The sequence below is a fragment of the Pleurodeles waltl genome, chromosome 9, assembly GCF_031143425.1.
Source record: "Pleurodeles waltl isolate 20211129_DDA chromosome 9, aPleWal1.hap1.20221129, whole genome shotgun sequence".
Lineage (NCBI taxonomy): Eukaryota > Metazoa > Chordata > Amphibia > Caudata > Salamandridae > Pleurodeles > Pleurodeles waltl.
The window spans coordinates 77,417,277-77,671,004 of NC_090448.1; the positions used below are offsets into that span (position 1 = coordinate 77,417,277).

Genomic DNA, 253,728 nt, shown 5'->3' on the forward strand with positions numbered 1-253,728 from the left:
GCCATGAGCATCACACAACAGTGCTGTGATGAGCAAGCAGTGGCAGACCACTGATCAGGCTTTAAACACATTTCAGGCACATGTTAAATTGGGCTCATTGTTAAAGGAACCAAATTCTAATGCTTGCCAGGCCTTTACAGATGTACCTCTAAATTATGTTAGCTGCAATTACTATCTAGTGTATATGTTCTTCCTGTATCCATGTATTCACTTTGGGTAGTGGGTGGACCTCATCCTCATGCAACATGACTGACTCAGTTCCACAGTAAAGTCCTCCCTCTTGCTGATAACTTAGCAAATAAATCTCTGGATCTTGCCCTCCCTCAGTTACTTAACTGTATATAGTGAAATGGCAAAAACATTCGGATTATGCAAATTCTTATAAGAGACATAGGTGGTCATTCCGAGCCTGGCGGTTTCAAACCGCCAGGGCCGGGGACCACGGAAGCACCGCCAACAGGCTGGCGGTGCTTCCAGGGCCATTCTGACCGCGGCGGTGGTTTTCCCCTGGCCCAGGGAATCCTCCATGGCGGCGCTGCTTGCAGCGCCGCCATGGGGATTCCGACCCCCTTCCCTCCAGCCTGTTTCTGGCGGTTTTCACCGCCAGAACCAGGCTGGCGGGAACTGGTGTCGTGGGGCCCCTGGGGGCCCCTGCACTGCCCATGCCACTAGCATGGGCAGTGCAGGGGCCCCCTAACAGGGCCCCACAAAGATTTTCACTGTCTGCTTAGCAGACAGTGAAAATCGCGACGGGTGCCACTGCACCCGTCGCACCCCTGCAACTCCACCGGCTCCATTCGGAGCCGGCTTCATGGTTGCAGGGGCTTTCCCGCCGGGCCGGCGGGCGCTCTTTTGGAGGGCGCCCGCCGGCCCAGCGGGAAAGTTGGAATGGCCGCCGCGGTCTTTTGACCGCGTTGCGGTCATTCGGCGGTGACCGCATGGCGGGCGGCAACCGCCGCCCGCCGCTGTCAGAGTGACCGCCATAATTTCATGTGTGGTAAAACCAAATGTTGGTATTCTCCTGTATGTCTGCTACAAGGACGCAAACTGTCTTTTCTTAAATCATTGAAAGTGTGCTTTCTTCTGTACAGAAGTTTGAATCCAAACAGAATCACCTGTACAACTATTGTACTACTTTATGCAACCAGGATATTTTTATCAAGTGTTTTAATACAAAAATGTAATGTAACTGGAAAAGTTTGACCTGCAGGTAGTAGTCAATGTTTTCTGAGTTTTCCCAGCTACACCAGATACAGTAAGCCCCATCTCCTCACATGACTTCATGGTCCAGGATGTCCCTACCATTGGTTGTGAAAGCAGAACTCTCATGTGATCCCTGTAGGTGCTGGGAAGTGGGCAGTGGTGGGTGAGGTGCAAGGTTTGAGGGCCATGCAGGATGCTGAGGGGGACACACAGGATGCATGCCGGGGGTGGTGTGCAGGTGCACAATGAAACTTTGTGTAAGGATGTGGGTGGGTCTAACCAGGATAGGTGGAACAGCCACAGAGGTTTGTTTCGGCAAGTAGATTGGTGTCAACAGCACCAATCTTCTGTTTGGCAAAATAGGCCTCTAGTGCTGCAGGAGGTTGATGATGCTGTCCCTCATTTTTATTTAACTACAAGAAGCTATACATTTTGCTTAGCTACCTGTAGTTCAAAAATATTTGCAGAGTTGTAAGTCTTCAGAATAGGCAACTACATGAACGTGTAAATTGCCATCAACGTCGATCATCACTGCTGAAAATAAATTATGAGTGAGGCCATGTCATCTTGTTGAACACTATTTGCAAACTCCTTGGGAACTATGGGTCCGATGTACAAAGCAATTTTGCAGTTGCAAAAGGTGAATTTTGCCGTTTGTGACCGCAAAATGACCTTGTATAATGTACCATCCACATTTTACAAGTCAGTATCCTGTTAACAACTTGCAAAATAGGGATTGGGCATTCCTTCCTAATTGTGACTCGCAGGCCATGTATGATTATTTTGTGACTGTGAATCTGGTCACCAAACAGTTGCAGTTAACACCAATTCCAAATTGGTGTTAACCAATTCACAAATGGGAATGGGACCCCTTCCGCTTTGTGAATGGTAGCAAACATATTTTTCGGAGCAGGCAGTGGTACCACAGACCACTGCCTACTATGAAGAAATTAAAAGAAAACTTGTATTTTTTAAATGCATCCTGTTTTCCTTTAAGGACAACGGGCTGCATTTAAAATCAAACTGTTTTATTGAAAAAGCAGTCACAGAAATGGTGCTCTGCTGACCCCAGCAAGCCACCATCCTTGTGAGTGTGGCCATTGGCAGATGGGTTGCAAATTGCATTCTGCCTCTTGAATATTGATGAGGCAGGTCCTTTATGACCCATTTGGGAATCGCTAACAGTGTCTCAGACACTGTTGTACATTACCGAATGTGACTCGCAAAAAGATGCAGATTGCGAGTCGCAAGCTGTAATAGTCATACATCCGGGCCCTTTGTGTGCGTAGTTTGTCTGGTTAATCTCTTGGCTGTTTTTAACTCCAAAGACTATGTAACTAATCTTTAGCCACAGTCTGAGTATATTTTCTCCCAAATTTAGAATCGTTAATCGATTGAAATCGCCTTAGATGGCAAAGTGGGGTTCTTCTTTGATTTGGGGAATGCAATTATGCCCCAGGATAATGCACACATGACTCAAGATTGCAAGTTGAAACCAGTTATGTAGCCAATGTGTACACTGAAAAGCTATTAATTGGCTACTTAAATGGTCTCCTTAATTCCTTTTTATGTGAAACATGCAATTGCACTGAGGAACCATGAAAAGATTTCCGAGACCATGTTCTCCTAAACAATCATGTAGACTTCGGAATGTAAATTGCACAGCATTAAGTGCAAGCCATCTCTACAACATATTATGATGACTTCTAAATGAGGTGCTTTGAAGCTTTCTTTTATAGGTATGATTGCCAATGCAGTGTAGTATAAACTATAAGGCGCTGCATTTTATGTAGAAGAGGGCATGTTTCACTCATTAAAGGTTTGAGCATACACCATAGCTCTGTCGGAGATGTTTCACTCCATTTATGCTGGTAATCAGAAAACAGAAATCCCTGGTCTCATTTGCTTTTGAAGGGATCGAGTTTTCAGAAGCCCATGGTAATGGAATTTTAGAAATGGCCTCACATTGGCACATGTTGAATTGTTTTTGACTCGAGGTGGGTGGCTCTCTCAGTCTCTTTGGCACTTGAATCAGGTTTACATATTCATCTAGGGCACCAAAGGACTCAATTGTATTACTTTGTTAGTCTGAAATGTGGTGTTGACGTGATGATAATCCTGGCATACTGACATCATGTTGCGCTGAATTTGTCAGGGGAATCAGAGCCACACAAGTTGGCCACATGAAATCAGTATGACTGTAACGAAAAAGATTGAGGAGTGCAGGTATTGGCACCTCATAAAAATATGAGTGCTCATATCATGCAGAATCTCAAGAACATAATTGAAGTAAATACTTCAACTTAACTAGAACCTGTCACTGGAAGTATGAAAAGGTGGGGCTAACTCATCTTTCAGAAATATGGACCTACCCAGATCTTTTATTCATGCAGGCAAGATTATTCTTTTTTTATTGAACACAATATACCTATTTCCTGACATTGGAGTTACTTTTCTCTATGACTAATACACGATGCCCATAGTTGCAATCAAATATCAGGTGATTCAATGGTACAGGAATAAAGCAAGAGCGGGTGTCCAATTGCTGAAGTCAAAAGATTTTAAAATTAGATTTAGATTTTCAAAAGTGCCTTACTGAGACTTCTATTTGGGTGCCTGAGAATCACTTCAAATTAAATTGTGACTAAACAGAAATTATCCTTTTGGGGGGTCCCTGCTTTTTTGGTCAGCACTAATTTGGCCATCTTCTTTAGGGACTCTCCTTTTACAGTCCTCCAAGCCCAAAATATAGTAATCAGTTTTTGACAATCAGTTTTCTTTTCTCCTACGGATTTCAAACCTGTCTCTTCATTTTGTTATTTTGTGCTTTGGGTTCTTAAATGGATTGCTCCTGTACTTCCTGTGGTGTTTTGTAAATAACCACAGAGGCCCTGATCTCTTCACATTTAGATTACAGGAACGTGGTTTGTCTGGACCTGAAGAAATCCCTTATTTATTGGATGCAAGAAATTCAGAATCTTGCAGTATACCCAATGCTGGGATTGCCTCGATGAAAACATATTTCTTAGCATCTAGAAGCCCTTCAGTGGCCACTTATGCAGCTTGCCAGGTTAGGTGGACACTCATTTTACTTTCTGACTGCTAAGGCGTAGGACACCCTCTCCCCATCCATGTGAATGATCTCTAGCCAGGAACATTTTCAAGCAGTCCTTAAAGCATAGCCTTGGATGAGTCCTTCATAAATGTGCAATTGTAGGATAAGCTCCTTTTCGGCTATGATGCATCCAGCACTTCTAAACCTAGTGTAATACTTAGAGGTGTGGAATGACACACAAGTTTGACGTGTTGCCATGTGCATTAATATATACATTTACTTGTGACTTTCACATGACACACTATTATGGAATAATGTTCTTTTGTCCTGTATGAAATTACCAAACAGTCTCAACTGTATTTCACAAGAAATTGAAGTAGTCTGTTTCCCCTTTAAATTTCTTCATGGGTCCCCATATCTGCTCAGGAGAGAAGATGAAAAGGAACCCATCAGTATGCCTGAACTGCACCCTGTCACCCCTCCCACATCTCCAGTAAAACACCTAGAACCTATATTATCCTCCTTCTGCCTCTGGCAAGACCCCACTTGTCAGAAGAGTGATGTCAGACCGCTTATATATCTGATACCTGTACTGGCTCCTCCACTTTAATTTCTCACCTCTGCCATTATTGGTGGAGAAGAAAGAATGGGTGTCTCTATTAACTGAAACCTGCCGCTGATTTGTTGTACTCTAGGAAGGATAGGGTGTGGCCATGTCCCCTCTCAATAGCGGTCCTTCCTCCCTCTGGCATTGCAAACTGCTCAGGTGTTGTGGTTCCGCCCACTTCTTCTTTTTAAAACCTTAAAGCATTAAGGAGGCTCAAAGAGACAGTTTGAAACGCAACTCCCCCATCTCTTGATACCCCTTGCCGGCCCTGCCGTGGATGCTGGAAGCGTTGGGCTCAGGCAAGGCCTGCTTAGAGGTTGAGATCCAACAACACAATATGGTGGTGAAATAATCCGAGAACAAGCATGGGCCTGGGATGATTTGAACTCTGAAGAGAATTCTTATTGTGTTCAGTACGGGACCCAGAGAAGGGAGTAATATGTTCTCTTGGGACATGCTGTGTAGACAGGCAATAGGGCTGAGAGGGAAATGGCATGTATATGTAATGTCACTTAGACATACAAATAGGAGAATTAATGCAGATAACTAACAATGATGGTCACCTTGTCTGCACATTTTTTATGTGCTTGTGTGGTTGTCGTGCTATATCGGGTAACCATGTGACTACGTATGGGTTTACTGCCAGAGGAGGAAGCTTGTCATAGAGTGCAGATGGCTATAGTCATAACGGTTGGTAGCCTCCTCAGACTATATAGTACATTTTAGATTCTTATTTTTTTAATTTAAATAATGCTATTCCTCTGGCTTCCCTCAACCTCATGATATTAGCCTTTGAGAAGCTTTTGCCATCTTGAAACATTCGAACCCTGAAAATGTGTACAGTTTCTGTCCTACTTGTGTGTGATTGAGTGTCTGTCCAGCCATCCATGCGAGCTGGAACCCAGAGTAAACATGGCAATGCAAGTAGTAACAAGCACTGTATGTTGCTTTGTGAAGCTCTGAAATTACATATTACTTGAGCTGCAGGCAATTGAATTGTGATTACTTCCTGTCTGTACTTTGACTTTCAGAGAAGTGTGTGGTGGAACAGTTATGGTTTACTCTTGTTGGCTGCTAGTTGTTTAGGAATTCATATACAGCTAAAATGGCAATTGCATTGCAGAAATATATTGCACGGCAAGGGTCCCTTCATTAATAAAATGAATGAGTTTGTTTTTTCTCTGCCACTTTGACACTTGCTTAGCTGTGTTGCCCGCTCTGCTTGCTGCTTCTGTTCTGCAGTGAGAATGACTGGACTTGTTCTATACATCCTTGCACCCAAGAGTCTTCAAGGGCTTACTTGCTTGCCTCCTGTTCTTCTGCAGTCTCAGGGATATCAAAGACAGCTTGCAACTCTTCGGGGCTGCTGGACTTTGCTACCTGTGAATCCTACCCTTGCCTGTGGTCCTCTCCTCCAGTCCTGGGCCTCAGAAGTGGGTTCTGCAGTTGCAAAATGCAATGCATCGCCCAGAGTGCAGCAAAAATATCAGCTTTTCGCCTCAAGGAAATGACGCATCGTATCTACAGTTACATATCTCAAGAAGCGATGCATCACCCCTATTGTGGCAGAAGATTCAACGCATCGCATTCCTATTACCACCGCAGCAGCAGCTACTTGACAACAGCGGCTTCACCACTGCGTGACTCAACAACAATGCTCTGTGCGGCCCACCAACAGCGCATTACATCCACTTCCACGGAGCCTGGCGATGACACATCACCCCAGTGTGGTAGAAATATTGACGCATCGACTCCCCATCGTTGACACATTGCTCCAACAAAGGTACTGTTCAGCAGACTCTGCGTGGGACCTGTAGCTGGCCTCCCCTCCATTGTGGTTGGCTTGGAATTTGGATTAGCACCGATCACTGGCGACCTCAAGTGGAGTAGTGCTTGCATGGCACCAAGTTATGGCTGATAAGATTTCACTGCTCCATTTTTTCTGTCTTTTTTAAGGCCTACTCAGAGCAGGCGTTAAAATGATGCACCCATTTTAACCACTGGACCTCCCTGGTTTTTGTGCTGCACTAGCGTCAACATTTTTTACACTAGTGCAGCAAAGGGCTACAATAGCATAAAAAATGTTGACGATATTATCCTAACGACCGATATGGTGCGATATATTGAAATACGGATCAACCATGGTGTCGTTAGGTGGAGCAGGGATGATGCAAGAAGAGTGGCACGTCGGGACCGATGCGCCACTTTCTTGTACATATGCCCCAGAATCTTCAAAAATTCAAATCTCGAATTCTACTGATTGGATTTTTGTCGTTTTGGCCCTGTTTTAATCAGATAAGTATTCTCTATTTTTCTAATTTGGTGTTGAGTCTTTTTGTGGTGTCTTTCACTGTGTTACTGTAATTTAGTTGTTGCACAAATACTTTATACATTACCTCCTAAGTTAATCCTGACTGCTCTTTGCCAAGCTACCTGGGGGTGAACACAGGTTAATTTAGGGAGTATAACTGACTTACCCTGACTAGGATTGTGGTCCCTACTTGGACAGAGTGCATATCTATGCCAACTAGAGACACAGATTCTAACAGGAAGACACTTATGCATCACTGGATGTGAGTGAAGGATATAATAACAAACTACTTGTCTTGATTGTCTCTTTGCAGGCGTGGAAAATCTATATTTCATGTCAGGTAAGTGCTAACTATATAGCACTTTGAAAACAAGTCAGTCACCAAGGAAGGAGCATGCTCAAATGAGCATTACATAGTAGACTCCGAGGTTGGAGCCATTGAGCCAGCTGACCATTTTCAGAAGATTTGTCTGACCACAGCCTAAAAATGAGGTTTTTGAGACCATGGCAGCCCAATCAAATTGAGTGTCACATTTGAGTGTGTCAATATTGGCAACTGCTGTTTCCCAGAGGAGCTAAGGGAGGATGGCAGGGGATGAGAAAGTCTGTGAGGCTTTGCAATAGAGATAAGGAGCTGAGAAGTTGATGATGAATAATAGTAAACTGTTTTATCATACTGCTTGAGTCAACCATTGTCACATAATTTGAGACAGTTTGGGGTGTAGAGGTACAAGATGGAATGTATTTGCAATTCGACATATGGAAAGTGGTATCCCTTGTTCAATCAACAGTTCTCTAAACGGCTTAAGATCTGGCAACCACCTAAAATGTTGTGGACGCCATATGACCTCTAGAAGAATGATGCCGAAAATGACCAGTTTCTAAGTCCATCAGTTGCATAACCCACTTGGCTCGATGGGCCAGAGTTGGAGATGAAACAGGACCATGAGTTTTTCTAAATGCAATTAAGAGTTGAGATTAAGACAGTCTGAGTGGATTTGTGCAAGATTTATATTCTTGAAGACGACAAACTGGACTGATATTTGGATGATGAGGAATGAACACATCTTCCATACTTGAAGAGAGGGTTTTTAATTCTTTTGGGGAGTGAGAAGATCCATAAATGGATAAACTGCATGCAAAGTGTGTTGAAAATCCTGACATCTGAAAGAGTCTGAAAATATACCAAGAATTATATGTTTCAGAGACCAAGCTTCAAGAGAAAGCAGCTTATTATTATTCTGAGAGTTAAAAAGTTGTAATATTGAACTTACATGGCATAAAGATGCATACTTAGTAAGAGGTGTCGGATTGAGACTCCTTAAAAGCATGTAGACTAAAAGGGTGTTCGACTGTAGTTTACCGTTAATCTGAGACCACAGTTTCCAAGCTGATTTTCCTTTTTAGTTTTTCTGTACCTAGGCCGGAAGGAATGTTGGTAAGTTGGCCAGAGACCCTATAAAGGCCAGGGTCACACAAGTTTGATTGAAACTGTTCACTCTAGCAGTTCCGGAATTCTGGATTTCCAAATCTGATGAGGCGTGGAACGGCTGCGACTGATTGCGTAGGAAATAACTAAGACTGGGAAGTCGGATTGTGATACTACTGACATTTACAGATTTTCAGCATGCTAGATCTAGGCCAAACGAAATGGGGTGACTAGTTCCAAGGGACCACATGTGTCTCCGGGGTTGAGATAGACATCTCAATATCTTTATAAAAGGGACAAATGGATAGTTCAGATATGGAGCTCAGAATCCGAGAAAGACTTTGGTGGCAAGTGCCTCCAGGTCCAGTTTGCCATGTTAAGGTTTGTGGAGTTTTGTATTCAGCTGGGTTGCAAAACGTTCTATCAGAAATAGACTCCGAAGGACTTCATCACCTCAGGTACCGGGATGTATTGTTCCAGTCATCACTATCATATAATAGATAAATTTTGCTGTTACACATTTGTGATGTTCAAGACAAAATACCCACAATTGTGTGGCTAATCCTATAATAATCATTCACTGTGCCCTTTCTCAATGACTGATATATTTAATGGCTGTGAAATTGATTCAGTGTTGTTACTTGCTCTCTGCCTCTAGAGACAGACTCATTTTTAACCCAGACAAAAACAGAATGGCCAATGAAAAAGTATGCATTCTGTCTAAATATGTTCTCATCATCATCTGTCTCAGTTTCAGCAGCACCGTAATGAACTCTAGATTCAAGGAAAATACGTCATTTTTCAATTGTATTCATGCTGTATGAGAAGACGAGATCTTTGAACAATTCTCCCGATTTTTTGTGAAGAATTGTATCACAAGGGTGCTGGGAAACAGCTCTACTCTAATTATGTGAATTCTTGACTCCTTCTGTGACCAGTCAAGAATAACTGCAATGGACCTGAGAACCAGGCTGACTTAAAAGCCCTGTGTGTGTAGAGAATGGATTTCTATTGTTCCCTTTCATTATATTACTAAAACCGTCTTCTGTGCTAGTTGTTTGTCTTCCTGACAAAAAGAATCTTGAACTAGAGCAATATACAGTATACTTCTATGTGAAAACCTTGAATAATCTAAAGAAACCAAGGATTTATTGTGATGGACAGCCCTTTACAAAAGTAGAGGTCAGTGTGATATTCATATATGTCAATATTTCAGAACAATAAAGTGGAAGATTCTGAAAAAAAAATCGGGAGAATGTATTTCCTCTATTAGCTTCTATAGAAGCAGAGGTAATTTCAGACAGGAGACAGCTAAACTAAAGTAATTTTTGGCTTAAAAAATCATGATTTTCCCCCTGAATCAGATAGGAGAAATGCCTGAAGGTCCTGTATTTTTAATGAAAAAATGCAGGGCTGGCTTTAGGTGGAATTATGTTGGTGGCAGCTCAAATAACATCTAGAGCTTGGACAGTAAGAAGCATACCATGAGGATGAAAAAGCGAAAGAATGAATGATGGGTAATGCATAATTAGTAAAATGAGCCTCAATAAAACTTCAAATTACTATACCCAGAAATCTGTAAGAACAAGTAGCTGATTGAATTAACATATACTGGGCTAAGCACAGCAAACTGAACGTGATGGTATCATGTAAATATATATATAAAATAATGTAGCATGGACTGGAACATGACAATGTTTTCAAATATAACTTTAGAGTTTAGAGACCGCCGCCTGCCAAAGTCAGAATGAGGGCCCTACTGTATGTATATATGTGTATTTTTTTAAAGTGGAAATAAATTATTTTAATTTGACAAGATTTACCGTAGAGTTCTATTTTAAGTCCATGCCTCTTTTTGTCTATTGAAGCATGCTACAGTATCAGTGTTTGGCCATGTTTGAAGCTGGCAATTCTACTCCTTTTTGGCTGTAGTAAATTTACACTTAAAATAGACTTCACACAGTCTTTCAAGGGATGAAGACATGTAAGCCTACACTTTTAAGTAACTTTACTCCCGGAAATAGTGACTACCCCAAAGTAGTGTAAAAACTCAAAAGTGTAAAAGTAAAATTACATTTGTATATTTATTCCGATAAGTTTATCTTTGTGAACAGGCACAGTTTCGTCTAAATCCTTCTCATATATATTCACCACCAGAGCCACAATAGCTGCACTCCTTGTGGCCTTCCACATGCTTCACACACCTCTTTTCCTCTTTTCTACCGATTCTTCTCAAGTCTACAATTCCACAAACCAGCCAGTTTGCCCAAATCATCTGCCAAGTGGCCAGTGCTTTGACTCTTACATCTGTGTTCTGTCCTGCCTGACCTCACTCCTTAATACCCCTCCACTCAGGCATTTGCACACTCAAACCTGTAATTTTCCAAATATTTGGTTTAAAAATCTATTGCTATGTACCTCTGCAAAAAATCGTGAACTGTATGCGGTATGGGGGCAACTCTTTGGAATTTGAGTTAATGTGCATCACTAAACTTGACTATTACATTTTGTGACTATTGAGGTTTTGTGCTGAATTTGCAACGTTCTTCAACTTGATTTTTTCAAAAGAATTTGAAAGGTTTTTTTTTGTTTTCACCTATTTGTTTTCAGAATAATCATTGCTTAGTAGACACATTTAATCTCCTTTCATTCATTTTGTTAGTAAAGTTTATGAGTTTTGTTATGTCATACCTTTCAGGTGTGGCTTTGCTCTGTGTGTGTTTTGTAAAGCCTTGTGCTTAGCACATGTAGGACCTTTTAGTTAATTCCAATTTAGGCATACATTTCTGGTTGGGCAAGGACTGGCATTCATCTCAGGGGTTAGCTTCTCACAGCAGATGTTTTCCAACTCAAAATTCATCAGGTAAAAACTTGCTGCTAATAGTGTAAAAACATTTTGTGAAATCTGAGTCTGCACATCTGGTAACAAGTGAGAAACATGCAGCTAAAGCCATATCTGCCATTCCGTGGTCCAAAACACAATTCCTCTCATTAAAATGGTTTATAGACACAGTACCATTATTCCTTGAAGCAGTGTTTGCAATTGTGCATGAATGGATAATGCTTAAGTGCAATTGTTTGGACTGACTTCTGTACAGTTGAGATCCTACGCTGGGTATGGACCTGGGCACGATGATGGACTTGTGAGCAACACATGCTTCCTAGTTTGTATGATCCTAATCCTAGAGAATGCGTGTACACTGGTACATTAGAACATTGATTAGGTGCTGGTGTTCCCATATGGTCCAGTCTAATAAGCCCATCTGTACATAGATTCGTTGGTCTGTTAAAGATTTGAAGGCCCTCTTTAGGAGACCAAGTGTCTGATTTAGAGTTTGTCATCCAAGGTAGTCTGTCTCAAATGAGACAGAGGACCCTGCCGGCCACATCCTTGGTCTGCCCTACTCATTTAGAGTCAGAAGGACTTTATGTATTCTATTGATGGAGCCCTCTTTGGCTGAGTCGATGGAATATTTCGTCCAACGGCCTGATGGAGTAGGGACCCTTGGAGGAAGGTTATTACACCGCACGCCCTATTTATGGTGGATAATGGCTTTTTTACACATCCCTCACTGCCAGGAAAAACCTGGGAAAGAGGGACAAGACAATAACAACAAGCATTTGCAATGCAATAGGTCTCGCATTTGCTTGAGGTAAAGCTATTGGAACTGTAAATTCATAAGTGGACTTTTCTTGACACATAAATTGGTCAACCCTGCCTCATAATTTCGTTTTTTCCTGCCATATAATTCAAGTGGCCCTGCATATAACTAAAGCACTTCCATTTACCTTCTTCCTCTAGCTGCAGCAAAAAACGAAAATGTTGCCATTTAGCATCCTAAGTTAAATCTGCCATGCTAATTGCAATAGAATACTACTTTCACCACCCCACCATCATTGGATAGAAAATTAACACTTTAAAGCTATAGTAGTGTCGTACTATCCGTCTGAACCACATTCCCTTTGATGGACTTAAGAAAAGCCTATAAAGTCCAGCAGATTGACATGGTTCCTCTGCCTATCAGATGGCAGTCAATAAACATGTCTGAATCCAGTTTCATAGTTTTTGCCAACTCGAATAGTTAGTTAAAGGCCATCTCGTACACTTTCCAAAATACCCAGTATGTTCTAAGGATTTTGTAACACTAGTACAGTTTGGAGACTAACACAGTTGCAGTACTGTATCGCATGGTTAAATAAAATTTAAATTAAAAATGTCAAAGCCAATGCCTTGAGTAGGAAGGAAGTATTAGCTTTGTATTTGCTTGTTAACTCTTGAGTTAAACTTGGCCACCCAGGTCTTTCTCGAAAAGCCCTAGGATGTTCAATTGGTGTGGCAATTTAAAAAATAGTGCAGTTAATGTAAAGTTGTAACCATTTAAGTGAAGGAAATGTTCTCACACTAATTATAAGAAGACAGTGTATATAGATTTAGAGCACGTCTAAATGTTCGGCATATGGTGTTCACATTTATACAGCTGGTCTTGTATTTTAAAAGGGTGCCCTTCAAAGTCACCTATTTGACATCTAAGATTATTACACATTCTGTCAAGTAACATTAACTGCAGTTTTCTCTGTATTATGAATTGTTTAACTGTTGTCACCAAATTTTTTTCTGCTTGTCAGGCAATAAGCTTTCTTTTTGCCTGCCTCCATGCATGCTCATATAAACACAGCTTAAAGAAGAGATGTGTGGTATTGAATGCCTTTTTTTAGCGAGGTCCATGTTGCCATCTACGTCAAGGATGTCTTTTTTGTATATGCTGTGATAATGTAAGATAAACTAAAGTAGCTTCCTCTCCCTCTGTCACAGACACCTCCACAAAACAGAAGTGCACAAAGAAACCATATAAACATCCATCCAAACACAAATTGTTAAAAATGGGGTCCTTGGTTGGCAGTCAGGTTACCCTTTGTCCAAGCAAGGACCCTCATTTTAGTCAGGGTAAAGGAGAATCACTCTCAGTTAACCCCGCTCACTCCATTGGTAGCTTGGCACAAGCAGGCAGGCTTAACTTCAGAAGCAATGTGTAAAGTATTTGTACCAACACACACAGTAACTCAGTGAAAACACTACAAAGTGACAAAACACAGGTTTAGAAAAATCGATAATATTTATCTAAACAAAAGAAGACCAAAACAACAAAAATACAACATACACAGGTCAAGTTATGAATTTAGAAAGCCAAAGAGTTTAAAATCCTTTAGAAAACCGTGAGAACGTTGTTAGCGTACAAAAGTACCTGGGTAGAGTCAAAATAAAGCCGCACGGGCGTGTGTGTGTCAGAAAAGGCCAGTGATGCGTTGATTTCTCACTTACAAGTGAGAGCTTGCGTTGTTCCTCCTCTGGTCGGGTCGGCATGCGTCGTTTCTTCTCAGGCTTTGCGTTGATTTTCCGCGCCTAGCGATGTTGCGTCAAAGTCCGGTCGCACAGTGTCAAGAAACCGCGCTGCGTGGGGGCTTTTATCGCTAACAGCAGCCACTGGTGGTGTTGCACGTCGTTTCACCAGCCGCGTTGCGTCAATCTTCCCGCCACGATGCTGGTGAAGTGTCAGAGGCCGAAGGCATGTTGTTTTTCAGCCGTGAGGCAGGTGGTGCTTCAAAAGTTTCCCCACGCAGCAGTCTTTGTGTGGATTTCTGTCCTTTTCCACCAGCTGCACCTTTCAAGGGCCCAGAGACAGGTTAGGGTACCACTTGGCAGGCAGGACTCTCAGCAGAAAGCCCAAATGTTGGCAGAGAGAAGTCTTTGATGTTCCTGAGACTTCAACAACAGGAGGCAAGCTCAGTTCAAGCCCTTGGAGATTCTTCGCCAGTGGGAAGTCATCCAAAAGTCAGGCTTTGTCTCTTTCAGGCAGAAGCAGCTACTGCAGGCCAACCCAGCAAAGCACAATCACAGGCAAAGTGGATGCACTCCTCCTCCAGCTTCTCCAGCTCTTCTCCTTGGCAGAGGTTCTTATTGGTTCCAGAAGTAATCTGGTTTTCAGGGGTTTTGGGTGTTCTTCTTATACCCCTTTCTGCCTGTGAAGTAGGCCTACTTCAAAAAAAAGTATCTGTTGTTTTCAAGATCCTGCCTTGCCCAGGCCAGTCCCAAGACACACACCATAGGATTGGAGACTGCATTGTGTGAGGGCAGGCACAGCCCTTTCAGGTGTAAGTGACCACTCCTCCCCTCAGCCAAATGGCCCATCAGGATAGGCAGGCTACACCCTAGCTCCCTTTATGTCACTTTCTAAAGGAGAGGTGCAAACAGCCCAACTGTCAAACTGACCCAGAGTGGGAATCCACAAACAAGCAGAGTCACAGAATGGTTTAAGCAAGAAAATGCCTACTTTCTAAAAGTGGCATTTTCAAACACACAATCTAAAAACCAACTTCACTAAATTTAAATTGTGAGTTCAGAGACCCCAAACTCCACATGTCTATCTGCTCCCAAAGGGAATTTGCTCTTTAATCATAACCTATGGGAGAGATAGGCCTTGCGACAGTGAAAAACAAATTTGGCAGTATTTCACTGTCAGGACATGTAAAACACATAAGTACATGTCCCACCTTTAACATACACTGCACCCTGCCCATGGGGTTACCTAGGTCACATGTATAAAAAGGGAAGGTTTAGGCCTGGCAAGTGGGTACACTTGCCAAGTCGAATTGGCAGTTTAAAGCTTTACTCACAGACACTGCAGTGGCAGGTCTGAGCCATATTTTTAGGGCTACTAATGTGGGTGACATAACCAGTGCTGCAGGTCCACTAGTAGCATTTACAGGACATGGGGGCCTCTAGTGCACTTTACTAGGGACCTACTAGTAAATCAGATTTGCCAATCATGGATAAGCAAATGTGCACATACAAGTTATACAGGGAACACTTACACTTCAGCACTGGTCAGCAGTGGTAAAGTGTCCAGGGCAAACGAAACAGTAAAAACAGAGTCCAACACAGAGAAACAACCTTGGAAGTAGAGGCAAAATGTTAGGGGAGACCATGCCAATGATGCCAAGTCTAAAACAGATCATATAAGACACACACACACAAACATGCGAACCCACGCACACACAGACTCTTTAAATCTTATTTATGGCATGAGTTCTGGGAAGTGATTTCGTTTTGGAAGACAATTATCAGTGATTCCAAAACCAGTTTGTGTTTTGTCTCAATGTGCTGCTATTGTACCCTCGATGGGAACAGCATATGGAAGATAATAAACATAAAACCTGACAAGAGGTCATGCAATTTCTCCTGAAGCCAGGCTTTGTGGCCTGTGCTGATGTCCCTAACGTCGGAGTGTTTGGAGATTTTAATGTATATATATGGAAAGCTGAGGCATTCTGCCCCATTCTGTGTCGCCATTGTGTTTGTAATTAATTAACCCATTTAGCTCTGCCAACCACACCAAAATGTGGCAAGGTCCGAATGGTTGGAGGCGCATCCAGAGACAGTACGCAGGGAACAGCCACCTACTCTACCACAAAATACTGCTGGGGCATCACACGTGGGTCTCGAAATAATGTCTGGCAAATACAGCATTTGCATGGAAGAGCGCCAGTGCATACTTTAGATTATGCCAACTAGCTCTGCACTGTGTACACTGTAGCATCTCACTGAACAGGCTTCACAGGCCACTGAAAGATTTCCTCAAGGTCACTCTTCTGCTACTGTAAGTCTGAGATGCGGCCACCATTCTGCAGCTGAAAACTGCTTTAGAATACGGACGGTGCACGGTGTTTGTCTTTTTGTAACTATCATCAGTCCCCACACATTAGGTTTTATGGATGCTTGTTTTTATTGCATGCCTTTGAAATTTGTTTAACAGCGCCATCAAGGCAAAGGTATTTGTAGCTGAAATTCAAGCATCCCTTTGAAATTTTGTATTCCTTTGCAAAACACTCAGGGGGTTATTACAACTTTGGAGGAGGTGTTAATCCGTCCTAAAAGTGACAGTAAAGTGACGGATATACCACCAGCCGTATTACGAGTCCATTATGTCCTATGGAACTCGTAATACGGCTGGTGGTATATCTGTCACATTTGGGACGGATTAACACCTCCTCCAAAGTTGTAATAACCGCCTCAGTTTTTAACAAGGTTTGTAGTAGATGCTGAAATTCCAACGTTTCCAACCTCCGCCTAATGTTCCCTTCTTTTTTACAGCTGATCTTGGCTGTTATATGTTGTGTACGGGCCAGTCCTGTACTCGTATTTGGAAAACATGTATGTACTGTTACATCTCTCAGCTGCTAAGTAGAATGCCTCGAGAGAACGTGCAATTAAATGAAATGTAAGCTGAGATGTTCTTTTCAGATAAAGCAGAGTCCCACAGGACAAATTAAAAGTATTCTTTTGAATGAATGCATTGTGTTAGAAATGGGGTTTCTGTTTGGCTAGGGTATGCATCTAAGCCTGGCAGAACCCACCCACTCTAGTCAGGGTAATGGGAGTTACAAGTCCAAGATAACCTCTGCTCACGCCCTTGGTAGCTGGCCCTTGGTAGCTTGGCACGAGCAGTCAGGCCCATCCCAGGGGCAATGTGAAAAGCGTTTGCACAACACACGTGACGCACTATCCCCACCACAAAGGAAACACAATACCAAGTTATATAAAATGAACTGTATTATACACAACATAATTACTAGACCAAACACAACATGTCAGTAGTATCCTGCTACCCCAGCAGTTTTCAGAATGTTACACCATAGTTACTCTGCAGAAACCAGCAGTAGTCACACATAACACACAGGTTACTTATTATTCTGCAACTTTAGCAGTAGTCAGGAATCACATTACTAAAGAAATGCACTTGTCATGGAAATATCATAAATGCCCATACCAGGAACGTTATAAAACATATGGCAAGTAATAAAAACATATCAGCATAGAATGCCCATAAAGGGAACATCAGCAAATATATGTCACATCATACACGAAAAACAGGTTAACATACTAGTCAATAATGTCCATACCAGGAACATTCAGAAAACATATGTCCATAAGAAGTACCTGTTTTCATGATGAAAAGGCACCTCTAGTGCCATGAAGAATACAAGGAGGCCCCGGTGCTCCTCTGCGCGAAACGGGTGCCTTAGGCTGATGTTAGGCCAGATGCGGGCAGCACGCAACCCCTCCTGCTTTTAGATTGGGCCCCTCCTGGGACCCACGATCTCTGCCCCCGTACCAGGACTTGCCCTTCAGAGGGGGGCCAAACCAAGTAACAACTATGGGGTCCAAAATCGGACACCTTATGCTGCAGGGGGGCCTCCGGCGAGGCTTCCACCCTGCCTGCGGTCTCCAGGGACAATCCAGGCTCCGGTGGGGTAGGGGAGCCTCTGATGAGGCTTCCCTTCCCCGCCCAACTACAGCACAACAACAGGGGCCCAGTGGGGCGGGAAGCCTCCGTTGAGGCTTTCTTCCTCCCGCCTGTCTCGGCAACAACAGCAAAGGAGCTTCAGTGGGGCAGGAAGCCTCGGATGAGGCTTCCTTCCCTACCAGACTTCTCCAGAGGATGGAAAGGCCCGTCTGGGCCGCAGCAGTGAGCAGGCACCAAAGTGGGTGCCTGCTTGTATCCCAGGGGCGCCCCACGGAGCGTGTTTCGCCCCGATGGCACGGTAGGAGAGCACTCGCTACTTTCCTCACTTTGGTGGTGCCCTGGGGGTCCCAGGGACAGCGTGGCTCCAGCGCGCTTGAAATTGATGATACCTGGGTCTCGGCAGTGATATCTGGCAGCGGCAAAATCACTTTTCAAAATGCGAAGTGATTTAAAACAAAAGCAGACTCCAGGCGCTTTTTCAACCAAGCCAGGGTGCCCAGATCCAGCACCTTAAAGAAGAAGGGGCGCTTTCACAGCTCCTTGACCATTGCGCTCTCCAGGCGCTACATCATGAGAAAGGAAGAGCTCCTTATGTGCTTCCGGCAGTTGCAGGGGTCATGGGTCACAGCACCTTGCCCCTGGGAGACAAAGTACAATGGAGCACAGGGCGGCAGGGCCCAGCAGCAGGCCAGCGCAAGGTGGATGCAGGCAAATGGCAGTTCCTCCAAGTTACCAGGCAGGTCACAGATCGGCACAGCAGCACTAGCAGCAGTCCAAGGCGGTTCCTGGTGAGTCCCTCGAGCAGCATTCTGTGTGTCCAGTTACCAGTCTGTTTCAGTTCTAAAATGTCTCCAGTGTCTCCAAATTGTGGGGAAAAATCTATTGTACTTATACTTAGTGTTGGACCTGGCTTTTTGACAGGGTCATCCCCAAACTTTTTGCCTCCTTCCTCCTATTTTTTTCTGACCTGTTGTTGTTGGCTTTTGACCTCTGGGCACTTTACCACTGCTAACCAGTGCTATAGTGCATATGCTCTCTGTGTAAATTGTACTATTGATTTATCCATGATTGGCTATTTAATTTACGTATAAGTCCCTAGTAGAGTGCACTATATGTGCCTAGGGCCTGTAGATTAAATGCTACAAGTGGGCCTGCAGCACTGGTTGTGCCACCCACTTCAGTAGCCCTTTAACCTTGTCACAGGCCTGCCATTGCAAGGCCTGTGTGTGCAGTTTCACTGCCACTTCGACTTGGAATTTAAAAGTACTTGCCAACCCTAGAACTCCCCTTTTTCTACATATAAGTCACCCCTAATGTGTGCCCGAGGTAACCCTTAGAGCAGGGTGCTGTGTGGGTAAAAGGGCAGGACATGTACCTGTGTAGTTATATGTCCTGGTAGTGTAAAACTCTTAAATTCGTTTTTACACTTCTGTGAGGCCTGCTCCCTTCATAGGCTAACATTGGGGCTGCCCTCATACACTGTTGAAGTGGCAGCTGCTGATCTGAAAGGAGCAGGAAGGTCATATTTAGTATGGCCAGAATGGTAATATAAAATCCTGCTGACTGGTGAAGTCGGATTTAATATTACTATTCTACAAATGCCACTTTTAGAAAGTGAGCATTTCTTTGCACTTAAATCTTTCTGTGCCCTTCAATCCATGTCTGGCTAGGTTTAGTTGACAGCTCCTTGTGCATTCACTCAGAAACACCCCAAACACAGGGTACTCAGCCTCACTTGCATACATCTGCATTTTGAATGGGTCTTCCTGGGTTGGGAGGGTGGAGGGCCTTCCCTCACACAAATGACTGCCACACCCCCTACTGGGACTCTGGCAGACAGGATTGAACTGAAAGGGGGCTTGGTGCATTTCTTAGACACTCTTTGAAGTCACTTCCACTTCAATGGCACAACTTAGTATAAAATAGGGCCTCTGCCCTACCTCATCAGACACTTGCTGGAGAAGAAACCTGAACCAGAAACTACATCCTGCCAAGAAGAACAGCCAGGCTGCTCAAAGGACTCACCTGTCTGCTTTTCTACAAAGGACTGCTGCCTTGCTGTTGGCCTGCTGCCTTGCTGAATTCTTGTCTGGCTGTAAAAGTGCTCTCCAAGGGCTTGGATAGAGCTTGCCTCCTGTTCCCTGAAGTCTCAGGACCAAAAAGACTTCTCTTTTTCACTTGGACGCTTCGTGCGCCGAAATTTTCGACGCACAGCTTGTTCCGGGCCAAGAAAAACGCTGCACACCGACGCTGATCGACGCGATGCCTTCGGGACGACCGGAACTTCGACGCACGGCCTCGCAAGGACAACGCCGCCCGACTTCCAGAGCGGAAATCGACGCGACGCCTGCCGTGACATCGAAACTTCGACGCGCAGCTAGAAAACAAGCAGTAGAATCCACGCACAGACCCGGAACATCTGGTAATCCCCACGACCCATAGAAAGAGACTGTCCGCGCGCCGGAAAATGACGCACGACTCCCCGCGTGAAAAATAACGACGCAAGTCCTTGTGTGCTGGGGAGAAATCGACGCACACACTATTTTTCAACGTATCTCTTTTTCTGTGGCCCCTTTGCGGAGATTTTCCACTCCAAACCAGGTACTTTGTGCTTGAAAGAGACTTTGGGGGTCATTACGACCCTGGCGGCCGGCGGTAAGCTGGGGGTAACACCGCCAACAGGCTGGCGGTGTTCCGCCAGCTATTATGACCGTGGCGCAATAGCCACGGCCATACCGCCGGCCCCTCCAACACCACCATGGAAAGGCTGGCGGTAAGGGGACTTGGGGTGCCCCTGGGGGCCCCTGCACTGCCCATGCACTTGGCATGGGCAGTGCAGGGGCCCCCAGACATAGCCCCGTCGCACATTTCACTGCCCGAATTTCGGGCAGTGAAATGCGCGACGGGTGCTACTGCACCCGCTGCACATCAGCATTGCCGCCGGCTCTATTACGAGCCGGCAGCAATGTTGATGTGACTTTTCTGCTGGGCCAGCGGACAGTAACACTGTTACCGTCCACTGGCCCAGCGGAAAAGTCATAAAAGGGAGCCAGTAATACCGCCGGCAATGGCGGTATTCTGGCTCCCGCAGCCTCTGCGGTCTTTTTGAAAGACCGCTGAGGTTGTAATGAGGCCCTTTGTTTGCTTTTTAAAGACTTAAGACACTTTGTTTACCGCCACGGACAGGCTGGCGGTCGGGGACTCATAATCCCCAGGGCAGCGGTGCTTGCACAGCTACCCTGGGGATTATGACCGCCAGACGGAAGCCTGACGGTATGTTGGAGGGGCCGGCGGTATGGCCGTGGCTATTGCGCCACGGTCACAATAGCTGGCGAACACCGCCAGCCTGTTGGCGGTGTTACCGCCAGCCGCCAGGGTCATAATGACCCCCTTTATATCACTTTTCAGTGATATCTTTACAAATTCAAATTGCATCTTTGATCTTTTTGACCTGCAAATACCCAGATAAATATTATATATTTTTCTAAACACTGTGTGGTGTATTTTTGTGGTGTTATATTATGGTATTGTATGATTTATTGCACAAATGCTTTCCACATTGCCTTCTACGTTAAGCCTGACTGCTCGTGCCAAGCTACCAGAGGGTGGGCACAGGCTGATTTTGGATTGTGTGTGACTTACCCTGACTAGAGTGAGGGTTCTTGCTTGGACAGAGGGCAACCTGACTGCCAACCAAAAACCCAATTTCTAACACTCAGTTTTTGTAGTGGGTTAACAAAGAATGGCAGAGGAGGTTCCACCCAGTTCCAACTGGGTCTGGGAGTGCCTCCTCTCTCCTCCAGCATAGGATCTAAACATCATTTGGTGGTAAACAACCCTTTTGTGTGAGGCCAGGGCACAGCTTTTACAGATGCATGTGTTTCCCGCCTCTACCTTCTTTCAGCCCAGGAAGACCATTCAAAATGCAGATGCACCTGTTACACCTCCACCCTCCCAGTGTACAGGCTGTCTGAAAAAAATGCACAAAGCCCAACTGTCACTCTGCGCAGACGTAGATTGGAGTCAAGCTGCAAAACACCAGAGTCATAAGCACAGAGAAATGCTCACTTTCCAGAAGTGGCATTTCTGTAATAGTAATAAAAAATCCACACCAGTAAGGCGCGCTTGAAATTGATGACGCCTGGGTCGCGGTGGTAATATCAGGCAGTGGCAAAAGCATTTTTCAAAGCGCGAAGTGATTTGAAACAAAAGCGCTCTCCAGGCACTTTTTCAACAGTGCCAAGGTGCCCAGATCCAGCACCTTAAAGAAGAAAGGGTGCTTTCACAGCGCCTTAACCAGAGCGCTCTCCAGGTGCTACATCAGGAGAAAGGAAGAGCTCCTTATGCGTTTCCAGCTGTTGCATGGGTCAGTGGCCACAGCACCCTGCCCCTGGGGGACAAAGTACAATGGAGCACAGGGCAGCTGGGCCCAGTAGCAGGCCAGCTCAAGGATGGATGCAGGCAAGTGGCAGTTCCTCCAAGTGATCAGGCAGGTCACAGGTCAGCACAGCAGCAGTCCAAGGCAGTTCCAGGTGAGTCCTTTCAGCAGCATTCCAAAATGTCTCCAGTGTCTCCAAATTGTGGGGAAAAATCCACTGAACTTATACTCAGTTTTTGCAGTGGGTTAACAAAGAAGGGGAGAGGAGGTTCCAATCAGTCACAACTATTTCTGGGAGTGCCCCCTCTCTTCTCCAGTACAGGCTCCAAACATCAGTTGAGGGTAAATGACCCTTTTGTGTGAGGCCAGGTCAGATGCATGTGTGCCCGCCGCTACCTCCTCTCACCCCAGGAGGACCATTCGAAATGCAGATGCACCTCTGTGACACCTCCACCCTTCCTGTGTACAGGCTGTCTGAAAAGTATGCACAAATCCCAACTGTCACTCTGCCCAGATGTGGATTGGAGTCAAGCTGCAAAACACCAGAGTCATAAGCACAGAGAAATGCTTACTTTCCAGAAGTGGCATTTCTGTAATAGTAATAAAAAAATCCACATACACCAGTAAGCAGCATTTCTCACTACCATTGCAACCATACCAAACATGCCTACACTACCCCTCATAAATCAGACAATACCCCCTAGACATAAGGCAGGACATTTCCAATGCAATCCTATGTGGAGGCAGCACTCACAGCAGTGATACACCAAATAGGCTGTTTGTCACTAACAGGACAGGCCATAATACTAGGGACATGTCCTGCCTTCTACATGCATAGCACCCTACCCATAGGGCTATCGAGGGCCTACCTTAAGGGTGACTTGCATGTAGCAAAAGTGGAGTTCTGGGCCTGACAAGTAAATTTAAATGCCAGGTCCCTGTGGCATAAAACTGAGCACGCAGGCCCTGCGCTAGCAGGCCTGAGACAGGTTTGAAAGGCTACTTCAGTGGGTGGCGCAAGCAGCTCTGTGGGCCCATTGGTAGCATTTAATTTACAGGCCCTGGGTATAGGGATACCACTGTACAAGGGACTTACAGGTAAATAAAATATGCCAATTAGGTATAAGCCAATCATACCAAGTTTAGTAGGGAGAGCACCTGAACTTTAGCACTGTTCAGCAGTGATAAAGTGCTCAGACTCCTAGAGCCAACAGCAAGAGGTCAGAACAAATAGGAGGAAGGAGGCAAAAAGTTAGGGGATGAACCTGCCAAAAGGGCTAGGTCCAACACATTGTAAGCAACATAGAATATGTGTATTTAATTGGGAAACTGTTTTTTCTGTCTCTGTGCTTAATAAAGTACTGCAATCACCTTAAAAAGTAAAAAGAAAGGGGGTGTGAATGTGTTTTGATTGTGGCCCAGACAACATTGCTTTGCTTACTAGCATACAAGAGGCAGTTTCAGCAATCTAAAATTGACTTTTAAACAAGGAGAGCATGTCTCTGCTTTGCTCATATTTACAGCTGTGTATCTTACGAGCTGATCTTATCTCCAGTTGACTACACAAGTGAAATAAATTATGTCTGGCGTTTTCTTGGAGTGTGGGAATTCTTAAAGCGGTAACATTCAGCAACAAGCAATCCTCCGCCTTGCTCTCAGCACCGTAACCACTGGCAGCCACACTCAGTAAAGAATATCCAATCGAAGGAAGGGCAGGAGCCAGGCATCCGACAGAGGGTGCAGAGAGCCCACAAAGACCAAATGTGACCAAGATAACAGCCTGATTTATAGCCTTGTTTACAGCTAAGCTAAACTGAGAGCAATAATGCTCTGCAAATTAAAAGGGAATCTTCCCTGGATATGAGACTGAAACTAAGTAAAAAACGTCCCCTACAAACCAGATAAACAAGACAAAGCATAATTATACAGTAGTTGGTCCCTGCTCTCACACAGAAAAAGGAGTGACAAAGAGGCATGACTGACCACTAGCAAGCAAGGATTTTTAAATGACACTGAAACTAACAAATGAAATAGCTGGAATCCCATAGAAGAAGTATACTTAAAAGTATATGAGGTTGTATGCTTACGCTCAACCTACAAATGATCCACACGCCCAAGGAGAAAACGTCCAGTTTGTGGTTTCATTAGATTTTGTTTTTTCAGAAGAAAACTCCCACTTTAGGGGTTAGTTTCCGACAAACAAAATAATGTTAAAAGTTTGGAGGGCAGCCTTTGACTCCTACAGTGGCCACCCACCAAACTTTTACCACATGGCAAGGAATTGCCATAACTCAGGCCCCAATTTAATTGGGAAAAAAACCCAAAAGATTTTGTAAGCTGTCACATTGGCTAAAATGGTATATAGCTTGTCTTTGGAACATGGGTGCAATTTACTGTATGGCAGATGTAGGAGGCTGGCTCAGTTTATGGTGTACACCTATGGTGTGGCACGCTATCCAGGCAACCCTTAGTTATAGTGTTTTGGTTCCTAGACAACCAAAGCTCTCTAAGGGTAGCTGTGGAGAGTGGCTCAGGCTTATCAAGGAGGAGTGTAAAGTCCTTACAAAACCACAGTAGTCCGTCAGTGATGTTCACATAAGAAAGAACCACACCAAGTGTTACAAAAAGTATTCTTTATCATAACACTAGTACCATCTTAACATTGGTATATCTCCACTGGGAGATATCTAAACACACAATATACACTTAGAAAAAAACAGTAAAAGCATAGGAATAGATAGATTACTATTCTTTTTGGGGCAAACCATATGCTAGAAAGTGGTATAAGAATGTAGGTGTCCAACCAAGTTAAGAGTGTTAGAATCCCAAGGGCTAGGGAGTAAGGAATTACCAGAGGTAAGTATCAGAAATCCCACAGGCGCCCAGGGGCAGACTAGTTATCGAGCCTGGTGTTCCATAGGCCTGGCCTGGTGTTCCAGGACTGTCGCAGTTGGAACTTTCAGGATTCAGGACCGTTCCCAGAGGGCTCTGAGGAAACCAGTATGTACAAGGACGGTTGGATGGTGCCCCCACCTGTGGATATCTAGAGAAGTGGAGTACCTATACCAGGGAACTAGGTACATAGGAGAGAAGTGACATCGGAAACCTTTGTTGGACTCAATGGGAGCCTCATTTGTCCAGCTGCTGTTGTGACCTGTGGACCAAGTCAGTGGAACCAGAGAGTGGATTCCAGACAAGAAGAACCTGAAAGGTAAGGGGACAGTGCCCAGAACGCTTTGAGATGTCCAGGCAGTGCCGGTAGGTAATGCCCACCCTCCTAGAGGTGAAGATCCTGCAGTTCGGTGAAGTCAGAAGTCCAGCTGCGGAGTCCAGGGGATGCAGGAAGATCCTTGGAGTCACCAACAAGCTGTCCCATGTCATTTTCCGTATTGCAGGAGGGTCAGTGGTCAGCAGGACCACCAACAAGCATTGACATATGTAAGAAGAAGTTGCAAGAAAGTTTGCAGCTTTTTGGGGACCAGCAAGTTCCAAGAGACACAACCCTTGGAGGGGAGTCAGAGCTGGCCCTCAGCTTGCAGGAGAGACAGCAGAATCGTTGGAGCCCCCACAAGTGACCCACTGGCAGCAGGCACAGGGAGTCATAGGGAGATCTCAGCAACACAACAAAACAGGAGTCACACACCACCGAAGTTGCAGAGTCGAAGCTAAACTTGGAGTTGCAGAGTGCTAGAGGCTGGGACTTCTTGGAGCTTGAAGATCTCCTGGAGGAAGAGTCAACACGCCTTGGTAAGAGCAACAGTCATGGTGCACAGGGGTTCCAGTCCAGTGGCTGCAGCAAGAGCCCACCATCTCCCAAGTTGGTAAGCAAACAAGTTGGACCCGGAGAGGACCACAAAACCACCTGTGTTGCAGAGCCTTTCAATGCCCGTGGGACAGCATGGTCCACTAACCGGTCATTGTCATCTTAAGGTGCCTGCAATGCCTTCTTGCTTCTTGATGCAGAGTCCCTGTGACCCTGGAGGATGCACAGCCACGGATGTTGCAGAAATCTTGCAAGAGCTGGAGAAACAATGCTGCAGTGGGAGCCCTCTCAACTGGATACAGCCTTGTTTCAGTTCCTAAGGCAGACCAGCAGCGCAGCAGTTTCAGAGGCCAGGTTTAGAAGCTGTTGTGCAGAGTTCCTTGTACAGTCTTGCTCGACAAATCTAGGGACCCACCCTTGGGGGGAGCCATTAAGTAACCCAAAAAGGGGTTTGGACACTATCTGCAGTGACCTACCAATCAAAGAGGGTCAGGGTCATCATCCGCCTGTCCTACCCAGTCAGATGCTCCCAGGTACCTCTGCAGATTTTATTTCCAAGATGGCAGAATCAAGTGGCCACCTGGCAGAGATCTGTGCACCTCCCTAGTGGGGGAGCTGCACAGGGGGGTGGTCACTCCTCTGTTCTTTGAGTGGTTTTGTGCCAGAGTACTAAAGTGGGAATCAGGGATATACAAGGAGGGCACCAACTGTACCCTTCAAAGCAGTCTGGTGGTGCTGAGAGACCAAACCACCCCGCCCAGAGACACCTAGTTCTAAAGATGAGGATGTCACACCTCCCTCCTACAGGAAACCCTTTGTTCTGCCTTCCTCTGCTTGCGTTAGGCTCAGCAGCAGGAAGGCAGAACAATGTCTAGGGGTCTGCAGCAGCAGGGGCTGGCAGACAGACCTGCAAGGCTGTACAGGCAGATCTGGGGGATCGTCTAAGGAAACCCGAGAGTACATGGTATCATGCAACTAACACTGGAATCAGTGTAGTTGCATGATTACAGCATGTTTGATTCCAAACATGCCTAGTTTTGATGAAGCAATTATGTAGGTGGATTACCTGCCTTATATCTAAAGTGAATGATGCATGCCCTTTTTCACACAGGCTACAATATCAGGACTGCAGACACAGTTTGCGTGGGCTCCCACGGGTGGCATAATACATGCTGCAGCCCATGGGAGACCCATGGTGCACCAATGCCCGGGGTACCCAACTACTATATACTAGGGACTTACATGGGTGCACCGGTATGCCATTTGTGGGGTGTAAAAGTTACCATGTGACCAAATTTAGAGGCGAGAGCACAGACACTGGGGTCCTGGTTAGTGGTGTGCTACAGTCTAAACACAGTGACACCAGGCAAAAAGTGTGGGTAACTATGCTAGAAAGATGCCATTTTCCTACAGTGGGGCTGGGTTGGAATGCAGCTTCTCGACAGTGTTACGATTTTCAAAAGTAGCAAAGCGTTTTTAATTATTCTGCCACCATCTTGAAGCTGACAGGAAGTAGACATGCTCCCGATATTAAACAAAAAGGTTTCCAGAAGGTACATATTGGCAAGGAGCAGAAAAATATGAAGAAACTACAGTTTAAGCAACTGTTTTTGTCCACGAATGTTCTGCTTGTATTTTCACTGGTAGAGAGTTTTAAAGTTAAATGTAAATGGTGCGTCGCTTTCAATGCATTGATGGTTAAAATATAAGGAAAAACGCTGGAGCACCACAGCACCTTTTCATTTTCCTTCTGCTCGCTCCATTAAACCACATTTTCGAGAGGTTTAAATTAGAGTGTTAGTCGTCATATCACTCATTGTGTAGTGTTCTCAGTGAAATTTTGGATTCAGTTCAATGGGGTGTAAAATATAGGAAATAAGGTAGGTAAATGTTTGCTTTCATCAGATTTTGAAAGTGTCATTTGTACACTTTTTCAGTTCTGCGCTCACTCTTACCACTAGCGAATACATTTTATTTTTGCATAAGTTCTTGACCCTGTGGTTCTCACTTAGACACATGGCCCTTGTTAGAAATGGGGTTTTTGGTTGGCAGTTAGGTTGCCCTCTGTCCAAGCAAGAACCCTCACTCTAGTCAGGGTAAGTCACACACAATCCAAAATCAGCCTGTGCTCACCCTCCGGTAGCTTGGCACGAGCAGTCAGGCTTAACTTAGAAGGCAATGTGTAAAGCATTTGTGCAATAAATCATACAACACCATAGCATAACACCACAAAAATACACCACACAGTATTTAGAAAAATATATAATATTTATCTGGGTAATTGTAGGTCAAAACGATCAAAGTTGCAATACGAACTTGTAAAGATATCACTGAAAAGTGATATTAAGTGTCTTTGAGTCTTTAAAAAGCAATAAAGTGTCTTTCAAGCACAGAGTACCTGGTTTCTGGTGGGAAATCTCCTCAGAGGGCCACAGGAGAAGAGATGCGTGGAAAAAGGGGTGTGTGCGTCGATTTCCTCTCAGCACACACAGACTTGCGTCGTTCTTTTCCACGCGGGGAAGTCGGGCGTCGTTTTCCGGCGCGCAGACAGTCTCTTTTTGTGGATCGCGGGGATTACCAGATGTCCCGGGTCTGTGCGTGGATTCTCCTGCTTATTTTCCGGCTGCGCGTCGTTCTGCGGGGCTGCGCGTCGAAGTTTCGATCTCACGGTAGGCGTCGCGTCGATTTCTCCTTGGAAGTCGGGCGGCGTTGTCCTTGCGAGGCCGTGCTTCGAAATTTTGGTCTCACGGCAGGCGACGCGTCGATTTCTCCTTGGAAGTCGGGCGGCGTTGTCCTTGCGAGGCCGTGCGTCAAAGTTTCGCACTCACGGTAGGTGTCGCGTCGATTTCTCCTAGGAAGTCGGGCGGCTTTGTCCTTGCGAGGTTGTGCGTCGAAGTCTCGATCGTCCCGAGGGCGTCGCGTTGATCAGCGTCGGTGTGCGGCGTTTTTCTCGCCGCGAAACAAGCTGTGCGTCGAAATTTTCGGCGCACGGAGCGTCCACGTGAAAGGAAGAAGTCTTTTTGGTCCTGAGACTTCAAGGAACAGGAGGCAAGCTCTATCCAAGCCCTTGGAGAGCACTTTCACAGCCAGACAAGAGTTCAGCAAGGCAGCAGGGCAACAGCAAGACAGCAGTCCTTTGGAGAAAGCAGACAGGTGAGTCCTTTGAGCAGCCAGGCAGTTCTTCTTGGCAGGATGTAGTTTCTGGTTCAGGTTTCTTTTCCAGCAAGTGTCTGATGAGGTAGGGCAGAGGCCCTGTTTTATACTAAGTTGTGCCTTTGAAGTGGGGGTGACTTCAAAGAGTCTCTAAGAAATGCACCAAGTTCCCTTTCAGCTCAATCCTGTCTGCCAGAGTCCCAGTAGGGGGTGTGGCAGTCCTTTGTGTGAGGGCAGGCCCTCCACCCTCCCAGCCCAGGAAGACCCATTCAAAATGCAGATGTATGCAAGTGAGGCTGAGTACCCTGTGTTTGGGGTGTGTCTGAGTGAATGCACAAGGAGCTGTCAACTAAACCTAGCCAGACGTGGATTGAAGGGCACAACAAGATTTTAGTGCAAAGAAATGCCCACTTTCTAAAAGTGGCATTTCTAGAATAGTAATATTAAATCCGACTTCACCAGTCAGCAGGATTTTGTATTACCATTCTGGCCATACTAAATATGACCTTCCTGCTCCTTTCAGATCAGCAGCTGCCACTTCAACAGTGTATGAGGGCAGCCCCAATGTTAGCCTATGAAGGGAGCAGGCCTCACAGTAGTGTAAAAACGAATTTAGGAGTTTTACACTACCAGGACATATAACTACACAGGTACATGTCCTGCCTTGTATCTACACAGCACCCTGCTCTAGGGGTTACCTAGGGCACACATTAGGGATGACTTATATGTAGAAAAAGGGGAGTTCTAGGCTTGGCAAGTACTTTTAAATGCCAAGTCGAAGTGGCAGTGAAACTGCACACACAGGCCTTGCAATGGCAGGCCTGAGACAAGGTTAAGGGGCTACTGAGGTGGGTGGCACAACCAGTGCTGCAGGCCCACTAGTAGCATTTAATCTACATGCCCTAGGCACATGTAGTGCACTCTACTAGGGACTTACAGGTAAATTAAATAGTCAATCATGGATAAACCAATCAATAGTACAATTTACACAGAGAGCATATGCACTTTAGCACTGGTTAGCAGTGGTAAAAGTGCTCAGAGGTCAAAAGCCAACAACAACAGGTCAGAAAAATTAGGAGGAAGGAGGCAAAAAGTTTGGGGATGTCCCTGTCAAAAAGCCAGGTCCAACATGACCCCCCACCAGCCTAAAGCCAGGGGAGAACAATCACTATCCTGATGTACTTCCCTGTTTGAGGCGACAGAACAAGGACCCAGGCCCAGAACAGCAGGGGCATGCTCCAGTTCTTCGCCTTCCTGACTCCCATTGGATCCCTCTGTCCATACTCTCAGGGCCCACTAAGCCCATCCATGGGGAACCTTTCTCCTTTCCTGCGGATCCCATCTGTGCAGCACCTAACGTTACTTTGCTCACAGATGTATCCCAGGAGCAGGATAGTACCACCATGACCAACATAGTGGTGTTGCCCACTCTACCCCTGGGGTGTGACACTTGTCCCCTCCCCAGGGATAACTCTGTCCACCCGGACAGCAAGCCACAGTGATTACTGACAGCTGCCAGGGATGAGAGCCAGGCCCCAGGCCTCTCAAAGCTCTCCAACCACTGTGGCTGTGGAGAGTGGGGGGCGGTAGCCCCAGGTGCTGGGCACCCTTTAACCACTCTCCCTTCCACCAGGTCAGGGATGACAGCCTGAACCTGGTCCTCCCCTCTGGGGCTTTGTACCCTCCCTCCTGGAGCGGTACCCCCAGAGTCCAACATGGTCAGGGTGCTTACAGAAGTCACCCTGTACCATTCCTCCACCAGTGCAGGGCTGTTAACCTGCCACTGGCCCTCCAACCTGGGGCCTGTACCTTCAGGTTGGACTAGGGCCCGGGGTGAGGCTTCCCTCCCCCTGCCCTCCCTTCTGGGGTCCAGCACCCTCCAACTAGGAGTGGCCTCCTCAGAAGACAACATGGTAGGGGCACTGTTATCAGTAGCCCCTCCCTCCAGGTCCGGGGGGACACCCTAAACCTGGTCTTCCAGCCCAGGGTCTGTACCCTCAGACTGGATCACCGCCTGGCAAACCAGGACTTCCTGGGAGGCACACCTACCCCCCACCAGGTCAGAGTTTAACCTCTGCACCTGACCATTCAACTCAGAGTCACCACCCTGAAGTTGAACAATTGCCTGGCACACCAGGACTTCCTGGAGGGCACACTGACCCTCCACCAGGTCAGAGTTTAACCTCTGCACCTGACCATTCAACTCAGAGTCACCACCCTGAAGTTGAACAATTGCCTGGCGCACCAGGACTTTCTGGGAGGCACACCCACCTCCCACCAGGTCAGAGTTTAACCTCTGAGCCTGGTTCCCCAACCCAGGGTCACCACCCTGAGGTTGGGCAATTGCCTGGCACGCCAGGACTTTCTGGGGGGCACACCTACCCCCCACCAGGTCAGAGTTTAACCTCTGAACCTGGTCATCCAACCCAGAGCCAACACCCTGAGGTGGACAATTGCCTGGCACAGCAGGGCTTCTTGGGAGGCACACCTACCTCCCACCAGGTCAGAGTTTAACCTCTGAACCTGGGTATCCAACCCAGAGTCACCGCCCTGAGGTTGAACAATTGCCTGGCACGCCAGGACTTTCTGGGGGGCACCCCTACCCCCCACCAGGTCAGAGTTTAACCTCTGAACCCGGTTATCCAACCCAGAGTCAGCACTCTGAGGTTGAACAATTGCCTGGCACGCCAGGACTTTCTGGAGGGCACACTGACCCTCCACCAGGTCAGAGTTTAACCTCTGAACTGGGCCATTCAACTCAGAGTTACCACCCTGAAGTTGAACAATCGCCTGGCACGCCAGGACTTCCTGGAGGGCACACTGACCCTCCACCAGGTCAGAGTTTAACCTCTGAACCTGGTTCTCCAACCTAGGGTCACCATCCTGAGGTTGGACAACTGCCTGGTACACCAGGGCTTTCTGGGGGGCACACCTACCCCCCACCAGGTCAGAGGTTAACCTCTGAACCTGGCCATCCAACCCAGAGTCGACACTCTGAGGTTGAACAATTGCCTGGCACGCCAGGACTTTCTGGGGGGCACACCTACCCCCCACCAGGTCAGAGTTTAACCGCTGAACCCAGTTATCCAACCCAGAGTCAGCACTCTGAGGTTGGACCACTGCCTGGTACACCAGGACTTTCTGGGGGGCACGCCTACCCCCCAACAGGTCAGAGCTTATCCCCTGAACCTGGTTAGCCAACCCAGAGTCACCACCCTGAGGTTGAACCATTGCCTGGCAGGCCAGGACTTCCAGGGAGGCACACCTACCTCCCACCAGGTCAGAGTTTAACCTCTGAGCCTGGTTCCCCAACCCAGGGTCACCACCCTGAGGTTGGGCAATTGCCTGGCACGCCAGGACTTTCTGGGGGGCACACCTACCCCCCACCAGGTCAGAGTTTAACCTCTGAACCTGGTCATCCAATCCAGAGTCAACACCCTGAGGTTGGACAATTGCCTGGCACAGCAGGACTTCTTGGGAGGCACATCTACCTCCCACCAGGTCAGAGTTTAACCTCTGAACCTGGGTATCCAACCCAGAGTCACCACCCTGAGGTTGAATCTTTGCCTGGCATGCCAGGACTTCCTGGGGGGCACTCTCCCCCCCCACAAGGGACACACCGTCCCCAAGGGCCACACAAGAGTCTGGTTGGCGCAGGTCTCCCGACCTCTGCCCATCCGGCAGAGTCTGGGTTTCCCCCAAACCAGAAACGGTTTCACCTGGGTCATTCCTGGGGGGCTCTGCTCTCAGAGCTGTCCCCTGACTCTCAAGGTCCTCCACTGGGGTCTGCAACCCCCTCTCAACCCTATGTCTGGACTTCTGCACCCCCTCACTAGGAGGGGTACTGCCAGACACCAGAACTGTTGGGATGCTGGCTACAGTCACCCCCCCAAGTTCTTCTGACACTGCGGGGCTTCCCTCAAAAGGTGGCCCTACGGTACAGGCTAGGCTTCCCTCCTGGTGTTCCCTCATGGAACCCTCTAGGACCTGGGACCTACCTGGGACACTACAATCCTCTCCCACCACACTCGGTTGGGAACCACCTAGACCACTCCCTTCAGGAGCACCCCCAAATGCCTCTTCAGACTCTCTGGTACTCACCCAGAAGTCTGCCTCCATTGTAAGTTCCCTGGGGTCAGAGAACTCACACTCCACCTGGTGTTGGCGTAGCTCTGGAAAATAAGGACCAGACATATGCTCTCCAGCAATTACATCACTCTGCCCTTCACATGTATTAACCACAGTACCCTTCACCCAACCACCCAGTAACTCAACCTTGGAAAAGCACTCTACTTCACCCTCCTGAGACTGGTGAGACAGTATCTGTCTGTCCCTGACACTCAACCCAAACTCTTCTGGGATGTCTCTACACTCTATATCCAGGACGTCCACCAGGGGGGAACCCTTTTCTCTGTCACTCTCTGCTAGAGTCAGTAAAGTGTCCCTCCCCCCAGTAGGAATATGACTCCCTGTGCCAGTTCCCCAATCCTTCTCAGGGACCCTGTGCATAACGGGGACTACCTCATACCCTTGAACTGCCTGGGGTGTGTCAACTCCCTTCTTCAAGTTGGGCACCACATCTCTGGGCTTGTGCCCTTCTTCAGCAGTACTAGATGTAAGATTTTTGCTGCCACCATCTGAACTGGACTCAGCCCTTCCGGCCTCCAGTTTCAGCTCTTTACAGCTCAGCTCTTGAGCTGCAATCTTTTCTTCTTCCAGGGTTAAAAGTCTTTTTGCCTCAACCTCTGCAAGATACTCCTCTAATTGTTGCTCCTGTCGCCTTTGACTTCGGAGCCATTCATCTATTTCTGGGTCACTGTCCAACTCTGAGTAGCCTTCCTCCTCATCTGAGTAGTCTTCCTCCTCATCTGAGGGGTACTTAGTCATTTGGTTTTTTGCTGCCTCTCTCTCTGCCCATCTTTCCTCCCCCCAGACTATGTAGTGATGGAGCATCTCCGCTTTAGTAGATCTCCTTGCTACAGGAAGGCCCCATTGTCTGCAAAGCTTCCTTAGGTCAGCCTTAGTGAGGTGGTCAGTACGAACAAAGAATGAGTAGGTACACAATCCCATTTTGATAAGATCTTATCAGCAAAAACCAAAATCCAAAGTCCAAAATATCAATAGTATATCCAGGAGGACATCAGAGAACCAAGAGCCAAAAAAGATGAAAAATCAAGTTGACCTTCAACTGTGGGTAGGTAGTGAAATACTTAGCTACTGTATGTCACTGCACAAACACAAGTCCTATCCTCACCGCTGATCACCAAAGTTAGAAATGGGGTTTTTGGTTGGCAGTTAGGTTGCCCTCTGTCCAAGCAAGAACCCTCACTCTAGTCAGGGTAAGTCACACACAATCCAAAATCAGCCTGTGCTCACCCTCCGGTAGCTTGGCACGAGCAGTCAGGCTTAACTTAGAAGGCAATGTGTAAAGCATTTGTGCAATAAATCATACAACACCATAGCATAACACCACAAAAATACACCACACAGTATTTAGAAAAATATATAATATTTATCTGGGTAATTGTAGGTCAAAACGATCAAAGTTGCAATACGAACTTGTAAAGATATCACTGAAAAGTGATATTAAGTGTCTTTGAGTCTTTAAAAAGCAATAAAGTGTCTTTCAAGCACAGAGTACCTGGTTTCTGGTGGGAAATCTCCTCAGAGGGCCACAGGAGAAGAGATGCGTGGAAAAAGGGGTGTGTGCGTCGATTTCCTCTCAGCACACACAGACTTGCGTCGTTCTTTTCCACGCGGGGAAGTCGGGCGTCGTTTTCCGGCGCGCAGACAGTCTCTTTTTGTGGATCGCGGGGATTACCAGATGTCCCGGGTCTGTGCGTGGATTCTCCTGCTTATTTTCCGGCTGCGCGTCGTTCTGCGGGGCTGCGCGTCGAAGTTTCGATCTCACGGTAGGCGTCGCGTCGATTTCTCCTTGGAAGTCGGGCGGCGTTGTCCTTGCGAGGCCGTGCGTCGAAATTTTGGTCTCACGGCAGGCGTCGCGTCGATTTCTCCTTGGAAGTCGGGCGGCGTTGTCCTTGCGAGGCCGTGCGTCAAAGTTTCGCACTCACGGTAGGTGTCGCGTCGATTTCTCCTTGGAAGTCGGGCGGCTTTGTCCTTGCGAGGTTGTGCGTCGAAGTCTCGATCGTCTCGAGGGCGTCGCGTTGATCAGCGTCGGTGTGCGGCGTTTTTCTCGCCGCGAAACAAGCTGTGCGTCGAAATTTTCGGCGCACGGAGCGTCCACGTGAAAGGAAGAAGTCTTTTTGGTCCTGAGACTTCAAGGAACAGGAGGCAAGCTCTATCCAAGCCCTTGGAGAGCACTTTCACAGCCAGACAAGAGTTCAGCAAGGCAGCAGGGCAACAGCAAGACAGCAGTCCTTTGGAGAAAGCAGACAGGTGAGTCCTTTGAGCAGCCAGGCAGTTCTTCTTGGCAGGATGTAGTTTCTGGTTCAGGTTTCTTTTCCAGCAAGTGTCTGATGAGGTAGGGCAGAGGCCCTGTTTTATACTAAGTTGTGCCTTTGAAGTGGGGGTGACTTCAAAGAGTCTCTAAGAAATGCACCAAGTTCCCTTTCAGCTCAATCCTGTCTGCCAGAGTCCCAGTAGGGGGTGTGGCAGTCCTTTGTGTGAGGGCAGGCCCTCCACCCTCCCAGCCCAGGAAGACCCATTCAAAATGCAGATGTATGCAAGTGAAGCTGAGTACCCTGTGTTTGGGGTGTGTCTGAGTGAATGCACAAGGAGCTGTCAACTAAACCTAGCCAGACGTGGATTGAAGGGCACAACAAGATTTTAGTGCAAAGAAATGCCCACTTTCTAAAAGTGGCATTTCTAGAATAGTAATATTAAATCCGACTTCACCAGTCAGCAGGATTTTGTATTACCATTCTGGCCATACTAAATATGACCTTCCTGCTCCTTTCAGATCAGCAGCTGCCACTTCAACAGTGTATGAGGGCAGCCCCAATGTTAGCCTATGAAGGGAGCAGGCCTCACAGTAGTGTAAAAACGAATTTAGGAGTTTTACACTACCAGGACATATAACTACACAGGTACATGTCCTGCCTTGTATCTACACAGCACCCTGCTCTAGGGGTTACCTAGGGCACACATTAGGGATGACTTATATGTAGAAAAAGGGGAGTTCTAGGCTTGGCAAGTACTTTTAAATGCCAAGTCGAAGTGGCAGTGAAACTGCACACACAGGCCTTGCAATGGCAGGCCTGAGACAAGGTTAAGGGGCTACTGAGGTGGGTGGCACAACCAGTGCTGCAGGCCCACTAGTAGCATTTAATCTACATGCCCTAGGCACATGTAGTGCACTCTACTAGGGACTTACAGGTAAATTAAATAGTCAATCATGGATAAACCAATCAATAGTACAATTTACACAGAGAGCATATGCACTTTAGCACTGGTTAGCAGTGGTAAAAGTGCTCAGAGGTCAAAAGCCAACAACAACAGGTCAGAAAAATTAGGAGGAAGGAGGCAAAAAGTTTGGGGATGTCCCTGTCAAAAAGCCAGGTCCAACAGCCCTTATGACGACGCATGAATTGATTGCCATTTCATGTATTTTCCACTCCCTGGTGTCAAGCATAATATTTTCAGAAAGTACCTATAAGCCAATCAAAGGATGATTGTAAGTAGTTGAAAATGAAGTGTTTTCTTTAACTAAGAGGTTTGGAGGAAGTGAAAAGTTATCGATTGGAGGTTTATCATTCGATGGAGAATGCTCCAGTAAACTACATCTTATACAAGTTTTGGTGGAAGTAATTCTTTTTGCAAGAGGGTTCTTGTGCAACCTCCTATTTGGAATGACATCCCCAAAGAGTTTTCCACATTGACTAATTACCAGGTACTGTGAACATCAGACCCACTCAATTTTCCTTAGGTCAGTTTTCTGTAGGTCTAACTAACAGTACTTTACAGGGAAAATAAATGCTCATTTAATTACAAAGATATATAGAATTTGGTGTCACGGGCACCAAATCCCACGTTTTACCATGTCATGCCCATTTTTTTTTATTTCTTGGAATATGAAGTGTTTATTGACTTTGGTAAATACCTGAACTGCCTATGCCTCAGTAAATACCTCCACTTGCCCATTGCTTGTAATCAGAGGCCTAATTACCCCTCTCTATATTTGTAAATAGTTATTAAAATAAAGAAATACAACAATTTTTTTTTCCAGAAAATAATTTTATATTATAAAACAGCATTGAAATTTAAAAATGCATGGCAAAACCACTCTCAGGTGTTAATCATACGTCTTGATTTACAAAATTATAATGATTGTCCTGGCTGGTTATGAGGTGCTGGCTGGAGGTTCGGTCCATGGGATGTCCAAAAGAGACTTCTCCCTGTTCACATCACAATGCAGCAGCACTTTGCGGGATAATTGTCGGTATATACTCTATTCTCCTCTCCGTATACAAAATAGGTGTGTGGCTTCTCGCCCCAGGTATAGCTCACCTTGGTGAGTGCAATCAGCTCAATGGTTTGTCTCTATGAAAGAAAGCAAAATAGAAGATACCTTGAGGTCAAATTAAATCCTACCAGAACACTACAATCATGTACCCAGGTCACAAAAGCATGTGAGTGTATTTCTAGCAGTGTAGGCATAGATTTACAATACATCTACATTTGAGATGGATCTAGTCTTACTTGTGACAATGTTTTAGGCCGACAGACAAATTGTCTGGATTGCCTAATCTGCATATTTACATTATTTGTGTTTTTCCTCTCCAGGAAAAGTGTTTTTGGAGAACCCACTACACTCTCATAAGTATGAGCTATGGGGGAAGGTAGACTTAGAGGTTTCCCTTTCCCACATTGGAAACACACCTAGTTCTGCTGTTCACATGAGAATTTTCCGTGTGCTTTCAAGGTGAGAGAAGCCATACAACGGGTTTGTGAATCTGAACAACGTTAGTCATCAGACTTAGTCATACCTTGAAGAAGTGGGCCTCACTCAACTCCATATCCATGAAGCACTGCAGCATGGTCTATACAGTTATGCAAATCTGGAGGCACTCCCTGAGCTGGAGTGTAAACCAGGGGGCAGTAGGTAGTCCACTATATGCCTCTTTATCTCCCTCCTGTAAATGAGGTCCTAAAACTTGATAAAGGGCTTCACTACCTAATGTTGAGACCTGAATACTTTTGATATTATTGTGTGCAGCATTTCTCGCCAGGTTATTCACAAATGAAATATGATAAGAACCATGTTTTATCTGCATGTATGTGGTATTTGTATTTTGCAAACCCAGCTAAAAGGGCAGCGGTGCACTGTACAGGATCACAGTCAACCATACATTCAATCAGTGATAGGAGAGGTGGCTCAATTCTGGGATCAGAAGTGTGCTTCATTGTGGTGTGCTGTTCTTTAGCGTCATGCGTCTTTAGGTCTTTCCCGCACTTGAGCAGTGTTGTGGTGGTCCTGTTGGATTTGGGGATGTGTCCATGATACTGGTGCATAGATGGAAAAGGCCTACTGAATTATGTTTTTCTTTTTTAACACTTCTTAGGTACTTATTAAGATTCGTGTTAAGCGTTAATGCAATTGGCAAATACGAGTGTACCCGGATCCTCGAATTATCAGGTCTGATATTTCTGGACCCAATAATTCTTGGCCTAGAGACATTGGGCCTTTCAGAAAGGCCGCAGGGGGTGAGGCTGCTGCAGGTAGCGTTGTGCAGTCCTGCCTGCAGCCCCAGGGGAGCAGAAAATGATCCCCAGACAGGCGTAAACTGCCTTTCACCTTTGCCCTCTTATTCTACATCCAGAACCACCTGGTAAATCAAGGTTATTCTCCATTACTACTCTACATAAATACGCTGAGCCAGGTGGCCATTTCTACTGCAACTAGGATGTATGTTCCTAAACCAAGGTAATTTGGCGCCAGTAATGCCCAAATGTCCTCACACGTCTACAAGCCCAGAATCACACTCGTGATACTGTAATCCCGCTTGCATCACTCCTTGCCAGGTGACAGATACCTCCCTAAGCATTAATGGGGGAGATATGTTCTGGAGCTGCTGTTTCTTTTCGAACCCGAGAACCCCGGTTCGAATACCTCGGCGATTGACTGAACATCACGTGATTCTGGGCAAAATATTGAAGCTCCCTGTGCCTCGAAATATAGTTTGTGTAAAGTGTATTGGTGTAATCCCCACCAGTGCTTTAAATGGGAAAATAGAAGTGCAGGTACTCTGTAGCAGAGTACCCGCTTGTTTCTGAGAAGTGCCGGTACTCCCCAATTAAAACTATTACGTTTTAATTGAGAAGTGCAGGTACTCTTCCTCTCAAAATAAAAAAGTGCCGGTACTCAGTACTGGACAGTACCGGCCCATTTAAAGCACTGATCCCCACTTGATATATAGAATCTACGTCTCCCGGGCCTTCAATTAATCAATTAAATTACAGCGCTCAGCTGCTTGGAAGTTCTGTTTGTGCTACAGAAGAACAAATACATACGCACGTCCACTCCCATGGGGACATGTGAATGCCCTGTCCTCTGTACCCACGTGACCCAGAGATACCTGCTGCACACGTGACTTTTTACAAAATTTTAGTATTCTTACCTGTCTTATTATTCGTGGGTTGTCTGCAAATTTAGCGTTGTGCTGTTGGACGTAGCTCACTGAAACATTATTCACCGCAGGGTCAGGAAATGACATTATTGGCACAACCTTCGGGGTGGAGAAAAAAATAGAGAATTTACTGCCCTGGAAATGTACTGTTTATGTGGACACAAGTTCAGCTAAATGCAGTCTCGTGCCGCACTGATTTGACCAATTTAGAATCGGTTATATTTATTTATCAGTGTTATATAGCGCATGGCACGCAGCGTTGTGAAAACGCTTTACTGTGAACAGCAATGACCCAAATATCTTACAACCTCAAGGGTGAATATGAAACAGATAACAAAGCCAAAGATGCAACGCATAGGCGTCATTTAGGGGTCGGCAGGGGTCGCATCTGCGACCCCTGCCTCGCCCCTCACTACCCCTGCCACTGCCTTTGCGACCCCTGGCTTCACAGGTGGCAAGGTCAGCGCCTGAGCTCAGGTGCAGCTCATTATAATGGACGTCGGTTGGGGTTCCACTTTACTCGTTTTCTGTGTATTTTTTAATTACACAAATAGTTACTGCAATAAAAATGGGTTAAACATCAAGGGCCATATTTATACTTTTTGACGCAAAACTGCGCCGGCGCAGTTTCGCGTCAAAAATATTACCGCCAGCTAACGCCATTTTGGTGCGCCGTGTAGTCGTCAAATTTATACTTTGACGCACGCCGGCGCAAACCACAGGTGGGAGCAATTTTTTTTTACGCACACCGCAGCGTCAAGTCGTAAAGCAAAACGACGTCAATGCAGCGGAAATTACTGGGGTCGATTTACGACCTCGCAAACCGGATATGTGCCGTTTGTTTACGCAATAGCGTAAAAAAAACCTGCGAACACTGCCATTTCACCAGAGGAGACCCAAAATGGATCCCAGATGCCACTACAGACCCCAGGAAGATGACAACAGACCAGGAACCAGCCAGGAGGACCCACACAAGAACCAGGACACTTATAAGAAGAAAATAAAGTGGTGACGGAACACCAGCACCAACTGTTTGTCACCTCAAAGTTGCCAATCAGTAGGAGAGAGGCTATATGGCAACAAATTGTTGACAAGATTAGCAGTGTGGCAGAAGTACACAGAACAGTCATCGAGTGCAAGAAACGCTGGCATGACTGCAAGCGCAGGACCAAGGAAAAGATGGCCAGGAACAGGAAGGCAGCACTGCAGACTGGAGGTGGGAGTCCAGCACACCAGGAGGCCCTGGACCACATGGAGGAGATGGTCGCAGCCGTCATCCCTGAGGAGATCGTCACAGGGATTCAAGGACAGGACAGCGCAGACTACAAGGAGACAACGCACATGGGGAATTAAAATGCACTAATATTAACTGCCAGCAGGGGGAGGGAATACCTACTACACAATGCATGTAAGTCATCATATACATGGAGTGGCATGGGTAAAGGGGGATGGCATGGGGGCATGGCCTGCACAGACAGAAGCTGGGGCACACCATTACACTACACCAACAACAGTCCCATGGGGGCATGCTGCCATGCCAACGATGGAGCAAAGGGAAAGCCATGCCAGGAGGGAAGGGCACAACGTCAAACTGACATCCTGGCACACGTCAGCCACCATACCCCCTACATTAACTAGGGCCCTATTAACAACATCTAGCCATACGACAACTGGAATGTAACTGCGACAACAGTTGCCACTACCACTTCCGCTCTGTGTGCAGCTCAAGAAGCCAACGGCAGTAACCTACCCATGGATCATACACACCTAAATTAGAGAGTTGAGGATGACAACTCCAATAATCCCCTGAACAAAGACAAAGGCCCCAGTACTGTCAAATGTCAATGCCCATAGTTGTTGCAAACATCAGCCAATGTCAACAACAATAGGAGCTACACAGCACTAAGGACATACCCATGCTGCATATTTCAGGGTCCATCCTGTGCCTGGGTCACAATGTAACATCCCAAATGTCATACTGCTCAGACAACAGCATTGAGGGGGGGACACATGTAACTAGTCACTGAAATGCACCTGCACAGTCAGAGGAGGAAATAGAACACTGCTACGATTATCAGGGCAATCCAATGTACCACACATTCCCAACATCAGCTGTACACATTACCAATGCCAACATCCATATCGTGCCATAACATTGCTATGCATAGAATATGCTACATGTCAACTACATTTAAGTGGATGTGAAAGATCAGAGATTGGGGCAGGTCCAGATTGTTAAGTGTGCTGCCAGTGCCATCAGAACACCCACAGCCAGTGAAAGGTCTCACCATGAGAATGGATGTAGACGGGGGTTGAGTAGGAAAAGAAGGTGGCAATTCTCTATTTGGCCAAAACCAACACCTAGAAGAGATGATGCCGACAAGTCTAATAACTTAATAACATACATGTGACATGTAGGTGGGCCATAGGCCTGGGAGAATGCCTATCTGAAGGACTGGAGCAATGAACACAAAACAAGATCACAATGTGAATTAATCACAAGGCAGGCATGTCACATCACTCATGCCACAACACAGACACACTAATTGTACCCTGTTTCATTGCAGAGGAAGGTGGATCTCCTGCGGATATGCCTGTCCCAGATTACCCTGATGACATGGATTATGAGCTGATAAACATTCCCTGGGAGACTATCCAAAAGGTCCTTGAAACCCTCCAGACCCCACCTTCAGTCACAAGGAGGAGCACAGAACAAGCAGCCATCGCTGAGGATCCGCCCACCACCCCAAATGTAAGACCTGCCAGCTCCAATACAGCTGAGGACTCAGACGACACAGGAACTAGCTTTGAGAGAACTGTAGTTGGGGTACAGCGGGAGCTGGCCAAGGAGGTGCGGGTGGGGATGCAAACTATGGCAGCCAGCCTAGAGGGGGTGCGTTTGTGCATGATGTCATCTGCAGATCAGGCAGCAGCTATGCAAACCCTAACATCTATCTTGCAGGAACAGCAAAAATGCCAGAAGAAAATCAGCACAGCTGTAATACAGTTGACCCAACACCTACAACAGCAATCCTGTCAACGTGTGCACGAATGCAACATTGAACCCCTCAGGGCTGACTTGGCTGCCTACCATCGTGATATGGCTGCTATTCTCAAGAACCAGCAGATCCTCCTTGCTGCAGTACTGCCCTTAAGACCTTCACAGAGAGCAGTGACCGGGATGTCTGACTCCACGTCTTCTAACACTGAGGTGTGTGTTGCCCCTTCACAACCACCACCACCAAGAACAGAGGAGGTAACACACACATCAGAAGAAGACATGGAACAGATCACATTCACAAGGAAAAGTACCCAGAAGCACTAGTCCCTGCCACATGGCCAACTATTGCCAAGGTCCTGCGCTTTGTAACATGCCAGTCTTGCAACAACTCTACCTAATGACTGTTCTGCTTACCACTGTATATCTTGTCAGCCTGCCCAGTGATTGTCTCTCTCCTACTCATTGGCAAATCCTGTCCCCCTGCACTGTCTGAAACATCACCCCAGCATGTCAAAAGCATTTCCGTAACTCCTTGTGTAGGATCACAATGTATGATGTCACTCTAATTGACTCACAATCATGGACAATGTACAGATAGCACTACAGCACTTTTCAATAAATAGCACTTACACAATAAATCTGTCTCTGGGTAATGTGACATATCAACTGTGCAGTAGATAACTGAAATGTGCCTACTGTCAAATTACGTAGCTTGTCAATACAACTGTCCTGCTATTATGTAGTCAGAGAAATCTGCACAGTGCCCATGATTGCATCATACTCTGCCCATCCTGAGGGACATATCTGATGAAGTGAGAAACCATACACCATCATGTTGTGTTGGACAGAATAATGCTTCCTCAAGGGATATCTAAGTCATCAAATAGTGGCCGCAAAATGTTGTCACCATGCAATACTAACACATATAACAGTGCACACTAATTTAAGCAAACACTACAAAAACTGCATGAATGAAGGTGTCTGAGTTTACATACAAATAGGTAATCATGCTGAACTGTGTCACAAATGACATATGTGAGTCATGAAGTCAAGAATACTAGAGTGCCTACGAGAACTCATCTTATAAGGGTGTCCTTGATCATCACACTGCAGTCAGACTGTTCCCCCAATACCAAGTCTGGAAGCACTGTTTGTGACATAGAAAACACACTTATCAACAGAAACACATTGTCATCCATATTAACTGTGATTGGTGGTTGCAACGAAGGGTGGAAACTTTGCAAGGTAGCTCTGGGGTAGCTGCCAATCTTACAGCTCAGTTGGGATTTATTTGTAGCATAGGACACAAATGTAATAGTACAAAATTCATGTACACTGATTCCAAGCCCAGGATCAAGTACCATTTAACACATACTGTTGAGGGTTAACCAAATATTTATTAAATGCTAATCACAGAAGAGAAAACTGAGGGAAAAATCTTACCTACCCTAATCTACCCTGACTACTCATTACCCAAAACTGTCCCTAACTAACCTAAGCTACACTTACTTATCACATGTAACGAAACATTCTAAACATCCACCCCCACACCCCCCTTATGAGACAGGACACATGGAGGACAACACATACTAACCTAAACACATACTATACTATCATAAACAAATATATATTTTTTTGTATTTTTTTTATTTTATTTTTTTATTAAACACACAAGAACCCCAACATAGCCCCCCAACCACCCACCCACCCACACATGTAATAAGAAAAAATAGAAACAATCAGGACCCCCCACCCACTAACACTAACTAAACTAACAGCCTACACTAACCTAACACTAAGCCCCCTAAGCCCACTAAGAACAAGGAAAGAGGAGGGAGGGGAGGGAATCATGTCCATATCAAAAACAGTCTAGAGGTTGGCCCTGCGGAGGATCCTCTTGATCGACTTCACACGCCGGTTAATGTGGCGCACATCCCGGCTCAGGTGGCTTAACTTGCGCAGCACACGATCCATCTTCCGTTCCATGGAAGGCTGCAGGGTCAACAGAGGGAGCTGGGGCAGTCTGGGTACCGGTGGAGGAGGTCTGTGTGTGTGTGTGGAGCCAAGGCCAGTGGGTTGTCCTGCACCTGTAGCAATGCTGGGGTCTGGAAGTCTGGCAGATGTAGGCACAACAGTCCCAGCTGTGGGTGGGGCCACCTGGCTTGAAGTGGTGGTTGTGCTGGTGGTGGCTGTGGTGGGCAAAGTAGGGCCACCCTGTGGGAAGGCTCTCCATGCCCCAGAGGCCCGTTCATGGCGATATCGACGGGCCATCCTCCTGAACCCCGACTCCACCAGCAGGATGTGCTGGTATCTCATGGCCCGCCGCTGGAATTCACTGACCTGGTCTGGAGTCATGTTTGCAGCTGTGAAGACAAATGCAAATATTCTACATTAGTAACTGCATTGTGTGAAATGGCACAAGAAGTTAATCAGACAATACATCTACTGTACTTGTAACAGCTCATATCACAATACAGATCATTGAATGTCCCTGAGGAAGTACATGGCAGGCCAGCCTACAAAGGCCACATCACACATAGCACATCCATAACCTACAAGATGGGTAACAACTGGCTTTGACTTGCCACCTGAGTTCTGCCAGTTATCAGCTAACAATCATGCTGCATATCCTCCGCCAAGACCTGGGCTACAAATGTCAGTGTACGGAATGCAAAACTAAAGCCACATGGTCTGCAAGTTGTAACTGGACTTGCCTGTATAGTACCAAGTGCCAAACCTGAGTGTGTATACTAGGTTCCAACCAAACAGTCACTTATTCACATGTATGTGTAACATACTGGTAGCATCAGTACTAGGTACCCCATTCACAAACCCATGCCTGTGTTTGAGGGTGGGGGTTGGATAAACAACTATCAATTTCCAACAACATGTACACAGAGGAGTGTATAGAAAACTCCACACGTTTGGCTCTACACACACACCACAGGTAAGGTCTATCAACAATTAGGAGTCAGCAAACCCTAGACCAATCATAGGGCCACACATGTCAGGAAATGCAGAACTTGGTACACAACATATACTTCCAGTAAGGCCTGACTTACATCAGACAGAGAGTTGCCAGAACACCCATGATCATGATTAGCATGCACACCTAGGCCATTGCACTCATGTTCCAAACTTGTAGTACAACATGTGGAAGTACATGCTGCTATGAGGTTCTACCTACAGTTTAATAAGTACCTTGGTAAACAGGGAAGCAGAAGTCTATTGGAAAGCAATTTGCTGTACCAATCTTGGAGAATGTGGGTCTGACAGTCTGACTAAATCTGAGCTGACTTCCAGTGCGACTCTTGTTGATACAAGTGTCATCCACATGACCCTTCCCAGTACTCACTGTGGTGCCTACATGAATGGCCTACAATCCCTAGATAATACCATAGGATACACATTGGCCAACTTAAAACATTTGAGAAACTGAAATCCCACTCATGGAACAAGACAAATGATTGGCCAACACATCACACCTTGATATGCGTTCAACACACAGATGTCCATAACCAGCAAACACAACACGTAACAGACATATCAACACTTACTGGAGTGGTCGGGGTCCTCAAATGTAGCCACCTCTCCCACAGTGTAGGGTGCCGGTCCACCTGTAAGGCATGGAAGAAAGAAATGTGCTCAAAATCTGTGCACAGACCAACAATTTCATTAACATATACAATGGGTAGGCTGAATAAGGAAATGGCAGCCATTCAGACATGATGATACTGCATCTGATATATCACAGCCAACTTGTACATAGCATGGGTCTCCTGTGACAGTTGCACACATATCTGCACACATGCATTGGCCCTAACTATCATGTGGTGGCAAACATGCCCAGTCATTGGTGACCTGAAAAAAATATGGAGTGTAATCGTCTCATCATGTGCATCCAAGAGAGACATCCAAAGCCTGGTTACTTGAGGACTGCATTACCAGTCAAACATGCTATGTGGCCATGACACATTTATGGCACATAGGTACAATGTACAGAGGGATAAGGACTTTTGAAAGCCCTCATGTTGTTACAGTTTATTAATTTGATGTGGCCCAGCTATGGTGATTTGCACCAACCATGGAGATGTGAACCCATGTGCATACCTTTGGACTGCCATCCCTAATTGGAATGTGGCCCAAGTAACTCCAACAAACATTCTAAGATGTTAGCTGAGGGCACCTTACACCTTTTCACGATGTTTCCAAATCCAGATCTGACATGTATCCAAAAAGATAAAGGACCACAATAATCCCAAACATTCATAGCACTTCCGTGAACGCTTTCCTTCCACACTCACCAGACTCACGTGAGACATATGTCTGAGCCACTTTGCTATAATCAATTGACGTGAAGCCAGCACTCATTTTCTGCATCACGTAGTGATTCTAAAGTCAGTCTAGCTATTGCGTCAACAAAGTTAGCCAATATGTTGGTACATCTTTACTTCTCTGGCAAAAGTGCCCTATATAGACATGATTGCCTCCTATTTTGTTTGGTTGTCTGACACAAAGGCTGCATCAATTTACTTCATGGAAAAGTATCCTGTAAGTTTGCTGAGCACGTGCTACCTGACAGCTATCAATTGTGATTCTTCCGATAGTGCATCAATTATCCCTGTATGTTTGCCCAGCATTACACACAGTCAGCAAGTTAGCTGGCAGACATAGTACAAATCATCGGATGTCACTACAGAGTATTTAATCGTGCACATTTACATGATTAGTACTCACCAACAGAGCCACCAATCACAATTCCCAGGTGGTCCAAGAGAACCTGCTCCCTGGTGATGAGGTCAGCCCACTGGTGCTTCAGCTGGTGGTCACTCCTCTGGCTGGCATACACACGCTGCAGGTGATGCAGCACCTTTCCCCACCGGATTCTGCACGCCTCTGTGTAATACCCCTGTATCACCCTGCCCCCTGCCTCGATCATCAGTGGCAAGAAATGGCACACAAGCCATATGAAGCCCCTCAACTCCTCTTCACCCATCCTGCCAAGACGTGGCCTACCAGACATTGTAGAAATGTTAAAGGGAATAGGGGTTAAAGAAATAGAAAGGGGAGAAGGGGGAAATTAGGGGTACAAATACAGAAGAAAAGTTAACTTAACCAGTAAAAGAGCCCAACTATCCCCAAACTACCACTACCCACAACAGACTCCCACAAACAACAACAAAACTAGATAAATGGACAAATGTACACAAAACACAGTGGGACAGTATACACCAACAATATTTATTTCACAAATTGACAATAGAGACAGCACACAGGACAAAAAAGCACAAATCTTAGGACACCACTCTCTACACAGCCAAACAGTGTAGAAGAATCATAGACTGCAAAGTGAAAGTACACCTACTGTACATGATCTGTAAACAGGATATCCTATTACATCACTTCCTGTATAAAATTTCCGCTGTTTTTCCCGTTACGCGTCATTTTGTGTCCACCAATACTGTATTTGCGTCATTTTTTTGACGCACAGGAGTGAAAAATAGCCCTCATCCAAATAATAGTACATGGGCTGTACAAATATCTGGATGCGGCCTAATGTTCACTCCTGTGCGTCAAAAAAATGACGTAAATACAGTATTGGTGGACCAAAAATGACGCATAACGCTAGGAACGTCAAAATTTCAGTGCATGAACTGGTTTTGGGCATTTTTTCTGTTTTTATGTTATGTTACATTTGGGACACATCAGAGATAGATTGATGGCACCCACTATGGTGTTGATGGTGTATGTTTGCATGTGTGACATCATACTGCAGCGGACCATGATCCGCTACTTCCTTCACAGTATTTTTACGGTTGGCTGACGCACTAGATGGCCATATGTGTGGCCTACATATATGTGTTGCACAAATTGGGCATGTTTGGCATAAGGAGAGGATAGCAATGTGACGCACATATGTACAATACCTAAATGCCTTTGGCTCAATGTGTGTGCTTTGGCAACTAATGTATTTGTTGACCAAGTGTATGTGTATCACATGATGCATATTTGTACATATGCTTGTATGAATGTGACGTCCATGTGTCCAATCCTTAGATGCAAGTCATTGTGGAAATGAGAGAGGGCATGTGTTAGTCATACATGTAGCAACATCCGTAATGTGGACTTCCAAGATTTAGGGTAACGTAGACACCACATGTGACAAAGCATGCACCAGATAGATGGCAGACGCTTGTTCATGTCAATGGTCCATATTTTCAACATCCTATGTCCTAGAGTTTTGGTAACAGCTTCCGAGGCACTAGTTGGTGAATCCCACAGTGAGTCATACACATGCATTGAGGAAGTGGGTACCATGTTGTTTGCCCAGACAGACAAAGGTGAATCACAAATGTATGATGACACCACAGTTGAGGTCATAGAAGTGAGCCACAACTCTCAAGTGGCTGTGGTGGACCAGCAGACGAGGAAGCACGTGTCCACATATTTCCAGTGATCAATTGCACATAGGTGTCTTGTTCATGTGTGTGGTCCAATGATGATCCTGTATATTTTGTGGGGTGTAATTTGTCACAGTTTGGTCCAGGACCCATCATGGGTCAGTGGCAGCTATTCCTGTATCTACTGAGTACCCTTTGTTGATCAATGTGAGTAAAGTGGATGTGGACATGAGAACCTACATGGGGATGGTCCCACCCTGTCACTAAAGATGTGTAATGAGACAGTCAACAGGGCAACCTTGGTGTGCTGAGTGAGATAATGTCTCGTGTGTCATGTTCCGGCAGATGTCATTACAACATTTGTACACAGGTTAGCCTCTGCAATTCCCACTGCATCTGTGAACATCATAGCCTCTGTGCTGATTATTCTCGCAGCTATTCACCACACACGGCCCATCAATATGTTGTGAGCACTGTGATTCTGTGTGTGAACTGTCAGGGTCCTGACATGTGTGGATTTTTCATGGACATTATCAGAGGTTGCTGGTTCTGCTGAAGGCCCCGTACCCAATCCCTACATACGGCCCTGGGACACGGTCACACTTTGTCATTCATGCATAAATGAGACCCAGACAAGGTATGGGCCATGAATTTTGCTTTTCACAGAGGATTTAACTCATATGGTACAATTAAAAGGCAGATGATGCTATACAATGTATTTGGGTATGCATTGAAGAAGCCCATGCCCAAATACCCCCTGATGAATGAGAGGTTTGCTAATGCAAGTGTGGTACATATGTAGACACAGTGATACTTTAGTGTGACACCAGTCAGGCTGACAGAATGCAGGGTGAACCAGGATCCAGCAATTTGACAAGTTACATAATCAGTGGTCTGACTAAGACTGTTTGGAGGACGAACTAGAGAGTTGACATGTCAAACTGTGTATGTCCTGTGTTTTTGAAGGTGACAAATGAACCCAGGGGCTGTGTTACACAGCTTAATTAGTATCAATGCTTAACGGTGTATCTGACAAAATGGCAACTCCTATGCTGTTCCAAGCATCAGTAGGGGGAGTGCTTGTTGAAATGGGTGGTGTGCATGGAGGTGATCACAGGTGTGGGCTGCATCTGTTTCTCCCAAGTCCTGTAGGTGAAATTTGCATTCTAATGGCCAACAGACTTTTTCACACGGGAAGCAATCTACAGGTGCTAACAGGGCTTAGAAACTAGAAGCCAGCGTATTAATTGACCTGATGTCCATCAAGTCAGATGTTCTATGACAATGGCATACCATAGGAAAGGGTGTAGCACACTGGATTGCTATTGGCAGGCTGTGTGTGTAGAGGAGGGAATATCAGGGTACACATCTTAGTATTCCAGGGACCTCTCCAGACAGGTGGGTTGTGACCAGGTGCATGGGTGTGTCAGGAGTTAGGAAATGGGCTGACGTACATGGATTGTCATGTGTGCAATGCTGCTCATATGTGTGGCACTTGTGCTGTCTATGTACAGCTTCTATGGAACTCTGGTCACAGATAGTCCTTGCACATTTTGGATGCAGTTGGAATAACTGCTGTCAAGGGTCTGGTCAGACATTCCTGTTACCGATGGAAAAGCACATCGACTGTCTCATGTATGAGGCTTGTTTTCCCCTTATTGAGTGATGGTGTCTTAGTTGTGTGCCATATGCTGCGTTGGACCTTGATTTCAACATGTATGTGTGAAATAGGTGTGGTCCTCTGCTATTGGCCTTCAAAGGAGAAATGTACATGATATATGTCATTTACAGTGTGTGTGTATGTGACCATTGTATGTTACGCATCACATTAGCTCTGGGATTTTCAGTGTCCTAATCAGTATATCAGCAATGCTCCATGAGGCAACACTCTTATTCTGATAGTTAGAGATGGAGGTGTGCAAAAATGATTAGCCAGACCATGATATGGTGATTATTATAGGTGTTTATTTAAATTAGTTCATTAAAGTTGTGATGGTGATTATATTTAAAAGAAATTGTTCACGATATGTTGCCGACTGCGTATACCAGCGGCTGTGTTCTGTAGTTCCCCCTCATGTTGCAGGCCAACATCCTCCTCTTCCTCCTCTTCAGGAATGTGTGGCTCTGGTTCCAGGAGGGGAATGTTCCTTTTGATGCAAATGTTGTGCAATATTGCACATGTTAGGATGATCTTACAGACCATCTCTGGGGAATATAGGAGGCTACCACCAGTGATGTTGAGGCACCGAACCTTGACTTGAGGATGCCGAAGGTCCTCTCGACTATGGTGCGTGTCCTCTTATGTGCGTCGTTGTAGGCACGCTCTGCTGCTACAGTTCTCGGGTTGTTAATAGGTGTCATTATCCATGGCTGGATGCCATACCCCTGATCAGCTGCAAGAGAAAATGAATGGGATCATGTTGATGTAGCTAGCCCCACTGAAATCACCTTTCATGGCAGTAGTTGTCTTGTGTTGTCTGTGACTCTTTTGTGTTATAATGTCACATCCTAGGCTTGTAGGATGTACCATCTGCATCGTGTTGTTTCCTGGGCTGAACGAGTGTTTGGCTGCTGACCGTTTGTCAGCAGTATGTTTTGGGATTTGCAGTACAGTGTGCCCTCCCAAGCATTGTGACTTGTAATACAGGTGTCCGTGTGTCTTCACTGGGGGTGAGATGATAGTTCCATACACAGAATCATTTTGACAGTGTTCTTAACACGTTCATATCAATGTACCCTGGACATCCCATACCTTTAGACTTATGCAATGGATTGATGTAAACGTCATTGGGACAGTTACAATTTGCAAGGTGACGTTTAGGCAACCCACTCCACACGTTGTGATCATTGACGTCTTAACATTAGGCTGTACAGTAACTTCAGATGTGTGACAAGTTCAGTGGTGACCTAAGAAACATGGCTAGTGGTGTGACAACCTCAGTGTGTTCCTGTCCACATGTTGCTGTTGTGGTGTATGTGTTGTGTGTCCTAGAGGGTTGCTGTGCAGTGTGTATATAAGTAGGTTTTTGTACTTACCAACAAGTAGCCCATTGCCATACTATCCATCCTGGAAGTGTTCATGGATGGTGCAGTGATGGAAGATGAAGGAGTCATGGACACTCCCAGGATATTTAGCCACGATGTTGGTGATCAGTCCTTGGTGATCCACTATGGCCTGCACATTGATGGAATGTGTGTGCTTCCTGTTGCGGTCGAGGTATTCAGTTGCAGCAGGTGGCACAAAGCGTACATGTGTGCAGTCGATTGCACCAAGGAGGTGTGGGAAGCCACTAATGAGGTAGAACCCCTGTTTTGTTTCCTGCTGCTTCTGCAGTGTGTTAGGGAAGCAGATGTGGCGGGGTGTAAGTCCGATGATGGCATCCAGTACTTTGGGCAAAAAGGCAAAGAATGACAGCTGTGATATTCCGGCAACCAGGGCACCAGTTATTTGAAAAGAGCCATTCACCAGCATGTGAAGTACGGCAAGCAGCTTGGTTTCTGTTTGGATGGTGCGGGGTGTCAGCAAAGTGGGTGCCAACTGCGGTTCAATGTTTTGCAGCAGCTGCTGAATGGCCTGCTAGTTCAACCTGTACCTCTGGATGATGTTGTTTTCCCTGAGGCCATGAAGGGTTGTCCTGGTGCGGAATATCCTCTCCTGCCTTCTGCGCTGCCTTTAGGGGCCCAGCTGGTGTTGTTGTAGCTGCTGTTGTAGCTGCTGTGCTCTGCGTCGGCGTGCACGCTGGATAAGAATCACCTCATGTCTCCCTTTTGCTGCTCTGCTGCTCTGCTGTTCTGCTGTTGCTTCTGTGTGTTCTGATTAAATACAGGTGTGTTTGCCCCATTTTAACGCCTGCCCTGACCTAGGCGTTAAATTTTGATGCAAATCGGGCTGGGTGTCATTTTCTGGCTCCGCCTCCCTTCCTTGCGTCATTTTTGCCCGAAAGCATAATACGACGCACGGCCGTTTAAGTCATTTTTTGGACGGGAACGCCTACCTTGCATATCATTAACGCAAGGCGGGTTGCCGCATCCAAAAAATGATGCACACGGCAGAATTTTGTTGTCCGCGGGCTTGGGCGTCAAAGTTTAAATACGTTTGCGCTGAATGTGCATCAAAATGTTTGACGCACATTCGGCGTAGACTGAGTATAAATATGCCCCCAGTGCTTGAGACATCAACCTCTTCTTTAGAACTTTGTGAATGTCAAAGTTTCCCTTAGATCCTTGTCCGTCCAAAATGACTAATCGTGTCATTAAATCATTACACTTGATGAAAAAACAGAAGCCCCATTAACGCTGGACCTATGATCAAGCCACTTCTAAAGGTCGCAACACTGATCTACTGATGTGCTAGTCAGAATTCTTAGTGCGACTTTAAAGTGCTCTCTAATTACAAGCCAAAGTCCAGCCTGGCTCTCCTTGTCAGGATCAGGGGAAGCAATGTCCTAAATTTTCACTTGAAACAAACACTCTACTGAATGAATGCTAAGGTGGGATCTGGCAGGTAAACACCTCAGAGTCTGTCCTGGTGGATATTCAGGAACAAGTAATTCTAGTAATCTGCCAACTTAATTCTATTAATTTAAAATGTGGCTGCTTTTGACAGTGAACTCCATTGGATGCTTTGATAATAAGATCAGATCAATTTTGTCTTAAGTTCTTTAACATCCACAAGTAAAATTTGTCAATGTAAAGACAACTGCTCAACCGTATGGAGTGTAGAATGTGTACTTTTTCTGAAATTACACATTGGGCATGGGAATATCACATGAAATATTTGCACTGTTCTTCCACAAAACCAGATTGCTCTTCCCTCGTAGTTGTGGCTTTAAGAGAAATCCCTGGGGTGTATGTTGGCCCTGCCATGTATTCATTATCAGAGGTTTAGTGCAGAGCCATTCGGTGTTGCAATTGCCTCAACCTTTTGCTGAAAAATATACTTTGCTTTGCGAACGTTGATTGCCTCTAGTCATGCTTTGCATTGTGCAGGGTTACTTTGGCCCTCATTAGGAGTCAGGAGGTCGTAGGGCTGCCGGACTTCTGGTGGCGGTCTGACAGTCGCCAAAGCAGTGGTCCCACCGCTTTGGCTGCGGTCAGACCACCACATGATGACTGTTGCAGTTTGGCCACGGTCGGACCGCCAGCACCACCAGTTTCCCTCTACTGGAGCATGCAGTGCTGCTCTTGGGATTACGACTCCCCTCTCCGCCAGCTTTCACAAGCAGTTGCACCACCATGTAAAAGCTGTCAGAGATGGGGTGCAGGGGGCCCCATGGGGGCCCCTGCACTGCCCATGCAAAATGGACAGCCCCTTCGCCCTTTTCACTGTTTGCTTAGCAGACAGTGAAAAGTGTGACTGGTGCTGTTGCACCCTATGCACCACAACATTTCCGCCGGCTCGATTATGAGCTGGTGTCAATGTTGTGGGCTGTTTCCCGCTGATCCAGCAGGGGGGAATTCTGTTTCCGCCCACTGACCCAGCAGGAAACTCGTAATAGGGGCAGAGGGAAGGTCACCGCACTGGCGGTGACCTGACCGTGGGAGTTTAGCCGGTGGCCTTTTTCTCCTGCCAAACTCATAGTGAGGGCCTTTGTGTCCTAGAATAGTACATGGTACCACACTGTGCTTCCTTTTATCTCTGACATGTGCTACTCACATAATAGATGGAGGTGGAAGGTAGCAAGGCCTGATTCAGGATTTTGTTGAGCCATAAGCAGTGCTTAATTGACTCAAATAATTTATCTCATATAAGCTGTAAGATAGGGGTCATGGTGGGCTGGGGCAGTATCCCTGCATAGTTAACGTAACTTCACACATAGAAAACCTGTAATGCTAATGGGCTAATAGAGCTTGGGCAACCCATATGAAAAACAAACGGTGAAACCTTCATCCTCCAGCTACAGCTTGAAAGGAATATGTCATGCTGTATATCAGTTGACCAGAGAAAACCTTCGATCAGAGTAGTAATATGTTCTTTCTGTTCCCAGTGCCATGTTTGTAGTTCTGGTAAAAAAACAACCAAACAACTGCAGTTGGCGCAATCGAGGGAGCAATGGTTAATAGCTCACTTGAGAGTTAGATCCATTGTCTTTATGCTCATTGGTTGCTAGAGCAAAATTGAATAGATTTTAGGTGCTATTCATTGTCCATCAATCATTTGCAGTTGGACCATCCATTATAACATACTGAAAGTGCAGCAAAGATGTTTGATCAGCAGAACAGCACAGTCAGCCCAGCTAAGTAGCTGACTGTCCACCTACCCACATTCATTGTAGGTTGGACATTTACAGCCAACAGGGTGTTCTGTGGACTGGCCACCCTTGCGCCAGGCAGCTCACAGATGACTACTTGAGAGTCGGAAAGGATATATAAACAAGCTGGTTTTAGATCAAAATATAGCATTCAATGCCTCCTGTAGTCTGTTCTAGTAAGATACAAATCGCAAGTTCACCCAGCTCAGACTTACGACTGGTGTCTGTTACTTTGTTGAATAGGCGTTGAGTGGTGTTAGGGGCATTATATTTTTCAAAATGGCGATATCATTAGTTTCAAATTCTGTACATGATATATGTTTATTTTTATGAAAATATGATATAGAAAGAACGACAAAATATGTGTGCATGCCTAGTTGTGTTTGTTCGCTTGTGCATGTTTGTGCCTGTTTGCTCAATTTAATCATTGCTATCTCCTAATAAAAATAGTATTCTTACTTTTGTAAATGAATTCTAATGAAAACTGCAAGTTCAGGAAAATGTAGATTGATTACTCTAGGCAAACAAATATTTTTAAAAATGAATTCCCTGTTTTTGGAGAAAAGAAATTGGAGTAATTCCAGTGCTGTTGATACATCTGTATCAGAATGCAGCACAACATTAGTTAAAGATGGTCATTACTTTTTTCAAAAGAATCATTAGAAATGTCTGTTATCAATGTACACCTTAATAGATTCTATACATCCCTAGTAAAGTGCACTAGAGGTGCCCAGGGCCAATAAAAGAAATGCTACTAGTGGGCCTGTAGCACTGATCGCACCACACACATAAGTTGTCCCTCAACCATGTCTCAGGCCTGCCATTGCAAGGCCTGTGTGTGCAGTGTCACTGCCACTTCGACTTGGCATTTAAAACTACTTGCAAAGCCTTAAACTCCACTTTTATTACATATAAGTCACCCCGAGGGTAGGCTCTGGGTAGCCCATAGGGCAGGGTGCTATGTAAGTAAAAGGCAGGACATGTCCTTGTAAGTTCTAGCTGTCCCAGTAGTGAAAAACTCCTAATGTTCTTCTAGTGGTCTGACAGCTAATACCCAATAGATCTCTTGGCCGAAAGGACTGGGTTGAAAGGGGAACTGGTGCACTTCAAAACCACTCTTTGAGTCTCCTTCACTTCAAAGGCATATGTGGGTACATATACTGGGTCTGTGACCCCCTCAAATATGGCACTTCTGGACCTACAACTGGACTCTGTCAGAAGGACTGCTGTGCTGCCCAGATTTCTCATCTGGACTACTTTTCTGGGAGGACTGCTCTTCTTTTTAATTGCCTGCTGCTCTCTGACTCTACTGGAAGGACTCTGCCTTCCCCCATAAGTAATCTCCAAGGGCTTGGACTAAGCTTGCCTCCTGTTAAGAAGTCTCAGGGCCATCATAGTCTTCAACAAAGAGAGAAAATCCACTGCTTTGGAAAATCAATGCAATGCCTGCAAAATCTGATGCAACGCCTGCAGAATCGACACAGCGCCTTTCTTGCGGCTGAAAAATCACTGCTTCGCCTACTGGATCAACACAGCATCTGTTTCTTCCTCCCAGTGCATTTTAGATTTCCCATGCGTCCTCCATGGGTGTCAAAATATCCATGCACTGCAGTAAGGAGCTAAGCTTGTGCCCCAGGAAATCGATGTATCACCTAGCCCGTGAGGAAAGAATTGATGCATCACCTCCACCACGCCGGAACGATCGACGCTTCGCTTTGTTTTCAAATGCATCACCTTCTCAGTGGCCCTGTGTGTCGTTATTTTTGAAGCATCCCAGTTACTGCGTGTTAAAAAGACACAACCACTGATTTTCATGGATTAAGACCAAATGTTGAAAAAGCGATTTCTTAACTTCTGCATATTGGATCTTTGTCTTTTTGGTCTTATTGTATTCAGATAAATATGATCTATTTTCATAAACTGGTGTGGAGTATTTTTGTGGTGTTGTTACGGTCTAACTGTAGGAGTTATTGCACAAATACTTTACACATTGCCTTCTCAGATAAGACTGCCTGCTTTGTGCCAAGCTACGGGAGGGTGAGCACAGGATAATTTAGGCTTGTGTTGTGATTTACCCTGACTGGGATTGTGGTTCCTTCTTGGGCAGGGTGCATACCTCTGACAACTAAAGACCCAATTTCTAACAGAAGACAATACAATAAAGAGTGGCCTTATTAGATTTTAAGCTACATTTTTCAGAATATCACTTTTAAACATGCCAAAGATTTTGAATTTCATGGCAAGTAAATCAAACGTGGGAATCCATCCTACCCACGATCCGCTTACTACCAAACAAAGCTTGCATACAAATAGTAATTAAAAAAAAACATTTGAGGTATAAGGATTCCATGTCAGTCCTTGCAATGCCACAATGGAAAAAATGGCATTTAAAACTTGGTTTTAGTGGCCAACAGTAGATGCCCAGTACATATAGTCACCAGTAAAAGACCCGCTTGCTCTTTTTTATTGTGAAGTAGATTATATGCACATGGCTGCTAGGTGGTTCCATATCACATGTGACACATTAGTCAATCTGTATATTTTAGACAAAGCATTTCGCATGTTGGGGTTTTTGAGCGCATAATTCCAATGATTAAAGTAGGGGTGATCAACATAGGGATGTTTTCCATGTTAAATAAGTGTGAATCTTGTGAATATGTATACGCAGATTTACAATGATTTTGCAGCAGCTTTGCGTTGCTTTTTTACGCAGACCGCACTCAAAAATCTAGGTTGGTATTTACAAACCATCTTAAATGGTGATTTGCATTTGTTCATAGCTAAAAGTAATGCAGGGCAGCATAGTGCACTGCCTTGTGTTACTTTGTGTCAAGGAGGCATTCCCTGAGTGGTGCCTGGGCATTTCCTTCCATATACCCTTGTATCCATACCGACAAAGAATTGTAGACATGAATTTGCGCCCAAATACTGCGCCTCCCTGAGACTAGCATAACGAGGAGAAATATTATTATTTTTCCTTGTGCTTTTATCTTTGCATGTGTGCTACATTCTGCAGAAGATATACAAAGAGAAAATTGCCCTTAAGCATAGTTTCTGTGTCATGCTGATCACAACGCAGAAACCCTTGCACTATGGCGTATGGCTGTTGAAAGTGCGACAGAGTAGAGAGAGAGAGGAACTGCTTTACTATTTTGTTTACATGGCACAGTTCTGCTTTGTCCAGGTCATGTAACGCAGTGCAGCAACTTTGCTGCCCTGCATTGCACCAACTTTCAGTGAATCTGGGCTTAGGGTTTTATATGAAACGCATTTTGCCAGTCCTCAGTGTGAAAATTGTACACGAGGGTACACGTTGCCTTTAAGTGTCATACATAATACCTAGACTTATTATTTGAAAGTAAATGGCTTATACCCTAGTCTTGACAACGCTGTAAATAAAGCACCATTGAAATCTTCCACTCAGGTCAGCCTTGATGTAGTAAGTTGGAATGAGGCAGGGTGTGGCTAGGAACATGGGTGATGGTGGTTGGATAACCCTATATGCCGGTGTCCAAAGCTCTCCTCTGAAACATGCGGCTGCTGCATTTAAAGGTGCAAGCACACAATACCAAGGCAGTGTAATCCTAAAGCGATCTCGGTCTTCTTTAATCCATTTACAGCCACTCCCGAACCCTACAGCTCACTATTGCTGCTTTCTGCTTTCTCCCATTGTGACACTTTTCTGTCTTTATTTGCTCCATCTTTGTAATATGGCCTTTTGCTTACAGCGATTGACTGATGCAAAAAAATAAGTGCCAGCCCTCAAAAATAAGTGTTGGTGCCCCCCACGGAAACCACCGGCTCAAATTAAGCACTGCTTATTGGTGGGTTAATTATTCTTGCTCTATTTCACATAGAAATCACATGGCAGCTTTGAAGTGGAAGCCTAGAGATAGAGGGCCTGATTATGATCTTAGCGGATGGAACATTCTGTCTGCCATATTACGATCTCCATAGGAAATAATGGAATCATAACACGGAGGACTGTGTATTCGTCACGTTTGTGACGGAGTAACCCCATCTGCCAAGATCGTAATCAGGCCCATAGTTTGTTAGATCGACATTGTCTACATTTCTGCAACTGCTGCCCAGGATTCATCAGTCTTTTCTGTCTCCTTCCTGCCTGAAACTGTAACATCGTCTTCCTCTGTCTTAAACTTCGGCCTGCTAGTCAACAACAGCATGATATTGAATTGTTTTCACTGTAGTTGCCACAGCCACCAGGCTCCCCCTGCCCAACATATAAAAGCATGCCTATTACCCTCTTTCAGTTCACCTAAACACTTAGGGGCATATTTATACTCTGTTTGCACTAAAATAGCGTCACTTTGTTTTTACGCTATTTTAGCGCAAACATAACTCCATATTTCTAGTTTTACACTAGACCCCTCTAGCGTCAAAATATAGGAGATAAAGTCATTATTTGCCTGCAAAAACTACCTTGTGTCAATGAGCTGCAAGGTAGGCGTTCCAGGACAAAAATTACTCTAAGGTCCATGCGCCTTATTTATCCTCCCGTGCACAAATGTTGCACGGAAGGGAGGTGGGCCTAAATAATGGTGTTAGGGGACCTATGGGCCTATTCTCATGGTGGAACACCATGGAATAAGTCCACAGGTGCCCTCCCCAGGCCCCAAGGACACCCACACCCACACCAGAGGGACAGCAGAGGATGGGGGACCCCATCCCAGGTAAGTAGAGGTAATGATTTTTGTTAAAGTGCCCTGAAATGGGCCCCCATGCCTGGCACTGGGTGCAATGACCATGCCCAGGGGACCCTTGTCCCCTGTTCTGGCCATTGGGGTGGTGGGCATGACTCCTGTCTTTTATAAGACAGGAGTCATGTGGTATGGTGGGTTTAGCGTCAAGAAATGACGCTAGGCTAGTTAGAGTCATCTTTTTTTACTCTAACCAGCCTAACATCATTTTTTGGTGCAAAATCCCCTTCTCCCATACTGCCAGCCCCACCCAGCTAACGTCATTCTCCATGACGTTAGCCCACCCTTTGCGGCAGATTGCGCCATTCCATAAATAAGTTGCCCTGATGGCGTCTTGGAATGGCGGTAGCCGGCGGTATACTTTTTGACGCTAAACTGCGTTACCGCAGTTTAGCGTAAAAAAATATAAATCAGGGCCCAAGAGACACCTGAGTCATGAGAAAGATTGGCCATTGCAATTAGCTCTCAGTGGATCCTACAGACTTCATAACATCCCCACTCAACCATATCCTTGCCTCAAACCATTCCATCAATTATGATATAACCATCGCCTGCTACGCACGTTGCCTCTGTTAGAAGGCCTTCTCCAACAAATACATAAAGGTATCACCTATCACAATATTGAAAGAGTTACCATAGGTTGCTCATCAATGAAAATCTTCTTTCCTGTGACTTTCTCATAGCGATCCATGGGCAATCCAGAATTCTGGTCGGTCACAAAAGGAGAATCAATATTTGTCCTATTGGATTAGAAAACAAATGCTTATGCTGTGCCCACTGGCAGGCTAAGAATAATATTCAGTAACACGATTAAGACAGAAAGAAACCCTAAGAAATGAGTATCATTATATTATACCATTCATACACTCAAATCATTGTCAGCTCACATGGTACAAGTAGAAACCACCCAGAAGTAACAACAACTGCATGACACCAGTGAGGAGTTCCAGGTCAGCTAAAGTGGAAACACTACTTTCAGGATAATAACTTCTGTGATATTTGTACGTACAATTAGAGATATATCATTGGAGTTCCCAAAAATTCAGGTCTCCCAAGCCTAAACCCATTGTAGAGACACTGAGACACCATGTTCTTTTAAACCTGCTTAGCACCAAATGGTACGAAGAAATGGCACCTGCCTCCGACACAGTACAGTTGACACTAACATATCACCTGTAGGATAGAGTCAATATGAAGATTAAACAGGCAAATAACAGAAAGAGTCTGCTGCATTCCACAGCATCTCAGTTGGCTCAGAAGGTGCGACATGGAAAACAAAACACTGCCACTGACTTTCACGGCCATTGATCAACTAGGAAGTTTCAATAGCTCCTCGCCTTGGTTCGCAGATTGTAAGCCTAGCGATGGCTTTACTTAAAATGGAGTGTGCTCTTATGGGAGATTGGGTCATGTGACTAGTCACCTCACTCATTTTTATGAGTTTTATCTTTAGGTTATCATTGCTACCATATAGTCTGAGAAAGTATGCCCTTATTAGTCTAGTTCATAACTACTTCCATTGTTTAGAGTGGAGTTGCGTTGGTGGGAACCTGCTTTTGCAATAATTTTCCATGTACTCACTGCCCTCTTTCCATCAAACATACAGATATTGGATATCTCAGTTTAGGCTGTGATGACATGGCTGGGACTGATTCTTACTGCCCACCTATGTGGCTATGCAAAATATGAGGGATGCCTGTATCATAGCTTGTAATGTTGTTTTGATGAGCATAACACTGTCGTCAGGTTCCCTGGTGGCACTCTTGCTGATTATTGTATGGAGTGGGATTTGGCAAAGATTATAAGGCAGAAAATGTCTTGATAATGCATGTTGACTTGCTTTCACTCCATTGTTTTCTAGGACCCAAAATCTTAGGGCATTGTTGCCTGGCAGTATAGGGTTGTGTTAGCAGAACTTTGCTATGCCGTCAAGTTCATGGGTTCAAGTATTTCTGTATTATTTTTGGTCTTTACTTGTACTTTTCCTAGAGTCCATGTATCTTTCTCAACAACTTCTACGTATGATGACTCAGATCACCTCCAGCATAACAGATCACATATATTTCCTGGAATGGCAAGCTGTGAGGGTATAATATGTTTGAGAGGGACCAAACTGAGGCACCGTTATATTTTTGAATCTGGACGTCAGCCATCTTTTTACAACAGCCATTTGTCCCAGAACACATTTCTGAAAGTAAAGGGTCTAATTTAAGCATGAATCTTTTCTTGTTTTCATAACTGCTAGAGCAGGTGTTCTCATAAAATTATTAATGAATATTCATGTATTCTGAGTAATGGGTTTGCGTAGAAAATGTAATGATCTAGAGAAAAATAATGCACACATTTGAAAATGTGCCCACGTGAGTGGCCGCCAATGTTCACGAAGTATACTTTTTAATGGCTTATTAATACGAAATAAGGAGCTTATGTTTGATTAATGTAGTAGTACATCATATTGAGGGGTTTGCATTATGTATTAGCTTTATTAATCGTAGACCTTAACTTAGCGGAGGTCTTGGCCTAGTTGCACGGCCTCATGTCAAGCTGTATTTCTAAACCGGTTAATAAAATGTTTGATTAGAGGATTACATTGTAATTTTCCACTGTGCTGACTAAATTTGTTCGTATCTAAAAGTCTTTCTCATAAGAACCACTTGCTAGAAGATGCTGTTCTTGCTAAATTTAACAATATAAGTGTAATGTGTGTAAGACTGACTTTCTCAGGAGGAAAACAATGGAGATACTGACTGGAGTATAAGCTGCAACAATATTGTTACCTGACGAGCCGGACGATGAGGACAATTCAAGAGAAGCCAATCAGCGACATGTGAACTGTGTACTAGTAGAAATTATAGATTTGAAGTTTTAGTTTTATTGGACAAAGTGTGAACATGCAATCCCTTGACCAATAGGGATTTGGGAAGTAGTTTTAGGAAATTTAACTTAGCCGGACTGCACTGATGGAAGACAATGCATTTGCCCATTTCTTCTTGCAGAAAGGCCATTACTTTACTGAGCGTCTAGAGACGTACTTTACTTTAATGTTTAAAGACTTTGCATTTCCTGAACTTTGATGCTGAATCCTGATGCCTGGCTGAACAAACTGATGTCCTGATGACGAAGACTATCTTAGCTTGCCGATCCATTTGTTGAGAGGTATATTATTACTGATGTGTTTCTTCAATCTATTTGCTTTTTCTTTCTAGGTACCAACCACAATATTTTGATGGAGCCATAGTTAGATGTTTTCTAAATTTGTGTTGAATACATTGTTTTGCATGAAGCCCAACATGCTAATGCTAATCTGTTGTTAGATAAGGATCCTCACTATTGAAAGTCTGCTGTAGGGGGTAATAATCAATGTCATTCTTTTGCTGAATATAAATGTATGTAATATCGTTTGCCCAACTATTCTTGTTAATAATTTGTACCGTAACCTTAAAATGTGTAATTGTTCAAGCTTTGATTAGATTACGTTTCTTTCACCGCTTTGGGCAGCCAGTGATGTTTCTGTATGTTTATCATTTGATTTTGAGATTATTAATATAGGGAAATAAATGTTCTAACTTTTACTAAAAGGTGTGGTTATTTATGACTGAAAGGTCATGGCGTGGAATAATTACTGACTCCAACTGATTACTAATGATATTATCATTGATTATTGATGTTATTGATGGGTTATTGATTATTGATCTGCATGTACTGGATCTATGGTGGGAACATCTTAAATGCGAGTCAAAAGGTTCATCGACCTATTTGCGTCCCCTTGTAAGTTTACTTATTAAGGTCTGTCGCATTAACACAACTGTATCCATTCCCTAGAGATCTGAGGATATGTTTGTCATTTGCACAGACCTTTTAGTTTAACATTATGATAAACAAGATTCCCTGCCAGCCTGGGAGACTCAGGATGTTGAATTTATACATAAATGCACCTTAATCCAAGTGCCCTTTGCGGTAACAGTTCCATTCTATATAATTGTTGCCTTTCAGAAGGATAGATTGATGCTGAACAGCACAGGAGTAGGAACAAACACCAGAGTAAAATAGTATATAGGCTGTTAATATTACATAGGCTTTTCAGCCTAATCAAACATCCAGATGTTCTGGTCTGCCACCTAATCTTATTAAGTAACCATAAGGCCAGACTTGAGAAATGTAGAGACAGACCCCTCTTATTTTGAGGTTTCATCATTGTGAAACAAACTCACCATGCCCACCCACTCACATATCTGGGATTACATTCCACACCCCAAGATATGCTGGTTCATAGGTGCACAAAGGCCCTACCTTCATTATAAAGTGCTGCATGATCAGATGCCCAAGACTAACTCATCCATCATAGTGCTTTAATATTTATGAGTTCCGATACCAAGGCTCAGCAAAGACCATTTGTAAAGAAAAGCTCTCCTCCTTAGAAATGTACCTACCATATCACTTCCATTTCAATGTAAGAGTGCAATTTCTTTCTTCCGAGACACGTATCACATGTCACCTTACCACCAGAGCAGACATAACACCTGAAAAAGATTATAACGTTTCATAGATGAACTTGGGTAGCCACTGGCACATGTACAACAGGACATAAAATTGATAAACATTTAATCTCTCAGTGTCTACCTGAACCCTTTTTTGTGTGGTGTGGGGTTGATATTCTATGGTATAATACTTCCATGTAGTATCCCAAAGTTCAAGATTGTGTCTGATTGTGAGACGTAAAGGTGCCAGTCAGAACATAGCAGTGCACAATAACCTCTCTGCGTAAACATGCACTTTATAGATACACCTCTTATATTGCATTAAAGTGACACCCTTTGAGTAGTTGTTCAATCTGATGTGGAGAAATCTTTGGTTGTTTGCCAGAGGAGCTGTGTCAGTACGTGGTTGAATTGTAGGTCACTCACCTAAAGCAGGACATATTAATGCAGGTAATGAATGAGGTAGGGCAAAAGAGGCAAGGTACCTTCAGGTAAAGGTCACCGACAAAAGATCTGGGCACCAGTAGACCTAGGATTCCAAGAATAGCCAGAATAATACCTAGATAAATGATTGTAAAGAGACGCCAAAGAAAATTGACTCTTTTTCAAGCATCACAAAAATGCAAATGGTGGATGTAGCAAGGGTATATAATAGGCAAGCCCCAAGGATGGCTGTAATGACTGTGGGACATCTGATAAAGCATAACTGCTCATACAATCATCAGAACCTGCAGAAGTCAGGCCTGCTTTTTCAGTTGGCTGAGAGGTGCTCAAGTTGTCCATCAGTGATGAGAGAGATTTAGCGATATGTTTGTTAAGGTGGAGCTACAGATTGTGGGTGAGGAAAGATGAGACCTGTTGGTCTAAGTGGTGATCTTATTATGAATAGCCTGATGGAGAATGGCCATGAAGCTAGAGACCAGTGAGGGTTAAGCTTACTAGAGTTTAGAGCATTACAGATGCTGACATTGTGGAAGATGAGATACATCAGAGGATGCAGCCATCCCTTTTGGGTGATTTTTGAAGGAACTTAATTATATACTACCCCTCTATACAGGCAGCCATCTCAAATATCAGCAGTGGCTTCTTTTCTATTCTAGTCTCTGCTCCACAGGAAGATCTAGAAACTGGAAAGAAGACACTACATTTATCTGAGATGGCTACCTATATACAGGTTGTTTAAATCTTTATTTGGCTACACAGCCATAAAAGCACAGAGAAGCAACACAATATATAAAATACATAAAATCAGTAAGATACTATTACAATAAAATAAGTTTAAAAACTATAGAATTCATTTGATCACAATACATTGTGGAAATCCCAAAAAATCGTCTGAGTGTAAAGACAGTAGCCCACTACACCAATAGCGACCCACAGCCAATACCTGGTGCAAATTCAGTCTAAAGGCCAGTACAATCTTACATATCTAAAAGAGGCAAACAGGAAGGGCAACCCCTTTAACATGCAATCTTTTTTCCTAAGCCTTCACATATGAAGATGAAAACGTGAAACAGCAAACACAATAGGCTGTCTAACATCGCTTCTCAGGATCCTTATTACTGTCCTTTAGCCCCTTATTCCCAGGTTTCGGCATAACGGAAGAATCCACTTCCTTCTGCATCCATGATATGTTGGACAGGAGATCACAGCATGTTCAATGGTTTCAATCATAATGGGATAAAACAGGACAGAACCCACCAGGCTCCTTGGGAGCACGGTGCCATTTTACTGTGACAGAACAGAGTGGCGAGGACCCTAGACGAAATTTCATATAAGGTGTCTTGGCTTAGGGGGGAGGGGTTCTTTCTTATCCAAAAACTCTTCTGTGCTGTATTTGTCTCAAAAAACTCAAGAAAAGAGGCTGAAAGGCGGCCTACTCTAAAGTGTCCTAAAATCTAATCATCAACATGCCATCAGTATAGACCCTATAACATTGCTTTCAGTATCCCAGTGGCTTCTGCAGGGGTGTGCCATACGTTTCCACACCCGATTTGGAGCAAACAGTGCTTTACAAACCTGAGACAAGGAATGTTGGATGCCACAGGCAGCCCCAATACATCCTCCAGGCCCCATCAGAAAGGCAAAAGTACTGGGGTCTCCCAGAGTCTAGGCCAATACAATATAGGTCTCTGTCCTGTTTTATTAACAATTAGACCTAAGGCCAAGATAGAGCCATAAATGGATCAGCGGGAACTAAGAGAGAGCTTAATTAAGAGTCTCATACAATTATTTTCTACTTTCTCCAAAGATATTACATCAATATGACCTGATAGCTCCCTGCCACATAGGGTAGCCTCGAGAGATTGGAAGTAGAACATTTAAAGAGCTGGATATAATGGATGAATTAAGGAACCTCATTGTGACCTCACCTACACTTCAGAATATGAGGTACCCAATCAAACCAATCAAACTGCTCATTGAGCATAACCCCTAGATGGTCAGTACCTGAATTCTCTCTAAAGGAACCCTATTGAGAATTGGATTGGATCTGTTCGATGTACAAAAAATCATATACTTTGTTTTTCCAGTGTTAATAATCTCTAAACCCCGCTTTTTGCAGAAGAACCCAAACTGATCCAGAAGCTTCTATAACCTCATAGGTGTTTTTGAGATCAGAAGATTGTCATCTGCAAACAGAAGAGGTTGTATATAATTAAGTTGCTTTAAAAATACAGATCACAAAATAACCCTTACCCTAACAGCAGTCTTTATCCTTATCATAATACTAACTCTTACTCAGGGCCTAGGTCTAACCCCAATCCAGCCTTAATCTTAAACCTCACCATGGTCCCTTCCCTTAACCTTACCCTAGCCTCACCCCCCATATTAACCCCAGCCATTACTGTAAACATTAACCTCAAAAACCTCTAACTTCTTTCTTTATCCTGGCCCAAACAAAATGTTAACCTTTAATTAGAACCCAAACCCCTATCCCTTACTTTAATTACATCCCTTACATTAGCCATAATTCTAATTCTAATAAGTATAACCCTAATTTATACAACATAGTTCACACATAATAGTAATATTTAGTTGTTTTAATATTGAAAATCATATGCAAAACAATACACATACAAAATGTGTAGATGTCTTAAAAGAAAAGTTTAGAATTTTGTTTTTTTTAAACCAAACATTTGTAAAAAAATGTCTTAGTAGTATGTAACATTTATGACTAAACTTTCATGTAACACATCTTTTTTTGATATCTAGATTTTTACTGAACACCTGCCGAGTAGTGGCTAGAGACAGCTGTAACAGACTAGTTACTACAACTAAGGAACTCACCAGAATTTTCAGAAGTTGAGAAAGAGAAGGAAAAGAGGAAGGGGTATTGAGATAGTGTAGCAGATTGCCAGGTATATTTCTGATAGAAAGATAAAACCCATGTAAGAGGCCAGGAAAGCAGTAGAGATGAATAATCTATAAATCTAGACACATCAGGGTAGTACAAGTCAGATCAGTAACCTGCCTCCCAGGGCATTAAATGATTTACAAGTGATAAACCTGCTGTTCAGTTGTCATCAGAGCAATCCAAAGTCAATAAGTAGTCCCGGAGTGGCTGCCAAATGTCTTGAAGTGACTGGTTGCAGGGAAGCAAACAGCTTTAAGTTGGTATCACAGCAGGACAAATGTTTTAGTCAGGCAAACACCGTAGGGGGAGTGCCAGCACCCCAATGGAGAGACACCTGCAATCAGCTAAGAGTAATGAAATGGCAGCAAAACAACTTAATCCTAATGGCAGTGGCTTATCGTATCCCAGCAGAGCCATGAGGGTATCTGGAGTAAGAGGTTGCTCAAGCATGATGGACAGAGTAGAATGAATGTCCCCCAACAGGTTGCTACTACCCTTCAAGTCCATGATAAATAGAGGAAGTCTGCCTGTTCCGTCTGGCATTTAGGGCTACAGTGGGACCGAGCTTGGCCAGTGCCTGAGTGGTAGTGTAATCCCTGTTGTTGTATGTATAAAGTAACACTTTATGATGGTGGTTATTAGAAATAAGTTTAGTTTGCATACAGCAGTAATACCAAGTTTTATCTGATGTGAAAATACCCAGGTCACATTCCCAGCAACCCTGGCTTTTTCCACCGCTGTGGGCATCAATTATTAGGAAGCATGATACAATTTCGAGATGATGTGGCAGCTGTTTGGGGAAACAATCACCAATGTAATGGGAGTGAAATATGTACGTTCAGCTGGGTAAGCAGGTAAGGCCTCGTGCAGTGTACTGTGTAAGCGATGAAATATGAATCCTTCCATGGCGTTAGGGTGTGTCCTTCAGCCGTAGTGGAGCTGGACTGAAGCAAACCGTTTGTAAACAAATCACCTATGACCTCTAAGCCATGTGCATGAAAAGAGCTTTGAACCAGTCGTTCTTAAGTGTGTGGGAACCGTGGATCGTTTATAAGGGGGATATAAAGGCAATAGAGGGCATCCCTACCCAGAGGGCACGGGAGCTTGAACAATGCCCAGCTAATGGTTACCAACTTTTGTATTATTGTGGGGTTGTGCGGATTGGCCCTGCAGCAAGATAGTGGAGAACGAGGGGTGTAGTATTCGCGCTTTCAGGTTTAAGAAAGGGTAACTGGGCATCTGGGTGATACCAATGGTAAGCACAATGAGCCTGGGCTGTGTAATAATGGAGCTGGAGGTCTGGGACACCAAAACCGGCCCGTTCAAACGAGGCCAGCAGCAGAGCCATATAAGTCGAATGAGTGGCCCATGTAAAGTGTTGACAAAACTGCTAGTGAAATCGATAGGAATATTTAAAAACCGATAAAGAAAGCGTGGCAATGCAACCATTCCTATAATAGCTTTGCGCTCAGCAATACTCAGTAGGAGTTTAATCCATCGCTCTACTTGTGTCTCGAGCTTGCCTATGGCGGGGCCATAGCTGCAACGGATTACCACTCAGAGTGATATCTAAGGATATGAATGCTTAAGTAATTGGTGGATTCCGTGCACCACTGTAGTGGGAATTCAAGATCACAGGGCATAGTGGCATCTGCGAGTGGGAATAATTCAGTTTTACCCCAGTTATTATGTAATCCGGAAAAAATACCAAACCATTGTACCTCTCGAACAAGAGGGGACACATTGATGCCGGGGGAGGGAGGGGGGGTTGTGGGTCATGCACAAACAACAAAATATCTTCTGCAAAAAATGGAAGCTAATAGCATCCTACGAGGACATCTGAGGCTTCTTTCCAGATGTTGTTCCTGTAAATGGTGGACCAATGGGTCGGTAGCAATTATGAGGAGGAGAGGAGAAAGCAAGCAGCCCCTGTCAGAGGCACTCTTTAAAAGAAAGGGCTCCGAGAGTGTACCATTGAGCCGGAGGCAGGCCAATAAGTCCTTATACAGTAGTCCAATCAGATTACAAAAGCCGGTAGGGATGCCCAATTTTGTTAAAGTGGTGTGAAGAAAAGACCACTTGAGAGAACTGAATGCCTTTTCGGCATCTAGCAGGGCCAATGTTGCTGGGGTGATAGGGGAAATCTGCTTAATCACTGCAAACAGTGTACCAGGGTTAAGGGACGCGGAGCTGTGTGGAACAAAGCCAGACAGCATGGGGGGGATTATGTGGTCCATTAATAAAGAAAGATGGGTGGCTGCTACTTTGGCCAACATTTTAGTATCATAGTTTATGAATGACAAAGGCCAGTATGAATTGCATAAATTAGGAGGTTTATTAGGTTTGAGCAGTAGTGTGATGGCAGCTTCCCGTAGCATAGGAGGAAGGGTGTCCTGTTCAAGAGATTTGGCATACATCTCTAACAGATGCGGAACCAAAAGTGTTTTGTAAGCTTAATAAAAGTCTAATGAGAACCCATCAAGCTCCGGAGTCTTAGAGCCTCTTAGGGTATCTATGGCCTGTGAGAGTTCCTCATATGTAATGGGGTTGGCTAGGAATTGTTGACCAGGTTCAAGCCACACCGTGGCTATTTCAGACAAGTAATCGGTCAGTGCATCCTCATTGGCACCTAAGCGCGACCTATAAAGAGTTTTGTAATAGTCTGTAAGATCTGCCAAGATGGTAGCACCATCTGTAGTGTCGGTGCCTTAGGTGGTTGTAAGTGGTAAGTGGCATGATGTGAAGGTCATACTAGACTAGCCAACATTCGGCCAGGGCATTCGTCCTCACCATACCTGCGTGCCATGGTGTATGTGCCCAAAAAAGCAATTTCTCGCACAGCGAGGTCATGAAATTCAGGTAAAAATTTAGACCTGTCGTAGAGATGGTGGCCCGTATTTATACTTTTTGACGCTAAACTGCGCTAACGCAGTTTAGCGTCAAAAAAGTTAGCGCCGGCTAACGCCATTCCGAAGCACCATGCGGGCGCCGTATTTATTGAATGGCGTTAGCCGGCGCTAGCAGACCGGCGCTGCCTGGTGTGCGCAAAAAAACCCCACGTACACCAGGCAGCGCCGGCGTAGGGGAAAATGGCGTTAGGGCGTCTTAAAATGGGGCAAGTCAGGTTGAGGCAAAAAAATCGCCTCAACCCGATTTGCGCCATTTTTTTACGACGCCCAGGCGCCATTAACATGACTCCTGTCTTAGTAAAGACAGGAGTCATGCCCCCTTGCCCAATGGCCATGCCCAGGGGACTTATGTCCCCTGGGCATGGTCATTGGGCATAGTGGCATGTAGGGGGGCACAAATCAGGCCCCCCTATGCCACAAAAAAAAAAACAAAATACTTACCTGAACTTACCTGAATGTCCCTGGGGTGGGTCCCTCCATCCTTGGGGGTCCTCCTGGGGTGGGCAAGGGTGGCAGGTGGGGTCCCTGGGGGCAGGGGAGGGCACCTGTGGGCTCATTCTGAGCCCACAGGTCCCTTAACGCCTGCCCTGACCCAGGTGTTAAAAAGAGGCGCAAATGCGGGTTTTTTTGACCCGCCCACTCCCGGGCGTGATTTTTGCCCGGGAGTATAAATACGAAGCTTATGCGTCGGAGTCATTTTTTAAGACGGGAACGCCTACCTTGCATCTCATTAACGCAAGGAAGGGGTTCACGGCAAAAAATGACGCTAACTCAAAAAACTTTGGCGCTAGACGCGTCTAACGCCAAAGTATAAATATGGAGTTAGTTTTGCGTCGAATTTGCGTCGAAAAAAACGATGCAAATTCGGCACAAACGGAGTATAAATACGGGCCGGTGTGTGTGTGGAAACAGTGTCTAGGACGTACAGCTTCTGTTCTACATTGGTAAGATCATTCCAAATGCTGTGAAGTACACTTGCATGTTTTGACATACAAAATCCTCTTTTATAGGCCCTAAAAGCCTCCCACAGGGTAGAGTATTTTTGCACAGAGCCAGTGTTAGTGTAAAAAAAGTCAGTGATTGCATTGCGGATTTCTGTGCAAAAGACAGCATCATGCAGCGCATTCTCAGGGAAATGCCAGGGACGGTATAGGGGCATGGAGAAGGCCTCACACTTTAATTGGATAATCATTTACTGTTTGTCCAGATGGTGCAGGCCATGGATGCTGAATCATGCGGTCCCCGGTCGTTTTTAGGGTCGAGCGCGCAAGCGCTCCGGACCATGTTGTAATCTCTATGTGGGCTTCTAACCATGCCCATGTCACCCCCGTCACTTTCATTAGTTCGTGGGCTTGTCTTTTAAAATCGATTGATTCCATTTGTGAAAGGCATGCATACGCTTTTCCGGTGTTTAGTCCTCGAGCACACCGTCTAACTACTGAAAACATACAAGGAACCATGTTTTCAGCTGGTTTTTGGACTACTTTATCTTTTCATTTCCTGTGCAGCACAATCTCGCTGGGCATAAGTTGAGCGCTTTGCTTGTCATGGCGACCATCGGCTCCCATGTGAAACTGTTTTACTTTTCATTATTGGTTTATGTGGCAAGAAATGTCTAGTTAGGAGTTTACATTGCTAATAGCTCTAACGCAAGCATACGTGAGACCCGTTGCATTGCAAATGCTTGTTTTAGCTGTCCATGTGAGCAGTTGTGCTGTTTAATGCCTGACCCTGTCACTTTCATGAGCCCATCTGTGTTTGGAAATGTAAACAAACTAGGAGTGTGTATGAGTGGCATAGCAGAGGCGTGAGGAAGAGGAAATGAACACTTTTCTAAGTCACTTCACAATATCATATTAGCGCTTTAAAATGTCACTCATATATTTATTTCATGTATTTATTTCAGGATTGCTTTCCCAGGTGAAATTTTTTGTTAACTTATTTTATCTGATTTGTGAATGTATGAAAAAACAGAGGGGGAAGAATAGGAAATAACAAATATAAAGAAATATATGCTTTATGTAGATTTCAGAACAGTACATACATTGTATTGTTGTTAATCTTACTTTGCATCTATAATTGCCCTCCACCACCAGCCAGCATAAATGCAGCCCCCTTTTCAAACCTTAAAACTTTACTTTTGGCTCCTTACGAAATATTTGTGAGCACCCCTGGTCAAGTGGGTGAACTGGGAAACAAGTGTATCGGTAACACATTTTGTACAAGGACAAAAATCCAAACAAGCACAATTTATAGCTCGAGGTTCCAAGCAAGACGACTGACAACTACAGTTTCTATCCTGTTATCTATGATGCCACCTGAAACCCTTTGCAGAAAACAGCCTGTTCCTGACACATGCCAATGTAGAATTTTATATGATCCTTTACTTGTGGATGTCTGGACATTCTTAGGTATCTGTCATTCTTAATGGAAAATGCTCCCTCTTCTTACAGTATCTGACCCTACCTTAATTTTCCGTGACACTGACTTATCAGTGCATCCTGGTCACTGAATGTGGTTGGGAATGTCAAGTCCTGAAAACCGACAGGGCAGAATATTGTTACAAAAATATTGAGGAACAAAATATTGAAAGGTAAGTGCACCTAACTCCACATCTATGTACCTTGAATAAATATCTATCTATCTATCCTTTCTATCTGTCTATCTATCTATCTATCTATCTATCTATCTATCTATCTATCTATCTATCTATCTATCTATCTATCTATCTATCTATCTATCTATCTATCTATCGATCTATCTATCTATCTATCTATCTATCTATCTATCTATCTATCTATCTATCTATCCGTACCTCCGTCCGCCCAACCACCTATCTACTTACCTACCTGCCTATCATCAAGGTACATGTATGTGGAGTTATCCATAGAAAATGTAAAGAAACTTACATTTCAATATTTTGTCCCTTGATACGGTTGTAGCAATAGTCTGTCCCAGTTATATTTTGGACTCTGTATTCCTATTCTACATGCTGGTAAATGTTCCAAGCTATTTGTTGGACCTGGCCCTTTTACAGGGTCATTCCTCAGACTTTTTGCTTTTTGCCTCCTTATTTTTCTGACCTTTGTTGGCTGACGAGCACTTTTTCACTGCTAACCAGTGCTAAAGTGCATGTGATCTCCCTTACATAATTGGTATGATTGGATTATACTTAATTGGCATATTTAATTTACCTATAAGTCCCTTGTAAAGTGGTATCCCTATACCAGGGCCTGGAAATTAAATGCTACTAGTGGGCCTGCAGTGCTGCTTGCACCACCCACTGAAGTAGCGTGTCAAACCTATCTAAGGCTTGCTAGCGCAGAGCCTGTGTGCGCAGTTTTCTGCCACAGGGACATGGCATCTAAATTTACTTGGCAGGCCCAGAACTCCCCTTTTACTACATGTAAGTGCCCCCTAAGGCACACCTTAGCTAGCCCTTTGGGCAGGGTGCCATGTATGTAGAAGGCAGGACATGTGCCATGTTGCGTGGCCTGTCCTGGTAGTGACAAACAGCCTAACTTGGTGTCTCACTGCTGGGAGTGCTGCCTCCTCATAGGATTGCATTGGAAATGCCCTGCCTTATGTGTAAGGGGTATTGTCTGATCTATGAGGGGTAGCGTAGCCATGTTTGGTATGGTTGTGATAGTGGTGAGAAATGCTGCTTACTGGTGTAAGTGTATTTTTTGTTACTATCACAGAAATGCCACTTCTAGAAAGTGCGCATTTATCTGTGCTTATGACTTCGGTGTTTTGCAGCTTGCCTCCAATCCACATCTGGGCAGACTGACAGTTGGGGCTTTGTGCATACTTCTCAGACAGCCTGAACACAGGGAGGGTGGAGGTGTCACAGAGGTGCATCTACTTATTGTAAAGCCTTCCTGGGCTGACAGAAGGGAGAGGTGGGGCACACCTGCATTGGTAAAGGCTGTGCCCTGGCCTCACACAATAGGCTCGTTTACCCCCCACTGATGTTTGGAGCCTGTGCTGGAGAAGAGAAAGGGCACTCCCAGAACCTGTTGAAACTGGTTGGAATCCCCTCTCCGGGACATTGTAAAACACACTTTAAACCGAGTATAAGTACAGGGTAATTTTCCCTACAATTTAGACATCCTTTGGACATTCTTGGGACTCCAGAAACCTTACCTGGCGCTGGATGCAGGACGCTGTTGAGAGGACTCACCAGGACCACCTTCGACTGCTGCTGCTGTGCTGACCTGTGACCTGCCTAGTCACAAGGAGAAACTGCCACTGCTGACATCCACTTGTGTGCTGGCCTGTAGCTGGGATCCCCAGCCCTGCACCCCTTCTCCACTGTCTTTGTCTCAAGAGGCAGTGTGCCATGGCCCCTGACCTCTGTAAACTTATTTCCGCACACAGAGGGCTGTTTTGATGAGGAAGCGCTGGGAGAGCGCTCCTAAGTGCCCTGCACGCTTTTAAAAGTGCTTTTTCTGTCCCAGGATCACCACCGCAGCCTGGGGTCTCCTTTGTGCCCCTCGCGCTGCTTGGAGCGCACTCTGTGTCTGGAAAACATCACCGCCGCAGCCCGGGCTGCAGATTTTGCCTTAGCGCTTTGAAAATCGCTTTGTATAGGTCCTCGAATCACCGCCGCAACCCGGGCTTTGGATTTTTGTTTAGCGCGAGGTCCGCGCTATTTCTAGTGCCCCCGGGGCACAAGGAGAAGCCAAGTGGAGCAAGCGTGCTCCTATCGGCACCCCCGGGTCACGGTCCTCTCTCGGGAGCGCCCCCGGGGCACCAGCTGCCCCAATTCCTGAGGAATCACCGCAGCAGCCCGGGAACAACTTCTGACACTCGCGAACCACATCGGGTGCGGGCAAGTGCCTCCTCGGGCCCCCGGAGGGGTCCGAGCTTCCTACAGCTTTCAAACCAGGACTCGGGGAAGGCGCGGGGAGCGCCCCCCCTTCCCCGGTCTTTGCACTAGGAGCAGGACGCTCCTTTTTCTGCAAAACCAGGCATTTTGTTTAGAACGGGGAGGTAGACCTCGACGGAGGCCCCTTCCTCTTGCCCCCATATCTGCTTGTTGGGCCTCGCCTGGACCCCACCCCAAGGACAGGGTATGAGGAGGCCAAGGCAGGCCCCCACCATGATCGTGAGCCCCCGGATGGGCCCGGACAACAAGAGGACAGGGTGCTGACCGCCCCTCTCCCCAGGAGCAGCTTGTGGCCCCTGTGAGCATACAGGAGCGCCGGGGGGCCCTCATACTCCTCTTTGCAGGCACAGGGAGTGCCTCTACACTAGGAAACCAGGTACTTTTTAGGGAAATAGTGGCTCAGTGAGCCAAGTACGGACCTAGGGACATTTTATGTTTTACATGCTTTTCCTCCCATTACATGTATGTGCTGATGTTCCTTTTATGGGCATGGTTTGCTGATATGTATTTTTATGACTTGTGAGATGTTTTCTAATGTTCCTTTTATGGGTATTTAGGAGTTATTCATGACAAGTGCATAGAACTCTTACTGTAATTCCTGACTACTGCTTATGTTGCAGAATCCTGAGTACTTACGTGTTCTAATGTGACAACTGCATATTCTTGCAGAGCATTATAAACTTGTGTAGCGTTCTGACAACTGCTAAGGTAGCAGGGTATTACTAATGTGTAATGTTGGTCTAATTATGTTTTGTGCAATACAGATTATTTTTACATAGCTCAGTGTTGTGTTTATTTTGTGGTGTACATTTTGCGTCACGTGTGTTGTGTGTGTAGTGCAAACGGTTTACACATTGCCTCTGGGATAGGCCTGACTGCTCGTGCCAAGCTACCAAGGGGGTTATCTTGGATGTGTAACTCCCTTGCCCTGACTAGAGTGGGTAGGTTCTGCCGGGCTGAGGTGCATACCCTAGCCAACCAGAAACCCCATTTCTAACAGTATTCTTCTGAGACCCCTCACCACAAAGGGGCTAGACAGTTAGTACTCAGGATTATTTTTCCTAGCTTGCCTACTTCAAACTTTACCCTGTTCCCCTCTTATCAATACCCTTGGAAATGCTCAAAAGGACCAGAGTATATCAGCACTAGTCTAAACAAAAGTGATTCCAGTTTTTTTTAATCAGCCTATTACCTCAGAAGTAATGGATGGGTCTGGTTTGGGGGTGCACGGAAATGGGTATCTTATTGTGGGCCAGGACATGCTTTGCCTAAATACGTGCAAAGCACTATACAATGTTTGTAGGCTAGGGAAGAGAGATGTGCGCCCTGTGCATGCCATGTGAGACCAAGGGCTGTCCATTTTAAATTAATACAACTTAGTCACTGCATCACAGTTGGGGAGTGGGCGAGGGTCCACACAGGAGCAGGGTGGAAGCATCTCACTTTCCAGCCAGAGGTCCAGGCAAAAAAAATTGCAAGGTGATAAGCCAGAGATTCTAACTATTTTTCATGAACTCTACTAACACTGTGTCATGGGAGGAGCTTAAAGACGGACATAGATTAGGCTTTCACATAATTCATTAGTGGTTACACACTTATGCCTTACGGAAATAGTATATGATGCTTGGAACTACTGCCTGGCAGTAGTGTAGTTCACTTTTGATCTAGTTTTTTAGAATCAAGTACGTTTTTTTTGCAACGTTTACTGTTTATGTTGTTATCTAGTCATGCCTGGTGTTGCATTTATTCTTTTTTTTTAAATTAAACAACTATTTTACCAAACGTACGAGTATTAATATTATAGAGAGATTCTTAATGTTTGGCAAAAATCAATAGTTTTTTTAATGCCGCTATATTCAGATAGTGTCATAACAGGAGTGGCAGATGGTCTACAAGTCAGGAGGAGGGCTATCACCATTCCAAATTCTTCAGTCAATTGACAGTAACAGTTTCTCAGTTTTATTCCCCAGATTTCAAGGACATGTTAAAATCTGCAGTGGTTCAGTCTCCATAGCAGGTTTCAATTTTCTGATATATATATATAATGTACATGTGGCACCTAAACTAATCTCTTCTAGTTTGCATTGATGTGATCCTCTGTCAGATTAATAGGGAGGTTTGGCAGGAATCTCATGCACTGTATTTGTTTAAAAATTGAGTTTACTTTAAAGTATCTGAGATGAAATTGTTGACTTCCACTCTTTCAATGTATTACCAGAAGTGAAAAGAACAGAAAATGGACAGAATGCTGAACAATGCAAACATTCACCCCGACCCAAATATCTGGTTCTAATCAATTGTTTTTCTGCTCTCCACGCCATCCCAGTTTGGACCCAGCCATATGCAAATCAGTCTTGACTCTGTTCTACATGGGAACAGTTCAGCCCGAACTGCCAAGCCAAGTCCTCCCTGGACCGGAAACAAGTATCCCGGGACTGGTTTCAGGGTATCACCTTTCATCAGCCAGGCTATCTTGATTTCAGTGGCACATTGAGCACTGGACCCTCATCTGTTCATACCCTTCCCGCTTAGGGCAACGAAAGCAAAAAGAACAGAAGATGGACGGAATGCTGAACAATGCTAACATTCACCCCAGTCACAAAAATCTGGGTTTAATCCATTGTTTTTTTTGCCCTCCACACCACCCTACTTTAGACCGAGCCATATGCAAATCAGTCTCAACCTTGTTCTACAAGGGAACAATCCAGCCCAAACTGCCATGCCAGGTCCTCCCTGGACCGGAAACAAACATCCTGAGACTGGTTTCGTGGTAAAGCCCTTCATCAGCCAGGCCAGCTTGATTCCAGTGAGTGAGCACAGGACCCACGTTTGGGCATACCCTTTCCACTTAGGGTGACAAAAGCAAAAAGAACAGATGATGGACGGAATGCCGAACAATGCAAACATTCACCCCCAATCATAAAGATCTGGGTTTAATCCATTGTTTTTTTGCACTCCACGCCACCCCGGTTTGGACCCAGCCATATGAAAATCAGTCTTGACCCTGGTGCAGCCCTCCAGTCCAGTTGCTGCTAAGTTCTTTGCAGCAGCAAATCCTGTTCAAAAGTCCTTCGGTGAAGGGGCATCTGGCCCACTGGAACTCTCCTCAGCTCCAGCCTCCAACTTTGTCCTATTGGAGATTTTCATCTTCCAAAAAGATTAACAGCCTGATTTAGATCTTGGCAGAATCAGTCACACCATCGCTTTTCTGTCAGATATGTCGTCCACCAACTTGGCGGTTTGCAGAACCAGAGGCGAAAGATCACCCAAGTCCCGCCAACTCCACCAGAGCTTTACATTCATGTCACCGACGCCATTGGAAATAGAGGCTGGCAGCAGGACTACAGCGACTTTTCCCACTGAAGCACTTACAATGTGACTTCCCTCCAAGGCAACTGAGGCAGAGAACCCTCCACACCTGAGATAGCGGATTGGAAAGGAAATGAAGTAAAAACCTACCTTTTTCCATTTCTCACTTCTGTTTCTGACTGGATCCGACCAGACAAGTCCTGCTGTTGCTGCTGCCACTGGACCACAAGGGAAAATGATCCAGTCGTCGTAAGACTCGAAGGTCAGCATTCGATATTACTAGTGAACTTTGTTTTGTCACTTAACATTATCTCTGAACCATTGCATTTACATACATGCCATATCAGTAATTTGGAAAGACTTGTGTAGTGCATATGTGTGTAAACCAACTGTGTCAGACATTAATGAAGACACACCTGTATCAACATAAATTGATAACATACACATTTACCAAAATGAATGCTTGCACCAACATCTAAAAAACCATCACAATTGTAAACAATGTCAATATGTGCACTTTGTCTTCAGACCTGTAAGTGAAATGTTGTACTTTCAGTTCTGAATGTGAGTCAGAATGTGTATCTCACTGTAACATCAATTCCATTCCAATGACACAATGAACTGTACTGCAACAAACAATGTGGGACAACCTGTGTGAAAGTTGGACTCAAGTCATCATTCACTATGCTCATGTACATTATTTGGGCAAAGTAACACATATGTGACAGTGGACAATGTTTGGAAGATACAATTTCCCCTTACTCTGTTGCCCTTCACTTGTCTCCTGCACATAGTCCAGGGGTGACCTCCTAATTGAGGGGCATCTACTGGGCACATATCTGGCACCTCAACAATTTTTCTTGGGAGGGTTGTGATCAAGTGTGATAGGTGTCAAGGCAAGGTAAATGGAGAATTGGAAGGGAGGAGTAAGGGTAGGAGGGTTGGAAGTGGATTGGCTGGTTGAGGCAGAGGGATCTGGAGTGGGTCATGTGGTTGTATCTGTATGTCTTCCAGTTGCATGTGGGCCTGATGTTTGTTAAGTATGTCTAATTGGCAACATTCAGGTGAGTGCGGTTGTGGTTATTGTAGAGGTGTGTGTAGGTGTGCTTTTGTGTGAGTGTTAGTGTAGATGATTGTGTTATTGTGGTGTCAGTTGTGGTTCTGTTACATGTGGGTGTAGTATTCATAGTGGGTGTGTATGTTGTGTTTTGAATGTTTAACATTGTGTGTTTCCTGCAAGAAAATGTTGTGTTATGGTGGAATAGCAAAGGATCATGGTGTGAGTGGAGTGTGCTGTGTAGTGTGATATGCAGGTGTACCCATATAGCTACAGTACATCATGTATGTGCTAATAGCATCCTTTCCATGGCCACAGTCAATGTATAATGTACATTGCCTCCCGCAAGAGACTCCCTCCATGGGAGTCTGCCATGTCATCAGCGGGGCTGCTCTTACGGGATGGATGCCACTTCGTTGAGGCAGTCTGCAGTTCAGCATCAATGCATCTAATTACGGAAGTTGAAATTGGATGACAGACGTCATGCCAAGATCTAAATCAGGCCCTAAGTCTGAACATAGAAATCTTCACTGCAACTTTGTCCAGTGGCTCCCCGATGATGGCGCCCCATTCTCGAACATTGCCTGAAGCCTTTCCCTATTAAACTTTACCTTCTCAGAACATTTTCCTGGAAATTTCTTTTAAGTCTGCAGGTAAGCGCTGAACAGGCCCAAACCACTTTTTGTATCTGACCCACTCTCCATCGCGGTCAGCCATATTTTTCAACTTTAACTTGGTCCTGCACGACTAGCTGTCCACAGTTTTCACAAAGGTGGGTCTACTGTGGTTCTACTGATTGGATTTTTTAGCTTTTAGTGTGAAATCATTTGATAAACTTTAATCGATATTCTAAATTGGTGTGGGATTTTTGTGTGTTGTGTTTTCCCTTTATTGCTGTTTGTGTGCTGCAAAAATACATTACACGTTGCCTCTAAGTTAACCCGGACTGTTTTGTGCCAAGCTATTTCAGGGTTAAGCATTGGCTAATTATGTAACATTTGTGGTTCACCCTGACAAGAATTGTGGCTGTTGCTTGACCAATGTTACCAACCCAGTCAACCAACAAACCAGTTTCTTACAATAATTGTTCACATTTTGGAAGGGGCATATTTTGGGTGCCCCTTCCAAATTGTGATTTGGAATGCAATGGATCAATTGTTTGCAACCGCAAATGTAGACTATTAACCATTGAAAAGTTACTCACTCCTTACTTAGATGGGAACTCTTTCACAAAGAGGAAGGGGACCTCTTTTCCTTTGTGAATATTAAAAACGTTTGCTGGAGAGTAGGCTGTGGCCCACGGGAACAGTCCAACTCTGAACCACATTTTTCAGGGAAAGTCCAGTATCTTTGATTAAAGGAGAAACGTTGATGCATTAAAAAAGGTTTACTTTACTTAAATGTGATCATAGCCATGTTGGGCTGCTGACTCCAGGAGGCCACTATCCCTGTGACAGCAGTGAATAACAGTAAGTGGCAATTTGTGACCTGTCACATTAATATTAATTACCTGCATTGGATTGTGACCCACTCCGAATGGTGTTTTTGTGAACCAAAACAGTAATATGTAGGTCAGTTTGCAAAACCTCATGAGGTCCGTAAAAATATTGACACTGAATTGTTAAGCGTTTTTTGAAGTTTACTACATCTAGCCCAACATGCTTAGTGAACATGTTGTGAGAAAGTCCTGCAGGGAGAAATAACCTAACTCTTTTTGATAACAGATTAGAGACAACTTTGGGAAATGTGAGAAATAAACTTTCCATTATATACTGATTAGTTGATGAACGAATGAACTTCTGAATAGTTCGACAATCTATACCTACTGTGAGTGGCCCTCCTCCAGAGATTTTTATGCCTGTGTCCCTGTGCGATCGGTATCTCCTTGGTTGGTTTTTTAGTGGGAAGATGAAATGCACCTAGAGTTTCCATGAACAGAGAGAGTGCTCTCAATGTACAGATGTGAGATGTTGGAACACTGTGCAACATGCAAGACTTGATTACATATTTTTCGTCTGCAATTAATTGTAGCTTACTTACATTCTCCTTCCACGTCCTCCACAGCCCCAACACGAGTTTCCATTGTACAGTCTCCCTGTACCTCCGCACGAGGAACAAGTAGTCTAAAATTAAAATAAAAAGAAATCAACTTAAAAGCAAGTTTATGCTGTAGTGACTTAGGGCCTCATATAGATTTTGACATGCCTTAGCTCCACCTTGGCTGACTACGGCTTGCCATATTTAGAGAACTCAGCATGCAGATATTTCTTGCCTTCAAATGTAGCACTACCATGGCAGCTCCTCTAAAGGCACTCAAAGTTCAAAATAAGGCAGAATCTTATTGGTTTGTCAACACCTGCTTCTGTGTCCACCATTCCTCAGTAGTTGCCCAGTATCTATCAAGAAGATCAAGTTTCACTGAAGCAAACAACCATAAATTGACCTACCACACTTCCTTCTGAGATCTGACAATAGACAAGGGTACAGGATGTTGGAGTAATCCAACATTTCATTGGGGAGAATAGCATCCATAGTGACGTATCATACCTGGCGATATCCAAGACACATATGTTGAGTTGCTTTGTGAATGTATAAAATTGGGAGAATATAAAGATGTGGCTGCCAAAATAAACCCAATGACTTTTCCCTCCATATGGTATGTTCCCAGTCAAGGACATTGTATAGAGACATGCCTCAAGTGCACCAAGACAAAATCTTGGGGCATATTTATGAGAGCCTTGTACATGTTTGCACCACGCAAAGTGGTACATCCATGAAGCAATGCTCTAAGTCAGATTTATGAGGCCGTGCAAAGCCACACTACGTGGCTTTGAGTGGCCTCATAAATCTTGCGTAAGGCAATGCAGAGCAAATCGCTGCGTTGCCTTACTCTGAGTAAGGGAGGCGTTCCATGGGTGTTCCCATGCAACTCCCATGGGTTTTGACGCAGTCCCAGAGTTACAATAACTTGTAAACCTGGGAATGCGTCAAAATCCTATGCCTCCCATGGGCCACTGTGGAAGTTCCAAGTACTTCATCAAGCCGATGGAGTTCCGACCGCCTTATTTAGATGTGTTGAGGCTAAGCCGCCGACCACCATGATGGAGTGTCATCGGTGGTGTAAGAGCTGCCCGCTGACAAAATTGAAGACTCCTATGCTGGCAAACAGTACTTTGTTGCCAGCAGGCTGGAGGATTACAGCGGACCATATTTAGAAGTCACAGTTGTGCAGAAGTTGTGCTGACAGTGGATTTTTGACAGAGGGACTCCGTTGCGGGAGGCAATGTACATTGTACAATGGCAGTGGCCATGGAAAGGATGCTATTAGCAAATACATGATGTAGTGTAGCTGTATGTGTACACCTACATACCTCACTACACAACAAACTCCTTTCACACCATAATCCTTTGCCATTCCACAACATTTTCTTGCAGGAAACACACAGTGTTAAAAATCCAAAATATCTTCATTTCTCCTTGTTTTTTCCTCTTTCTATGTGTGCTACATTCTGAAGCACACATAGAAAGACTAAAACTCCTCTATGGATTGTTTCTTTGTGGGAAGATACTCCGTTCTGCACTTAAATAATCCTATGGACAACACAGGCCCCCTTGCACCATTGTGCAAGGGTGACTTTGTTGGTGCTAGGCTGCTAAACTGGTGCTTGCGGAGAGATAGAAAGTACAGGAATGCACTGTAATAGATAAATACAGTACATTCCTGCCCTTTCACTTTGATGTAAGGCAGTGCACGAGGTGACTTGTTGCGCTGCTATATGCCAAGTCCCCATAATTGAGGGCCCTAGTTACTTAAAGATGGTGTAAGATGCCCCCTGGCCACTATGATTCGAGAGTGACACAACAGAAATAGGGGGTAGAAGATACTGTAAGAATTTTCACACTGTGTGCCTTACTTCACAATTGTACAATTTGGGGGGAATATACTAAAAATTACTGTTAGACTTGGCATCCTTGGCGTGTTCCCCCCTAACTTTTTTTCTCCATTTCCGAGGTTGTTGAAGTGTGCTGGACTCTGTTTTTGCTGTTTTTGTTACTCTGGGCACTTTACCACTGCAATCCAGTGCTAAAGTGCACATGCTGCTATGTAAAATGTATGTGTAATTGGCTTTCCCTGATTGGCATATTTGATTTACTACTAAGTACCTAGTACAGTGCACTAGAGGTGCCCAGGGCCTGTACATCAAATGTTACTAGTGGGCCTGCAGCACTGGTTCTGCCACCCACATTAGTAGCCCTGTAAACATGCCTCAGACCTGCCACTGCAGTATCTGTGAGTGCACTTTTAAACTACCAATTCCAAGCTTAAACCTTCCCTTTTTAATGTTGTGACCTAGGTAGCCCCAAGGGCAGGGTGCAGTGTATGTTAAAGGTGGGAAATGTACTTATGTGTTTTACATGTCCTGACAGTGAAATACTGCAAATCATAGGTTAACATGGGGGCTGGCTTTAAATATGATTAAAGTGCAGATTCCCTTAGGGAGCAGATAGAAATGTGTAGTTTAGGGTCTCTGAACTCACAATTGAAAAATACATCTTTTAGTGGAGTTGGTTTTAGTGTGTGTGTTAGAAAATGCCATTTTTAGAAAGTAGGCATTTTCTTGCTTAAACCATTCTGTGACTCTGCCTGTTTATTGATTCCCTATCTGGGTCAGTTTGACAGTTGGGGTGTTTGCACCTCTCTCTAGACCTCTAGACAGTGACACAAAGGTAGCTGGGGTGTAGCCTGCATATCCTGATGAGCCATCTGTTCTAGGAGGGAGGGGATTGAAAGGGCTGTGCCCGCCCTCACACAATGAAGTCTCCAATCCCCTGGTGTGTGTCTGGGGCCTGGCCTTGGCAAGGCAGGATCTTACAAATAAGAGAGGATTTTGTTTGAAGTAGGCCTACTTCAAAGGCAGAAAGGGGTATAAGAAGAGCCTCAAAAAACACCGTAAATTAGATCACTTCTGGAATCAAGAGGAACCTCTGCCAAGGAGAAGAGCTGAAGAGCTGAGGAGAAGTGCTGGCTCTTGCTGTGACTGTGCTTTGTTGGGCTATCCTACAGTTGCTACTTCTGCCTGTGAAAGGAGACAAAGACTGGACTTTGTGGTATATGCATGCTTGAGAAGAATCTCCATGGGCTTGGACTGAGCTTGCCCCCTGTTCTGAAGTCTCAAGGCCATCAACGACTTCCCCTACGAGCACCTGGACTCTCTGCTGAGATTCCTGCCCTGACAAGTGGTGCCCTATCAAGTCTCTGGGCCCTTGAAAGGAGAAGCTGGTGAAAATCCAAGAAAAACGACTTTGGATGACTCCAGACGGATGCCGCTGCCGTGACGGCGCCTGCAACTGACTCCGTGGTCCTCGCTGGAGAGCGACAACGCTCGCAGGCCCGACATTGCTGCAGCCCCACCAAAGTCCGCACCTCAGTGGAAGTTGCCGCACTACATTGTGACCGACTCCGCCTGAAGTGCACGGATTTAATGCTTCCCACCAACATCGCCTCACCTTCAAAGCTCCTCAGCAAGGACCTGATGCCTCTTCGTGATGCCTCCGCTCCTTTGCCCGGCAGCAGCAGAGCCTTGGATCCAGCATCGCTGTGATCACCGACTTCGTGCACTGGCTTGTTTTCACATTTTACTAAGATACTGTACCTGGGGTCTGCGTGACGCTGTACCCAGTGCCATGGGCGCCAGATTGTTGGGAACGACTAGGTCACAACGCAGTGTTATCACCTCATTGAAGCATTTTGTGTTTTTAAGCGCCATTTTTTTGTTTAATCTTTAAAAAGTCATAACTTGGCTTGTGTATGTCAGATTTTTGTAATTTTGGTCTTGTTTTGTTTAGATAAATATTGGCCTGTGTTGAGTCATTTTGAGGTGTTTTTACTGTATTACTGTGTGTGTTGGTGCAAATACTTTATACCTTGTCTCTGAAGTTAAGCCTGCCTGCTCGTGCCAAGCTACCAAGAGGGTGAGTGGGGGTTAACCAAGGGTTATTCTCCTTTACCTTGACTAGAGTGAGGGTTCTTGCTTGGACAAGGGGTAACCTGACTGCCAACCAAAGAACCCATTTCTAACAATGACTCAACGAAGTGCAGCAACCAAAGTTGTTACACTGTTGTGTCAATGGGAGTGAACAACACAGTGCCTAATTTACTAAGGTATGGCGCTGTTGCTCCCCAACCAACCCAAATCCTGTGGCTGGTGTAATTTAGGCTGTGTTGCTTTAATGGGTGTATGTGTCATGGCAAGCTTAGGTTTTGTATATTGGAAGGGTATTCTTACAGTACAAAATATCATGCTTAGATATAGTTAAAAAGTTTTCAAACTGTATATGTGTGCTCGGGCTGGCTTTGGCGCTGGTGGTGCCCCGTGTGACAGTCTTTTTTGGCACACCTCACCCCATGACCAACTCCTCGTAATCCCCTACTACCACTCAGCAATTTCACATGCATTCATTTCTTTTAAAGTGCATGTAGTGGCTGACTTAACTAACCCACTCAGTTATCCAAATAAAATATAGTTCTGTTCTTTGAAGCAGGCACATTAACTTTCTACGCTACACTACCTTATGGCGAGTCAAAGTTGCCACTGGACAAAACTCCTATCTCTCTTCCTAGCAGGAACATTAATCACAAGAGGTATCTTGACATTTTAATTGTTTCCTAAATGCTGGATGCACATGGAACTTTTCAGCAGGTGCTATTAAATCGCAAGTTTCCTAAATTATTGCTAAACACAGCGCCCCCCCTGAGGTCAGTGCCCATCAATGCAGGCCAGCACTCGGTGCGGCCGCACCCCCCTAAAGCCGGCCCTGTGTGTGCTAAACATTACAGCACACATGCAAACTTAGAAATGTTTTAAGAAAGAAAATATTTTCTCAAACGTTACGCCTGCTTCAAAGAGCTGTAACTTTCTATGCCAGTGGTTCCCAACCTGTGGGCCGGGGACCCCTGGGGGTCCGCGAAGCCTCCTCAGGGGGTCCGCGATAGCTGGGACCTAATAATATTACGTTTTTTAAGCAATCAGTAATGACTCAGTGGGGGTCCCCGTGTTCCAATAATGATTCAGTGGGGGTCCCCGGGCTCCAGTATTGATAAAATGGGGGTCCACAGAAGTCAAAAGGTTGGGAACCACTGTTCTATACAAATCCATGTCTATATTTTTTAGTAGGATTAGTGTCACAAACCATACGTATTTACATAAGGGCACCCATTGACCATCTGTGGTATGCCCCCTTGATGCAAAGTAGTACAAGGTAGCATATAGAACTACTTTGGATTACTTTAGGGTTACTTCTCAGTACTAAAAAGATTTTGAACTGGAAAGTAAATACCACAACAACACTTTGAGGTAGCTTGCATTATTTTTGTACACAAACCCGGAACAAAGTGTGAGCAAATCTAGACCTGTGTGCTGGACAGTTTGTGTTATGCTATGGATACGTTACTTTTGGCTAGTAGGTTCCATTTTTCTGGCTATGTTTTGTGCAATCTTGTGAAACACAACAACAAATAATAGCTATACTCTTCATACATGGTATGATGAATAGTGATGGGAAAGTATTTCCTAAGCTGTTGGCAACCTGATTGGACTCAATATGGGTACACGGGTCTCAGAAGAATGAGAGTGTGTACACATCTGGATGTAAAGTTCATTTATGCGGCATGAGAGAGGGGGACGAAGAGACGGTGGTCCATTGGGTAAATTGAGAATTCTTTGGCGCTTTGTTGGAGGATTAATTTTTCATAGAAACACCCAGGCTTTGTAAATCTAGGTTGTTTTAAGCATCAACCGTTCAGTGACCAGAGCATTTTCAATCCAAAAAGAAGACCCAGAAAGATGTGTCCCCTTTCACAAGCTATGCAACTGAAAAGACACAAGCTGATTGCTTGTGTTTGCTTTGAAACAGAGCAGATTAAACATATGGAATAGAAACTATTATAGTCATTACTTTTGTGTGCTGCCATATATATATGAGATACAGCGCATTCCTGGCCTTTTCCATTGCGTTGGCGCATAATGAGCTGCAATGTGCCAACACAGGCACCTTTGCACCATAGTGCAAGGGTGTCTACGTTGCAGGGATGATTGTTTTTGTGACGGAAGGGCCACCTTTCTGCACAAAAACAATCATAAGAGGTGTTTTCCTCTATGTGTGCTAGAGAATGCAGCACACATAAAAAACGGAAAAAACGAGGAGAAATAATATTTCTCCTTGTTGCAAATACCTTACATCTCCCCTGGGAAGGCGAAGGTTTTTGACGCATTCCCAGGTTTACAAAATCTTCTGAATATGGAAGTGCTTCAAAATCACTGAGTGTTGCATGGGAACACGCACCGTAACACCCATGGCATGCCTCTTTGTTGCAAAGTAAGGTAACACAGCAACCTGCACTGCATTGCCTTACTCTATAGCTACAAGGCCATGAAAAGCCATACACAGTGGCTTTGAGTGGCCTTGTAGATATGGGCCTGCACCCTGCGCTGCCGGTACCTCACAAAAAGTGGATACAAAGGACCCATCCCAGCTCTCTTTAAGTGTGGTAGTCTAGAGGGAATGCACAAAGCCCAGCTGTCACCCACCCCAGACCTGTATGCAGAGACAGGCAGAGGCACAGAATGGTTAAAGTACGAAAATGCCAACTTTCTAAAAGTGGCATTTTCAGACTTAGGATTTTAAAACCAACTTCACCATAAGTTGTGATTTTAAATTGTGAGTCCAGAGACACCAAACTCCACATTTCTATCTTGTCCCAATTGGAAATCACACTTAACAATGTTTTAAGCAAATCCAAATGTGAACTTATGGGAGAGATAGGCCTTGCAGTAGTGAAAAACAAATTTGATAGTTTTTCACTACCAGGACATGTTAAACTTAAAAATACATATCCAACCTTTTAAATACATTGCACCCTGCCCTACGGATGACTTATATGTGATACAAAGATAGGTTTGGACCTGGCAAGTGGGTACACTTGCCAGGTCAATAATTCAGTTTAAAACTGCACATACATACTCTGAAGTGATAAGCCAGAGATATACCTCCCTCCATTCCACTCAGACCCCACCGAGATCATCTGCGGCATCCCACAAGGCTCCTCGCTCAGCCCGACTCTCTTCAATGTCTACATGAGCCCCCTCGCCGACATCGTACGCAAACACAACATCATCATCACCTCCTACGCCGATGACACTCACCTGATACTTTCCCTCACCAAGGACCCCACTGGCGCCAAGACCAACCTGCAAGATGGACTGAAAGACGTCGCAGAATGGATGAAACTCAGCCGTCTGAAACTGAACTCAGAAAAAACGGAAGTCCTCATCCTCGGAAACACCCCGTCCGCCTGGGACGACTCTTGATGGCCCACGGCCCTAGGCACCGCACCAACCCCCTCAGACCACGCATGCAACCTCAGTTTCATCCTGGACCCACTTCTCACCATGACCAAACAATTCAACGCCGTATCATCTTCCTGCTTCCTCACTCTCCGCATGCTCTGAAAGATCTTCCGCTGGATCCCCGCCGACACCAGAAAAACTGTGACCCACGCCCTTGTCACAAGCCGCCTGGACTACGGAAACACCCTATACGCAGGAACCACTGCTAAACTCCAGAAACGTCTGCAGCGAATACAAAACCCCTCCGCCCGCCTCGTCCTCGACATACCCCGCAACAGCCACATCTCCGCCCACCTGAGACACCTGCACTGGCTTCCCATCAACAAAAGGATCACCTTCCGGCTCCTCACCCACGCACACAAAGCCCTCCACAACAAGGGACCCGAATACCTCAACCGTCGCCTCAGTTTCTACATGCCCACCCGTCAACTTCGCTCCGCCAACCTCGCACTCGCCGCCGTCCCTCGCCTCCGCCGCACCATGGCAGGTGGGAAATCCTTCTCCTACCTGGCAGCCAAGACATGGAACTCCCTCCCCACCAACCTCACGACCACCCAGGACCACCCTGCATTCCGGAGGCAGCTCAAAACCTGGCTCTTCGAGCAGCAGTAACTTCCTCCCCCTAGCGCCTTGAGACCCTCGCGGGTGAGTAGCACGCTTTATAAATGTTTTTGATTTGATTTGATATGTTTAAAGGGGCTACTGAGTGGGTGGCACAATCAGTGCTGCAGTCCCACTAGTCACATTTAATTAACAGACCCTGGGCACATGTAGTGAACTTTACTAGGGACTTACAAGTAAATTAAATATGCCAATTGGAGTTAAGCCAATATTACCATGATTAGAGTACAAAGCATCTGCACTTTAGCACTGGTCTGCAGTGGCAAAGAGCCCAGAATCCTAAAGCCTGTAAAAAAGAAGTCAGGAAAAACAGGCGGTCATGAGGCAAAAAATCAGGGGAAACCACGCCAAGGATGCATGGTGTAACAAGCATAGTGTGGAGGTACTAAAGGCTCCATTTGTGTACTCTCTTCTTGTTGTTACGAGTTCATGAAGGCTTGTAGCCAAATCAGGCAATACTACTGCACTTTCGGCAAATGCATTATTCTCCATTACGGACAATTCATCAAATCAATCAATCAATCAGAAGATTTATACATTGCACAGCTGACAGAGGCGACTCGGCTATCAGAAACAAGACAGGAACAAATAGGCAGAGTAATCTATGTCAAAAAGCCAAGTCTTCAGCTGAGATCTAAACACACTCTCCTTCTCCAGGCGCTGCAAGGCTAAAGGAAGTGAATTCCATATCTTGGAGGTCAAAACGAAAAAAAAGCAGTCACCCTTAGTACTCAGGCGAAACCACAGACAGTTTAGTAATAGAGCGTGTTCGGATCTTAAGTCAGGTCCAGGCTGGTAGTGGTGAAACCTGTTACAAATATATTTATGTACTGAGAGATGAAAAGTATGAAAAGAAACAACTAAGGGCCATATTTATGGTCAAGTCACGCAGCGCAGCAAGTCACGTTGTTGTGCTGTGTGTCAGGGGAAGGGCAGGAATATGCTGTATTTAAAATAATCTGTCATGTTCCTGCCTTTGTCCCTGTCTGGCACCGTTTTGACTGCATAGCTCCAACAAATCCACCCTTGCACCATGATGCAAGGGTGACTGTGTTGTAAGGAGGATTGTTTTTGTGCAGGAAGGGGCACCATCCTTCACAAAAATAACCAGAGGCATTTTCCTCTTTCCATGTGTGCTGCAGGATGCAGAATGGTAAACACAAGGAGAAATGAAGATATTTCTCCTTATTACGCCTAACCTCGGAAGACGTAGCATTTTGACGCATTCCCAGGTCTACCCCTTCTGGTAAATCCGGGAATGTGCCAAAATCCATGGATGTTGCATGAGAGCACCCACAAAACACCCAAGGAATGCCTCCCTGAGGCAGAGTAACGCAGCACAGCAACTTGCCCTTCGTTGGTTTACTCCAGATTTATGCCACCACTCAGGGCCATGCAAGGTGGCCTTCCCTGGCTTCATAAATCACATTTTGGGCTTGCGTCACGCATGCACCAGGTTTCGTGGAGCAAGAGCGTATCACCCCTGTGAAAAATTATCCCCCAAAGCTTTAAAGATAAAGCACTTTTTAATAGGAAGCCAATGCAGCTTTCTCAGAAAAGAACACGCCGATTCCAGTTTGGCGGCCTCATTTTGCAGTTTGCTGCCGGTGCAGCTTGTACGATGGCAAACCCAGATTGAGGGCATTGGCATAATCCAATCTTGAGGTGATGGAAGCATGTACAACTTCTTTTCGCGTATCTAGGGGGGCAAATAATAATGATTTCAACAGTACTTGTACAATTACTCAACAGTAACCAAAATAGTTATTGCAGAGTACAGGTAATATCCACAGGTTTGCTGAGCCCTTATCTTTGACGTTAGTAGAAGTGTATTCTCAAAATACTGATCTGATCATGCAAAGGCAGCAATCCTGCAGCCACCATCCCTCTAGGGATACAGAAGACTGGGGAGGTTCTCAGTTCAATTTGGTTTGGAACATATGCAATTAGGTGTCTGCAGATCACAAGAAATTGGATCATCTAAAATCTCACCTGCTCTAAAACCATGGTTTCAATAACACACAGCTTGTTTTTTTAATTCATGGCTGTAGACATAAATGCACTATGATCTGGTCAGAAATGTATGGTCATGTTCACTGTATTGTCAATGCGAAGCTGATAATGGGTAATTGATGCAATTTCTGTTTGCAATTTTTTCCTTTAAAGATAAATCTTATGACACTGAGAAATGTGTAGGAACATCAATATTATGTTTGCAAATAAGAAACAGAAACAGGTTGTAGTGCTTGACTAAATGCACGGGTAATGCATTGCAGTACTTACGCACTAGTTCTGGTTTATGTTTGGGCAACATGTTAAAGTGATGTTATGTGTTCTATGATAGAGCGTTCTAATGTATTTTACACATTTGGGTCAGTGTGTTTACCTCTACCCATTAGGCGAGGTCACACCCATCAGCATCTGGGTGTGGTACTCCCTTGACATGAAATCTAAGGGCTGGAGATTAACAGTTAACGTTTTCTTCAGTATCTCATGCAACAAGTTTTTGGATAACGCAAAATTCACCAGTGGAGTGCTTCTCCATTACATTCTCCAATATCCGAAGTGCCTAGAAGCCCAACTCTGTATGAAGCCTCTTCCAAAGAAGATGCTTTCTATCTCTGGGGCCGACAGTACACGGTCTTGAAGCGCAACAACTTCACCCACTGCAAAGAGATCACACCTGTGACTGACTACAAGTAGGCTTGATCATAGACATCAATGAGATGAAGGCATTTATTAACTCTGGCTTCCCCTTTGGTAATCCTGACACGTCTCTACTAACTCTGGTCTCTGGAGTTACAAAAGCAGCAACAGGAAGTGGAAAAAATGGAGTTCAAAGAGCCATGTTTACTTCTGGTGGTTTCTACTCATACTTTTTCTTTAGACTCCTAGCAGCAAATAGGACGGCCAGGGACAGAGGGCGTCAACCATGGCTATATTCAGATGCCAACTGGGTGTATGGGATTCTTATCACTAGCCTTAGCATTTTGGTGAATCAGTATTCATGGATCTGATGCTCTAAAATCCTGTGCAATGCCACCATACTCACCCTCAAAGTGCCGCCGCAGCTCCAGCAAGTCACCTTTCCAGAACCAGTGCACCTATGACATGTCTGAAATCGAATAAATGAGTAAATACTGTACAAAATAAGCACAATCATCATAATACGCAAAGTGATAACAACAATGTTGCAAGAAGGACAGTTAAAGTTGAAAATATACTGAGCTTGCAACCTTGTGCCACCACATGTACTGGGCACTGGTAGAAACACGTGAGTATTGAACAATTGGGCAACGGGCCTGACCTTTGGCCAGGTCCTACTCCCAACCCCTGCCATGAGCACCCAACCCACGCTTTCTCTTTGGAAATTTTGTCGGTACTCTGGTATTGCCTCAGTACCGACCGTTCAAACTTCACCTGCACTGTCCACAGTCCACACAACTTTCCTCAGCAAGGCTTGATCTGCGACTACTGTGGTACTTTTGCAAAACCTTACAGGTAGACCATGCTGCATCCTGTGGAAGTACTATGATACTGGGTTTCTGAAAAATGTTTTTTATACTAATATTAAAAAACTTTTTCAGAACAAGGTAATTCATTCCTGAGTCCTGTAATGGCAGGTGGAACATTATCTTCAGTATTGAAGCTACTCAATCAGATCACTTCGAACTGTGGGACTGGTCCTGTGGAATCAAAATGGTCAAAGGGAGAAAAAGTTCTCTCGGCCAAGGAGAGGGCCTTATTTTTAAAACGTTTGGTACCAGGTACTCCTGTGGGATCTTGCTGGACCACCTGTTCAGATACACCCACCATTTAACCCCTTTATGCTCATCCCAAGCAACTCTTTAAATGTGAATTTCTTGGAAATGGTTGAATGTACCTACACCAAATGACCAAAAGCATGCCTTCTGTGTAAAATTCTAACTTTCTGTCAAGTTTGACATAATTCTGGTCAGCAGTTTTCTCTGTATCAGACAGCACATTTTAATATATAGAATAAAATGGGGAATCGATGTATAAGCCCTGCTGCCAACCTCTCACTGAGCATGTCCTTTTTCTTGGCACCTGCTATACTTAGGTAAGCATTTCAACAGGAAATGCCTTTTTTGTTTTGCTAATAACTTTGGCGCCAGTTGATGAATCTTTGTAAAAATTCCAAAAAGATTCTGTTTTTTGGATAGTTTGGGCATGGAAAGTTTTGGGGTGATGTGTTGAGCAGAGGCTGAGCAAAAGTGGGGTCGCAAAATACAAAATCCCCATGTATTTTCCAGGGACGACTTTGAACTGTGCTACCGCAAAAACTGCTGAACAGAATAACACCAAATTTGGCATGAAGCTAGATGTTGGTCCAGATGGTATGCTTTGTTTGATTTGGTGTTAATCCATACAGTAGGTTTGAAGACAGTAAAGAACAAATATATTTGTATAGCTGGACGACTGTGATAGAGGTTCTCTTGCAAGAGTTCCTCAAACACAATTAGAAAGAACAGAGCAATCTAAGTGTCCCCAGGGGGGTCTAAAACAAAATAGTGCTTTACCTTTTCACTTTGGGAAAAAATGAAAAACATTGTAAGTTTGCCTTATGGCTCCGTCATGATGACAGAGCTGTCCGTTAAACTTACAATGTACTGACAGCAACCACTGTGACAATGGTTCCTGCCAATGCTAGAGATGTCGGCAGGGCGAGCAGACATTTCAGGTCTATGGAGTACTTTACTCTGTCACCCTGACGGAGTAAAACCCTGTCCACCAACAGCTAAACCAGACCCAAATGTCAAATTCACTGAACAATCACCATTTATGGTTAGGTAAATTAACCTTAACTTGTTTCCCATCATCCATTCCTTAGGACTTTAAATATGACATCACTTGCAACAAGTTAAATGAGATCATTGATGAGATCCCTGATGAGTTCTCAAATTGAAATATATTGATAACATCGCTAACAACACTGACCATGCCCATTTACAGACCAGCATGAAACTGAGAAAATCAAGAGCATGACACTCTAAGTCTCAGCCAAATGTAACACATATCATCCGGAAGGTGCTAAAGTTATTATTCATTAAAAAAAAGACTTGACTTGATCTTCGTTTGGCTCCCATGAAATCTGTACAAAATCTGATATGCCTACAGTGGGTGTAACTTTCTAACTACCTTTCACATTCAATGCAAATTCATAAACAAGTATTATTATACTTATAAGCAAATGACAATTGAATTACCAGGTGCATCCCAGGAGACAGGCTTCTCTCCTTTAATGAATGCCCTGTGCAGTGATCAATTTGTAAAATATTCAGTGCCAGGACCCTTGTCAGGAGGTCACTACAACTTTCACCACCCATTGACCCTGCCAGCACTCCCAATCACAGTACCCACATAACTACTAGTGATCACACTCCTACAGTGTGACAATTCAGACTATTCCAGACCCCCAAACCCACAAACCACCAAACCCCCAAAGATATAGGAATGCCTTGGGCAACAGGTATTAATGTGTATTGATTAAATAAATAACTTGGTTGAGCTCATCTCTTAACTAGCTAAACTGCACCATCATGTGCCACACGGTCATAAGTGCCAGTGTTAACAGTTAAGTGCCGGTGCCAAGCACTGTAAACCACTAGCTCAAATTAAGCTCCAGCCCTGTGTTAAGAATGTTCTAAACAAGAAGTGGATATTCTTTAAGGTGAAAACTTAAGAACTCTGAGTACAAATAATTTTATGAACTGCATATTCCATAATGCGCTAGGAGGAGTGGTTCTAATGTGCCAGCAGAGTCCTCCCACCCACTAAATTAATTGTCCCCACTCCAAGGCTGTCCAGATATGGAGACTGGATATAGTACTGTCTTTACTCACACTAACTAGTTTCCGTCTGCCCTTCACAAAGGGAAACATCTAACCCAGAGAGACATCACACGAGGCACATAAGGACCAACAGACTTCTACCACTATTGAGTGATTACTTACTTTTACTGATGAGGTGTAAGGCACTATGAACCTCTTTTGTCCTGCCTCAAACATGGGAGGAGTATCCACATGCATCTCCCAGAGAGTCGGAGGTGTACCATTCGAGTCTATCTTTTCATCTGAGGCAAAAAACAAAGGATGGTTATGAGTCATCTAAAATCAATCAACTCATTTAAGTAAGGGGTTAATAAATCAAACTAACATAAGTTACTGACAAAGGCACAATTTCTTTGGGTAGTAATAAATTATGCTGTACAAAAAGCAACCTTTACTAGAAATAAAAAAAACAGATTTATGCTCTAGCAATGATAAACAGAAGTTTGACACCCATAATCTAAACAGGCCAAAGGTCATTGAGACAATTAATAGATGCTTGTAATTATCCAAAACTGATGGAGAGTTCTTTGAACATGGCTAGCAGGGCCCTGCTGCTTAAAATCAGATATAGTTTTGCCTGCTTGAAGGTGTAGACATTGCAATTCACCCTGTAAAATTGTTCTGAATGTCTTAGCTCTGTGTGTGGTTGAGTGTGTATAAATATATATGTATATGTATGTATATATATATATATATATATATATATATATATATATATATATATATATTTGTATTTTTATTTTTTACCCAGGATCACCTTTCTATATAAAAAGCGGTCATTTACTTGCCTATATCTTTGGCGTCGCTTGACGAATCTTCACAAAACTTTCCAAAAAAATGTGCCAGTCCCATCAGCCAATGCCTGGGACGTTTCAGGGTGATATGTCTAGAGGGGGCTGAGAAAAAGGGGGGTCCCAAAACACATTTTCCCCATTCGTTTTTACATAGGGTTTTTGAACAGCAATAGTGCAAAAACTACTGGACAGAATTATACCACATTTGGCAGGAAGTTAGGTCCTGGTCCATGAAGCAAATCTTTTTTTATTTTGGTGTAATTCTGTTCAGTAGTTTTTGAGAAATTAAGGGGAAAAAGAATTGTATATCTAGGGACCCAAAGGATTCGTGACCCCTCCCAAACTCGTGCAGAGATCTGATTGACACTTCAACAACAAAAGCTGCAGAAGTGTTGTCAGCCATCATGGGACTCGGTTGAAGCCGAGTCCTAAAAATAATGTAAAAAACAAAGAAAAGGGGCCAAGGTACCGGAAACTCTGACCCCTTAGCTCTGGTGGTGGGGTCCCAAAGGGAGCATTTTTGAAAAAAATATATCCTCTGAGTTGCAATGGATCTGTGGATCCACCGTAAAATAAAATGAAACACGGTCTCCTATGGGCCAAATGTAAAAAAAGCAGAGGGGGGCCTCCTGGACCCTCCCGGTGCCCCGGGGACCACCACCTCTCTGGGACTTATTATTATTTGTATGCAGGGGACCATGTGCCCCTCCACTGCCCTGGGAACTGCCATTGCCCCAGGGCTGTGTTAATATGCGGGGGGTGCCCAGCCCCCTCCCGCTACCCTGGGGACCACCATCTCCCTTGGGCATTTAGGTAATAGTAAGCGGGAACGCCTGTGGCCCCCCATGCCCAGGGGACCACCACCACGGGTCAAAATGCAATTTATTTGCAGGGGCTGCGCGCCTCCAAACCCTGGGGACCACCACCCACTGGGGCTATGCTCAAGTTGGAGGGGGGGTGCACAACACACTCTTGGAGCCGCAGATGGCCCTGAGGACCGCCACCCCCCAGGGGCCGACTCATGCTATGTCTCGGGCTAACAACTCCCTGGACATAGCTGTTTGCTGTGGCTTGGCTGCAGCTCTGCAGCTGCAGCCAAGCCACATTAAACACTTAGGGTTGTAAAACTGTAAAGCAGGTCCTGTCGAAAAAAAAAAACCAAAACTTTAATCTCTGTCCCCTGCATGCATTTAGGGGAAAGAGATGAAATGCTTTAGAAAGCATGGAGCTGCTAAAGCAATGGCATCTCTTTCTCTCTCACTTTCTTTCTCTCATTCTATCTCTCTTTCAATCAATTCCTCCCACTCACAGACCCACTCAGACACTCACGCACCCACTCACAGAGCCACTCACGCACCCAATCACAGACCCACTGACACCCTCATGAACCGACTCACAGACCTGCGTACACACTGACCCACTAAAACACTGATGTACGAACTCTTATCCACAGACAATCTGACAGCCACTCTCACCCCCAGATACGCCCTCTCACACCTGTCATCACACCCAGAGAAGCTGCGGCCAACTCCCACTGCACACAGCCAAAGGACTGTGCACAGTGTGGTTGTGGGTGGTTAGGGGGTGTTGGCTGCAGGTCTGGCTGCAGGCCAGGTCTTGCAGGCAACCTCCCCTGTGCAAAGGTGAAGGACGTGCATGGTGCGAGGTTGGGTGCTTATGGGGGTTGGCCTCAGGGCCTGGCTAAAGACCTTGCGAGGCAGCGGTTGGATTAGCGTATAGAAATGAAAATTACCATATTTTAAAAATACAGAAATTCACTGAAAAAAACAAAGGTTGCAGGGACATTATAGTTAGGAAATAGCATTTAAAAAACATAGAAATTCACTAAAAAAACAAAGGTTACAGGGACATTACATTTTAAATGTACCAAACCATAGAAATTCACCAGTTATAGTTATAATTACCTCAGGTAACTATAACTCGTGCCCTAAGGTAACTATAACTTGCGCCATTGCAATGCACTTCTAATTACCCCACAAATTACGGCACTCATGACATCTTGATAACATCATTGATAATATCACTGTAATATATGCAAATGTTTGATGAAAAAACTGTTCATGGCGGGGGCGCAGGACTATAGGACTTGGTCCCCTGTCCTGAAATGTTAAATAAAAAAAAACACAAAAGGGGCATGTGATTCCTCTCCTTGAGCCACTCAGAGCCCACATCTCTAGGGCCAAGCGCACTTTGAATCAGAGGGGGGCAAATGGTCCTCCTTCCTTGAGCCTCTGTTGAGCCCTCCTCAGACCAAAAAACTACAGAAAAGGAGGGAGCCACAAGGCCCACCTCCCCATGGTGGTATCACCTTCCGGGACCCCAAACTCTGGGGCATCATACAGCACAGTGTCTTAGGGAGCTCCACTCAAGGACACTCTGGTTCCCTGTGTAGGAGACTGCAAGCATACATTACCCATGCTGTCCCAGGCAGGGAACATTACTTTGCATCTGCACTGTGGGAAGAGTAAAATAATGTTATTCCTGTCCAGGAGGCTGCCAAGGAATGAAGCTGGCTCTCGCCAGCACCCAGTATGGAGCTGGCAGGGGAGCATGCTGTGGCTCTGTGGGTCCACTGGCTCCACCTGCAGCCTCCAACATAGTGTGCTGTGGGTGCCCAGCTGGGCACCAAGGTACCCACCAGAGACGCTAGCAGATGGGGTATCCAGGGCCATAAAAGCTTATACAGGGTCTGCATGCTCCTTCCTCTTAATTTAGTTAAAAATGCCACTACAGATGGGATCCCAGGGGGCCCTAGTGGCAGGGGAGGCAGGCACTCTCACCCTTTTAAAAAAAATACAGCCACTGGGGATGGGGGCCTTGGGGCCTGCACGGGCTCAGGAAGTGGGTCTGCATGCCACTTCCCCTTTAATTAAAAAAATATGTTTTGAGTGTCCCGGGTGGGCACCAGGACCACCAATACAATTTGTATTTAAAAAAGTGAATAGATGAGCGGCAGAAGCAGCCCATTTATTATTCACTGATCCTAGGAAGGAACATCCCATAATGTCCTAGGGCATTACAACAATATGTTTATGCTTGTGGTAGCCCCTAGAAGCGGTTTTCCAGCAGTTTTCTAATCTTGAGGGGGCTGCAGGAAGTGACACAGGCCACCAGCAACATTGCAACAACAACAGCAAAAATAGTAAGTCTGCTGGGTCATTAAAACTATGACTCCAGGAAAACTCACAATACTTTATAAAAGCATTCCTAGTTGGAGCTCTACTCTCTTCAGCTGGAGTGCAACATTAGAAAGACTAAAATACACGTAGGTTTTATTTAATAAATATAGGTGCCTGAGTCTCTCTTTTAACATTTTTCATTCCACAAAATGCTATAGTAGAAACTATGTTAAAAGAAAGAGCCACAGACATTTTTACTTAGTTAAAACCTTATTAAAATAATGTTATCTCTTGTTATCCCTAGTAACTATAACTTGTTCCCTAAGGTAACTCTACCTTGTACACTTGCCTTGCACAGCTAAATATCTCAACTATTGCATCACTCATTACATATTCTATGATATCTACATGGCAACATTTCAACTAACATCACTGGTTGACAACACTCTGCATGATTGTGAGTTATAGTTACCTTGGGGTATCTGTTGCACTGCCCACGAGTGCTAGCGCATATGCCATGTACGCAAGAAGTTGTTGTGATCAGTAAAGTGCTTGGAGCCCGTCTGTCGCTCACCATTTGTTGGTTTGTGTGGCTCTCTTCTTTACAGCCTCGTAATTCGTCAAGGCATGTCTGGCATAATTTCCATTCCTCAGTGTGGAGCAGGGATCAAGCACTAATCGATTTCAACGTAAGTAGTGCCCATCCTCTGCTCTCGAAGTCATTGCGTTACTATTTTGTTCTAATTTTGAGTGCCCCGCAAACAGAAGGCTTGTGACTGGCAAAAAAGTGCCTACCAGGCGCACAATTGCAAAGTTTTATTTTTTAAAGCTAACTGTATTTTATTTAGCTAAGTCGTCTTTTCTCAGTTTTCACTCATGTTTTATTTTTGTTTTTGCTCGTGGGCGCTGTTGTCAAAACATGACAATTAACTTGTTCGAAATAATCTAAAACTGATTCAATGAGAGTCCTACCAGAATCCTAATTTCTCAGATAGATTTCTAAAACTTGCCATTGATTTTTCAACCTTTATCTTTAGAAACCCAAGTTGAAGAGTACAGAGATCTCACTGCCTTCGTTCTCAATATTACAGTCTTCTTTATAACTTAAGTGATAGGCACCGTCCAAACGGATGACCCTTTATCTTAGATTCAGGTCTCAAACCTCGCTTGCCTGAGAAATTAGGAGTTCTCCATGGCAACAAGCAATGCAGGCAGCCTTAGTCTACAAGCAGAAGGAGGTCCTTAACCGGATAACCTGCATCTTGAAATTATGGCATCCCTAGGTACTTACGTACCTATACTTGTTTAAATACACAGATGTAACGTTCAGTTTTGGACAACTTTTGGTTTTCAAGGCATTCGAGACAAGTTACCCTCTTCTCCGCGAATGGATAGTATTGTTGCAACACACTTTCAATCGGCTGTGCAGATTTTCAGGGAACCATCCAAGAATCTATATGATAATCATAAACCTAACAAGACACACTGGATGTATTCAGATGTTTGACTGATCTGTTAGTGTAAAGGACCGATCTCCGCCAGGAGGTACACAGGAGTCCAATATGTAGAGAAATGCAGGCAAACAAGAGGTTTATGAACATAAGAGACTGTTCGAGGCCCACTAGTATGCTACAATAACGTCCATCTCGTTTGCTTGGGAACTAAGCAACGCCGTGCCGAGGCCAGTCCTTAAATCGGATATCGGCAATTAATTCCATTGTTTACATTTTTCTCACTGGTGGTGGGATTTCGCAAATTGGTTTGTGGGTGTAAAATATGAAGAAAGGGGAAATGTTTTTAACAACGCCAACAGGAAATTAAACACCAAATTGTATTCTGAAGTATTAAAGCTCACAAAAAAACCTCTGAAAACCGTGTGAAATATGGCAACATAACGACTTTGCATGGAAAGACGTGTGTTTACTGACGATGTTAACAGGGGTAAAGCTGCATTGCAAAGCAGAGACTTCACTTTGAGAGCCGATTTCTAGATTGAGTCATTAGCCAAGTTTTTTCCGTGTTAAAAACGTGAATATGGATCACCTGAAGCAGCGGATGGCGACTGGCAACCGTCCAGCAAGGTGAAAGATGCGAGCTTGGGCCACTGCTTCATGAAAACACAAGTCGCGGCTCACGCTGCATGGAAGGGGCTGGGCAGCGCGGTGCGGGGGGGCGGGCAGGGGCACAAGTCACTCCGGGCAGGCACATGCTCCCAGCGCAGCGTCAGGATTGGCTGGGAGCGCTCCCAGGCCTGTGCAGGCTCTGGAGAGAGCCCTGTGCGCATGGGTATTTGACCGCCCTAGACAGTCGGCCAAACACACATGTTGTGAGGGGGAGGGTTCCTCTTCACCCCCCCCCCCGTGACCCCACCCCTTTATAAGGAAACGATTATAAACACTTTTTTTATCGTTTCCCTTTAAAGGTTTGCAGCTGCAGCTGCTGGCGGAGGAGGGAGGTGGAGGAGACCTTCCTCCGCCCAAATGGAATAGCAACCCCTGGAAAACACCACCTAATTCATGATGGTTAAGAACCCATAAACAATTCCAGGCACAACCTAGTACTAAGCAGTCTGATACAAGCAGGCAGATCAGATGAGTGGACTGGCATGGACCTGAGGCGTTCCTCCCCCAAGCTGACTGGTCCTCACATGGATGACGGAACAGAGCATTATTGACCAAGCTTTCATGCCCCATCACGCATCTGTCGTCCCATGCTCGCTGACTGGCACCCCCACCCTTTCTGGCACTGCCTTGTATTCTGCGGGCCTCCAATAAAGGTGCCATTCACATTAGAGGCGACCATCTGCAGCGTTCTGTGTTTGGCTTACTACTTCACCCAGAGACCAGCAGTTTAACTGTACTGTGCACAGGGGGTTGTGCACACAGAATATGGCGCAGTTTATCAGTCACAAACCAGCCGGCGCTGCTTTTGTTCTAATTATTTATAATGATGGATTACCTGCCGAATCCACATGACCTAAACACACTGACAGAGCAAAAGGGCAGTGGAAGAGAAGCCACCTCCCTGGTGGCCGCTAGCCATCGAATGCCTAACCACCAAAGTGTTAAAGTTGGTGTTTGTAACACACAAATATGAAAAAGAGGCATTTGCAGTGCAACGGGTCTCGCATTTGCTCGAGTTAAAGCTATTAGCGTTGTAAACTCCTAACCGGACTTTTCTAGCCACATAAACTGAAAATGAAAGGTAAAACGGTTTCACATAAGCGAGCTGATGGCTGCCATGAGCTCGAAGGAGAGACACAAAAGAAAACAGATGTTCGCTCGCAGTGAAACGTATCAGCAAATGTGCAATTATTCATGTCATGCAAAGTGCTTGTCTACTGCCCAGCGAGATCGTGCTGCATAAAAAATAAAAAGTAGTCTAGAAGCCATGCATAAAACACGGAGCGTCGCATGTTTTCAGTAGTTTACCAGCATTCTCGAGGAGGACTAAACACCGGAAAAGGCATGACGGATGTATGCCTTTCACTAATGAAATGAAGCAAGTTTTAAAAGGCAAGCCCACGAACCAACCAAACTGATGGTTGTGACATGGGGGTGGTTAAAAGCCCACAGAGAGATTACCTCAGGGGCCAGAGCGCTTGCATGCTCAAAGGACACCAGACTGTCTCCGCCCAAGATCTTTGCTCTCAGCTGAGCCAAAGAGTAAGATTTCACCTGCAAACAGAATGACAAAACGCTTTGAATGGAGGGATTCCCAGACCGCGAAAAGCGCACGTATTGAAAGTTATCGCGCAAATGGTAGAGACACCGTACAAATGTATGTGCCATACCTCTGCTGACCCGGTGACCTTCAAAGACAAATAATTATGTACTCGAGTGAGTGTATGAGAGAGACAGTGAGTGATAGAGAGAGACAACAAAGAGTCCTCAGTCGTCCCAGCATTTGTGAAAGGTACCCGCACAGTGTTGAGAGAATCACACGAACAGAGACTTGCACGAATGCTCCAGAGGGAAGTTAGTTGGAAACTAACATGATAAAAAGACTCATTGGCCTAAGGACATCTTTCGGCATAAAAAAAAACCAAGCCGATTCAAAGCGCCAATACCGCATGAGAGTTATTGGCTCCCTGCGTGAATGTCTAGAAAGGATTGTGGCTGGGATGAAAGGCAAACCGGAGGAGGGGCCATCACACACTGTAACAGGAGGAAGTGTGACGTAGTGTGATGGTCAACAGAAATGTTGACTTAGTGAAAGCGCCTGGGGAAGGAACTCAGCACACAAAGGAGGGACATTTCACAAAATGCTGCAATAAAAATAAAGCATTTAAGACAAGCACAACAATGAATGAATAGCATGAGTGGGCACGGTTAAAAGAGATTACAACAGGTTAGAGCGCTTGCCGCTCAACCCTAAAACCAAGTGAAACATAGTACACATGCATGCTGTGAAATATATATCTCACAGCCTTCCCAGGATATTGGGCATGATTAATGTTGTTTTAATGGTTGTTTTATAATGAGTCATTGCAATATTTTTTGTTAACTTGATTTGTAACTTAATTTCATGTCTGTTCCTTTATGTTCCTTGTTGTTCCTCCTGCAAACTGCATGCACTGTCTGTCTGTCTAGAAATGTTGTATGTGTAAATTCCACACAAGCTTTATTAGTCTATCAATGCATTGTGGTGTGTGTTGTATTACAACTGAATTTATGCAGCTCTTACTACTCCCGACAAGGTTGTAAAATGTTTTAGGACGAGTACCACATTATTAATGAACCCAAGGGTAGTGAATTAATCTGCTATTTATTGCTTATTGTTGGTTATTGGGATTAGCTTTGTGACTATTCCCTAAATTTATGGTAGATTTGATTAAAAGAAATTAGGTGGGGTGAATAGTGTGGGCTGTGTGAGGGGATGCAAATGGTTGGAGGATGAACTCCACAGCAGCCACATTTACATAACCTCATATAAGCTTTTCTGTGTGAGAACAGCCTGTAAAAAAGTTTAATGGTCCAAGTAGAGACAGTTCTGTTGTTTGCAGTCAATGCTGGTTAGTCTGCTTGTCTTGGAGACAATCAACAGTCTATGGTGTCAAACTGTAAAATCTGAGCTGCACCTGTGTCTGAATATGTGCTCCTATGTGTGTTGTGTATGCACTTCTGTGCGTTTTGTCTGTTGGCCACATATGTGTGCTGTCTTCTTGTGCATCCACAAATATAGTACAAAATACAGTCAATGCAACAACAAACACACTCATCTTATATGGCCCAGACTTACTGCTTGCGAATGGCTTTTTTTTGTTGTTTTGAAAGGGCTCACTAGTTCCATGAATGCTGCTACCAGCACTCACCTCAGTCAGTCACCAGCTCTGTGTATCCCTTAATATTTTACCATTCCAAAACACCCTGGAGTGATCAAATAATAAAGCATGACAAATACAATTCCAATATGGTCGATGGTGTTTATGGTTGTTTGTGCACCAACAAGCAGCCATCTTGGAATGTTTCTATAAAATTAAAACTATAATAATTCCAAAATGTCCACCCATACCTATCCAATCAAGAGGACCATCTTGGAAAGTTGTTTCATTGCTTTATATTTCTTTAGCGTTCCAAGATGGGCCGTGTACTTTATATGCGTCATCCACCTTGGAATAATACACAGTGCTAAAAGCTTTTGAATACATTCACGGATGGCTGTCTGTGTATTCATGGGCAGCTATTGATGAATGGTTTGTATTCTTTATTGTTCACTTATGGTCACCAGCGCTGGCGACACATGTATTTGCAAAGCCAAGGCCACACCTCTTGTCGTTGCCAATGTTTGTGGGTTAAAGTATTTGTTAATGAGTTCTAATCAGATGAGAGTAGATATTTTCTGCCACCCATTACAATAATTGTAAAACAAAATTATTTTCTTCCCACCATATCTTGAGAGGTCCATCCCATCCATTGACCTACAAGGGTGGAAGGTTGGACACCTCACCTCCTGTAACAGGTGGTGCTCTATCATTTGTGACGGAGTACCCTATCCACCAAGGTTGTAATCAGGCCCTAAGTGTGAACACAGTGCTTAAAAGTCACTAGCAGTCAAAAGTTTACTTTAGGTCACGAGGGACTGATGCAAAGTCAAAATCCAGGCAGTCACGATGGAGAGTAGGCCGGCTACAGAACCCATGGAGTGTCCACCTAAACAGTACCTTTGGAGGAGCACAGCATCATTGGCAAAGGCACAATATGTTGGTTTTCTAGCCGCTCTCTGGGAGATGTGCCACTGGAAGGCTCCAGGAAAGTGGATGAGGTGCGTTGATTTCTTTGCCATACTCAGAGTGATGCGTCATTGGTAGGCCTTGCATTATGTCACCATTAGACCACACAGTCTATGGATCTGCTGTCATCGGACACCTGCTGTGTCACTGGCGAAGATGGGATGTGTTGATTTTTCTGCCGCACTCAGTGATGTGTCACTGTTTGAAGATTTTAGCTGTGAAACCCACCTGTGAGGCCCAGGACTGGAGAGGGGGGCACCTCTGGCAAGGGTAGGACTCACAAATGGCACAGTCCAGCAGCAGCAGGAGAGATTCAAGCACTTATTGATGTCCCTGAGACTGTAGGAAAACAGTGGGGAAGCCCACAAGCCCTTGAAGGCACTGTGGCCAGCAAGATGTGTCCAGTCCTTGCCCTCGGCAGGGCAGAGATCAGCAGGCAGCAGGGCAGCTCAGCAATGCAGAGAAGCAGTTCCTTGGAACAGTTCAGTTCCAGCAGAATTGCAGTCCTTACAGCTCAACAGTCTTTACTCCAGCAGAATTCTTGTCAAGTCCAGTAGTAATCAAATTTCAGACCCACGTTCCAATGGTGGCATTTCTAACGTAGCAATAATAGTAGCAATAATAAATCCGACTTTACCAGTAAAGGGGATTTATTATCACCATTCCAATGATATTAAACATGACACAGCTGCTCATGTCCAATCAGGAATTACAGCTTAAATCCCCAGTGCTGGCCTCTGAGTGGAGCAGGGCTCACAGTAATGAGAAACGACTTTGGGAATTTTTCATCACTAGGACATGCAAAACTTACAATTACATATCCTACCTTTTACTTACATGGCTTACATGGCACCCTGCCCTATGGGCTGCCTAGGGACTACCTTAGGAGTGACATGTGTAAGAAAATGGGAGTTAAAGGCTTGGCAAGAGGTTTTAAAAACCAACTCGAAGTGGGATTGAAACTGCACATACATGCTCTGCAATGGCAGGCCTGATACATATTTCCAGGGCTACTTAAGTGGGTGGTACATTCATTGCTGTGGGCCCACCAGTAGCATTTAATTTACAGGCCCTGGGTATATGGTATACCACTTTACAAGTGACGCACAAGTAAATGAAATATGCCAATTGTAGATACACCAATCTAACCATGTTTTATGGGGGAAGCACATGCACTTTAGCACTGGTTAGCAGTTGTAGAGTGCTCAGAGTCCTAAGACCATCAAAACAATACAGCTAAAACAAGGAGTTTAAAGGCAAAGGTCTGGGGTAAGACTACCCTAAGGATACCAGGCCTAACAGTACTGCATAGGCAGCAGCATTGCAATCTTAATACACACAGAAAAAAGCAGAGCACAAGCAGGAGGGCAAGCAAGATATTCTCACACCAAGAACAGTTGCACCACAAGAAGTTGCAATGCAAACGTTCCTCACACAAGCAGTAGAGCAGAGCATTGCAGTTACCTGTGGGAAAGAGACACACACATACACCCCCCCCCCCCCACACACACACACACAACAACCTGCCCACCCTTCATTGGCAGTTGAGTAAAGCTTTCCTCACATACAAAAAAGTTACAGTATGGGCAGCAGCTATGAAAATCAACTTCACACAATATGTACAGTAGGTATGAGGTGGGTTTGAGAAGGAGTAGCACAGTAAGCAACTGTGGAAGCCTCCATCACACAGCTCTAAGGTCCAGTGTAACATTCCCTCACATGACAGTTGTGAGATTGGCAAAACATAAAAACAAGAAGCAGCAACTGCAGGACCTTTACAAAATACGTGTAGCACTGCAGACCACGGTACACATGCAAAGAGGAAGTAATGAGAAGAAATAAAGATATTTCTCCTCGTTACACTAGTCTTGGGTGGTGCAATGCATGTTTACAAACCTTTTTTTAATACAGGTTTGCGTCAAAATACATGAATGGATACATTGAAACACTTAGGCTCCTCCAATGTAATGCCTACCTGACATGAGGTACACAAGGAAGTGATATGCACTGTGTTGTGTTATTTCCTTTTTTTTTTTTTTTTACACAAATCCATGCACATTGGACTTTGTTTCGCTTTTTAAATACCAAATTATGTTTTTGCATCGGCTGTGCCAGAAAGTACGCAACCAAGATGCAAAACCTTAGTAAATCTGAAATGGAGTCTTCTCTTGAGCTGCCTACACCTCTTTAGGTGTGGAATCAAATGTAGGTGCATGCGGTTAACTCTGCTCCTTCAGCGGAGTTCGCAGAATTTGCCACCGTGCACTATGCTTGGAACACGGTGTTTGGCAAATACTCCGCCAACCACTGGTGGATCAGTTTACTAGCGTGCTCACCCCTATAGAAGACGAGCGGGATGAACAGCTGTGTAGAAAAAGAGTAGTCATTGATTTTCATGCATTTCGGATTGTTTAAAAGCTTAATGTCTGCATTAATTAGCAATATAAAATAAGCAATATAAAAAAATGCCTGCAATGAGAAACCGACGGCTTACTGTTGTGTGAAGTTGTTGAAAAGCACGCTGTTAAGCAGGAGCTTCTCCTCCATTAGGGCAGAGGAGCGTTGCCGCCCCTGCCAGCACCGCAAACCTTTCACCAAAAAATGATAATAAACCATGTTTGTCATTGTTTTTTGGCAAAAGGGGCGGGGCCACAGGCTGTGACGACCCTGAGGGGGAGTGCACCGCATTCCCCCTCAGTGCACGTGTATGCTCTCTCTGACCGGCCAAACACACATGCGCAGTAGGCTCTGTCCAGCCCAGCAGCACAGTTGCAAGGCTGGAGAGAGCATGCACAGGCTCCCAGTTGCCTGGGAGTGCCCTGGCTGGGCAGCGTTAGGATTGGCTGCAGGGCAGGCTAGGAGCATGTGCCTGCAGCCAGCAGAGGAGTGGATGGAGAGGTAAGTGTTTTTTTTTTTACAAATTTACTTTTTATCCTCCTCCCTGCGCACCGCCCGCCCTTCAAGCGCGCTGCGAGCTATGACTGCTGTTAAGGTGAGAAACGCCAATTGTTGCTGCAAAAAAATAACGTGTCCTTACTCCTTAAGGGGCTGTGACTCGTCGACTATCAGAATATTTCCTGGAGTTTTCTCTGTCATAATGATGTCCGTTGAGTTAGTAGTTGTTGCTCAGTTGTGGGTGACAGTGAGGAAGATCACTGGGAAGGAAACAAAAGCAGCAATGCTAGGCAGCCTCATGGGCAATCTGCTGACAGGAACTTCCATCTCAGGGGCTGGATATCATGATTGCAAACAGCCTATGTTTGACGTTGAAGATGTTTACGTGTCCACATGGCAATGAGGCAAAAATGGGCTGGGCAGCTTCAGCCTAAAATCAACAGATGTTTTAGAGCTGAAAATGTTGCATTTTTGAACCTACAGTTTTAGTTTCTTAAATCCTTAAAAGTTTCTTTGTTATGCCGTTAAAATTTTGATTTGAATGCCCAAATCCAACAACTTTATATGTTGAAAAATTAAATAGTATAACTTCAACTAATATTTCCATTTCAAATGCATCAAACCTATATGCTTTATGTAAAGTGGAGCAAAATGGGATCGGGTCAAGGCTCTGCTGCGGCTCATTGAAAGCAGACAAACACCATTCTGAGGTGGTGCAGTTTTCAGAAAAGAGCCAAAATTAATTTGTAGACATAGAAATCAGAATGTACTGTGTCAGTTCTCAGACTAAGGGCCTGAATTAGAACTTGGGGGATGGAACACTTCATCACAAACGTGACAAATATCCCATCTGGCGCATTACAATCCCACTGGACATAATAAGATCGTAATACAGCAGACGGGACGTCAGTCACATTTGTGAAAGAGTATTCCTCTCCACCAAGTTCTAAATCAGGCACTAAGGGCCAGATGTAGCAAGCAGTTTTGCCCATTCTGTGTCTATGGGAAAATGTGTTCGTACATATGGCCCTAAGTTGCCACAAGGAATGCAATTGCTATGCAAAAGGCCTCTTCCTTTCCAGCAGCGGCTCAGACTATGGGGCCAGGTCATTCATATGCAGCCCTTGGCCTCACTGGGGGTTCCTGAGCCCCGTGAGTGAGGGGCAGAAGCAGGGTGAGTGGTGGGACTGAGAGAAAGATGGGAGATCGTACTGGTGGCTGGCCATGGACTCCATATAGAGGCACATGTAAGTGTTCGCCTTAACTGGAATCAGCGCATTTACCGTCAGCGCTGCTAAGGGCAGACATGCGCGCATGTTCTTTAAAATGTTGATGTATAAATGTCTGTTTGTTTAGGTGATGTTATATTTCTTATGCATACAGTCACATATTAGCATGTGGGAGTAGCTTGTGTAAGCAACAAAATGCATATCTAAATAGAAGGGTGGCCAAGTAATACTCCGCCTGTTCGTGGAACTCTGCAGAATTTGGCTGAGTTTTCCGGTAACTCCGCTGAATTCTGAGGAGTGAAACTCTGTGGGCTCCACCCAGGCCTGATCAGAAACCCTGCAGGGAACAGTTCTGCTGCTAGCACAGAACCTGAGCTGCAGTCTCATTGTAGGCAGACTACTGTGCTCCCGCCCCTGTGAAAAGCCATTCAAAAGAGAAAGAGGTTCTGCCCACCAAGCTCTGCTGTGAGGAGTGTCCTGCTTTTTTGGATCTGGCATTACCAAGACATTTTGAACTTATTAAAATTATATATATAGTATAGTTAAAGTGGCTTTCAACCAGCTCTCTTCATCCACTGAGCTACTGAAGGGTTATTCGCATTTAGCTTCTGTCCACTACAGCATGTGGGTCAGACTACATCATCCACTGGTTAACTTGACTTTGAGTGACTGCACTTTGCTGTTTCATATGGAGTACTTCCGCACGCAAGGTGGTTCCCATCAGTGCCAGTGTTTTTGTTTTACTTTATTACTATTACGTTAGTGTTCCCTGTGTGTAGAAGCTGATATGACAGCAGGATGCTTTCAAGCAGATGCATGCACAGGGCACAGTTCTTGTCTTCTGCTAATGCTGTTGTAAATTACTTCATGTTGGCCTTTGTCTAGCTGACTAATAGTATGTTACAGCATATCAGATTGTGTCCATTCAAAACACTTCTTTATAAAGTTATCCTCTTTTTAATATGCACACAGTGAAGTGCATTTATAACTGCACCCCTGTATGTCAGAATGTTATGCATTTTAATTGAGGACTACAGTTATCATTGAAAAACAATTTAGTTTGTATGTCTTACTTGTTTGGCTTTCTAGTTTGCTTTCAGTACTCCTGTAGATCATGCTTATTTAGACATTAAACTAGTCTATTACTTATTGAAGCATTAATGTTTATTCCAATTTCGTTATCTATCTATCTATCTATCTATCTATCTATCTATCTATCTATCTATCTATCTATCTATCTATCTATCTATCTATCTATCTATCTATCTATCTATCTATCAATCTGTCTATCTATCTTTACAACACTATCTATCTGTATGCTGTCTATCTACCTATCAACCTGTCTGTCTATCTATCAATCTGTCTGTCTATTTACCTTGTCTGGTCTAATTACCAACATATCTATCTATCTATCTATCTATCTATCTATCTATCTATCTATCTATCTATCTATCTATCTATCTATCTATCTATCTATCTATCTATCTATCTATCTATCTATCTATCTATCTATCTATCTATGTATCCCTTCTATATGTATGCACACCTCTCTATTTAGCTGTCTATCTATGGAGCCATCTCTATGCAACCATCTATCAACCCTAACTTTTTCATTATCTTTTCAGTCCTTTCTATGTATCTTTTTAAACATCTATATTTATCTTTGTTTTAAATCCTCCTGTGTGAGAGCTAATGACTTTGGTATATTTTTTCCATGTTGTACAACAGTGGGGGTGGCTGTTCAGCATGAAAGTCTAAGCAAATAAGAGGGCAAACTTTAATTCCTATTGTATTGGCAAACCATCGGGTAGGGGTATTGAAGGTGGCTGTTCAGCATGTCTAAACGTTAGTGGCATGGCATAGAGGAGAGTGGCACAGAGGAGATGTGAGTGGAGCAGAGTAGTGTGACATAGAATGGCATACAGTGAGTGGCATACAGTAGAGTGGCATGGAGAAGCATGGCATAGAGTAGAGTTGCATAGAGTACTGTAGAGTGGCATAAAGTAGAGTGGAATAGATTGGGGTAGCATAGATTGTGTGCCAAAGTGTAGAGTAGAGTGGAGTAGACTGACATGAAATAGAGTGGTGTAGAGTAGAGTGGCACAGAGTAACAAAGAGCAGAGTAGCTTGGAGTGGTGTAGAGTGACATAGAGTGGAATGGAGTAGGGTAGAGTAGAGTGGCATAGAGTTGCATTGAATCGAGTGGCATAGAGTAGAGTTGCATAGACTACAATACCACAGAATAGAATGATCTAGAGCTGAGTGGTGAAGAGTGTCACTGTGTGGAGTAGCATAGAGTGAAGCTGCATAGGCTGAACTGGAGTAACATGGAGTGGTGAAGAGTAGAGTGGTGTAGATTAGACTTGTGTAGAGTGGAGTGTTATAGGGTTTTATAGAGTAGAGTTGCATAGAGAGGCTTAAATAGAGTGGCCTAGAGTGGGGGTGGACTGGAGGAGAGTGACATGGAATAGAGTGGCATGGAGTATAGTGATGTAGAGTGGAGTGGAGTGGCGTAGAATGGAGTGTTGTAGAGTAGAGTGGCATAGAGTAGAGTAGATTGGCATGTAGTAGAGTGGTGTGGAGTAGACTCTTGTAGAGTGGTGTAGAGCAGAGTGGTGTGGAGGGGCAAAGAGTAGAGAGGAGTGGCATGGACTGGCATAGAGTGACAGAGTAGAGTGGCAGAGAGTAGAGCAGCATAGAAGAGTGTGGCAGAGTAAAGTGGAGTAAACTGGTATAGAATGCAGTAGAATGGCATAGAGTGGAAAAGAGTGGCATAGAGTAGTGTGGCATAGAGTGTATTGGTGAAAGTATAGTGGAGTGGAGTAGAGAGAAGTGGCATAGATTAGCTTGGCATAGAGTAGAGTAGCATAGAGTGGCTTCGAATGAAGTGGTGTGGAGTGGCATAGACGAGAGTGGTATGGAGTAGTATATAGTACAGTGGAGTGGTGTAGAGTAGAGTGGCATGGAGTGGTGTAGAGTAGAGTGGTGTAGAGTAGAGAGGTGTACAGTTGCATAGAGTATAGTGGCATAGCGTGGCATTGAGTGGCATTGTGTGAAGTGGTATAGAGTAGAGTGGATTAGCATAGAGTAGAGTGGAAGTGGAGCATCACAGAGTATGGAGCATTAAGTAGAGTGCAGTGGTGTAGAGTGGCATGAAGTGGTTGTACAGTGGTTAAGTACAGTGGTTTAGTAGAGTGTCATGAGTATGGTGGCACAGAGCGGGACGAGTACAGTAGAATGGTATTGAGTAGAGTGGTTTGGAGTAGAGTGGTGTAGAGTGGCATGGAGTGGTGAAGAGTGGAGTGGCATATACTGGAGTGCAGTGGCATAGAGTGGAGTGGTGTAGAGTGGAGTGGTGTGGAGTAGAGTGGCATGGAGAATAGTGCATGGAGTAAAGTGATATAGAGTGAAGTGGAGTAGCACAGAATGGCTGAAAGTGGAATGGAGTGGTGTAGAGTACAGTAGCATAAAGTATCATAGAATTCAGTGGTGTTGAGTAGATTCGAGTGGCATTGACTAGAGTGATGTAGAGTGGTGTTGAGTGGCATAGAGTGACATAGACCAGAGAAACATAGATTAGACTGGCATGGAGTAGAGTGGCATATGGTGTGCTAGAAATTGGGTTGTTGGTTGACTGGAGTGTGAACCTTAGTCAAACAGCAACCACAGTCCTAGTCTGGGTAAGTGTTAGACAAACCTGTAAATTGACCTTGGCTCACTCTCTGGAGGCTTGGCACAGAGCAGTCAGGCTTAACTTAGAGGCAGTGAGTAAAGTATTTGTGCAACACTTTAAACGTAAAACAGTGAAAACACAACACACAGAGATTCCACACCAGGTTAGAAAAATAACTCTGAGTTTAACAAATCAAATAAGACCAAAATCACAAACATCCAATGGGTTGAACCTGAGTTATGAATTTTTGAAGGCTAAACTGTAAAATAGCATATAGCAGCGAGAAGCACTAAAACAAATTATCTTGTGGCGCCGGACTGGGACAAAGGCTAAAGTTCAGGCCTATCACGATGGAGCACAGGCTGGCTAAAGAGACCCAGTTAGGCCCACTGAACAAAAGTACCTTAATTTGGGTTGTGTAGCATTGTATCGATTCTGAACTAAGCAGCAGTGGTGTAACAAAGGCCCCCGCAGCCCTTGCCCTGGAAGGGGGAGGGGGCCCTCAGCACAGCACCTGGCCTGAGTGAGCCCAGGAGGGGGACCCTCCATGTTCTTTTCAGGGGAAGGCCCTCCAGTTTTGTTACACCACTGCCACGCCATAGAGGTGAAGTGTTGATTTTCTCCATACAACAGTGATGATGCAATGGTTCCGAGATGCAGCGGGGTTAGGGTGCAAGTTCCTAATGCATCGACATTGAGGATCCAGGCACCAGTATTTTGATGCAGAGATCAGTGTTAAGGATTCACTGGGCAGACAAGGCGAAGAGTCGGTTCTGAAGGGTTCAGAGGCTGAAATGCGGAGAGTCGGTGTCGACATTGAGGCTGCCGTTGATGGGGATGTGAGGACCTTGTGACAGGAAAGGCTTTGAGTGGCATTTCTGAACAGGTCGGTTGGAAGTCTTTTATGTCCCCGAGACTTCAGATCAGGAGGCCAGCCAGCTAGCCCTTGAACTCACTCTGGGTTCTTAATTGAAGACATGTAGGTCCAGTCCTTCTCACTTCCAGGCAAAAGGGCAGCAAGGTGAGCACAGCAAAGTAGGAGTCCATCAGAGTAGCAGTCCACCAGAGTGGCAGTCCCTATACCTGCACAGCAGTTCTTCTTCCTGGCAGAGTATCCACAGGTCCTGCAGTGTACTGAGTTGGTGGTATCAGAGGTCCAGTACTTAGTACCCAGTTGGGCCTTTGAAGTGGAGGAGACTTCCAAGAAATGTCCTGCCCTCACTGCCCTGGCTCTAGGCTCACTACAGGGGTTTATGCAGCCCAGTAGCTCGTAAGTGAGGCTGTGCCCAGCTCCTCCCTCCCATCCTTCAAGGATGGCCCATCAAGTCACACCTAAGCTCCCATTGTGTGTGTCTGTCTAGGAGGAATACACCACGTCCAGCTGTCACCCACCCCAGTCGTGATCAGAGACAGGCAGTAGGCACCAAGGCCCGTATTTATACTTTTTTAGCGCCGCATTTGCGCCGCTTTTTGACGCAAAAGCAACGCAAACTTACAAAATCCAATTGTATTTTGTTAGTTTGCGCCGCTTTTGCGTCAAAAAGCAGCACAAACGCGGCGCTAAAAAAGTATAAATACGGGCCCAAATGTCTAAAGTAAGAAATGCTAACTTTCTAAAAGTGGTATTTTCAGAATTCCAATTTGAAATTCAACTTCACCATAAGTTGTGGTTTTAAATTGTGATTCCAGAGACACCAAACTCAAAAAAGTCTAACTCTTCTAAATTGTGAATGACACTTATAAAATGTAATAAGATAATTCCACTGTTAGCATATGGTAGAGATAGGTCTTGCAGTATTGAAAATCGATTTGGGAATTTTTCACTACCAGGGCATGTAAAACTTGAAAGTACGTCTCCTACCTTTTACATATATTGCACCCTGTCCTATGGACTTTCCAGGGCCTACCTTAGGGGTGACTTATATGTATGTAAAGAGAAGGTTTAGGCCTGGCAAAAGGTTTAATTTGCCAGGTCCGCATGGCAGCATAACTGCACACAGAGACTCTGCAGTGGCAGGCCTGAGACATAGTTTGAGGGCTACTTAAGTGGGTGGCACAATCAGTGCTGCAGGCCCACTTGGAACATTTATTTACATGCCCTGGGCACGGGCACAGATAGTGCAAGTTTGAGGACTACTTAAGTGGGTGGCACAATCAGTGCTGCAGGCCCACTAGAAACATTTAATTTACATGCCCTGGGCACAGATAGTGCACTTTCCTAGGGATGTTAGACATGACATCCTTGGCGTGGTTTCCCGTGTCTTTTTGCCTCTGCTTCCCATGTTTTGACTGTGTGCTGGACTCTGTTTTTGCTGTTTTTGGTACTCTGGGCACTTTACCACTGCTGACTAGTGCTAAAGTGCAAGTGCTCCAGTGCGAAATATATGTGTAGATCGTCTTCAAAATCCTAATCCACGCTCACAAAGCCCTCCACGACACCAGACCGGACTACCTCAACGATCGACTTAACTTCCACATCCCGACACGCCAGCTCCGCTACGCCGACCTCGCAACAGTCCCTCGCATTCACCGTACCACAACCGGCGGCAGGTCCTTCTCCCACCTCGCCGCCAAAACCTGGAACTCCCTCCCCACCAACCTAAGCAAGACCCAGGACCTCCTGACCTTCAGGAAGCACCTCAAGACCTGGCTCTTTGAGCAGTAGCACCCGCATCCCCCCACCCCAGCTCCTTGAGACCCTACCGGGTGAGTAGCACGCTCAACAAATTTATTGATTGATTGATTGTAAATGGCTTTTCCATGTTTGTTATATTTGATTTACTAGCAAGTCCTTAGTAAGGTGCACTTGAGGTGCCCAGTGCCTGTAAATCAAATGCTACTAGTGGGCCTACAGCACTGATTGTGCTACCCACATTAGTAGCCCTGTAAACATGGTTCAGACCTGCCACTGCAGTGTCTGTGTGTGCAGTTTTAAACTGCTAATACGACTTGGCAAGTGTACCCACTTGCCACACCTAAACATTCCCTTTTTATACATGTCAGGCACCTCTAAGTTAGGCCCTAGGTAGCCCCGTGGACAGGGTGCAGTGCATGTTAAAGGTGGGACATGTACTGATGTGTGTTACATGTCCTAACAGTGAAATATTGCTAAATTCAGTTTTCACTGTTGTAAGTCCAATCTCTCTCATGGATTAACATGGGGGCTGCCTTTAAATATCCTTAAAGTGTAGTGTCCCTTTGAGAGAAGATAGAAATATGGAGTTTGGGGTCTCTGAACCCACAATTTAAAAATACATCTGTTAGTGAAGTTGGTTTTTAGATTGCTAGTTTGAAAATGCCAATTTTAAAAAGTAGGCATTTTCTTGCTTAAACCATTATGTGACTCTGCCTGTTTGTGGATTCCCTGTCTGGGTCAGACTGATAGTTGGGCTGTTTGTGAATCTCCTCTAGACAGTGACACAAAGGGAGCTGGGGTGCAGCCTGCATATCCTGTTGAGCCATCTGAACTGGAGTGGAGGGAGGAGTGGTCACTTACATCTGAATGGGCTGTGCCTCCCCTCACACAATGCGGCCTCCTGGTGTGTTTTTAGGGCCTGGCCTGGACAAGGCAGGATCTTGTGAACAACAGAGACTTTCCTTTGAAGTTTGTCTACTTCAAAGGCAGAAAGAGGTATAAGTAGTGGACCCCAAACCCCAGACTTTTAGATCACTTCTGGAATCAAGAGGAGCCACTGCTGAGGAGAAGAGCTGAGAAGTCCTGCCCCTGCCTTTGACTGTGCTTTGTTGGGCTTCCTGCTTGAGAAGTATCTCCAAGGGCTTGGAGTACAGCTTGCCTCCTGTTTTGAAGCCTCAGAGACAGTAAAGGCTTCACCATCCAGTTTTGAGTCTACATGCTGTGGACTCTAGCTTGCCAGAGGGTGCCATTCCAGTTCCTGTCACATACAATGAAGTGGTGTAGAGTAGAATGGCATAGAATGTGGTGGAGTGGAGTCGAGTGGTCTAGAGTGGAGTGGTGTAGAGTAGAGTGGTGTAGAGCATAATGGTGTAGAAGAGAGTGGAGTAGAGTGGTGTACTGTGGAGGAGAATGATGTAGAGTTGCATACAGTGGAGTGGCATAGAGTAGAGTGCAATGGAGGGAAGTGACATATAGTGAGGTGGCGTGGAGTAGAGTGGTGTGAAGTAGAGTGGCAATAGAGCAGAATGGCATAGAGTGGAATGGGGCAGAGTAGAGTGGCATGGAGTGGCATAGAGTGGAGTGCCGAAGGTTACAATGGCATAGAGTAGAGTGGAGTAGTATAGAATGGGTAGTGGGGCCTAGAGAGGCATAGAGTGCTGTTGAGTGGCATTGTGTGGCATGGGGTTGCATAGATTAGAGTGGAGTGGCATAGAGTAGCATATAGTAGAGCAGCTTAGAGTAGAGTGGCATGGAGTAGAGTGGCGTATAGTAGAGTGATGTATAATGAAGAAGAGTAGAGTTGACAGGTGTAAAGTGGAGTAGACTGATATAGAGAGGAGTAAAGTCACATACAGTGAAGTGGTGTAAAGTAGAATGACATAAGGTGGGGTGGAGTAGAGTAGAGTGGGGTGGAGTGGATTACAGTGGCCTGGGATAGAGTGATGTAGAGTGGCACAGAGTGAAATGGCATGGAGCAGAGTGGCGTAGAGTAGAATGGCTTAGAGTAGAGTGACATAGAGTGACATTAAGTAGAGTAGAGTGGAGTGGCATAGAGTGGAGTGGAATAGGGTACAGTGTCATAGAGTAGAGTGGAGTGGCATATAGTGGCATTGTTAGGAGTAAGGTAAAAGAATAGCGTGGCATAGAGTAGAGTGGCATAGAGTAGGGTGACAGAGTGAAGTGGTGTAGAGTAATGTGGCGTAGAGTAGGCTGACAGATGGGGGTGGAGTGAAGTAAAGTGCCATGGAGTAGAGTGAGTAGGGTAAAATGGTGTGGAGTGGTGTAGAGTAGAGTGGCATGAAGTGGTGTACAGTAAAGTTGAGTGCTATAGAGTGGCATAGGGTCAGTGGCATAGTGTAGAGGAGTGGCATAAAATTATGTAGAGTGGCATAGAGCAGAGTGGTATAGGGTGCCGTAGAGCGTAGAGTGCCATCAAGTGGCATTGTGTGGAGTTGGGTGACATACAGTAGAGTGGCATAGAGTAACATTAAGTAGAGTATAGTGGAGTGGCATAGAGCGGAGTAGATTAGAGTACAGTGGCATTGAGTAGAGTGGAGTGGCATAGAGTGATGTAGAGTGGCATTGTGTGGAGTAGGGTGGAAAAGAGTAGAGTAGAGTTGCAAAGAGTAGGGTGACAGAGTACGGTGCCATAGTGAAGTGGTGTAGGGTAAAGTGGCGTAGAGTAGACTGACCACTGGGGTGGAGTGAAGCAGAGTGACATGGAGTAGAATGGGTAGGATAAAGTGGTGTGGAGTGGAGTGGTGTAGAGTAGAATGTTGTGTAGTGGCATGGAGTGGCATACAGTAAAGTGGAGTGGTGTAGAGTGAAGCGGAGTGGTGTAGGGTCAATGTTATAGTGTAGAGTGGAGTGGCATAAAGTGATGTAGAGTGGCATAAGAGTGCCGTAGAGCATAGAGTGCGATCAAGTGGCATTGTGTGGAGAGGAGTGGCATAGAGTAGAGTGGAGTGGCATAGAGTAGAGCGGCATAGAGCAGAATGGCATAGAATAGATTGCGTACAGTGGAGTGGTGTAGAGTTGAGAGGCTTACCGTGGCATTGAGAGGTGCAGAGGAGAGATGAGTTCCATAGAGTGGAGTGGCATAGGGTACAGTGACATAGAGCAGAGTGGAGTGACATGGAGTGGAGTGACGTAGAGTGGAGTGGTATACAGTGGAGTGCATGGCACAGAGTAGAGTGGACTGGTGTAGAGTAGAGGGGAGTGCAATAGAGTAGAGCATATACGCAGTGTAGGCGGGACTTAAATACCATTAGCAAAGGCAGAAGGATCACTGTGCGTTTAGTAGAAGACTTCTTCTGTTGCTCTATCTAAATGAGAAAAGACTGGAGTTCGCATTTTGAAACCGCCCAACTTTATTGATGCCATTTTGCAGGACATTACATTTCTTGATCTCTACCAAGAACTTTGGAACATCTTGGTGTCAGTCACTGTGCATTCTGCTGGTGCTTAACTTAAATCACATTTTAGGAGTTTAAGTATTTAGATATCTTTTCATTTGAATAACAGAAAAAGGATTTTAATGTAAGTTTAAGCAACTTAGAAAGAGAAACAGATAAGAGATTGAAATGGGGAAAGGAGACATGTAGGAATGGATTTGCAGGCAGTTTGCAGGCAGTTTGCAGGCAGCTATAAAGCCAGACAGAAAGCAAGCAGACGTACAGACATACAGAAAAAGAGACAGATAATTTAGCTCACCATAATAAGGTTCATAGTTGGTTTTCAAGGTCCTAGACTCTATGTAGCTTTCCAGACGATACTAGCAAAAACAGAGAAAAAAAAGATATATGAATAACCTCTAGAAAGTATGTCGAAAATTAATTACATTTCTACCTTTGGAAAAAAATAATGAAACAGTATGACTAAACTAAATGCGAACCAATTGTGGCTACAAGAAAAAGAAAGAACTGAATAAAATTATTTATGGTTTCCTGTATCCGGTAATGGTTTCCGAAACATGTGTATATTTGTTTGCAATTAGTTTTGGAACCTCTTTGATTAACAAAATGCACGTCTAAATTTCATCATGTTTAATTTGCATTATTTGACCTGTTGTCTTATATCGAGTTTGTTAGCAATGGAACATCGCTTGTTTTTTGTAGAGGAACTGCTAATTCGTGGATTTTCTCTCACCACTCAACTCTAAATCGGACCTCAGGAGCCTGATTTAAAGTATGATGGATGTGCAACATCCGCTTAAAGGTTTCAAATGTCCCGTCCAGCCATTTTGAATGCATAGACACCAGCACTTCATGTCTAGCATCCACCAAACTCTAAATTCACCCCTAAGTGTCCAAATTTAAGTCAGCCTTTGTTGGAAGCATCCACCCATGCTGTATTGCATCTGTGTTTTTTTGTTGGTGACTGTGAGAAAGTAGCCTCTTTCTAGCATGGTTACCCCCATTTTTGGCCTGTTTGTGAGTGCTTGTCACTGTGTTTTTACTGTCTCACCAGGATCGTGCTAGCCAGGACCCCGGTGCTCATAGTTTAAAACCATATTTGTCAGTGTGTTTTGCCTGTCTCACTGGGATCCTGCTAGCCAGGGCCCCATTGCTCATAGTTTGTGGCCTATGTGTTGTCAGTATGTTTAACTGTGTCACTGAGGTTCTGCTAACCAGAACTCCAGTGCTTATGCTCTCTCTACTTACAAAATTTGTCACTATAATTTAGTGACTCCAGATTCCAATTCTGATTGGCACACTGGGCCCACTTTATAAGTCCCTAGAATATGGTACATAGGTACCCAGGGCATTAGGGTTCCAGGAGATCCTTGTGGGCTGCAGCATTTCTTTTGCTACCCATAAGGAGCTCATACAAACCTTTCATCAGGACTGCCACTGCAGACTGAGTGAAATAGTGCACACACTATTTCACAGCCATTTTCACTGCACTTAAGTAACTTATATGTCTAACCTTCATTTACTGAAGGCTAGGTGCAAAGTTACTGTGTGTGAGGGCACCCTTGCACTAGCAGAGGTGCCTCCACGTTGTCCAAGGCTAATTCCCCAGACTTCGTGACTGCGGGGACACCATTAGAAGCTCTCTCCTCCAGAGTGTCCCTTGCGTTAGCCATCTTGGATTCCAGGGTGTGTGGTCCCTCTGGAGACCTCTGAGTGGCCAGTGCCAGCAGGTGACATCAGAGAGCCCTCCCGATAGGGGCATACATGGGTAGGTAGCCATTCCCCCTCTCGGGGCTATTTAGGGTCTCTCCTCTGGATGTTTCCTCAGATTCGGGTTGCAGGACTCCTCCAGGACTCTTCTGCATCCTCTGCTTCAACTTCTGACCATTGAATCAACCTCAGACTGCTCCAGGAACCGCTGTAACTGCAACAAAGTATTCAGGATGACTCCTGTGACCTGCAACTTCAGCTCCGCCAGGATTTAGAACAGTTTCCAAGGTGTGCACGCTCTGAGGACTGCCTCTTTTCCCCCTGCACCAGAAGAACCGATGGAATCTCCTGTGGAGTGATGGAGTCACTTCCCTGCTTCTGCAGGCATCCTTCTGCAACAATGACCGGTACTCTGGGACTCCTCTCCTGATGACAAGCATGCTTCCTGGAACACAGGTGGTAGACCAAAGTGACCCAGACTGTCCAAAGGTCTAGCTGTCCAAATTTGGTGGAGGTAAGAGCTTGCCTCCCTGTGCTGCGACAGTACCCCTGTGCATCGCATCTTCTGCAGCTCCTCGGGCTTCTGTGCACTTTTTCCAAGAATCCTTTGTGCGCAGCATAGCCCAAGTCCCCAGTACTCCATCCTGCGACGCTCAACTCAGTGAGTTGTTCTCCGGCGGTGTGGGGCCTTCCTTTGTAGTGCTGCGATGACCGCACTTTGCATCATCTTTGTCCCCGTGTTTTGGACTCCCATAGGCGCTACCTGGTCTTTTGAGGGCTCTTTGAAGTGCTGAGAGCCCCCTCTGTCTCCTCAGTCCGAGTTGAGACCCCCAGGTCCTTCCTGGTTTCCAGGTAGCTCCTTTTTGTGACGCAAACCACATACTTGCTTGAACCAAAGCTTTTTGGCAGAATCCAGCGATGCAAACAGCCTGCATCCAACTACAAGACGTGGGGCATCTCCTGCACCAAGCAGGAAACCCCAGTCATCTTCTTTGGTGCTCTTCTGTACTGTTCTTCTAACCGGAGAATCCACTTTTGCACCTTCTTCTAGGTTGGCAAGGGCTCCTGTTCTTCCTGGACTCTTCTTCAACTTCTGGACTTGGTCTCCTCTCTCCACAGGTCTTCAGGTCTAGGAATCCATTGTTTGTTGCTTGCAGTCTTGCTTGTTTCTTGCAAAATCCTTTATCACGGCTTGTAGGGTATTCTGAGGAAACTTGTTGTACTTTACTCCTGCTTTCCAGGACTCTGGAGTGGGGTACATTACTTAACTTTGGTGTTTTCTTACACTCCCAGGGCCCCCCTACACACTACACTTACCTAGGGGGGAATACGACTGCCGCATTCCACTTTTTTAGTATACGGTTTGTGTTTCCCCTAGGCCCATTGCAATCTATTGTATTTTCTACTGTTTGCACTGTTCTCCAACTGTTTACTTACCTGATTCTGGTTACTAGTGTATATATTGTGTATACTACTTACCTTCAGTAGGAATATTGCCTCTGAGATATTTTTGGCCTTGTGTCACTAAAATAAAGTACCTTTATTTTTGGTAACACTGAGCATTGTCTTTTATTGTGTATGAGTACTGTGTAACTATAGTAGTATTGCAGGAGCTTTGCATGTCTCCTAGTTCAGCCTAAGCTGCTCTGCTACAGCTACCTCTAGACAGCCTAAGCTGCTAGAACATTGCCTACATTTCACTAAGGTGGATCACTGGACCTAGTATAAGGTGTAAGTACCGCTGGTACCCACTACAAGACAGGCCAGCTTCTCACAGAGTCTCCCTGGTTCTTCCGTGAGTGTTTCTTTGTTGCTTTTCCTTGCGTGTGTGTGTCTGTGTATGTGTGTGTCCCTGCGTGTACACCAATTATTAAGGTCTTACTTTTGGTAATGAATCTGTGAGCATTGGTGAACAAGAAAAAAGAAAAAAGTAACAAATATTTGTTTCAACAATTGTATCTGTTATAGATGTCTGAGCTGTTAACTGTTTTCTTTTATTATTTTAAACTGTTGTGCATAATCGTAATCCACTTCTACTACATGTATGCTCAATATTAGGGAAGCTGTAAAATGTAATTAAAAAATAAATGTAATAAATGCACCTAGATATTTTTTGGATAGCACCACATGTTTGCCATTCAGAACTCTGAGAAGTATGATGAGCAAAAAAAATGGTAACAGAAAAGCCTCTGTTTTATTTTTAAACGATTATTTTTCAGTTCTTATGTTTATCTAGTAAACCTTTACTTGGCGAGTATGGTTCAATGTGTCTTTTGCCATTTATTTGAATTTCCCTCTTATTTATGGTCTTGTAGAGTGTTTACTATCTTTCATACATCCAGCCCACCATCAGTGAATCCAGCAGCATGGTAAAAGCATTGGAAGGGCGGATGGTCAAGCAGCATAAATAAAATAACATCCAGGACTGGCTTTAGCACTGAGGGTGCCCAGTGCGACAGTCCTTTCTGGTGCCCCCCACTCCGCCCTTCTCCACGGATTTCCTCATTACCATTCTCCAACAGTACTCCTCATCTCTCCATAGTCTCTCTTACGTACATTAAGGGGCATATTTTGAAATAGAGGCGCAGTGCAGCACAGCAAGTCACTTTGCTGCACTGCCTCAGTGGGAAAGGGCAGGAATTCACCTTATTTGAGGCATATGGCACATTTCCCCCTGCGCTGGCACACAATGGGCTGCCTAGCTCCAAAACCAACGCAGGTACCCCTGCACCATGGTGCAAGGCTGCCTGAGTTGCATGCAGGACTGTTTTTGTGCAGGAAGGGAAACCTTCCTGCACATATACAAACAAAAGCAATTTATGAGAGGCATATTCATGTATCTGTATGTGCTGCAAAATGCAGCACACATAGAAAGAGGAAATAACAAGGATAAAGATATTTCTCCATTGTTATGCCTCTCTTGGGGAGGCGTATATTTTTTGTGCATACCCAGGTTTACAAGGTCTTGTAAATCTGGGAATGTGGCAAAAACCATAGGAGGTGCTTGGGAACACTCACGCAACATCCATGGGACACCTTCCTAGTGCAGAGTAAGGCAATACAGCAGTTTGCACTACGTAGCCTTACTCCAGCTGTAATACTGTGTCTGGAGTGGTAAAAGGCTGTGGTCATTTGACAGCTCTGCATGGATGGCACTGTGCTAATCCTATGCTTAAAAACGTTGTTAGAAAAACCGACATTTGAGGGGAGCAGATTCAGAGTGTCGCTGGTGTTGGAGGGTGCTCTATACAGGATGCCCTCCACCCAAACGTGGGAACTACACAGAGTTCTCTGCAGATGTATAACTATATGAATGAAGATTATTTCTGTAGTGGTTGATGATAGTTTTTCTGCTTTGCATTTTAAATCGTGTCATTATAGAGCCACCTGAATCAGCAAAAAGAGATCAATCTGCTAACCTTCTGCTCAATGCTCCAGTCATAGGATCCTGAAAATACTTTTTTTCAGCATATCCATCCGTTTCAGAGTAGAAACATGTTTTGTAGCATACACCACTGTTCTAACTTCAACACCTAATGTGCAATTCATGTTATTAAAGCTACACTGCCATATGACCCACACAAAGGCATTTCTTGGATTTGGGTGCTGTGTTCGGTGCTTCACTTTTTCATTATCTCTGTTGTGGAACAGAATTGTTGCACCTACCGATGATATGGAACCCAAATCACACAACTGATCTGATTTATCCCTATGTTAAGTTCACCAGCATAAACCCTGAGCTGAAATCAGAAAAGAGAACATCCACAGTGGGAAGCCAATTAAACTTACTCTAGATTCCAGTAGCTAACATCGTTCAGAGGGTTTTCTGACTGTTGTGTACCTTTGTAGTTGACAGAAGGAGAAGGAAGTTCCTCAATCTTCTCTCTCTCCAGTACCAACCCCCACCTCACACGCAGTCATGCAGATTATATGTACCCTGTAGATGCAGAATGGCTGTAGGTGTTCTACCACCATATTCTCCGCAGGCGATGTCCGGTAGCAGCACTGTCTTGCAGCATACTCCACCAGCGCTTGCTTGGCTGCCTCTTCAGCAATGACTGGAGTACTAGAATACAACAACACAGACCGAAGGCGGCTTTATTAGAGATTTTGTAGGTATTTGCGATGTTCCAGGGTATTTATCCATAATGCATCCTGGAAGAAGATTCTGATTGAAGAAATAGTGCACTCTTTTTTTAGGATGGATCAGGTAATCTCATAAAGCTTGTTGATTTATCATCGGATGTTACTTTTCTACTGTTGCTGATTAAGGGAACACTGAAGCAAATGTGAGGAAATTATGGATGTTCACCAGAGCCCAGTGGGGGGTAATTATCTAATTCTTGCCCACTATCTCTCCAACTGTGGGCAGCCACATTTGCAGGCAATGTGTTGGTGTCCTCTGGCAATCAAAGCGCATTTTCCAAAGCAGAGGCATTATAAGGAGAATGTGCACAGAACGCAAGGAAAGTCAGAGAAAAATAACTTTCCTTACCAGTTGTTAGCACCAAACTTTGAAATAAACACACACATTATTCAGTTCTGCCTTTCATGGTTGAGCACTGTGGAGCTGATTTAAAAAAAGTATCTTGGATACATCAAAGAGTACCACAGGAGTTCTCTGTTACAAACTCGTACATGGCTTTGATAGGACCTGAAACCCTCAGCTTCCTAATCATAAAAGTGCAAGAGGGCACAAACCTTTTTTGTACTACTTTCATGTGGACGTTCTCTGAATATTCTCATTTTATTCCCAGTTTAGATGTTTTGGGGACATTTCACAAAGGCACCAGGAGTACACTTGTACGTACTCATAAGTGCTTTTGTGAACCAGTATCTCGTATCCTTCATATATTTCCTCTGCTTGACCTTACGATCCAGATGTACTGATATCAATAATTATGGCTCTACTCTCAAATTCATAGTTGTTTTTCACATTAATTTTATAATGCACATTTTCGGACAGGTATTCCCCTTCTTCGAGTACATATAAGTAAATGGAAGTAATTTATATAAATTTAATTAAAATTTAAAAACAGTTAGTTTTATGGCTATGTATTAAAATTACTCTGATTAACTTTAAATAAAATGAAAGGATACAATTAAAATATTTAACTTAATGTAAACTATAGTGAATTACTTAATGTTCAATTAAATGTCAATTAAATACTGTTTATGGTTAGAGTTAATAATAAAAGTAGATTAATTTAACTTTACTCAATCCAAAATAGTGTTAGTATCGGTGGTGGTGTAACCAATACAAATTAATGTGATTCTTTTTAATGTGGGATAAAACAAAATAATTATTCAATTATATTTAAGTTAATGAGCGGTTGGGAATAATTATTATAATTATTATTATATATATTACATTAAATTTGAATGAAATAATTAAGTTGTAGGTTTGGATTCAATTTGGAATGGGTTACATTTACTTTTTATTTAATATACATAGAAAATAAAGATAACTGTTAATTCTTTAGTACATTAATAGCTCCATCGATTATACTTCCATAGTGGTCAAGGTTATGGTTGCTGATGGAAATGACTGTAATTTATTCTAATGTCAAAAATAAAGGGAAGATTAGTATTTATTACATTTAATTTCCAATAGCGAGATACACGTTTATGTTAATGGTTGACATAACTAGGGTTAGGATGAGGTTTCATTTAAATGTAGTTCATTATTACAAAATGTAATTATTTGGCTAATTTACATTTGAACACAATAATATTTAAGTTCAATTAGGGAGAAGAGAAAGGTATAATGTACTGATTAATATTATATATGTAATTTAATATATTAAAATAAACCAATTGAACATCAGTGGTTTAATTTCATTTATTGTACAATAATTGTGCATTAAGATACTTCATACTTCGATAATATAGAATAATTGAATTTCATTTAAAATTAAATTAAATTAGTTACTTTTAAACAGTGAGAGGGGACAGTTAGGGTTGGCATTATTAGTTACAATCTTTAAATTAATTAAAATGTTAATTTGTTAATTTAAAAATCCAATGTAACAGTTAGGATACATCAACAGAAGTGGACATTGCAGTAGTAACATAGTACCATCTTTCTTGAGGACTGTGCGCTATGTGCTTTGAAATGCAAGGGCTTGGGCAGAAATTAGATCAATTACATGACAGGCCTATCTGGTTACTTGGTGGGCCACCCTTTCATTTTTTTTTAAATGAACAGGTCAATTCAGCAGATTCCTTGCCTAAAATGAACAAGCATGCTGCCTACAGAAACAACACTGTAGTCCCTGTTTAAAATTACTTAAGGATCAGGCAGGGACTACGGCCACTAGTGTAGCCCATTTCCTTCCGATTTCCTTTGATTGCACATAGGGGAGTATGTTCTGCTCCTAGACACATCGCCGTCACACTTCTCTATCCCGCTGGTCCACACAGTCCCCCTTGCACCCGTTTATCACCTGCACAGAGCGGGTAGTAAATAGAAGCATTAAAAAACAGGGAATTTGCAGAGTTCCATCCAGTACAAAACCTGGGGTCCATATTTATAGGAAAGTGGCTCAGTGCAACACAGTAAGTCACCTTGCTGAGCTGCACCGCATCACTGGGAAAGGGTAGGAATGTTCCATATTTAAGAGATACAGTGCATTTCTGTCCTTTCCCCCAGCACTGGCACTCAACGGGCTGCCTAGCACCAATGCAGGCACCCTTGCACCACGGTACAAGAATGCCTCTGTTGCATGCAGGATATTATTTTGGGAGGAAGGTGCACCTTTCTGAACAAAACAATCCTTGGAGGCCAATTCCTCTATCTATGTATGCTGAAAAATACAGCAAACAGAGAAAGGAGAAGTAACAAGGAGATATAACAAATTTCTTGTTACATCTCTCCTGGGGAAGCGTATCTTTTTGGTGCATTCCCAGGTTTACCAGGTTTGGTAAATCTGAAAATGCATCAAAAACCATGGGATTTGCATGGGAACACCCATGTAACACCCATGGAACTCCTCTCTGGTGCAGAGTAAGGCAACGTAGCAATTTGTGCCACCTTGCCTTACTCCATATTTTTGAAGCGATACAAAGCCACACAAAGTGGCTTTGTGTGGCTTAAAAAATATGGCTTAATGGTTTGCGCCACACATGTACCATATTGGATGACTCAAACTGCCCATAAATATGCTCCTGGGTCAGCACAGAAATTCCCCCTTCCCTTGGGTTTAACTCATAATTGTACATTACTTTTGGGGCGTTATTCCACATTGCTGCTAATTAAAATTGCAGAGTTTGCAGCCCCCAGTACCGGGAAACTTATAACTGGGCCCTTAGTGTGTTAATCCTAGTGCGGTTGCTTAGAATTGCCTGAAGCAGGCAGTAGTGCTTGTCTGTCATGTACAGGTCTGAATAAACGTTTCTCCTCACATGGCTAACCACTAACTCTGTGAACCAGATCTATAAAGATCTTACCCTGGGTTGTGACGCAAACCTGCAAAAAATGATTTTTTTTATTAACTTGCCAGCTCAAAATGTGTTTGCCTAAAAGTAACATAAACCAGTGCAAAACACTGCTTTGCATTACTTTGCATCAAGAGGGCATTCCATGGGTGGTGCATGGGCGTTCCCGTGCAGCCACCTATGTTTTTTTACTCAAACCTTACTTACTAATAATAGTAGACCAAAACATAATGCCACTTGAAAGCGAGCAATTAAAAGGAGAAATGCCTGTATTGCTCTTCACTTTTACCACTTTGCATGGCTACTGCACCCTACAGGACACATCCAAAGTGAGAAAAGTTTTAAAATGTGTTTAAGCATAGTACTCTGTACATGAAGAGTACCCTTCCAGCATCAGACCTATGCTAGATTTACACAGACATGTTTTCACTATGACACAAGGTTGTGTGCGTTGTGCTCTGCAGCCTGATTGTACGTCAGTGACAGGGAGAGAGTAGGATAGTGCCATATATCTGTAAATGTGGCAGTTTACAGCTCTTGCCCTGTCATGCAAGGTAGCACTGCAACTTGGGGTACTGCACTGTCTTGTGTGACATTTTTGTAAATCTGGGCCTCCGTCCCTACCAAGAAGCATGCTATCTGTTGGCAGAAGCATTTCAGCGCCTCGTCAAGGGTAGTAGGCACTAAGTAAATGTTGGAAATAGCCCTTTTTGCAGGGTCATCCCTACACTTTTTGCCTCCTTCCTCCTATTTTTCTGACCAGTTTTTGTTGGCTTTAGGACTCTGGGCACCACTGCTAACCAATGCAAAAGTGTATATGCTCTCTGTGTAAACTGTATTATTGATTGGTTTATCCATGACTGGCATATTTGATTTACTAGCAAGTCCCTAGTAAAGTGCACTAGAGGTGCCCAGGGCCTGTAAATCAAATGTTACTAGTGGGCCTGCAGCACTGATTGTGCCACCCACATGAGTAGCCCTGTAAACATGTCTCAGACCTGCCACTGCAGTGTCTGTGTGTGCAGTTTTAAACTGCCAATTCGACTTGGCAAGTGTACCCACATGCCAGGCCAAAACCTTTCCTTTTTATACATGTAAGGCACCCCTAAGATAGGCCCTAGGTAGCCCCATGGGCAGGGTACAGTGTAAAATTGACGCTCCATCTGCATCACAGCAGGGAGATCGGCGCATCGTGGCTGGAGAAACCACACGCAACACCCGCTTGCGGCTGCTGATAAAGACGCAAACCCCACAGAGCGTGGTTTTCTAAGACCGTGTGACAGGATTTTTCACGCATGTCCCTGGGCATCAAAGTCAACCCGACTCTGCGTGGATCCAAGGTGCCCTGTCCGGAAATCAGCACATCGATATCTTGCGAGGGAGAATAAAACAACGCATCACTAACCCAATCGGAGAAGAAACAACACAAGGCCTCCCTTGTGAGGAACGAATCGACGTATCACTGCCTTTTCAGAAGCATAATCGCCCTTGCAGCTTTATTTTTTACACTAACCAGGTACTTACGGTACAAAATCATCATTTCCATTGTTTTTTATAGAGTAAGACTGATTATTTTGAAAAATTCATGTTTTAACTTGTGTATGTTGGATTTTTGTCATTTTGTTCTTGTTTGATTTAGATAAATATTGCTTATTTTTCTAAACTGGTGTGGAGTCCATTTTGTATTGTTTTCAGTGTATTACTGTGTGTGTTGGTACAAATACTTTACACATTGCTTCTGAGTTAAGCCTGCCTGCTCGTGCCAAGCTAACAAGCGGGTGAGTGGGGGTTAACCAGGTGTGTTTCTCCTTTGTCCTGACTAGAGTGAGGGTCAATGCTTGGACAGGGGGTAACCTGACTGCCAACCAAATACCCTATTTTTAAAAGTAAATAACCATACCACACAATTCTAATGAGAAACTTTAAATCAGGTGTCAATCGCAACATCGCTCTGTAATACTTCGATTAGTTCAGTTTCTTGAACGTAAAAGGAACCCTTTGAATTTACAGGAAATATTTAGATGACAGTATTATTGGCTAATAACATTGTTAGGCAACATGTGCTTTGTGGTTTCAGCAACAAAGTTGAGAAACGTGCACAGCAAGCTGAACTGTGCAAAAGGATCAGAAAAGGTATTTTCTAATTTCTTGGCAGTAGTCTTATTCAATAGACTCGAACAATTAAGTAATCATGCAAGTTGGGGTTAGGGAGATAAAGGGCAGATTTCACTGCAGAGGAAAATCATTGTATATTCCAAGAATCAAACACAGGCACTTTTTTCTGCATCAAGCCCACTGCTTTTTCCTTCAAAAATGAGCTAAGGAATATCAAAATATAAAGTTATCAACTCCACATTCTCATAGGTTCTCTTTTTTATTTAATATGGCATAAACTTTCCAACTTGTTACCAGAAAACTGCAATAAAAATCCCAGGAACTAGGCAGAGGACCATATTACCAAATGACCTCTGTTCTGCAAGTCATGCATCAATCTACAATACAGTGGCAAAGCCAATAGCTCTGGCTATTTTATGAATGAAGATTCTTTATTGATAGACGTGTGCGGTTTAACGGACGAGGTAGTGAGTAAATGTGGAAAGGGAGAATGATTATGGATCAAGACCTGCACCACTGGTCCTAGCTAACACTGCAGCCTCGAGCTGCACCATCTGCCAGCTTCACCTTAAAACGATGCTGCAGGCAGGTGTGTCCAATGTATATCGACGGAAATAAAAATCAGGATGTTGCACCCTTTTATTGATGAAGGACTGGTAAATGTGTTGACAAGTTAAGGACTGTGCTTGTTAGGGCTCATTAAGATTTAGTTTTCTGTAGTATGCCCAAGCAAATTAAATTACATTTCACCACACATGCTTTCTTTAGATCAGAAGAAAAAAGCTAACTCTCTGAGCGAGGTATGGCCTGTTTCATAAATCCGTATGCTTCTCAGCAGTGAAATGAAGTCTAACGAAAACCACACAAACTGTCCCTGAGGGCAGAGAGATCCATTTTAGGTCAAGAATAGCAGCGCGCAAGCGCTGCTTTTCTGACCTGTTGTTATGTATCTAGTCTTTTAACCACGCCCACCGCACGCCCATCACTATCACTGGTTCATGGGCTGCCCTTAAAAAATCCTTTATTTTCGTTGATAAATACTTTACGTTTGTTCCTCCTTGGGGAGGTTTATTTACCGCCTTGGACATCGCCCCTGTTACATGGCTAACTGCACTTGTGCCCATACGTTTGACTGCCAGCAAACTTCTTTTACCTTTTGTGTCTCCTTCGCGCTCATGCTGGCGCTTTGAATCAGCTCGCTTATGTGAAACTGTATTACTTTGCATTTTCAATTTGTGTGGCATGAAAAGTCGGGTTAGAAGATTACAATGCTAATAGCTCTAACTCGAGCAAATGCGATACCCATTGCATTGCAAATGCTTGTTATGGTTCTCTCTGGAACTTGCTTGAAAAGGAGAACTACACAAACGGCACGTCTGTGAATTTGTATGTGGCATATGATGACTGTATCCAGAAATGTCCTTTTTCCTAGGTATAAGAGGGTTTCACTCCCGGGATTTTATGGCTACACCCTTGTCATATTACAGATATACACTGGCATATCATGGTAGCATTCCAGGTTGTCAACACGTCAAAAAGTACATGCTTTACTTTCTGTATTGTCATTGGGAATTCAAAGGGTGAGTGATGTCACTTCTGCTAGTTCTGGTCCTTTAGTGAAAGCGATGCCCATTCCCAACGTAAATAAACCCATGTTCATTATAGAAAAGGTGCTGAATCTTTTCCAGTGCGTGTTTCTAATAAGGTCACAAAATGACACATTTGTGTGGTTAACATACACAACACTTGTGGAGAACTCAGGGTAACACGTTGTCATAGTTAAAGAACTGAATTTTTTTTTTTTACAACTTAAGTCTTACAAGCATATACGCCATGGGGAATGGGTATAACAGTTCAAAGATAATGTCTGATTTCTTTAGCCAAATGAGCTGCAAAATGATAGATTGGAATTAGAGATGTGTACTTCCCGTCTTGTTGAATCATCAAGGAAATATTTATTTTCAAATAGAAATCAACATACAGGTAAGATATCACCAAACGCATCTGGCCAATCCCTATGTCAGCTTTCAGCCTTTGCACGTACCAAGAACCCAAAAGTGTCCTTGCCCAGGACCATAACACTGCTAATTGAATCTGAACCTGTAATTTCAAAACAGATATTTTTCATATACATCAAACCAGGGTTAGACCTTTGAAAACCCGAATCGAAAGGAAGGAACACACTAACCTCCACTGGAGGACGGGAGGAACGCTGCTGGGTTCTGGATCGAGTCCTGAGTATGGTGGAGGAGGCATCAAGACAATTTCTGCAGAATGAAATAACAACAATGACCATTACATCAATCCCATTTCTATTACTCTCATTGCTATCATTCAACCATAAGACATCAGTGTCCATAGACAATGTTGGGGCCAATGGCTTTGTCATCCATGCTTCTCTCTATCACTGTTCTTGCTAATATCCGCAGAGTGGGTGCAGAGTTACTACCAGAAGCCAAAAAGTATCCAGAATCACCCCCTGTTAATTATCCTCTGTCACCATCTGTGCCACCAACAATGTTACAATGGCCCATGAGAGTTCACTCTGCCACAATCAATGCCCCACATGCTCCATTGGCATCATCACTACATAGACTCTGGGCCTGATTACAACTTTGGAGGAGGTGTTAATCCATCCCAAAAGTGACAGTAAAGTGACGGATATACCACCAGCCGTATTATGAGTCCATTATATCCTATAGAACTCGTAATACGGCTGGTGGTATATCTGTCACATTTGGGCGGATTAACACCTCCTCCAAAGTTGTAATCAGGCCCATAGTCTTAATTTGTGTCCAATCTTGTGTTTACCATCACATGTGCTTCTTACCACCAGATCTTTTGAAACTGTCCTGAGCATGACTTTGGATTAATGTACTTGCTGTCATGTTTCTTTGGCAACAATACAAGTAAATAATTTGTCAAAGTGTAAGAACATAAAACACTAAAACTCTAACTAAACTATTTTGCACAGCAATAATAATCTGGGCATTCAAATGTCTCTGCACAGTGCTTCTGTGTGTGTTAATTGCAAATAAAACCAGGGATTTTATCCCTGGGATTTTTGTCCTTGGTTCTGTTTGGTGCAACCGGAGCAAAAACGTGCCATGACTGGTTGTGTCCAATATTGTTCTGCTTAGTTCCTTTAACAGTGCAAACTGTTCGTGAGTTTCAAAACGTCATCAGGAGGAAAATGCATTTTCTAATAACATCTGTGCTAAAATTAATGCCCTATTGCCCGACAAAAGGACTGTCGAAGAAATGTGAAAAACTGGTGATATGACATAAACCCGTAGAAATAGGCAAAACACAGCCATGCGGAGCAAACAACAGGTGGTGAGTCTCACACACAGGAAGGCCTCATCCCCTAAAGATATGGAATGTACCACAAGGTCCGATACATACTTGGATTGAAAGGAAGGACCCATCTCTTAAAGCTATGGAATGTATCACAGGATCCAATAAATACATGGATTGAAAGGAAGGGCCCATCTCGTCAAGGTATGGAATGTATCACAAGATCCAATAAATACTTGGATTGAAAGGAAGGGCCCATCTCCTCAAGGTATGGAATGTATCACAAGATCCAATAAATACTTGGATTGAAAGGAAGGACCCATCTCCTAAAGCTATGGAATGTATCACAAGATCCAATAAATACTTGGATTGAAAGGAAGGACCCATCTCCTAAAGCTATGGAATGCATCACAAGATCCAATAAATACTTGGATTGAAAGGAAGGGCCCATCTCCTCAAGTTATGGAATGTATCACAAGATCCAATAAATACTTGGATTGAAAGGAAGGGCCCATCTCCTCAAGATATGGGATGTATCAAAAGATCCGATAAGTACTTGGATTGAAAGGAAGTACAAAGAAGAGGGGGTTGGTAGAGAAGGTGCCTTGTTAGAGCTGTGTTCTCATGTAATGGTGGACCCACAGCTATGGAGTTAGCTAGCATGCCGTGTATCACACTGGGAATGTTACCTATCAAACAGCTCAAATGGGATTCACACACACCATTTCCACTTGCATGTACCGGCTGGATTTTTGGATGGCGTGAAGTAGCATCACACTCCCTGCAACCACAATGGTGTATGCAACGTTGAAGACGGGAACACAATTGTGTAATATACACCACTGCAGCTGCAATGCCTTTCTCTTTTGCAATGTATTATGCATGATACGTTCCTCTTCAAGTACATCCCATGATAATCGTTGCATGCAACATGTTTCTTATACAGAGTTGCCTTTCATTAGTATTCTGGCCAATTGGTGCACCAACCCAGCTGCATGTATGCCACATGTAACATAAATGTTACACCATCAGTAAATGTCTTATTACCAGTTGAAAAACGAACTCTCTCTCTCAGCTCTTCTCTGCCCATGTAGGTGCAACAAGGACAGCAGCAAATGTCACACACCTAGGTCAGTGTCCAGGAGAGTGACATCATGTGGTGATGACCTAACAGTGATGTTATTGCTGGAGATCTTCACAAAATCACCTCAGGATCAAACAAGTAGGGCAGGAGTTTCAAGACCCTCAGCAACATCAGAATCCTTGCTAGACAATGAATATAGTCCTTCAGTGATGATATAAGCTAAGATGTCCAGACAGGTAGAATAACATATCTCTGACTTCGGCAACAGCATCACAGAGTGTCGGATTCAGTTATGGAAGATGACCTTGCATGCCTCCATGCTGATATGCAAGTTATATAAAATAGCACGTAAGCAATGATGGTAGCAGCAAAGCAAGAAAAGATTTGCAGACTCTTTCTGCAGTAAGTTCTCTTCTAGGCTCAACAAAAAGGGGAAGTTAGAGATTTCTTCCACACATGCGAGTGTTGTCAGGGAGGCAGTACTACGGCATAAAGAGCATAGGAAATTATGTCACAGGCAACAACACTCTCTAAAACAGTGGTTTCCGGTTAGGTGTTGGCAGTTCACCTTTCTTTTGCCATAATTGTATCTCTAAATTTTATGTTTTGGTATTTTACAGTTAATTCATGGTGAGCGTGATGTGCTTTCGGGATAAGTCTCTGCCATATTGCCAGAGAGATACATTTACACATAGGTGTGGGCTTCAGCTTGACTTTGTCAGTGGTTACATAATATACTTAATTTTTGAGGCGCGATCTCCACCAGTATTTGTTTCGAGTTGTTAGTCTGTTTTAAATATTTAATATTTGATTTTAGACTTATGACTACAAAAATGTATGTGTTCTTGTGTCTCCTCATCCTCCCGCCTTGTGGGTCTCACATGAATTGTCGCCTGTTTGCAAGCCATCATCCCGATGTTGCAATTCACTTTCTGGAAAGCCATCATTCATTTTGTGCTGCTAGACCGTGTAAGGCAACAGACCACAAGTACATCAAATATTATTTTTGGTCCGTACAACAGTCTACCACCGGACAGGTCTAAATATATGAATCTTCATTTCAAAATTCCAAAATACCTCACTATGGTACAGTGCGCCTATAATGTGGGCAGAGTATTTTTGTCAGGTTAAATATCAGTCAGTGTTCCTGTAGTAAACGTGGGGAGTACCAAAGATGCTGTTACAGTGCTGAGTGCAACTAATGTTCTCCCAGTTACCATCTCCATGCTGGGGCTGTGCTGGTATCTACAGCCTCAGGGTCAGATTCGTCAAAATATGTAGGAGCGCAATGCAGCAAGAAAACCTGCTGAGCTGCATCAAATGGAGAGGAAAGGAATGTGTCATTTTCACTTTCCTGTGGTGCATTCTGGGTCTTTCCCTGCTCTGGCCCACTCATGGCTGCCAAGCGCCAAGGCAGTCACCCTTGCGCAATGCTGCAAGGATGCCTGTGTTACATTTAAGATTATTTTTGTGCAGGAAGGAAGATCCTCCTGCACAAAAACAGTCCTCTGAGGCTTTCTTCTCAGCACAATTAGAAAGAAGAAAAAACAAGAATAAGGATATTTCTCCTTGCTATGCCTCCCCTGGGTAGGAGTAGCATTTTGAGCATTCACAGTTTTACTGGTGTAAGTAAATCTGGGAATGTGCCAAAATATATGGTTGGATGCGTGGGAAGACCCACTCCCCACCCATGTGACACCTTCACAGAGCAGAGTAACACAAGGCAGCGACTTGAGCTGCCTTAGGTTATTCCAGATTCCCTTAGTGAATCATACTTAAGATGGTTTGATAAATCTCCCACAAGGTGACGCAAGGGCACCACAAGCCCTTGACAAATCTGGTCCTCACTGTCTGGACAGCCTAGAGCAGCTCCAGTAAAGTATGAGAAGGCAGTGCTCATTTCTACTTGTGGATTTATATATCTGCTCGACCCATCAGAGTGAAAGCAAACCTCTAAGCTAGATTCCATTGAATTTGATGGAGAAGGCTGAGCCGCAGCCCTCTTTGTACATTTTTCTGGAGTTAAAGGCATGAGCTGTAGCAAACATTCACGATTTCTCTATGCCAGAGCAAGACCTAAAAATATCAGTGCGGAAATGCATTATTATGCATATTCACTGATGAAAACGTCTTTTGAAAATATTTTAATGAGTCAGTAATTTAGCCCACTAGTAGATATTGACGTGGAGGCAGTGTATGGCTCCTGAATGCACAACAACATATTTTACAAATCTTCAAATTTTGCCACAGGGACCGCATGTAAAAGTCTGTTTAACTCTAGTCAATAACAAAGGAACTGTAATCCAGATTCATAAAGGAAAATTTACACTTTTGTGAAAGCTTACAATGTTTTCCTATTCACAAAGATATTTTGTGAGTAGTATCTTCACCATTGCGGAGTCTCCGCACTCCTAGAGGAGACTCCCCACCTAAAAAGAAGAGGTCTGTGTTTTTATGTGCGGAATCTCTGCCAAGAGTGTGGAGACTCTGCAGTTGTAAAGATGCTACAAAATGCCTTTGTGAATAGAAAAGAAGAATCACGAATTTGCACAATGTTGTAGGTTTATCTCTGTGAATCGGTCCCAAAATATGGAGATTTTAACCTAATTAAATAAATGTGAGCTCAGCCTTTGCTATGGTCAAGCTGGGGCATATATAGCCTCAGCTGTTCTATAAGGAACACTCTCCATTTGCATTCCTTGACTGAGCTCTGTGTTTGCTTAGGCTACAGGGGGCATGATATCACAACCACTTTGATCTGGCTGCAGACTCCGTTTTTCTCCACACCGCCTTACGTTTTGTTCCTTTCAGTACTGTGAGCTCTCCTATTGGTGAATGATTTCACATCCTCATCAACCTTTATTCAATGGCTGGAGGTAAAATGGGATTTTGTAAACGTTTTGTTTTGAATAAAAATAATTTCATTTTTTTGTTCTTCCTGGGCTTTCCTCACTTTTGTTGTATGTTCCTGAGTGAATATTGGGGTTGTTCTAACCAATCCTTAATGACTATTTTTTATGATATTATTTCCAAACTGAAAGCCAGGCCCTGCAGCCAACCCACCCGCTGCACATGACTGAAGAGAATGTGCTGTGGTGGTTGTCTGTCAGCAGAGGGTGGCTGGCACTAGAGTCTGCCAACACTGCACACAGAAGGATGGTTGGCACATGGCCTAGAGGTAAGGCCCTGCGTCAAACCATGCTATGCACAATGCACAGTGAATGTTGGCTATTCCGATTCATTGCCCATAGCTGAAGGCCGTTCAGGGGACTTAGCTGCTCTGTGAGGTTTATTTACAGGAAGCACTTGGATGTGGTATATGATAACAAAACTCCAAAAATTATCTGAAAAACGAATGCTAAAAGTGAAATTAGAGTTAACTTTCATTTTTACATCTCAATGTATATTTAAATAAACCTCAAACAAACCACCTAAAACACAGCCAAAGTGCAGGGACGGTTATGATTTAAACTGAAAAGCCCCTGAAATTCACAGGTTATGTTTGGTAACACAATCCATAACTCGCATGAAAGCCATGAAGACCATAACGCCCAAACCAAATGCAATGCTTAGGTTTCACCATATTTAGAGGATGTGGTGTAGTGGCCAGAGCTGCCAACTTTGGCACTGGGGAACCAGGGTTGAGTCTCAGTGCCTGCTCAACATCCTGTGATTCTGGGCAAATCACTTAATCTCCCTGTGCCTACCAAAAATGAATGTGTCCTTCTGTAACATAACTGGTGCTCATGTAAAGCACTCTAATACATTTGATCAGAGTTCAAGGTGTATAAAACCACACAAACCCATAAAAAGAAACACCTAAAAGTACAATGAAAGTAAACAAAAATACATCATCAAACCAATTGATTATATTACCTTCATAGCTGTCTCTGCTAAAGCAGTAAGCTTAATGTGCTAAGTCATGTCATCTGCATGATGATTTACAGCATTTGTAATTTAATCTGTTTCAATAAGGATGAGGTCATTAACAGTGAATGAATTTGGTGTGTGAGTTAGGATATTTGTCTGGCTGTAATGCAAACCCAGTTATGATGAGTGCTCCACTACTTGTTACATGCAGTATGTAGTAGGTGTTACAGGTTTACCTAAAACATTCTTAAAACAGTTAGTGACTTACCTGGGTTGTGCAGGTTGCATTGCTCTAATGATTTTTCAGGACTTCCAACTTCAGTGGACTCGCTGTTAAATATTCACATGCATATGTTAATAAAGGTAGCTAAATAACCCAACATGATGCACTAACCACAATATACACAAATATCACCTCACAACTTGCTTTTACAAGAGGCTGAATCAAATATAAGAAAAATCTTACTCAAACCCAACAATTGACAAGCTATCAGAGGTATGTTGTTCAATAGGACTTGTATTTTGACATGTAAATTTAAAATCTGTTTTTTCTGCTTTGCAGTTCATCTTTGCATTAGGTAATTATGAATCTGTGTCAAGCATTTTTATAGCATTATTGGAACCGATTCACTCAATTACTATTTCGGTGTGAAATGATAATTGACATGCACATTTTTTCTATATGGGAGTCAATCAGTACAATTTGACTACTGTGCATGTATAAATCAGACCAAAGAACTCTGTGTAGATCCAGGGTTTGTGTAGACAACTGCTCCTGTTAATGGAGCACATCCACAACACCAGCTAGAAAATTTACCACATATTTGACCATTTTTGCAGTAAAGACTTTAAGCATAGGAGTAACTAGCGCTATTGACACATTGCTGATACATGACAAAAGCCTTTTACCATTCAAGACACAGTATTGCAGCTTTGGATTGATAACCTACCATCCAACACATCTTTGAATAAATAAATAGCTACTCCTCACATCAGTGTTTTGTTCTCATTAGAGCTCGTTAGAGAATCTATACAGCACTCTAATGTTGTGGCTGTTTGGTTTTACCCTACATTGGGTCCCCCCTTCTATGCTTCTCTGATGAACTCGATAAAAGTGAAACACATGCGAGGAGCTGCTTTTACTTGATTTAATAGTGAGATCAAATTTCGGCCAACTGTTGTGCTAAAGTAACTTTGTACAAAAATATACTTTGCATTGCCTGAGGCAAAAATGAACCGGAAGCATTTTGCCACTATGTTTCTTCAGAGCAAGAATACACATCCAGGATCAACAGTGTGGCGTTAACTACTGTTCACATAGCAGGGGATAGCTATCTGGGGCTGGACAGAAACACTAGACAAAACACAGGACAGATGTGACACTTCTTTTTAGTTGGAGATACCAGACAGAGCTTCTTCTATTCACACCAGAATTCTCCTAGATATGCTGACTCCAGTCACAGTAGGAAAAGGAAATAGTTGTGCCCTGTCAGGTGAGAAGAGAGCTAATCTAAATAAAATACATGAGTGGCTAGGTAGCTGGAGAGATGTTTACATCATAGCAGACAATTCTTCCATCTTCAAACAGATGCCACTGTATAATTCTGCAGTAAGGCAAAGAGGAAATGCTGTACAAGGGGGTGGGGATGTGAAAAAAGTTAGGATTGGGTGGCAGAGTTTCTACAGTTTTTGGCTAGTGCACAGGATAAATATGGCATCCTAAACACCACCTCCTTTCTCAGACTATATTCTTGGATCTGGGAAGAATATACCCAAACAATAATGCCCTCCGGAAAGAAAGACGTTTTCTGACTCTTATTGGAAGAAAGGGATTCAAGGAGCCAAGGACTACTGCAGGTAACCAGGTACTAAAATTATTCTTAAAGGGTCAAGATATTGGCATCCTGTTTCCTCAAGGTCCAGCTGACCACAGTGGACTGGACCCTCCAAGAACTCTGGAAGGAGAGAGGTCTAGTAACTTGAAATCTGCCCTTTAGGTCTGGCAGCTGTTGGACTGGCCAGACAGATCTTTCCCAGCAGCTGGTTATAAGTAGGAGTTAGTCATTTTTCCACCTTTGGAGGGCTAAGTGTTGAGGCTTGCCTAGGGAGGTCATACCTAGGACAGGCAGGAAAACCAGTTTTGTTCTGGTGGTTGAAGCTTTTTGTTGTCCTGAAAATGGGATCAGAGATAATGATAAAGCTATGCCGGGTCATCGAGCCCTGTTCAGCTACAGCTGCCATCCTTGCCCCGCTGGAGGATTTTGTGAAATAAAAGAGTGATGAAGTCTGACGGGAGAACCATGGACTGTGTTGAGGCAGCAAATCTATCTGTTCAGTAAAGCATCCCGGCTGCTACAAACCCCATCTTTGTCCTTCTTGGAGCTTTTGGAACCAAAACCAATGGCTTCAGCAAGAGTTTGACGATGACCTGTCTAAGTTTAAGGGACCCACACTGACCTCCACCTTGAACTTTTCCCTGCTGAAAAATTATGAATTCAGTTTCAGAGACTAAGTCCAAATGTAAAAACTTTGACGAGGATGACTCGCTTAGTATATCTGGGCTCTGCTCCATCACAGTCAGCCTGAAATCAGGCCTAGATCTGTGTTAATTGAGAATTGTTGTTGTTCAATGGCCTTTCACTTTTTCTCCATGTTTTAGCCTAAGCACAATGCTCTGGGGCTTGGGTGTTGCATTTGAAATAGCAACCAGTGGTTGAGAAGAGATTCTCAAAAACTTTGTTTTGCACTGATCAAATTGTGTTTATGAAATCATTAGAGCGACATCATTCCCAAGTTAAAAATACACATTCTGACACTGCTATCAATACTAATGAGGGCAGCAGCCATTAAGAATTTAAAAGAAATTAGAACATTTTTGTTTAAATCCTTGGGTTGTTTTCCAGAAGGTGACAATATCTTAAAAAATGCCCATGAAAAAGAAACATAAAATCTTATGCAACATTTTTACAAAGCAAGCAAAAATGAATGAGTAAGAAAATCTTAAACACCAGGTAACCTGGACTCTTATACAATGGTGAGAAGTGAATGTTTGGGGCCGCTTCCACTGAACCCAGGGGATAGAGACTAATTTATGAGTGTGTTTTTACTACTTGTAACTATTCATACGTAGTCGAAGAGCTGCACCACCAAAGTAGATATGTCCATAGGGAAAAGTTTAAAAATTCATTAAACTTTAAAAATAAGAAATAGAACAAAATATTAATGTCAATAGTTGCATATTTTTTAAATTGTAGAACAAGCAAAAACATAACAGCATTATTGAAAAATGATTTTACATATAAAATAACATTATTTTGAATATATTACAATTAAAATGAAATACCTTTTTTAAGTTTGATTAAAAAAAACACTTAAAGTAAAACACAAATTGTGCATTCAAAATTATTAAAAGTGCTGTGTAGAATGCATTAGCAATGATTTACTTGTTGTAATCATTTTTAATCTTACATGAATTGTTATATTAAAAAAAGTTCACAAAACAACTTACAATAAGTTAATAATTTTATTTTTAACGTTTTTTTGGATTAAATAAAGTGTCAATATATTTAACAATAATTTAAATAAATATTAGTTTTTTTACATTTGTTCCTGTGAGGATTTCTTTTATGGCCCTTCCACCATAATTTCTAAAAAAGGATGTTGCAATACCTATTAGTGCCTATGATTGGTGTTGGACTTACTCCAGCTCTGAGCTGGAATACATTTCTGAATGTTCTGGGTCTTTTTGGCTGACATGAAAGGTTGGTTTCTGAATAGAAAGGGGCTTACTATTTTGTGGGTGGGTACATGTCCTTCCCAAAATGCCTCCCTATTCCTGACTTGAACCCTCTTTAGTCCTCCCTCATCCACTCCCCTTTTGTAGTGAGTATTCCCCACCTTCCAGCCTCTCCCCAGCATTCCTCCCACATTTAGTACTAAAACGTACATTTACAGGTATGGTGTTCTCCGCAAGTCAAGTCATATCTCTCTGCACATAAAAGAGGGGAGAGTCAGAAGCGTGGACCACTGCACAGAGGTATGTGAATAACATTTGAAGTATGTTAGTAGCACTATCGCAGTACTACTAATTGTAATACAAAATGCAGTTTGTGAATAAGCTCCTACTTCTTAACTCAGCATTCTCTGTGCTTTTGTTATGTGAGACTGCCCCTAAACTCAGCCCTCAGTTGCAAAACAGAGTCACAGGTCAGTGTGAAAGTAGTTTGATTCACTCACCAGTGGCATGAACTTTTGTTTGTTGTTTAACTTTCCAAACATGGATGGTGAGCGACAATCACCAGGACCAACACAGGCATTTCTGTGTCAAACTGCTACTGCGTCAGCATGTCTGCTGTTTGCAACTTCCAGACCTGCTCCTCAGCTTGCCCAGCTGATACACATATCACCTCTTACTTTTCCACTCAGAAAATGTGTGGGAAGGTAAAATGAGGAGGAGATGTGGCCTGATGGCTAGAGCTCCTAATTTGACTTTGGAACAACATCCTGTGATTCTTGGCAAATCACTTAGGGCCTGATTTAGAGATCGGTGGATGGATTACTCAATCACAAATGTGATGGATTTCCTGTCTGCAGTATTCCAAGTGTCATTGGATATAATGCACTTATAATATTGCGGACGGCATATCCCTCACATTTGTGGCTGAGTAACCTGGTCCACCAAATTCAAAATCAGACTCTAAATCTCCACATGCCTAAACGCGTAATGTTGGCTTCTAGTTTAAAACTCTCTAATGGTCTCTGCAAAATAAATAAATAAATATATAAATAACATAGAGCTGCTAGATGCACTGTGACATTCTCTCGACCTGCCTAGTAATAGGAGTCAGTAAACAAGTATTAGGCTACCTCATTTAAGCAGTTATGCAGCAGTGAAACACTGAGGTTGTCGCTCTATAGCAAAGCAGCTCAGCTTCACTGTGAAGGGCCTCTTGACATGTGTTTGACTCTCTCCTGATGATGTGATGTCACCCCAGTTACTGCAGCTGCATCGAGATATGCATGGGTGGTGTGGGGCTTCAGGAGGACAGACATGAGCTGTTAAGTCCTGCATACTGATGTGACTGCCGCCTGCTAGAAAGGACCAGTCCCATTAAATAAGTGCTGGTGGGGCCCACTGGGACACATCACCTACTCTCTAGATCACTAATGTTTGGGTCCTATAGATCTAATAAGAAATATTAATTTGCATGTGCATTTTCCTGAGAGCTGCGCCGTCCTGAGTAGCAACTTTAACACTATTGGGTGAACTCAATGGACTGAATGATATTCAATCATTTCAATTTGCATTATTCTAGAATCTGTACTTAACTAGGTCACACATTGTTTGCTCTTGGGAGGAACCCATTCATTGGAATATAGTCATCTGTTTTCTTTGGTGCTTTTCCTTCTCTGGTAGCACCCACGGTGCTCATAGATAGGAACAGCTTGTTTTCACACATACCCCCTTTTTCATCTTTACTAGAATCTGCACCTTCTTGGGAGGCACCTGTGATAGTAGTGGGTGGATTCCGTATATTGACTGCAATTAGAAAGTTGCATTTTCACTTTGTTGGTTTCTGTGTCTTCTTGGATAGCACCTCTCATCAATCATTGGTGAAGCCCATATATTTATTTAGGAGTAATTAACTGTGTCATCTTGGAAGTTGTGCCTTCCTCTGTCGCACATATATTAAAACTAGGTGAACGCCAAATATTCAACATGATACAACTATCTGCATCTCCTTGGGGCATACACTATATCACTTCTCATTGGACCCGAAAAAAAGATTGAGATTTAATCAAGACACGCAGAGAGTATCCACTGGAAGCATGCCTCCCTGGACACAGCATTGAAATGATCTCATCTTCTAGCCAATATAGAAAACAGGTGGTAGTAATACTTGCCTGAAACCTAGGGCAATATTTTACCATGAGCTCTAACATAAACTGCTCATTATCCCTCTCTTCTCTATCTTTCCAAGGATCTGCCACTCACACCACCCAATTCATTTTTAATAGGGGATCCACAGTGTAGGATCCTCACTTCAAAAGTAGTCTTATCCTCTCTATTTCATGTCCATCCCAGCTCCTATTCACCCAATGCCAATCACAACCCGCCCTCTTTACCACTACCAGCACAACACTCATAGAACCTTCAAACCATGCACTTCTTTATATCCTCTGCCATCTCATCCTACCTCCAAGAAACACGAGCCCTCTTTTTTCACCATTAACACTTTAACAATCCTACCCCTACTGCAACCCACCATCATTTCTATAAACCTTCCCTGTCCTCTGTCCCTTCTCAGCCTTGCATTACCCTAGCCCTATACCCTGACCTTACCTTGTCTCACGTAAACATCCATTGCTGTCCCCAGTCCCAGAAACCCTCATCTAAGCAACAATGTATCCATCTTCAACACGTCTCTCAATCCTCCTCGCCTCTCGGCTCCTCCTGTACTTAAACATCTCCCTTCTTCCACTTTGCTGTCTTCCCCACTGCTCCTTTCTGAAGTTCCTAACTGCACAATAGCTCCCTCTCACCTGCTAATCTTTCATGTCAGTTTTGCTCACACCACCTCAAACTCTCTTTCACAGTTCCAAGCTCTCCAACAACTGTAAAGCCTTCAGGCCCCCTGCAATCACAGCTCTCAGTAGCCCTCTCACCACGCCCTAATAAACCTGTCAAATGTTTACAGCCTGTATTTAACTCCCATCCTCAATCCCTCAAGTCTAGTCTTGTTTGCATGGATTTCCATCCATTATAATCTATGAGGCATCAACGTAGAGGGTAGTAGAGTGGCATACCTGTGACAGCACACATGCCGTGGTCACCAGGAGCTGTTGAGGTATGCTGAGGAATGGAAAGATTCCTCTCCACCATTAACTGTACTGAAGAAGCAAACATTGCCTTTTTTTTAGTAAATGCTTTAAACTTTAAGGATCTAGCAAGAAATGTTGATATTTTTTCTTTTTGTGTGTCTATGGACAGATTAAACAATTTATCATTTTTAGCATAAACAACTATTGTTTTGTTCTTCAAACACAAACATAGCACTTGAGTGAGTATTTTTGCATATTGACCACTACAAAAGCCCTTTCTATAAGGACATCTGTTGCTCGTAGGGGAGGGTACAGAGACTCTTCCATGATAGGCACGTTCTCCATGAAAATGGCATATGCACTTTGTGATTATAGAGCAGTTTTCCAATCCCCTAATACGCCCACAACATCAATCGTATATCTCAGGAAACAAACTCACGGGCTAAAACCGTTGGGTGAAGATGCATCTCAGCATAGAAACCCTGAACAATAAAACATCTCGAAATGACAGATTAACATTCCAGACCTGAAAACTTTGACCACACTACCTGCTTAAATTAGACATCGCCGCAACAAAATGGCAGCGTTGAAGACACTGAGGCCCATATTTATACTTTTTTAGCTCCGCATTTGCGTCATTTTTTGAAGCAAAAGCTGTGACGCTTTTGCATCAAAAATGCGGCACTAAAAAAGTATAAATATTGGCCTGAAGACCTGGCTATTTCCATGAAGGTAAGACATCCAATAAAACACTCAAAGTGTGCATTACCACTTTCATTGTATGGACCAGTTGAAGAAGATGATTCAATTTACCTCTTCTATGGTCCCATGACAGGAACCATGGAAGAAACAAACAGGGCTCCCGGCAAAGACACAGATTTGCAATATGCTCCTCTTTCAAGACTATATTTTATGGCTACCTTTACAAATTGATTAGTTAAAATGGTTACTCTGACTAACATAAACATGACATTAACATAATGTAACATAACGCAACATCAGAACGTAACATAACGCAACATCAGAACGTAACGTAACACATAACAAAATAACATATCCTCCCATTTTATTGTATATTGAACCGTTCCATGTTCTAGTAACATAGAAACATAAAGTATAATGTAATTGATTTAAATGCATTTTTCAAGCCTAACAGTGACTCTCCTAATTTCATGTTTAGTTGATTATTCAATCTACATTTTAGTAACTGATGTTTGTTTTTATAGTCCCTACAGATACATAACGAGGTATAGGTTAGGAGCTGTTCCTCAAGCAGTACCCCCACTTCCTGCACAAAACAATCCTGCATGCAGCGCAGGCACTCTTGCACCATGGTGCAAGAGTGCCTGCTTTGGCACTAGCAGCCAATTGTGTGCCAGCGCAGGGGGAAAGGACAGGAATGCACCGTATTGTATATGTATGGTGCATTCCCGCTCTTTCCCATTGGCGAAGGGCAGAGCAGCAGAAAGTCTTGAAGCGCTGCTTTATGCCAATTCCCCGTAAATAAGGGCCTTGGTGACTTGAACAAAGACAAGCTGTCATTTCAGGCTTGCTCCACACCACCCTTCTCTTCCCACTCTATGTCTTCTTTCCTTTTCCCCATTTTATTTTTACAAATACACATACACACACAAACATTCTGATAATTCACCTATTTGAAGAAATGTTATTTTATAAAATGTTTTCCATAGAAGGACGTCCTTTTCCTAAATATGAACCACCAAATACTTGTGCCCCTTTTCAATAAATAGATTTTGAAACGTTTTAAAAGTTACACCAACTCAATGCCTCACCACTCAGTCTCCTCTGTATTCACCTTATCTGCTTCTCCCTACTAGAATGAATAACATGGGACATCTACACAGACTCCATTTATAGGATCTTCTCACCTCACTGTGTCTTCCCCTGCCATGATCAGCTTGGCCTGTGGAAGTGATGGATCACTGCACCTGTGAACCAGTCAGGATTACCCCTCTGCAGATACGCTGCTCATGCCCTGCCTGCGCTCTTGGCTTTAACACTGCTCAGCACTCTTTTGTCACAAGCTGGATGTTTGCTGTAGTAGGTTTTTATAAAGTTTAACTTCCTCATCCTCTCCATAAGGTTACAACATCAGAGATTATGTCGAAAACACAACACACAACTTGCAGCCACCACATGCAAGTTGTATCCCTTGTAACTAACTGCACTTCCCAGCATGAAGTTATTTGCAAGGGCCGCATTAATTGTGTAAACCTGGGCTCTACCCTTATCTCCAGAGTAGTATTTGCAACACTGTGTTTGGCTTCTATGTGGTTATATTGTGGAGAATATTGGCGGGAAAGCATTTTGTGGGAGTTATTCATTGTGTTGAGACTCAAGACTAGGCAGTCTGAGTCCAGCAGTGATGGTGGCAGCCTACATACAGTATCTGATGGAGACAAGAAGGTTTGTATACCCAAGAATTTGGTGCCCAGTTATGTGGCAGGAGATGACATTGATTGGTTTTCTGCTAATGAAGTTGCACTGAGGGCACACGGGGTTCCTGCAGAGCACTGGGGGGTGGGCCTGTAGAAACACATGCTAACACCTGGGAGGTACATACTTCTGATGTTAGAGGTTGGGGACCAGGCCCAGTACACTCCCTTGAAAGCCACGTTGATTGCCAAATTTGGACTGACCGTTGAGAAGTATTACCAAAGATTCAGGGACAGTAAGAAGGTCCCCAACTAGTTCTGGGTAGTTTTCATTGATTACTCCAGTAAGGCACTGAATGGCTGGGTGCGGGGATTAGGTTGGGTTGTACAATTTAAACTTGAGAGAGCACATGCTCAGTATTTGTTTTACAGAGTTGCACTAGCACATAGTTGACAGTAAGTTGACTGATCCCAAGAAGCTTGCTGAGGAGGTGGACCTCTGCAAAAAAGGCATCTCTGGGTAACACCCACAGAGGTGGTCCGGGTTCCCAACAGAAGAAAGAGGGGGAGAAAAACTTAAAAATAAGATGTTCGCTAAAGGCCCCCAAAATAATTCCTGAGGGAGTAGTCTAATCCTAAAAAGAAAGGATTCTTTGATCACAAGACAGGGAAGTTTGTACCCCAATGTGCAAAGTGCTCCAAGTATGGCCACCCTAAGACCCCTAATGTCCCAAGATGACACAGCCCCCTACTTGTGGGCAGACACCTGGATTGGCTAGTGTAGTGCTCGATGATGAGATAGTCCCATTTAGATTTGGGGAACAGAGAGAGATAACCCTAGTGTCCATGGGAAATGCAGATATGGTGCCAAAAGCCCACATGTCTGCCAATACTTCCAAGTATAGGCAGTGGGTCACCATTAATGGGCAACGGTGGAGGCTCTGCGTGACACAGGGGTCAGCATGACAGCTGTCAAGTGTCAACTAGTGTCAGCAGAGCAGGTACTACCGAACACATTCCACCAAGTCATGGTAGCTAACAATCATGAGAGCCATCTATCAGTAGCTCTGATTCTCTCTGAGTGTGGGGTGGGGGGACTCTGGTACTCTGAAAGTAGCTGTGAGCCCTGCCATGCCTGTAAATTGTCTGTTAGGCAATGCCCTAGAGCACACTACCTGAAGGGCGGTAGAGTTCAGATCTCACTTGGAGATGATGGGATTGCCTGAGTGGGTCTGGGGATCACCTAATCTACTGGGAGAATGGTCTCCTATATATTGAGCCTAAAGCTCTGGGTTCTGGGGCAGCACATGTGCTGGTGGTGCCCCAGTGTTACCGGGTCTTCCTACTGGGTTTGGCTCATAACATACCCCTGGCAGGACATTTAGGGCAAGACAAGACCTTTGTCAGGCTTGCCGCCCACTTTTATTGGCCCCGAATGAAGACATCCTCTGATACATTTTGCAGGTCCTGTCTGACCTGACAGGCCAGTGAAAAAGTTGAAAGCTCACCTTATCCCATTCTCCATCATTGGCACCCCCTTTGAAAGGGTGGGCATCAACGTCATTGGTCCATTGGGACCCAAAACAGCCCTATGCAACAGGGTCATCCTGCTCAGGGTGGACCATGCCACACGCTACCCAGAGGACAACCCTCTGAGGACAGTGACTGCACCTGTGGTGACCAGAACTTTGATGGGGATCTGTACCCTTGTGGGTTTCCCCAAAGAGACAGTGTCTGACAGAGGCACTAACTTCATGTCTGCATACATTAAGTCCATGTGGGATGTGTGTGGGGTAACTTATAAGTTATCACCCTATCACCCTCAATCCAATGGTCTAGTAGAAAGTTTCAATAAAACCTTGAAGGGCATGATTGCTGGCCTCCCTGAGGTCATGAGGTGTAAGTGGGACATCCTCTTGCCATGCCTTCTCTTCACCTGGAGGGAGGTGCCACAGAAAGGAGTAGGGTTCAGTCGCTTCAAACTCCTCTATGGCTAACCTGTTAAGGGACCTCTAAGCATTGTCAAGGAGAGGTGGGAGAAAGCTCCCAGGAAACCTGCCCAGGATGTGGTCAACTACATGCTGGCCCTCTGGAACCATATGCACAGCTTCTGGAAAAAGGCCAAGAGCAACCTCGGGGCCAGTCAAGAGGTGATGAAACGCTGGTATGATCAGAAAGTCACTCTGGTGGAGTTTCAACCTGGTGGTGCAGTATTGGTCATGGAGTCAATAGAGCCCAGAGCTCTCCAGGACCGCTGGACTTGCCCATGTGATATCTAGGAGCATTAGGGGAAGGCAACTTACTTAGTGGACCTCTAGGCTCCTAGGAACCCCCTAAGGGTGCTCCATATCAACAGACTAAAGCCTCACTTCAAGAGGTCTGAACTGAGCATGCTCCTTGTGAAAGATGAGAGTGTGAAAGAGGTGAGCAAGCCTCTCCCTGACCTCCTTGCTGCAGAGGAACACAATGATTCAGTGGAAGGTGTCAACTTCTTTGCCACCCTGAACCTAGAGCAGCAAGTTGACTGTTACCAGTTGCTGTTACAGTTTGCCTCACTATTCTTCCTCTCCCCTGAGCTCATGCATCGGTGCATCCACGATAATGACACAGGAGTGTCCCCCTGTGAAGAATAAAGTTTACAGGTTGGCAGACAGGGTGAGGGCCAGCGTCCAGGAAAAGGTCTCCAAGATTTTAGCTTTAGGGGTCATTGAGCCCTCTAACTGTTTCTGGTCCAACCCCATGGTGTTGGTACAAAAGGCTGCTCCACAGAGCACCAAACCAGATCTTCAGTTCTGCATTGACTACAGAGGCCTCAATTCCGTCACCAAGACTGTTGCATACCCAATTCCAGAGCAGATTAGTTCATTTGGCAGGTTAGGTGCTGCCAAATTCCTCAGTACTTTTGATTTCACATCAGGGTACTGGCAGATCACCTTGACTGATGGAGCAAAACAGAGGTCCGCATTCTCAACCCCTGAGGTCCATTACCAATTCCAGGCAATGCCCTTTGGTTTCAATAATCCCCCTGTTACCTTCCAAAAGTTGGGTTACAGGGTTCTGGTTGGCAAAGAGGCTTTCTGAGCTGCCTACATAAATGATATTACTGTCTACAGTGCCAGCTGGCAGGAACACCTTCATCACCTCCAAGAGGTGCTTCAAGCCCTGCAACAGGCAGGTCTGACAATCAAGGCCAGCAAGTGCCAGATTGGGCAGGGTTCCGTGGTGTATTTGGGACACCTGGTAGGTGGTGGCAAGGTGCAGACCCCCAGGCTACGATTTAAACCATCATGGTCTGGCAATCACCTACAATCCAAACAGAGGTGAGAGCCTTCCTAGGCCTCACTGGCTATTACAGAAGGTTTGTTAAGGGATGTGGCACCATTGTTGCTCCCTTAACTGAGCGAACTTCTAAGCAGTAGCCCAGGTTGGTCATCTGGATAGAGGCTTGTGAGAAAGCCTGTGATTCTCTCAAGGAAACCATTTGCACAGCACCTGTGCTCAGGGCCCCTGATTACTCCAAGGAATTCATCGTGCAGATAGATGCGTCAGGGTATGACATAGGGCCATTTCAACAATACCAAATATGACAAGTGTATTCCTCTTAGATCAGAAATTACCACTTAAAAGCATATAAGGGGATCGCTAATGCTGGCCTCTGAGAGGATCAGAAATCACAGTAGTGAAAAATGACTTTGGAAGTTTTTCACTACTAGGACATGTAAAGCTTATAAGTACATGTCCTGCCTTTTACTTACATAGCACCCTGCCCTCTGGGTTACCTAGGGCCTACCTTAGGGTTGACGTTTATGGAAGAAAAAGGAATTTTAGGTTTGGCAAGTAGTTCTAAATGCCAAGTCATAGTAGCAGTGAATCTGCACACACAGGCCTAGCAATGGCAGACCTGAGACAGAGTTAAAGGGCTACTTGTGTGGGTGGCACAATCAATGCTGCAGGTCCACTAGTACCATTTGATTTATAGGCCCCGGGCACACCCAGTGTACTTTACTAGGGACTTACAGGTAAATTAAATATGCCAATTGGTTATGAGTGAATGTTACCATGTTTAGGGGAGACAGCACAAGCACTTTAGCACTGTTCAGCAGTAGTAAAGTGCGCAGAGTCCTAAAACCAGCAAAAAGGAGATCAGGAAAATGCAGGGGGTCATGCAAACAGTTGGAGAAAGTCCACCCAACAGCTGTCAGGTCTAACAGATGTCATTAGTTACTTTGATCTTCACATGTAATTGTGTACTTGTATCTTCAAAGAAACACCAGTAAGGCACAATGTACAAAAATAAAAATATCTATTTATGTTCCGACTCACAGTTGTGTCACACTACTCTGCTCATTGTTGTAGCCCAAACTGCTTTTTGCCTCTGGTGCTAAGTATTACCTCTGCTCACATTAGAGTTCTGCAATCCAACTTGAACACATCAGTACTGTATTTCACTTCTGCTCACATTGGCTGTTAATCTCACCTCTACCTACAGAAGCTATTCAACCCTGCTTTGCTCACGTTGTCAGCTTCCCACTCTTTTTGCTTTGAATGATAACTTTCTCTTCATTCCTGGCTTTCTTCCTTTTGGCCAATAGAGAGCCATGCCCCCAGAACCCAAATCTTGTGCCTCCCGCTAGGTTCTGGGCATATAACTGCAAAGATTCTAGGCTGCATGCCTTCACTTAAGTAAAGGCCACTGCATTATAATAGCTTAAGATGTTGCAGGCTGATCTGTGTTCCACTCTGTCATGCTGTGATATGTTGCTGTATTCTGCGATGTTGTGCTGTATTAGGGCATGTTTTCTTGCATTCTGCACAATGTATTGTGTTGCTTACTGCTACACCAGGATGTGTATGCTCCTGCACCTGTGAGGGAATCTCTCTGCTGATCAGAACTAATCCATTCATTTCAGGTAATTGGCAATCTCAGCACTGGGTAAAAACTCTCATGATGTGCTTGGATCCCCTTCTGTGAATGAAGGGGATGTTTACACCTCTGGATTGGTGAACATTTGCATAATGAACAACTGGTCTGTGCTGCCTACAGCAATTACAATTTTAGTGCACTCTTTCAGCTGTCTCAAGGCTTTATGATGGGCCTGGTTACTTCCTGCAAAGTGAGGCATCTGTGAGCCCACAACAAAATTTTCTTGCATTCTATTACGTCAAAACATATTGCGTCTTGCAACATGAGAGGTAGGGTGTTGGTTGTATGATGAAATATCTTAGAAAAAAATATTGGTGACAAACATATTGCCCCAAAAATATCAAAGGCACAAATATCAACATTTTATACTTTGCCTGCAATTTCCAAAATATTGACAACAAAAGTATAGAAAACAATATAATCAAAAAATAGGTATGTATTTCAAAATGTAACTAACATTATGGCCCTCATTACAACCCTGGTGGTAAATGCCGCCGTGCGACGGCCGCCAACATACCGTGACCGCGGTGGTATTCCGCTACGGGTATCATGACCCACACTAAGAAATCCGCCACTATACAGATACCCACACAAGTCCACCAGCCCAAAGGTCAGTGATAAACTGGCGATAGCAAAACCCACACCGTTACGCCAACAGGAATACGCCCACAGTATTACGACCCATGAATCACCGCAGCAGTCTTTCAATCGCAGTAAACCATTGGCGGTACACACCGCCGCGCTCAAAATACACACACACTTACGAGACACCACCACATTGGACAATTTAAACTACACACACCTGACACATACACACACCACACCCACGCCACTATAAAACACACACCCCACATTACCCACAACCCCTTATAGCGAAAAAAAAGATAGCAAACAGAGAGAGAAAAACCAGGAGCACCCACTCAATCAGAGGCACAATACATCATCACCCATACACCATACACTCACCTCATAACACAACACCCCACACATCCTCACACAAACCACTCACACCATATCCATGGCACACCAAAGACACCCAGGTTTTCAGAGGAGAAGCTAAGGGTCATGGTGGAGGAAATCATCTGGGTAGAGCCACAGCTATTCGGATCACAGGTGCAGCAGACGTCCATTGCTAGGAAGATGGAGCTATGGCAGAGAATCTTGGACAGGGTCAACGCTGTGGGACCGCACCCCAGAACAAGGGATGACATCAGGAATAGGTGGAATGACCTACGGGGGTCACCAGGTAGCTGTACAGAGGACTGGCAGCGGACCCCTACCTCCTCCCCCACAACTAACAACATGGAAAGAGCAAGTCTTGGCAATAATGCATCCTGAGGGCCTCGCAGGAGTAGCAGGAGGACTGGACTCTGGTATGTCAAATCTTTACTACTATATCCCCCACCCTACCTGCATGCCATCACAAGCTCCTACCCCTACCCTCACCCCCATCACTCCATCTCCTCACATATACCCCGCTATCACAACCCACCCATACCAAAACCAAGCCCTGCATGTAACACCAATCCATGGACCCCCATCACAGACCTGCATGGATACTCATCACCACAGCATGCCCATTAGAGAGAATCACCTAGCCCACAAAATCTGCACACACACAAGGCAAAGCTGACAGGGCAATCACAACCATACAGGGAAACACACCCATGCACAAGATGGCACACGCAGATACAATAACACTGCATTTTCATACCCACAGGACCCCTACTCAACGTCACCAGAGAGGAGGTGCAAGCAACATCCAGTCCCCCCCCCCCCCCAGAGGAGGCCCACAGTGATGACAGCAGCTCTGCACGCCTGGATCACAATGACCAACCTGGCCCATCAGGGACCTCTGGACAGTCGGTTACCCTGCCACAGTCCCAACCCACCACAGAGCCTCCCCCCTCAGGAAACACCAGCACCGCACCCACCCAGCGGGCCCATGCCACTGTCCTCAGGACACGTCAATCAGCAGTGTGTCCACCACTACAGGGACCCCAGGCAACCCCACAAACACAGGACGATCAGGGACCTGGGGTCAGTGGCAGTGGGCACACGGTTCAGGGGACAGAGGCACAGGACAACAGGGAAACTGGGAGGACTGCTGTGTGACAGGGGGAGAACACAGCCAGAGAACCGACTCTCCAGGAGGCCCTCACCAACATCCTGGGAGCATACCACAATTCCCAGGAGACCATGGGCCAGATACTGTACAAGTTGCAGGAGACCCAGCGGCTGCAGGAGGGACAGTACCTGGGGATCAGAGAGGACCTAAAAAACATCTACACCATCCTGGTCACCATTGCAGGGGTGCTGGCTGATATGGGCAAGACCATGAGGTAGGCAGTGGCACACCAACGGGCCCCTGACACTAGCCACACCGAAGAACAGCCCTCCACCTCTGCCGGCGCTAGTGGACAGGAGGCCCAACCACAGGACCAACAGGCCACCAGCACCCCACCACCTGCAGAAGGAGAACCACCCCACAAACAGTCCCTGCGATCCAGGCAAAAGCCAGAGAATATTGCCAAGGCCCCAGCAAGGGAATAGGACTCTCCTGATTGTCACCCTTCTGTCCCACTCTGTCACCCTGTCCACCTTGAACTGCCATTACTCCCCTTCCTATGCCCCATTGGAAAATGCACCTGTGATACCAAGAGACTGGACTCTACCCTGGAATTTCCTCCACCATCACCTCAGCCCATTGCACATCCCCCTCTACCTAAGCACCCTTGGAACAAATACAAATCTGGAGTCTGTCCAATGATTCAAATATGTATTAGTTCAACATTATCAAAGCATTGCAAGTCATATGTACAGTTAAATATACTTTGGAATTACCTTTGGTGGGCAGCAGTACACATAGTAGGAGGCAGAGTGGGACACAGATATGTGAAAATAGAGATGCCAAAAGGCCATAGACATAGGGAAATCAGGCTGCCATGTACAATGTCCAAAAGAAAACTGAAAAGTTAAGTGAAGTTACAGTGTCTTACCTGTGTGTCACTGGAAGTACTGCTGAATATATTACTTCTGTTGTCAACATCTTCTTCCTCTGCCTCCTCTTCCTCACTGTCCACAGGCTCCACCGCTGCCACAAGACCATCTTCAGGCTCATCTTCCTGCAGAAAAGGCACCTGGCGTCTCAAGACCAGGTGGTGCAACAGGCAACATGCAATGATGATCTGGCACACCTTCTTGGGTGAGTAGTAAAGGGATCCACCTGTCAGATGGAGGCACCGGAACCTGGCCTTCAGAAGGCCAAAGGTCCTTTCAATAATCCTCCTTGTACGCCCATGTGCCTCATTGTAACCTTCCTCTGCCCTTGTCCTGGCATTCCTCACTGGGGTCAGTAGCCTTGAGAGGTTGGGGTAACCAGAGTCACCTGCAAATATCGCGTGACAACTGTTAAACACACACTAACCTTTAGGGACAACCCCATACCCAGACACCTACTTATACTGTGTGGGGACCTTGGGCTCACCTATTAGCCACACCTGGTGCCTCTGGAGTTAGCCCAACACATATGGGATGCTGCTATTCCTCAAGATAAAGGTGTCATGCACAGAGCCAGGATATTTGGCATTCACATGGGAGATGTACTGGTCCACAAACAAACCATCTGCACAATCATAGAGTGATAGCTTTTTCTATTCCTGAAAACCTGTTCATTTCTCCGGGGGGAGGACAAATGCCACATGTGTACCATCAATGGCACCAATGATGTTGGGGATATGTCCCAGGGCATAAAAGTCATCTTTCACTGTGGCCAAATCCTCCAAGTGGGGGAATACGATGTAGCTGCGCATGTGTTTCAGCAGGGCTGACAACACTCTGGTCAACACATTGGAGAACATTGGCTAAGACATTCCTGATGCCATGGCCACTGTTGTTTGGAAGGAACCACTTGCCAGGAAATGGAGCACTGACAGGATCTGCACTAGAGGGGGGATACCTGTGGGCTGGCGGACAGCTGACATCAGGTCTGGCTCCAATTGGGCACACAGTTCTTGGATTGTGGCCCGATTAAGTCTGTAGGGTAGGATAATGTGTCTGTCCTCCATTGTCGCAAGGTCCACCAGGGGTCTGTACACCAGAGGATGTCACCATCTCATATTCAGCCTCAGTGGTTGAAGCCTATGGAAGAAAACGGTGAGCAGAGGGTCATATTCACTCATCTATTGCACTAATGATGATTGTGTTCCTTTACAGAACCAGTATGTGAATCGACAGTCAGTTGCTGTGCCAGTGCCTGCTGTGACACAGTTAGGTCCCATGCCTTGTGCACCCCTGAAATGGCGGCTGCCTGACCTGTGAGAAGGGACAAGTGGAAATGAGGTAATTCTGCTGGCGTTGTGCTCCGTCGCGGTAGGAGGTCGAAGACTACCGCAGAACTCCGCATTGGTTATTATTGGGACCTATGGGTTCCAGGAGCCAAGGCGTTGTACGCCGGCAGTGATGGTACGCACTGCCGCGGACGTGCCCGCCATTTTCTATACTTCACTCACTTGCTACCTGACCTACACTGCAAGTGCTGCTGTGACCTGTGCCTGGAAGCGCCAATGGCTCATGTGTCTGGGGAACTGGCCCCTGCCTTCACTGCGGAGGAGTTGGAGAAACTGGTGGATGGGGTCCTACCCCAGTATACGTTACTCTACAGTCCTCCTGACAAACAGGTGAGTACACTGTGCGCATGATGCGTACGCCATGAATGTATGGAGTGCTGTGTGTGTAAGCCACATGTAGGGGGAGGCAGAGGGTTCCTGGGCAGAGTGTTGCATGTATGGTGGTCAAATGTATGTGCGCAAGGGGATGGGAGGGATATGGTGGGCCATGAGTATGACAGTCCAGATGGTATGACTAATCCTTTTTCTGCTGTCTTTTCCCTGCAGGTCATGCCCACCAGAAAAAGGGTATGTGGCGTGCCATCGCCAAGGAGGTGCGGACCCTGGGGATCTTTGTCAGGCGGAGCACCCACTGCTGCAAAAGATGGGAGGACCTGCGCTGCTGGGCAAAGAAGATGGTGGAGGCCCAGCTGGGGCTGGCCTCCCAACGAGTCAGGGGTGCCCGTCGCACCATGACCCCCCTGATGTTCCGCATCCTGGCAGTGGCTTATCCGGAGTTGGATGGGCGCTTGAAGACATCACAGCAGCCACAAGAGGGTGAGTACAGATTCTGAATCCTGACTTTGCACGCTTTAAGAGTTACGTGGGTGGGGGATGTGGGCTATGGGTGCCCCTAGGCCAGAGAGAAGATGGCAGGGTAGGTCCCTTGTTGGGCAGGCTCTGAAGCACTCCTACCCCAATAGTGTTAGTGGCCATCTACTACTGAGCAGGGTCCTGTGGGTTTTAGGTGTGCAGCTAATGGCGGTAGGCATTGTACACCATGGGCTGGTGACTATCATAGTAACTGGTAGTGCATGGCCCAGTGCATAGGGCTGCTCCCTGTGTGTTGTGTACGCCAACGGTAGTGGTGTTGCTGACATTGACCAAGTGTATCCTCTGTCTCTCCCCCCCTTTTTGTTTTGTCACCCTGTCCTTGTGTGCATTAGCATCATCTGGCGGAGGAGCAGAGGCACTGGCGACGGAGGGAGCTGCATCCCACATGGGCCTGGAGGCCGAATCCACTGAGGGTGAGGGCACCAGTGGGACGGAGGGCAAGGGGAGCACCACGATGGGGACAGGAGGGGAGAGACCACAGACAGCGACACCCCCACCGAGGGAAGCTCCCTGGCGGTGGCGAACACCTCTGTGCCCACCCCAACAACAGGTACAGCTGCCACCCACCCTCCCAGCAGCCCTTCAGTGTGTTTCCCGTGCCCGCTCAACCTGGAAGGTGGGCATCTCCTTCGCCCCAGGCACCTCAGGCCCTGCCCCCGTCAGCCCTGCTGCCCTCAGTGAGGAGGCTATTGACCTCCTGAGATCCCTCACTGTTGGGCAGTCAACCATACTGGTGCCATCCAGGGTGTTGAGAGGCATTTGCAATAACCAAATGCATACCTGGAGGGCATTCACTCCGGGGTGGCAGCCCAACAGAGAGCATTTCAGGCTCTGGCCTCAGCACTGATGGCAGCCCTTGTACCTGTCTCTAGCCTCCCTCTCCAACTTCCTCTACCCAGACCCAATCCTCTCAATCCCAGCCTATCCCAAGCAGACCTTCAGACCAGTATTCACCCAAATCAACACCCAGAAGTGGCTCAGACAAACACAAGCACCGCACTTCTTCTCACAGGCACTCACACAAGCACCATCCCCATGCAGACACACCAACATCCACTGCCTCCACTGTGCCTCCCTCCTCCTCATCATCCACCTCCCTCCCAGTAGCGTCTCCACTCACACCTGCATGCACTACATCCTCATCCACTACCTCCATCACCAGCACGCCCATCACAACACACCCCTCATGGGCAGTCACCCCTCCCCACATCCATGCACATGTCCACTGTGTCCTCTCCCAGTGTGTCTGTGACCCCTCCTCCCAAAATACACAAACGCTAGCACCCACCCAACAGAAACCCACCTCACAACAGCTTACAGCCCATGCACCTGCACCCAAACTCAGCAGACAGACACCTCCTAGAACCACTCCCTCTTCCTCCACTCCCAAACCCTTTCCCTCTTCCCACCCCAGTGTGTCTAAGAAGCTTTTCCTGGCAAACATTGACCTCTTCCCTACCCCTCCCCCCATCCTTCCCCTCGGGCTAGGGTGTCCCGAACCCAGGCCAGCACCTCAGCCACCAAGTCGACGTCCACTGTGGTACCTGCAAATCACAGAGGCTCAAAGGGGGCACCTGTCAGCCCAGCCAGTGTGCCACCAACCCCTGCAAAGGACAAAACCATTCTGCCACCTACCAAGGTGAAGAAGGAGGCAGCATGCAGCAAGGGCAAGGAGCACGAACCACCCAGCAAGGCCTCCTCAAAAACTCCCGCTGCCAGACCCAAGGTCTCACCACCATCCGCCAAGGTCAGGAAGGTGCAGAAAACACCAGGAAAGGCACTTCATCCATCGGAGGCTGCAGGTGAAGGCCGGGTGGCTACTAGCACGACTGCCAGCCCTGCCACCTGCACCACCGCCAGCAGCCCCACCGCTAGCACCGCCACCTGCACTGCCGCTAGCACCACTACTGTCAGGAGCAGCAGCCCCAGTGGGCAGCTGTCCAAGGCTGCAGGAGAAGGGCTGGAGCCTCCCTCCACCACTGCCAGCACCAGCACCTGCACCACGGCCAGCACCGCCACCTGCACCGCTGCTAGCACCGCCACAGGCACCACCGCAAGCATCGCCACCTGCACAGCTGACTGTAGGACCACTACCAGCAGCAGCAGCCCCAGTGGACAGCCGTCTGAGGCTGCAGGAGAAGGGCTGGAGCCTCCCACCACCACTGGCAGCACCCCCACCAGCACCGGCACTACCACCAGTTTGCAGCCTTAGGCGCCGCAGGATGGAGTCTAGCCCTGCCTCTGTGGACTATCATGCAACCTGTTCCCTGCAAATCTCGTGCCTCAGACACCCAGGTGAGGGACTGTGAACTGCCATACACCAAGTGTTGCATCAGTGGGCACAAGGCCCCCTCCAGAACCAGTGGAGATATGCATTCACTCACCCTATCCTTGGCAGGATGAAGCACACTGGGCACAAGGCCCCCTACAGAACCAGTGGAGAAAAGCATCCACTCACCCTATCCTTGGCAGGATGAAGCACACTGGGCACAAGGCCCTCTCCAGAACCAGTGGAGAAAGGCATCCACTCACCCTATCCTTGGCAGGATGAAGCATACTGGGCACAAAGCCCCCTCCAGGACCAGCGGAAGAAGCCATCCACTTGGAAAACTGTGGCCTTGCACTCCCCAGGACCAAGCAGTGGGCACACGACCCACTTTGGCGACTTGTGAGACTGTGACTTTGCACTCCCCAGGACCACGCAGTGGGCAAGCCACCCACTTGAGAGACTTGTGAGACTGTGGCTTTGCACTCCCCAGGACCAAGCAGTGGGCAAACTACCCACTTGAGAGACTTGTGAGACTGTGGCTTTGCACTCCCCAGGACCAAGCAGTGGGCAAACCACCCACTGGGAGACTTGTGAGACTGTGACTTTGCACTCCCCAGGACCACGCAATGGGCAAACCACCCACTTGAGAGACTTGTGAGACTGTGGCTTTGCACTCCCCAGAACCAAGCAGTGGGCAAACCACCCACTTGGGAGACTTGTGAGACTGTGACTTTGCACTCCCGAGGACCATGCAGTGGGCAAACCACCCACTAGAGAGAATGTGGCCTTGCACTCCCCAGGACCAAGCAGTGGGCATGGAGCCTCCTTGAGGAGCAGTGAAGTTATTCCATCTTCCGGCTGAGGTGCCCCCCTTCCCCCTCCCCCTGAGGTGCCTGTGTGTTTTTGACTTGATGCCTCTGCAGTGTTCTCTCCGTATTGAGGCAGGAGTCAAGTGTGGGCTTGGCCCACGATTTTTGGCCCAGTGGCCCACGGACATTTTGAATGGACAATGTACTGTCTTATGTACATATTGTATATTTTTGTATGTACTGTTTTTCTATTTATTACGTATATCTGCCAATTTCTAAAATATCACTGTTTAACTCAATTCCTTTGGTCCTTGCGTTCTTCCAGGTGGTTACGGGGTGTAAATGTAATGTTGATGCATGTGTTTGAGTCTATGATGTTGTGGATGAGGGTGGGGGTAGGGTTGTTGCATGTGTGTGCCCCTCTCTTTTTCCTCCCCCCATCCCCTGTGTACTAGGTGCAGTACTCACCGTGGCCGTCGCAGCTGTCTTTCGTATTCCTGGTAGATGAGGAGGTAGACCAGCATTGGCAGGACCTGCAGCTCGGGCTCCATGGCGTCCTGATTCTTCGTTGAGTGTCGAGAGGTGAGTGGTTTCCCTTCCAAGTCCTGTTTCCGCTGTGCTTTTGATGGCTTTGGTACCACCCCAGAAAAGCTGGCGGATTGTGATGGGGTGGGCGGTACATTGTCTTCCGCCTGTCTTTTGGAGTTTACTGCTGCGGTGTTTGTTGCTACCGCCGTGGCAGTAAACGGAGTGTTAAAGTGGCTGGCTGTGTTGGCGGTTTCTGCCGTGGGCGTGATCCCATTTTTTTACCGCCGGCCTGTTGGCGGTATTACCGCCGCTTTAACACGTACCACCAGGGTTGTAATGAGGGCCTATATTTTTTTTATAAATATGCTTCTAGTAAATAGTATTAAAAAAATATAACTTAAAAACAAAATAAATAAAAGTATACATATTGAAATAATATATGAATTAAATTAATGTATTTGAAACAATAAAATATTATGTAAACATAAATAATAAATAGTAATACAAATGTATATAATTACAATTGCCAGATATTATATTTTTTAAAGAAATACAACAACATGAATATAAAAATACATTAAGAAAACATTACTAAGAAAATCAATAAAACACACGTTTAACTTTCAAAATTAAAACAAAAAATACTTTAAAACAATTTAAAAAACCTCAGGTAAAAACTTGCACTTTGAGGGATCAAATTCACTACTCCCACTCCTGCCTGACCAAGTATAGGGAAAGAGTTGGACTTTGGAGGAGTTAGTTCACTATTCCCACTTCAACATTAGCAAGAGTAAGGAAATGGTTAAACTCAGGAGTGGTCACATCTATTCCTCCCACTCCAGTCTGTTCAACAGTAGAGAAAGTCTTAGACTTTGGAGCAGGTCAGATTTACAATCCTGTCTCCACCGTGAGCAAAAAAGTGAAAGGGATGGAGGTTGGTGGATTTATTTTAATAATTTTCTCTTTAATGTATGCAATAGTAGTGAACATGTTTGACTGAGTGGGCTGATATGCTATTCCCAATCCAAAATGAGTAACAGTGGGAAATTGTTGGACTTTAGTGGGGTCAGATTTACTATTCCCACTACAACCTTAGCAACAGTAGGGAAAGTGTTGGACTTTGGATGAGTCAGATTTGATATTCCCAGTCCAACCTGAGCAACAGTGGGAAAAGCAGTAGACTTTAGAGGGGGGTCCGATTTACTGTTCTCACTCCAACATAAATAACAGTAGGATACGTGTTGGACATTGAAGGGATAATAATTTCCACACCACCCTGAGCAACACTAAGGAAATTGTTTGACTTCAGAGGAGTCAGACTTACTATTCCCAATCCAGCATATGCCACGCTATCTCTACTCCAGCATGAGCAAAAGTGGGGAAAGTGTTGGATTCAGAGTGGTTACATTTACTATTTTAATGTCAGCAGGAACAGTGTTGGTCTCTGGAGGGGTCATATTTAGTATTCTCACTCCAACCTGAGCAACAGTGGAGAAAGTGTTGGACGTTAAGGGGGTAAGTATTACTATTCCCACTCCAACCTGAGCAATAGTAAGGAAAGTGTTTAACTGTGGAGGGGTTGAATTTACTATTCCAAATTCAATTTAAGTAGCGGTAGGGAAAATGTTCCATTTTTGAGGAGTTCAAACTACTATTCCCTCTGCAGCGTAGGCAACAGTAAGGAAAATGTTAAAGTTTAGAACCTTAAGTAAATTATTAAAAAGTAAAACTGGAAATGTACATAACATTATTATATATATAAACATAAATAATAACAAATGTAATCCTATTATTCTAAAATCCCGTCAACCACAACAGCAAATTAAATGAATAACAGGAATAAAATGGCAATGCATATTATTTTAAAGACTAACATTAGAAAATTAATTTTAAAATAGAAAAATCTAATCATCATATAATTAATCGATATTCAATGATTAAAAACAATTATGCGATGAACACAATCAATTATTTGATTACTCAAATAAAACATTACAATACTTTTAGAATTTTTCTACTGAGCAACAGAAATACTCTTTATATAATTAATGACCTAATTAACAAATTGAAACATAAAAATACAACAACACACCAGAAAAGGCATACAACTAATAACAAACCCAAAAGTATATTAACAAATAAAGCAACACATTAAAAATAATTAAACATACTTAAAATTAAACTAATTACAACTTATATTGCAGGAACTAATACAAATCATCAAAATAGTTAAAAGATTACATTATGTACAACTATCTGATACAAGCATTGGCGTAGCCGATAGGTCTTGCCTTTGCAAGAGCTATTGGCTTTGTCAATGTGTTTCAGCCATGTTGTACACCAGCGTGACTGCTGTTCAGCATGGCTAAAAGTTTGTGGCCTAGAGGAGTGTGGTGTAGAGTGGAGTGTTATAGAGTGGGGAGGCATGGAGTGTAGTGTTGTGGAGGGTCATGGGGTGGCATAAAATGTTGTGGAGTGGTGAGAGTCTTGTGGAGTAGCATAAATGGTCATGGAGTGGCATAGAGTGGAATTTCATAGATTGGAATACAGTGGAATGGTGTTGAGTGTGGTGGAGGGAGGAGAGATGAGTAGAGTGGAAGAGCATAGACTGGAGGAGCATAGAGTGGAGTAGATTGTTGTCTAGTGGAGTGGTGTAGAGTGAAATAGGGTGTCCTAAAGTGGAGTAGAGTGTCGTAGAGTGTCGTAGAGTGGAGTGGCATAGAATGGAGTGGTGCAGAGTGTTGTAGAGTAAAATGTAGTGTCATGGACTGGTACAGAGGAAGTTGCGGACAGTGGAGCAGAGTGTCATGGTTTAGAGTGTAGTAGATTGTTCTAGAGTGGAGTGGCATAGAGTGGAGAGGAGTGTCATAGAAATGAGTGGTATAGAGTGTTGTGCGGTGGCATAGAGTGTCATGGAGTGGTGTAGAGTAGAGTGGAGTGTTGTGGAATGGCGTAGAGTGTTGTGGGGTGGTGTAGAGTGGCATGGAGAGCCATAGAAGCTGTGAAGTGTTGTGGAGCGGCATGGAGGGAGTAGATCGGAGTGAAGTACAGTAGAAGGTTGTAGAGTGGCGGGACATAGAGTGAAGTTGCATGCCACACAATGGAGTGGTGTAGAGTGGAGTAGAGTGTTGTAGGGTGGAATAGAATTTTATGAAGTGGAGGGGCATAGAGCATCATAGAGTGTCGTAGTTTGGACTCTTGCTCTGAGCAAGACTGCTGGTTTAAGGATGACAGTACTTTTGTTTGTAGGTGACTACGTCTTTCCTACAACAAGTCGCAACTGTTGTCCCGACCTTACCGGCTCACTAGCAGCACCTCACCAGAAACACAATAGTAAAAGGTGATTTATGGCAGCCGTTATGCATGGACTCGAAAATAAGATATCTCAGGGAGTGTCGTGGTTAAACGGAGATTACCCTTTTCTCACAGATATAGCATGTCTCATAAAAACACAGGCAATGACACAGATGCAGTAAAGTTACAATAGTTTTTATTTAACATAACTGCAATTTGCGTTAAGTTGCATAGGCTGCAATTATTAGGATAATGAATAATGCAAGAAACAGAATTGTGAAGACAAGAGTCATTATTATAAAAACCCCCACCATCTTGCAATATGTAGGAAAAATATATGAGATGTAATATGCCCTAATACCCTAATGTGAAAAGGCCTAACCTCCTACCTAAAGGAGAGCTGGGTTTGTTAAACCTAATCTGCCAATGCCATGTCCATGAGAGGAGCCCCCAACCCTCGTTACCTTGGAATGAGATCTCTATCTCAGACTCCGCAGGGACACGAAGACTGGGTCAGCGTCAAGACGACTGCAGCATTGGTATCAGCGATGGTGGCGATGCCCTCTGGTCGGAATCCCTCTGATTATCTGTCTACAGTGTGATGTATTTATACAGATCTACAAGGACCCCTAACGTAGGTAGGTTCCTAAACAATAGATAACAGGCATGCTTGGGATGGCAATTGTTAGAAATGGAGTTTCTGGTTGGCTAGGGTATGCACCTCAGCCAGGCAGAACTTACCCACTCTAGTCAGGGCAAGGGAGTTACACGTCCAAGATAACGCCTGCTCACCCCCTTGGTAGCTTGGCACGAGCAGTCAGGCTTAACCCGGAGGCAATGTGTAAAGCATTTGCACAACACACACAACACATGTGACAATATCCCCACCACAAAGGGAACACAACACCAGATTATATGAAAATATATTGTACACAACACAATTATCAGACCAAACATCACTTATCAGTACTATCCTGCTACCTTAGCAGTTGTCAGAACGTTACACATTAGTTACTCTGCAACCTAGCATTAGTCACACATAACACACAGGTTACTCAGTATTCTGCAACATAAGCAGTAGTCAGGAAAACATGTTATTGCATCACAGCACTTGTCATAAGAATATCATAAAATGCCCATAGTAGGAACATTAGAAAACATATGGCAATTTAGAAAAACATATTAGCAAGCATGTCCATGAAAGGAACATTTGCATACACATATGTAAAAACATCAAATGCAGGTAGGTAATATACGAATCAAACAAAAGTCTGTAGAAAGAACATTGGATTGCAACTATATTGGTCCTTTAAACAGTACCTGGTTGGATGAAGGCACCTCCAGTGCCTAGAAGGCGAACAATGGGGCCCCCGGCGCTCCTATGCGCAAAACGGGGGCCTCCCTTATACTCTGGGGTCAGAGGAGGGCGACATGTACCTCCTCTCTTTTATAGACAGGCCCCTCCGGGGACCGTGATTACTGGGGGCCCGCAGGGCCTCAACCGGCCCTCACGAGAGGGGCCAAATCCATCAAAAACAACTTAGGGCAGGAGGGGGGCACCACGCACCCCCTCTGGTTTAATGACAGGCCCCTCCCGGGACCCGCGATCTCTGGGGGCCCCCCCGGGCCTCCACTGGCCCTTCCACCAAGGGGGGGGGGCCCAGGGGGGGGGCCCCACAATAATGCCCGTTTTACCTAACAGCAGAAAAGGAGCATCCTGCTCCTAACTCAGAGGCCAGGGGGGAGGGGACACTCCCCGCGCCTTCCCCTGGTCCTGCCGTGAAGCCACAAAAAGATCGGACCCCTCCTGGGGCACGAGCAGACACTCGCTTGCACCCGATGCGGTGCACAAGTGTTCTTCCAGCTTCCCGGGCCGCTGCGGTGATCTTATTTAAAGGGGCACAATGCAGCCAGGAGCCTACGAGCTCCCAAGGCTCCATAAGCACGCTGCAAACCACAGAGAAGCACCCCTCGTGAAGAAATGGATGCAGGGGTCAGGGGCCACAGCACCCTGCCCCTGGGGAGCAGAATCTTAAGACAAGGTCCTCAGGTGGAGGGCCCAGCTACAGGCCAGCACAAGGGAAAGGCAGCAAGTGGCAAGTCTTTCACAGTGACCAGGCAGGTCACAGGTCAGCACAGCAGCAGCAGTCCATAGCAGTTCCTGGTGAGTCCTTTCAGCCTTTGGTGTCCAGTTCCAAGATGATTCCAAGAGTCTTCAAATTGTGGGGAAAATTCCCCTGTACTTATAGTCAGTTCTAACAGTGTTTTACAATGGTAGGGAGAGGAGGGTCCAGCCAGTTACAACTGGTTCTGGGAGTGCCCCCTCTCTCCTTTCAGCACAGGCTCCAAACATCAGTGGGGGGTTAACGACCCTATTGTGTGAGGCCAGGGCACAGTCTTTACAAATGCAGGTGTGCCCCGCCTCTCCCTTCTCTCAGCCCAGGAAGACTATTCAGTAGGCAGATGCACCTCTGTGACACCTCCACCCTCCCTGTGTACAGGCTGTCAGAAAAGTATGCACAAAGCCCCAACTGTCACTCTGCCCAGACGTGGATTGGAGTCAAGCTGCAAAACACCTGAGTCATAAGCACAGTTAAATGTGCACTTTCTAGAAGTGGCATTTCTGTGATAGTAATAAAAAATACACCCACACCAGTAAGCAGCATTTATTATCACCATCACAACCATACCAAACACGCCTTCGCTACCCCTCATAAATCAGACAATACCCCTTACAAATAAGGCAGGGCATTTCTAATGCAATCCTATGAGAAGGCAGCACTCACAGCAGTGAGACACTAGTTAGGCTGTTTGTCACTACCAGGACAGGCCATGCCATATGGCACATGTCCTGCCTTTCTACATACATGGCACCCTGCCCATAAGGCTAGCTAGGGCGTACTTTAGGGGTGACTTACATGTAGTAAAAGGGGAGTTCTGGGCCTGGCAAGTAAGTTTAGATGCCAGGTCCCTGTGGCAGAAAACTGCGCACACAGGCCCTGCGCTAGCAGGCCTGAGACAGGTTTAAAAGTCCACTTCAGTGGGTGGCGCAAGCAGCGCTGCAGGCCCACTAGTAGTATTTAATTTACAGGCCCTGGGTATAGAGATACCACTGTACAAGGGACTTATAGGTAAATTAAATATGCCAATTAGGTATAAGCCAATCATACCAACTTTAGATGGGAGAGCACCTGCACTTTAGCACTGGTCAGCAGTGATAAAGTGCTCAGAGTCCTAGAGCCAACAGCGAGAGGTCAGAAAAACCAGGAGGAAGGAGGTAAAAGGACTTGGGATGACCCTGCGTAAGGCAAAAAGTCCAACAGCAACTAATATAAACAATCCCTCGAAAGTATAGAGAGGGAAAATCCCTAAGTGTGAACACCTACTGTTTGTTTGTCTTTGGTGCTTGATCTTGACGCCTTGGCGCGGTGACACTGATAATGTTACCCGTAACAAGTGGCCTATCTATAAACAAGGCAGCCATCTTAGAAGAAATAAATAATTAAATGGGCTAAGACAGAGCAAGCTAAGTAGGTTAAAAGTCACTAGGTGACAGGGGCATGAGTCTGAAGCCAGAGGCTAAGCTAACTCCTGTTATCCCATTAAAATGAACTAGGATTCACTACACCCTCCCCATTGCCATAACAGGTATGATGAAGGTACAGGAACCCAAATACTAAAACTTGCTTCTGAACTAAAAGCTAAAAGCAAAAAACTAGCTAAAAAAACTTTAGCGTGTGTTAAAAAATATATTAAAACAAATCTGTTAAAACACATACAGAGATGTTAATGTCGACCATGACAAGCAAAGCGTGCAAAAGCAAATGTCAATTGAAATGTATAATTTGGAATCGGGAATGGCAAGTCAATTCATCAAATTATTTGCTGTACGCATGATCTTGAATAATGTCATCGAAGTCACCAACCAAGGACCTCAAAAATGAGTCAACATCGTCCGATGTTAAGTCGAGTGCTGGGCGGACAAACTGATCCACAGAGCAGAAGTGAGCCGTATTTCCTGGTGTATCGTTATCCGTTGCAGTGTCCTCATCCATGGTAGATCTCAAAACGGAAGGCTCATAGGTGGCCTCGCGGAGCAACCTCAGTCACAAGGGGCATGACCGTGTATGAACCCTCATCAGGGATATCAGCAGTTCGTGGTCCACAGGAGATGTCGGTGCAACAGCAAGACAGACCATAGGCAGATGTTCAAAGAGACACCATATGCAGCGGAAGACTGGTTGTACGCACCAGAGAAGGGGCCGGAATGGCAATGACCAGTCATGCTCCAGTTCCACCAGCAAAGGTGCACCGAAGATCTGAACCATGCGCTCACAGCACAGTGGAGTTGGTGGGAGCGGCTTCTGTATTGTTGGAAAGAAAAAACCAATGTGAATCAGAAGAAATAGCAGTAGTAGTCCGCCAATCAAAGCCAAAATAATCGGAAAGCCACCAAACACACTTGAAAAGAGAGAATGTATGGCTGATGGGATGACTCCGAAGACAGTCTGGAAGATGGACATGAAACCAGACCCGACAGCCTTAAAGAAATGAACAATCCCAGTGGTGCTCGAAGCATTGAATATTCTGGATACCAGTTCTCCAAAGTGTTTGGGGAAATTGGTATTTAAAAGGGATTGTATCTCGGATGATGATCTAGCAATCTGGAGAGCATACATCTCCTTTGCGGATGTCAAGGCGACCTGTTTTTGAAACAATAGCGCCTTTAGCCTACTCAGCTTGTCATAGTTCACATTAATGGTATCTATGTGTGGCCACATGTCAGATACTTTAATCTCTCGTGTGGGGGGAAACAAAACATGTCCACAACACGTAACGACCTTCGTGACCGAGATTGCGAAGGCAATTCCAGGTCGCATGCCGCAACAACTTTGATCGTTCAGTACCACATAACTTCCATTGGAAAGTACATGAAATACCGGACAAATCAAAGGGATGGGAGTACCCTTTAGAAAACAGGACAAATTTGCGACCCCCGCATTGCAAAGACCGTGAAGAGACACCTGCTTGCATATCATAGAATGACGAACAGCAGTCACACAATCGCTTCCGCTAAGAAAGACTTCTTTTTCGCCGTTCAGACATCTATAGTCAAAGGGCAACTCCCACTCTTCCTTAATAAAGCTATCTACTAGTTGCTCATATCGTCCCACTGCAAGATGTTTCAGGCAGCTTGAGAAACGAAAGGTCGAAATCGGTAAATTAATAATGCCATGTAAGAGCAAGATAGTTGAAGGACTCTCTGCTACAGTGAAGGGCAACTTATCTAACTTCTCTACTTGAAGCAGGGTGAAACTAGCCTCCCTTTTAGCCATTGTCGCTTGTTCCGTGGAAAAATTAAAAGCAGTGAAGAATTCACTCCCATTAATATACTTCCATGGAATGTGGCCACTTTTCAGTGTCTGTAATGTCCAACCTAGCTGCATGATGGAACGTAGCTGCGCTTGCCCATGATATAACCGGGACAAGTCTGTCTGAGTGATATCAATAGCAGACAACACTATATTTGATAGTGAATAAATCCTTTTGGACAGTGTATTCATGCCGTTGTCGACAACAGCTAATGTTTTTTCTACGTTTTCTTTATCTAGTTGCCTTAAACGCACAGCAGCTTCAATCTGGGAGTTTCCAAATTTCATTGTACATAGCATATAAAAACCTTTTTGAGCGCTGTTTCCTAGGACCCAGCAGAAAATCCTGCAAGTCTATATTTTCAGAAAGAGTGTTCAGGTGTTTCTTAACTGCAGCTAACGTGTTCGTTTGTACCCATTGCTGGCACAGCTTACCCACACTGTATGTTGTAACTATACCTGTATGTTGACCCGAAATATAGCGAGGGTCTGGCCTGTTAATTGAAAAACCCCCTGAAGAGTTCGAAAAACGCGCTTGACACTCATTAGTGCCAGTGGGCCATATTAACCACCCGCTGGGACTGGAAAGTGAAGAATTATAGGTACCAACCTTAACCATTGCGTCTAACCTTTCCTCTGTGATGTTAAGGAAGTGTTGCCAATCTTTAAATTTTGCCGGAGTAGGGATACTGGGGGGCATATTTATACTCTGTTTGCACCAAATTAGTGTCATTTTTTTTTACTCTAATTCGGTGCAAAACTTACTCTATATTTATACTTTGGTGCTAGACCCCTTTAGCACCATATTTATGGAGTTAAAGTCATTTTTTGAAAGTGGAGAAGTACTTTGCCTTAATGAGATGCAAGGTAGGCGTTCCCATGCAAAAAATGACTCTATGGCCTTAACGCCATATTTAGGGGCATATTTATACTCTGCGGCATATTTATACTCTGTTTGCACCGAATTAGTGACATTTGTTTTTACTCTAATTTGGTGCAAAACTAACTCCATATTTATACTTTGGTGCTAGACCCATCTAGCACCAAGGCCCTGATTTAAACTTTTTTTGCACCGCATTAACGTCATTTTATGACGCAAAAGTGGCGCAAACTTACAAAATATTGGCCCTTATTTATACTTTTTGCTGCAAAACTGCACTAACTCAGTTTTGCACCAAAATGTTTAGCACCGGCTTGCACCATTTCTGTGCACCAGCCGGGCACCATATTTATGGAATGGTGCAAGCCGGTGCAAAGGGTAGGCTAGAGTTTAAAAAAATGACTTTAGTCGGGTGGGGCTGGCAGTATAGAAGAAGAGGGTTTAGCACCAAAAAATGGCTTTAGGCAGGTTAGAGTAAATAAAAATGACTCTAACCAGATTAGCGTCATTTTATGGTGCTAAACCTACCATGCCACATGACTCCTGCCTTAGAAAAGGCAGGAGTCATGCCTACCACCCCAGTGGCCAGCACAGAGGACAGGGGTCCCCTGGGCATGGCCTTTGCACCCTGTGCCATGTATGGGGACCCATTTCATGGCCCCCTATGGCACTTTCAAAAATAAAATGCACTTACCTGTACTTACCTGGGATGGGGTCCCCCATCCTCGCAGTCCCTCTAGTGTGGGTGGGGGTGCCCCTGGGGCCTAGGGAGGGCACCTCTGGGCTTATTCCATGGTGTTCCACCATGGAAATAGGGCCACAGGTCCCCTAACGCCTGCCCTGACCCTGGTCTTAAAAAATGGGGCAAAGCAAGCTTTGCCCCATTTTTTGACCCCTCCTCCCTACCTTGCACCATTTTTACATGGGAGTATAAATATGGTGTTAAGGCCATAGAGTCATTTTTTTGCACGGGAACGCCTACCTTGCATCTCATTAAGGCAAGGTAGGTTTCCACTTCCAAAAAATGACTTTAACTCCATAAATTTGGTGCTAGACGGGTCTAGAACCAAAGTATAAATATGGAGTTAGTTTTGCACTGATTTAGAGTAAAAAAAAAATTACGCTAATTCAGTGCAAACAGAGTATAAATATGCCCCTTAGCGTCAAAAAATGATGCTAATCTGGTCAGAATCATTTATTTTGACTCAAAACTGCCTAAAGTCATTTTTTTTTAAGCTAGCCTACCCTTTGCACCGGCTAGCACCATTCCATAAATACGGTGCCCAGCTGGTGCTAAAAAATGGTGCAAGCCGGTGCAAAACTTTTTGGGGCAAAACTGCCTCAGTGCAGTTTTGCACCAAAAAGTATAAATAAGGCCCTGGGCGTGTTCAGATCCTTAATTTTTGCTAACCCCAGACAGGAAATCTGCTGAATAGTATTATTTAGGAAAATCATTTGCACAGGAATCAGGCATGCTCGAAATAAAGCCTCCCCACCCTGTATTTGCCAATCTTGTGTTCCCCATACACTTTTCAAGTCAATAGTGCCTTTCCAGTATTCGTAACCCTCGATTGCGAGCCAGGAAACAAAGGGATCTGAATAAATCAGTTTTGTATCTGTTAGCAAAATTTTTCTAATTTGTGCCGGAGGTAATTTAAAATAATACGACTCCACTTTCCTTGTATCATGCCCAGAAAAGTATGTAAATTTATCACTATAATACTTTGGACTCCCCACCAGTGGTGTAGAACAGTGTTCCCACTGTGTGTAGTTCAACACTGGCCTGTATCTAGTGGCACGGTGTAGGTAGTGATGTCCCCAATTGTTATAGTAGAACATTTCCCCATAATCATATACATCATCACTTTCAAAAGCGGAATAGTCCTTCATTTCAGTTAGCATGGAATCAACTGTTTGGACATCCCAATCATCAGAGACAACATCAGGTGTAATTACATCAGTCATTGAAATTTTGAACACGTATGGTATTTGAATAATTTCAGTAGGCCCATATATATCGAATGGAACTTTGGCCCACACAATCCCATCAGTAATCGGTATTGCTGTAATATTTACAGGGGACAAATCTCTTCGGACCTTATGTGAAGAATGATGTGGTGTTGAAACTTCATCAACAGGCTCCACAGAGGAGCGATCAGGAATATAGTGACCATTTATAAGTAAAAAGAAAACAGTCACAAAACCAAGCCATAAAAATAATGCAAAAAATGTCAAACAGAACCACAAGTAGTTCCATGGGTATATCAAATAGTTATTTTTAAGCCATTGATACAGCTAACTACTTTTTGAAACATTGTCAATCACAGTAGCGGATGAATCTGAAGAAAAATCATCAATGTCAATGAAATAGCCAGAGGTAGTCTCTGCAAACACAGGAGCCGATGTACTCTGGTCCACTGCACGTGGAGGCTCTTGGTAGACAACTTCATCAGTCGTTGAAGTGTTCATGTAAAAAACAGCTAAATCTTGAAGGGGGGTGGTCACTGAAGATTTGACTAGAACCAACAAGAGTTCATTTTCCGCCCTCCCCATGGTCGAGAAAGTGTCTGGAACAGTAGTTGACATTGTTGCATAGTCTATAGTAGTGAAGTTCATCCTACTATGTAGATGGATGTCCTCTTGGATAGTGAGAGGGGATCGGGAACCACCCAGTGGACCTCCTGGTCTACTGTGAAGGATCGGCCACATGGTGTAGTTTGATGTCATCAATGGAGATTAATCTGTTTGTCTTAGAACCAGACAGTGGTGGTAAGATGACAGTCCTGGTGCCTTGTATTCCCAAGACTGGTACAGGTGCTCTGTATGATGGACCGAAATCCTTCTTTACAGCGATTTTCTCACGAACCAGATTCCCAACTTTAGGAATCCAGTCAGTTGAAGTTTTCGCCAAATCCCTTATTCCCAAGGTGGCAGCACTTGCAGATGATTTATCATCACAAAATTGTTGAAGCTCCTGTAAAACAGTGAGATGTTCTTTTATGTCAAATGGTGTGTCTGCTGCCACCATACCAGGGGCATCAAGATCTGGGACATACATAGGTATCCCAAAGAGAACCTCATATGGAGAGCGTCCCCCCAAGGACCGTCTTGGCAGATTATTCAGTGCTCTCTGGACCCCATATAGGTGGTGTAACCAACTGCGGCCTGAACCTAATACTCGAGCTGTTAAGGACTGCTTTAGATCACGATTCCTCCTCTCCACGACCAAATTTCCCTTGGGATGGAATGGTGAGGAGTAATGGAGTTCAACACCCATCGTCCCCATGGTGTCCCTGAATGCCTTAGAGGTAAATGCAGGGCCCTGGTCCAAATGGAATGCTGCAACCGCATATGTACCGATAAAGATCAGCAAATCTTTTATAACAGTCCGGGCGTCAGCCGACCGCTGCGGCCATACCCACAGGAATCTTGAACAGGAATCCACAGCCACTAAAATGTATTTGTATGCACCATCAGGCTGTAAGGGACCACAATGGTCTAGGTACACACACTGTAGTGGCTTGTCGGACACTAAGACACTAAGAGGGATGTCTGCGGTGGGCGTTTGACATTAGAGCCCTTGATCTGCTTGCAAATGTCACAGCAAAGGACATACTGCTTTGTTCGTCTGCATAGACCAGGCCACCAGTAGCGTTGCTGTAGGAGTGTTATTGTGGCCTGTATACCAGCATGTGCAGAAGCGACACCCTTATGCGCTGCTGCAATCAGATCTAATCTCTGGTCTTCATTGGGGATTACTCGATCTCCAACCCCAGGAATCGTTGTGTAAGCAACATTCTGTGCACTGATATGGTAAGTATAGTTTGTAGGGTATCCTTTCGGAAGGGTCTTGCCCGCAGCCGAAGCTTTAACGAGAATCAATATTTCATTATCCAATCTCGTCTGAGAACGAGTCACTGCAGCCACAGAAGCCTTAGCTACTGATGCTTTGGCCGCTTCATCAGCCAATGTATTACCAGTAACGTGTACTCCTACACGTTGGTGTCCTAATGTATGGACTACATGGACACACAGTAGCTTATCCTTAAGATCAGCCACCCTCCCCCACAATATCTTGTGTTTAATGGTGTTCCATTTAGAATCTATAATATGAGTCACAGACTATCAAAGTCTGGCTTCCTGTCTCAGTATGTTGGAGCGCTAGAATAAGAGCTTTGAGCTCAGCCAACTGGGCTGTGCAGTCCCCTAAGGTCTGCGTGTAGGTATTGTGAGGGTGGAAAACTCCATCTTCCATCACCCCGCTCACAGCTGCGCAAGCTGCCGAGTATTGATGTTTCGTACCTACAGCCGGTTGTGCCGAACCATCAGTGTATATGACAGTATGGTAGCTGTCAAGTGGCAAGATATTCAGAGGAGCGGGGTACTCTTGTTCATACTGAAGAAATTCTTGTGTCTGAAGCTTGGGATCGAATATATAATCGACATCAGTGGCGGTCAGAGAAATTGCCCATTGTATCCAACATGGATGTAACGCCTTAGCGTTAGGAACGCTCGCTTTGGTGACAGCCTCTAAGGCCGGCACCGAGGAGACAACAATAATACGTTTCCCCTGGGCAAGTGGCCTCTCTTTTATGAGGGCCATCTGAACTGCTGTCAGTATTTTTTCTGTAGGTGCAAAACGCTGTTCAGCATTTGAGTATAAATGTGATTTGTATGCTATGGGTACCGTGTCATCCTCATTAAAGGTGACATAAGTAAATCCATGGGCACCAGCAATTATTCTGATGACCAAGTTTGTTTTATTGTCATGTGTGTGTAAGTGTTTAGCATCTAGCATGTCCTGTTGCATGTCCCTAAGGATGTGTGTGTGTTCAATTTTCCAGCGTCTGCTAGAGAAATTGGGCTGAACTAAGTCATAAAGTGGCTTGATGCGTTCTGCATAATTTGGAATGTATGTTCTGCCAAAATTGAAGAAACCCAGTAAAGACTGTAATTTCTTAAGTGTGTTCGGAGGCTGTAGTTGAGCACACTTCTCTAGAAAGTGCGGGCCAGGCTCTTCCCCTCGTTTGATAGCTCATATCCCAGTAATAATAATCTAAGAAAGGCTATCTTGCTTTTCTTAAAATTGAATTTATAACCGACGTCTGCAAACCCCAAAATGATCTGATCGACCCTCGCAAGATGAATGTCGAGGACGTCGTCTGTGAGATATATGTCATCCACATAGGACAATGCCTCGGAATCAATATCATATAATATTGATGTTACACGGGCTGAAAACAGGCCTGGGCTATTTTTATAGCCTTGAGTTAAACGACAAAAATGTTTCTGAGAGCCAAATGAAAATGCACTTAGGTCCCGACTTTCATGAGCTAAATTCTGGCAGAAGAACCCATTAGATATGTCTAATGTTGTTTTATATTTTTTACGCACTATATTATTTATCAGTGCTGTGCTGTGTGAATTTTGTATAGCATATGTGCATGTATGAATATTTAAGTGTCTATAATCAACAACTATTCTATATGAATGGTCTGGCTTTGCAACGGAATAACGAATTATTCATTGCAGATGTTCAGGGCTCACTTACTCCGTGGTACTCAAGTTGAATGAGGATTTCCTTCACCGGAGCTTCATGTTTGACAGGATATTGTGGCTGTGGTTGGGGTGTAGACCTAACAGGAATAATATGTCAAGGAGACTCCTTGTCCCAACCTACATGATTGCGATACAGTGCAGGTGCCTGCGCTAAAGCCCATTCAGCAGCATAGGCTTCTTTCGCTGCTTCTGGAACAAGATCGGAGAAAGAAGGCAAAATGACATCTTCCCCATGCGGGAGCTTGCGGACGTGTTCAGGTGGCCAATCTCTTTCGGCCAATAGGATGTCACTAGTAAGTTCATCCCAAAATATCACACTAACAGTGCGCTCCACGTCTCCCTCTATCTGAATTTTTAAATCATAAACCCTATCGGGGGGGAAGAACGCGGCAATCCGTTGTTTCAAGCGCGATGTAATCGGTAGTTGCTGTCGCATCCAGATGATCTTTCAGACTCTGGCGACATATCGTGACTTCTGCCCACTGTCTAACAGAGTCACTGCCCACGTCTTGTTCCTCAACAGCGTTCTCAATTTTACTGGCATTTTTAACTGTCAGTGCTGCAACCTTCTTCTTTTTAAACTGTGTTGCTGAGGAGTCTTTTCTTCTTTTTTAATGGTAGACTGTTGTGAGTCTTTCTTCTCTTTCACGTATTCCGGACGTCGATCTGGATGGCCCCCTCTCTCGCTCCGTCTATCTAGTGCTTCCTGAAAGGAACGAGAGGGACGTGAATCAGTATATCTGTCTGGAATTTTCATGTTCTCCCTATTTCTGAGATTATATCTCCTTTCGGAGTTCTCCAGGTGTGGAGAATCAGCTCTCTTATTCCTTCTTTCTTTGAAATCTTTTTGTTTGTCCCAGCGCTTCTTAGAGCCCTTTTGTGCCTGCTTCGTACCCTCCTTGTGGGCGGTACCTTGTAACTCCAAATTTTTAGGTTTGGCTTCCAAACTATCCCGTCCTATACTAGTATAGGTATCGAAATTATTTTCGGTAGCTGTCTCTCTTGTTCCGGGTGTGGAGTTTCCCAGAGACGCTGGCGAATTGCCAGTGCTACCTCTTCGCCCTTAATATTACTGAGTATTATTGAGGATACGGCGTCAAAGTTACGCATTAATTTAATCCCCAAATCCAGGGCTGGTGCAGCCCCATGTTCATTTTGTATTTGTTTTAACACTTCCGGCAAGTTGGCAAGTGTTGGGGTACCATGTGTGGTAGTATATATGGCAGCGAAGACTGTACCCCTTTTGGCACAGTCATCCACCGAGGGAACCATCCCAAAAGGCAAGCACATAGTGAGCAGCCTATGTTTTTCCTGGGGTCCCGTATTGGGAAACACAGCTTCCAGCTGATTCGTTTTCTGGGCAATCCAGAACGGTATTTCTTCCCGTTCCGTGGGCACTTTATCCATAATAGTATGCACTGTTTGCGGATTAATCCCAGTAGCCAATTGATAACCACCAGCTACTGGCGGTGAAGGACGCGCTGGTGTTGTGTTCAATGTTCGCAGTACGAACTGGACTAATTGTCTATATAATGCCACTAATTCATTATATATAACTCGTAAATCTGCTATCGGCATATTCTGTATGCCTGGGTGAGGTGTGTATGTGGCAAACATAGGCCATGTAGGTCCATCATTACTTAAGGGACCTAACCTCACTCTTTGTAGTACATGTTTTAGGGCGCCTTCGAACCAGTTCTGATGCTCCTGGTAGGTGAGCGATATTTCATGATACTGGTATGCTTGGTACCATAAAGGTACGTTTGCAACTTCATATGTGTGAAATGTGTGCGTTCTTTGGTCAACCTCAGGAAAGGTGACCCAACAGTAAAATGTTTCTGTTTGGTATGCTTCATTAGCTTCTATTATCAGAGTAACATCCCCGCCCTCCTCGGTAAGGCCATGCGTTAATAAATGTTGCGTTAGTGCATGTCTAGCATTTTCAGGAATGTCTATGGCATCAGCCATATTTGTTTAGAGAAATGGAACACCAGAAATGGGAAGTATAGTCCTTTTATGAGTTCGAGCTCGAACAACCTACAGCTTAATCAGGTGTTACCTTTTCAGCTGAGGAGGATTCTCCCAAAGACCACAGACGTCTCCGTATAATGGTACTTAGGGTACCTGTTGTCTGTGAGACAGTGATAGTCAGGGTATCCGTAAATTAGTGCCTAAACACCATCGTTGGTGGCGTCATGTCGTAGTTTGGACTCTTGCTCTGAGCCAGACTGCTGGTTTAAGGATGACAGTACTTTTGTTTGTAGGTGACTACGTCTTTCCTACAACAAGTCGCAACTGTTGTCCCGACCTTACCGGCTCACTAGCAGCACCTCACCAGAAACACAATAGTAAAAGGTGATTTATGGCAGCCGTTACGCATGGACTCGAAAATAAGATATCTCAGGGAGTGTCGTGGTTAAACGGAGATTACCCTTTTCTCACAGATATAGCATGTCTCATAAAAACACAGGCAATGGCACAGATGCAGTAAAGTTACAATAGTTTTTATTTAACATAACTGCAATTTGCGATAAGTTGCATGGGCTGCAATGATTAGGATAATGAATAATGCAAGAAAGAGAATTGTGAAGACAAGAGTCATTATTATAAAACCCCCACCATCTTGCAATATGTAGGAAAAATATATAAGATGTAATATGCCCTAATACCCTAATGTGAAAAGGCCTAACCTCCTACCTAAAGGAGAGCTGGGTTTGTTAAACCTAATCTGCCAATGCCATGGCCATGAGAGGAGCCCCCAACCCTCGTTACCTTGTAATGAGGTCTCTATCTCAGACTCCGCAGGGACAGGAAGACTGGGTCAAGGTCAAGACGGCTGCAGCATCGGTATCAGCGATGGTGGCGATGCCCTCTGGTCGGAATCCCTCTGATTATCTGTCTAAAGTGTGATGTATTTATACAGGTCTACAAGGACCCCTGACGTAGGTGTGTTCCTAAACAATAGATAACAGGCATGCTTGGGACGGCAATTAATATAAAAAATCCCTCAAAAGTATAGAGAGGGAAAATCCCTAAGTGTGAACACCTACTGTTTGTTTGTCTTTGGTGCTTGATCTTGACGCCTTGGCGCGGTGACACTGATAATGTTACCCATAACAAGTGGCCTATCTGTAAACAAGGCAGCCATCTTAGAAGAAATAAATAATTAAACGGGCTAAGACAGAGCAAGCTAAGTAGGTTAAAAGTCTCTAGGTGACGGGGCACGAGTCTGCAAGCCAGAGGCTAAGCTAACTCCTGTTATCCCATTAAAATGAACTAGGATTCACTACAATAGTAGAGTGCCATAGAGTGGAATAGAGTGTCAAAGAGTAGCATGGAGCAAAATGGCATGGATTTATGTAGAGAGAGCTGCATACAGTGGACTAGAGTATTGTGGTGTAGATTGGAGTAGAGTGTCATAAAATGCAGTGGCATTAAGTGTCATGGAGGGACTCAGATGTCATAGAGTGGAGTAGAGTAGAGGGGCATGGAGAGGCGTGGCCAGCACAGAGTGCCAATAAGTGAAATGGATTAGAGAGTTGTAGATTACAGTAGAGTGGAGTGGTGTAGAGTGGGGTAAAGTGGCTCGGAGTGGTGCACAGGAAGTTGCGTAGAGTGGAGTAGAGTGTTGTAGAGTAGAATGGCGTGGAATGGAGTAAATGTTCATGGAGAGGAGTGGCAGAGAATGGAGTAAAGTGATAGTGTGGAGTAGAGTGTTATAGAGTGGCATAGACTGGAGTGTTGTTGAGAAGAGTGGAGAAGAGTGTCATAGAATGGAGTGTCATACAGTGGAGTGTTGTGGAGTCAAGTAGACTGAAGTGGCTTACAGTGGAGGAGAGTAGAGTGGAGTGGCATAGACTGGAGTGGAGTAGAGTGGAGTGGCATAGAGTGGAGTATAGTCTTGTAAAGTGTAGAGGCATAGAGTGGAGTAGAGTGGAGTGGCATAGAGTGTTGAAGAGTGGAGTGGCATAGAGTGGACCAGGGTGTCATCAAGGGGAGAGTAGTGTGACAGAGTGGAGTGGATTACCGTAGAATAAAGTGGTGTTGAGTTGAGTGGCATAGAGTGGGGGGGAGTAAAGTGTTGCACAGTGGAGAGGTGTGGAGTGGAGTCGAGTGAAGTGGCATGACATAGAACGAAATGGAATGTCATAGAGTGGAGTAGAGTGTCTTAAAGTGGAGGCGAATAGTGTGTTATAGAGTGGAGTGGAGCGGCATAGAATGGAGTGGTGTCAAGGAGAGTGGCGTAGAGTGGAGGGGAGTAAAGTGTTGTAGAGTGCTGTAGAGCAGAGTAGAGTGGAGTGGTGTAGGGTAGAATGGAATAAAGTTTCATAGAATGGAGCAGAGTGTCGTGCAAGGTCATAGAGTTGAGTGTCATAGAGTGGAGTAGAGTGGCGTAGAGTGTCATGTCATAGTGTTGTGTCGGAGAGTAGAGTGGCATAGCCTGTCGTGTCACAGAGTGGTGTGGCATAGGGTTGAGTCTCATTGAGTGGAGGGGCATGGAGTGGAGGTGTGTAGAGTGGTATTGATTTGTTCTGATCATATTAAAATATTTGTTTCCATCGTATTTAAGAATTGCAAAAAAGTGCTTTCCCAGAGAAGCTTTCAGAGTGTTTACAAAACGTCATTTGCAAACCAGAGACAGTTGTGCTGTCTGATAGGCTTCGACCATTCATTAAAAAAAAAAAAAAAAACGATATCCTTACATTCTATGTTCTCTCCCACGATATTGTTGGTAATGTTATGGTGGAATACCCAGAGGGGTGTTTACAGTCACATTTTGGAGGCAGTTGTGTTAATGGCAAATAATACACTCAGCAGCATAAACGAGATTGGGTAGATTGCGTTAATCATTGTAAAACAGCTACTTGTAAAGGACATGTAATGATCAGGCAGAAGCTACAATTCATAGCTGTCATTTTACTAATAATAGTGATATACAGCAATAAAACATTATTTAATCTGGTGAGAGGTATGTGTCGTAATGCACATATTTATCTTTTTCTTGTACATTGAGAGAAATTAAGAATTCTCAGAAACCCGTGGAGAGGTGAAGTGATGAAATATTCTGGTACCTCAGCATTTTAATCAGTTCTGAAAAAGCACATTTCTTGCACAGCAAGGACCCCTTTTAGGCATCCATAGGAAAAACGTATGACTAATTCAGATATACGATACAGAGGTTAAAATAATCCTGTCCCCGAAGACAAAACACCCATCTGAAACATTTTAGAGACAACAAGCACATGTTATTCACTGTGCCAGGAAGGATAATATGTATTTAAAAAACTGGTCAATCATGGAAATAATACCCATACTAGTCGCTGAGATAGCAGAAATAATGCACTTCTAAAGCAACATGCCAATATAGAAATAAATCAACATTATGGCACTGCAGATGCTAATAGTGGTGAGGGACAAAAGTCACAATGGCTGGATTCTGTATTTTGAACTATACAAAAACATGGTGGATGAAATATTTGCATTAATCTCAGTCACTGATGATTGCTCTGTGCCACATTCCAGTCCATTATTATTGTGTGGCACCTTAGTGACCCAACCATGTGCAAATCAGTGGTGTCCCTGCTCTTATAGGAAACGTCCAGCTCGACCTGCTTGGCCTGGTTTTCCCAAATCCAGAACAGAAGCAACCCAAGACTGGTTTTGCCCTGACAGGGGCCCATCATTTGGGTGCAGCTACGTTCCAGTGGCACAGTGACCATGGGAACCATGTCTGGGCATGCACATTGCACTTAAGGTGTTGCACTGAAGAATTCAAAAAAGTGATAGATGAAATGCTTAAATTAATCTCAGCCTCTTTTATTTACTCAGGGCCACATCCCAATCCATTGTTATTTTGCACACCATGTCACCTCAGTATGGACCCAGCTGTTAGACCTGACATGACTTAGGGTGATCACCCCTAACTTTTTGCCTGCCTCCCTCCACTTTTTGGACCCTGTTTTGCTGGCTTTTAGACTCTGCACACTTTACCACTGCTAACCAGTGCTAAAGTGCATATACTCTCTCCATTTTTAAACATGGTAACTTTGGATCATACCTGATTGGACTATTTAATTTACTTATAAGTCCCTAGTAATGTGCACTATATGTGCCTAGGGCCTGTAGATTAAATGCTACTAGTGGGCCTGCAGCACTGGTTGTGCCACCCACTTAAGTAGCCCCCTTAACCTTGTCTCAGGCTTGCCATTGCAAGGCCTGTGTGTGCAGTTTCACTGCCACTTCGACTTGGCATTTAAAAGTACTTGCCAAGCCTAGAACTCCCCTTTTTCTACACATAAGTCACCCCTAATGTGTGCCCTAGGTAACCCCTAGAGCAGGGTGCTGTGTGGGTAAAAGGCAGGACATGTACCGGTGTAGTTATAAATTCGTTTTTACACTACTGTGAGGCCTGCTCCCTTCATAGGCTAACATTGGGGCTGCCCTCATACATTGTTGAAGTGGCAGCTGCTGATCTGAAAGGAGCAGGAAGGTCATATTTAGTATGGTCAGAATGGTAATACAAAATCCTGCTGACTGGTGAAGTTGGATTTAATATTACTATTCTAGAAATGCCACTTTTAGAAAGTGAGCATTTCTTTGCACTTAAATCTTATTGTGCCTTACAATCCACATCTGGCTGGGCTTGGTTGACAGCTCCTTGTGCATTCACTCAGACACACCCCAAACACAGGGTACTCAGCCTCACTTGCATACATCTGCATTTTGAATGGGTCTTCCTGGGCTGGGAGGGTGGAGGGCTTGCTCTCACACAAAGGACTGCAACACCCCCTACTGGGACCCTGGCAGACAGGATTGAACTGAAAGGGGACCTGGTGCATTTCTTAGCCACTCTTTGAAGTCTCCCCCACTTCAAAGGCACATTTGGGTATAAAACGGGGCCTCTGCCCTACCTCATCAGACACTTGCTGGAGAAGAAACCTGAACCAGAAACTACATCCTGCCAAGAAGAACTGCCTGGCTGCTCAAAGGACTCACCTGTCTGCTTTTTACAAAGGACTGCTGCCTTGCTGTTGGCCTGCTGCCTTGCTGAACTCTTGTCTGGCTGTGAAAGTGCTTTCCAAGGGCTTGGTTAGAGCTTGCCTCCTGTTCCCTGAAGTCTCAGGACCAAAAAGACTTCTCTTTTTCACTTGGTCGCTTCGTGTGCCGAAATTTTCGACGCACAGCTTGTTCCGCAGCGAGAAAAACGTTGCACACCGATGCTGAGCGACGCGACGCCTTCGGGAAGACCGGAACTTCGACGCACGGCTTCGCAAGGACAATGCCGCCCGACTTCTAGAGGAGAAATCAATGTGATGCCTGCCGTGAGAGCGAAAGTTCGACGCCCAGCCCCGCAGAACAACGCGCAGCCAGAAAACAAGCAGGAGAATCCACGCACAGACCCGGGACATCTGGTAATCCCCGCGATCCACAGAAAGCGACTGTCCGCGCGCCGGAAAATGACGCACAACTTCCCTGCGTGGAAAATAACGACGCAAGTCCGTGTCTGCTGGGGAGAAATCGACGCACACACCATTTCTCCACGTATCTCTTCCTCTACGGCCCTCTGCGGAGATTTTCCACTCCAAACCAGGTACTTTGTGCTTGAAAGAGACTTTGTTTGCTTTTTTTTTAAAGACTTAAGACACTTTGGGGGTCATTCTGACCCTGGCGGCCGGTGACCGCCAGGGTCACCGACCACGGGAGCACCGCCAACAGGCTGGCGGTGCTCCCGAGGGCATTCTGACCGCGGCGGTTCAGCCGCGGCCAGAAAGGGTAAACCGGCGGTCTCCCGCCGGTTTACCACTGCCCTTGTGAATCCTCCATGGCTGCGGAGCGCGCTCCGCAGCCATGGGGATTCTGACACCCCCTACCGCCATCCTGTTCCATCCAGGATGGCGGTAGGGGGTGCCGCAGGGGCCCCCGTAAGAGGGCCCCGCAAAGTATTTCAGTGTCTGCTAAGCAGACACTGAAATACGCGACGGGTGCAACTGCACCCGTCGCACCCCTGCAACTACGCCGGCTCAATTCTGAGCCGGCGTCCTCGTTGCAGGGGCATTTCCTCTGGGCCGGCGGGCGCTCTTTTGGAGAGCGCCCGCCGGCCCAGAGGAAATGTCTGAATGGCCGCCGCGGTCTTTTGATCGCAGTGCGGTCATTCAGCGGCGGTACCTTGGCGGACGGCCTCCGCCGTCCGCCAAGGTCAAAATGACCCCCTTTATATCACTTTTCAGTGATATCTCTACAAATTCACATTGCAACTTTATTCGTTTTGACCTACAATTATCCTGATAAATATTATATATTTTTCTAAACACTGTGTGGTGTATTTTTGTGGTGCTATATGGTAGTATTGTATGATTTATTGCACAAATACTTTACACATTGCCTTCTAAGTTAAACCTGACTGCTCGTGCCAAGCTACCAGAGGGTGGGCACAGGCTAATTTTGGATTGTGTGTGACTTACCCTGACTAGAGTGAGGGTTCTTGCTTGGACAGAGGGTAACCTGACTGCCAACCAAAAACCCCATTTCTAACACCAGCCATATAAAAATCAATATTGACCCTACTCCAATAGGAACAGTCCAGAGTTAAGTACCAGGCCATGTCCTTCCTGGATTGCTTGTGTTCCGTTACAGGGAAGACCTGGATGGCAGTTCAGGTTGGACTGCATCAAACGGAGCACAATCAAGACTGATTTGCATATAGTTGGGTCTAATTGCATGAAGATGGCATAGTGGTCAAAGGAATGCTGGGTTGGGATGCTACCCTGAGTGATTGCAGTGGTTACACTTACTGCAAACATTTCTCTCATCACCTTTTGTGTGTTTGATGTAACATCATGAAAGTTCAGCGGTATGCCCAGACTTGGGTCACTTGCTCACTCTGACACTTGAACTGAGCCAAACCTGACTGAAGAAGCACATTCAGGGTGAATCCAGGCCTCGGCTGCTTGTGTTCAGAGAAAACATGGCTTGGCAGTTCAGGCTGAACTGCTTCTATTGGAGCAGCCTCAAGACTGATTTGCATATGGCTGGGTCTAATCTGAGGTGCCATGGTGTGTGGTGTATAAAAGACCGATGGGGCGGAATGCTACCCAGAGTAATTGCCAGTGAACCTACAGGTTTTTAGAAATACGAACTGACAGCTTCAGTGAAAAGTTTCAATACTTGTTGAACTTGTTGAAGTGCTAGCTGAAAACTGGCACTGTCACAGCAGTGCCGGAAACCAGTGTAGAAACCAGCAGAATTTACACGTAGCCTGCAGTATGCACTTGCACAACATCGAAACCCTTCTGGTATTGAGGCATAGAGGAACATTTGCACAACATCAATAATGCAGTTTACACCAGTAAAAAAGTATTGAGCATACTGTGGTTCGGGTAGAGTGGTTTACAGTCTAAATCTTCAGTCTTTTATTCAAGGGCAGCTCTCTGTTTCTCCCCTTTCCATTCTCTTCATTGATTTTCAGTGTGCCTCTTTCACGTCTGCTACTTCTCCAACTTTTTGGAAAGTGTCAAATATCTTATTGGTCCTTGGGGCATTATGTGCGTATAATAGTAATATTAATAATAACAATAATTATAATATTAATCATCATCATTATAATGATAATAATGGATGTGTGACATGCAGCTGGAACAATGGAAGGAAAGGACTCTCACTTCTAGTGAGCAGTAGGCTCTGGACTCAGTAGATTCAATTTTGTTGCAGCTTAGGGATAATGCGGTGTTTGGACAAAATATCGATTTAAAAATATTGAGTTGCAGAAATATCAAGTTTTTAAAATCGTGACACAGAAATATTGTGTGCAAAAATATCATTGACAAAAATATCGAAGTTGTACGGTAAGATGTAGCATTTTTAAGTGTCTTTATGTGATTAAATAATAATTTAATTGTCTATGTTTTATATTGTTGGTTCAATTGTTGTTAATGTTTTTAAATATAGTTTGTAATTTTAAGTTAATTATATTTTTAATTTAATTGCAAAATAGTAATTTACAGTGTAGTAGCGGGTTGCGAGGTTTGTAGAAGTACAGGGTGGGAAGTTAATTAAGTATAATTCATTTATATATTTCTTTTAGTTAATATTCATTATTTATTTGATGATTAACTGTGTAAATTGTGTAAATAATATTTTCCTAAGTTATATTTTAGGTGCAGCTTGTTGGGTTTGTAAAGATATTGGGCTGGGAGTTAAAAAGTAAATAATACATTATTAAATAATTGCTAATTAATTACGTAAATTGAGTAATTATCATGATTATCTAATTTACATTTTACGTATGAGTGGTGGGTTTGTAGGGGCACAGGATGGGAAGTCAATTAAATAATTATTTACCTATAAATTAATTACTTATAAAAAATGAAGTACTATTTTATTATGTAAATTTTGTGATTATGATAATTTTTTAATTTAGATATTTGTTTAATGTGCTACTAAAGTTTGAGAATGTAATGACATTGTTATTAAATAGCATTTTTCTTACATTAATTATTTAAAAATTGATAATTATTTGAATTGTTATAAAGTTTTTTAAAGTACATAATTAATTTTATGCTAAAAGTTGTATATTTTGTTTTCATTAATACTTGTACTAATATAGGTATGTGTTTGGAATGAAGTACTTTCTCTACTGTTGCACAGACTGGAGGGGACTAGTAAATGTTACCCCTCCTGAGTCCAACACTTTCCCTACTGTTGCAGTGACTGGAGTGGGAATAGGAAATTGTACCTCTTCCGAGTCCAATGCTTTCCCTACTTTTGCATAGACAGGAGTGGTAATAGGACATTTTATCCCTCCTGAGTCCAAGGCTTTTCCTACTGTTGCAAAGACTGGGGAAGGAGTAGTAAATAGTATCCCTCATGAGTCCTACGCTTTCCCTACTCTTGCACCGACTGGAGTGGGAATAGTGCATTTTACACCTCCAGAGTCCAACACTTTCCTTACTGTTGCACTGACTGAAGTGGGAATAGAGAATTTTACCCCTTCTGAGTCCAACGTTTTCCCTTCTTTTGCACAGACTGGAGTGGGAACAGGGAATATTACCTCTGTTGAGTCCAACGCTTTCCCTACTTTTGCCCAGACTTGGGTGGGAATAGTTTTTTTACCACTTCTGAGTCAAGCGCTTTCCCAACTGTTGCACAGACTGGAGTGGGAATAGCAAATTTTACCCTTCCTGAGTCCAACACTTACCCTACTGTTGCACTGACTGAAGTGGGAACAGTAAATTTTACCTCTCCTGAGTTCAACAATTTTCCTACCATTGCACAGACTGGAGATGGAATAGTAAATGTTACCCTTCCTGAGTCCTATGCTTTCCCTTCTTTTGCACCGACTGGGATGGCAATAGTAAATGCTAACCCTCCTGAGTCCAGTGCTGTCCCTACTGTTGCACAGACTGTAGTGGGAATAGCAAATTTTACCCCTCCTAAGTCCAACACTTTCCCTACTGTTGCACAGACTGGAGTGAGAATAGTAAGTTTTACCCCTCCTGAGTCCAACATTTTTCTTACTGGTGCACAGACTGGAGTGGGAATAATAAATTTTACCCCTCCTGAGTCTGACATTTTTCCTACTTTTGCACAGACTGGAATGGGAATAGTACATTTTACCCCTCCTGAGTCCAATGCTTTCTTTACTTTTGCACCAGCTGGAGTGGGAAAAGTACAATTTACCACTCCGGACTCCAACACAGTCCCTATTGTTGCACCAACTGGAGTAGGGATAGTAAGTTTTACCCCACCTGAGTCCATTCTTTGCCTACTGTTGCACAGATTGGAGTGGGAATAGTAAGTGTTTCCACTCCTGAGTCCTATACTTTTCCTACTGCTGCACAGACAGGAGTGGGAATAGTACATTTTACATCTCCAGAATCTAACACATTCCTTACTGTTGCACCGACTGGAGTGGGAATAAGAAATTTTGCTCCTCCTGAGTCCAACGCTTTCCCTACTGTTGCCCAGAATCGAGTGGGAATAGCACATTTTACCCCAACAGAGTTTAACACTTTTCTTAGTGTTGCACTGACTGGAGTGGGAATGCTACATTTTACCCCTTCTGAGTCCAACGCCTTCCCTACTGTTGCACATACTGACATGGGAATAGTGAATTTTACCCCCCTGAGCCCAAGGCTTTCCCTACTGTTGCACAGACTGGAGTGGGAATAGTAAATTTTACCCCTCCTGAGTCCAACACTTTCCCTACTGTTGTGCCAAATGGAGTGGGAATAATACATTTTACCCCTCCTGAATTCACCGCTTTCTCCACCGTTACACAGACTGGAGTGGGAATATTACATTTTACCCCTCTTGAATCCAACACTTTCCCTACAGTTGCACTGACTGGAGTGTGTATAGTAAACCCTACCCCTCCTGGGTCCAACAACTTCCCTAATGTTGGACATACTGGAGTGGGAATATTAAATATTACCCGTCCTGAGTCCAACGCCTTCCCTACTGTTGCACACACTGACATGGGAATAGTAAATTTTAACCCCCTGAGCCCAACGCTTTCCCTACTGTTGCACAGACTGGAGTGGGAATAGTACATTTTACCCCTCCTGAGTTCCACGCTTTCCCTACTATTGCACCAAATGGAGTGAAAATAGTACATTGTACCCCTCCTCAATTCGACTCTTTCTCCACTGTTGCACAGACCAGAGTGGGAACATTAAATTTTACCCCTCTGGATCCAACGCTTTCCCTACTGTTGCACCTACTGGAGTGTGTATAGTAATCTTTACCCCTCCTGAGTCCAACACCTTCCCTACTGTTGCATATACTGGAGTGGGAATATTACATTTTACCCGTCCTGAGTCCAATGTTTCCTCTACTGTTGCACTGACTGGTGTGGGCGTGGTAAATTTGACCCTTTCTGAGTCAAAGGCTTTCCCTACTGTTACAAAGACAGGAGTGGAAATATTCTATGTATTTTTCCTAGAAAAACATAGTTTTGTTTATATTGTTTAAAATTATATTAGTATTTTGTTTCTGTGTATTTTAATTTTTTTTTTTTAATTAGTAATGTTTGTAATATATAATATGTTTGTAAAATGCATTTAATACATTGTTTACCCTCTATGCGAAATTAAATCGTCATTTTTTTTTTTATATTCCAGTTTATTTGTTAAGGTTTTTAATTTACTTTATATATATATATATATTTATATATATATATATATAATTTAAAAAATAGTAAGTGATAAAATGATAATATAAATTAAAATTATTAGTTGAATAATTGTTTTACATTATATATGTGTAAATAAACATACACACATACATATGGATGTGTGTGTCTGTTTAAATAGGTATATACCTATATATATTTAATTTACATTAAGATGACTGTTACATGTTAATAGATTTAATGTTACAATTTTTAACTGTATGCTTGTGGTCACTCCCCGAAACATGCTGAAATTGGCTTACAGCTAATTGCCATATTTCAGTTTACTTATAAGCCCCTAGTAAATTGGTAAATCATATGCCCAGGGCTGGTAAGTTAAATACTACTAGTGGACTTGCAGTACTGATTGTGCACCCACTTAAAAAGACCTTAAAAATATGTCTGTCCCCTGGCATTGCAGCCTGCCAGCAGTTTTAAACTGCCAATTCGACCTGCAAAATAATCCCTTGCCTAAGCCTAACTCTCAGTTTTTTACACATATGTCACCCCAAAGGTAGGCCCTTATTAGAAATGGGGTCTTTGGTTGGCAGTCAGGTTACTCCCTGTCCAAGCTAGACCCTCACTCTAGTCAGACTAAAAGAGAATCACCCTCAGCTAACCCCCACTGTCCCCATTGGTAGCTTGGCACGAGCAGCAGGCTTAACTTCAGAGTGCTAGGTGTAAAGTATTTGTACCAACACACACCGTAACTTAATGAAAACACTACAACATGACACAACACAGGTTTAGAAAAATAGAAAATATTTATCTAAACAAAACAAGACCAAAACAACAAAAATCCACAATCCACAAGTCAAGTTATCAATTAAAAAAGCAAAAAGAGTCTTCATGTAATTTTAAACATAACGCTTACGCTGTTAAGCGTGGAAATGTACCTGGGTGTGTTACAAACAACCCTCCACGGGCGAGTGTGTGTCAAAAAAGGCTTGCGATGCACTGATTTAACTCACAAGCGAGAACTTGCATCGTTTCTCCTTCAGTCGAGTCAGCATGTGTCATTTCTTCTCTCTGCAGGAGAGCAATGTGTCAATTAGAACTGCACTCTCGGGTCCGGGCAGGCCTTGTGTAGTTTTTGCATGGCCAGCGATGTTTGCATCAGAAATCCTGCCACACGATGATCCGAAAACCATGCAGCGCAGGTTACGATCTGACCTGTCTCCGTCAGCAATGCGTTTCTCCAGCTTCGGGTGTTGATCTTCTGGTCGCGTTGCAGGCAAGCATTGATTTTCAGCCTCGAAGGCGCAGCGCATCAATTTTTCAGCTGCAGATCGGTGCTCCCTTTGTGTCACTGTCTAGTGTGAGGTGCAACCAGCCCAACTGTCAAACTGACCCAGACAGGCAATCCACAAACAAGGCAGAGTCACAGAAATGGTTTAAGCAAGAAAATGCTCACTTTCTAAAAGTGGCATTTTCAAATACAAAATCTTGAAACCACCATTACTAAAAGATGTATTTTTAAATTGTGAGCTCAGAGACCCCAAACTCTAAGTGTCTATCTGCTCCCAAAGGGAATCTACACTTTAATCATATTTTAAGGTATACCCATATTAATCTATGAGAGGGACAGGCCTTGCAACAGTGAAAAACAAACTTAGCAGTATTTCACTGTCAGGACATATAAAACACATTACTACTATATGTCCTACCTTAACCATACACTGCACCCTGCCCTTGGGGCTGCCTAGGGCCTACCTTAGGGGTGTCGCACATGTAAGAAAAGGGAAGGTTTAGGCCTGGCAAGTGGGTACACTTGCCAAGTCGAATTTACAGTTTAAAACTGCACACACAGACACTGCAGTGGCAGGTCTGAGCCATGTTTACAGAGCTACTAATGTGGGTGGCACAACCAGTGCTGCAGGCCCACAAGTAGCATTTGATTTACAGGCCCTGGGCACCTCTGGTGCACTGTACTAGGGACTTACCAGTAAATCAAATATGCCAACCATGGATGAACCAATTACATACACATTTTGTATAGGAGCACTTGCACTTTAGCACTGGTTAGCAGTGGTAAAGTGCCCAGAGTAACAAAAACAGCAAAAACAGAGTCTAGCGCACATCAACAAACTGGGAAACAGAGGCAAAAAGTTAAGGGAGACCACGCGAAGGATGAAAAGTCTAACAGCCCTAAACTGCCTATATGGCAGTGTGCAGTGTATTTAAAGTGTTTAACATGTGCTCTTAATTTTCACATATCCTGGGAGTGAAAAATGCCTAAATGTGTTTTTCACTGCGTTAAGGCTTACCTCTCCCATAGAATAACATTCTGCTACCTAATTACAATTTAATAAGTGCTAACTTTTAATTGGGAGCAAGTGGGAGTAATGAATTTGGTGTCTGAGGAATTGCAATTGAAAATCCTCTTTAATGGTAAAGTTGGATTTTACTTCACAATTCTAAAAATGCTGCTTTCAGAAAGTTGATATTTTGTGCCTTAACCATTGGTGTCTGCAGCCTGTTCCTGGGTTACATGACTTGTTGTGAGTGGAAGTTGGTCTTTGCATATTCCTCCTAGACAGGTATACAATAGAGAGATTAGGTGTGCTTGGATGCCTATCTCAGGTAGGATGGGAGGCAGAGGTGTGCACAGCCCCACTGTGCACTTCAATAGACTGTGCCCTGCTCTCACATAAAACTTTATACTTCCATTTTGTGCGTGTAGACAGCCAGGAGCCAGGGGAGGGAGGCAGGACATTCCATACACATCAGTGGTGGGAAGCCTCCAGAAGTTTCTTCCACTTCAAAGTGGGCATCGGAAATAAAAAAGGGACTCTTCTCTTCAGTCCACTTTCTGGACTTGTGGAAGGACTCAGAGGGAACTTCCTGCTGTGGTAGCCAGCTGTGTACTTCAAAAGACCACTTTGCTGCAACAAGATGGACTGCTCTGCTGCCTGAAACCTGCTTTGCACCACCGAATGTCTGCCCTCCTGCTTGAGTCCTGCACTTCATTTGAACCCAGAATCAGCAGAATGACACCAAGGGGTAATTGACTGGCCTCCTGAGCAGAACCATGGGGAGAGAAAAGAAATGCTCCAACTACCTTAAACACAGCACCTGGACTCTGCCAGCTGTGAGATGTAGCCCTAAGTGGTGCCATCCTAGTCCTGGACACTTGGAAGTGGGCCTCAAGGTGCTCTGACAGCCCATCTGTGGTTGGAACTGATGCAGTGTGATGCATCTCCTCTCAGCCCCACTTCGGAACTACTGCAGAGAGGTGAATCCCTGCTACTGAACCTCACATCACAGCCCACAGCATCCTTGGAATCGTTGCTGTGAGACACAGGCCTTCCATAACAAGACCCTCATCGAAGGCATCCTCTACGATGATGCAGGATTCTGCATCACAGCTCGTATCATCAATGCAGGACTTCGTATCACAAGCCCCTCGCAAATGGCATCCTTGTCAACAATGCAGGACTCTGTATCGGTGCCCAGCATCTCCTAGGAACCACTGCTGCATGATGCATTCTTGATACGGGATGTCACAATGCACCAACACCAGGATTTAAAATACTTTGTTCAATAGGCCTAACTTGGTCGCCCGTAGCAGACCCATGCTTCTTTGCAGTGGCTAAGTCTTGGTCCAGTGTGACCAGATAACCACAGTTGGCATTATGTGCTTGTAGGCAGCATTTCCACTTAAATGTTTAAAAATGCATTCTTGTGGTTCTAGTTACTGGATTATAGTCATTTTGTTCTGAAATAATTTATTCAGTAAATTGTTGTGGTGTGGAATTTTTCTTGTGTTGTGTTTCCACTCTATTTCCGTTTGAAATGCTGCCTAATAATTTACTTATTGCTTCTAAGTTAAGCCTAACTGCTTTGTGACAAGCTTCGAGAGGTATAAGCACAGGCTAATTTGGGGGTTGCTTGTGTTTCACCTTGAAAGAAGTTGTAGTTGCTGCTTAAGTGGGGTCTACCCCCTTAACAGGTAGCCTAATTTCCCACATTCATGTTCAGCAGTGAGATTGGGAGGTTACCCAGAGAAGAATCAAAGTTAGTTCCCAGATTGCCAAAGACTGCATTCTTGGGAATGTGTAGACCCCGGTGTCAGAAGAGCTGGGAGGGGCGGCCACCTAGGGCACCCTGACAGTTCAATTTTCTGAGGCGACCACTGCAGGGTGTAGGTACGGGCACCCAGATTCAGGGGCAGAGTGAGGGAGAGCTTCCCCTGTTCCTCCTCAGGGTACCGACCCTAGGCTGAGTGCCCAGTCTCAGGCTACCAACCCTGGGCTACTGGAAAGGACAGTGGAAGTATGGTGCTTAAGACGTGAGGCTATTGCACACCACTGAGAGAAACCTCCACAGTCATAGAACCTTGGACGACCTGAAGCCTGGCTTTTGGCCCCCGACAACTGTCAGTGGTTTCTGCTGGGTGCTTTCCTTATGGGCACAGTTTTCCCTGAGTTGGGGACAGAAGTCTGATCTAAGGGGTTGAAGGGGCTGTGTTAAAAATGGGGTCCTTGGTTGACAGTCAGGTTACCCCCTGTTCAAGCAAGGACCCTCACTCTAGTCAGGGTAAAAGAGAATCACCCCTCAGCTAACCCCTACTTACCCCCTTGGTAGCTTGGCAGAGCAGTAGGCTTAACTTCAGAGCGCTAGGTGTAAAGTATTTGTACCAACACACACAGTAACTTCATGAAAACACTACAAAATGACACAACACCTGTTTAGAAAAATAGGAAATATTTATCTAAACAAAACAAGACCAAAACGACAAAAATACGACATACACAAGTCAAGTTATGAATTTTTAAAGATTAAACTCAAAAATAGCGCTTAGAAACAAAAATGCTTCAATGAGATGTTAACATGGCGTCGTGACGTAGTTGTTCCCAACAAGCCGACACCAGCGGCGCCGGACACGGAGTCGTGTAGACCCCCAAGTACAGTACCATTGGTGAAGAGTGAAAACAAGCCGATGCGCGAAGTCAGGAATCGCGGCGTCTGTGCGAAACGTTGAATCCGTGCACTTTGAGCGGCGTCGGTCACGACGTGGTGCAGCGACTTCCACAGAGTTGCGGACTTCAGCGGGGCTGCCGCGGCGTCGGGCCTGCGAAGAGCGTCACGTTCCAGCGAAGGTCACGGCGTCAGGTGCAGGCGGCGTTACCGGATTCAGCAGCAGCGTCAGTCCGAAGTCGTCCGAAGTCAATTTTCTTGTATTTCCACCAGCTTTCCTTTCAAGTGCCCAGGGACTGGATAGGGCACCACTTGCCAGAGACTCCAGATACTGGCGGAGAGAAGTCTTTGCTGTCCCTGAGATTTCAAACAACAGGAGGCAAGCTCTATCTCAAGCCCTTGGAGATTTCTTCACAAGATGGAAGGCACACAAAGTCCAGTCTTTGCCCTCTTACTCTGGCAGAAGCAGCACTGCGGGAAAGCTCCACAAAGCACAGTCAAAGGCAGGGCAGCACTTCTTCCTCAGCTATCAGCTCTTCTCCAGGCAGAGGTTCCTCTTGGTTCCAGAAGTGTTTCTAAAGTCTGTAGATTTGGGTCCCCTTCTTATACCCATTTTAGTCTTTGAAGTCACCTTTCTTCAAAGGGGACTCACACCTACTTGTGAAATCCTGCCTTGCCCAGGCAAGGCATCAGAAACACAGCAGGGGGTTGGAGCCGGCATTGTCAGAGGCAGGCACAGTCCTTTCAGATGAGAGTGACCACTCCACCCCTCCCTCCTAGCAGACATGGCTAATCAGGAAATGCAGGTTACACCCCAGCCCCCTTTGTGTCACTGTCTAGTGCGAGGTGAAAAACAACCCAACTGTCAAACTGACCCAGACAGGGAATCCACAAACAAGACAGTCACAGAATGGTTTAAGCAAGAAAATGCTCACTTTCTAAAAGTGGCATTTTCAAACGCACAATCTTAAAATCAACTTTACTAAAAGATGTATTTTTTAATTTTGAGTTCAGGGACCCCAAACTCCACATGTCCATCTACTCTCTAGGGGAATCTACACTTTAATCATATTTAAAGATGGCTCCCATATTATCCTATGAGAGAGAAAGGCGTTGCAACTGTGAAAAACGAAATTGGCAGTATTTAACTGTCAGGACAAATAAACCACATTACTATATGTCCTACCTTATCCATACACTGCACCCTGCCCTTGGGGCTACCTAGGCCTACCTTAGGGGTGCCTTACATGTACGAAAAGGGAAGGTTTAGGCCTGGCAAGTGGGTACACTTGCCAAGTCGAATTTACAGTGTAAAAATACACTTACAGACACTGCAGTGGCAGGTCTGAGACATGATTACAGAGCTACTTATGTGGGTGGCACAACCAGTGCTGCAGACCCACTAGTAGCATTTGATTTACAGGCCCTGGCACTTCTCGTGCACCTTACTAGGGACTTACTAGTAAATCAAATATGCAAATCATGGATAAACCAATTACATACAATTTACACGGAGATCATATGCACTTTAGCACTGGTTAGCAGTGGTAAAGTGCTCAGAGTTGAAAAAGCCAACAGCAACAGGTCAGAAACAAATAGGAGGCAGGAGGCAAAAAGACTGGGGATGACCCTGCATAAGCAAAAGTCCAACAGGCTGCATCACTTTGTTGGGCATGGAGTTATTGGTTGCTTACTGGGATACATCTGTGTACAAGTTATGGTTAGGTGCACGACAGAAGGGGTGTGCAGATGCGGCGAAGGGTTCACCATGGGTTAGTTCAGAGTGGGTAAACAGAGGGATCCAACTGAGTTTAGAAAGGTGCAGAACTGACCACTGCCCCAGTATAAGATGGTATTTGTCCATGTTGTGTAACCTTAGCAGGGAAGCCCATCATAATATTGATCAATATACTATTTCTTTTGATAAGAGGGGGGTCATGTTGGACTTGTCCAATTTTCAGGGTTAGCCCCAGACTTTTTGCTTTCATGTTTTGAACCTGTTTTGTTGGTTTTGATGACTCACATCACCACTGCTAACCAGTACTAAGGTGCTTGTACTTTGTCATTTAAACATGGTAAAATTGACTTACCCCCAATTGGCACAATTAATTTACTTGAATGCCCCTAGTAAAATGGTACCACATGTACCTACGGACTGTAAATCTAATGCTTCTGATGGGCCTGCAGCACTGATTGTGCCACCTACCTAAGTAGGTTTGGAAACATCTCAGACCTTCAACTTGCAGGCTGTGTGTGCAGTCTTAAAACTCCTAATGCAACCTGGCAAAATAATCCTTTTGCCACTCCAAGACCTTCCTTTTTAATACATATAAGTCACTACTGGGGTAGGCCCTGTACATTCTATATGGCAGGGTGTAGTGTATTTATAAAGTTGGATATGCACTTTTAAGTTTTACATGGCCTGGTAGTGAAATACCCTTTACAAATTCTTAGCATTGAGAAAAGGCACCTTTCCAGTACAAACCATTTTTGCACTGAATTGTAAATAGCATGCATTTCCTTGCATTCCTTTACACTCGTGCAAACCCATAGTAAATCTGTTCAACCATTGAAGGGGAACTCCCATTTTGATGGTCATCACTGCAGCTCAGGTTCAAGATTAGTTCAGATTAAATGTTCTGTTTTCTAGTTCTTCCTGAAGCACGTGTAGTCTTTTTCTGGCCTCAGACTTGAATTCAGTGTATTTAAAAATGTTGATTCCTAGACTTCAAAGACAGTCTATTTGAAGTTTCTTTGGCAGATAAGGTGATGAGTTGATGATTATACTCTCATAGTGGTGAAGCAATTTCTTAAAACATCAGGATGTTTGGCTCTTGTAAGCTTGGTGTAGAGTGCGGAGAAGCATTAGTTTAACTCTTGCCTCCACTAGGACCCAGTGGTATTTTTTCATAGAAGGTTTGATGTTGTTTAGTCTTCGTAAGTTCATGCACTCTCAGGAATGGCTTTGGGACCTTTGTAGTCTGTTAATGAGTGTAGTTTCTTTAGGAGTCTTGCATAAACAGTGTTGTAACACTTAAAGGGAGAAACAAAAAAGTGATGGGAGGAATGCTTGAATTAATCTCAGACAATAGTATTTGCTCTGTCTGTATTCTAGTACATTATACTTTTCCCACTGTGCCACTCAAGAGATGCCAGCCATATGAAAATCAGCTTTGCTTTTGTTCCAGTAATATTAGTCCAACCGGGACTGCCAAATCAGGTCCTTCTCAAATGGAACACAGGCAGAACAGTTTGCTTGTAAGTCCTTTCTTTTCTTGTTCTCATTTTAGGGCAAAGTGGACCTCTTGTGGCCATCATTGAGTAATTCATGAAGCTAACAATGGGGCATAATTACATGCCCCTTGCGCCACCTGAGCTTCACTTTTAGCAACACTCTGGTGGTGCTGTGCTCTGCACCATATTTACAAGGTGGTGCTAAGCCACTTTTTTTGTCTGTTAACACTGCCTTGTAAATATCGGCCCATCTGAAGTTTCTGCAACAGAGGGGCCGGCAGTGGGTGTTGCTGTGGACGTTCCACTGCCACACCCGTTGTTTTTGATGCTGCCTCAGATTTACAAGGAATCACAAATCTGAGGCAGCGCTAAAAACTAACGCCCAACAAGGGGTGGCATTAGAATGGAGCAGCAAATAAAAATACTTTTATTTCTACTCGTTTTTGCTTTTTCTATGTGTGCTGCAAGGTGCAGCACACATAGCACAAGCAGATAAAGGCTGTTAAAGATTGTTTATGTGCAGGAAGGTATCCCTTCTTGCAAAAAAGCAATCATTCAATAATGGCTATTTTCTACTTCTAACTGTGGCAACATAGAGGTGCCAAATCGCCATTGTAGATTGTTTTGTTAGCAGAAAGGGACACCTTCCTGCACATAAACAGTCATTCCCGTCAAAGCAGACACACTTGCACTATGGTGCAAGAATGCGTGAATTGGCACAGGCAGCTAAATTCAGTGCCGGTGCTTGGGGAAACACAGGGGTACCCCATATTCCTGTAAATATGGTGCATCCCTGCGTTTCTAAAGTGAGGCGCTGCCAATTTTATCACAGCGCTGTGCTGCACCAGTTCCATGTAAATATGCCCCTGAGTGTTTGAGGCTTATCTTATGTTCATTTAATGGATGGCATCATACCCCGAGGGGAAACACTGGGCCAATCGATGTATTCAATCTGGGATTGCTGGGATGCACATTTTGTGACACTGGGTACCTGGACCCAGCTTTACCAATTCCTTGCGTCGGATTTGCGCTACTTTCGTAACACATGCCTGCCAAAAAGTGCATCCTCGCAAGGAAAGAGGAGAACAGTGCTGCACCTTAGAAGAAATGCCACTGCTCTGCTCTCTCCCTTTCATGCAGTGCAGCTTAGCAACTATAGTTACTAAGCTGTGTTGATGGCTTCTTTGTAAATCTCGCACATAATGCTTCCTACTGGAAAGATTCTAGTGTTCGGCAGGACTAGTTCATACAATGCTACTTTTCAATGGGCATCTCAATCTACTGTTTTCACTTTTAGCATGTTTTCTATTTGAAAAGGCATGTAAGACCTTCCTGCTGCGTGTTGTTTCCTTGAAATGAGGGTGAGGCTGTCATGCTGAAAATAAATGATAATGCTATTAATAGATGGAAAGCCACTCTTTCCTATTGTGTCTGTACTGATTATTATAACAGAGACACTTTATGAGTCTAAATATGCCCTATTAGCTCTATTGTCTGATTTCCAGGAATTGTTCTTGGAGAAGCCATCCAGGTGTCACACAGTGTCACAATGTAAAAGTGGCTCAGTCCCTGCTTTCTTGTAGATGTCAGAACCGATGTCATAGATTGCCAAAGGAGGAGCTTGTGCAACCCGAAGGTTCGTGAAACTTTACTTTTGTTGCAATTCTCAGAGACAGCTTTTTCCTCCTCTTACATTAGGGGAAGTCGATTGGGAAAGGCAAACTTCTCCCACTTAAACGCAAATTACAAAGGAAGTTGCATTACCACTACATCTCTCATGTACGTGACAGTTTAATCAAGGGCGAGCGTTGTGACGGAAACAAACATTTTTGCTAGCTATCTGAAATTTTAAAAGAACATTTTAGCCATTTCCTTGGCTTTAGAATATAAATATTTAATCTCGTCCCTAGAAATCCTCATTGTCTGTTTTAGGCACTTCATTGGATTGTGCCTCTTCGGTTTAACATAAAGGGCTGACCCAGTGCTTAATTTGTGCTTGTTGTTTCCGGTGCTGAGCACCAGCCCTTATTTTTGAGGGCCGGCGCTTATTTTTCTGCCTCAAGCACTTGCTGGGAGCAAAAGACACATATGAGAAAGACGGAGAAAAGAGAAAAATGAGAAAGTGTCACAGTGGGAGATAGCAGAAAGCTGCAAGAGTGAGCTAGATGGGCAGGGAGTGGCTTTAAATGGATTGACGAAGTCCGAGATGGCTTCAGTATTACGCTGCTTCAATATTCTGTGCTTGCGCATTTAAATGCAGCAGCCGTATGTTTAAGAGGAGGGCTTTGGGCACCGGCACATTTTTATTTACAAATTAAGCACTGGGCTGACCAAATCTCTCTGACAGCTTTAGGTGCCTAAGAACAGATTTATGTGCCTAATGATAGATTTTTATTACAAGATAAACTTGTGCTAGGCACTTTGATTCCTACGGGGTTTCAAATACCTTGGTGTGGGCATGTTGCATCCAGTCGCGGCCCGCATCGTTATGAAGGAGGGGGGTGGGGGCTGCGACCGTGGGGGGTGGGCAGCGCACGCAGAAGTGGGTCAAAAATGTAATAAAAAATAAATAAAATAAAAACTTACCTCATTCCTCGCCGCACTGCTCCTCTCCTCCATCTCCTCAGGCTGCAGGGAGGCACAGGCTCCCAAGCTGCCCTGTGGCCAGCAGCGTCAGGATTGGCTGGGTGCTCCCAGGCAGACTGGGAGCCTATGCAGAAATAGCCTACAGCGGATGAGTGTTTGGCAGGCCCGAGACGGCCGACCAAACACACATGTGCTCTGAGGGAAGTGCACAGTGCACTTCCCTTGTGCTTGTCACCCTCATGGCCCGCCCCTCTCACCACAAAGGGATAATAAACATGGTTTATTATCCCTTTGTGGTGAAAGGCTTGCAGCTTCTGCTGATGGCGGGGGCGACGCTCCTTCACCCTAATGTAGGAGCCGCCCCTGCTTCATGTCTCACTACCCTGAGAGTTTGCGTCGGAGTGACAGCTGCCTTGCACAGGTTTATTATCACCCCCCTGGTCCCCCTGGCCCTCTCACTCCTCACCAGCCAAATATTTGCATTTGAGGTTTAGCTGCAACTGCTATATCCCACTTGTTTGTTTAGCAGTTCCTTCTTTTCTGTCTAGGTCCTCTCTCAGTTCAGAAGGGGGCTCTGCGGCTCTTTCTTTCATCCCATTGGAGTCTTTGTCCTTGTGAAAGCCCCTCTATTCTCAGGCTTCAATCCTTGGAGATTTAAAGATGGCTGCTTTTGGATGCCCCTGGTGTATTCAGATTACCTTAACTGGTTCACTTAACCACCAGGAAACTCTAGGTCCTACTGAGCTGGAAATATTTTTGCTGAATATGGATATTTTTCAGGGGAGGAAATGTAATCTATCGCTGATGTTCAACCCTAAGGTTCTGAGGAAAGTTCCTGTACCCAGACCCCACAATGCATGTCCAAACACCATGCACCTCAGGGGTTGAGGGCACAGTAGATTGGGCATAGGCCCTGCTAAAACCCAGCCTCTGCTCCCTCTGTACCTAGTTGAAGGCCACAGTTAAATTGATGTTATAGAATCAGATTTCATGTGAAAAAACATTACAATTCTCCAGTAATTTGGATAGGGAACCATAAGCTTCCCCCATTCCACAGGAAACATCCTTTTTTTCACACACTGTACCACGAAATGCAATTATCACATTATGACATATGGATTTACCACGTATGACTTTACCATGCTTAGTATAAGTTTATGTAAATATTGGTAAGTATTTGTAATTATTATAAAGTGTTTTTAAAGAAAGATTTCACTTTTTTTTTACATTTCATTTTTTATCAAAAAAGGTAATAAAGTGGGATGTAAGAAATTTAGGGTTAGTGAGCGGGAAGTGTATTCATACGTAGGTATCAATTAGGATACTCAAGTATTAAATATGTAATCTAATCTAAAAACATAGTAATGGGTGGTGAAGTGTATTAATACTCAGGTGTTAACCCAGACACCTGAGCATTAAAAGTGTAATATAATCCAAAGGCAATTGATATATTTTGCAATAAGTAATTCAAATTATTGGAAAAAAATAAGTATAGAAAGTTTAAGGGATACAGAGGTAATAGTTTTGGGAAGTGTATTAATACTCAGTTATCATTAGTTAAAAGAAAATAATATTATTTAAAATAATTAATGCAAAATATTTTGAAAAATATTCAACAAATGTTTCAGAAACAGATACTTGAGTATTAAATATGTACTATAATCTAAAAGCAATTAATATTATTTAAAATAATGAATGCACTTGATTTTAATTAATGTATAAATACCCAGGTATCAACTAAGAGGAATGAGGGCCTCATTATGAGTACTGTGGTCCCCTGGACCGCCGTACCCCTGGTGGCGGTCCAACTGCAGCATCCTTGGCTTTCCGACCACCACATTACGATGCTGGGGGTCAGACCGCCACAAGATTGCCTCCACCGCCAGGGTCAAGGATCCCAATGGGTTGGTGGGAGAGCAAGTCATGGTTAAGCATGGCTGTGCCGATGTCGGCACTGCCATGCTGATCATTACTTGCCTTTCTGCCAGCCTTTCCATGGCAGGCACCTCGCCATGAAAAGGCTGGTGAAAAGACAGAGTTGCGGCCCATATCATGGGAAGTGCAGAGGCCCCCCTGTCAGCAAACCCAAAATGCGCACTATCTTCCATGGCAGACAATGTGCATTTTGAGTGTGCTGGCGCCACCGACAGTGCAGTGGCATTGGCCTCAGCTCTCCCTGAAAACCTAGGCCGAAGCTGCTGCACTGTTTCCGCTGGCCAGCCCGGAGGGGAGTTCATAATACAGGGGACCAACAGTCAGACCGCCAAACTCCTAATGAGGCCCTAAGTATTATTATAATTAATGATTAAATATGATATGTTAATTAATATTATTCCATGCAATCTGTTTAAAATACATTTTATAAAATTAGCAGAATTATTTTTTTAAATAATAAATTACAATATTTAGTAATATTCATAAAATATAAAATATACTTTCTTATTTACAAAAATAAAACATATTTATTTTTCAACAAGATATTACATTTTTCTAATATTGGTATTACTTTTTCCCATGTTTTTTTTTTACTTCAATGGTAGAAATTGACCTTTTCTATTTTTTACTTTATCATCTTTATGTAAACAGTCCAGCATCTGTTTCGACAGTCGATGGAGCGTTGCGGTCAAGATCGTAAGTGAGTATGAGCTGTGCTGCAGTAAGAACAATCTATTTTACTTTTCAAAACATTTTTGTTAGTTTATTTATTGTAAGTAGAGATGGAGGGAAGTGGATAGATATTTTTTTTTAAAGTATTTATTTTGTGTTTTAACCGGAATAACATCCCCATGCATGTTGTTTTCATATGCACATGTCAGAACATGTTGTTTATATCACTTTTTATAATTATTTGAATAAAAAGAAATGCTTTCATTTTTGGTGTCAAGTATTTTTTAAGCTGTTTTTAAATCTTTTGAAATGTTTTGTTTATGAAAAAAACAGGCAACATGGGTATTGAATGGAGAAATTTCAGTGGTTTCGAAGAGGGCAATGCGAAATTGTAAAACATTTTTTTTTCTGAGTTTGGACTTGTTGCGGATTAGTTTGATTGTTGGAGTAGCACTGACTGTTGGTGGGAGGTTTTTAATTTATCACCCAGGTAAAACGTTAAGAAGTTTCACAGTTTAAAAATAATAAAAAAAATGTCCATTGGATTTAGTTATTAAGTCAAAGCAGGCGAGTAATTTGAAGATTTTAGTATTATTAATTTAAAATGTATGCAATATTGCCCATATAGCCTGATGCTCCCAACAATGGAAATTGTTGGACATTTGCCAATAGTCTTTTGGACATCTTTTTTACTTTTTTAATTTCTGAGGAGTCAGACTACCTGACAATGACTGTGCTGTTGTCATTTACTGGACACTTTGTTCTTTTTTTAAATTTCGAGTAAATGATGACCTTTTCCACTTGAATTATTAAAATAAATATTTCAACCCTCTATGACATTTTTGTTTTTTGTATCTGCCTTTAAGCAGGTTGAGAAACAGTTTCACCATTCAATAGAAAGCCTTGGTTTCCTTTTGTGTCCTGACCCGTTTAGATGGGCATTCTGTGTGTCTCTGAAATAATTTAGAAGGGGAGGGCAATTTTTCATTATTTTGTGAAAAAAAACTCTGATTGTACAATTGAAGTGTAGAAGTCATCCAAACCCTCATGAGGTACAAAATACAATGCAGTGAACTTACAAAACACATATTGAAGTTAACTGTTTGACATATAATCCTCAGCTGGGGATGTTTATTGTATTTTGTGAAAATGTCTGAGAAAAGTGAAAACACATCCTTAAATTTGGGTATTAGGATACATTTTAGTTATTATTATATCTATCATTGTAATTAAACATCTTTTGCGATTTTCCTAGGGCTTTTATTTATTGTTTCGTATTCTACATCTGATAAATATTCAGTGTAAATTGAGGATTGTTTGTCAGACATAAAACTGTAAATGAATGAAATTGTAGTGTTGTTAATGTTGTCATCGATTGTATAAATTTGGATGAATGAATGGGAAGTGGATGTAAAGGTCCCATCCATCATATAACTTTCACTGTTCTCTAGGGTTACTGTGATATGCACTGTACTAAAGATTAATATTAATTTCAGAGGGTTCTCATTAACATAGAGAAGAAATGGACTCATGATTAAAAGATGCCTTTAGTTTAGGGGGTATGTTAATATCAGAGTAGATTTGGGGTGATACTCTTTAGGGATTACTCATTAGTTTTTGTCATTGCACTATTCTTCTTAAATTTGTGATTGCGGGCATTCTGCTGGCAATGTGCATGGGGATGTTCTGGGCCACCTCCCTCAAAACTGAGTCCAAGGGTTCATTGGAAATGGCAGCAGGTAACTTAATGTGTTCAATATTCTCTTTAACTTCAGTCTTCATTGCAGTGGCAGAGTAGTTATGTTCAGTGGTTCTTTACACTGTATTATCAAGGGTTAGCACTCCGACTTTGCTAAGGGATGAGAAATATTCAACACCCCTCAAGTGACTTCTGGGCTCAGTTAATCTGTCCTTGCAATAAATGTACCCACTATATTGTTAAACTTATGTCCCTCTTTGGTGAGCACATACTGGGCTTGTCGAGGATATTCCATATTTTGATGATCTGAAAATTTGATAAAAAAATATTGTAAGAGTGTGTTGGTATAATGTTAAAAATATTTTTAAATTTTTGGTAATTTCTCCTGAAGAAAGACGAAAACATGTATTGGGTTAACTGTTAAAAGCTGTTGACTTAAATGGTTTATTAATGTTGTTCAAACCGGAAAAAAACACAATGGGTCCGACTCACAAAGGTAAACTTAGACCAAAAGTCTAAGCATAGACCAAAAGACAAGCTTAAACCAAAAGTCTAACTTTACGTTAAGTAAAGTTAGACTTTTGGTCTAAGTTTACTTTTGTGAATTAGGCCCAATGTTTTTTTCCCTGTTTTGAAATGAGTTTTGGGGTAAGGTTTTTACTTTTGAGTAATCAGTTACCTTTTAGATGGTTCCTTGTTTGGTTGACAGATGTATTTTTGTGATGTGAAGCTGGCAGAGTTTGTGTAGATCTCATGTGGAATTTTCTGTCCTGGTTTGTTGTATACCTTGAATGTGAAAGAGAGTGTGTTAGAATAATGTTGGAAACATTTCTTTTCACTTTTTTAAATGCTCCAGAAGAAAGATGAAGATTGGATTAACTGTTAAAACCTGTTGGCTTAAAACATTTATGAATATTGTTCAACCTGGGAAAAACGCAATGTTTTCTTATTGTTGAGTATTAATTTACCTTTTAGATAGTTCCTTGTTTTGTTGACAGTCGGTTTTGTTGTGAAGCTGATAGATTTTGTGTCGATCTGATTTATTTATTTGCCTCCATTGTGGTATTTTTTTGGTTGATTGCCTTGCTCCCTATTGTTTTATTTGTGTTACTGGAAGATTCCTTTTTTTCCATTACAAAGATTTGTATTGTAAAGTTCTAAATGGAAAGAACAACATGTGTGCACCCTCCTTGTCCAGGCAAATGGGACCTCATTTATAATTTATTGACACAGGGCAGTGCTTCAAGGTTTCTTGCCCTAAGTTTGTCCCAATCTCCCAAGGCTGTTTCCTTTCTAAAAGAAATCCCTCTGGTGCGGGCACTAGAGGGATTTTAAGCGCCATGTGTGCAGATGACCGAGAGTGGTCTAATGCACATGAGCACCGTAGCGTCAGATGGCTCTCGGCCGTCCAATGCATTAAACAGGTTAAAATAGTAAATCTGCCCCCCACCCATTGTCTTGCACCTTCCCTGTCCCCCAGCCACTGTCCACCACCTTCCCTGATTAGGCACTTGGCAAAGTTAATTTATAAATCTTCCCCCAGCCACTGTCCAGCACCTTCCCTGACTATGCACTTGGTGGGGGGTGGTAGAATAGCAAATCTGCCCCTAGCCACTGTTCAGCACTTTCCTTGACTAGGCACTTGGAGTTAGAATAATAAATCTGCCCCCTAATCAGTCAATCAATCAATTTTGTGCGCTACTCTCTCAGGCGCTGTGGGGAAGGTACTCAAGGTTCAGTTGAAGAGTCAGGTTTTGAGGGCCCTCCTGAATGGAGGTAGCGAAGGCGACTGTCTGAGGTGGAAAGGTAAGGTGCCCCAACTTTTGCCACAAGGTAGGTGAAAGATCTCCCTCCAGCTGAGGATTTCCTATTGTGGGGTATGGTGGCGAGCGGCTTCTGGGAGGAGCAAGAGGTCTGGCAGGGGAGTAAAAGGTAATACGATGGTTGAGGCTGTTCAGCACCTTCCTTGACTAGACACTTGGTGGAGTTAGAACAGTAAACCTGCCCCTCCCAGGCCATGTCATGCACTCTCCCTGTCTAGGCACTGGTTCATTAAAAAAGAGAAACCTTGGTCACTGGTGTGTGATTTTTAAAATGTTATGCTACACATGAAAATTAACGATGTATTATAACTTACATTTTTGGCAACTTTCTAAGAGTTAGCAAATGGTATGGAACAGGGATTTGTGGTAGTCCACAGAAAAATGTCTCTGAAAGTATATGTAATAAAAAAAAAAAATCCTTTATTATAGTGTGCTATTTGTATGTACATAAATGGTATTAGTTATAATTATAGTGACAGATAGATGGCAATGTAGCTGTGAAATATTCCTCCTCTCTCTGGTGCGCATGGTCACTTGAAAAAACAGTGTACCACTGATCACAAAATGGTTGACTTCCGGTTTCAAATAGTTTTTAATGGTTAACTGTAATTTTGTGTAAAATAACAGCTGTAATCAATGTTTTTCAGTGATTGAAAGTGTGACTAAACCTATCATTATTTTGACATTTAAATTTTATCATGTTTTCAACCTTCCTTGAATGTTTGTCCTTCATCTTGGTTGGCGACAGAGTCACAAGTTGAATAGTAATGGTATTCGTCAAATTCTGAATGGTACTTTATGATAGAGTGATGTTTTGAAAGTTTGCATAGTATTGTCATATGTTGTGTTGTGTTGTGTTGTGCTACATAGACTTCTGTGGCACAACAGATCTATTTACTTCAAAATTTCTAGTAATACACAATAGTGTACAATTTAAATTATTGTAAAAATGATTTTAAGCTTTTTGTTTCATACTCTTTTTTTTTGCCTACTTAAAAAAATTGTGCTGTAAGGTTTTGCGTGCTAAATGTATGTGTGGTAAAGGAAGGCATGGTAATGTTTGTGATAAAGATATGCATGCTAAAGGCATTTGTGGTAAAGGCATATGCTTTGTAAAGGCTGCTTGATAAAGGGATGTGTTGTTGTGTCATACAAGCAATACACAAATCATTGTTGACATAACTGGTGAAATCACATTGAAAAACAAAGTATGCCTTCGTAAGAGTCTATGTTTTTGCATATTAAAACATATGTGACTTTAGTTGACTTATCACAAACCATAGGTACACCTAACCATCTGTGACAAATAACACTTACATTTCACTTTGCTATTTTTTTACTAAGCAACAAAAAATCAGCTAACATGCATGAAAATAGTCTATGACAGAGCATAGTGTATGTGGTTTTATGTGCATGACCCTATTACCAGCTAGATTCCACAGCTCACATTCTGCAGTTTGCAGTGCCAGGCCTAAGACCATTGTACATCTGGAGAAAAATCAACAATTAGGAATCAGAGGCCAGACAAGACTTCATTGACTTTCTGTGTCTTCTCCCAATCAATAAAAAGGACATATCACTGTGGGGGGGGGGGGGAGGGTTGATGTATATGTGGACTCCATTTCCCTCAGATTATTATCTTTGATTCAGGCTTATTTTAATCTTTTTACAGAGTGCATTGTTTTTCTTGTCTTTCTATTCTCACTCCTTACTTACATACTTATAAAACTTTAGGCTTGATTTATGGCCTCATTTTGAGTTTGGCTGATGGGAAAGCATGTGGGAAACAGGCGGCAGCATTGTCTCCAGCTCGTACTCAAGCCGGCAGCAATGATGTCGCCTGAAAAGTGCACCAGCACTCTTGCAATGTTCACTGTCTGAGCAGAAGGACCCCTGCACTGCCCATGCCAAGTGCATGGGCAGTTCAGGGGCCCCCGTTTGGCCCCCTGTACCTGTTCACTGCCATGAAAAGGCTGGCGGAGAGCAGGAGCAGGGGACCACTGGGGGCCCCTGCACCTGTTCTCCGCCAGCCTTTTGATTGTGGTAAACCGCCATAAAAAGGCTGGTGGAGAACGAGGACGTAATCCACAGGTAAGAGCTGCATGCAGCGCTGCCCTGGTGGATTACGACCTCCACCCGCCGTCAACCCGTTGGGATCACCGATCCGAGAGGAGATGGTGGAACTATGGCAGTCTGACCGCCAGGATCTTCATGTGGCGGTCGGACCACCACAGCAGCTGCGGTCCTGACCGCCGCCACAAAGCTGGTGGTCTCAAGACTTCCAGCCTTGTCATGAGGCCCTTAGAGCTTGGCGGAGGGGTTACTCAATCACAAAGGTGAATGAAATCCTGTCCGCAGAAATCTAAATCCCATTACATCCTATGCGATTTAGATTTCGGCGGATGGGATGTCCGTCACCGTTGTGACGAAGTAACCCCTCAGCCAAACTCTAAATTAGGCCCTTTGTCATTTATCATCTCTCTCACTCACTATTAAAACCGCTACACTGCCACACCATACAGTTTTCCTCAATGAAGCATAGCATGTATTTAGATTTGTGAACCCAGTCATCTACCTCAGGACTTCATTTACTAGTTAGCTAGTTTACTAGTTAGTTCCTCTAAGTCATTGTATCAGTGATACCCCAGTTACAGTCCAGCATAACTAATATGTAGTATCATCTCAGTGTTTAAAGAAAATTGTAAATCAGACAACTGCACACCACCAAAAATGTGGCATTTTGATTGGCATTTTTGAATGTGGTTGATATCTACTTCATAGAATCAAAGTTAGTAGGTCAGTCTTATTATCAATGCAGCATTTCCTCATGAAAGCTACCCATAAAGGTCACAATGTCAAGAATATTCACTATCTTTGAATATGCCTGTAGTGGAAGACATGGTGTTATCAAATACATTTTCTTGTGCATTAGACTGACCGTGTAGTTTAAAATGGGTCTTGTTGCAAATTAGGTTTCTGATGGGCAGAGGTGTGCACCCTGTCCAAGCAGGAACTACAATACTAGTTAGGGTACATCACAAACACACCCTAGGTTATCCTGTGCTCACCCTCTTGTAGCTTGGCAGAGAGCAGTCAGACTTAACTTAAGATGCAATTTGTTAAGTATTTGTGAAACACTTCAAACAGTAATACAGTGAAAACACCATGCACACAGATACCACCCCTGGTTAGAAAAATAGAACGTAATCTTATAAATAGAATAACAACAAAAATCCGATAAGCAGAACTTGAGTTGTGAATTTTTAAAGAATAAACTGTGAACTAGTGGTTAGAAACAAGAAGCCCCAACCAGGGAAGTTAAATGTTCAGGATGACCACAATGGAATGTGGGCTAGCTACATGGATCCAGTGAGGCCTGCTCAACAAAAGTGCCTTAATCCTGGACGTCGAGGATGAGGGGAGCAGACTGAAGTGATGTGTTGATCCCTCACTTACAGTAGTGAAGATGTGTTGATTTTCTCCATGCAACAGAAGCGATGCGTTGGGTCCAGAATGCAGTGCTTCCGAAGGCAATACACTGAGGTCTATCTGCGCTTGAGAAACGATGTATTGACTCTGTTCCATACATTGGGGCAGATGTGCTGGTTCCGATCCATGCAACAGAGGCGACGTGCTGGTTCCGATCCACTGGACTGGACTGGCACCACTTGGCTGGGCAGAAATCAAAGGTATCAGAGTCCGGGTGCCGTAGCAGGTGAGTTGGGAGTCTTTTGTGTCCCTGAGATTTCAGAAAACAGAGGTCAAGCCAGCAAGCCCTTGGAGTGACTTTGGTTCTGAGGTGGAGAGATGCAGGTTCAGTCATTCTCACTCCGAGGCTCAAAGGACAGCAAGGCATTACAGCAAAGCAAGTGTTTAGCAAAATAGTAGTCCAGCACCGTGGCAGTCTTTTCAGCAGCACAGCAGTCCTTATTCCTGGTACAGTATCCTCAGGTCCCGAAGTGTACTGAGTTGGTGGTGTCTAAGGTCCAGTACTTATGCCCAGTTGTGCCTTTGAAGTGTGAAAAAATTCAAAGAGAGGCCTTTGGAGTGCACAGAGTCCATGCCATTCCTTCCCTGGCTCCAGACTCACAAAAGGGGGTATGCAGTCCTTTGTGTGGAGACAGGACACAGCCAATTCAGATGTAAGTGCCAGCTCTTCCTTCCAGTCCTGCCCAGGATGACCCATCAGGCTGTAGATGGCCCATCAGTCACACCTAAACTCACTTTTTGTGTGGCTATGTGGAGAGAATACACAAATCCCGGCTGTAACCCACCCTAAACGTGTATTCAGAGACAGACAGAAGGCACCACGTGGTTAAAGTAAGAAAATGCCAACTTTCTAAAAGTGCAATTTTCAGAAGTACAATTTTAAATCCGACTTCACCATAAGTTTTTTGATTTTATATTGTGACTCCATAAACACAAAACCTGGGGGTCCCATCTCTTACCAATTGGAAATTGTACTTATAAAATGTAATAAGGTAATCTCAATGTTATCTATTGAGAGAAATAGGCCTTGCAGTAGTGAAAAAGGAATAAGAGTTTTTCACCACTAGGACATGTAAAACCTAAAAGTACAGGTCCTACTTTTTAAATACACTGCACCCTGCCCTTGGGCTGTCCTCGGCCTACCTTAGGCATGATTTATATGTATTAAAAAGAAAAGTTTGGACCTGGCAAGAGGGTTAAATTGCCAGGTCGACATTGCAGTTTAAAGCTGCACACAGAGGCTCTGAAATGGCAGGCCTAAAACATCTTTGAAGGGCAACAAAATATGTTGTGATAATAAGTGCTGCAGGCTCACTAGTAGCATTTAATTTACAGGCCTCAGGCACAGGTAGTGCACTTTTCTAGGGACTTATAAGTAAATTAAATATGCAAACTGTGAATAAGCCAACATAACCATGTTAAGCAGAGAGCACATGAAAGTTAGCACTGGTGAAGTGCCCAGAATCCTAAAGCCAGCAAATATAAGGCAAGCAAAACAGGAAGTATGAAGGCACAAAATCGGGGGACCCATGCCAAGGATGCCAGGGTGAACAGGTCTTATCCCTGTTACTGCAAGAGACTAATATAAATGAGTCCCCCAAAATCTAAGTGTTTCAAGTCCTGTGTAGTCCACAATAGGTGTGACCATGTTTTGAAAAAGTAGCCTCAATAGTCTGCCTGAATTACTGTGCAAGTTATTTTACAATATGTTTTAATTGATTTACTGAGAATGTAGTAACTTATAAGATTAACAGTGCAACATTTTTATAAATAATAAATATATGTTTTAAAATGTGTTTCATAATTTCCATATATTTAATTAATAAAAAATAATTTTAAAGCCTGGGCATGCCCCTTGAGGGGAATGCGACTACTCACAAAACGAAGTGGGAAAAGTAAAAAGAAAAGTAGATTCCCCAAACTCATTTGAACAATATTATTACACATAGGAACACATTTCTACTAATATTAAATATGAGATCAATGTGCAAATTGTTGTCGTGCCTTTAAAACTCTTCTCCTGCATATTTAAATGGATAACTAAGACAATCTGAATTTTACAAATTCTACTATTTTAAGATTAAAGAGATATTTAGCAAGCGATAGGATGGATAATCTGAGGAGATAGATGTGAATAGGGAATACCGAATTTAGGTAAGTATGTCTCTCATTAACTCTTTTTACCCCAATACAATACATCATGCCTTAAACAACTACAAATCGGTGTGTTCTCCTGCTATATTTTTAACCAGCTGGTTTCATATTAGCAATAACATCTGAAGGCTCATCTATTGCAGCCTGCTCCCTAGGAAATGCTTTCAACGGAATATCTCCTTTTAAGGAAGATGGGGCCAGATGTAGGAAACGTTTGCAAGTCGCAAATGAGTCGCAGTGCTATTTGTGACCTCGTAAAAAGTGAAATGGGATGTACAAATCCCATTTCGGAGTACCAAATATCGATGCGACTCGCAAAAATTGCGACCTGATTTTGCGAGTCGCAATTATGAAGTCGCAAATTGCGAGTCGCAAACCGAATGCACAAGCCAGTCGCAAATTGCGACTAGTCGCAAAAAGCCCATTTTGCACACCCAGATTACCACTGATTCCGAACAGGTGGTAACCAGAACCAAAGTATAAAAGGAGACCCAGAAGGCATCTGGGTTACTCAAAATGGCTGCACTATATGTGATTGCATGGAGGAGGAGAGTCCATGCTGCCCAGCAGAGGAGGAGGAGGCAGAGACAGCAGAGGACATACCGAACCAGGCAGACACTATTTCAACAAACTGAGGATGAGATTTATGACAAATACAGACTGAGCAGCGCAATTATCCTAGAGATCATTGAACTGCTGAAACCTCAGCTAGAACGCCAGACAATGCACGGCGGCGCCATCCCCACACATGTGCAAGTGCTATGCTCACTGCACCTCTTGGCCTCGGGTAGCTATCAGGGGGTGATTGCAGTGGCAGGTGGGGTATCCCAAAGTGCCCCCTCAAGATTCTTCAGACGTTTCCTAGATGCCATACTCACACACATGTCCAGATATATATACCTTCCCAGGAATGAGGCGTAAATTAACTGCACCAAGTTGGACTTCTACAGAATTGCCAACTTCCCCCATGTAATAGGGTGTGTGGACAGGACACATATACCAATTTGCCCACCTGCAAATCTGGAATATATGTTCCGCAATAGGAAATGTACCCACTCACTAAACATCCAGGTGGTATGTGACATCCATAATGTCATAACTGACATTGTGGCTCAATATCCAGGGAGCACACATGTTGCATACATATTCAGGCACAGTGGGATATACCAACGCCTAGAACGTGGGGAGTTTGGCGAAGGATATTTATTAGGTACTGGCGAGTACACTCTGACGCCTGAAATACATGTTACTGTGTAACCCTGTGATGCCCTGCTAAGTTTGCCTCTTTTGTCAAACAGGTGACTGTGCATATGCCCTGAGACCAAGGATACTCACCCTATACCTAACACCTGGCAATCAGAATGAGAGGCGATACAACATTGGAAATCAGCGGACCAGAGCTGTCATAGAGAGGACGTTCGGCTTGTTGAAGTCACGATTCCGTTGCCTGCACAAAAGTGGAGGAGCACTCCAGTATGCCCCAGAAACAGCATGCAAGATCGTTGCTACTTGTGCCATCCTACACAACATTGCCACCAGACGTGGGCGATATCTCACCCCTGACAACACAGATTCGAAGGATGAGGATCAAGAGCTACCACATCGACAGCCTGGGGATGGAAGCATCGCAATGGAGGGCAGACAGAGACGGAACCACATTGCAACCCACTACATTGGCAGGTTAGTGGCAGCCGTGACAACACTCACTAATGTAAGACACACATAGCCCAGTTGTGTAGTTCAACAAATTATCCCTTTTATTTCAGGAATATGATGGGGAAACTATTTTCAACTAAACTGCATAATGAAAACAAAAAGTATAGTCTGACACATTAAGTTCATGTGCCTCTGTGACACCACAATTTTGGTAGCTCACAGCCTCCTTTGACTGCGGCCACCATGGCCCACTCCAGGTTGGTCCCCTGATCCCTGGCGGGCACTGTTACTCCACAGGATGCGTGCATCAGTGGCAGACACACTACTGACACTGGAGATCTCCTCACTATCCTGCGGGGTATCGCCACTGCCCCTTGCTTCCTGTCTGGTCTCTAGCAGGTCCACTGCATGGCTGATGCGGCCAAGTCCTCTAGCCACATCACCTGCAAAATGGCCAAGTTCGACTTGCAGCCTCTCTGTGCGCCCTGACAGGCAGGTTGCTATGGTAGCCAGGCGCCCTATTGACACACTTAGGCCCATATTTATACTTTTTTAGCACCTCATTTGCGTAATTTTTTGATGCAAAGCAGTGCAAACTCACAAAAGACAATTGTATTTTATGAGTTTGCGCCGCTTTTGCGCCAAAAAGCGGCTCAAATGCAGCGCTAACAAAAAAGTATAAATATGGGCCGTAGTCTGTCCAAACGGGCAGCAGTGTAGGGCTCCTTGAGCCGTGCATGTGCCCTGTCGGCCACCATTTCCCTGACCAAGTTGTCTATGGAAGAGGTTAAGTTTGCCATGTTTGCGTTCATTGTAGTGAACTGGTTGTCCACATTAGCAAACCCCTGCGAGAGTGTGTTCTGCAGTCTGGTAAGGTTACGATTCATCAACCGCATATATCTATTTTGCAGCCGGTGACTCTGCAGTAAGGATGCCTCCAGTCCCAACAATTGTTCATCGGTGACATCCGCCCCACGCGCTGACTGCATTGGGCGTTGCCGTCTACGCACAGAGGCAGCTGATCTATGTGGTCAACTCTCCCTCATCATTGGCCCCTGTGTCACATTGGCTGCCTCTAAACCCAGATCAGGATCATCCATGTCCTCTGGTGCAGATTGGACAGGTGATGTTGTCCTGCACTCCTCTCCGGTGTCTGTGGCAGCCTCCTCTTGTATGTCTATGCCTTGTTCCTCTCCCTGCACAGTGGCGCTGTTGGTGGGTACTTATGGGAGACCTGTGGGACACAGAGGAAACCCTCTCAGTGCCTCACATATTTTTGATGCTTCACAATAAACATTTCTCTATATTTGGAGTACTGTATTACATTGCCCATGAGGCACTGTTCTATAGGTTGCAAAACTGGGAATGGAGCTAATCTGGAGGTCCATGCTTATGTGTACTGTGGTTGTGTGCATGGTGCATAGAGTGGTGTAAATTTGTTAATTTTGGTACTTACGTTTGGATGTTCCTGGTGCTGAACTGTCACGGTCTCCGATGCCAAGTACTGCCTCCGGCTCCAGAGTGGTCTCCACCATGGTTTCGATGGCTGTAGGGGGTGGTACAGTAGATGGGCCTCCTCCAGTGCCATGCATCTCCCTCATGCGCTCAGCCACCCTTTCCTTGGTCCTGGAGCGAAGGTCATACCACCTTTTGCGGACCTCATCTAGTGTGCGGTAGCTGACTCCGATTGCATTGATTTTGGTGAGGATGTCCTGCCAGATTTTTTTCTTTTGGCTGTCAGGTACACTCATTGCTGCCGTTTTTCTAAACAACTCATCATGGTGCAGGCAGCACTCCTCTGTGAGCACCTCCAACTCCTCTGAAAACCTTAGTTTTCTTTTCCTGCCAGCACTGGGTGTCTCCTTGTCCTGGGTAGACATTGTTGTTGTCGCTCCTCTCACCTGGGTGTGACTCTGCAGTTTGGGCTGGGTAGGCTCCTCCCTGTTCCATGGGGTTACTTCCTGGTTCTAATGTCATCACTCAGAAACTTGAAGTGGGTTTTTCAACAGTTTAATTTGCGACTCCAGACCACACCCTTGTGCAATTTGCGACCTCGCAAATTGCGAGGTCGCAAATAGCGACCTCTCAAATTGCGAGGTTGCAAATTGCGGTGCGACTCTGCACCGAATCGCTATTTGGTATAGCGATTTTTCCTTGCATCTCGTTTTGAGAGTCGGAAATAGCGATTCGCAAAGAGTTGCTATAGCCGACTCGCTATTTTTTTGGTTCCTACATCTGGCCCAAGGTGCCCTTTTTGTCATGAAAATAGAAAATTTGCATTCTAGTTGTTCATTAGAAATCTGCAAAGACACCACAATAGACCACAGGGGAATCAGCTGACAGACTGTTGCGGCTGTTGAAAATACATATTTCATTCAGCCTTCCAGACTTATCTCTGACTTAAATGAGAAAGATATTTGAGATATATGGAAAGTGTATTATCATTTTATAGTTTCAGAGTACTAACTCCTATGACAATATTAAAATCAGATTTGTTTTCCTTTACTAAGTTTCCCTCCATACGGAAAGTTTTCAGCCTACAGCTCTTATCCTAGCAACATGGATTTCAGGTGTACCACATTTTTGTCATAAATTTAGAATGTTAGAGCTGTAGTTGTTTGTTGGTGCTATGTGGTGAACCTGCAGTAGAACACTGGGAATCAAATGACAACCTGCTCCTGCTGTGGGAAGTGTATGTGTTACTTGACGTATCAGACGTTTTTCTTTCATGGCTGATCAAGAAATTTGAGAATTTATAACAAAGGTGTCCTCAAGGTCCATCAGATCTCAGCTTAGGGCTAGCATTTTCACATGGTGAAATAAATGTAGAACCTGCCACAATTCTCAAAATTTCCATTCTGCCCCGAAATATGATTTATATTATGAACAAAATCTGTTAATACCCAATCAGTATGCTTTTTTGAAAGCCTCAAAACCTGGCTTTCACTAGTAAGCATTTTTATGGGCCAAAATTGCAAAGACCTTTCACTGCCAAAAAAATATATATATAACAACTGTGTATCCTGTAACCTTCCACCTAAATAGTCCCAGGAAAAACACATAATCTATCTTTAATTAGAAATCTGCAATGGCACTACAGTATGCCACTAGGGAATCAGATGACAGACTGTTGCGGCTGTTGAAAATACATATTTCATTCAGCCTTTCAGACTTATCTCTGATTTACATGAGGAAGATATTTGAGATTACATGGAAATTGTACTATCATTTTAGTGTTCCAGAATACTAACCCCTATGACAATATTAAACTCATATTTGTTTTCTTCTCTAGATTTCAGCATACACCTCTATTTCTAGCAACATGGATTTCAGGTTTGCCACACTTTTGCCATAAATATAGATTGTTAGCGCTGTTTGTTGTCAGTCTGTGGTGAACCTGCAATAGAACCCTAAGGAATCACATGACAACCAGCTTCTACTGTGGGAAGTGAATGTGTTACTTAGCATATCAGACTTTTTCTCTCATGGCAAATCAAGAAATTTGAAAACTTTATAAGGAATTTGTCCTCATGGTTCATCAAATCTCAACTGAGGGTGAGCCTTTTTTACATGGTGAAATCACTGTACAAAGTGCCATATTTCTCAATATTTCTATTACATCACCAAAATATGATTTCTACTGTGTACTAAATCTGTTAATATCCAATCTGTATGCTCTTTTGAAAGCCTCAAAACCTGGGTTTCACTACTAAGCATTTTTATGGGCCACAATTGCAGAGACCTTTCACCGAAAAAAATATAACAACTGTGTATCCTGTAACCTTTCACCTAAATAGTCCAAAAAAAAACACATAATCTATCTTTAATCCCTAATTTTAAGCATCTGAATGCAATTCATATGTTATTCAAGGGAGAGAGTGCTCCCTGGTAAGTATTGACTGTGGTGGAGAAGAACCCTTGACTTTCTTAGAGACCGTCTGATCCCAACCCAGTCCTAACTGGGAGGGCCTTCAACCTTTATTAACATTGCCTAATGACAGGAATTTATGCAGAACTTGAAACCCAGGAAGAAGAGTAGTCTTTAATGCAGTCCATTGTTAACCCCAGAGTAAACTCATAGGGGTATATTAATGAGCCCACTTGCGTTGCTCTTGCACCACGCAACGTGGTTCATGAGTGATGCAAGCTCAAAATTAGATTTATGAAGCCATGCAAGGCCACCTTGCGTGGTCCTGAGTCGCTTCATAAATCTTATTGTCTTACTCTGCCCCAGGGGGGCATTCCATGGGTGTTGCATGGGTGTTTCCATGCATTTCCATATTTACCAGTAGTGGAAGACCTCAGAATGTGCCAAAACCTACACCTCCCCAAGTGAGGCATAATGAGGAGAAATATCTTTATTTCTTCTTGTTACGTCCTCTTTCTATGTGTACTGCATTCTGCATCGCACATAAAAAGAGGAATATGCTTCAGGGACTTATTTTTGTGCAGAAAAGTGCCCCAAAACAATCCTCCCTACAACTGAGGCACCTTTGCGTGATGGTGCAAGGGTGCCTGCATTGGCGCTAGGATGCCAAATTGGCACCAGTGCGGGGACAATAGTAAGAATAAGCCATATGCTTTTAAATACCCTGCATTCCCGCCTTTTCATTGTGACGCAGCACATCAAGGTGACTTGCTGAGCTGCGTCATTAGGCCTTAAATGTGGCCATAGTGTATACACATTACTAGTATCAGCATATTTTGTAGACCTATATATTGTTAATAGTAAACATAGTAACGCATACAAGAGTGTGCAGATACGTAACCGTGCACTTTTATACAGTAGTGCTGCCAGAACGTGTGGAAAAATGTGGATTCTGTGAAAAACATCCATGGCTGGACCGGGTGTAGGCTGGATACACTTCCATAAAAGGTGGACATGTGTGTGGTCAACTATGTTGTTTTTCCTGCTTTATGCATTTTAGTACAAAGGTCGAGGCTACTGCACAACCATTCAATCATAGTACATGATTTCATGGGGGCCTCCTGAATTACAGACTCCATGTTTGCACCTCTGGCCATTTTTCCAGAAACGTTTATGAGCCCAAATGAACAAAAAAAAGTAATGGTGACTGCTGCAGAGGACACTGCCAGATATTCTCATTCATCACACTCACAACAACATAACTTTGAACATCATTTTCTATCGCTGAATTGTGGGTCAATTACACTTTTCTTCCCAGATTTTGATACCTTCATAACAAATTCTGAATGATTTTCAAGCAGTTTTCTTATTAACTAGTAGTTTTTCTAACTGACCCAGTTTGGGCCTTTTAAGTTCCTTATTTCACATAATTTGGATAGTGACTGCCCACATATCTCATGCATATTCTCTGAGGAATGGTTATGCTAAAGGTAAGGAGTTTGTTCTTTTGATGGATACTTCTAACTGCAGATTCCTCACCTTGTGAAGAGATATCATAGCAGTACATTCCCAGGATGTGAGTCTGTGAAGTGGCTCAAACCAAAAAGTTCTGCATGTCTGAGTGGGCAAAATGTTCATGTCGACAGACTTGACTGTCCAGGAAGTAATGCTTCGCGAACCTTTAGACCTTACCCAAATAGCTCCCTGAGAAATGTGTAAGACAGACACTCCTTATGCTAACCTAGTGGTAGCAGCTTTGGCTCTGGTGAAATGAACCCATGGGCCTTCTGGAGGGAGCTTCTTAGGCAATGCAGACCTCAATGTAAAGAATAATCCATCAATACATGGTCCATTATTGCACAGCTTTGACCTTCTTTGCCAAAGAGAACCTCACAAACAGATCATCGTCCTCCTGAAGTTACTTGGTGTGATATATGTTAAAGCTGTGTGCTCACTTGGGGTCCATGTGATGGAGTATATCTTCCTCTTCTTCTTTGAGGCAGAGCAAAGAATTCCAAAAGGATGATAACATGAAAAGGCGTTACCCTTTTTGGCAGAAAGGTAGCTCTGGTACTCAGGACCAGTTTGTCTGGAAAAAATATTGTATAAGGTTTCTGGACAGAAAGAGCCTGAAGCTTGCTCACATGCCACACCGACAATATGGCAATTAGAAAGACGTTTTTAATGGCAACAAGTATGCAATGGCCTACTGTACATCAGCACAAAAGGGGTACACTTTAAAAAAAAGTAAGAACCAAATTAAATCCCACTGTGGCATCACAAAGAGCTTTGGTGAAAACAAGTGTTGCAGACCTTTTCCAAAATCTCATACAATGAGTGGTTTAAACAAAGAAGGCTGATCGACAACCACATGAAAGCCAAAAAGGCTGAGAAATAGCCTTTACGAGTGCCTGAAGTAAGTCCTTATTGGGATAGAGTGAAAACAAACAGTAATACTCCTGGCAGCTTGGCTTGTGGCAGATCTATCGGATGAGTGTAGTACAAAGTCACAAATGCATCCGCGTGCCTGTTGTACACTACGTTTGAGGCAGGGTGCCTAGTTGTCAAGGTAACATTAACAATCTCAGAAGGAAGGTCTTAAGATATCAATTGCTGCCACTAAATCTCCATGCATGAAGGTGCACCTTGCCCAGCCCCATTTGCAGGACCCTTCCCTGCTCCTTCAACAGTAGATCCTCACGAAGTGGCAGCTTGACGGAAGAACAGATGTTCATACCCACGAGCTCCAGGTACCACACCCTTGTGGCCCAGTCTTGTTCCACTAAGATGACTTTGGTTAGTCTTGATCTTCTTCAGAACTTCAGCAAGGAAGAGTAGTGGTGGTAAGTAATACAGAGTCCCGATATCCATTCTAGGTGGAATGTATCTCCAAAAGAGAGCCCTCTTGGGAAATCCAGTGTGCGAAACTGCTGACATTTTTTATACTGGGCAGTGGCAAAAAACTCAAGCCAGGGTTCTCCTAATTGCTGGAAGAAATCTTGCACCACCTCTATCTTTAACTGCCATTCGTGATCTGCTAGCTGTCACAACTGTCACATCTGGTGTTTAGACATCCCGCCATGTGGTTCACAAGCTGAGAAATGCCCTGGGAATCCAGACATTTCCAGAGGCATAGAGCCTTCTGGCAAAGAACCCAAGTCACCACTTCATCCTGATTGTTGCAGTATCACATGACGGTTGTGTTGTCAATGAATGCTTATACCAGCCTTCCTTTAATGGTGGGTAGGAAGGGCTTCAGTGCCAAGTGAATCGCTTTTGGCTTGAGATTGATGTGGAGTCATGCTTCTACCAGCGATTAAGGTCCTCTGATTGCCACCTGTCCCAGACACCTGCCCAGCCAGACCCATCCCAGTAGTGATGCATTCAACACCACTGTCAACTCTGGGTGTGGTATGTAAAAGGGTCTGCCACTGACCCAATTGCAGTTTAATGGCCACCACTGCAGATTGCTTTTAGTCTCGTCCAGAATCTGGATATAAACTAATAGATTCTCCTGTGGCACTACTGACTAACACTTCAGATTCCTCTTCAGAGGCTGCATCTGACATGATTGACTAGCTGCATGCAGGAGGCCAACAATCCCAGTTGCCTCAGACACATCCAGGACAGAGGCTAAAACATTGGAATTAAAGCCTGAAAGTCCTGCACCGTCACCTCCAAGGGAAAGGCACCAAACAGCACTGTATGCAGAATGGCTCAGATAAACAGGAGAGTGTCTGAAGGACTCAAAAGGGCTTGCCAGTGAAACTCAATGATAATAGGACATTTGCTTTAACTTTGCAGTGGTCTATGACTGCCTGGGCAAGCCCACCTTTGATAGCCAGTCATCGTGGCAGACCAGAACCCTCCCCACCTCTGAGTGTGTGCCACGATCAACACCATCACTTTCATGAACACCTCAGGGCTTTGGTGAGGCTAAAACCAACACCGCAACCTGCAATGCTCCTAGACCTCTGTGAACAGCAAATAGTGCCTGTGGCCTTGCTGATTGGGAATATGGAATTAAGTGTCCCAAAGGTCCAACATTACCATTCAGTTTCTGTGGTCTAGGGTAGGTGTGGGTGGAATTTGCAGAGTTTCACTCCTCGGAATGCCACAGAGTTACGCAAAAACTCAGTGAGTTTCTGTGGAGTTCCACTAAGAGGCAAAACAATAAGTAACTCGTGCTTCTCCCGGTGCATTTAATTGCTGGTCATGCGAGCAGCGCTGAAAATTAGCACGAACTGTACCATGCATTGCACAAGAGCGTATGGCTATTCAGGTTGATTTTGCTGCTTATCGAGTAGAAAATCTACTTGAGCTGCAGCAAATCTACTTGAACGGCAGCCCTCTGACTGTGATTGCCCACAATCACCCATGACTGCCTACATTAGAAAATCTCGCTAGAGGATGCGAAATCTCACTTGCACTCACCAGCTCAAATTTTGTGGAGCCTTGTGGGAGAAAAATTCTGCCACACAGTGATTGGCAGAATTTGGCCAAAACTGCACATTAAAGAGTAACGCGGAGTGACCACATTTTTGCCAGTTCCGCAGGCCGAATTGAATATTCCACCCACCTCTAGCCTAGGGCAGACAAGACTTTGAGTGCAAGCATCTTGAGTTAGTCCTTTCGTAGGAAGGCAGCAAAAAGGAAAACATCGAAAATAAGATGGAGGCCTCTGCTCTTCTTTAGCACAGGAGAGTAGTTGGAATAACACTCAGTTTCTACGTTTGAGTCTGAAACCTTCTCCATGGCCACTTTGGCCAATAGGGCCTTCGCTTCCTGCTTTAATATGGACATGTTGTCCTCTGTTAGACGACCTATGGAAGGTGCAGCTAGGTGTGGCAGGATGAAAGGAAGTTGGAGGGCCTTGCCCTTTTGGACAATTCTGAGGATCCATTGTCTAAAGTAACAGTCTGCCACTCCAGAAGAAAGTGTTAGATCCTGCCTCCGACAGGGTTGCTTTATGTTAGAAAAGACACATGAAAGTGATTTTTTGGATGATGTTGAGTGGGGTGCACGTTGTCCTTGATTCCTTAGTATTGTCACTGGAAGACTGGCCTCGGTCATGAAAAGCCAGAGAACCCTGTTGTGCTGGCAATAGGGTTTAGCTGTTTAGTTTAGTTAAAAGATTTATAAAGTGCATGGCTACCCGAAGGCATCCCAGCACTAGATCGGAGCCAGAGCTGACTGCAAGGAAAGGATTATACTGTAAACAATAGAGTCTTCAAATTCCTACAAAACAAGAGTTCTTGGCTATCTTGACAGTGCTCCAAGGGAAGGGAGTTCCAGAGAGTTACAGCTTTATATGCCAAGGATCTACCCCGCCACCTTGCTTTCTTGATCCGAGGAACTGTGATCAGGGAAGCCGTTGAAGATCTGAAAGGGATATAAGGCATTGCAATCTGCCTGAGAAAGGCCGGGCCTCTATTGTGTAGAGCTCTGTGCAGAGTACAAAGGGCTTTGAAATTGCTCCTTTATTCCACAGGGAGCTAGTGGAAGGAGGATAGAGCGGGTTTCATGGAAAGTTGTTAAGGAAGAGTCAAGACTAGGTGCGCAGCGGCATTCTGCACCACCTGAAGTCTCTTTAATACGTATCGAGGTGAGCTCATATGAAGGACATTCCCGCACTCCAAGCATGAAATTATAAGAGCTTGAGTGATGATTCTTTTGGCCAGAAATGAAAGTACCCTAAAAACCTTCCTAAGCAGTCTTAGTCAACTAAAACAGGTGGCCGCCAACTTTTTAGATTGGTAGTCCATGGTAATACGGGATTCCAGCCAAAAGCCTAGGCTCCTTATGTGTTCTTTTGGCAGAGGCAGGTCTTCATCCCTTCAGGGACTGGGGATGGGGATTTATGGAGGGCATAGTTCCCTACTAGCATTACCTCTGTTTTGTCTTCATTTAATTTGAGTTTACAGTCGGCCATCCATCTGGCTACTGCCTGGAGGCAAGGTGTTAGATTGGGCTGATCAGAATTAGTATTGGTGGAGAATGAAAAAAACAGATGAGTGTCATAAGCGTAAGACACCAGTGACATACCATAAGGTTCTACAATCTCAGCTAATGAAGACATATAGATATTGAACAAGGTGCGGCTTAGGGAGGAGCCTTGGGGAACCCCACAGCTGAGAGAGAAACTATTGGAGAAGAAGGAACGATCAAGGACCTGAAAGGTTCTGTCCACCAGGAAGGAGGAGATCCACTTCACGGTGAGCCCCTTAATGCCTACATGAGAAATTCTTTGAAGCATGGTGGGGTGGTCTGCACTGTCAAATGCTGCACCTAAATCCAATAAAATGATAGCTGCAAAACCCCTTGAATCAAGCTGTCTTCGTACAACTTCCACAACTGCCAGGAGGGCAGTGTCAGTGAAATGTTGGGGTCTAAAGCCCATTTGAGTATGATGAAGGATCTTATGGTCCTCAAGAAAGCCAGACAGATGTCTATTGACATGTTTCTCAATCAGTTTGGATGCTATGGGAAGAATCGAGATCGGCCTGTAGTTATTCAATAGGTCTGCATCATTTGAGCAAAGGCTTGACAATAACATGTTTCCAGTGTGACGGAATCTGAACTGTTGCTAAGGACTCATTAAGAGCATTGGTCATAACAGAGGCAATGGTATCTGAACCCAAAGCCAAAATGTGGGGAGGGGCAGGGTCCAATGGAGATCCAGATTTTATGGTGTGTAAAAGACTGATTAGTGAGTCCTCAGTGAGGGGAAAGGAGTCTCATAACAGGGCTCTGGAATTTTGGGCCTTGATCTGATTGGCGAGATCGTCTTTCTGAGTGGGCTTGTCTGGGAAGGCTGAGTAAATATATAGGATCTTCTTTTGAAAGAAAAAGGCCAGGTTATTGCTATGTTCCTTAGAGGCTTTAAGATCAATATGAGAAGGCGCCTGGATAATCTCTATAAATATTGCAAAACTTTCTTTGGGAGAGTTGGAGGACTGTTCTATTTTGGAAGCATAATATGATGCCTGAGTGGTTTTTATTTCCCCATGAAAAATTCTGATTGCTTTCCTATGTTCACGTTTAGAGGAGTAGTCATACGTTTTCCTCCAAGTTAGCTGTGGAGATACTGAAACCCTGACATATCCTCAAAAAGGGCAAAACAGTTGGTGGAAACCCAAGGAACATGCTGTATCTCAACTATCTTTAAATTGTTCTAGGATGGAGTCTGAATTCTTTCCATGGAGGCAATACTCATCAAATAGCATATCCAATGAGAATGCCTGGGCATCCCTTGAGACACCCTGTAAGGTAGAGAGCTGTAAATCAAGGACCTTCTCAGTCCTTCAAATGACAACAGTGAAAGAGGCACTTTCTTCTGTCGCAGGATGAGGGTGAGATCGAAGTACAGTGTCAGGTAAGGTATCCAAGCCATTGGCACTCTGTAATTCCTCATACCAATTGTCCTTGTTGTACAGTGGGACAAAATCATTGTACTCATCAAGCTCTGCTGCATTTTAAAGGAAATACATCAGAGTCAGAAGGGTTGCCGAGTGGCTGTTCTCCGGTAGGATTGCAATGAGGCATCGGCAAAGGTTGATACTAGTTTGGCATGGAGTCTGAAACAACTATGAATTCTGGGTCCTCCTTCAGCACCGGTGGATTTGGCACTAGTGTCAAAGAACCAGCAGTGGAACCAAATTTCACACCAAAGCCAATGCAGAAACCAAGGTGGGTCCAAGGCCATAGATGGAGCCAAAGGGGAACCTGCTGGTGGAGCCCTAACTGGAGGCTTCTGCAGATTCTTGGGGCCCAAAGGCACACCAGAGGGAACTGAAAGCATGCAGAATATGCTCATCATGCCTTCAGTAAGCATGGGGCTATGGTACACAGTCGAATGCCATTTGACAGAAATCCTAAATTTACTTACTGTATACATCAAGATTTCCTGAATGACGGAAACCCTTTAAATTGCTGCCATGCTTAAGCGTAAATCTATGACTTGGAAATGCATATTTCAATGTCAATGTTCAATGGTACTGCTTATTAGCCATTTGCAAGAATGAAACAACTATACATGTTTGTCAACCTCTTATAAAACCTTTAGTTAACTCCTGCTGACCGTATCATAAATTTTAGAATGTATATAGTCAATCAATCTACAGTATGTGTATTTGGAAATTCCTATGGTCTGTGCAAAATATTTTTGTAATGTTATGGTTTTTGTGTAGCAAGTTGTTGAGAAGCAACTAGAAGAATTAACATTACATTTTCAAATCAGCATATAACAAACATTGACAATGCCAATAGACCTGGTTTATAATTGAAAGTGCAGCAGCCAGGGGCAATTCCTCTGTGGCACTGTAAACACAGCCTGTAGAGGTGAACATAGTTCCTGCTGAACAGGTAAGATAGTTCAGAAGACTAATAACACTGATTTGAAAGCTGATGATCAGTGCATCAGGTGACTGTAAACCATGAACCTTCCATTTATTTGTCATTTCATGTATAATGTAGTGATCAGTCCTGTGAGACTACAGGATAATTTATGTTAGTGAGTTCCAAAGCCTCAATCCATACTGCTGAGTACACAAGAAAATCCACAATATAGCCCAAATATACTATACCTTATGCTGGGTTTGCTCCACAAAAGTGACACAAACCCGGCACAAAGAGTGGTGGGATTTGCTTACTCAAGTTATGATTTCTGCTGGAAAGCTGCATAAATAACATAATAGTAATGATAATAATACTAAAAAGGAGTAATTCCTTATAGGCTATTCTGCAATATTCCTTCTGCAGAAACTTTCACTGAAATTAATGGAACTATTTGTTGGACTTGATGATCTCCAAACATTTTGCCTTCAACCCCTCCTATTTTTGAATTTTGTTTTTGCTGGCATTAGGACTCTGTGCACTTTACCACCACTAAACTGTGCTAATCTGGCTGTGCTCTCTCCTTTACACATGGCAAATGTGGCCTTCACCCAATTGGCATACTTCTTTTACTTATAAGATCCTAGTAAAGTGGTACTTCATGTACCAGGACCTGCCATTTAAATGCTACTAGTGGACCTGCAGCTCCAATGTGCCACACACTTAAAACACATCCTAGGCCTCCTATTACATTTTGTATGCATCTTTCAACTGACAAATCAACCTGGCAAAATAAACCTTTTGTAAGACCTAACCCTTCCTTTCTAATACATGTAAATCACCCCTATAGTAGGTGCTAAATATCCCACAGGACAGGGTGCATTGTATTTAAGGGATATGACATGTTTTTAAGTTTTACATATCTTAGTAGTGAAAAACTCCCAAATTCATGTTTTCACTACTGTGAGGACTACTTTTCCCATAGGATAGCATTAGTTTACGTTATTACATTCAGGTGCTACCTTTTAATTGGAAACAGTTTGAAATGCCATGTTTGGTCTCAAAGAATTATAAGTTAAAATTCTCTGTAATGGTAATGTTAGATTTTAACTTACAATTCGGAAAATCCCACTTTTAGAAACTTGGCATTTTCTTATCCTAACCATTTGTTGCCTGCAACCTGTGTTCCGGGTCACATTACTGTTAAAAGGTGTCAGTTGGCCTTTGTGTATTCATCCCAGATAGGTAGACAAAGAGGGCTAGGTGTTAGCAGGATGGGCCATCCGACCAGGATGGGTGGGGTGGCATTGTTCCCTGCCCCACTTACATTTCAAAGGGCTGCCTCAGCACGCTCACAAAGGACCTCAAAACTGACGTTTGTCACCTTAGACCACTTAGATAATGTGCAGGGGAAGGTAGGACATTTCCAAAACCAGATGGTAGATAGCCTAAATGTTTCTCCTACTCCAAAGGAAGGCCCAGATATAAATATTGGACCCTCAGACCAACTCTTCACCACACGTCTGGACATGTGGAAGATGCCAGAAGGACTGCCTTGTTCCCCAAAGGACTGCTTTTCTGCTACAGGCCTGTCTGGACACCCAGAGGACTGCCTTGTTGCTAGAGGTATGCCTAGATCCCCAGAGGCCTGCCCTGATGTTAGAGCTGCGCCGACCATTGTCTGACTAGATCTATGCGCTGCTGTGACGTCTGTCCATGACACCATTCCTGCTCTTCACGTTACAATGGTGACCATCGGTGATGCTCTCACTACTTCTTGCAGCTGCTTCCACCATCAACTGTACTACTTGCATCTGAATTTGAGGAGGTAACATTTTTAGTGAGAACCAACCCAGTCCTTGTATCCAGCCTGCACTCCATTACAGTCAGTCAGAGCTTGTGACTTTTCCCCGGTCCTACATGATGAGATAACCATGAGTGGTGCTTTTTGCTTTTAGGTAGTATACTTACCTAAAGCTTTGAATTTGCTTATCTCTGGTTCTACCGACCGGATTTTTGTCATTTTGGTGTCATTCTACTTAATACATTTTGCTATATTTATCTAAACTACTGTGGGATTTGTCTTGTGTTGTGTGTACACCTTACTACTGTTTGTGTGCTTCATAAATACTTTACACATTGCCACTAAGTTAAGTCTGACTGCTTTTGGGCCAAGCTACCAGAGAGTTAAGCACAGGTTGATTTGGTGACTTTTGTGGTTCACTCTGACAAGGACAGTGGTTGTTGCATGAGAAGGGTTTTCACCCACTTCAACCAACAGACCAATTTTTCACTCTGCTGACACCATTGTTTCAGCCAGGAAGTGGGACCACAGTGGGTGCACTGAGTTTAAGTGTCAGCAACAAGTGGAGGAGAATGGAGTAGCTTGATGGAAGCATGCTGGGCTCTCAGAGTTTGAGACAGATGGCTCGGCTGAGGAGACACGTAGGAAACATGAGTTGGGTGTGCCAGGTACCCAGAAGAGCAAATGGGGAGACCAGCAGAGGAGACTAGGGACAGCATGTGCAGTTTGATGGGGCCTTTACATGTCCAGAAATGGGAAAAGGTAGACCAGGGGAGAAGACAGAGAGGCAGCTTAATGAGGTCATGGCCACTGGTGAAGTATGGAAGTAAGTGCCCCAGAAAGGGAAACAGCTTGCCTAATGGAGGAGCAGGAGGACAGTCAGGCACTAAGAGGGGACTATCTGGAACTCTGAAGCAATGGCAGAAGTACTGGCTGAGTAGACCAGGAGGCAGCATGATGGCTGCATGCCATGAGCCCAGAAGTGGAAATTGACAAACAGGTGGAGGAACATTGGACGGAGGCATGTTGGGCACCCAGAAGTGGAAATAGGTGCTCCCTAGGAATATGTGGCAGCAGTAGAAGAGGATAACAGGAGCAACTGTCAAGGGCTGTTCACTGAATTCTTGATTTATTCTTGTTCCATAGGGACTCAGCAATATGGATGACTTCTTTCAGTAGCCGCAGTGCCGTCCATTGCTTAGTAACTCACTGGACAGCTGATTTCTCATAGAAGGAGCTCCAAGGGAAGAGAAACACTGAATGGATGCTGTAGTTGAAAGCAGCAAGGAATGTAAGTCAAATCAAGCCAGATACCAATAATTAATTAGGGCGTGACTAAGGCACAGGCACACATCCTGCAAGAGTCAAGCATAGTTTGAATTATGCATAAACATTGCAGTGGTAAATATTCAACACTTCAATCAGGCATTGCAGGAGCCACATGTCTCATCACATTCTGGAAGCAGTTCATGGGCAGCTCCTAGGAGTGGTCACAAGAGCAGCAAAATTCCATGATACTGTAAGAAAGCAAGGGACATCCAGGTTCTTCTACTAACTCCTGATCTTTGTATTGAGGACGAGCCACTCAGATGCTTATTAAGTGGCCCACTGCCTTGTTTACCCTGGCCAGCACACCACAGGGGCGGAAGAGAGATCTTACTGTTCCCGCTTGTGTCCATGAATAACAGGGAGCAGCTGCATTGCCTCTGACCTGGCTGAAGCAACATTCTCAACCCTTGTATATTGTTTCTAGATTATCTCTGCTCTGGTTTCAGTGATATTCTTCTACCTTACTGCTTTATTGTTGCATTACCTATGTTTTCTTCGTGTGCATGGTTCTGCAGAAATATGTTTGACTGCAGTGATTATGAAAGGTGAGGAAAAACTCCCCATGAGCAAATAGCACACCACAGTGTTATTATGATGGTTCCTGGTGACCATATTAGGCAATGGAAAGTATTTGATGTGTGCAAAAATTGCATAATTTCTTTTTGTGTAATTAGGTGAAATTTCAGAAAAATTATGTGTAATTACACAAAGTGTAAATTTGGCATGTGGTGCTAAATTTAATTGTTTTAATTGTTCCTGTGTGCTGTGGTAAATGTTTATGCTGAACATAGTGTAGTTACGCAATGTTGCATTATATCGTAAGTCCAGAAATTTCAAGTAACAAGACAAACATGAAATTACCAAAATTACAGATGGTTATGCTGGCATTACATAAATATCTCCCAGGCCTAGGATAGGATGGCAGAAAGTACACTTTTTCAGAGCAAATGCACAACTTCTGCCCTGTCAAATTTTGTACTTTGGTTGACTGATATGTGGGCTGAACCTAACCACCCATCTCAGTGGTTCTTCTGTTGATCACATAACGTCTGAAAACAGCTTCACTGACAAGCAAGACCTACTAAGGACTTCATTATTAAAAGCCCAGCCACTGGCAGTATGGAGCAATCAAAAGTAAAATTATCTCAAATGGTTGCATAAATTATGTAGCAAGAAAATATAAATGATCACTATTTGTATTTTTTTCAGATATTAATACTGTTTGGGCAACGTTTCTCCTCTTTAGTATCAACTTAACACCTACATACAACCATAAGCAACCTAAAGATGCCCAGTTAGCCTCTCCACAGACCTATGCATTATGTTTTCTTTTTGTAATTTTTGATCTGTTTGAACTAGAACCAATTTTGTGATGAAATCTTGAAATTATGCAACAATTGGTGAATTATGTGGCTGTTAGACTTGTCAGCCTTGGGTGGTCTTCCCCGAGACATTTTGCCTACTCCTCTCCTATTTTTCTGAATTTGTTTTTGTTGGCCTTAGGAATCTGTGCACTTTACCACTGCTAACCAGTGCTAATGTGCTTGTGCTCACTTCCTAAACCATAGTAAAGTTGGCTTACACCTGACTGGCCTATTTAATTTACTTATAAGCCCCTAGCAAAGTGGTTTACCATATACTCAGGTACAGTAAACTAGATGCCACTACAGCACTTATTGTGCCACCCACTTAAGTACCCCTTTAAAACTGGCTTTAGGACTGCCAATGCAACCTACTTGCAGTTTTAAACTGCCAATGGGACATGAAAAAATATAGGACCCTAAGAACCGTTATGCAGTTCACTTCTGGACCTGTGGAAAGGTTCTCACAAGAGTGTCCTGCAGCCTACTGGCTGTGAGCCGATCTGTACTTTAGAAGACTGCCCTGCTGCTCCAAGAGAGCTGCTTTGTTGCCTGAAACCTGCCTTCTGCCCTCAGAGGACTGCCCTGCTGCCTGAGACATGCTCTTCTGCTAGGACCCTGGACTTCCAGAATGACTCCAAGCACTAGTTGGTTGGTGTACTGATCAGAGCCATAGGGACAGAGAAGACCATCCATTCCTGGACTCTTGGAGGTCGTGCTAAAGGTGCCCAGATAGCCCAAATACAAAACTTAGGACTGATAAGAAGTGCTCTGAGAACTGAGAGGAGACCAGGACCTACCTGCCCACCTATGCACCTAAGGTACATTGACGGCCGGCCTGCCTTCATGATAGCTCCCGCTACATTTTTCTGTGCAGCTGCAAATCCTATTCAGAGGCTCTCCTCAGGAAGCGTAATTAGCCTCCTGGGCCCTCGTCAGATACAGCCTGCAGCTTCATCCCGCTGGAGATTTTTGACTTCCAAAAAAGAGACTAAAGCCCATATTTATACTTTTTTATGCAAAACTGCGCAAACACAGTTTTGCATCAAAAAGTAGAGCGCTGGCTTGTGTCATTCCAGAGTGCCAGCCGGGTGCCAAATTTATGGAATCCTGCAAGCTGGTTCAAAAAGTGGGCTAGCGTCTGGGAAAATGACTTTAGCCGGTGGGGGTGGCTGTATGGGGGAAGGGGGTTTTGCACCAAAAAATTACGCTAGGCTGGTTGGAGGCAAAAAAAATACCTTTAACCAGCCTAGCGTCCTTTCCTGATGCAAAACCATCCATACTACATGACTCCTGTCTTATAAGACAGGAGTCATGCCCACCGCTCCAATGGCCAGCACAGGGGACAAGGGTCCCCTGGGCATGGCCATTGCACCCTGTGCCATGTAGGAGAGCCCATTTCAGTGTCACCAATGGCACCTTAAATAAGAATAAAAAATATTTACCTCTACTTATCCTACTTACCTGGGATGGGGTCCCATATTCTCCGGTGTCCCTCTTGTGGGGGTGTTGTTCCTGGGGCTTGGGGAGGGCACCTTTGGATCCATTCCATGGTGTCTGACCATGAAAATGGGTCCACAGGTCCCCTAACACCTGGTCTGACCCAGGCGTTAAATAATGGTGCAAAGCAAGTTTGCACCATCATTTAGCCCCTCCTCTCACCCGTGTGTCATTTTAGGGGGATAAATATGGGGCTATGGGGATAGCACCATTTTTTAGATGGGAACGCCTACCTTGCATCTCATTAACGCAAGGAAGGTTCACACATCAAAAAAAGGGTGCAAACTCCAATATTTTCACGTTAGACGTGTCTAACGTCAAAATATAAATATGGAGTTAGTTTTGCGCCAAATTTGTGTAACAAAATTACGCAAATTCAGCACAAATGGAGTATAAATATGTCCCTAAGGGACTGAGTTAGAGTTTGGCAGATTGGGTTACTTTGTCACAAATGTGACAGATATCTTGTCTGCCGCATTATGATTTCATTATATCCTATGGGAATTGTAATACAGTGGATGGGATATTCGTCATGTTTGTCATTAAGTAACCCATCTGCCAAACTCTAAATCAGGCCCTAAATGCAAACATAGAAATCTTCACTGTGACTTAGACCAGTGGCTCCTTAACATCAACACCTCCTCCTCGTACACCTTTGGCTACCATGCCCAGCTTACCTGTGCCTTCTCAGACATTTTTCTCTAAAAACTCTTCTAAGTCTGAAGGTAAGTGGAGACCGGGCGCAATCCATTGAGTATATCTGAACCGCACTCCACTGCAGTCAGCCACAGCTTTCAACTTTGTCCTGGTCTTGCACTTTTAGATGACCACAACTGCTGCTTTGATCTTTAAAGCACTAGATTTTACTAAAACCTTTAAAAATGTATTGAGTTGTACTCTATTTTTCCAAATTGCTGTGAGATTTTTCTTGCGTCGTATTTTCACTTTATTAGTGTTTGATTGCTGCGTAAATACTTTACACACTGCCTCTAAATTAAGCCTGACTGCCTATTTACCAAGCTACCAGAGAGTTAAGCACAGGTTAGTTTAGTGACTTTTGTGGTCCACTGTGACAAATATTGTGGCTGTTGCTTCACACCACCTTCAATCAAGTACTGCATGTTTCACAGCGGCAAATGCAGTAACCCATATTTTTTGGGTAAAATACCACAAACACAGACTCACATAATTCCGGTGTCCCTGACCATGTATTATGCCTATGCTTCAAAAGGGTTAAAAACCCACATAGATGGTGGTTTGTGGATCAAGGTTTCATTTTGTGTGTAAAGATGTGATATTAGTGACAGGTTAAGAACGATAGCTTTGGATATAGAGGTACACATTTGCAAGATTTAGAGAGATGACATCAAATGGACGTGTAATTAATTTGTTGTAAAGGTCTATTATGCTGTGCAAATATAATAATTGTGCTAATCGTTTTGTGATATTAAGAAAGCGCAAATATCATTGAAAGTAAGTTTGTAGCGTGGAAGAAACAAGCTGGTTGTTTAGTAGCGTCTAAGTCAGACTACCCTATTCAAGTGTGAGAAATATTTTGTGAGTGTGATGAGGAGAGGTGGGCCTGGATTGATTAGAACTGTGGTGCCTGAGTTCAGGGGAGGGTATTGGCTGGTTTGGAGGGAGGCCAGGTGGGCACAATGTATCTGCACTGGGAATGCATTAACTCTTCTGAAATCTCTTGTTCTCAGATTGTAAGGACGTGTGTTTTGCTAATTAAGTACTATTTATTGTTGGTATTTATAGTACAGCACTTTAAGTTTGACGTCAATATTTCAATAGAGAGACAAGAATCTCTAACCACCCACCAGAACAAATGGAAACTATTTGAAAGGATTGAAATGCGAAAACAACAGCGCAGAGGACCACAACAAGCAAGATGGGGTACTTTTCCATTAGGTTTCAAATAAGAATGATCTCATAATTTTCTTACACGTTCACTTGCAGGTAAAGGGCTACCCTAAGGGTCTGGTTCACGCTATAAAAAAAACAAATAAATAAACACACAAAAAGCCACTCTGTCCCTTAGGGCCAGTGCATCAGGTGCTATGTCACTTAATCACTACAGAAAGGTGTTAAATATTGAAAGCAAAGGACATGTACTCGATCCACATAAACAACATCAATGCAGGGGCCATATAGGCCACCATGGAAGCAGTGAAACCCCCCCCAATCACTTGGTAGAGCAGAAATATACATGACCAATAAGAGTGTATTGGGCCCCTCTAACCCATCGGCCCTGGTGCCACTACACACGCTGCACCATTGATAGCTTCTCTCCCATACATAACCATATTTCTATTCAATTATCTTGTTCTCAACCACAAAGTACCGCACATTAGAAAAACACACAAAATGCGCACTGGCAGCAGAAGCTATTTTAGGGAACTTTTAACTTTTCACTATAGCATGATATATTTGTCACCAGGGGCCATATGTACGAACACATTTTCCCATAGACACAGAATGGGTAAAACCCTTTGCTACATCTTGCCCCAGGTGTCATATTTATGCATGCCTCTGAGAGTGTGCTGTTCTTGCAAGCCCCCCTTTTCCCCCCTCCCCAGTGGCTACCACAGTTAGTGTGACCAGCCATAGAGGCTACGTGGAGTGATAGGGAGCACCAAAGTGTGCATGTCCATAGCCTGATTTTGCTGGCAGCACCTGCAGGATCCTGACCGATTGCGTGCCTGCAGAGGAGTGGCAGTGATGAGTTTGATGAGCGAATGTCTTGAAAACGTCAGTCAACAAAGGGAAATTAAAGTAAGTCAGGCAGAGTGGAGATGGCTCAAAACAAAGCAGAACTTTTGTGGTCTGGCCTGAGGTGGGCCATTTGGGGAGATGGGTATGGGCTCTGTGGACCGGAGGGCTCCAGGAGGTGGTTCTCGTTACTCCACTTCCATGGATATTCAGCCAAGGTTCCCACTTCAGGATGACCATATATTGTAAACTCGAAGTTGTCCTAACTTCTCTTCTCACACGCACCACAGGATCTACTATTTCTGAACCCATTCCTAAGAAAGGTGTGCACATCCCTTAGCCAAGTTTGGCAAGGTGGAGTTGCCGGAATTGAATACAAGACGTCACCAGGAATGACTGGGTGAAGTTATGTGTCATTTCAATTACAGGTGTTGTATGTGGCCGCAGCCCACTTTTAGAATGCGCGTGGTCATTCCATTCGCTGTAAATAAATTATTTCTTTAGGCTTGCTGTCTGCATCGTTACCACTTGTGTTCTGGCTATATACTGTGCAGACATTTCCAGAGCTCATACAAACTCAGACCAGCATCAAGGCTGAGAATACAAAGCTTTTGCTTTCAATGGACTATTACAGGCCTCTTCTTCCTCTTTCTTCATAATCACACAGCTACCAAGCAGGCACACAGGACTGTGCCTCCTTCTGTTCTACTTGCAGACTTCTTGGGAAAGTTGATTTCAGCAGGGCTGGGATTGGAACCAAAGGGAACTGTGGAATTGTGTTTCATATCACCCCACAACTTACCCGGGAAGTGTTTTGATAGATTCTTATCCAGTTTTCTCAGAATAAGGGCAGTGAATTTAACACCACTTTATTCTAAACATGTAACTTGAGAAGCCATAGGTTTTTACAGGCGATTGTGAAAAAGTAGATATTTCAATGCGCTAGGGTGCCAAAGTGCCCAAAAACAATATTTCTCAGTATCAACAAACCATGTATGTGCTTAAAGAATATTGTGTGCTGGACTCAAAACACTGGATGGACAAAGGGTAAATGCATACATCACAAGTAAGCCATGTCTATCTGACGCGGTGTGCATTGTGCCCACTGGATAATACTTAAATCGAAAATCCTATGCCAGCAGACAAGGCATCGCTTTTTTGGCCAATGCATACGCTTCCTTGTGCTGGTTTGGTGTCAGTTAATAGATCACTAAAATATAAGTCTCATAAATAAAATAAAACTTAGGATTTAATCCCTTTTATGTGAATGTATTGCCATGATATGACAATGTACATTGTAAATAGACTATTGTGCTTTCTATGACACCAAAGAGTGCAGATAATAAGGTGCTGATCATTTTATTAGGATGTATCCTAATTATTAATGAGTGCTATCAACATTATGATGTTCTGTGCCACTCTACTACAAATACTGTGCAAAAGATATGATCAATGTGCCAGCCCTTCGTGAATGAAGTCTGATGACAAAACAGCCTATGGAAAATCAGGATTCGAGAATTGGTACAGGGTACTTACACCCTTATGTTAGTAACCTTATGGACTGAAGTCTTACGCCAGAGTCCCCCTTGCCCCAGTGGCAAAACATCAACAAGACTCAGTAAATCATCATAGCCATTCTAGCATTCACAGTTATGAGGAAGAACAACAAGGGCATCCCAGGGGCCACCATTTGTGTAGTCATTCCAGCATCCATGGTCAATCTCATGCTGAAAAGCATCCACATGGAGAACACCGTAGTCATTCTAGTACCCACAATGGTAACCTAGGATTTTAATGTGGAATAGTCCTTCCAGAATAGAATATTTTCAATCAGGATGTCAATGCATGATAACAATCCTGGAACCCTCTACTGGCTCAGCAATGAAAGCACCACAGCTGTTTTAATATGCACATTTGCATCTAACTACTCTGGTAATTTTCCTTAATGTCTCCTGGCTCATTTTCTATTTTTTGCTCCTATGACCTATGTTTAGGTGTGACCACCGTAAACACTGCTTTATTTATTTCAAACCATACTTTAACTCTCCCCTCCCATGAATTGTAACAATTCCTACTACCCTTTACCTCTACACACCACTTCACCCTAAATATACCCATGTCACCTTTACCTCTACCCACCCCTGAACCTAAATTTACTCTTACCTCCTTTTAGCTCTGCTCACCCCATCTCCAGCGCGTTAAGTGGGATACAAAAACGTGTGAAAAGGGATGGTCTTTAAAGGGGACATGGCCTATGTAATTAAGGGTGTGGTTTAACATAGCACAACATTTCTGTGATTCTCTTGATGTCCCACTGACCGACTAATAGCCTAGTTCCTCTCAGAGTTTTCTGTTATTGCATCCAGGTATATACCACAACTGTCAGATACCTAAAACCAGCCATATTCGCTTTGTCTATGGCTGTTTAAGATAAATGAGTAACAACAATGCTTTTGTTGTAACTAATTAATGTTGACAATGTTTTTTTCCGAAATTGAGAGACTTTGAAATAATCATTACTGAACCCTGTGGAAAGGGTAGTGGTCTTTAGAGTGTCTAAATCACTCCTGTTATGGTCACTTTAGGCTAGACATGAATCTCTTCAATTTCATCCATCTGCATAGCTTAAACCTTATATCTTTCCTCTTCAGCACCCTGTTAACATTCTCTCCTAAATACACTTTCTCCCGTCTCCTTTACTTCACCACATCTCAAACACACAAGGCACCCGTTCACCTGTAAGCACTGCATTTTCTTTAAATTCCACCTTGTAAATAATTTGACAACTGTGTACTTCCGTCATGCATTTGCACAGAATATCCATTGCAACTGGAATATGTGACCATTGCTCTGTGTACTCTGTACAGAGGCTCAGAATTGGATACCCATGTATTCTGAACACCTTTCTGACCCACTGACAGGCACAGTGAGAAACTTGAGCCTCAATGCCAGAGCTCTCAGTAGTGGCAGGGGCGGCTCCTTTGCAATGGCGAAGAAGCTTCGCCCGCCTGCCTGAGCCAGGAGCTGAAAGATAAAATGATATTTCTTTATCGTTTTATCTTTCAGCTGGTGGCTCAGCCAGCAACATGTGAAGGGAGGGGCGGGCTGGTCCACGGGAGGTGGGAGGAGAAGAAAGTGCACCTAAGTGTGCATGTGTATTTGACTGTCCCTCTTAGGTTGGCCAAACGCACATGCACACTTAGGTTTCTCCAACCCGGCTGTGTTGAACAGTAGGGCTGGAGAAACTGCACAGACCCCAGGGCAGTGTCTGAGCAGCAGTTCAAGTCGCTCTGCCCAATCCTAATGCTGCTTTCATGCAAATGTTAGTATGAAAGCAGCACCAGGATTGCTGGGGAGCCTGAGCTGGTGTTCCAGTGAATGCTGGGACACCAGAAGGAGAGGAGCGAGGCAGCAGGAGGCGGTGGTGACGGGAAGAGATACGTTTTTAATTTTTTTTAATTCCCCGTCCCTCCCCCTGCCTGCCCCTCCCCTTGAGATTAGCGCCGGCCACAGCTGATTAGTGGCCTGCTATAAACTCTTTAAAGTGACTCCATTCAAAGTATTCACTATACAGGAGTAATATACTACACAAAAAAATATTACAAAAACACAACATCTTGGAAATAGCTAACACTCTGGGGGAATGCAAAAAATCAAGTAAAATGTGAAACAATAAGAATTAAATCGATGTGATGGATTACCTCAATGTTTTTACATCAATTGTTCAGAAACCGATAAGTGCTATTTTTAAAGTAAAATGATGGTATAGATAGAGGCCCTCATTACAACCCTGGCAGTCGGTGATAAAGCGGCGGTAATACCGCCAAATACCAGCAGTACGAAAAATGGAATTATGACCACAGCAGAAACTGTCAACACAGACAGCCACTTTAACACTCCATTTGCCACGGCAGTAGCAGCAAACACCGTGGCGGAAACCGCCAACACCCAGGAGGAAGACAATGTACTGCCCACAGCATTACCACAAGCCAATTCGCCAGCTATTCCGGGGCGGTACCAACGCCATCAAAAGCACGGTGGAAACAGTACACAGTAGGGACACGACTCACCTCTCAACACTCAAGGAAGAACCACGACGCCATGGAGCACGCATTGCAGATCTTCCCCATGCTGGTATACCTCCTCCTACACCAGGAACACGAGTGCCGGCGAAGACAACCATGGTGAGTACCGCACCTAGCACACATGGGAAGGGGGGAGGTGAAAGAGAGTCACACACACACGCAACACGCAACACCCCCTCCCCCAACACATACACACAAACAGATGCAACAACATTACATATACAACCCGTAACCCGCAGGAATAACGCAAGGACAAAAGGAATTGATTAAATTGAGTGTAATATTACAAATTTAGAGAAATACGTCCTTAAAGCAATAAACAGCATGTAAAATATATACAAATGGAGGGACAATGCCCACTCCAAAATGTCCGCAGCCCACGGGGCCATAACACATAGGCCAATGCTACACTTGACTCCTGCCTCAATACGGAGAGAACACTGCAGGGGCATCAGGTCAAAAACACACAGGCACCTCAGGGGGATGGGGAATGGGGGGTACCTCAGCCGGAAGATGGTACAACACCACTGCTCCTGGAGGGGGCTACATGCCATCTGCGATGTCCCGGGGAGTGCAAAGCCACAGTCTCTCAAAGTGGGTGGTTTGCCCACTGCTTGGTCCTAGGGAGTGCAAAGCCACAGCCTCTCTAGTGGGTGGTTTGCCCACTGCTTGGTCCTGGGGAGTGCAAAGCCATGGTCTCTTAAGTGTGTTGGTTTGCCCACTGGTTCTGGAGGGGGCCTTTTGGCCAGTGTGCTTCATCCAGGCAAGGAGGGGTTGAGTGGATGCCTTCTTCCACCGGTTCTGGAGGGTGCCTTGTGCCCAGTGTGCTTCATCCAGGCAAGGAGGGGTTGAGTGGATGCCTTCTTCCACCGGTTTTGGAGGGGGCCTTGTGCCCAGTGTGCTTCATCCAGTCAAGGAGGGGTTGAGTGGATGCCTTCTTCCACTGGTTTTGGAGGGGGCCTTGTGCCCAGTGTGCTTCATCCAGGCAAGGAGGGGTTGAGTGGATGCCTTATTCCACTTGTTCTGGAGGGGGCCTTGTGCCCAGTGTGCAGGGGCTAGGATGCACTACAGCCCATGTAGTCACACTACACACTGCTTGCCAGTGGTGAAGGCTGCTCAGTGGATGGCAGTTGCGGGTCTGGCGGCGGTGTTGTCAGTGGTGGGGGGAGGCTCCAGCCCTTCCCCTGCAGCCTCGGACGCTGCCCACTGGGGCTGATGCCAGTGGTGCTGCTGGCAGTACAGGTGGCGGTGCTGGTGGCGGTGCTGGCGGCAGTGCAGGTGGCGGTGCTGGTGTCGGTGCAGGTGGTAGTGCTGGCAGTGGTGGGGGGAGGCTGCAGCCCTTCCCCTGCAGCCTCGGACGGCTGCCAACTGGGGCTGCTGCTGCTGCCAGTGGTGCTGCTGGCGGTGCAGGTGGCGGTGCAGGTCAAGTGTGGCAAGGAAAAGCTTCTTAGGTACACTGGGGTGGGAAGAGAGTGAAGGTACAGGAGTGGAGGAAGAGGGAGTGGTTGTAGGAGGTTTCTGTCTGCTGTGTTTGGGTGCAGGTGCATGGGCTAGATGCTGTTGTAAGGTGGATGGCTGTTGGGTGCCTTAGTGCTTGCGTTTGTGTACTTTGGGTGGAGGGGGCACAGACACAGTGGGAGAGGACACAGGGGACGTGTGCATGGATGTGAGGTTGGTGACTTCAAGAGGGGCGTGTTGTGATAGGTGTGATGTGATGGAGGTAGTAGATGAGGATGTAGTGCGTGCAGGTGTGAGTGGAGATGCAGCTGGTAGGGAGGTGGACGAGGAGGAGGAGGGGGAAACAGTGGAGGCAGTGGATGTTGCTGTGTCTGCATCTGGATGGTGCTTGTGTGAGTGCCTGTGGGTTGAAGTGTGGTGCTTGTGTTTGCCTGAGCCACTTCTGTGTGTTGATTTAGGTGCATGCAGGTCTGAAGGTGTGCTTGGGATAGGCTGGGGTTGAGGGAATTGGGACTGGGTAGAGGACATTGGAGGGAGAGGCTGGAGACAGGGACAATGGCTGCCATCAGTGAGTTGGCCAGAGGCTGAAATGCTCTCTGTTGGGCCACCACACCAGAGTGAATGCCCTCCAGGTATGCATTTGTTTGTTGCAAATGCCCTGCTAGACTCTGGATGGCATTCATTATGGTTGACTGCCCAACAGAGAGGGATCTCAGGAGGTCAATAGCCTCCTCACTGAGGGCAGAAGGACTGACTGGGGCAGGGCCTGAGGTGCCTGGGGCGAATGAGATGCCCACCCTCCTGGGTGAGCGGGCACAGGATACTCACTGAGAGGCTGCTGGGAGGATGGTGCTGGTACGGGCGTGGCAGCTGTACCTCTAGTTGGGGTGGGCACAGAGGTGTCTGCCATCGCCAGGGAGCTTCCATCGGAGGAGGTATCGCTATCAGTACTGTCCCCTCCTGTCTCAGTCGTGGTGCTCCCCTCGCCCTCCATCCCACTGGTGCCCTCACTGTCGGTGGATTCGGCCTCCAGGCCCATGTGGGATGCAGCTCCCTTCATCGCCAGTGCCTCTGCTTCTCTTCCAGATTATGCTGATGCACACAAGGACATGGTGACAAAACAAAAAGAGGGGGAAGAGACAGAGGATACACTTGGTCAATGCCAGCAACAACTCTACAGTTGGCGTACACAACTCACAGGGAACAGCCCTATGCACTAGTATATGCACTACCAGTTACAATGCTAGCTACCAGGCCATGGGGTGCAATGCCTAACACCATTAGCTGCACACCTGAAACCCACAGGACCATGCCCAGTAGTAGATGCCCACTAACAAGGAGGATAATTGAGCGCACCTTTGGCCACCTGAAGGCCAGATTCCGGTGCCTCCATCTGACAGGTGGATCCCTGTACTACTCACCCAAGAAGGTGTGCCAGATCATCGTTGCATGTTGAATGTTGCACAACCTGGCCTTGAGACGCCAGGTGCCTTTTCTGCAGGAGGATGAGGCTGGAGATGGTTGTGTGGCAGCTGTGGAGCCTGTGGACAGTGTAGGAAAGTACCATCTTCCTTGGCATGTTACCCCCATTTTTCACATGTATGTCAGTATGTTTTTGCCTGTCTCACTGGGATCCTGCTGGTCAGGACCCCGGTGCTCATAGTTTGTGGCCTAATGTGTCTGCCTGTGTAGTGCCTAACTGTGTCACTGAGGCTCTGCTAACCAGAACCTCAGTGCTTGTGCTCTCTTTGCTTTTACATTTTTCACTGTAGGCCAGTGTCTTCATTTACCAATTTCAATTGGCATACTGGACCCCCCTTATAAGTCCCTCGTATATGGTACCTTGGTACCCAGGGCATTGGGGTTCCAGGAGATCCATATGTGCTGCATCATTCCTTTTGCCACCCATAGGGAGCTCAGACTAACCCTTACGCAGGACTGCCACTGCAGCGTGCTTGAAATAGTACACACACTATTTCACAGCCATTTTCACTGCACTTAAATATCTAACCTTCACTTGCTGATGGTTAGGTGCAAAGTTACTAAGTGTGAGGGCACCCTGCACTAGCAAAGGTGTCCCCACATAGTTCAGAGCCATTTCCCTGGACTTTGTGTGTGCGGAGAACGCCATTACACACGTGCACTACATATAGGTCAATACCTATATGTTGCTTCACAATGGTAACTCTGAATATGGCTATGTAACATGTCTAAGATCATGGAATTGTCCCCCCATTCCAAATCTGGTAATGGGGAGCCAATTCCGTGCATCCTGGGGGCTCCACCATTGACCCCCAGTACTGCTCTTTGAGGCTTGCACTGCAGCTACAGCTGCTGCCACCTCACAGACAGGGTTCTGCCCTCCTGGGGTCTGGCCAGCCCAGTCCCAGGAATGTAGAACAAAACATTTCCTCTGAGAGCAGGGTGTTACTCCCTCTCCCTTTGGAAATAGGTGTTACAGGCTGGGGAGGGGTAGCCTCCCCCAGCCTCTAGAAATGCTTTGAAGGGCACAGATGGTGCCTGCCTTGCATAAACCATTCTACACCGTTTCAGGGACCCTTTCTCCACTGCTCTAGTGGGAAACTGGACAAAGGAAAGGGGAGTGACCACTCCCCTGTCCATCACCACCCCAGGGGTGGTGCCCAGAGCTCCTCCAGTGTGTTCCAGACTTCAGCCATCTTGCTTTGCAAGGTGTGGGGCACTCTGGAGGGCTCTGAGTGGCCAGTGCCAGCCGGTGATATCAGAGACCCCTCCTGATAGGTCCATACCTGATAAGGAAGCCAATCCCCCTTGCAAGGCTATTTAGGGTCTCTCCTGTGGGTTCTCTTCAGATTCTGCTTGCAAGTTTCCTTCAGGAATCCTCTGCAACTACTACTTCATCCTCTGACCTTGGATCAACCGCAGCCTGCTCCAAGAAACGCTGTAACTGCAACAAAGTGTCTACAAGAGACACTTTTCTTCAGCAACCTCAGCTCCAAGTCAGCAACTGCAACATTTTCCGTGGTGTGCACACTCTGGAGACTTCCTGTTTTCATCCTGCACCAGAAGAACTGAAGAAATCTCCAGTAGAATGATGCAATCACTCTCCTGCTCCAAGCAGGTCCCTTCCATGACAACAACCAGTACCCTGGGACTCCTCTCATGGCAAAGAGCGTACTCCTAAGGACACAGAGGGTAGACATCATCGACATAGACTGTTCTGATGTCCTGCTGACACAATTTAGAGGAGGCAAGACCTTGCCATCCCTGAGAACGATGGTACCCCTGTGTTTTGTGTCTTCTTCGACCTCCTGAGGCCTCTGTGCACTCTTTGCAAAATTCCTTTGTGCACAGCCTGGCCCAGGCCCCCAGCATTCCACTCTGCGATGCTCAACTCACTGAGTTGTTCTCCAGCGGCGTGGGACCTTCTTTTGTTGTGCTGCATCAACTGCATTTTGCACCTCCTTTGAACCCATATCCTGCAGCTTCTGGGGTGCTGACTGGAGGCTCTCTGAAGTGCTGACAGCCCCCTATTCCTCCTCACACAGAGTTGAGGCCCCAATGTCTCCCCCGGGTCCACCCAGCGCTATTTTGATGAAAAACACACTTTTGCTGTAGCCAAGGCTTGTTGGTGCCTTCCAACATGAAATCTCATCTGCAACAATCTTCACGCCGTTGGAGATCTTTTGCATCATGCCCGAACATGCTGGCATCTTCCTAGGGTGCATTTCTGCAGTCTTCTACTAACAAGGACTCTTATTTTGCACCCTTTTCTGGGTTGGCAGGGGCTCCTGTCCTTCCTGGAACTTCTTTCGACTTCTGGACTTAGTCCCCTTCCTTTGCAGGGCTTCAGGTCCAATAATCCAGCAGTTGTTCTTTGCAGACTTGGTTGGCTGCTGCAAAATCCCCAAAACGAGGTGTAGTGTGTCCTAAGGAAACTTGCAGTACTTTACTACTGCTTTTCTGGGCTCTGGGGTGGGGTAATTTACTTACCTTTACTGTATTCTTACTCTCCCAGTGATTCTGCACACACAACACTTGTCTAGGGGGGAATTTGTGATTCACATTCCACTTTTTTAGTATATGGTTTGTGTTGCTCCTAGACCTATTTTCTCCCATTGCATTCTATAGGATTTCCTACTGTTTGCATTGTTCTATGACTATTTACTTTTCTAATTTTGGTGTCTAGTGTATATATTCTGTATAATACTTACCTCCAGAAGGAGTATTGTCTCTAAGATATTTTTGGTACTGTGTCACCCAAATAAATACCTTTATTTTTGGTAACACTGAGTATTGTCTTTGCTTGTGTATAAGTACTGTGTAACTATAAGTGGTATTGCATGAGCTTTGCATGTCTCCCAGTTCAGCCTAAGCTGCTCTGCTATAGCTACCTCTATCAGCCTAAGCTGCTAGAACACTACTACATTCACTAACAAGGGATAACTGGACCTGGTGTAAGGTGTATGTACCCAAGGTACCCCATACAAACCAGGCCGGCCTCCTACAGACAGTGACGAAGAGGAGGCAGATGAAAGGATGTGGACAACAGAACTGCTATAATTCAACAGTACATCCAGTGACACACAGGTAAGACACCGTAAATTCACCTTCCATTGCAGTTTAGTGTTGGACATTGCACATAGCAGCCTGATTTTCCTATTTCTATGGCCACATACTGTACCCTTTGGCATCTCTATTTTCAGATATCTGTGCCCCACTCTGGCTCCTGGTGTGGGTGTGTTTACTGCTGCCCACTACAGGTCCTACCTAGGTATATGTAACTGTACATTTGAATTGTTATGTTTACAGCTTGCTAAACTGATACATATTTCTAACAATTGACAGATTCCATACTTGTATTAGTTCCAAGTGTGTTTATTTCTGTGATAATAAGTGTAGGGTGTATTGCAATGGGCTGGGTTGATGGTGGAGGAATGTCCAGGATAGAGTACAGTCTATTGTTACATTGGTGCATTGTCCAAGGGGGCAAAGGAAGTGGAGCAATGGCAGTTCAAGGTGGACATGGTGACAGAGTGGGACACAAAGGTGACATTCAGGGGAGTCGTATTTCCTGGCGGGGGTCTTGGCAATGTTCTCTGGCTTTTGCCTGGATCGCATGGACCTTTTGCATGGTGGTTCTCCTTCTGCAGGGGGTGGGGTGCTGGTGGCAAGTGGCGGGCCTCCTGTCCACTAGCGTCAGCGGAGGTGGAGGGCTGTTCATTGGTGTGGCTAGTGTCAAGGGCCCATTGGTGTGCCACTGCCTTCCTCATGGTGTTGGCCATGTCTGCCAGCACCCCTGCAGTGGTGACCAGGGTGGTGTAGATGTCTCATAGGTCCTCCCTGATCCCCAGGTACTGTCCCTCCTGCAGCCGCTGGGTCTACTGCAACTTGTCCAGTATCTGGCCCATGGTCTCCTGGGGAATGGTGGTATGCTCCCAGGATGTTGGTGAGTGTCTTGGGGATAAGCGGTTCCCTGGGCCTGTCCTCCCCCTGCCGCAAGCAGTCCTGCCAGCTTCCCTGTTGTCCTGGTGCTCTGTCCCCTGAACCGTGTGCCCACTGCCACTGACCCCAGGTCTCTGATCATCCTGTGTTTGTGGGGTTGCATGGGGTCCCTGTAGTGGTGGACACACTGCTGATTGACGTGTCCTGGGGACAGAGGGATGGGACCACTGGGTGTGTGCTGTGGTGGTGTTTCCTGAGGGGGGAGGCTCTGTGGTGGTTTGGAAATTTGGCAGGGTCCCGACAGTCCAGAGGTCCCTGATGGGCTAGGTTGGTCATCCTGATCCAGGGTGCAGAGCTGCTGTCATCACTGTGGGCCTCTCCTGGGGGGGACTGGATGTTGCTGGCACGTCTTCTCCGGTGACGTTGTGTGGGGGTGTAAATGCAGTGTTATTGTTTCTGCGTGTGACATCTTGTGCATGGGTATGTTTCCCTCTGTGGTTGTTATTACCAAGGCAGCTTTGGCTTGTGTGAGTTGCGATTTGGGTGGCTAAGTGATTGTCACTAGTGTGCATGCTGTAGTGATGGGTGTTCATGCAGGTCTGTGATGCATTGGTTTAGCATGCAGGGCTTGGTATTAGGATAGGTGGGTTGTGATGGTGGGGTATATGTGAGGTGGTGGAATGATGGGGTGAGGGTAGGGGTAGGAGATTGTGATGGCATGCAGGTAGGGGGGGTAAAGTAGTAAAGATTTGACTTACCAGAGTCCATTCCTCCTGCTACTCCTGCAAGGCCCTCAGGATGCATGATCGTCAATACTTGCTCCTCCCATCTTGTTAGTTGTTGGGGAGGAGGTGGGGATCCACCGACAGCCCTCTGTACAGCGAGTTGGTGTCTTGCTGCTTTGGAACGCACCTTACCCCGTAGGTCGTTCCACCTCTTCCTGATGTCATCCCTTGTTCTTTGGTGCTGTCACACAGCGTTGACCCTGTCCACGATTCTCCGCCATAGCTCCATCTTCATAGCAATGGATGTCTACTGCACCTGTGATCCGAATAGCTGTAGCTCTACCCAGATGATTTCCTCCACCATGACCCTTAGCTCCTCCTCTGAAAACCTGGGGTGTCTTTGTGGTGCCATGGGTGTAGTGTGAGTGGTGTGTGTGAGGGTGTGTGGGGTGATGTGTTGGGGTGTGTGCTATGAGGTGCATGGATGGTGTATGGGTGAAGGTGTTTTGTGGCTCTGATTCAGTGGGTGCTCCTGGCTTGTCTCTCTTTCTCAGTTGTCATTTTTTTTTTTCGTAAAGGGTTGTGGGTAGTGTGTGTGTGTGTGTTTTATATTAGTGTGGATGTTTGGGTGTTGTGTGTGTATGTGTGCTGGTGTGTGTATTTTGAATTGTCTAATGTGTTGTTGTTTTGTATATGTGTGTGTATTTTGAGCGCAGCGGTATGTACCACCAATGGTTTACGGCGGTAGAATGTTTGCTGCGGTGATTTGTGGGTCATAATGCTATGGGCGTATTTCTGTTGGCGTAACGGTGTGGGTTTTGGTACCGCCATTTTATCACTGACCTTTGGGCTGGCAGACTTTTGTGTGTGTCTGTATAGTGGTGGATTTCTCTGTGTATGTCATATTAAGCGTAGCGTTATATCGCTACGGTGGCGGTATGTTGGCGGCAGTCTGCATAGCGGTAAGCGGGACTTACCTCCAATGTTGTAATGAAGGCCATAATGACCTATAGGCACCCATTTAAGTGTCTGTTTTTAATTCTTTCTGGGTCTGAAACTGGAGGAACCCGGCCAACTTAAAGCCCTGCCTGCCCCTTAACCCTAAAATTACTGTTACCTCAATTTAGCTCACCCAATCTTACTCCTAAAGTCACCCAAACCTCCCTTTACTTCTACCCATCCGAAAACCCTAAAATTACCCTTACAACTCTACACATGTACCCCTATATAAACCCTCTTTTTCATTAAAGAAATAACATAAATATTATGCCATTGAAAAATGTATATATATGCTTACCTGGGCGGTAGAGTGCCACTTGATAAAGGTTGCATGGTAAAGGTTAGAACCTATACTACATACCTAGGGCCTCATTTACAAAGATTTGGCATGAGTTGTGTAACTCTCGCACTACTTCCAGGTGACTCCGGCTACCCAAACCTATCCTGGCTGTTGACACCAGTGAGGAATCCTAGGACAGGTCCAGAGAATCGTTACAATGAAGCACATAGTCTGACCAGAAGAGTAATTGAAAGGACTTTTGTCCTACTGAAAGCCAGGTTCAGATGCCTCCATATTTCTGTTGAATACTTACTCTATGCCCCTGGGAAGGTCTGCCAGATAGTGGTGCACAATTTGGCCCTCAGACGCCAGGTGCCATTCCTACAGTAGGAGGTGGAAGATAATGCACCTGTGGCAGCAGAGGACACTGAAGACAGTGATGAGGTAGGGGAGGGGGAGGATGTGGGCAAGAGGACACATCTGATACAGCAGTACTTTTAATGCCACTCAGGTAAGACTGTTCTTTTGTTTATTCCTCCATTACAACATAGTGCTGTGTGGCTGCTGTGTTGTGCCAAGCACAAATGTATACATTATTTGACCTGACACTGTTCCATCTGTGGCCAGTTGTGACAGTGGCATGGTGATAGTGATCAAGCATATTCATCCCATGCAATATATAAGTAGTTTAGCATCTTCAAATACATGCCCCCTGCAATATATGTCCTCATTCCATACAGTACTTAGCATTTGTTTCTAGGAATATTATGTCAGTTACAATGGGCCAGCACAATCGCTCTGTGACTTCATGTACCTTGACCGTGTGGCCCAGACTAGGTGGTCCAGAGGAGGGATTGGAATACTGACTACATGGCATAGCCAATACTGTTTTATCTTGTGTGAGGGCTTGAGAAAAGTTGTTTCTCCTCACTTATGGTGTTTGGAGTCATATGATGTACAATTTGCTAAGTTGAAGTGACCAGCTGAATGTAGGCTGTAATGTTACAGGGGCTCATGTTTCTCTACATCCTTTACTGTTCATTTGACTGTCACTAATGGTTTCCCTTTTTGCAGATGTTCGTGTGGTCACTACTGTGAATGTGATGCCTACAGACTGCTTCCAAGCAGTTTGGTGGATGGTGTCTTGTGGTATACTCTCACACTGGTTATGTGTACCCTAAACTGACTGTCAATTGGATGGATTCACACTTTATGTTACATATGCACAGTATAATACAGGCCAGGACATTGCATATTGTCCTAACTTGAAGCACAAACACCTTCAGTTGCGTTAAAGTGTGTTTATTGAATTAACAAAAAGGAAGGGATAGTGCAATAGAGTGGATTGACGGTGAACAAAATATTCAGTGTAGTGGCCCACTTAGTTTGTAGCACAGGTCTAGTATCCATGGGGCCATAGGAAAAGGAGCAATGGCAGTCCAAATTATTCAAGGTGTCTCAGTGGCACACATGGGAGACATTTAGGAGGGGCTCAATTCCTGGCAGTGGTTTTGACTTGGCTACAGTCTCTGGTGTCTGTCTGGGTCGCAGGGAACGTTTGCAGGGTGGTTCTTCTGCTGCAAAGGGAGGGGTGCTAGTGGTTTGTGAGTCATGTGGCAGGTCCTCCTGTCCACTAGCTGCAGCAGATGTGGAGGTCTGGTCAGTACACTGGCTAGAGGAAGGGGCCCGCTGTTGTGTTGTGCACTCACGCATGATGGTAGCCATGTCACTCAGCACCCCAGCAATGGTGGCCATGTTGGTATTTAAGGCCTGCAACTGCTGCATGACCTCCTGGTGGTGTTCCCCCTGCAGCCGCTGGTTGTCCTGCAAGATGGTAAGGACCTGGCCCATCCTCTCCTGGGATTTCTGGTATGCTCCAAGGACATGTGCGAGTGCCTCTTGGGCAGTCGGTTCCCTGGGTTGGGCCACTCCTTGGCGCACACCTGTACTCCCACTGGCCCTGGCCCCCTGTGCCTGTGTCCGATGAACTGTGTTCCCACTCCCGCTGACACCAGGACCTTCATTGTCTTGCCTGTGTGGTGTCAACTCGGGTCTCTGTACAGGTGGGTACACTGTCGATTGACTGGTCCTGGGGACAGAGGTTTGGGGATGATGGGTGGCTGCTGTGGCAATGGAGTCCAATATGGGGTGCCCTGTGGTGGACTGGGTGTTGGCTGTGGTGTCCGACTGACCAGTGGTCCCAGATGAGCCAGGGAGATCATCCAGATCCAGACACATCCAGAGTTGCTGTTAACATTGGAGCCTTCTTCTGGTGGAGGACTGGGTTGACGTGGCACAAGGTGGCCACTGACATTGGCTGGGGTAACTGTGGACATGTATGTGATTTGTTACAATCATTGTCAGTTACATTTTCAGCATTTCTGGCTTTCCCTATGGAATGGGTATCGTGCTTCCACCTTTGGTTTGTGAATGGTGATGGTTTGTGGGACTGGTAGTGCTACATACTGCTCATGTATTACTGATGTGTGTGCATGCTGGGCTTGGAGGGGTTTGCTTGCAGTGAGTAGTGCATGCAGGGGTACACAGTTGAGGGTGGTTATGGAGATTGTTAGAAATGGGGTCTCTAGTTGGCAAAGGTATGCACCCATGACCAAGTAGGAATCACAATCCTAGTCAGAGTAAGTCACACACAATCTAAATTATCCTATGCCCACTCTGTGGTAGCTTGGCACTGAGCAGTCAGGCTTAACTTAGAAGGAATGTGTAAAGTATTTGTGCAATAAATCAAGCAATTACACAGTGGGAACACCAAAGAAAGACACCACACAGGTTTAGAAAAATATAAGATATTTATCATATTAAATTAACGTCAAAACGATCAAGATTTGATAATCATAAGTTGAAATATCACTTTTGTAATGATAAGAAGAGTCTTTAGCTCTTAAAAGCAACAATTGTATCTTGCAAGCACAAAGGGCCATATGTACGAACACTTTTTCCCATAGATACAGAATGGGTAAAAACCTTTGCTACATCTGGCTCAAAGTACCTGGTTTCCGTCAAAATTACACGCACGAAGACCGCAGAGGAGGAGATGCGGTGAAAAAGGTAGGTGTGCGTCAGATTTCTGGGTGCACACAGACAATGCATCAATTCTATTCAACGCGGCAAGGGCTTTGCGTTGAATTCCAGTGCACAGGCTTGAATCCTCTTTGCAATGAGGGGTCTTTTGATGCCCAGGGACGATGCGTGGAAATCCTGGCCGTGCGGGACGAAGTCACAGCTGTTACGTCGATCAGGTAGGCGATGCAGCAGAGTTTCTGTTGCACAACCAGTGCTGCGTCGATTCCCCTCCCAGGAAGTCGAGCTGCGTCGTTCCGGCTCTGTGATGTGTCAATCCATTGGGCTGTGCGTCGAAGTTCCGGTCGCAATGCTGGTGCTCCGTTGATAGCCACTCGAGGAGCCGGGCTGTGTTGTTCCGGTTCGGCAATGCAGTGATTTGCTCACCGCTGGGCAGGCTGTGAGCCGATTCCGGCAGGCTGTGAATCGATTTTCACAGCAGAAGGAGTTTCTTTGCAGAGATGAAGTCTTTTTGGCCCAGGAACAGGAGGCAAGCTCAATCCAAGCCCTTGGAGAGCACTTCTCAGCAGAGCCAGAGGCCAGCAAGGCAGAAGTCCTTTACAGCAAAGCAGTCCAGGTGAGTCCAACGGGCATTCGGGCAGCTTCTCTTGGCAGGTTGCAGGTTCTAGTGCAAAGTGTCTGTCCCAAGACGTGTCTAACTTGGTAGGGTCAGGGACCCAGTTTATATACCCAAAAGTGCCTTTGAAGTGGGGGAGACTTCAAAGAGTGTTTTTGAAGTGCACAAGGTCCCCCTTCAGTACAATCCTGTCTGCCAGGGTCCCAGTAGGGGGTTTGGCAATAAATTGTGTCAGGGCAGGCCACTGTCCTTTGAACTGCAAGTGTCAGGCCCTCCACCCTTGTAGCCCAGAAAGACCCATTCAGTATGCAGATGTGTGCAGGTGAGACTGAGCATCCTGTGTTTGTGGTTGTCTGAGTGAAATGCACACGGGAGCTGTCAACCATCCCAGCCAGATGTGGATTGGAGACAGGCTGTAAGGCACAGAAGGATTTTAAGTGCAGAGAAATACTCACTTTCTAAAAGTGGCATTTCTGAAATAGTAATAAAAAATCCAACCTCACCAGTCAGCAGGATTTGTTTTACCATTTTGTCTTACTAAATATAACCTGTCTACCCCTTTCTGATCAGAACCTACCACTCAAACAGGTTATGAGGGTAGCCCTAATGTTAGCTTATGGAAGGAGCAGGCCTCATAGTAGTGGAAAATGAATTTAGGAGTTTTCCACTACCGGGACATATTAAACACAGGTATATGTCCTGCGTTTTATCTACACAGCACCCTGCCCTATGGGTTACTTAGGGCCTACCTTAGGGATGTCTTATATGTAGACAAAGGGGGGTTTTAAGGCTTGACAAGTGCTTTTGAATGCCAAGTCAAAGTGGCAGTGAACTGCACACACAGGCCTTGCAATGGCAGGCCTGAGACATGGTTAAAGGGCTCCTTAGATGGGTGGCACAACCAGTGCTGCATGCCCACTAGTAGCATTTCATTTACAGGCCCTTGGCACATGTAGTGCACTTTACTAGGGTCTTACAAGTATATTAAATATGGCAATTGGGTATGAGCCAATGTCACCATATTTTAAGGGAGAGAGCATATGCACTTTAGCACTGGTTAGCAGTGGTAAAGTGCGCAGAGTCCTAAAACCAGCAGAAACAGTGTCATAAAGTGGAGGGAGGCAGACAAAAGTTGGGGGTGACCACCCTAAGGCTGTCAGGTCTAACATGTGTCTCCCCTAGCTGAAAGTGGGTAGAGCTACCCAACCCC

At 44.5% G+C, this 253,728-nt stretch overlaps 1 protein-coding gene across 4 annotated transcripts; it reads right to left on the reverse strand.

Moving 5' to 3' along the window:
- Positions 1-37,385: 37,385 nt before the first annotated feature.
- Positions 37,386-201,760, reverse strand: LOC138258583 (protein SSUH2 homolog). Of its 4 annotated transcripts, none has more exons than XM_069205946.1 (12): positions 201,548-201,760; positions 139,833-139,894; positions 133,502-133,580; positions 125,698-125,827; positions 120,350-120,410; positions 96,161-96,279; positions 93,238-93,300; positions 82,198-82,280; positions 64,589-64,678; positions 60,793-60,898; positions 39,779-39,886; positions 37,386-37,700 (listed from the first exon to the last, which is right to left on the reverse strand). In XM_069205946.1, exons 1-12 carry the CDS (start codon positions 201,550-201,552, stop codon positions 37,560-37,562), a joined length of 1,047 nt encoding a protein of 348 aa, XP_069062047.1. In that variant the 5' UTR covers positions 201,553-201,760; the 3' UTR covers positions 37,386-37,559. The 4 variants fall into 4 exon arrangements, with proteins under 4 accessions (XP_069062047.1, XP_069062045.1, XP_069062049.1 ...); XM_069205944.1 differs by lacking the exon at positions 201,548-201,760 and adding an exon at positions 148,276-148,410; XM_069205948.1 differs by lacking the exon at positions 125,698-125,827.
- Between the last annotated feature and the right edge of the window lie 51,968 nt (positions 201,761-253,728).

Bases quoted from the DNA above. Each gene is read 5' to 3' on its own strand.
- LOC138258583 (XM_069205944.1), bottom strand. From the start codon at position 148,298: ATGGCAGGGGAAGACACAGTGAG. The intron at 133,581-139,832 runs GTAAGTCACTAA...TTCATTCTGCAG, and splicing joins ATGCAACCTGCACAACCCAG to AAATTGTCTTGATGCCTCCT. The intron at 120,411-125,697 runs GTACATATAATC...TGTTTTTGCTAG, and splicing joins AGCCATTCTGCATCTACAGG to TATCGTCTGGAAAGCTACAT.